The 288358-nt window shown below is 40.2% G+C and overlaps 2 protein-coding genes across 9 annotated transcripts in view; one reads left to right on the top strand and one right to left on the bottom strand.

The window, feature by feature from the left end:
* Positions 1-24493: 24493 nt before the first annotated feature.
* Scn3a (sodium voltage-gated channel alpha subunit 3) lies at positions 24494-136513 on the bottom strand. Of its 5 annotated transcripts, none has more exons than XM_087900014.1 (28): positions 136281-136513; positions 117245-117438; positions 106421-106734; positions 100690-100808; positions 99253-99342; positions 96785-96913; positions 95984-96075; positions 94892-95164; positions 94413-94476; positions 91721-91862; positions 90731-90937; positions 84416-84706; positions 78291-78491; positions 77006-77138; positions 76003-76241; positions 69123-69296; positions 67684-68040; positions 65248-65718; positions 54611-54731; positions 53305-53459; positions 52076-52249; positions 39335-39457; positions 35400-35672; positions 34521-34574; positions 33274-33411; positions 32094-32198; positions 29777-30047; positions 24494-27917 (listed from the first exon to the last, which is right to left on the bottom strand). In XM_087900014.1, exons 3-28 carry the CDS (start codon positions 106682-106684, stop codon positions 26722-26724), a joined length of 5856 nt encoding a protein of 1951 aa, XP_087756140.1. In that variant the 5' UTR covers positions 106685-106734; positions 117245-117438; positions 136281-136513; the 3' UTR covers positions 24494-26721. The 5 variants fall into 5 exon arrangements, with proteins under 5 accessions (XP_087756140.1, XP_087756137.1, XP_087756141.1 ...); XM_087900011.1 differs by having other exon boundaries at positions 76994-77138; XM_087900015.1 differs by lacking the exon at positions 95984-96075 and adding an exon at positions 96166-96257.
* Positions 136514-177797: 41284 nt separating this feature from the next.
* Scn2a (sodium voltage-gated channel alpha subunit 2) overlaps positions 177798-288358 on the top strand; it is a 131056-nt gene continuing 20495 nt past the window's right edge. Inside the window, exons 1-20 of one of the 4 annotated variants that reach the window (XM_087900018.1) lie at positions 177798-178030; positions 218924-219241; positions 220130-220247; positions 228039-228129; positions 229041-229169; positions 229552-229643; positions 230723-230995; positions 235583-235646; positions 237122-237263; positions 237405-237611; positions 238810-239097; positions 257846-258193; positions 261257-261389; positions 265814-266052; positions 268295-268468; positions 270293-270649; positions 273693-274172; positions 283750-283870; positions 285806-285960; positions 287540-287713. In XM_087900018.1, the coding sequence (XP_087756144.1) occupies positions 218975-219241; positions 220130-220247; positions 228039-228129; positions 229041-229169; positions 229552-229643; positions 230723-230995; positions 235583-235646; positions 237122-237263; positions 237405-237611; positions 238810-239097; positions 257846-258193; positions 261257-261389; positions 265814-266052; positions 268295-268468; positions 270293-270649; positions 273693-274172; positions 283750-283870; positions 285806-285960; positions 287540-287713 (3852 nt within the window). In that variant the 5' untranslated portion in view covers positions 177798-178030; positions 218924-218974. Of the gene's footprint in view, positions 178031-217047; positions 217143-218923; positions 219242-220129; positions 220248-228038; positions 228130-229040; positions 229170-229551; positions 229644-229738; positions 229831-230722; positions 230996-235582; positions 235647-237121; positions 237264-237404; positions 237612-238809; positions 239098-257845; positions 258194-261256; positions 261390-265813; positions 266053-268294; positions 268469-270292; positions 270650-273692; positions 274173-283749; positions 283871-285805; positions 285961-287539; positions 287714-288358 lie in introns of those variants that run through there. The other 3 variants (XM_087900016.1, XM_087900019.1, XM_087900017.1) reach the window with 3 other exon arrangements.

Below are 288358 nucleotides of genomic sequence, written 5' to 3' on the forward strand. Positions count from 1 at the left end.
AAAGGGACTTGTGGGAAGGAGAGGGAGATGGCAGGGGTGGCAAGGAGAAAAGATGAGGCTGAGTGGAGAATAATCTGAATGCATTATATAGGAGCATAAAATTGCCAAAGAATAAATTTAATTAACCCATTAATAAATATTCATAACACCATGGTCTTTTTGTATCACTTTATAGTATTCTCCTTTATTGTGAGGTCATAGAAAACAAAAACCCTTGATTAGCCTTTGGAAAGAATGACTTACACAGTTGTTTGCTTGTTGTAACTCTTCTTCAGCAGAAAATACATTGGGTGATACTATGCTGCTCATGGCTTTAGGTATTTAAGGAGTAATATGAATATGAATAAATTACCATTCATATTTGTATATAAGTTATGCACAGATATATATCTGTGTATAAGTTGCATAGCTTTATAGCTTAATACCAACAAAATGCAGTCACATATTGTGTGTTGGTCACACATATATATATATATATATATACATATATATACATATATATATATGCATGTATGTGTTTGTGCATATGTGTATTTAGGTATGCAGGGGGTAGGGTGGATTTCAGTGAGTATTTGGTCACCCCTGTATCATGTTCTTATGTGAGACATCAGAGATAGAGAGATGTGATATTCATTTAGAGAGAATTGTGGGTGTTGGCCAATTTAGAGACAGTAGAAATCGCAAGGGAAAATACCTTAAAGTATGTTTAATATGCTAGAAACTAGGTAAGTGACTCTGAGGAAGTAATTTTTGCAACACATATTTAAAAACAATGATCAGGTTATGCAGATGGGGAATGACTGACAGGCAGAAAACACAGGTCTCAAGTTGTTGGAACTACACTCAGTGGCTCCCTAAGAGTCTAGGCTACAATCCTGTCATTTGACATTTCCACTGAGTATGTTAAGGGAAAGACACCTTCAGGTTAGGCGATCAAGGTGCTTGCTTCCTACCCTGATACCTCGAGTGTGAGCCAAGGGGCGCACATGGAAGCAGGGAACCGGTTTTTGCAAGCTCTCCTCTAACTTCCACGCATGCGCTGTGGCACAGGAGCCCCGCCCCCACAGTGAATAGAAAATAAAAGAATGTACTAAAATTATATCAAAGGAAAAGAAAGCTACTATGTACTCAGGACACATAATTGTTTTTTTTTCTATAATTATCTCTTCTAGACTCCTTTACCTTCAAATTGCCAAGGACATGCTGAGGGGTGTGGAGGTGAATATTGGATTCCGTGTGCTATTATTTAGAGTTTCTGGACAAACTAGCTGTTTCAGTGGCTGGATCACTCCCCCTCCCACCACTAGGTGCTACTTTGTACATTTTATATGGGTTCTCTACTGTGGACCCTTTCTAATAGCCAAGACTTTCCTTGCTCCTGTGTAACATATAGTTTGCTTTCTTAAAAAAAATGTGTGGAATACTGAAACTACCGGAAGAACGGCTAAGTGAGTTGATGGTGGCGTAATAACAGAGGTAATGACATGGAAAGACATGAAGAATTTCAAAATCTGTGGCCTTGCCTGAACTGCACTGTCTAAACTCGACACTGTACTTAGATAAGAGCTCAGACAGGATTATGGGGCGGGGGGTGTGAAGTAGACCCTAGAAGCAGCTGTGTCCAGCCCATCTCTGTTTATTCAGCATCCCAACATACTCTGTATCACCATTTCCTGGCCTTTAGTCTTCAGTTACACAACTGAGAACTCATAGTTACAGCAGGCCAGCTGCGTCAGACCAAGGTCAAAGGGCATGGAAAGATGATGATGTAAGACAATTAATGAGTCAGAGATAATACCGGAATCAAAGACTAGTATATTAATAAAATGCCATTAAACTTAAAAAAAATAAACAGATGAGTCTGTCTCAGTGTCATGCTGGTGATTCATATTCTATCCTCATCGGCAGGGAGAGATTAGTCTCTCATAGGAGAACACGTCCCAGGCTTGGGAGAGTTAATTGCATTTAGCTGTTTTAGACCGAGGTGCACACACATGAAATGTTAAGCTGTTGATGGCAGTCTTTTGCTGAAACTGCAAGGCGCAGGGCCATGAGCTTATTCCCACATTCGTTTAAATTTTAATTGCGTTTTTGAAGAAGCCCAGAAGTTTCCACGATTTTTTGAGGAAGTCAAGATTCACAGATACTAGAATCTAGGTCATTATACCAGTGCATGAATTCCACCTGTAGAATCGCTCACCAAGAGTTTATAAGAAATGATTTAAATAACTCCCCCCATGCTTTAGCAAGCCAGTAAAAATATTTAAGAGAATTATGTGAGGCAAAGGCAGGGGATAATCCAGCCCCTCCCATTCTGTGGATGTTTTCTTGTGTGTACTGGGATGAAGGCGGTGGATGGAGATAGAGACAGAGACCCACATTGGAACACTGAACTTAACTCCCTAGGTCCAAACAAGAAGCAGAAGGAAAGAGAACGTGAGCTACGAAGGCAAGACCAGAGGGAACCTTCATCCGACGATGAATGACAATACAGACGGAGACCCACATTGGAGCACTGGACTGAGCCCCCCAAGGTCCAAATGAGAAGCAGAAGGATGAAGAAAATGAAAGAGGAAATCAGGACCGCGAGGGGTGCGATCACCCACTGATACAAGGGGACTGATCTAATGAGAGTTCACCAAGGCCAGTTGGACTGGGACTGAACGAGCATGTGATCCAACCAGATTCTCTGAATGTGGCCGGATTCTCTGGATGTGGCTGGCCAGGAGTCTTTCTGAAAAGCCATTGACAATGACACTGGGACTTGTTTCCTCTGCATATACTGGATTTTGGGGATCCAGTCTGTTTGGATACTCACCTTCCTGGACCTGGAGGGAGGGGGGAGGAACTTGAACTTCCCACAGGGCAGGAAACCCTGACTGCTCTTAGGGATGGAGAAGGAGGAGGAGAGGGAGTGGGGGGGGGTGTTGGGAGGAGGGGCGGAAATGGAAACTTATAGTTTAATAACCTTTGAAAAAAAAAGCATGTTTCATCAATAACTTCTAGAACTGTTGGTGCAAAATGGAGACTCTGCTAGACTAATTTTTTTATATGACCCAGCAGAGGGCTGCCACCGCCAGTTTTATGTCAAGGCACCCCAGCCTGATGATTGCTCCCCACTTCTCTTCTTTTTCTTCTTCAGAATTATCTAAGGAGTAAGAAAATAGTAAAAAAATAAAGCAAGGTGCTCTCTGTTTTAGATGTATATTATACTTAATTTGATATGGCATATTATCTTAATCAATTTCTTACTCTTATTTAATATCATCTGAGTGGCAAATCATAAAGGGGTGTCAGTTTTCCTCAATTTGTTGGGGGACTCCATTTTTCAATTTGTTACTTCAGCTTTTCAGAGAGAATTTAAATCAATAGAGACACAAATCAGTTTCTATCTATCATCTATCTATCTATCATCTATCTATCTATCTATCTATCTATCTATCTATCTATCTATCTATCTATCTATCTATCTACCTACCTACCTACCTATCTATCTCTCTGTCTATCTCTCTTTCCCATTCACCCTCTTTCTTTCTGTGTCTGTGTATTAAATTTAAAGTTTATAGGACAAATAGTAAGCATTAGCTAATGCTACTTTTGGTGGCTCTGTTGCTTAATCAAGAATTAGCATGAGAGTCAGTGGTACAGTTTATGCTTCGTGCAGTGAAATAGAAATATTGTTAGTTCATCTGTAGTGTTGAGGAACTAGGCATCGCTCTGAACTCCCGGATGGAAAGCTTCACAGTTCTGCAAAACTGTAACAAATTGCTAAATCATTTTTCCCTGTATTAAAATAATGAATAGCAGAGGATAAAGTAACAGGATCTAAGAAGGATACATCAAAATATTTACGAAAGCTTAGTAATGTTTAAGACCAAACTAAAAAAAAGAGACAATGAACCAATGAACACACACACACACACACACACACACACACACACACACACACACACATGTACATTTGAACATGCAAATTCGAGCATGAAAGTTCTTTTTCCTCCCCTGAGCTAGGGTCTCACTATGCCATTGTAGATGGCTTGGAACTCTCCGTGTAGACCAAGTTGACCTTGAACTTACAGAGCTTCACCTGCCTTTGTCTCTCTCATGCCTGGAATAAAGATGTGTGCACCCATACCAGGGTAGAAATATATTTAAAGAGCTTTAGAAAGAAACCCTTTCTGATTTACATTGGTAATTTAATAAAAGAAAAATTGTTAAGTCCATACTGAGTGCTGGCCTTATATAGCACCAGGATCAGCCCTGTGAATAGCATGTACACTGGAGAGGAAAGATAGCTTTGAGTTTTAGTTTTAGAGTGGTGATGAATGGGTATTTCCATTTCAAATCCTTTGTTATAAGCATATATGTGTATGTATACATGTATATGCACATATGTGCATAATGATATATATGTATGTGTATGTATGTGTGTTTGTATATGATGTATGTGTTTTAATAATCTTAAAGTAGTGGTTCCATATTGCATTTTTCTCTTAAAAATTTTGAAAACTATTTACTTTTATTTTATGTTTCTGAGTGTTTTGCCTGCCTAGATACTGGTGTATCATGTGTATCTGATGTCCAGAGTGGCCAGAGAGGGCATCCGATCCTCTGGACCTGGAGTTACAGATGCTTGCGAGCTGCCGTGTGGGTGCTGGAAATCGAACTGAGCCCTCTGGAAGAGCAGCCAGTGCTCTAAACTGCTGAGTCATCTCTCCAGTTTCACCATATGGTATTTTCCAAAGGCCTTCAGTGTTGGTTATCACTCTTTCTATTTCATTCTCTACCCTGTCCTCCCAGCTGTAGCATGAATAATAGAAACCCAGAGACAGATATTGGAGTTCATCCTGAAGATCAGAAAAGCAAAGCAGCCAGCCACTGGCTTTTACCTCTACCTCAGACTGAAATGACAATTTGGTTTCCACTAATCCTCAGAAGAAGACCAAACTGAGAGCTGTCTCCTCCCATTTTATATTCCTCTGTAGTGCTGGGATTAAAGGTGTGTACCCTTACTGCCCAGCTTCTATGGCAAGCTAGTATGGCTGCTGGGATTAAAGGTGTGCACCGCCATTGCCTGGTCTGTATGACTGATCAGTGTGACTGTTTCACTCTGTGATCTTCAGGCAAGCTTTATTTATTAAAATACAAATGAAATATCACAACACCCCACCCCACCCCACCCCATCTAATCCTTCTCAGTCCATTTTTCTGTTTCCCTCCTTTATATCTCTGCATTCCCTGTGCCCTCCTTTGAAAGCCTCTCCCCTCCCCCCATGGCCTTTCACCATTCTCCTGACTCCTAGGAGTATTCCAAATGCAGCACACATATGGGATGATTCACAGACACCATGTGCAACATACAATGTGTATCTTTTGGGGTCCAAGCTCCCCCATTCAGGATGACTGTCTCCAGTTCCATTCATCTGCCCGAGAACTTTACAAGTTCGTTTTTAAACAGTGGAGAACCTACACTGTGTAAATGTGCCTCATTTTCATCCCCATCCCATCGGCAGAAGGACACCTAGGTTTCTCCATTTCCTGGCTACCGTGAGCAGAGCGGCAGTGAATATGAGAAAGCAAACATCTCTACAGTGTGAACCTCAGGGGCACAGGCATCAGCGCCAGTCATTGACAAACGGGATCACATGGAACTCAGAAGCTCCTGTAAAGCAAAGGGCATCATCGTTTGAGTGAAGAGGTAACCTACAGAATGAGAACAAAGTGTTCGCCAGGGACACGTCTGACAGAGGCTTTTGTGTCGGGAATAGGAAAAGAAAACTAAGCGTCAAGCCAATAAACAACCCAACTTAAAAACGAAAAACTGGGGCATAGCACTCAACAGAGAGTTCTCAAAAAGATGAAAGACAAAAACCTGAGAAACAATATTTTAAATGTTCAACCTCCTTCACATCAGGAAAATACAACTTCAAATTACTTTGAGATTTCATCTTGCCCCAGTCAGAGTGGCTAGGGTCAAACAAAACAAAATAAAACAGAGCCACAATTGCTGATGTGGCTGTGGGGAAAAGGGAGCACAGCCCCTTCCTTGCTGGGGGGAGTGCAAACTGGTACAGCAACTATAGAAATCCGTGTGGTGATTTCTTAAAGAGGTGGGAATAGATCTACCATACAAACCAGCTATTCCCCCATTGGGCATATACTCCAAGGACTCTATGTCTTACTACAGGTATTTGTCCTGAGGGCTTTACCAGGGTCTGGTTTCTCTGCGAGTGTTAAACATGAGTCACCTCCAAGTCGACACACAAAGAAGGGAAGCACCAATTGTATCCCCTCTAGTCACCCTGTTCCCCCTAAGGGGGAAGACTGGAAAGCAAGGAGCACTGATGACGTTTACAATCTAAGGGAATAGTCTCACATGAAGGCTGTGACCTGATCCAGGGCCTGTATTGCTCCTCACCATCTCCTGCTATGACTCATTCTGCGTCACTAAAGGCCTAAAGGTTGTTTGCCCAGGCCAAATGCCTCTCATCCCTTCTCCTCGGGCCTTGTTATTCATGACTGAAGGTCAGCTTAGCCAGTGTTCCTCCTACTCAGCCAGGCGTGTCTGCCCTTCAACCAAAACTTACAAGGTCTACTGAAAATTAAAACTGCACAAACCTAAACAAAACATGGTGCAAAGCACTGAAGAAACAGCCCAGCAGATATACAGGATGTAGAAATGCTTCTAGTAACTTTAGCTAAGGAGATTCGTTATGCTAGCCGCTTTATAGAACAAAATAGACACACAAAAGGACAGCAGGGGAATGGAATCAGAGAAATGGGCATTTTGACACAGAATAAAAAGATACCAGAAAAAAGGCCCTGTGTATAAAATAAAAGCATGTGGTGTGCATATTAGTGGACTGTGTATGGCTGCAGACTTCATGAGTTGAGAGCGATAAAAACTTCCAAAATTAAAAGAAAAAGACAAAAAAGAAGAGAACCGAATGGTACTCTCCTACCTGAGACTCCTAAGCTCAAAAATCTTAAACACACCTCATTTTCTCTCCCCTTTAACACAGACTCTTGGATCCGTGTTAAAAGATTTTCTTAAGAAAGCCCAACTTCACTCCACAAAAGTGGAACAAATGGCCTGGGTGTGTGAAAGAACTAAAAAAAGTGAAATATCACATACAGTGAGAATACTGTACAGGGGTTCAAGACGAGGACAGAAGACGTCTGAAACAACACACGCTGGAAAATTCTCTCATATTAAAAGAATATGAAGCAAGAAACAAATGCAAATTACTAAACAAAACATGGCAATCTGACATGTGTCTGGAAAATACAAAGCTAGAGAGATGCTAAAATGGTCTCTGTCAAGAATAATAGCTAAGCTGACCACAGAGGGCTGTCAGAGCTACCGAGTTACCATGGATGCGTGGCATTTGCTTCTCTCTACTGGCATAGAATGCACAGGAACAAGAATGGACCTTAATGTTATCAGGGCTCTCAGGGTTCATGCTGGAGGCTAAGGTCATGCCATCGCCTCCTTCACTGTGACAAGTACACACTCTGTTGGGAGTGCAGTCTCTATATTTTCTGCTCATTTTTCTTCTGCACACTTAGCTGGTCACATAGTTCCCTTTAGGAGAGATCCCCAGATTGTTCTCTGGACAGAGGAGAGGGTGCCTGAACTGGCCTTGGCCCATAACCATACTGATGAATATTTTGCTTATCACCATAGATCCTTCATCTGGCAATAGATGGAAATAGAGACGGGGACCCACGTTGGAACACTGGACTTAACTCCCTAGGTCCAACCGAGAAGCAGAAGGAAGAAGAACGTGAGCAGGGAGGGCAAGATCAGAGGGAACCTTCATCCAGCGATGGATGGCGATGCAGACGGAGACCCACATTGGAGCACCGGACTGAGCCCCCCAAGATCCAAAGGAGGAGCAGAAGGAGGAAGAACATGAAAAAGGAAATCAGAACCGCAAGGGGAGCGATCACCCACTGATACAAGGCGACTGATCTAATGAGAGTTCACCAAGGCCAGTTGACTGGGACTGAAGGAGTGCTTGATCCAACCAGATTCTCTGGAGGAGGCTGGATTCTCTGAATGTGGCTGGCCCGAAGTCTTTCTAAAAAGCCATTGACAATGACTCTGGGACTTGTTTCCTCTGCATATTCTGGATTTTTGGGGATCCAGTCTGATTGGATACTCACCTTCCTGGTCCTGGAGGGAGCGGGGAGGAACTTGAACTACCCACAGGGCAGGAAACTCTGACTGCTCTTAGGGATGGAGAGGGAAGAGGAGAGGGAGTGGGGGGAGTGGGAGGGTGTTGGGAGGAGGGGCGAAAATGGAAACTTTTATATTTTAATAAACTTAAAAAAGATAAATTCCCTGGGGGTAAAAATTAAACTCTTCATACAGTCAGAATAAAACAGTGATCCGGCAGCATTTCCTGTGTCTTCTCAGACAAGAAAGGAAGCCTTTTGTAATTAGCAGCCCTGAATTTGTATTGATGGAGCTGCCCAGACTCCAACGTGGTGTACGTTCTCGGATTCACACAGAACTAGACATCGTATCTGCCATGGCAACCTTGACTTGCTGAAATGTGGGACCTCACCCAAGTGAGTCATGCTTCTGGTAACCACGACATGTTTCTCTTCCCTGACCTCTGCAGCAATTGGCTTGTGTGTGAGGAAAAGACGGACTGTTTCACGAGCGTGTGGGTTGTAAACAGAACAAAAGGGTTATCTGCAATTCTCACTAAAAATATATCGTAGTTAGCAACAGCATTCTCAGGAAGGCTTCCTTCCAGAGAGGCTTCAGCTAAAAAATTGGTTAGAAATTTCTCTACAGATGAATTCAAGCATAAGAAAAAATTAACGCCTTTCCTAATATCTTTGCATATTTCACGATTTGTTTCCATGAAGCCCATTGACTGTAGACTTACTGTACGCCCTCATGCAATAATATGATTGTAACATTTCCTAAGATCTTGTTACAGAATATTAAGTGCCCCTCAAGGAATTAAATCCACTTTCCAGCCAGGAACTAGCGGTAACCCTGTGAGCGCTCTCAGCCCAAGGTTATAGCTGTACACATGAAACAGGGATTTCATAGTTAGTTCTCCTGCTTAGTGAATACAGAACACAGTGTAAAAGAAAACACTACTGTGTTAACATTTGGTAATAACTCCATGATCTAATGATATTGGGGTGTTTCCTTTGTCGATATAACCAGGAAGTCTTTTACTTTTCACAGTGGGTATAAAAGATGTGTCGAATTTGTAAAAGAGAGAAACATGACTACACTGATTTCTCTAACAGTCAGTGGGGCCACAGGACACTGAGTACATATGTGATTTCATGCACGAAGGCTGTAGAAGGCTGATTGGAGGTTGACTTCTGACTCTGGGCATGCATCTTTATACATAGGTGTGTTTGTGTGTGTGTATGTCGGTAGCCCATATGATACTCACAGTGAAAGTATGCACACCCACTTGGTGCATGGAGCATGCAGACTGATGTTTTGCTTCTCAGCAAACCTTAACGGTTTTTCAGGATTCCTCTAGTTTCTCAAAAAACCTTGAAAATGGCCATGTGTTTGGGCTTACAAGTATTGCTGTTTGCTTAATTAGAAATTAAAACTCAGAAAAATGAAAGTATATGCACTTATTAATTTAACTTAACATAACATAACAATACAGGTGACAATGTTCATGTGTCTGAATAAGACCTCACTTTCCAAAGCAAAGAATATGAAGTAAGGGCGGGGGGCTGTTTTATGTTTTCACATCATCTTTCAAATGCATGATTGAATAGGAAAAAGCTGCATCCCTGTATCTCCTTCTATCCCATCAATATATTGATTTGACTAAAGCTTATGAAGAACAGGGAGAAAATGGAGGAAATTTTTAATGGCTTGCCAGACACCTGTCAATACTGTTCTTTGAAGCTCCCCTAAGATGTGCTAAGTGGGCGTGCACTGGAAGCTTCTCTTACCATCAGACTTTAATGCCCCCCTTACATATATAACCTACTGAAAATTGTTTGCAAACTGTTCTTGAGGCAGTTTTCCTGGCCTTGAACTTACAGTTGGACTCAAACTAGCCTTGACTGTGGATCTGCCTGCTTCAACTACCCACATTCTGGGATTATAGATGCGTAGCAGTCCCCCGTCTTAGCTTTGCAATCTGAACGCTTCATAACCCACAGTCTTGTGTTCATCAGCTGGAAGACAGTGTCACGTCTGTAGATTTCCCAGCAATAATGCTTTTTATTATGTAATACCAAATTCACCTTTGCCAGAGCAATCGCTGAATTCATCAAAAAAGTTGCCTGGGAAGCTGTCAAGCTCGTGGCAGCAAATATGAGTATCTAAAATTTGTATTTTTTTTGAAGCTTTGAATTTTATTATCAGTAAAAAAAAAATAGTGTCATCTGTTTCCCTTGAAGTGACACCTTATTTCATTCAGTTGAAAAAAAAAAAAAACCCACAAAGACCCACCTGTCAAGTCCCAGTGTCTGAAGTCTGAATAAACCCGGGTTGTCTGTCAGTTCTTTCAAGTAAAGTTGTCTTCCATGGCAAATGTAGGTGGCTTTTTTTGCGGCTCAGACACCAACGACTTTTCTTCAGGTTGCACACGCAGCGAAAGATTTTTTCCTGTACTTGCCATTTTGTTACACAATCATGTCCAATTTCAAATGGGGGTAAAATCTTGAACAAATCAGTGGTCAAGTTCTTGAAACATTTTGTGTGTGTGTGTGGCTGAATCTGGCCCAGTTTTAAATACAGTAGGAATTAAAAATAAAATGTGACAGCACACAGGACTGGCTGTGGAACTTGCTGTCGTTGGCTTGCCACATGGGGACATCAGCAGTTTTACACACCAGCATATGTGCAGATGTCAACAGCAATGAAGGCGAATAGTTGGGACTCTAGAGGTCCCTTGTTAATGTTAGGGTCACTGGGTATCCAAGCTGCCACACCCAAGGGTTGCTGCTCACTGCTGCGCATCCACTGGAGGAGCTGTAATCAACAGACCAAGGGCTTCTGGCTCTTTCATCCCATCTCATACTTGTGTGAGGTGACAATGCTCAGAAGGGAAGGATGTGCAGTCAGATGCCGGGGACATAGTCACCGACTGTCGTTCTGACCCTTCTGTCTCATATCTACATGCAGCGTGGCAGGATAACAGACCGGAAGTGTCTTGAAAACCCTTCTTCCCTGTTGCCTGTCCACTTGGCCACCTTGGACTTTCTTCATGCAGAGTGGTTTTTGGGTGGTTAATTTCCAGGTAAACAGGCTGCTTTTCTCTGAGGTCACAGTAAAAATTCCTCAGTATGTTCAGCTGTTGAAATCTCTTGATTAGGGGAGTCAGAGAACACAAAAGCATTCCACAGAGAATATAGATTTACTCCTCATTGGGAGGAGATGAAATAGCTTTAGACCATCTAACCTAACACACACAATGTAATCTAGAAGAGGCTCCTCCTCAGATTTCCCAGAATCCCAAAGTTCTTTGTTTTTTGACTGTAAGGTAGAAATCATAGTAGATCTTACTTTTATCATTTTAAATACCATTATTTTCTGGAAATAATATATTAACCAATATTGCCTATGTTTTCATTTCAGTACATACTGCCAATTTTTTTTTAAAAAAATTGTTTATTTTTGTCTGTGTTTCCAAAAACATGAGTGTGTGTGACTGGGGTCGGGGGAGAAGAGAGAGAGAGGTTGTATGATGTGTATGTGTGAGAGAATGTGCCATGGTGCATTTGTGGAGATTAGAGGGCGTTGTGGAGTTTGTCCTCCCCTCCCACCTTTAGGAGAATTCTGGGAATCCAACTCAGATCACCAGGATTTCAGGGCAAGGCCTGCTAAGTCATCCCACAGGCCCAGGGCACATTCCTCTAGAATTCTGCCAGCTTCAGAGTCTTTGAATCCATCTTCATTTGCTTGGCTCTCCTTTTTCTCTTCCAGTGACTTCGATGAAAAATTCAAAGAGCTACTAAGTGTGCTTCTTCCCACCCCTACTATTTAATAGGAAGTGAACTTCAGCTCAGAAATTGCTAATGGGTCTGGATGTTATTGTCAGGACAGGATCCATAGACTCTGGCACAATTCAAGGCTTACTATAGAGCGGTGATAACCAACACAGTGCGCTAACCTGAAAATAGAAGCTGTTGATAAAGTTAGCCAGTTAACCGTTTACCAATCCTATTCTTCCAACTCTGGCCTCAATAGATGTGGTTGTGTGCTGACTAGTTTTCGAGCTGACATATGCTAGAGTCATTTGAGCGGGAGGAACCTCAGTTGAGAAAATGCCCCACTAGATTGGTCTATGGAGGCTAGGAGACATTTTCTTTACTGATCATTGATGGGGAGGGCCTATCTCACTGTAGATGGTGCCACCCCTGGGATGGTGGTCCTGGTTAGCATAAGAAAGCAAATTGAGCAAGTCATAAGGAGCGAGCCAGTACTCCTCCAGGGTCTCTGCATCAATTCCTGCCTGAAGTTCCTGACCTGACTTCTCTGGAAGATGGGCTATAAGCTATAAGATGAAACAAACTCTTTTCTCCCCAAGTTGCTTTTGATCATGATGTTTTATCACAGCAATAGAGACCTAACTAAGGAGTGTGGTTTGAATGAGACTATCTCCCATAGGCTCATGTGTTTGAATATGTGGTTCAAAGTTGATGGCACTGTTTGGAAAGGTGTAGGAGGTGTGAACCTGTGAGAGGGTGTGTGCCACTGCAGGCAAGAATAAAATTTTATGAATATTGGGCACAGAGTATATTGGTCTATAATAGCTGTTTGTAATTTTCCTATTTATAAATTTATAATCATTAGTAACATAAATTAGGAGACTACATATTTATGTTAATGACATTAGGGTTCTATGTTATATGTTAGAGCCCTTGGTGTCTATTCTCCCACAAAACCCCACATGGAGAAACTTCTGATTTTCACAATTCTGGAGCAAACAACAATGCATGCCATTAGCAAATGAACATGTTGCAGCATGCTGAAGTAGAAAGATCTGGAAACCTCTGCAAAGAGCCTGTTTCCAGCTGACAGGTCACAAGAAACCCAATTCCAATGATGAGTTCCAGGAAACAAGTTGAGGAAGACGGATCTTTTTAAATTGGCCTATGGTGCCCATCATTTTATTTTATGATGATTATTGTCCCTATTGTGTACTGTCCAAAGTAAAGAACTTCTCTTGTTAAACATGAATTTCACTTTTTCCTTCCTTCCTTCCTTCCTTCCTTCCTTCCTTCCTTCCTTCCTTCCTTCCTTCCTTCCTTCTTCCCTTTCTCTTTTCCTCCATCCCTTCATCCCTCCTTTCCTCCTTCTTTCTCTCTCTCTCCTTTTAAAGAAGAATAGAAATCATATTACTTGGGATGAAGAATAAAGTAGAAGAACAGAACCCAATGGCCCCACTGTCATATTATACCAATGTAGAGAATAAATAAAATTGAAAATGTGCTGCCCTAAAATCTACTGAAATCTTGAAATCTATAGCAATCCACACATGCAAATAAGAATTATATCTGAAAATAATTTTGCATTTAGTATACACAAGAATGAACTCTAATTCCAGTGTTCAGAAGTGTATGACATTCTCTGTTTTCGAATTACTTAAAAATAGTATCTGGAGAAGCTGAATAAATTCTGCTCTTTTATCTCTCATGTGAAAACTACAAATTAAGAGATCATTGAATATTTAAAGTTAGACCAGAGCCTTGGAGTAAAATTTGAGAGTGGGAGAGAGGAAATGTAAGGAAACCTATTGTGATTGGGGGAAGTCAAGCTTCCTGGAAGAGGCTCAGAGCAACTGAGTCACTTGGAGAGGATGTTTGCTAACCTGTTGAGCTGTCTGCAGGTTGTGTGGTGTGTTCGAGGTTGCCTGCTTTCATGGGCTTTCAATTGCACTGGTGGGGGCTTTGGGGATGAAGCTGTCTTTAAGTCATTTTTGCTCCTGTAAGTAAACCCCCATCAGTATTCTATGAGTAGCCATAATAAAATTCATTGGTTAACCATGTTGATCATCGGTGGTGTCTTTACTTTGGTCTGTCATCAGTTCCTTAACTGGAGTTGGTAGATGGCTGTTCATGTCTCCCCAGAAACAGCGTCACATAACAAATAAAATGTTGTATTTAGAGCTGAATGCTCCACAGTCTCTTATTCTTTGCATGTTGACCTATTGTGAGTGTTAACTGCCATCTCTGAAGAGAGAAACTTGTCTCTGGGGTTGAGAGATGTGCTAGCGTATGGGTATAAAGATAAGAATTACAGGCAGTTTATCACCATGCCCAATACTAGTATACTAATGCATTAGGTTATCTCTTAAGGCTTATGACCAATCAACCACAGCTTCTTGCTCAGTTAAAAGTACTCTCGATGAATTCTGTCTTGTGGACCAGGCTTTAATCCCAACCAGAAAGTGATTGATTACTTCTAAAGCATCCATGCTGTCATTTCACCAGTGGGCATATCTTGACTCGCCAGGCTACAGTATTCACTGACTAGGAGTACTACTGGTACATTTTCTCTCCTGGAAGTGTTCGCAGTCCTTTTCAATGCTATGAAAACTAGCCTGTGTCCTTGTTAGAGTAGGTGTGGCCTTGTTGGAAGAAGTGTATCACAGGGGGCAGGCCCATTCTCTCTCCCTCCCTCCCTCCCTCCCTCCCTCCCTCCCTCCCTCCCTCCCTCCCTCCCTCTCTCTCTCTCTCTCTCTCTCTCTCTCTCCTGCCAATCTGGATGTATAACTCTTGGTTCCTTATCCAGCACCCTGTTTGCCTTCATGCTGCAATGAAGCCATGACGATCCACCATGACGATCATAGACTAATCTCTGAACCTGTAAATGTGCACCAATGAAATGTTTTCCTTTATAAGAGTTGCGTGGTCATAGTGTCTCTTCATAGCAATAGAAACCCAAAGACAGACCCTCACTAGTCTCCCAACATCAGTGGCTACTCCAATTTAAACACACATATCAAATATTTAAAGCTAACAACCACATGTGAGAGAGACCATGTGACGTTTGTCTACCTGACTCTGAGTTACCTCATTCAGAATGTTTATTTCTGCTTCTATCCATTTACTTGTGAGTCTTAAAGGGAACATTAGTGTTCAGAGACCATTTGGGCCGCCCTTCTGGTACAGGAGTTTCTGCTCTCTGTAGGTAGCCTAATCAGGAGAAGACAGGTCCCCTGCTTGCTGTGGGTCAGGTATTATATAAACTAACACACTCACAATACTTTTATATAAAAGTCTCCAAAAGATATTCAGAAAAAAAATTTTGTGAATCTTCCTGTGGATTTAGTTTCAAGAGAAGTTACTGTTCACAATCAACTAGTTTACATGGAAATAATTGCTTGGGTGGAACCTCCTGCTTGCCCCTGTCTGATCCTGAAAGCCACATTCCTCTCTCTCTCTCTCTCTCTCTCTCTCTCTCTCTCTCCAAACCCTGTCCTCTCAGAGAATCACCAACCAAGAAAAGGAACCAAAAAGCCCAGCTCTGCATTCCTGGCGACTCTTGCAATGTCCTTCCCGGTTGCCTCTAGCAGTCCAAGTCCCCTCCTAAGCAGTCCAACTTTTGACCGTATTCGGACTTAAACCCAGCTGGTGGTGGTCACATGATCATTCCTCAGCTGCAGGCTATACAATCTCCCTGCTTCAGTTCGGGTGTGTGGCTTCTCTGCTTCTCTGGCTTGGATCTCCGGGACTGGAGAACCCACCTTGGAGTGGCTTTGCCCAAATAAACCTGTTGTTTTATTTTTTTTTTCAATTCAGTTTGATCTGATTTACTGCATCCGTGGAGAAACCTATTATCAGGGTACAGAAAACTTATTAATACTTTTTGCTTTTTCTGTTTGTATTTTCACCAAAGAATATAGGACATCACAATAAACATTGAAGATGTCACAACAAACTTTCTAGCTAAAGTAGCTGTGTTTAGACTTTAACAGGACTGTAGAAAAAAGGGGGGCTGTTATTTGTAGTGATCTAAATGGTTAGCAGACTATGGCCTTTATACTGGCTCATATTTTTTGCTTTTGAATCACTTTTCCAGATCTTGTTGAATCAATTTGTTTTGCTTAGTAACATAAATAGAGCATATTGTTCAAAAAGAAGAAGTTTTTCATTTTTTAAAAAATGTAGGATTACATATTTCTATTTATGTTTTAATCATTCTCAAGTTTTGGCTTGTGCTTATCTTGCTGTATACATTACTGGATTTATTGACTGGCAGATGCCAATAAATACACTGATATGCAATTTTTCTTAAAGAGCTTAAACCTTCCTTTTATAAGGTCTTTTCAAAATTATTAAAAACTATTGTTTTTTTATAGAGAGATTAAATGATTTTAGATAGGTTGTAGGTTTTCCCTGGTTGGAGCTTAGAAGAAATAAATGACTTTTCTAAAGGTAGTACTTTGATCTATTTAAATTTCAGCTGAGTACGTAGGTGGTAAAAGTTTTCTTCATGTTCCTAATGCCCCATTGTATGGGTATGTGTGCACATGTGTGTGCATGTATGTGTGAGTCTGTGTGTGTGCATGTGTGTGTGTGGCTGTGTGCATGCATGTATGTTGATACATGGGCATATGTGTGTGCATGTGTGTTTATGTGTGTGTTTGTGTGTTCTCTTTCTCTTCTCTTTCAGTGCACTAGATTAAGCCCAGAAAGGCTGACTGTTGTGTTCCCACGTCGCTCCCAAACCAGCCCTGCTGGTTTCAGCTCAGAGGGTAGAGGAGGAGGGCCCTCCTTGTCTCCTTGACAACCATGTGTCCTCTAGGGAAGCTGCTTGGAGTTCCACATCTTCGAAGAGCTCAGTAGAGGCCATTTTGGAGGAAATAAGACCTCAATTCCCTGCGTTTAAAGCAATTTGCAAGATTATGTTCACTTTTACATAATGCTATGTGTTTTGACATAATTCTATTATCCCAAATCCATGCATATACCCTTTTCTCCGCCACAGGAAAGCTGTATGCTAGGGTTCTTTTTCTAGCATCTGGTGTGTATTTCCACACCCCTCCCCCTTCCATGCTAAGTTTAACTGTGTTTCTGGTTCTCTAATGTACTGCGTTGATTCAAATATTAATGACCCTTAGAAAGCCAAATACTCCTTCCATCCAGCAACATTGCTGTGATGTAGCATGAATATTTAAAAGAAAAAAAAGTGTTCATATTTTCGGCTTAAACAACAAAATTTTGCATGCAATTTGAAATTGCAGCATTGCAAACAAAGTCTGTTGCTGGGTGTTAACCAAGTAGTTGAGGGACTGAAACAGGGGGATCACTGGGAGTCTGCAGCCTGTGTAGACTATCTACTAAGTTCCACCTGGGTTAGACCCTGTGTCAACAAACAAAACTAACAAGAAAAATAAAATCAATAATGGTATATTTTCTGTGGAGCCTGGTTAGTGTCTCTCACCAACTGAGGGCCAGAAACCCCAGCACAAAGCTTCCTCCTTCCTGCTGGCCAGGTCTCACGGTGCCAGCAGGTACCATGAGGCCTGCTGGGGAAATCACAGTCAACATTCTTCTGGTGGATCCTGTGCAATACCAAGAGCCTACTGGTACAAGGGAAGCAAGGCTGCTTGGGGTAACCAACTGTTTTCTGATTGGAAGTGGGGCTTCATAGACGTAAGTTCACATCGGGTACCATAAACCAGTCAAAACCTTGTAGATGAGGAGATCTTAGGCCCTAGTAAGGAAGCTACTGATGTTGATCTGCTAAAGGGCATGATGTACCTGTCTAGTTGTCTTCTAATATTTATGCCCACTTCACTAATACAAATCATACAAACATCCAAATCTCCTAAACTTACTAAGCTAATTTGTAGGAGGCTAATCAGCTGATTTACATTTGCCACACATTTTGAACATTATATATATATATTCCCCCTAAGACAGGGTTTCTTTGTGTATCTTTGACTGTCCTGGAACTCACTCTGTAGACCAGGGTGGCTTTGAATTTACAGAGATCCAACTGCCTCTGCCTCCCGAGTGCTGGGATTAAAGGTGTGGTCCATAATGCCCAGCTTACATACTTTTTTTTTTTGAGATTCTGTTCCCAGAAGATAATTTTGCCTGCTTATGGCATATAATGAGAGTGGGTCGACACAACTGTCATCCTGCCACTCACTGTGCCTCTCATTCTCCACAGAGGTCTCTGCCACTTCCAGGTAACTGTGGTTATTTGGACTTTTAGTTCTACGTTAGGGGCATTGTCTGACAGCCGCCTCACGATTTTCAGGAGAGAAAACTAGAAATTTTATTTTAAGTCACCCCATATATTCCAAAGTATTTATTACCCATAAAAGCCTAACTCACTTGCATTCAAACAAGAGAACATGACGTGGTCTGTATGAAGGCAGTTCTTGAAAAGTCTTTGACATTTGCAAGACATTTGACCTAATATCTAACACGTTTAAAACCAGGACCTGTACATTTGCAAAACTCACAATACTTTTGAAAATGTTGCTGTGTTCTTCAGGTGTCTAAAACACCAGGTGTTAATTCTGATGTTCAAGAGCTACACACATTTTTAGAGTTTTTTTCTACTTGAGTTATTGATTATTCAGGAAAATATTTGATTGTATAGTATACTTGTCTTCTTCTTCTTATGACTTACCAGATATTTTTCAGACTGTCTTAGTTAGCTTTCATTGTCAACTTGACAGTCTAGAGTCACTTTAGAGAAAAAGGTTGATTGAGGACCTGCCTAGACAAGATTAGTCTGTAGGCGGGTCTTTGGAATAGTGTTTTGAGTATTAACTGACTTAGGAGGGCTCAGTCCACTGTAACCAGTACTCTTTCCTGCAGGTAGCTGGGTTGATTAGAAAGTTAGCAAAACATAAGCCCATGACTGAGTCAGCAAGCAACGTTCCTCCATGGTTTCTGCTTCCAGTTCCTGCTTGAGTTTCTACCCTCACTTCCCTTAATGACTGACTGTGACCTGTAAGGTTAAAAGAGCCTTCCCTTTCCTAAGTGGTGTGGGAGAATTGTATGTATTCTGTCAATCATATTTTAATAAACGCTGATTGGCCAGGCAGGCAGTATAGGCGGGAAAGCCAGACAGGAAGTAGGGGTGGAGCAAAGAGACTGGGAGTATTCTGGGAAAACAGGAAGCTCCCTCCACCATTCCTGCCCAGACCACGGAAGAGGCAACAACATGTGAGCTGACAGCTGAAAGAGGTACCAAGCCATATGGCTAACATAGATAATGATAATGGATTAATATAAGTTACAAGGACTAATAAGTAGCCTGACCTAATGGGCCAATCAGTTTATAACCTAATGTAGACTCCTTGTGATTTTCCTTGGGACTTGCCGGCTTGTTGAGGTACTGGGCGGGACAGAAACCCTAACAAGCCGGCCGTCATGTTACACCTAAGTTGCTTTTGGCCAGTGTTTTCTCACAGCAATGAACTGAAAGAGATACTGGAGCAATGGGGCATTTCTATGATGTACCTGGCCATGTGGTCCTTCATGTCTTCCTCATATTCTGTTGGAGGCTTATAAAAACATTTAGAACTTTGGACCGTAAAAGCTGTTGAGTGTTCCAAGCTTCATGTGCTGTTCTGGTGGGAACCTGGAAGAAAGTAACGCTGAGGAAAATATGGCCTATGGAAGCCAGGCTTGTGAGATTTAAGAGGGAAGAAAAGGCTGTGCTGGGGGCGGGTTATGTGACATTTTATATTGAGAATACGTGTGTGCTGATGCTCTCGGGCTGAAGAATCAGCTTTGATTAACCAGAGACCAGCACCTCTGGTGTGAAACCCTTTGGGCTTCGGTGCTGATAGAATGCTGGTCAAGCTGGGCCTGAAAAGCCAACTGTAGTCAGAGATCAGCACCATCGAACTGAAACCCATGCTTCAGCGGGATAGCAGAAAGCATTTCCTTGGGATTTGCTTTTTGAAAGTTATGGTTCAAGGAAGCCAAGGCTACACCTTAAGGTGGTAGCCAAAGTTGTCCATCTAAGAGTAATCCACCTGGTATTGGTTTTGGAAGCATGGAAGAGACAAGAGTGGCAGGGGAATGTAAAGGAATTTATGTTTGGCGCCTTGTGACAGGTTTGAAATCCCTACAGAGAGGACCTTAGAGGTTGTTGCTAAAGGTGAAGCCTCCATTGCATCAGGGACCCCAGAGTGCTGGGGCATCTAGCAAGGACAGTAGCACATGTGAGCTCCAGCTCAAGGCTGGAAGACAAAGCTGCAGTGGTGGTACTGCCCAAAACCCTTGGAGCTTAGATTTTATGCCTAAATTTAGAGTTTAATAGGTAACATTTAGAACTCTCTGGAGTCTTAAAAACTCTTTTTATTTTAATAATACAAGTAAACCAGTTTAAATTTTGTTCTGGTATTTTTCCATTATATTAATTATTTCATGGCTTTGCCCAAATTATCCATAAGACAATTTAATGTAAGGAAGGCAAGATTTATCTCTTGGTTTCAGATGCTTCATTTGTTAGGTTATAATGCCCAGGATCTAACAGTCTAACTGAAAAGCCATTCCTCCTCTTGGGCTTTAGCAATCCCTTAGGCATTTTAGCTCAGTTAAAATGAAGCACCACAGCAGAGCCTCCAAAGCAATCTGGGTCTCCAGAACAAGTCAGACTTCAGAGGCCACTCACCTTTCCCCCTCAGCTGGGGAGAATTTCTCTGGCTTGATTGCGAGTTCATCATGCATTTCAACAGACCACTTAAAACCTTTTCCTCTCTCTCTCTCTCCTTAGATAGTTGATGACCCAAAGGCTTTAGGGTAGTTGTCTCATTGCGTGATAAAAAAGAAATATACGTTCATTATGCTAAATCTTGACATTATCCTTGAATGACTAATGTACCTGTAGATTATTAAAATCAAGAGTTACATGATTCATGATTAAGTGTTGAAATAAAGCCTCGTCTGTAGTTTTATTCATAGAGATACTTTTAATTGAAGACAACTAAAAAAACCCACTTTTCAACTGATGGAATCTTTTTTCTAATTTTGCTACCTGATATTTTTATTTGCAATATTTTTTTTAATTTATTGTTTTCATTGAGCTGTATATTTTTCTCTGCTTCTCCCTTTCTTTCCCTCCCCTTTTGCCCTTGCTCATGATCCCCATGCTCCCAGTTTACTTAAGAGATCTTGTCTTTTTGATAGAATTACTTTAATGAAGTTCTTTGGTGCCACAACTCCCATTAGGGAATAACTATTATCTCTAATCCATAATTACAAGGTGTTAGTGTTTTCCTTTCTTCCTTTCTTTTTCTCTTGTTTTTGATTTTCTCCCAATTATAAAGATGAATTGCATAAATGTAGATGATAATTAATTGAAGAGTTGTTTTCAATAAATATTTAAGAGCTGTTATTTTATTTACATATTTATAAATCTATAAGTTTATATAATTAATTATTACTTATATAATTATTTGTCATTACATTTTGATTTATATTATTTATTCTATAAATTTTATAATTATATTATGAATTTATAATTATTTTTAGTACTTGTGTATCTAAACATTGACAGTACTATAATTTACTAATCATAATTTATGAAGGAAATAGAGGTGAGAAAATTAATGAGATGTATTTCATATCTAGTGTATATTATGATCTATTAAAAGAGTTGGATGAACAAGGAAGCAATGATAACACAGTACCACAAATGTCAGCTCATATGCATGTTAGGACCACTGAGGAAAGGCAGTACTCCATTAATCAAAGTCTGACTCTTACTAATGAATGATGACATTTGAGATGGTTTTAGAAAAGTGGTAATAATTCATGCAGAAAAAAAGCCTTAAAAAGAGAGATGGGGAGAGGGAAGCACATTCAGACTAAAGAGGCAACAAGTACAGACAAAGGGATGTCACGACATTGGGGTGTTGGAGAATACACAGTCTGAGGAACGGGGGGCATGGAGAAGAGGCTGATAGATGGTGGTGGTGCTGGATCACTTGTAAAGGACATTATACAGGTTATTTCTTACTTCATGACAAGGAGAATTGATTTTCTCGGTGATTTGGTACTGTTTTGTTTGGAGGGTTTTAGATATGTCCTTCAGCGGGTCACCAAAATTATGGAGGACAGAAAAAGTTCTGGAGAGGAGAGAAGAGAAATACTACTGGCAGAAAGACTACAGGAAACATGCATGGATGCATTAAAATATTAATCACCTCATCTACAGCAGAATACTCTTATGGGTGCTTATATAAGGCAGTGACACACACCTTTAATTCCTTTACAATGAAAACTATAGTTGAAAATATGCACTAACTCAACATCCTGGAGTGGTGTGTTCAATGTTATTAATGACAAGCAAGTTTGTCCCTCTGAGACAATTTTACAAAGGACTAGTGTATTGCCGGCTGTAATAGATTGTGTTATATACAAGATGCTAACTGTTAGAATTCTGTACCATGGAGAAGAAAAAGTAGCCCTTCCTTCACTTATTTAGAGCATCCTTCAACTCCGCAGCATAAAATCTTTGATACAAAGATGACCTTTTCCTAATGTCAGGTTGAATGCTGTGTTTCTGTCCATTAAATGTTTTCAGTAATTTGCTTTTAAAGACAGACTGACAACATATATTTTTTTCTGGGTAAATGTTATCTATTTAAAGAAAACAATTCACTTAGAATATGCAGTTTAATTTTGAACATAAAATTGAAGGCATGATTATGACAGGAAAATAGAGCCTGGAAATAGAAATATCAAAAAAAAACCCAACAATAATACCAACAATAATAAGCTAACTTGCAGATAAAGGCTGGGAGTTCATCCCTACCTGGGCTTCACGTAGTGAACAGAATAGAAAGCTCTATATACAAACTTAGGAGGTAGGTGCTGTGTCAGTGTCCAGTGAAGGGCCATACATCTCATGGCTCAATGTCTGGGCTCTGTCCCTGAGCTGTCTGGCCCACGTCTATTCTTAGGAGGTTTTCCATTTCTTATTAAACTGTCCCTATTTGGGATCACATCTTCCTGCTGCAATCCTTGGTCCTTGGAAAAGGAACCTAGAATGGGTGCCGTCTGACTGGCGGCATGGTTTCCCTTTTCCTTTTCTCGTTTTTCCCCTGGATACTGGCCCAAAGTCAAAGCATGCTTTCTCCGACGCTCTTGGCTTTCTCATTGCTTCTCCGACTTCTATGCCTGACTGTCTGTCTTTCCCGCTCCGTCTCTTTCCTCCAGCAGCCATTTAGAATTACAGATTGCCCAATCCACTGTGTTCCTCTCAAACTTTACTAAAACGGCCCTCAACCTCCTGTGTATACATGTAAGCCAAAGGGGAAACTTGGACTGTCTGGCAACAATAGAGAAAGCAACAACAAAACCCTAATACAAGGTCATCATTCTTGAATAGAGGGAAAGCGTGAGGTGGATTGGATTACACATTGAATTTGATGCCAAAAATGGAAATGAAGTCACGTGTCAGGGCTGCTGGCCCAATTCATTCTATGTTTTCACAAAATATCAGCATTGACTTCCTGCGCAGGGACCCTGAGTAAATGCAATGCACAGGAATGCTATTTCTTATAGCCTGCTGAACGGAAGTGTCCAGAAGGCGCATCATTTTATAGAGTTCGGTATCCTTGACTATAGTATTTGAAAATCAGAATGTCTAACTTCCTGACACTTTTCAAAATCAAAAGGACAGCCAGTCACACCAATATTCTTGGATACTAAAGCTAAGTTTGCTTTATTCCATGGTCTTGTTGCTTCCGGGAGGAGGAATTTGATTGAGTCACTGGTGTTTCTCAAACAAAATTCCAATATAAATGTTTTCCTGAAAGGACTTTATCATGCATAGAAACAACCATTTTACAAGTTTACACAATGACGTCCACACCTCAGTGTTTGCTTAACCACCTTTAGCTCAAAAGGCATCTTCTAGAGGTGCTCTCTTTCCAGCCAAAGCCTTCGTAAATTACTTTGGAACGTAGTGGTATAGATGTAATGCATGTTAACTGACAGCTACAGAAGCCGACGTATTGCCTACCCATCAAAAATGCTTCAAAAGACTTAGGATTTTGCAAATCAGTCTTTGGCTTCTCTGGTATCGGTCAAACCTGTAGACTGACTTGTGGAGAGAGAAGCCAATGAATCCCATTAGTGACCTCATGTCATTTACTCTGGGGAAATGAAGAATGTCTAGATCTGAGTCATCATAAAAAATACTTGTTAAAACCTGAGTTTCCCACTGAGATAAAAGGCTTGGTTAGGAGCTGACAAAAATGCAAAGGCCCTTGGGAAAGCAACCTAAATTCTTAATACCATTAATACTTGAGTGTTATTAATACATTATAAGTGAGAGTGTGTTAAGGAAATAAAGCCCACGAGTAGCATGTTAGTCACCAAGATATTGGGACACGACACCATTTACATCTAGAGGCGTTGAGATTAGATTCCTGGCAATTTAATAAATTAACTGAAATACACAGCCACTGGGGAGGGCTGCTGCAAATATTGCTGAACCTGAAGGCTGGATCGGGTAGGCTGGCCCTTCGATGAAGTAAACAGTTCACAAAACGGCTTTTAACTAGTCTTTATTTTGTCAAACTTCTGGGTAGATCATGTGACAGGGTGTTACAAAACTCATGTGAACTTTTATGCGTACAAATGTCAAATCAAATACAGGTTTTCATTAGTTGTGTAAATTTTTACCTGCCAATAATAAAAAGAAAAACTCAGTCCAACAAATGAGATACAGTAAAAAAAAAAAAAGGCAATATTTATTCTTTTGGCTCAATAATGAAGTAGCTCACCATTCTTTTAGGAGTAGCAATTCCCTGCATGCAGTTCGTCAGTATACTACAGTAAATAGCTTTGTAAAAGGGATGAACATTAAACTTTTGGTTTGTGCAAAAGAAAAAAAAACTTCAAAAAAACAAAAGAAGGCTTCTATCATGTTAGATAATTGCACAGCTTTGTCACGTTGTTCCTGGCTAAAAAGGACAGAGCCCATGTTATATCCATGATCGCTTTAGTGCAGCAGGATTTAAAAAAATAAGCCTAGTCCGTGTATGCAAATACTACAAAAGTTGAGTTAAAAAAAACCAAACTTCCATGAGTGAAGGATTATCTGCAGGTAACCAGAGTCGGTAGAAAATGGTCAGGGTTAGAGATTTTGACCAACATGTCTCTTATTAGAATGGTAGAAAATATATTATAACAAAGAAATCCACAAAACCCATTGTCTAACTTTTATTTTAGGAAATTATCTGCTGAAAAGTCTTTTGGATGCAAAAGTTTGGAATTTTGATTAAAAATAAAAAGCAAAAGGATAAGGTAAAATAAATTGCATGTCATCAACCTGAAAATAATTTTCTTATGTACAAATGCTGACAAAGAAAACTGATATATTTTACATTATTTATATTTAAACAAATTTTGGACATTTTTTTTTTTAGGAAACTCTGAAGTATAGGTTTTAGTGAGAGGCCCTATACAGTGTGTCTCCTTTAAATTAATAAAGACACATTGTGATACTCAAGTTGATTTAACGATGCAAAAATAAAGGTGTTTTAAAATAATATCAATGAGATTATTCCTGACAGGTAGACAGAGAGCAGATTGAATTCGTTCTACCACCAGCGTGTGACTCTTCTTACCAAAACGTGTGATAAATGGATTGATTCAAATAGAGCAGCTTAGGCAATATTAACATGCATTAGTGAAAGCCTTCCAGCTATTTCTGTGGGATGAATGGTACAGGATACCTCCCTGTTGGAAGCTTACAAAAGACACACACACTGTGGTACATATTTGATTTAATAGAAGTTGTGTATTAGGCTATATATACGTTTATATATATATATATATCTGCCCAAACATGCACCACAGGATAAAATAACTATTTACATAACAGAGGGTATTTAATTGACACAAACTGTCAGTTTTGCTGAGAGCAGAAGATGGCAAAGAAATACTGCCACAGAAAGTGAAACAACTACTCTAAAGGGATACTTTGGATAGATTTTTCTAGAACAGAAATATTAGATAATTTTATGTGGGATGGGGTCATTTAACCAAACTTAAATATAGAACTCTGAAACTTAGAATACAATTTTCACTTATTGAAACAAAATATTTTGCATAAAAATAATCTTTCAAATATTAGTGGAGACTACAGGCACATAACTGCTCCAGTATAAACCAACATAACAGACTAAAATACTTGTAAGTTAACACCATCCAGAAAGTAGAAGTATTTGAAACTGTTAACATTAGAATTAGTTTTGAGCAATAACTTTATCTCTCAGGCAAAATATTTTTTTTATGATTACTGGAGAAAGTTGTGGACTTAAGAACACAGGCTTCTTATATATATTTTTTTCCCTTAACGTAAACGACACTTACAAAAATAGTGACATAGTGTTATGAACAGACTATGAATCAGGGACCAGGAAGATCCCCTGGGACAGACTTTGTAAAAATATGGCAAATGTGGATGTTAAAAATAGAGTGGATGGGAGCGCTGTACTAATGGTGTTTGGTGGAGGCGCCATGGTCTCTTTCACAAGGGAGTTCTCAGCAGTGTCAGCTGGTAATGGGCGCAGCGACCTCTTGTTAATGTTGATACCCTGTCTCACAGAGTGGCGGCGACAGAGAGGCCACTGTCTGGTATAGGCACTGACCTTCAGCATTTGTTGAAACCGTCAGTTTGGCATGGACCTCTCTGTGGAGTCCAGTTGACATATATACCTTACCTTCGGAGGCTGTAAACAATTGATTACAAAGACATTTCTCTGTTTCTCTCTACTTTTGATTTTCTCTGACCTCTTTCCCTTTGCTTTCTTTTTCTGGCTTGTCTTTCTCAAACTTTTCCTTGTCTGGCTTTGTTACACTATCATAGGAAGGAGGAGAGGTGGTGGAGGAACTTCCGTCTGTCTTTTCTGGAGTGGAATTCCCATTTAATTTGTCAATCACCATATCTCCTTTTATAGGCAGGTCAATCCTTCCCTTGATTGTCTCTTTGTCATATTTACTTGATATGTTTTTTAACCTTTGCTTTAAAAGATAGCATCTGTAGTTGCGCTGAATAATGGCAGCAGACACCTCCTCTTGTTTGCGTTTCAGAGTGGTGGTGATCGGTTCATAGGAGACTTTGGAGGGGTTGGAAGCCATGAACCGATCTTCCATTTGGATTCGAAGGGCATCCATCTCTCCACTCTCCCCCAAGACCCGTTTTGTAAAAGCAAATAAGATGTCCAGGCAGTGGATGCGGTCTCCGCTCACCATGGGCAGATCCATGGCAATGAGCTGGACTTTGTTTGGCTTTGCGATGAGAAGGGGAGGATCCAAGGCAGCTGCAAAGTCAGAGAGCTTGCAGAACTCTATGAACTGAGTGGCGTCAGGGTCGAACTTCTCCCAGACCTCATAGAACATCTCAAAGTCGTCCTCACTCAGGGGCTCTGCACTTTCTTCTGTGGCGACGCTGAAGTTCTCCAGGATGACAGCGATGTACATGTTCACCACGACCAGGAAGGATATGATGATGTAGCTGACAAAAAAGAAGATCCCCACAGATGGGTTCCCACAATCCCCCTTCACCGAGCTTCCAGGGTGAATAGCATCGGGGTCACAGTCGGGAGGCGCACTGTTGAGGATGGGGGCCAGCAGTCCGTCCCAGCCTGCCGAGGTGGTGATTTGGAACAGGCAGATCATGCTATTGCCGAAAGTCTCGAAGTTGAACATGTCATCAATTCCAGCTTCTTTTTTAACGTAGGCAAAGTTGGACATCCCAAAGATGGCGTAGATGAACATGACCAGGAAAAGCAGGAGGCCGATGTTGAACAGCGCAGGAAGGGACATCATCAGAGCGAAGAGCAGCGTGCGGATGCCCTTGGCGCCTTTGATCAGACGTAGGATTCGGCCGATCCTGGCCAGACGGATGACTCGGAACAGGGTAGGGGACACAAAGTACTTCTCTATCAGCTCGGCCAGAAACATGCCTATGGAAAAGTATACAGAAGACAGATGAACAAAGAGTATATCGATATTTATAGAAATGTTGCATGTGTATGGCTCTTTTTTTTTTTTTGATAGGGTTTCTCTGCATAGCCCTGGCTGTCTTGGAGCTCTCTCTGTAGACTGGCCTCAAACTCAGAGATCCACGTGCCTTGGCTTCCCGGATGCTGAGATTAAAGGTGTGAACTACGTGGCTTTTTCTGTATGTCTTATTGAAAATTCAACCTTACAAGAACTTGCCTTAACTAAACCCTTGCCCTTGAATCCACTCTAATATTGGCATTTAAAAAATGTTTTAGAGTTTTACTCAATGACTCTATCATACAATGTTATGAAGCAATGCTGATATTTGCAAATTACCAAGTAATTTAAAATATTACTGTGTCAGTTTGTGGTTATACTTCCCAGTTACTATGTTTTATTTATAGATGAAATATGGCTATTAGAAATAAAGATTATTTCTAAAATGACTTAATTCATTGTTCTCAATGGCAGTGGCATTCTTTAGTTTGAGAAAAATTGACTATACCTGGCCTATAGTTTCTAAATTTAGAGGGTTTTTTTATAATATCCTCATTTCCTCTTTCTGTCTAGAAAGACCCCAACTTCTTGCAAGAGCCATATCAAATGTCATTTATCTAGCTTCTGAAAGGCTGTTAAATACTTTGGGCAGTGTTGGCTATTTCTTGATTTTTTTTAATTATATATAGTAATGGTTGAATGAGAATGGTCCCCATAGGCTCATAAGTTTGAATACTTGGTCCCCAGTTAGTGGAACTGTTTGGGAAGGATTAGGAGGTGTGGCCTTGTTGGAGTAATATAGCTTTGTTGTAATAGGTAGGACCTTATTGGAGTATGTATAACCTTGCTGGAGTAGGTGTGGCTTTGTTGGAGTGGGGGTGGCTTTGCTGAAGTGGGTGTACAAACTTGTTGGAGTGGGTGTATCACTGGGAGTGGACTTTGAGATTTCTGAAGCCCATACCAGACTCAATCTCTCATTCTTTCTCTGCCTGCTGCCTGAGGATCAGGATGTAAAGCTCTCAGCTACTGCCCCAGTGCCATTCCTGCCTGTTTGCCATGGCGATCACAGACTAACCCTCTGAAACAGTAAGCAAGCCCCTAACTGGATGCTTTCTTGTATAAGAGTTGCCATGGTGTCTTCACAGCAGTGGGACAGTGATACTTCTCTGTTATGATGATGTGTTTTAAAGTCCTGTGCCCCATCCCTAAGCCTATTTGCCACTAGCAGAATGTTGTGGTTTGAGTGTAAGCCATTCCCCACAGGTTCAAGGGTTTGGACCTTTGCCATGATGCTGCTTGTGCTTGGAAAGTTGTGGAATCTTCAGGAGTTGAAGACTTCTGGGGAGAAATGGGTCACTTGGGGGGCAGGGCTTGAGGTTTTACAGCACAGCTCAATTTCTTGTTCTCATTCTCCATCTCAAATACAGGTTCACTTTAGCCAGCTGACCTTGTGTCCCATGCCAGGCTTCCCACACCAGGATAGAGTATATCCCTACAACTGTCAGCCGGAACATGCCCTTCCTCTGTAAGTTACCTCCTGTTGATTACTGTGTCCCAACAAGGAGAAAGGTAACTAATACAAAGAGGATATGCTGATTTTGTTTCCTGCTTTCTCTACCCTTCCCCTGAATCTATTACTAATATTTTAAATTCTGACCCATTAATTTGGTGAAGAAACTCAAGTTTCCAAATTTTATCCAAATATCATAGCATTGAGATTATCATTCTGCACACTCCATTATTCTCCCATTGTATTTCTGCAGCAGGATTTGGGGGGAAGTGTTCTCTAGAGCACATGTCTCTGTGGTTGTAGTGTTCTTACCTACGATCGAGAGAATGACCACCACAAAGTCAAAGATGTTCCAACCGATAGTGAAGTAGTAGTATCGGAGGGAGATGAGCTTCAGCACAAACTCCCCAGTGAACAGGACGATGAATACAAGGTTGATGCGGGACAAAACCAGGGTCATGTATTTGCTCTGGTCGTCAGTCTCTACCATCATGGTGACCATGTTGAGGCAGATGAGAATCATGATGCTGATGTCAAAGACTTGTCTGGTTACAAAGTCAAAGACCATCCCTTGAAATTTGTTCTAGAAAGAGAGGGAAGATAAGGTTACTGAATACATCACATAAATCGTGATCTGGTAACATCGCAGATCTAGATGAGGCCCTCAGGTATGCACCCTCCTTAAGATACCCTAAACAATCTTTAAGCTCTGGTTTACTTCCTATTGCTTTATTATAAAATGAGAAGAACCGTACCACATGCCAGTAACAAGCATACTTGCTTCATTTGGGTTACATAGTAAGACAGAACTGAATAAGCCAGGAACTGGTGGAAACTGGCTAAAAATACATAGAGCCTGTTTGGTTAACCATGAAAGTTTTTATACAAATATTTCACACAGTATGAAGATTTATGAAAAGGTAAATACAGATTTTTCAATTAATAATCTGTTTCATTTAAATATTTCAAGAATTTTCTGTTATTCCTTACTTTTCCCTCAAATGATGTTAGTTAAACTTATTCAATTCTATTTGTTTATTTGCTAATTTATCTGTTCCCCCCATCACATTTTCCTATCTACGCTTCAACAAGAATGCATGAAAGGGTTAGAGCACTGGTGGATCTTCCAGAGGACTCAAGTTCAATTCTTAGCCCTCACACGGTGGCTCATAACTCTTTGTAATTGTAGTTCCTGGGTATCTGATTCTCTCTTCTGGATTCCATGGGTTCAGGCCAGTACATGGTGCACAGACAAATGCATAAGCCCAATGTCCTCCCACACAAGCTTTTAAAAATGCTTGTCCAATTAAAACCTATTTCAGGAGACATATGCCTTTAAAGTCCCATGTAAATCCAAATGTAAATGTGGTTTTATTAGATAGCTAAAAATAATTTATAATACACACTCAAAATCCCATGGCTTATGGAAAAAAAAATTCAAGGTCATAAACCAAGCATGTTTGCAGATGTCAGTGACTTTGGGTGAAGGTTGATTCATTCCTTTCTGTGTTCAGTGTCTTCCCATCCTTCCTCCTCATGACATCTCCCAGTTTCAAATACCTTTCAATGCATTGTAAGATGATGTCACTGATCAGGGTTCATGAAACTTTTCAATTGAGAGTTTTGATGACCACAGGATTTGTGGTCAGGGATACAGTAACCTTATGTGTCTCTGTTATCTTTCTTTTTACCTATCTCAGAGGGTAGATGAGTTAGGGTGCAGTTCTGTGAGCATGACCCACCGTCATCCTGCCATTCCACATTTGGAAGCATCATAGACTATGCCTTTGAAGGATCTTTATTCTCTTTCTGGTGACACAAAGTTTTTGAGACAGTTTTTCTTTCTAAACAAGTTGGAAATATTTTCTAGTCTCAAGAGTGAGAGAAACCCAAAAGACAAATGGTTTTCTCCCGTGTAGAACCTAAATTTAATATATATCAAGTTACAGATAATATGGAGAAAGTATACCATGAATCCAGATAGATAGGGGAGCATGAGGAAGGAGAGGATGGAAGGGGTAGGGGGGGAACTATGAAATGAGTGTGATGTGTAAACAGAAAAGCTTATTATTTATGAAGGTTGTGGGAAGGCAACCAGAATGCAGGGTACAGAGGAAGTAAGGGGACAGCAGAAGAGGGAAGTTACAATGGAGTCTAATGATACAAATGTATGAAAATGTTTTAAAAGTATTTATTACCTTGTGTGCTACCATAAAAGCTAATAACAGAAGAAAAAGCTAAAATGAGATATATACTAGGGAGGAAACAAGAGCATAGAGCAAGGGAATGGTGGTGGCTTAGGCCGTGGGAACCTCCATCTACTTAAAAAGACAAACAAAGCCAGAGGAGCAACCACCAGACACATCGGCAGCAGAAGAGGGAATCTTGGTTCGGGGCCAGTTCTTGGGAACTCTGAGTTGGAGATTTCAACACTCCAGCTACGCAGGACATCCCAGAATTTTAGGAACTTGACACTTGGTACCAAGTTTGCATCTGTAGACTGTTCCCCACAGTATAAGATTTGTGAATCGTGCTCTAGGTTGCCGGTGTCACCCTTTGTGTTCTGATCTAGACACTATAATTAAAATATCATCTTAGAATCTTAATGAATACGAGATATCCTTCTTACCGAAGGCCGAGGGATGGGCTTCTGGGGTTTTTTGGAGCCGAGTTTCTTCATTGCATTGTAATACTTCTTCTGTTCTTCCGTCATAAAGATGTCTTGACCTCCAAAGTAAACACACAGAATGACCTGGTTACAATCCCAAGCTGTGTCACAGTAACATTATAACCAAAGTACTTCTAAGTCCTCCTTTGATATTTTTTCTCAATTTTAAGTGGATTTTATCTTGCTAAATATAGATTCATTAATCTGCTTTTCTCATTTATGTGAAATACTGCAGAGTTTAATATTATGCAAAGCCCATAAGCATGTAAAATTCTGATTAATACAGCATCCTAATTGGATTATATTATATTCACAATGCATTTTAAGGTCCTCAAATATTTATTTTCATTGAGCCAAATATCTTTTCTTCCTCTCCTACAGTTGGGAGTTTTACTGCTGTATATAACAGTTTTTAGCATTTTTGTTCGTCAAACAATGTGATTGGTGTGAGAATTGCAAAGGTATGTAACATGGTTTCACGCTCTTTATGTGGGTAGGTCATTGTAAAGGAAGGTGGATAAATGTGCAGTCTTATGCAAAAGGAAGAAAGGAATAAAAAAAGGACCAAGCAAATGAACAGGAAGAAGGAAGAAAAGTTATTGTAGACCCAACAACAAGTTGAGGGAGTTGGGATTAAGCTTAAGACTTTAAAGGATAATAGAGTTTGCTGGGCAACGCATCTCAGGAAGAGAAAATATCACATATAAAGCCACGGAGACAGCAGTGTGTGTCTGAGCGCAGAAAAGGTCAGAAAGATTCCTGCCGTTGCCATCTGACAAGTTCTGTTGATGCTGCGCATGAATGGGGGAATGAGTAAGTAACAGGGTCAGGGCTGAAAAAACGGGGTGCGGGGGAAGAGGAGGCCGAGGTATTGGTGAGGGTCATTCCTGAAAGACTCCAAAAGCCATGCTAAGTGCTGGATGTCCTGAAATAAAGGTTACATTTCTGGGCCAGAAAGATAGCTGCACAGAGGGTGAACGGAGAGAAGCCACTGGGTAGGGACTGTAGCCTAACTGGCCGCAGAGCAAGAGTGGAAATAATATAAATACAATCTCTTGGAGTCATGACTCCAAGTATCTGGTTGGCTGGGTGCCACCCAGGAGCTCTGAGCAGGGAAGGGTGAGCCGTGGGAGACACTCATCTTCTTCTTTTGCTGGTTGAAGTTGTCTATGATGACACCGATGAACAGATTTAGAGTGAAGAACGACCCAAAGATGATGAAGATGACAAAGTATAAATACATATACAGATTTTCTTCATATACAGGCTGGAGTTTGACCTAAACGATAGTGAAAATATGGAATACTATTAGCAGGGCTGGTTCAACATACACAAATCTGTCAATGTAATCCATCATATAAATAAACTGAAAGAAAAAAAAAACGTATGATCATTTCATTAGATGCTGAAAAAGCATTTGACAAAATTCAACACCCCTTTATGATAAAGGTGTTGAAGAGATTGGGGATACAAGGATCATACCTAAATATAATAAAAGCTATTTACAGCAAGCCGACAGCTAACATCAAACTAAATGGAGAGAAACTCAAAGCCATTCCACTAAAATCAGGAACACAAGACTGTCCACTCTCCCCATACCTCTTCAATATAGTGCTTGAAGTTCTAGCAATAGCAATGAGCTTGTCTTATCATGTTTTCTGATACTATTTTTCAAAAATAATTATTTTCTTAAAGTAGCATGACATTTGAAAATTTCACTTTTAAATCCAACATGTTTTTCCATTATAGCCTCCCTGTCAACTATTCCACAGCACAAATAACACTGATAAAAATGCATCTAACAGTTTGGGCCTGTTATTTTATCTTCTGCATCATCATCATCATCATCATCATCATCATCATTATCCCAACATATTTTGCATATTTTTTTGAAAAATTTTAATAGCAGAAAATCAACTGAGAGGAAACTGCAGGGTAAGCAGACGTCTTTAACCAATTCTTTATATTCCTGCTTTTGAGAATGAACTTTCTTGAAGTCTACTTGCTTGTTTGTGCTCTAATATTCTTGGAAGCTGTTTCCCAGACTAACTGAGCGTGTTCTCTAGAGAAACAGAAAACCAAGCGCCCTCTGGACTGAGTTCCCCACCTACTTGGAATAGCTCTATTTGCAGGGCTGATGTGATGTCTCATCCTCCATGTAATCTGACAGCTTTTCAGGGTTAGACGTATTACCTTTTACATATTGCACCTACAGGGACTAAACTACTAACCCCACATAAGCACCTGTCTTAAAACAACCATTTCTACCTGCATTGGTAAATACTTTGGGTTTACGCACTATAGAATTCTGGGTCTCTCAGGTCAGTTCTCACCAATGTCTACCGGGGACAATCTAGAAGTTTCAAACAGTGTCTGCGAACTACTTACGTCCCGCGAATCAACAGCTGCATACATAATATCCATCCAGCCTTTGAATGTGGCCTGTAAACAATGCATATTAGAATATGTATGAATATCTCACCTAAATGTATTGCATTTGTCAGACATAAATTCAACAACGTTGTTTTAAGTATGTGTTCATACATCACCATGATATTCTCTACACACAAAGGTGTTGAAAGGAGTCAAATGAGGCTCTATGAAATATCTCCCTACTACTGAATATCAAAATTTGTGTTTAGAGTTTAGAATTTGTTTTCTTTTCTTCTGTTTGGAGAAAGTCTTTCTTTTTTTGTTTTTCTATAGCAAAATATAACTGGAGGTTTGATTAATGAAAATCCCATCTCAATCTCATCTTAATTCCTTCCAGCAACAACATAAAATTTGTGGTTGAAGCCTGGGTTATATTCAAACACAATTCATTTTCCCTAATAACTGACTAGCAACTGTGCTATCATAAAGCTAAAAAAATAAACATTACATATTTTACAATGTGTCCCTTGAGATTTCACATGTATAATGACATCATATTATTTTAGACATTGTTATGGAAATACCTGGCTAAAAATTTGTGCATTTAATCTGTAAGCATAATATGTAACTGATATTTCAATCTATACAACTTTTACAGAATATTAAAAAATTGAAATAATGGTCAGTGATATAACATGAAAAACACAGGAAGAAGAAATAAATTCTGTGAAAACATTAAAATTTGCATTCCTGGGGGATATAAAAATAACTGTAATGTCTCTTTCACAGTCAAATAATTAATTTGAGGTGTCATCAACTACTTTCCTACTTTTGAATATGAATTATTCAGAGGACAGCACAGAATGTTGTCAGATTCTCACAGTAGCCACTTACCACCTGCAGCAATGCCAGGTAGCCCGCCCCCACGTTGTCGAAGTTGACTTTCACGTTCTTCCACCGGGCTTGCTTGCCAAGGGCTTGGCAATCACTGAAATTGTTGACTTCGCTCACGTTAAACATGTTGCCTGTTGTCATGTTAACACAGCGATAGAACTTTCCAGCAAACAGATTCACACCCATGATACTAAAGATCAGCCAGAAGATGAGACACACCAGCAGCACGTTCATGATGGAGGGGATTGCACCAACAAGAGCGTTCACAACCACCTGTGGGAGGACAGGAGAGCCATGGCTTGCTGAAGTGGAAGCCGTTGCAGATGTATATGCATTCTGCACTAAGACACATTTGGGAGGGATTAAATGGGTACCTGGGTAGACAGCAAGCCCTGAATGTTTGTGTGTGTGTGTGTGTGTGTGTGTGTGTGTGTGTGTGTGTGTTTTCTACTGCATATTGACAGGTAGAAGCAAACAACAATACAGCTAAAGAGCTAAGCAAGAAAGGCGAGCAAAATACAACAGAATTGAAAAGAAACGGAAAAACCTGATAGAGAAAGATGGAGTCAGAAAGTGCACACTAGGGAAAAGAGGGTGAGGGAGAAATATGCATTAAATGCCAACAGTAGTAATTCTTTGCGGCAGCATATTCATTTTCGTGAACTTGAGTGAATTAATGGTGATATGAAAGAGTAAGCACACAACCCCTCCACAAGTAAAGTGTGTAAAAGGCAGAAAATCTGCATCCTCAGGTCAGGTACTTTTATATGATCATGAAGGTGAAGATTAGGGGTTTAAAAATCTTTTGTTTTCTACTAGAAAATCTCTATCTTTTAGACATAGAATGAGTTAAGGCAGAGTTAAGATTTACCTTTAGATGTAAGACTAGCAAACAGATCCTATTATTATTACTTGTCAATTTTTCTACACGTTCTCCTTGAGCCTATATTAATCATTCTTGCTTGGCTGACCTGTTTAGTGAAGAAATAGCCCAGCCACCTTTCCTTTCTCGGAATCTAGGAAAGATTAAGATGCACTTAAGATCTCATGGATAGCAAAAGCAGCTTTTTTAACGTCACTTACTCTACTCCGTAGTGGACTACTCTGCTAAATGTTCCTACTCAATGAAACCGTTGTCTTATTTTAAAATATAGTCATCATTATTTTAGAAATTGACAGAAAAAAATGTAAACTAGCATCAAAATTTGAAATCCGAAATTGTAGTGTTTTCCTATGTTAATCGAATATTATTTCCTTTAGAAAGTAAGTCGTGTGAATTATCCTAGTTAGTTTTTTTTTCAGATTAAAATTAGGTACAATAACCTCTTCCATACATCAAATTCTATCTTCAAATAGATGTTGCTACATTTGGCTGAAATCTTAAGTATTCCATACGAATTAAAAGTACTAATCTTAGAATATGTTTCAGGTACGAGGAAAATTATTAAGTTTTCAGACTTGTTCAATTGATAATTCTTCTCTGATATAAACTATAAATATGATTGCTGATCAAAGTCCCATGTGAACCCCAAACAACCCAGGCTATAGCCAAGTTGCTCTTGTTAAAACTGATGACAACAAGGCCCTATTGCTGAAGACAACATCTACACAACTCATTGAACATGGAGAATTAAAGCTGGTGCCTACATAAAGCCTTCACACCAATGTGCTAGCATCTTTGGTACAGAAGGGCACTCGGCAGGATACCACAGTAGAAATATATAAAATGTAAACAAACCCAGCTATAAAGCTTCAGATCTACAATGGTGTCCTGCCTGCATGATATGCTAGTAACCAACCAAAATCTGATTTGATTTAAGGCCCACTCCATGAGATGGAACCCGTATTCGACACTGTTCGGGTGACCAGGAACCTAAGATCTCAGGTAAAACCAAACAATACTGTTCTGAGCAAATAAACAAAAATATAGCAGAAAATGACATTCTGCTACACTCACAGATCAATGCCTTGCTCAGCCATTATTAGAGAAGCTTCTCCCTTTAGCCGATGGGAACAAAGACAGAGACCCACTATCAGACATTATCCAGAGAGTAAGATACCTTGCAACACACACACAACCCTAAATGGGATGTCTCCATCAAATCCCTCCCCTCAGGGTTCAGGGAATCCTGCAGAAGAGGAGGCAGAAAGCGTGGAGGAGCTGGAGGGGATGAAGGACACCAAGTAAAGAAACAAGACCTCTAAGTCAATAGGACTGATGTACATATGAACTCACAGAGACTGACACAGTATACACGGGGCATGCGGGGGTCTGCTCCAGAGGGAATCGTAGAGCTGAAAAGAGAAGTGGACACAGGCCCCCATCTATAACCCAGAAGCTATCCCCAATTGACAACCACTTGCAAATGAAAATCTAGCTTTCTTGAAGGGAATCTCACTGGGAAACAATCTACTCTTAAGGGTAGGTGGCATGCCCAGCTGTAGATGGTCGACCGAAAACGAATTCAACAGCATCTTTGGAGGTTCCTTGTTTTATAATGCTGCACCAGGACTTTTTTTTAATTTTGCTTTTAATTTTATATTACTTTTTATTTCATTTTATATATTCTCTCTTTTTTTACTCTATGGGCCCTTTGTGTATATTTTATGGTTTCCTGCTTACTGTTCTTAGTCTTGAGTGTGTGAAAGAGTGTGTCTCTGTACCTATATCTGTGTTTTGAACTCTTTTCCTTTCTTTGTTTTATTTCCTTCAATGCTTTAGGGTTTCTTTTTCTGCCTTATTTTATTATTGTCTCTTAGAAGCCTGTTTGTTTTCTATTTAGAAATAGAAAGAAGTGTATCAAGTGGGGGCAGGGTTGGGTGGAGGGAAGGGAGGGGAAATTGTGATCAGGACATATTATATGAGAAAAATAATCTACCTTAAATAAAAAAAAAAATAAGTTTTCAACATGACGCTCCGAAGCATCAGGAAGGCTGAGATGATGTCAGCAGTAAAAGAAGACTGCTGTTTAGAAGAGATTTCTATGAATTTGTTACCATAAGCAATGACACAGAATTTGCGCCGGGCAAGCCAAGCGTGTCTCCGCTCACAACGCTGCGAGAGCAGCTGGAGGGTGGTTTCATTTTCCAGGATGAGTAAATTCTGCAGTCAAGGCTGAAGGGGTTTATTGCCCCAAACAAACCACCTCCTAACATAAAAACCCCATGGCCTTGAAGAAATTCAATATCCATGTGCTTTTGCAAAGCAGATTAAACAAGGCCGGCCTTTTGTGCAAAGCAGTCCTGAAGGCGGGGCAGGCGGGTGCTTTCTGTTGTGAGACAAGATACACTTGCTCAGGAGGAGAGCAGGGGAGGACAAGGCTGGTGCTGTGGAAAAGCTGAACCTCACTCAAGATGTGTGCTTCGAAGATTTGTGGAGCAAAGCCAGCTTGTTAGAAATATGTAGTTAATTATCTTGGCAACCCACATTAGATGAGAGGGATGTACCAGTTTTCCTGGGTGCTATGATTTACATTAATTCAAGAAATAAAACATTGCCTTTTAAAAGATGTTATTACTGATACTTTTTGGGGACTAAAACTTATATACTGAAGGCCCTGCTGTGATGAATGTTGGGAATAGTCATTTCAAAGTGACCGATCAATGAAAATAATAATGGCACTTGGAAGCTGTGGTGTGTGTATGTGTGCGAGTGCGTGTGCGTGCGTGTGTGTGTGTGTGTGTGTGTGTGTGTGTGTTGGGATGCAAGGGAGAGGGACAAGAATTGTGAACTCAAGCCACAGATGCTGGTATTAGCTCTGTCTCAATTCCTGGGTGTGTGTTTAAATAAATTGCAATTTCCAGAAGAAAGGCTTGCTGTCCTCTGTGACTTTAGCCATGAATTATCTAATTCTGTGGGGATTACTGTGTGTCTGAGTCACATCCCGCATGGAACCCCGACTTGAGTTCTAGAGAGCACCGTTGGCTTTTCTTACCCTCATGCCTTCAAAGCGGGATAAGGCTCGGAGGGGCCTCAGCGCTCTCAGCGTCCGCAGGGATTTGATGGCGCCAAGTTCTGAGTAACCAAGAGCATTGGCTACCAAGCTAACCAGAGAAACCTGCAGAAGGAAACGAAACTGTTAATCTACCACAAAATCCAGTGTTTGATAAAGGCACAGCATACACTGTCCATTCTTTAGTGACAGCCAATGGACGTGTGACTAGAATCCTTCTGGCTTCATCTTCCACACCTTCTGAAGCTGCCTGCCTCATCCCTAGCTCTGCTTTCACGACCAGTAAAATGCCACAGGCCTCTTTGTGAAATATGTGTATTTTTTATCACTGATAATTCAGAGCTTAGTTCAAAAGCCCAATCCCGCTGTTTAACCCCGCCAAATAAAACTTAAGACTTCTCTCCTGAGTTATATTATATTAAGGTTGTGAATCCTAGAGACATTTGCCAGGCACCAGGGCTGGTCAGCTGGCTAGGTGTTGGATCTCTGCTTCTGTATCATATAAGCATTTTAAAAGGTGGGCGTGAAACTCTGTACTTAACGTACCTAATATGGTCTGGTTAGATACCCATGAGTGGAGCCATTTTGTCCTCACTGGATAATTTGGTATATCATTTATAAAATTCAAAACAACAATGCACTGGATTAATAAGGATAAAAGTTATCTTAAAATATTTTATCAGGTGTGGATTTCTTGATAATACAATACTCTTCTCATAGTGATCACACATTTTTCTGATACTTGTAATTAAGTTGAATTTTAGTTAAGTATATGCAACAGTAAATAACACACATCCTTTTGAGGGTAGGGGAGGTCATTTGATTCGATAGTCCTTCCGTATCCTCCGAGGCCTCTGTTCCCAAGTCTCCAGAGGTCAGGCCTGCTGCTGTCACCTCTGTGCTGGTGAGGAAGCTGAGCCTCACTCTGAGCACACACAGCCTGCTAAAGAGTAAAAAGTAAAAGAAAGAAAGAAAGGAAAAGAGAAAAAGAGGGGCTGGAGAGATGGTTTAGCAGTTACGAGCACAGGTTGTTCTTCCAGGGGACCTGGGTTCAATTCCCAGCACCTACACTGCAGCTCACAACCATTGGTACTTTCAGATCTGGGGGAACCCAATGCCCTCTTTTAGTCTTCTGAGAGCACCAAACACACATGTAGTGTACAGACATATATGTAGCCAGAACACCCATACACAGAAAATTTAGAAATAAAAAAAAGATCTTAAGAGAAAGAAGGAGAAACAGAATACACATCTGGTAAGAGGTGAAGTAGGATGAGGCTGGAACCCAAACCATTTGACTTCAAAGCCTATTTTCACATCCACTTAAAATATGCTCCTTATCATAACCATAGAACACACACAATAACTTCAGTAGCCACTTTCGCATTCCTTGTGTGGGTAACACATCCCAGTTCTTTTTTTTTTTTTTTTGAGAAACATTGATTCTCAAATCAATATTTGAAATACATTAATTCAATGGCTTAAGGGCTCGAGAGCTCAATTTTCCATGTGAAAAGCCATTGGGAGATTAAGTGAATTCTCCCTGTGACACAAGATGGAGTCAATGACAGCTCAAGTACACATGGCATCAAGGTGACAGGAACTAAAAGCAAGTGCAGTCACTGTCCCTTCCTTGATTGACTCAGCATTAACTCACACATAAAGCCGAAGAGAATTACAGATTACTCAGTGACAAGATTATTTATGAAGCTCCTTACTTGTGTCTTAGGTTTACTGCGACCAGGGAGATGGGAGAGGTTATTAGTGTACTTACCGACTTCTATGTTCTCTGCCGCTTTATCTCAGGAGACATTAACAACTTTTTAATTTTTTTTTTTTCTGGAGCTAAGATCTGAATGCTTCTTATCCTCCCAACCAAACCCATTATTTAGACTAGGGCTTTAAACAGAAGTAGCTGCACATACCGCATGGTCCTAATGGACTTCAACTCAAACTTTAAAAGGGAAGGAATAGCCTTTCTTCTCATGCTAGGACCAGTGGATGCTGGGAACAGAGGGGGTCTTAACTTTAAAGGTTAGATGCATCAGCTGGCATTTGTTCACCCTGACCTAGAAAAGGAAACTCTGCTTGAGAAGCCATTAGCAAATCTGAACTTCTACTGAAACTTAGAAGTTAGAGGGCAAAATGGCAGAGCTGCACCCAGGCACAATGAGAGTGGGGAAATTTATTAATTTTCATATATGTATGTGTGCATATACATATATGTATATATACATATACATACACACACCTATATATATGGTGTGTGTGTGTGTGTGTGTGTGTGTGTGTGTGTGCATGCATGTGTGCGTATGTTAGAGATCAGTACCGAATGCCTTTCTTAATCACTTCCTGCGGTATTTATTGAGACAGCACCTCACACTGAATCTGAAGCTTACTGCTTTAGCAATATTTGCTCTCCAGTGAGTTCCAGGATACAACCACACTTGGCTCTTTGCATTGGTGTTGGAGTTCAGAACGCAGGTCTTCCTGCTGTGGTAAGCAGCCCCCGGCCCTGTTGTGGGATAAACTTTTTGTACACTGTAAAAACATGTCTCTGCCTAAGGTGGCTTCTGATAGGTCTCATAAAAAGCTGAATGGTCAATAGCTAGGCAGGAGAGACTAGGAGGGACTTCCGGGCACAGAAAGGAATCTGGGAAGTGGATTTTGTCAGCAGAGAAAGTGGGATGTGTCATATTGGGGAAAGGTAAAGAGTCACGTGGCAGGATGTAGAATAAAAATATGAGTTAATTAAGATATAAGAGCTAGTTGGAAACAAGCCTAAGTTCAAGGCCAAGCTTTCATAATTAATAAGAAGTATCAGTGTCATTAGTCGTGAGCTTGTGGTCCCCCAAAAATGTCAAACAACTATGTCCAAACTATTTCTTTAGCCCCTTAGTCCCCTTAGTATTTCAATATGTAGTTTCAATGCAGATCATCAAAAATTGACTGACCCTGTGGAGATTTGTAATGAATTTTTATTTGCTTGGGAAAATAAAGGGGATTAAAAAATGAGGGAGATGGGTGGTGAATACTGACTGTAAGTTTGTTTGGTTAAATAATTTAAAAGGATTATTTTCCATACAAATCACTCTATAAGATTATCACAATCTTAATAGTCATACAAATATTTTTCTGCTTTACGTTTTACTTAAGTTAAAATGTTATTCTGTATAGAACAGAAATGTAGTTTATTGAATTAACTTATGCTATCAAAATTCTCTTTTTCGTTTCTTATCAAAATAGGTTGTTTCATGCAATATATTATGATACCAGCTTCCCCTTATATATTGACATCAATTTTGAGATATTTTGACTCTCTTGTAAGCAGATGTAAATTTCTGCAGAAAATTAAAGCTCATAGGATACTGAAGTTTGGAGGTTAATGTTCTATGCTGAGTCATGGGCATTTATAACGATCACTTTTACTCACTATCTCATATCTAACCCAAGAATAGGCATCAGGCAAGCTCCAAACTTGAATCTGGGTTCTCTGCTTGCAAATCCAAACCTTATTTACTTTTAGTTGGGCAAACTTGTGCTTAGCTTTGCAACACAGTGTTTAGTCTTCATCTTTTTGCAGAAATTGCAGGAAGCATTCTGTGCTAGCATATACAAAGAGGAAGAAAACCATTTCAAACAAATTGAAATATTAATATGAATCCACAGGAATGTGAACACACTCCATACCACACAGTAAATCGCCATGGTAGAGACGTTCCAGGATTGTTTAGTTGTGGTCACAGTTTCACACTTGTGTGCCAGTTGAGCACGAGAAACAAGGTCCTTGGAAAGGAGGGAATGACAGTTCTGAAGGACACCTGTAGTCTGTGACCCATTAATGAGCAATGTGGAAAGAATTATTTACCCTTCTTAAGTTCAATATAAACAGTTGGTAGATTAAAACTGAGTGCATCACTGCTATACATTCTGATGATATAGTTCAATCCAAAACACTTCATAATTTAAAAATATATATAATAGACATTTAAAAATATTGTACAATGTAATTATGCCTTTTAATGGTACAAGAAACATTCCTGTTTGATGTAGGATTCCTTTCTGTATGCTGTGAATATGTTTCATTGCCATTGGTTATTAAAAGGTTGCTTTGACCTATGGCAGGGCAGAGCACAGCTAGGCAGGAAAACTAAACTGAATGCTGGGAGAAAGAAAACAACGTCAGAGAGATGTCACCATGTAGCTGCCGGAAGGAGAAAGATGCTGGAACCTCACGGTAGGCCACATCCTCATGGTAATACATAGATTAATGGAAATGGGTTAATTTAAGATGTAAGAGCTAGCTAGAAATATGCTTCAGCCATCGGTCAAACAGTGTTGTAATTAATATAGTTTCTGTATGATTATTCAGATCTGGGCAGCTGGGAAACCAAACCTGTTGAAACTAGAATGACAGAATATCCCCACCACTGATATTTTTTTTTAAAACACTTTCTGGAAAATAAAGTACGTAATAAGAAACAAAAAGGTGGGAAAAGTCATTGTCAGCACAGTGGTTAGACATAAAAAGCACAAGAGAAAATCCACGATGAAGAAATATATAATCACTTTAAGTGATTGATTCATTCTCTCTACTATCTTGCGAAAATTTTTATATAGGGGTCTGGGGATTTGGTGGGAGGGGCTTGTTTGGAACATTTTAACAGGGAGTCCAGTTCCTGGTATACCCTTGACTCAAGACCGCTCCTCTTCTATTCTGGGAAGGTCATTCTCTTCCGCCCACCGCATAGCTTTGGGAAGAAGCAGACACTTAAATAGCCAGTGGGATTAGTCACATCAATCCTCGGGATCAAAGCAGTGACAATTATCACAGAGAGATTGTCCTCATACCCTACAGGTGTGAAATTTCGAACTACATAGATTTGATTATGCAATTAAAAAAATAATGACTAATAAGGATGACTTAAAAAATGTTTTGAGACAGAGAATGATGGTTAAGTTGTCAGCTCGACACAATGTAAAATCACGGGGGAAGACAGTCTCCACATAGAAATGTCTGGATTGGGCTGACTTGAGGGCACGTTCTGAGAGATACTTTTTCTGTTTGGGTTAGCTGAGGTCAGAAGGTACACCTTGAATGTGGACTGCACAATTCATGAGCTGGCCCCAGGACTAAATGAGAAAGTGTTTGGATGGGGTTAAGTCATAAAGCAGGTCTCCCCAAAGGGCAGCGCTGCTGACATTGTCCTAAAATGATGGCCTAGGCCCAAACCAGGCCAGTTCTTTCCTGATAAAAACAGAAGAGCTATTGTCAGGTAAACAGAAACCTAACCTCAGCATTCCTTAGAAACCCTGTAGTTCCTTGTAAACCCTATAACATGTAGACATCTTCTAGGACTTCTACTTTAGGTCCTGCTTCCAGACTCATGCCTTAAGTTCCTATTGGAGTTTCCCTTGCTAGTCAAATAGTAATGCACGCAGATTCTTCCTAAACTTAAATTCTAAGTCATCTCTTGAGTAAGAATTTACTTAGGCTGCTTATTTGGATGAAATTCACAAAAGAAGGGACAATGACTAGATTAATTTTAAGCCATGGTGGTCCACAGAAAGCCCAGAGCGGAAGACTTTAAAGGAAAAGCATCAGGGACCCACATGTCTACAGTAGTGAGGAAGTGATTTGAGAAACACTCAGCAGGGTATGGACCTGGAGCCACTAGGTTCCTTGACAACAGGATAAAGCAACACAGAGAAGTGATTGCAAGTATGTATTCATGAAGGCTGGGTACTGCTGCTTGCTTTCATCCACCCTGTCCAGCCATGCAAGAGAGCAAAGGAAACGCTCTCTTCACAGCCAAGAGGGAAAACTGTGCTTGCTCAAGAGATCAGAGTGTAGATGCATAATCCTCACTGCTTAAGTTGCCCTGTCACCCAGCCAAAGGCTCTTCAGGGCTTCATGCAGTTGAGGTTTTTCAATGAAGAATACGAAAGTGAGTGGTGTGTGGGTTATTGCAGAATTTCTCAGGGAAAGGGAACCCGAAATGTCAGTTTGCTGGGTATGTAAGATGAGGACAGTTTAGACAGGTTTAGAGGCAGGGACCTCAAAACAACCTGTTCTAATTCTTGAGCTTGACCAGAAACAGGAGATGACTTTGAGTCTGTCCTAGCCACAGGTGGTGAATTCCAGAGAGAGTTCTGATTTCTTATCTCTCTAAATGATATGAACACCCTGCTTGCAAGCTACCTGTGAAGTTGCAGCTAAAACTCCAGCCCAGACAGAAATTAATTCCTTCTGGTGAATACCCTAGAATTAGATATCTGAAATTTCATTATAGAAATGGATACACACACGCACACGCACACGCACACGCACACACACACGGGGGGGGGGAGAGAGAGAGAGAGAGAGAGAGAGAGAGAGAGAGAGAGAGAGAGCTTACTACCAGTAAAAATGGGGGTTTATATTGCAGGACACTTAGTCACAAGGCTCTGAAGTTATGAAATGGCCTGCATCTTGATCATTGCAGTTTTGTCTGTGATCATGAGACAACGACCTAAATACTCATCTCTGGGCAAAGGATACATCCATTGTGGTAGATGTATCACTGGGGAGTGCTGTGAAATACTTCTAAGTCATAGCTTGCACAAAAGAACTGCATAAACATTCAAAACACTCTTTTTGTTTGTTTAAAAATGAGTGATCTGAATCATGTGATCTCTTCATATTTACTTCTTTGATGATCCTTTAAGGTGATTACAACAAAATCACACTGCATGTTATTGATGCTAAAAAAAAAAAAAGACCAAATCACAGTGTCTTTGTCAATGGGTACATCATCTTTAATCAAGTGCAACCCTGGATTTGGAGCGCTGATTTGGCTGTGATAATGATTGCGTCTGTTTATGATGTCTGTAACTGCAATTGATGAAGATGAGTGCTGATGGATGATGTTAGGCTTGCATAAAAATCTACAAGGACCATATGCCTTCTGGTTGTTTTCAATACATTTCAAGTAAATTTTAATTGAGTTACACATTTAGCCTATCCGCATTGGTAAAAAAAAATAGTTTTCATACTTCTGGAATATTATAATACATTATGTATTTTTTGAGGACGAGATCATTTTTGTAATAAACAGTTACCCAAATGGATGAAGTGATCTGTCTTGTACAATCTTGCGGCGTACAGAAGCATGGGTTAAGATGGTCGTCTTATTCTAAGTTGAGCCATCAACTGTCTGTAGAACTCTTCCTTACCATTCTTCTCATTCAGAACTTTATACCATTCCTTCCACGCGACATCTCTTATCCACGACACCACTGACCTCTGCCTTATATATCCTAGTTTCTGTTTTCTGTGGTTACCCCTCTAAATACCCCTGAAAACTTAGAGGGGGTATGTCTTCCTTTAAAAAAAAGCCCCAAAGACATTTGGTTTTCCTTTAAATTGTCACAGCTCAGTCTAAGTTACTATTTGGTTTTGTTTTGTTTTGTCTTTTGCCCAACTTCTTCAGGTGTTTTGTCTTTTGCCCAACTTCTTCAGGTTAAAGCACAGATTTTACCTCTGCGCTCCCTTGTTAGTTTACACTCTGCAGTGAAAGCTTGTCTGTAGCTTCAAAAAGCATCTCTAGCTTGCTAGGCCCTAAATTCACACATGGGGTCCTGGCTTCTCACTTGACTATCTTGACCATCTACACCTGAGTGTCTGATGAACATCTCTCTTCTGACCCACCATCCAACCCCTGTGCCAAACCTGTTTTCTGATAGTCTGCCTCCCAGTTGCTCATTCTGCCTGATACTCATGGGTTTAATGTAGAAGAAAACCTGTGTATAAAACCTACTCCATACCCCATCCACAATTAATACACCATAAATTATGACCTTGGTCTGAGACAAATCTCCTCTTTACTGGAAGACTCAAACAACTTCCTCATCCATCTCCGCACTTCCATTATTTACAAATGTCATTTAAAAATGTTGATTACATCCCTGTATGACTTGACTCCCCAACCCTCCCTCCTGTAATTTCGTATGGTAAACCGTCAGCAGGTACTGCATACAAATTACAGAACATAGTGAGGTCTTCAGTCCCTTTTAGACCTCCTTTCTGTCTTTCCCCTGTGTCTCATCCCAGACAAACACAGCAGCTTTCTTTGTTCGTGGAATTTCCACTCTCATCCTCACAACAGAGCCAACAACTGCTCTCTGTTCTTTGAATGGAGGCAGCGTCTCTCTGTCCATCTCTCAGGGACACCTACTTGGACAGCAGTTGACAACGACTGCCTGCTCCCAACCCAGAGTCACATCCTGTCCATGACCCCTTGCTATTGCTAACCAGTAATCTTACATTTAGACTTGGTTGTGTCCCTAATTGGAACTTATTTCTCATACTCTCCAGCCTGCAGAGTAGTTTCTGCTAGAAGTTGGCCTGTTTCCACCTATCTCCTTTGTCTCCAACACCTTGAGTATCCTATCAGCTTTCCAAAGAGATTTACTGAGTAAGTGGATTAATTTTAAGAGGTTAAAAAGATCATTGTGGCCTCATTTCACATTTAGGTAGGATTTGAAAGAGGTTGCATTTTTTAAAAACATAGATATATGCCTCAAGTATATATGAATGCATTTTTCAAAGATATATGCATTGTTCCAAATCCTAACTTTCTGTGGCTGTTTGGTCCAGGGTCAGCAATTTACTTCTAAGATATTTTATTTGGGACTGGAGAGATGCTCCATCAGAGGTTAAGAGTAGCGACTGTTCTTCCAGAGGATCTGGGTTGGATTCCCAGCACCCACATGGTGCTTTACAACTGGCTCTAATTCTAGTTCCAGAGGATCTGATTTCCTTTTTCATCTTTTGTGGACACCAGGCACACATGTGGTCCACAAACATGTATGCCACCGAAGTACGTATACACATGAAAAGGAAAATAAAAATAAAGAAGATATTTACTTGTACTTTGAAAAATCATGTAAATCTAGTGTAAACTGGAACTCAGTCAATTCAGTCCTTTGAAGATAAGTTGTTATCAACTGCTAACATTAATTTATATATTTTAGATCTTGTTTGGGAATAACAGATAAAAATATAATATAAATCAACTTGCCAAGAAGTAGAAGGGTTTCACTAATCAGTTCCAATCTGGTATTTTTTTACTCACTAAAAGACAAATAATTTTGGCATAATTGTCTTATTTCCTTTAAATATTACTAAATAGAATATACTAAAGTATCTATATTACATATTTTGAGCGTTATATAAACCCTTGACCTTGAGAAGTTTTTGCATTATACTTCCATTTTCTCAGAGAAGGAAATCCACGAGGTTGCCTCATCAGTAAATGATTGCCATGCATGCCAAGAATAAAATATGAACAATCAGACAGGAGATGCAGAAGGGAAAAGGAGATCTGAATTGAGGATCAAGAAATTCGGACACAAGTGTCAGCTCTGTGACTAGTGGTTATTTCAGGAAAATTATTTAAGCGTCAGTTCCCTAATGTGTTGATTACAAGAAAGGCCAGCTTTAAAGACCCACCCCAGCTACACAACAAAGAACATTCAGCTTCCCTCTGGGCAGAGACTTCCAGGACAACCTAAGATAAATCTCTATTATTCATGAAAGACCAGCCATGGAGATTGACAGTCATTTATGGTGTATTAAAAGAAAGTTAGCGGAAGATTTCTGATGAACTCAGAGGATTGAAGGTATTTTGGCTATAGGACAATGAGTGAGTGTATGTGAGAAGAGGGATGGTAGTAGTTGGACAGACCCAGGCTTGCGAAAATTGCTCTACTGAATGGATGATCACATACAGCAATCACTGATTCATACTGCAAGTGTTAAGCTAAAAATTGAGTGCTTTTTTTTTTTATTGCTAAGACACATCCAGAACGTAGGGCTTGAACTGCCTTGTTCCACTAGGACCCTGTACAGCCTTAAACAGTGAGACATCACAGACTACAGGATACCAACTGACTGTGATTTCCATACTGTGTCCCCATTGGTTAGACTGAAAAGATAAAATAGTCTGCAGGCCAGACAGAATCCATGTTGTGATGTGGAGAATTGTCTGTATTCTGTCAATCATGTTTTAAATAAACGCTGATTGAAGGCAGGAGGTGTAGGCAGGAAAACCAGACAGGAAGTGGAAATGATGCAAGGAGAGCAGGAGAATTCTGGGGAGGAGGAAGTTGATTCCTCCCACTCCTGCCCAGATCACGGAAGCAGCAGGATGTGAGCTGCCCCACTGAAAAAGGTACTGAGCCACATGGCTAACATAAATCAGAAAAATGGGTTAATCAAGATGTGAGCATTAACTAATAAGTAACCTGACCTAATGGGCCAATCAGTTTTATAACTTACAGAGATCTCAGTGTGATTTTTCTCTGGGACTAAACAGCTGGAGGCCAGGGTGGGAAAGAAGCTCCAACAAGCAGGCCCCCTCATGTTACAGAATGGCGCCCACGTGGATAACTACATCCACAGAAAGCCTGAAAAAGCTTAAAAGACTAGAGTAAAGTATTTTGGTTTTCAGCTGTAGCAGGAAAAAAGCTGCGCTGTTTTAAAATGTCGGCTTTCTGGGCTGTCCTGTCGGCTTTCTGGGCTGTCCTGCCAGGGAAAACTCAGACTCTTTCAAACAGGCAGTCTGGACTATGGAAACACTGTTGCAGTTTGCTTCCTGGCAAGGACCTTAAAATGCCTTAAGAGCTTTTGACTGTTGTTTTCTCCATATTCCTTAGCAAATTAAAGACCCATGTGTTCAAAAAAAGAGAGATATACAGTAAAGAGAGATTCAAAGAGTAAGAAAACCTCTAAATAGTTTACAATCTGTTAAAAATATATGCAGTCTTAAAAAAAAAGGTTTAAAGCTTTAAAATAAAAAAGAAAGAAAGAGAGTAGTTGGGTGTGGTGGTACACACCTTTAATCCCAGCACTGGGGAGGCAGAGACAGACGGATCTCTGGGAGTTCGAGGATAGCCTGGTCTACCGAGGGAGTTCCAGGACAAAGATATGCAAAGAACCTGTCTCAAAAAGCCAAAAGTTAAAAGTAAAAATAAAAGAAAATAGAGGCTAAAATAAAGCCACGTAAAGATAGAAAGTACATGGAGAATCTTGATACTGTATGCTATTGTGCTCTCTTTAAATTGTGCAAATGCTAAGGAAGGAGCAACAGCTACTAAAAGATATTTGTTTATAAATACTGCAGAATTAATCCAAGATAGGTGTTTTGAAAAAACCTTGGCTTCAAAATTGAAGTCAAAAGGTATGTTACTTTGGAGAAGAGATTTTGCTTTTGTTTCCACAAAAAATGAGAGGCTGTGGATTTGTTCAGGGTTAAGAAAAATCATCTTTGATCAAGGGAGACCACCTGAGCAATCTCTGGTAGGAACAGATGGCCCAGATATCTGAGTTCTTCATCCAGAACATATTCAAGACTGCTGCCTGAGATGATTAAGACTCACAAGATACTTCAGTCAGGACTTGATCATAACTCGAAATTTTCTTTAGGTCTCCTTAAGATTATCAGCACCCCCAACCAGCTGGAAGTAGCCTGGAATACTACGCCCACATTCCCAAAAAATGGACTATGGATATTTTCCTTTGTTTTTTTAAAAAAGAGGGGGAAGTGGTGTGGGAGAATTGTCTGTATTCTATCAATCATGTTTTAAATAAACGCTGATTGGCCAGGCAGGAGGTGTAGGTGGGAAAACCAGACAGGAAATGGAAATGATGCAAGGAGAGCAGGAGAATTCTGGGGAGGAGGAAGTTGATTACTCCTACTTCTGCCCTGATCACCGAAGCAGCAGGATGTGAGCTGCCCCACTGAAAAAGGTACTGAGCCACATGGCTAACATAAATCAGAAAAATGGGTTAATCAAGATGTGAGCGTTAGCTAATAAGTAACCTGAACTAATGGGCCAATCAGTTTTATAACTTACAGAGATCTCGTGTGATTTTCTTGGGGGATAAACAGCTGTGGGGTACCGGGCAGGACAGAAACACAAACAAACAAGCAGGCCCCCTCATGTTACAGACGCTGTACAGCCATCACAGTGAGACATCACAGACTACAGGACACCAACTGACTATGATTTCCATACTGTGTCCCCATTGGTTAGACTGAAAAGATAAAATAGTCCGCAGGCCAGACAGAATCCATGTTGTGATGTTTCTCTAACCACTGAGCCTATGTCAGTCAGAGCAGACCTTGTCATACTCTTCCCATGGTAAAATATCTCACTGGCTACTGGGATGCCCAACTACTGATTTAACAATATAGAAGCACTTCATTGTCTCTACAGATACGTGACTTAAGGAATATAGTAAGTGAATCATTTTATTCTTACTTAGTAATACGTACTTTAGTTACAACTTAAAATACAAGTCTCTCAATTCCTACCCCCCTCAGTCTATCATGACAGTGTCCCCTGGAGATTTTTAAATTATCTCTTAATAAGCTAATTGCTCAGATCCAATCAATCAGCTAAAGACTTACACAACTCAACTACAACCGTTGACCTGTGGTTCAGAGAAGACTCTATGTGTGTATTTCATCTTAGCACTTCTACATTTGGAGCATGCCCTCTATTCCTGCACATGAGCTACTTCTCATTGTGGAATTTACTGTAGGTTTATTATTATTTTTTTAATCTCTACAGTTATATCAGCATGAGTGAATTAAAGTCTCAATCACGGAAATTATATATAAACGATGGAGACTCTTTCTTTAAAAGTAATTCCTAGACATCACCTCTGGTACTCACATCAACAATCAGGAAGTCCAGCCAGCACCAGGCGTTGGTGAAATAGGTTTGAAACCCATAGGCCACCCACTTGAGAAGCATCTCCAGGATGAAGATGTAAGTGAAAACCTTGTCAGCATACTCCAGCATGGTCTTGATGGTCTTTCGCTGCTCAATGTATATGTCTTCAAAGGCCTGTGAACCAAGGAAACCTTATTTACTGCAATGGCCTGCCTTCCCAAAATGCCTTAAAATATTTTTAGTCTAATATCAAGAACCAAGCAACGGTTGAAGCAATGTTGGCTAGGATCACACAAATGTTTTCTAGCAGACTAAAGTTAAAGGCCATAGCTAGCTAGGGATTAATAGCAGAAGAATGTCAACATCTTCATTGACTGCATGTGTGCTTTTATCTTTACTTCTCACCCAAAAGTATCTACCTCAATCATAGCAAAAAGACATGCTTCAGTTCATGGGAGATGAACTAAAGATGTAAGGGGTAGAATTGGCCTCTTCCAACATTTTCTATGATTTAATTACTTATTTTCAAAGAATAAGTTTATTGAACTTAAAGCAAGACACACAGATAATCCATAAGTATATTCATGATGGCAGACAGGGTGACACTTGACTGCGGTACTAGCGTAGCCAGGGGACTATTTCTGTAATTGGTGTATCAGTGAGGAAAGTATCTGGAGAAAAAAACACCAGAGGTGAAGTTCCTTCTGACTGTTCCACGGTTGTTGAGGAATATTCCTTTACACTGTGTGAAGATGTGACACTGTGCTTGGTTGAATAAAAAGCTAAATGGTCAATACCTAGGCAGGAGGGATAGTTGGGACTTTATAACATAGTTCTGGGCAGAAGAAAGGTGGGTCCCAGGCAGATGGAGAGGAAGCAGGATGGGCAGTGTAGAGAAAAGATAACTGAGCCATGTAACATGTAAAAGAATGTAGATTAAAAGTACGGGTTGATTTGAGTGGGACAAGCCTAATCTATAGGCTGAACTTTTACAATTATATATAAGTCTGTGTGTCATTTTTTTTTTGTGAGCTGGCAGCCCAAAATAAAAACCTGCTGCACCTGGTTCTGGCTTGTTTTGAACAATGTTTTGTGGAGAGTTCGCAGCTTTGCATGGCACAGATGTACGTGTTCTTTTGATCCCTACGCTAAGCAGACACCACTTGGGTTTCCAGAGTCAGGTCCTTCGCTAGAGCCTGGTTCTCGCTAGTTAGTACTCCTTCCCTTACCAGTGCGCCGCTGCTCAGGAGGATCATGAAGACAATGAAGGTCTCGAACCAGTTGTGCTCCACAATGCTATAGCAGGTCTTCCTAAGATTCCACCAGATCTTCCCTTTGCCTTCTTCTATACTTACTTGGCAGAAGGGAAACTTTTTAATACACCCTAAAAGGCAGTATTAGTATAATTAAGAAAAATATACTTTGATCATTAATTCAAAAAAAATAACATTTTTCTTTCACTTCTCTCTCATCCCAATTCCAGTTCATCATTTTATAGGTCACTGGCTGCTTTATGGTCTAGTTTCGTTTCAACACTCTCGTATATAATGAGCCATACTTAAACTTAGAGGCTTAGAATTTATGGAATTTCTGTACATTTGCTTTAGTAAAAAACAATGTCATTGTTTCAATCCAAGTCAGAGTCTCTGCCTTGAGGTCACAGAGGAAAAGCGAGTCATTTTTCATGGCATTGGTTTGGAAGCAAAGCCAGATATGAAAAGTTGTTTATTCATATTTCCACGAAACCCGGGTTTTCACTCCCTTCTTTTAAGGACAGAACATCCACCGTCTCCCCAGGTGTCAACCACTGACAGTCTTCTCAAGCTAATTTATATTTGGCCTCAGGTCTCTTCTTCGTCACCCCTCTGACTCACGGTGCAGCCAGTGTCTCTTTCTTTGCTCTATTCTCTTCTGCCTCCTAGACTTCATGTGATTTCCAATTTCTGTCTAATCTGCTGCTCTCTCTGAGCGACTGCCTGTCATGTTGAATCCGACCGCAATGGATCAATAAATCTTTATTGATTTCTGTGCAAGATGAGTTGATCACTGTGAGAATGACATGCTAGCATACCAACATTCGACAACACGGCACCATCTCCAAACAACTCTGGTCAGAGAGCACATTAACCAAATTTGAAACTGGGAGGAAGGGTATGTAGTTAGTGCAGCATCGACAAATCTAGTTACCCCACTCCCTGCGTATTTTAAAGAGAAAGAGGCATGGCTGTGACAGTGAGTGCCATACATCTCAAATGTTATTACGTTCTGAAGGATAAGAACAACAAATGCAGCACAGAACCAACAACCAAGCATCACCCACACTTAGCACACTTTCTCCTTTGTGCAGGCACAGTCTCTGCTGTGGTCTTCTCTGCACATCTAAGGTCCGAGGTGATTTAAGACAGAGCTCTTGGAGGAGACAAGTGAAACAAAAATAAATATGCCCTCACCATTTCCGTTACATGTTTCTTTTAAATGAGGCATATCCAGATCCTGCAAGGATGGGACATTTCAACATGTTAAGAGTTTCTTTACCTTCAGTAAAGCAAGCTTCCGGTTTAAGGTCTTCCTCGGGTTCAATTTCAGCCTGTTCACCTTCCCGGGGTGGAGCAACATCAACTGTGCTTCCTTCAGAAGAGCTGGTTGCATTTAATTTCTGGAAACAAAGCCCATGTAAAGGTGTAAATCTCTTCCTTGTTCAACAAGGGGTTGGGAAGTACTCTGTCACATGGGAGAAGATGGCAGTGACTAAGGGTGACTCCATAATGCTATTGATGATAACGCGCTAGTGACATGAGTGATGTCTACTCGTCAGACAGAAAGGACAATGGTTAGCATTGATGGCGGGGAAAGACAGACTTGTTTGAGAATCTTCACTTGTGCACGAGCGCAGTGTTCAAACAATTATGAGTACTCCAGCCACAGCAAGAAGAGTCTCATAAAGTAGAGTATGCTCATATATACTAATGAATATTTTCATTAAATGCATCAGATCAGATCATAACTCCCACCTCTTCAGATGGGAAGTTTCAGAGGGCACAAAGCACTCTCAGTTGCTTCTAAGGACTGTCCATGTTTCTGTAATTTTAGCAAGGCAGGGCCACAGGTTACCATCAATCACACTCATTATGGCTCGGCTTTGAGCTATATTTTCCCTAGCTTACATAATTTTCTCCTTACTTTACTAGCAGAAAATAATGGATCTCCCCCTCTCGGTCTTTTTTGAACTGCATAAATAAATTCAACACTCGCCAAGGAATTCTAAATGAAATGGAAATTTCTCCATAAATGACATTGTCTGGAATCTTTATTAGGAACTCATTCTGAGTGCAGTGTATGATCAGGCTGCAAATTTTCCCTCTAAATAAATCACTGTGATATGGCACACGGCAAGAATAGACACCTTAATGTTGCTGGAATAAATATCCAATACATTTTCTGAGATCATGTGGGAAGACATCATGGATGTGCAAGGTTTCATGAAAACTGAGGCAAAGACATGACATACAGCAAGGCTCAGGGGACGCAAAGCTTTCAGGATGAAAGAGAAGTTCACGGACTTGCTAATGGTTTCCAAGCCCCATTAATTTTCAGCAGCTAAGTGTTTGGGTCACATGGCTCTAGCCTTTGGGACACTTAATGTGATATCCTAAAAAGGCCCAAATGACGCCCCAAACACAAGTTCTATTGGGAGAAGTTTGGCTTATAACTCCTGGCCTCCCTTAAAGCCCATTGCTAATTATGATTTTAATATTTTTGGATGTGAACTATAAAACAGTTGAAGAGTAACATTACCATAGTGTTTTCTGTGTTGTGATTGTGAAGGCAGCATTAACCATGCCCAACTAAGTATATAAAGAAAATGGCTTTAAGTCAAAATATAATTTAAGATATGGTACCCCCAGGTGAGTTGCATGCTGAAGAAGTGAACTACCTCATCATTTTGGGATGAAGGCTCCTAGGATTGTTATAGAGTGTGAATTTTTACCATAAAAGTCCTTGACTTTTGGAAATGTGGGAAAGCTGAGACAGATCCTCTCCTGACAGTTTCTGTTTTTTTCATCCAGGCTATTTTTTATTCTGGGGAAATAAAAAAGAAAGGCCTAGGAAAGCTGTCACTGGGATAGTTGTGGCAGCTTCTGTTGTAACTACGGCCACACTGGAAGACTGATATCAGCAACTCAGCTGCCCCAGCGGCTGCTCTAGTGAACGCTAGGGCTGTGGATAAGTGAGTCCAATTATACCACTGCGCCAGCAGCACGGATAAGAAGCTAGAGGAGCCGTGATTTCAGAGATTGGTCACCAAAAGGTCCATTTTCGTCTTCCTCTTGGCCAAGCAGGCTCAATCACTTCCTCCATGCATGATTATGGTCCACCTCCTCCATGAATTCTTACATGATTGCCTCGGTCACATTCCACTGTCCATTTAGCCCATCACACTTATTGACTTTGGCCAGATATGACCATTTATACATGTGCATGTGTGTTGATATACAGAGAGAGCAAACACCCACATACATAAATATGTACAACAACATATAATTACACATGTATACCAAGTAGACATACACATATATATATATATTATCTATGAAAAGATCAAATATATAACCAAATATGGAATAGATATTGAATCTTTATGTTGCTTTCATGAAGAGTGAGTAAATGAATGCGTTTTTGTTTTTCTTAAAGTGAGAGTTATGATATTTAGATAAGTTCATATGTGTTTATAATAAATTATTTGAATAGATTGATTTTAATAGAGTCTTACTATATTAGAAAATGCTTTTTATGGATATAAATGCTTGAATATTAGAAACATATTTTCAAAATGTTTTTTCTATCAAATCAGCAGACTTTCAATAAAAAGTTTGTGGGGAGACTATTATAAGCATTTTATATAAAATACATGCATATACGCTTTATCATGTAAAAATTTAAGAAAATATACTTATCCTTCACTTTCCATTTTGCCAATAGCAATATGTTCAATCTTCAATGAAATTATCTCACTTATGCTATACTGGTATCTTATATTCAAATACAAATATTTAAAATAATGCTTCATAGCACAAATGATAATAGCCACTAACCTTTCCCAGTGTGAACCTCTGGATGTAATTTTACCATTGTCTTCCTTTAAGACGATAAATGAATGGCTGTACCCAACAAGCTTGGATCTCATAATATCTAAATCCAATTGGCTCTGGAGATAACACACTTGAATCTTAAAGTAGGGAGAAAAATGTTCTAGTCCCCCCACCCCATCTCCAAGGGCTCTGAGGTTCAGCATGTCTTCAAAATGGTGGGGAAAAAACCTGGCCCTCTTGTCTAAGGAGCAGAAACCAAGTTCATGGAAAACTGTTTCGTGGCCATCCAAGATGCTTTCTGGTTGTTAAGCCTTTTAAGCTTTGGCCCGGGAAGCTACCCAGTGAATATTCAGAGGGATTCTTACAAGTCCTTAGGACTTCCAGGAACCAAAGTTAGAAAGGTGGTATGATAGTGTCTGTCTCCTCAGTGTGTTTTTATAGGAGGCTTTGCCTCTGTGAGGGTTGGCATTAGTCAAAACACTCGTCCAGCTGACGGCTCCTTGGGGAGCAAGGCCACAACACCGTTAGAACCCATAGGCCAGCTTTTGTTTATAGGAAAATGTAAATGCTTTACTCCATCAAACTATGAACATCTTGTATAAACTACGTGAAAACTTCAAAGGTAGTGATTTTACGTACATTAGAAAATGAAACCATAAACTGAGTTCAGATTAAGCAGTATCAACTGCCCAATATACTACCTGGGACTCTTGAGTCACTGGGTATATGAAGAAATTCACATCTGCACTAAAAAAATCACTGATTTACATTCTAGAAAATAAAGTTCTTTATATTCTATACATTGGTATAAGAGCAATCTATACTATTTCTACACACCATTATAGTATAAATAATCTATATATCAAACACTATGGAATTCATACAGTAGTAGAGGACATAATTCTTATCGCTATGTCAAAATGACTACCATATTAACTGGAAGTATATGATTCATTTAAAAGCAGTGACTAAAGAGAAATACAAAGAAAAACTTACTTTCATTTATATTGCCAGAGTTGTGCTACTACAATGATATTAAAAAAGCAAAGAAACCAGAAATGAAATTTACCATATTAAAAATGACATCAATACTCTAAATAGCCAACGTTAACACTTGTTCTGAGGTAGTTAATACAAATAAGCACATAATGGCAATATAGGCATAACAACAGAAAGCTTCCATATAAAACCACATAGTACAAGTTCAGCCTTGTTCTCTTGTACTATTTAATCCTTAACCCATCCAATGTTACAAGGCCCTTAAACGTTAGGGTCTTCCATCCCTTGCAGAGGCTGCTGAGTCTACAGAGGGATGATGGCTTATGCTCTATGAATGCACGCTGGGAAGCAGGTTTTAAGATGCAACATTCTCCAGGCTGAACTCAGCCGCAGAAAACATGCCCGGCTATAGCAGAAGCCTGGCGCAATGCTGTGGAAGCTGCTCACTGGTCCAAGAACCATGCTCTTAAACATGGTACCTGATTATGACACTTTCAAGGTTAACTACAGCTACCACACACCGAGAGGAATAGGTGATCCCAACAGAAGAACGACAGAATTAACAACCAAATAGACCATGAGAACACGCCCCCCAGATCACGTGATATTATAGAGCACGTCCTCCTTGTGAAGAATAGTGCTCTTGAGGTTTTATCCAATTAAATAATAGAATTAAGCTTTCAGAGACAGAAGAGAATGTTAGCAACTGGCCCACTTCCACTGAAATGCGCTCACATTTCTTTAAGTTTTCAATCAGCGCTCAGATTTTTGACTCTTACAAACTGCTGTATGGTTCAAGAGACAAAATAAAAGATTCAGCCATTACAGATTGCCCCAAAAATGGAGCCATTACTCTCAAATCTTGATTTTATCATACAGGTAGCTAAAGAGAGTCTTTTGAGAGCCTTGGTCTGATAATTTGATTATGAAAATCCATATCCTGATTTAAAACATTTTACATGAACAACAAGCAGCCATAGACTGGGGCTGTTTGTTGTTTGTCCAAGGCAAGAAGTGACTAAAACCAATAACTCTCTTGAGCCACTTGCTGAGTGGTTAAAAGGTATAAACTGCCACCAACTGGTTTCTCCTTGACATATGTTAAACGAACAATACCCTGAAGTGCTCCTTTAATGTAAAAATAGCCATCATAAAAGCATGGTATGGAAAATGGAAAGTAATTATGTGGTGAGTGAAGAGGCAGTCAAAGGGCACTGAGAAAGGAGGAGATAAAGGCCACTTGTATCGAGAAGGGAGACAAACATTTCCATCAGAACCAGACTTAATTGGGGTTTCCTCTGTAGAAGAACACCAAGCCAGTTTCCTAAAGGTCAAGATGGAGTAAAATCGCTATTCACACACCCATCTTTGCCTCTTGAGAGGTTGTTTGAAGGACACAGGCAAGACACCGAAAGCCAGAGCCATTTTCCCATCCATCAATGCCTGAAAACAACACAGTGCTTTTCCCTGTAAGTCCAATGCTCAGGATCTCAGTTAAACACCTATTCTTTAAAATCTCCACAAAAGCTTCAGAAACAAGTGTTCCTGCAATAAACATGAGACACGCAACTTCCCAACACGATTTCATTCTATTCTGCAAAATCATCAGCACTATATTTTTCTACTCTTCATGAAAAAAATATTTCTGAATTGGTTGTACTAACCAACTAAGTATCAGTGCCCCTACAAAAGAACGCACATATAAATTAAACTTGCAGACAACTCTAAATTAGAGGTAGATAGATGTTGGTCTTGCAGAAAGCCAATGTCTAGTAATGTTTGGTTTCTGGGCAGGTTTTCTCCCAGAGCTTCCTCTTGGCTGAGATCAGCAATGGTACCAACAGAAGAAAGTTGAGTCAAAAGAGTAAAGCCTTTGCTAAACCAGAGAACCACAACCATTGCAGGAGATGACAGTGCTCTCAGAAAACTACAACCAACCATCAGAAGAAGCGTGTGCTCCATGTACCATTCTTTCCTTTTTTTTTTTTTTTGCACACTCGGTCTAGGATAGAACATGTAGGAAGACATTAATATGCACAGGGAGATACCAAGTCAAAGAGAACGAGTACATTAGAGCAATGACTTAGTGATCCAGATGCCACGCCTGTGTCCTGCTGGTGGCACAGACTCTTCCTTTGAATTACTTTATGATGACCACTGTGTGTTTTCAGATGAAGGACTGAAAAAAAAATATTACTCGAATTCCAAACTATATGGTGCCTAAATGAATGTTCAGACTAATATCGGTCTTTACCAAGATCTCACTGCTCTCCTATGCGTTTCTCAGAGCATGGATGCTTTCTGAAAACATGAATGCAAACATCCCCCTGGAGCACAGGAATTGGTTCCGTTTAAAGTGCTATGCACTGATCTGAGTATAATGACTTGAAAATGGCAGTATCATCACACACCAAAAAAAGCCCCTGGAGGCATATTTTGGTGGTGCAGTTTACATATAAGGGCTGAATCATCAATAACAACAACAACAAAAAAGTTGTGGTCTTATTTTAATGAAATTAAAAAAAAACAGAAATAAAAAGTATGCATGCTCTCTTAAGTCCTTCATTATATCGAACAGTAAGCACTTCTAAAATGTTTGAAACTAATATCATAAGAAATTATCGGGCATGCAATTATTGCTTTTTAAAATCTAAAAGACTAAAGTGGAAAGCCCATCGGCAGAATTAAGTATGATGTCAGGACTGCCCGTCTCGCCTGGCCATGCTGTGATGTGCCACACGCTTCAGCAGAGAGCAGCTGGGCCAGCCTCGCACTTCCTTGCCACGGCAGGGGAAGGATTATAGCTGCGGAGCATGCAGGCCAGTCAAAATTCGTTTACGTGGTGACTGTAAGAACAACTTGCTTTGGTAACCTGGGTAAAAGTGGTGGCTCGAGCCTCTGGCGGCTTAAAAAACACCAGAGCAGCATTCTTGACGGCTCCAGCTTGGTCTCACGCCTGGGAGAAGTAAGAATGGTCAGAAGTGAAGGTCACAATAGGATATTGCTAGACTGAACTGGGAATTCAGCTAAGAATATGATCATTAAGAGCATTTATTCTAAATCTTTCCTTTGGGAAGATAAGCCAGTAATCTTTTAAGCACTAAATTAGATCATGATTACAAGAACATTAAATCCGTAAAAAAAAATCCCAAGACTGTACATTAGAGATTGCCATACTATTTGAAGAAGTAGGAGTTTACTTAAGATAAAAAAAAATAAGAATTCTGAAATGCAAGCCTTCATATTTTTTTTTCATACGAAGCTTTGGGTTTGTTTCTATACCAGCCTATTTGTCTAAGTGGCATGTACATACACACATAATGAACACATTTACGAAGTACACATTTGGTAATATATAAAATACTAGAGTTTACACCTATGACTTTGAACATTTTCAGGTATTATTTATCTCTGGCTGCAGTTACCAGTTATATTTTGTTACAGATGAGTGGAAATACCTGAGTATCAAGGGTTTTCAAACCCTCTAAGCTGACTGGTATACTTCCTAATGAGAAAGAAGAAAATGCATGCAATTGTGAAATAATTTTATTGTTTAAGGATAAATGTAATAAAACTCTGCTGTGATCAGCCTAATGATTGCAAGCCTTTGAGCAAAGCCAAAGGATGCTGCATACTCTCCAAAGAAGAATTCAGTGTTTTCCTTCTAGCGTAGTCGAGATACTAAGTGAAAACAAATCAAAACATTGTGTGTGTGTGTGTGTGTGTATCTGTGTGTGTTCAGGGCATGTTCAAGGTGTGTGCATGTGTGAGGTAGACCAAAGTTATATTTAGGTGAACTAATCTAAATCTTTCCTGCAATGTTAGAGTATACCCAGTTTTGTTATTTTTTTAAGTTCCATCTTATGTGTTGTGTGTTAACGTATATGAGAATTTTCCTTTTGCTCTTGGGTAAGTTTCTGGGGTACTAATTTAAATGTTTCATCCACATAAAATTTATTGTTGAATGAATGTGGAATTTATTGATTGTTAAACAGAACTTGAGTTCAAGCAACACATACAATAACGTTTTTACTTATTTTTCTCAGAAACTAGAACAAAGAATTTTGAGCCTATTCTTTCCCCTCCCCCAACTTCTCCCAGATTCTCCCTCACCTTCCTGCCCGCCCATCTTCACAACAATCTATTTTCTTTACTGTATATAATGTGTGTGAGTGTCTCCCCTGCATTTCTGGATGTGTATCCATGTATATGCAGTGCCTTCGGAGTCCCGAAGATTGTGGATCCGCTGGAACTGGAGTAAGACACAGGAATTATCTGGGTGCTGAGAAATAAAGTTAGGTCCTCTGCAAGAGTAGCAAGTGCTCTTAATCTAAGCCATCTCAACAGCTCCATAGTGCAAGCAATATTTAATATTACTTTGTAGAGTCATTTCAAAATTGAACCAAGCATAAAAATATTTGCATAAGCTCATGTTTACGTGGATTATGTCCTACTAACATTTATAGACTTAAAAAATTTCATTAACTTCTGCAATTAGATTTCATGAATTCAAAATTTGGTTGAAAGAGTAGAAAATTATAAAAATTATCCAATAATAAATTTTTGTTCAGGCAGCAAATTATTTCTGAGAATTGATGATTAGGAATTACATCTTAATATTACAAGTTTATGATTAAGCTTTTCAAAAAAGAAATATCCATGGATCTTACCGAGGTTTTGAAATGTCTTGAAATTAGCTTTTCAGCAGAAGAGAATGGAGATATTTATTCTTCATAACTCCACTGTCATTGCTCTCGGCTCTTAATGCAAAGGAAGTTTTTTTTTTTTTTTTGTCTTTGCTGTCTTTTCTTGACCTTAGGCTGGTCAGGCAATTGCGTCCTTAGCTGTATTCTATTTTGGGCTTATAATTATTTCTCTGGCCTCTCCTATTTTCAGGGAACCAAATAATTTAAAGTCGTGCATTATCTGCTCTACTTTTAGCTCTGACCTCTCACCCTGACCAATACTGTCACCTTCAGTCCAAGCATCCCTTATTGTCCACAGCGGATTGCTTCCAGGACTCTACAAACATTCCAACCATCCTGCATATAAACTGGCCTGGCATCCGAAGAACACACATACTCTCATACCTAGATTATCTGTAGTACAAAATAAAATATAAATAATTATTGCACTGTACTCCTTCAGGGACCAATGGGAAAACAGTATGCATATATTCAGTAAACATATTCTTCTGTGATGTTTTTGATCAGAGGTTGACCCCAGTATGCAGAATCCATGAGTGTGAAGTGCAAAACTTCAATCCCTAACTAAACTCTTTCCACACAAACCTGGTAACCTTTCTCAAAAGACCATTTCTGACAGCAGAATCCCCACTTTTTGGATTCCTCAGATTCTTTTGGCCTGTTGGATTGCCAATTACTCTCAGTTCCCTATTACTTTCGGCCAGAATTACCTCATCTCAGTGCTGTAACAATGTGTACGATAATCTCCATTGTCTCTCAGTCTAGCCTGCTTTGCACTTTAATATCACACTTTCCCGAGATGCCAATTCCTAATTGCTTCTGTGTTTCAGAAGATTCCTTCCTGACCAGGCAGCCAATTCCAAGCTCTGACTTACTTTGAAATGCTACAATCGGAAGCTTCCAGACACACCAAGAGACCCCTCCCATTGTCTCTCACTCACTATCCACCTTGGTAGTGGTAGGAGCTCCTTATGGGTCCTTGCTCTCCCTTTGTAGAATAATATCTTTTTACTTTTCATGATGTGACCAAAATAGAAGGCCTATTTCAATCTTCTCTCACTTAGCAGCCTTTTCCATTCTTAAACACCTAAGAATTTCTCACAGTCCTGTAAGGTCAAGCTTCAAAATAGAGTTTTAATGACTTTGTGAGTTTGTTGGGGACCATGTGATAGAATCGGTCTTTGACAAAACTGGACAAAGTGGTCAATGAATGGACTGCTAGATATTTGGTGTTTTTTTTTCTTAAACCAGTCTATGCCAGATGATGGGAAAGGGAGCTGGAACTGAGTCTTAGTTTACTAGGATAAACAATGTGAATTACACGTGCTACACACACTCTTGAGTGTAACTCTGAAAATGAAGGTTGCTACCTCACTTAGTTTGCATTTCTTAGATTTCCAGAACTACTTTAAAAAATATGAAATGAATAGGGACATTATGAGTTATAATGCTATAAACGTCCTATAAGGATTTTAGAGCAATCTATCATCTTGGTATACTTGGTTTTCAAAAGCTCCAAGAGAATTCACAAAGTCAAACACCACTGGTCTGATTCCTATGGTGCGGATGTCACTGCCTCAGGCTAAAGCACATCTTTTATAACTCCATCTGTGTGAAATTAACTTCCAGCTGTTAAGTAAAATGCAAAGGCCATCAATAAATAATTTAAAAAAATATTTTAATTGAACCAATGTCACTATTGTCACGAGAGTTCAAATTGTAGAACATAAGAAAATTTTCCTTTTTTTTTTCATTCTAACAGCTATGAACCTGAGAGTAAAGTTTCCATCTGCAGTCCCTCTATAATCCTCAGGAGTTTCAAGTTAATATCGAACATGTCGTAGGTTTGCTCATCTTTAACAGGGAAACAAAATCAGTGCTGCTTGTACCTTCTTAGTAAACAAAATACTTTCTGAGATAATGTACTCTATTATGGTAAATGATCAAATACTCAAAGAGGAGTAAAGACTACGTAAAACTTTCACAGTGATGGCACGGCCATCGTTAGAATAGAATTCATTGATTTTCCTAAAAGGACAAAAGTGTTAAGTGGTATCTCTTTTTTTTTCCAGGGTTACATTTTAAATTGAGCTTTCCAGCCATCAAGAAAAGCAAACGTTTTAACTGCTCAGATGGCGATTTCCTGTGGAACGCTATAATTAAATGAATTTACCAATTTCTCATGATGTTTCAACCGTACCAATACAACGTTCAGCTGTTTTGCATGTGGTGTTGGGTACTAGAAGACCTCCTGTATGTAAAGCAGTCTGCCCTTGAGCTACACACCCCTTTCAATAAAGCCCCTAAAAACAATTCAGAGAAGCCATGCTGCATGGGTACTGCCAGCAGGGCAACTTGGACTGAGAAGTACACTTACCTCCTTGCTTTCTTCTAGTTCCGACTCACTGCTGAACTCTTCCGTATTTAAATTTTCAAAGTCAGACTCTCCCACGGCAATGGGCACGGTCACAGTGAGACTTGGGTTGTTTATGAATGACATGTAGTCGTTTTCATCGATGACGTATTTTTCAACACTGCTTCCAGTACCTACTCCACTGGTGGTTCCGTTCCCGTCCTTGAGGTAATTAAGCTCCTTGCTTATCTCGATGCCGGTGTTATTGGACAGGCAGCTGTCTATCTTGTTGCCTTCATGGCTTTCTAGAACTTTGGGCTTCCTGAAGAAGGTCTTGCGGAAGCACTCCCGTATCTTATTGTTCACATAATCGATTCCCTTCTGCATCCTTCCCACAGCAATCTGGAGGTTGTTCATCTCGTTATCATCATCAGTAGCAGCGAGGTTGTCTGAGCTGAAGGAGCTCAACAGTAAGGCCAGAAAGAGGTTTAGAAGCTAAACGGAAAAACAGTAAACGTTCCATGTTAATACTGAAACATGCCTTAAAGTAATTAGGTGGACATGGGGTTCAGGTCTTTGCTTCCGTGGGTTTAGCAAATCCTTTTGAATGCAGGCTCCACAGTAAAATCAAACACCATTTGAAGAGCATAATTCGTACCTGTGGTCACTAACAGGATAATGGTAACTTGGGCACCTTTCTCCACCGAGAATCGCAGGGGGAAAAAATAGAATTAAATCACATCTACCCAGACTCACCAGTGAAAAGACAGAATTGCACTTACAGTGACTCTTGTCATGAGAAAAAAAAATATTTTTCATTTCTCATTATGTAACTTCCTCTTACCAGCTTGTCTATGGAATGTCTAGTTTCATGTGTTCATGTAACAAATTGAATAATCTGCTGGATTGTAAAAAAACAAACAAACAACAACAACATAGAGCAGAAACAGATTTTTTTGGTTCAGCGACTATAGACTGTAATAGCAGATAAAGCAATTTGAATAAGGGCTAACCTACTTCCCCTCAAATATGCTTTAAAATTTTATGTGTTCAAATAGCACAGAAGGCAGAGAAAATTCTAAAATGTTCTAGGGGTGAGCCAGACTCATATAATGTAAATCCCTTCTCTCTTCGGTTTTGTAGAGGTTTGTCGCGGCTCACAGCACAGCATACCTGGGGATCTGGGGATAATACAGGGATAGCTCAGGATGTCTGACACAAAAGGAGATTTATTTACAGGGCTATTTTTAGCTTCAAGTGTAATTACTGAGTTCCTTCATACAGCAGGAGGCAAAAATAAAGCCGGTTCCCTGGTTTTCTAGCTATACATCATATTTTGTTCAGAATCTAGGGCTCTCCAATTTACTATTTTAAGAAAAAAGACATGTATCCCCCGACCATTCTTTTGAAATGTACCCTTCAAAGGGAAGGCCTAGTGTGATGTTATAGACAATCTCAGTATTTGCGTAGGGTTCAGGAATTTCAGTATTTTGTTCTTGGGCAATTTCATGCGTGTGCACAACACACACCGACCACTCCAGCTGCCACCCTCCGACTACACCATCCATCACCCTTCTCTGCGCAAATCTCTCTCTTGAATTCAAGTCCAATCCTTTTATCTACTGCGGTTAACTGGGGCCACTTACGTTACCGCAGATATTTAGAGCTAGGTGGACTCAGCAGTGGGGACACAACTGAAGAAAGACAGTTGTCCCTGCTCTTCTAGAGTCTAAGTAATGGCTGGAAGTATTTTAAATTTGCTCTGTATCATCTCTCTTTATCTGTCATATCTATCTATCTATCTACCTATGTATCATCTGTCATCTGACATCTATTATCTGTGTGTGTTTGTTTCTGTCTCTGTGTATGCATGTGTGTGTAATTATTCAAACTACAATAAGTCACTTTCTTTTAATAAAGCAAATTCACATAAGAACACCTTTTATACCCTATAGTAATTATAAACCACAGCTAAGTACAAATCTTTATTTCCTTAAAATTTGGCCTTAGAATTTGGGTCTAATCTGCACCTTTAAATAAAGAAATCTGAATTATGAGCCTGTAAAAAACCATTTCAGTATAAAGTAATTGTATTTGCAGGGGTCAAAGATTATCGCATCAACATAATATCAGGATACAGTTAGTCTTGGTAAGAAAACACATCTTTTGACAAGAAAGAAACGTAAAGGCAGTATTTACTAATCTTAGCAGGCATGAAATGCACCTCCCACCCTCATCTCCTCCACAGCAGGTCATCTTTACTCCACTGTCTCCACTGTCACAGACAGGGGCTCCAACTCCAGAGAATTGAAATAATGCACTCCTTCAATGACTGCTTGTAGGGGCCTTTGATTCTCAGCCGCTGGCGGTAAAATTCGAGATGAGCTGACAGCTTAAGCCACCGTTTTACCTACAGCCCAAACTCAATTCTTATTTACGAACATCTGCATTCATACGTACCACGAGGTTGCCAATCACCATGACCAACATGAACACAATAAGGCACATGGTCTGGCCCGCGACCTCCATGCAGTCCCACATGGTCTCTATCCACTCGCCACACAGCACGCGGAACACGATCAGGAAGGAGTGGAAGAAGTCATTCATGTGCCAGCGAGGGAGTATACAGTCCTCGTTGATCTTGCAGACGCACTCCTTGTAGCTCTTCCCAAACAGCTGCATGCCGACCACGGCGAAGATGAAGACAATGATGGCCAACACCAGGGTCAGGTTGCCCAGGGCGCCCACCGAGTTGCCGATGATCTTGATGAGCATGTTCAGTGTGGGCCAGGATTTTGCCAACTTGAAGACTCGGAGCTGTAAACAAATAATACGAAACTGAGTACATTTGGAAGCCAGGTTATTATTTTGGGAGTCGAACAAAACATAGATCCAAACCAAAAGTGATAATAATATTAGGATTACAAATCAAGTTGTATCATTTAAGTGCAATTTTTCGATATAATTTTCAGTTCATATTTATTGAAAGATATACCTATGAAAAATATTACTCCTTTTATTACACAGACACTGTTATACATCAACTGTCACCTCAGATTCTACTATAGAAAATGAGAAGGAATGCTGAAAGTATGAATTACATTTCCTTTATCTTAAAATAGGCGTGAAACAAGCTAATTTCACTTTTAAAAGCTTTGTTCAATTTGGAATACATATGTGTGTGTATATATATATATACTAAATATATGCATATACTTAATTTTCAGCAAAAACATATGTACTTTTAGTAAATATTTTTGCCGTAATTCAAAATGATTTATGATATCATTGTTTAAAACACCAGACACAACAAATATTTTTGTATGTGTTGAATTTGTTTTGTTTTGTCTTGATTTTGGAGACAGTCTCATGGAGTCCAGGCTGGCCTCAAACTTATGGTATATCTGAGGGTAACTCTGAACTAGGATGTCTGCCTCCACCTCCCGAGTGCTGGGATGAGCAATAGACGCCAATATTCCTGGCTTGCCACACGCTTTAGAGGCGTGTTCCTCTAATATCAGTGGGCTTGGTTAAAAACCCGGCATTATTAATTGAGGTTTAATGTTTTTATTTGTCTTCTTTTCCTTTTTTCTTTCTTTACATTACAAATATAGAGTGAAGACAATTTCAGAATATAAAACCGATGTAGAAAGAACATATATATTTGTAACATGTGGGTCTCCTACATGTTGAATTGTGGAGTGTTTCAATTGTGTTTTTTTTTTAATCATTCTTAGAAAATAATTATACTTATCTTCAAAGGTTGTGTTTGCACATTTTCTGAGGATATACGGTGTAATTAAAAACACTATTTTAAACACTATGATCATTACATAAACAGACACTTAAAAGTAAGTCCTATGCTAACGAGAGACGGGACAGGAACAACAGAGAGGTACCAGTCTGAAAGACCGAAGCACGGACAACCCCTCCACATTTGCCAGGCCAAGCTCCATCAAACTCAGGCTAACAATGATTCCGTCAAAAATATTCCAGCCCTCTTGAAAATAGTAATAGGGATCCATGGCAATGATTTTTAGAACCATTTCGGCTGTGAAAATCCCAGTGAAGACCTGGGGGGGAGACAGAGAGCGGCGCTGAATCATGGGAGCCGAGCTGCGGGGATCACAAAGAGCGTTAAGTCGTACCACATACAAACATCTGACTTTTAAATCAAACAAATCAATACTGCCTTAGAATTTTTCCCACAAGCCAGCATTGTGCTAAACAGATTTGTCATATTTAACAGATCAGCTGGGGTTCTTGGGAAAACAAACTTGAAGATCTTTCGCGGTGCGCATTTTCAGTCTCATACTGGGTAATAGCTGGTAATGGGTAATGGCATTATTGTCATTGGGCCCAGTAAGCTTCCACAAAGCAGCTCATTGACTTTCTGTAATGCCTCAAAATGCATTATTGGAAAGAAATCCACACATTATGGGAGGTTGCTAAAAATTACTTGAAATTGGTAAATATATACATTTTACTTCGAAACTTTGTAGTTTCCTTGAAGGGGTGGCATTTTGTTTCTGCACTTTATGAACATTCTTGAAACTAAAGAGCGTCTTCCACAATCGTTTTGTAATAATGGTCTCTGGCTCCCTGCCTCAGAATTAAAGTTAATGGATTAATAGATTTAATTGGAGCAAGCAGGAGAATATCCTCAGTATTGCACATGAATAATTAAGAGTAATATGGTGAGCAGCTACAAAAAAAAATGTGTGTTTGACAATAGACACAAGTAAAACAAAACACATTAAGCATTGATTTCAAACTTGAAACCACAGGCAATAAGAACATAAGTGTATAAAGGGCTATGAAATTATTATTGCCAAACTCTTTTAAAATAGTTACCCTAATTCTGTATAGGTAAAGGCTCTGCTTTATGATGGTAACGTCGAAGTTACCTTTACCTCCAAGAATCTCTGTCAAAATAAATGTACGAGAAACACTTAGTATCTTAAACCAGCACACCTTTGAAAAAGAATACAGACTCACTCTTATAAAAGCATAAGCATAAATGCAACCAAAAAATATCTCATTTGAAATTGTACAAATATTTTAAAAGGAAATATCAATTCCAAAAAACATCCCTTAACTGCTGTTAGTCATGTGTTCATGTATATAGAAGTAAAATATACTGTGAGCAAGGTGGAACACATTTTGGAAAAATGATGTTTTCATTTTATACAATAGCTCACCATGGGAATCTCTCTCTCTCTCTCTCTCTCTCTCTCTCTCTCTCTCTCTCTCTCTCTCTCTCTTACAAATAGTGCTCCCTGGTGAATTTAAAATCAGTTCTAATTCATGCAGATTTGATTTTTGTAAAACTTTCCAAAACAGAAACAGATATTATTTAAAGTAGGCACCCTGATGATATAAATGCATTAAAACAAGCTAAAAACTCTTTAGCTAAATGTTTCTCAATATCTCTTCCTACAGAAAATCAAAATGAATCCTTTCGTGTCTGCTGAGACGACTACCTTTCCTGCAGCTGGCAAACAGATATCCCAAAGTCAAACGTTCATCCAAAATGCAATGCCACGATGAAAATTCTCCTTAAGGATATTTGAATGTACATTTTCATTTCAAAATTACAGGCACCTCCCCTTCAATGTTTCCAGTGGAAGTCCCCACAGCATTGCTAATGCTGTTGTATTTTCCTGTGGTTTTAGTCAGGGAAGTTGGCAAGGAAGAGATTCTCTAACGTAATACAATGCGTACGTAGACTCTCTCTCTGGTTTCCAGCATCACTATACTAGCTTAAATTTTAAAATGGCTGGGGGGAAACAGAAAACCACCTCCTGTGAAAATATGGAGTACCAGAGAGAAACCTGACAGAGGTTTGAAGGTCTCTAGATACTCAAATTGAATCAAGCCAATCAACAGGGAAGTGATGTAATGTTTATGTACTGTGGAAACAGACTGCAAAAAAAGGTGAACTCCTTGATTGAAAGTCAAGAGAGAAGGTCCCATAACCCTTTTCTGTTCTTTTGTTTTTAATTTGTCCTACACTTTTATAATTTCATATATAAGTCACTACATAATTATTTAAGAACAATAGACTAGTGTATTGAAATTATCATTTATTTTAATGAGTGAATTTTAATAAACTCCCAACAAAATATAACCGTCTATCACCTATGATGTATAATTTAGAGCAAATGAACTTTTGTGCTGAGACTCAGACTTGAAGCCATCAGCGTGTGTTTTGCTGGTTGACTATCCTGCTTCCCAAACGCTGTCATCCTATGCTTACATATGCAACAGCGTCAACACTGGAGGCCATAAAACGTCAATTTCCTTCTACATTCTGGAAAGTTCCTTAAATGGTCCTCACTCGTTCAGTTTCCCCAGTATCCTGGGGAAAACGTAAGGTCTGGGAGCAGAAATATTTTCCGACAAGACTTCAATGAAAGGTTCAAAAGGTTAACGACATACATGTGGGAGGAAGGAAGCTGTTCAGCGAGTCCATGCTAGATGCTAGGCACAATGCTAGATTCTTTCACATTACCTCATTTGACCTACACAGCAACCTCAGGGATGGGTACCATTACGCCCATTTCAATAATAAAAAACAAGGCTCGGAGCACTGTACTTTTCCAGAGATTATACTATTCACCTCCATTGACAGTTATAGTCAGGTCAAGCTGTCTGTTGACTCTAATGTGTGTGTGTGTGTGTGTGTGTGTGATTCTTACCAAAGCCTGACGCCTGAAGCAGCTTCTCTGGGAGTAGGAACAACCAGCCATTTGTTTATTGAGCAACTCCAATATAGACACAGTGGGAGATACAAAACAAAATGCGATCCAGGGTCTGCCACTGAGAAACTCAGAACAGATGGTAAAACCACAGCTTAGAGTGTAAGAAAGCGTTTACTGTGGGCTGAATGCCATTGTTAAAAGATGGAGAGGAGGAAGAGGAACTGGGAAGAATATGAACTGAGAAGTGAGAAGCCTCTAGATGTGGATGCAGAAAACAGTGAACGGAGAAATATTGAAATAGATAAGCCACTGTGTGGCATGTATGTGGGGCTGTGACAAGGCTTTTCTGATGGGACTGAGGGTGGCTATACAGGAAATAACAGGCAATAGTACTAGAAATATTTAAAGGATTTTAAGGGTAAAAGGTAAATAGCCTGAGAGAAGAAATAATGGATTGTCATACCAAGTAGATATGGGAAATAAAGGAAAAGTTATGTCCCTGTGGCTCTGTCTCTGGGTTAAAGGTATCACAAAATTGAAGTGTGGCTGGTAACACTTCTTATAAACTGTGGGAAAGATGGCCATTCAGCTGTGACCACACAGTGCTTAAAGCAATTCTCGATCAATGGCCTATGACAGCGAGGCACACAGAATGGAATAAGGCTCATGCTGCAGAATGTATCATCTCTAAAGTTGCTGGGATGTAAAAATATTGAGTAAAAAAATCATAAATAATATAAGGAGTCCAACAACCAGTAATAGAGGTCCTGGAAAGTGTCAGGGATGGAGTTATTGGTATTATCAAGAAAATCATCAGGAAGAAAACAGCACCATAGCATTTTAGGTGTCAAAGCTGAAGGAAAAGGTGGCCGTTCTCCTGAGTCAAACAGCACAGAAAGGATGAGGTGATGCCTTATTAGTAGGCATATTTATGCCATTGTCTTCTCAGCATTTTTTTCCCTCTTTGTGGTGGGACCAATTTCTCCACCTGTATGACTATCCAGGACTGCCATGTTTCCAAATGGTCACACCTACTCCTTCCCAGGCTGGTTAAATCAGAAGTGACTGTTTCAGAAACATGCCCAACACGAAACCTTTGGACTGGAACTCAAAATGAAATATACGCTTTTCTCGATTAATCCTGTGAACTACTCTAGAACTGAGCGATGCAGAACGGGTGTGAACTACTTGCAAGACCAGCTCCTTTATCCTTAGCTGCACCCTCACCCTACACAAGGTCTGGTCCTTCACCTTTCCCATTCGATGAAGCAACTCCCTCCCCATCGCCAAGCGTGCTAAAGACGGTCAAAGGAAGGTGTTGATGAATGACCAGGGAAATTCCAGGGAAGAGGGAGGCGGGGATGATGTAGAACCAGAAGGAAGGGAGAATGAGCATAACATTTTTGTGGATTAAGTATTTCACTTGCAATAAGTTAGCCTTTTCACGTATGAGACTCATGTGGTTCAAGGCTTCACTTCCAAGTACTTCCCAATTATCAAGAACTTTGGAGTTTCTCCTTTCACGTCTGTCTCCCTCTCCTCTTCCATCTCTCTTTTCTTTTGAGCCAGGATCTTACGTCATCCATGTTGACCTAGGATTTTCAATGTGTGCTACCTTGTCTACTTCCGATCCTCTTATTTTGAAGGTGTAATACTTATTAGGGACTTTCTATCCCGAAGGGTTGGGGAATTCTAAAGCAAAACTGATGAGAATAATACACTGTCTGCCTTAAAGCAAGCAAGATTGATTCGTAGAGTACACTCAACAGTCACAATTGGAGAGCGCTGCCATTTAAAACCCTGATTGCAGCACCCTTTGATCAGAAAGAATCATGTAATCAGCTTCAGGCCTTCGCAAGTCAAGCACATCCACGTCCATTTATGAGTCCTTGGAAGACATCCGTATGCTCTGGTTACAAGGTACCTCTTAGAAACTACAGAAAGGGATCACTTACTCCACTCAGCGTTTGGAAAGCATTTCTGGATATTAGGTACTAAGGATTCATTGGAAGAAGAAGAAGATGCTCACTAGCGTTCTCTCACTGTCTTTCATGTAGTACAGTTATTAATGAGGATGAAATTTGATGCATTCAAACGTAAGAGCAAATTTATGTCTCAAAGGAAATGGTTAAATAACAAAACCTTATGTAGCACAGAGGTTACAGAAGGTATAATTATCGCTCGTGTCTGTGCTTTATGGTTTTAGGGGGAAATGTACGCCTGTATACAGAAACAAAGGCAAATTCAGCCCAACTGAATGAAAAGGATGGCTAAAACACACGTGCATTTTTGCTCAATTCTGCGTTAGGATAGAGGCTTAGTTGTGAGGTTGCACAGAGCACTACAGGTGTGCCATGAGGCTTGATTGCTAGCTAGTACGAGGGTAGAGTCATCAGCGACCCAGAAGGAAGCAAAACACATGAGCTCAGGTACTCGGAGGGAATGTAGAACTGGTACTTAGAGTTTTTATTCCTGAAATGGGCTTGGGGCTTCCCGAACTGTACAGGGTTTGCTAACGTATGTGCTTTGATGCTCAGAATGTGTCTAAGATGTGTCCAAGATCGTGTGGGTCCTCTGAAAGGCACTGAGAGCAGCATGGCAGTGGTACTAAATAATTTGATACATAGGCCAAGTTTAGGATCTTAACGAACCAGATCGCAAACCATTTCCCTGAAGATGGATACAAAAAAATGTCCAGTGAAAATTAGCATCTTTAAATAATCCAAGTCTCCTTCCGTGCAGCCTTCCAAATTTTGACCGGTATTGAATCTTCCAAAGAGGAAGTTAACTAAAATCAAATAGATAAAAATACTTTAAGTCTTTGGGTGATTTTAGTTCAAGGCCTTCTTGGAAAGCAAAGGAAGCCTAAGTGTATGAGGGTCCTGGGTGGGTGAATGTGGGTTGTTGACATGAGCCACCCTAATCTCAGCCCCATGGGAAAAAATGGCAAAGCCTTCTTCCTGGCAGTGAGCCTCAAAAGAATGGCAGCCTTTCCTCTAGTCCATGTATGGATATAGATAGAAAACTGCATACACACAGAAACCTGCCTCCCTCATTCAACTGCCCATAATAATCCAACCTCCCTATTTCTCTGTATGTGATAACCCTGCTTCCTTGTTGAGCAATATGCAATTACCCCCACCTCTCTGCCCAACTCTATATAATAAACACAATGAGTTGCCAGGGACCGAACTTTCTCTAGCAAAGAGCCCACCCTACCCAACCTCAGCTAATCTGTGTCTGTTCCGTCTATTTGTCTTTTCTTTAGTCCCTCACTGTCTCAGTCAGGCCCAGCTAGGGAGCCTTGCAAGGCCGCAGCAGCCTTCACAGGAACACAAGGTGGCCAGGGATTTGCCTACTGATGATTAAATATCAGAATACTTATCTGTATTTTATAGCTGGCAATGAGCTCTATACTGGCTTACTCATGGGTCAAAGGCTTAAGGATGATGTTTAAGATGTGTTACAGGTTGCCAAAATGCTTTTGAGTGCTATGAGTCATCCTGAAATAGATGAGTCAATGTTGTCACAACCAAATTCTAGGCATATTCTAGGAAGAACAGGTTAAGTCGTGCTAGTTTTAAAGTCTTAAAAAGCAGGAAAAATATCCCTAAGTGCAATCTTCCCTCTGATTAGCTATCTTCACATACTGAAAACCCTACAAATTCATTTTACCAACTAGTGTTTCTATTGGAAGATTAACACTGAAGCTATTTATCATGAACTGATTCACTTCTAAACAGCTGTGCCCTTTAAAAATAGAAATGGACTCTTTGGCCATCCTTCCAATGCACATGGTAAAGCCCTCTGTAAAGCCCTTGAAAGTGCAAACCTTGCGAGTTGCCCCATACATGATCCTCTAAAGTGTGAGGAGTTTGCAACTCTAGGACACCATGGCTGTTACCCTACATAGTCAGCCCCGACACAAGTTGCAATTCCGATCCTATCTGAGGTGTGCGTAATATTCCTTTAGACGTCTCTTCTTGTGAAGAAGGAAGATACCATTTTCAGTTTGGCACAGCACGGGGTGGGTATTTTTCCCATGTTCCATTGCTCCCTCCCCTCCAGGACTTACCAGGTTTCCCACAGTCAGCACACTGCTGAACTGGTCAGTCATGGGATAGTGCTCCATGGCCATAAACAGGGTATTCAATACAATGCAAATTGTTATGGCGAGATCAACAAATGGATCCATCACAATTAAATTCACAAGATGCTTCACTTTGAGCCATGCATTGCAGCAGTCCCAGATCAAAAACACATTGGCAAATCTATACCAGCATGGCGGACACTTCTGTCTAGATTCTTCAAGTTCTGGTGGGTAATAAAGGAGAAAAGTAGTAAATTGCAGTACAAATTAATTTATTGCATAGTAAATGACATGATAATACTGATGCTTATCCTTCGGCATACAAGTTCATGTTACTAGGATTAATAGACTGTATAGAAAACAATCTTATTACTTATTTCCATAAAAGGCCCACTAAATAGCATACTGATATTGACCTTCTTTCTCCTTTTAAATGCAAAAGTACTTTGAATTTAATATTCTACTTCAAAATAACTAATAATTGAATAAAAAGTGCAACAATATCACTATCAAATTGAACTTTTAAAAGTAATTTTGTGTGGATGTTAAACAGTGAATGCAACCACCAAACATTTGTGTAGGGTGTACTTCAGAGTAATCTTATATTTGTGAATATCGATGATGGAGAAATCACTTTTTAGGGACCTCGTTTGAAAGGAAAACAGGCTTGGCTTTGCCCAACTCATTGCTGTCACTCTGTTACCCTAACATCATTGACACTTACAGGCTGAAAGGCTAAAGTGTTTATGTAATGTAACTTTAGAGCAAGACCTCAATGATATGATAACAAGTTTGGGAATGCCACTCTGCAGGCAAGGTAAGGAACCAAGTGAAAGAGGAATAAGTCAACATTCATTTTTATAACCAATATAAAAGATGTATTCTTTCATATAAGTATATCTGTAGCTCAATTCTAGATGTGGAAAGCCCTTAAGGTAAGGGGTGTGCAAAAAGAAGAGGTGTTCAGAGCAGTCACCGTGCATCTCACCCTCCATGGTGTTGGTCAGGATGCTGGCTATGCTCATGGCTCTCTGTCTTCCAGAGGAGTCTTCCAACATTTCCATGGAAATCTGGTAAGAACTTAGCCTTCTCTTCCTGACTTCCGTTTCCGTGGTGGTGCCCTGCAAACCAAATACTGATGGCTCAAACCACCCTTCTCCAAGGATAACATAAGAATGTATAGCATCTCTCTGGAAAACCATGCTTCATGCAAGTCTTTTAGGCAACAATCTCAAGTAACAATATAACATTGAGTAGATTATTATATTCTATAAGCACATTATTTTCAAAGACCACAAGAGTTCAATTGACAAGAGTTCAATGGCTGGATGCAATTGGATAAAGCAATTTGTCCTACACAAGCATTTGAACATGACAAAGTTCGGGGAGAAACTTTTTTTAATAAGCATGCTGTAATTAGTTTTCATTCAAATACAAATTATTTTTCAACTTATAGCAGCAAGGAAAAGGTCAATCTTTCCACAAAGCTAAATAGTATTATATAGTCCCAAGGCTGGGTTATTTTCTTTGAGGCTATATTGACAAACTGACAAATATGGGCCATTTTTTCCATGCACAAACACAGATGTACAATGAAATGTGTGTGCTTTCCTGAGATTTCTTTTCGGCCAAATGCTGAAAAATTCTATAATCATCAATTTTGTTTTGGAATAATTTTTCAGATAGAATTATAATATTGACAATTGAACAAAACTGTCCATTGTCAGTACATCAACCATTACAATATTTAATTTTGAGAATAAAAACATTTCAGGATATGAGGTGATGGATGATTACATAATTTAAGGGAAAAGTTAATAATGAAGATTTGATTATGAAAGTGCTGCTTATTTTGTATTTGTGCTAAATCTACCATAGTTGTAGATTGGTGTTTTGTTTCAGACTCTAAATTTTGAGTACTGTTAACCTAAAAAACTAATGACTTCACACAAGTTAAGTGGCTTTCTTATTTTGTTTTTTTTTATTCACTTAATCACGTGATACTTTTAAGCACTTTCATTTGGAGAAAGTAGGATCCTAGAACAGGCTCAACTGCCCAGGCCTGGATTTTTTTTTTTTTCAAATTGAAGTAAAGAGTCAGTAGTAGCTGGTTTATGTATTATCACCTCTGGCAGAAGTTGTCCAGTAGGTGACGTAAGAGCTGATGGTCCACCCACCAAGGAAACCACACCATTGCAATCCACAGTGCTGTGCATCTTCCCATTTGCTGGAAGCCCTGGCACCATCCTGGATGACATACTGGCCTGACTAACGTTACTGTTGCGTCGCTCTCCAGGTCTGTGCGGCACAAACAGTGAGTCTCTCCTGCTCTCACTATCTTCAAAGGTGCTGTGCTCGTCATCGGCAAAGTCATTCTCAGACCCCACGTCCTTCGCCCGACCTCGGAAGCTGAAAATGCTCGTTTTGCTATTGCGTCTTGGGGAAAACAGGGAGCCACGGATGCTCAAGAGAGACTGAGGAGAAAGGAAGGAAGGAAGAGATCGGGGACAGGGGCGGGGTGGGACATAATTGTTTAATAAAAGATCTTAAGATTGCAGAAACCACTTGCTTTTAAGTTGGTGTCAGCTTGTGCTTAAGTACAGGTAATGGAATTCACTCATGGCTGTCCTTTTCGTTTTGAAGATCATAGTGCAAAAGTCAGTGCACATTTAATCATAAAGCACACCACTTCCAAGAGTCCTGACTCACGATTGCTGAAATGTATGTGTGTTTTCATCTACGCTTCATTCTAGCGCTGTGAGCTGGAATGTGCTCTCACAATACAGTGGGCGAAGTGGGGAGATCTAAGCAGGAGGCAGCTGCCAGTTCTCAGTGCTGTGACGGGAAGGGCATGCAACTTGGAGGCGGGGAAAAGGCTCAAGTGAGAATGTTAGTTCAGATTCTAAATACTTACACCAAATTCTAAAAGAACTGATATCAAATCACCTGGATAACTGCAGTATTAACAAAGGTAGCATTGTGTCTTTCTTCCCTTCTGGCTTCTACGGGGAAAGTCTCAGGGCTTATCTCTATCCGATGGTGAGAGTCATGTCCCAGAACTTGCTGGCCACATTTTTTTTTTTTTAACATTTTCCATCAGGGTGACACGTTGTTCACTTGGTCTGAGGGCCCATGTGTCACCGCAAGTGTAAGAGGATTTTAAAGCCCTCTGTGGTAGTCTGCGTACTAAAAATCTAACACTGGCTTAAAGAACCAAGGTATATGACTGGAGCAAAAAAGGTGGTTCTTGTGACATCATGTTAATTACAGTGAAGAGAGCTAGGTAAATGAAAATGAAGATGCTATGGCTTTCTTGATTTTTTTTTAACTTGTGCTGGGCAATGCACTCTCTACCTCGCTCATTATTGGCCAGACAAGCATATTCTGCTGGGCTATGTGCCCAGGCCACAACGACGTTTATCATCTACATTTACAAACAAACTGGTAAGTTGCTCTCTAATAGCAGAAAGTAGGATATCACTTGGTTCCTTCTTTGACTCTCTGAATGAACTTTTAAACTGCATTGATAGCTCAGGAATGACCTTAGTGTGGTAATTGTTTTTGAAAAATACCCCTGGGCAGGAAATGGAATATTGCTTGCTCTCCTGATCATTAATAATGCTATTTCTTTTTGCTTCCTTTCTTGTTCTTATTCCTTGCCCCACCTCTCTTCATAACCACTGTAATTACACACACACACACACACACACACACACACACACTTTCTGCACATGCATACACATGTAGCCAGGTGTAGGGCATAGAAGCTCGCACTTATTGTACTAGCACTGAAGCTGAGGCTGGAGGATGGACAATTTTAGGCTAGTCTGTGTTACATAGCAAGATTCTGTCTCGAAAACAAATCAAATCAAAACAGAAGAAACTAATATATGCATATGTTAATATGCTAAACAGACACTGGCAGCAACTAGCTTGCCCTCCCTTTTTCTTCTCTAGTATAAAAACAAATATAATCTTAGAGGAGAAAACACAACAAAATCTGATTCAGAATTTTTTAAATATTTCTTTGCCTAATTAGCTAAGATTGATTCTCTTGGGTCCCATTGTTAGCTTTATTTTTATGAATTTCTCCAGATGACTGTCTTTGTCCTTTGGAATTCTGGAAAGGTACTTTTCCTTCTGTGTCTTTTCTTGGGTAAGTTCTCTATAGGACACAGCAGATGCAGGGTGTGTGTAAACTGTTTTGTGTCTCGGCAGCATGCAGTTCCAATGAGAGTGTGCATTTAGCGCAGCTAGGCCTGGGTTAGACTGACTCCTCTTCCAAGGACTCAAATGGCTATAAGAGAATGAGTATTTTGAAACTTCACACACGCATCACTTTGTATATTGAAAGTGTGCCATTTTCAGGAAATTCAATTTGGAATTCTGACTCAGCACATTTAAACATATGTACCAAGCAGTCATTCATTGGAAACATAATTATTCCATAATGGGGCAGTGTTCAGAGATGGAGCCCTTGTGAATGAATTACTACTTTTCTGAGTTACCTATCACAGTTTGGTCCCCTCTTATCTCTTCTGTACGAGGCCATTTGTGCTTTCGCTCACAAGGTTCTCTCAAAAACCAGGATGAACTCAATGCCATACTCCAATCTCCAGATAATACACCAACATACAGATCTGTATAAACTACACTCAGTCTCTGGTGTTTGCTACTTACACACACACACACACACACACACACACACACACACACACACACAGAGAGAGAGAGAGAGAGAGAGAGAGAGAGAGAGAGAGAAGACACAGCAGGTGTGCTTCTAATAACTTGGATTTTTAACCCACATTCCATCTGATGCCAAACCCAGGTGGATCTCTATACTCAGAGAAGCACGTTTTACTCTAGTATGTCTTATATTAATTTCTAGGATGGTGAAGTGTAATCATCTTACTCTACCCGTGCCTCAGTGAAAATCTGCTTATGTTACATGACTTGGGCGTATGTGACATGTTTCTACCACGACAGCATAGCAGAGCATGCTGTTAATTGGCATGCTTTTCCCTCAGGGTCTTTTTCAGAGGCGTTCCAGATCTTTGAGTTTATGTGAAACTTCTTTTCACTCTTTGGAAAGTATAATAATGGGTGTGGGCACAGCTTTCAAGACAACAGAGCCCGAAAAAGGAGATAACAAAAATAGTATTCAGAGAAAATAAACCAAAAATAACACCCTTGAAGCTGCGGCAGAGTTAAGGGAATACCCGCAGCTGGGGCAAGCTCTACTCCGGAGAAAGAGCTTTGCTGAGCTCAAGGGCCATTCTATGCCTCACGCCCAGCAGAAAAAAATTACGGGTGTTGGCTTCATTTTATTTCCCTCTGTTCTAAGAAGAAATGTATGGCTGTTTTCTTAATTTCAATAATAAAGAGAAAATGGAAGTATTGAATCAACCCTGCGGATAGGATCTAAACCCAATGTGGATTGAGAACAATGATGAAGACCCAGGGAATTAACAGGTGTTTGAGTAGACTATGCTGAATGACTATTGGTTGAAAATCTCATCTGAGCCACAGCACAACTTAAATATATCTGCAACTATATTTGCTTATAGCTATCAGCTTCTGGTTTAAAAATAAATGGTCCCAGTGTGACCAAACACCATAGTCAAAATCCTGAGGGACAGGGATTTCCATTATATACTTTGAACGAATTTTTAATGCTGCACAATGACTATCTAGCATGTCTATTAAGTAAATGATGCAATAAATGTAAAACACCATTTAGAGTCACCCTAGTGGAGAAGGACAGGGTGCCCATAATTTATACTCCCTCTTCTTTGACCTTTTCAGGAGCAATATTGTTTTTGAAGAGTATGCCCAGTCCACTTATGCTTGCTGCCTCTGCAGCCTTTATTCTCTTTTCCATAAGACAAAACCTTTGATGCCTACAAAGCTATCACTGCAGAGTTTCTGGATAGTTTTGCTTGAGCCCTGTATGGACACCTTCATTTTGAATTGGATTTGTAGATGCTGTAGTCATCAGCCCAGCTGTCTACCCATCTATTCCATCAAAATCTATCATCTTTATCCATCTATCTACAGACACAAAATGAATTGTTCAAATGCACATGCTGCTGCTCTTGCTTTTAGTGCTAACATATCAACTACCAGCTACCTCCCCTCTGCCACTGCCTTTCTGGGCGCCAGTCACCCAAGCTTCATTGCTCTATGAGGGTTGTGGACATAGTGTCACATAAAGATTTTGAAGTTTCCCTTCCATTGGACCCGGAAGGAAGTGTCATTGTGTAGTTTCTTCCCATGACCCCTCCAAATCTGAGAATGTCACCCTCAAACCATCTGATTTAAAATGTTATTTTCAGTCATGTGGCTCCTGTGCCCAGAATATTCATCACCATCCCAAGTAGCATGTGACCTGTCTGATACGACCACTGACTCAACCTTTAGAATAAAGTTCCATTATATCAGTGAATGGAATCTAATCTTTCATTAAGGCGTTTTCAACATCTAGAGCTCTTTGTGTTACATCAGTGATAATTGTGATGATTAATGTCAACTCTCAAATTAATAGACTCTCGATCGCCTCAGGGAATGGGCCTCTGTATTGAATGTAGAGGATTATCTTAATTGGGTTAATTGAGGTGAGAATACCATAGGAAGCATGAGAGCCACCATTCATGGGCCGTGTCTTAGACAAAGGAAAAAAGAATGGGGTGACAAGCATACAAATCATGTCTCTCTTTCTTGACTATGCAGCCAGGGCCTTCCTCTCTTGAGCTCCTAACCGTTAAACTTCCTTGCAACCATGGACCTTACATAACCTGGAACCATAAGCCATATGGTTACATAGCCATAACCATAATCCTAGAATAAACCCATTCTCACTTACATTACTTTTGTTAGAATATTTTACCACAGTTACTGGTTACTGGAAAAGAAACCAAAACAGTGCTTAATATTTACTGCTTGAAGGACCTAATATATAAAGTTTTAGACAAGAAGGGAAAAAATCCCATTTTCAAAAGACATACAATTGTCATGCAAATATCAATAATATGTGCTTTCATAAATAATTAAAACTATTCAACATTTTTCAGTTTTTTTCATTAGAAGTTTTCAATTTTTTTTGTTTTTGTTTTTGTTTTTTGAGACAGGGTTTCTCTGTAGCTTTAGAGCCGGTCCTGGATCTAGCTCTTGTAGACCAGGCTGGCCTTGAACTCACAGAGATCCGCCTGCCTCTGCCTCCCAGTGCTGGAATTAAAGGCGTACGCCACCACCACCCGGCAGAAGTTTTCAATTTTTACTTTTCCTTGATTATATGAGATTCTTATATAATGCTTGCATAGCTCTTTAAGACAACGATCCAAGGCTAAAGTTGTGAGTTCAAGGACAGTCCGGGAGATATAGTGAAATTCTGTCTAAAAGTCAACAAAACCAAAACAAAAAAATAACCAAGCGCTATACTGAAGCAAAAATTGTGGTTGCCACTCTTTTTGTAAAATTTTATGATTGTCACCCTTAATTTCATTAAAGTATTGTTCTTTAATTAAGGGACGTCATACTCGTTGGTTGATTTACAGCTTTTTGTTTGTTTTTGCTTTAAATTGATTGTTTAGCATTGACGTTAGGGTATAATTTTTGAGTAAATTTAATATACTTGGGAACGTTTGTAATTTATAGGACACAATGTTGGAACAGATAAAATAGGCCTCAAACAGAACGGTACTTATTGCGGCCTCCAGTACTGGTTGCTGTTTGTATTAAACAAACCCTGTTTAAGTTAAAAAAAAAAAAAGTAGAAACTATTTTATTGTCTTTGACATAAAAAAAGCAATGATGCTAACACTGGCACTGTGAATTGGATAGTTGGCCTTAATTTGCATCCCTAATTAACCGCCTTCAGTGTTCCCGCTTCAAGAGAGGCTACATTGTAATTCTTCCCTCGTAGGTACCATGGTAAAGGAGACGTCTAAGTAGAGTTTTCACACTAAAGAAAACAGGCAAATCAGGAGGCATTCCTTCCCAGAATTCATATACATGTTATAATATAACCTCCTATAATCAAAGCAGTAGCTTCATTAAAAAAAAAAAAGTCAGGTTTATCCATTCTTAAAATGGGGAAACTGAACAGAAGCTTCCAATACAATCCCAATGAAACCGGTGAGAGACAGGCTATGCCAAATATATAAATAAATAAATAGATAAATAAATAAATAAATAAATTAGCAAAGTTGTGAAATATTTAAAGACAATTTTCTTAAAGTATTGCCTGACCTATTTTTTTCAAATACCCTTTCTAAGACAACTGATGCTATAAATTTATATAACTGGATGATGCCAGCACCCTGTCACTCAAAGGAAACACCATAAAGATCTACCAAAAAACCATGCACTGTTTTGCAGACTGCTTCTCAGACCTCGGTACCTGGTGGGGGGAGCACAGCTTCTTCTCGCCGGTCAGCCGATTCCCATCCAGGGAGAACAGGAAGCTCCTTCGCTTGACGCTGTCTTCAGATTCCGACTTGGGAAACCTGTCCCCCTCGGTTCTATGGTTCCCCTCCATGTGCTCCCTCTGTTTCCTTTTTTTCCTCCGGTTCCTCCACTCCTTGGCACTCTTGGAGCTTAACTTGGAAGCTTCTGAAGAACTCTCCAGAAGTTCTCCTAACCCTCCTATCCCACTGAAGTCTCTGGATGCCGCCGAGGCTGCAGCCACCGCCTGTTGAGAATAGAGGCCAAAAGATGTTTGCAGTTACGGGCTGGAAGCAGAAGCGAAGGCAGGCGTGCTGCCCGATGATTTTCCACCAGGAGGACGAATTCTGCACTCCGGTTTACTTAGCAACAGGTTTTACCTTTAAAATGGCATAGTACAAAGTGCATTGAAGCCAGACGGCGCGGTACGGTATACTGTCTGCTCTGGCCTTTAATATGAAACTCTCGAGGTTAGCTTCAGTTCAGGAGGCATTTGCTGACCGGAAAGAACTCTGTCTACCTTAAGGGCACCCCTTTCCTTGGAGCTAGACCCTCTCTGATCACTGTCCCATTTCCCCCGAGGGATCACTTTCCTTCCGTGGGGTGGTGAATAAGCGTGTGGTCCTGCTTCCTTTGTCTGCTTTGCTTTTAATTTTGTGACATGTAAAGTTCAGGCTGTGGTGATGTATTTTTGTAACCCTAGCACTTGGGAGGCAGAGGAAGGAGGACCAGGAATTTGAAGCCAACCTGGGCTACATACTCGGCCTGTCCCAGAACCAATCCAAGGTAAACTTTCAATGTGTGACTATATTACCTTAGATGGAAGAGCTAGAAGTGGCGAATCAGTCCCTTCTCGTCTTTGGCTTGGAAGACACCTAGTCCTATGGTTGAGGTGTTCTCATTCCAGACAGTGTTACACAGCACTTCCAGCTGTGAAATTCTAAATGTGTACAAACTTTGTACTATTGTTATAAATGATAAGCCTTTCAATAAATAAATTACTGATTTTTTCTGAAGATTATGAGAATGTCTCATATATTTTCTTTGTGGATCTCAGCATCATGCAGTCTTAAAAATTTTGAGTTTCCCATTTCATTAAGAAAACAAACACAGCGCTGCGGTATAAACATAGCGAGTGGTTTACATTTTCATCACAGCCATCGTATTGTTAGGCTAGGAATGATTTAACCCTGACTTAGTGAGGCAATGGGACAACACAGCATGTCTCGAGCCAAGTGCTCATTAAATACGCTCCGGATTTTAAGCCCAAGCTCGGAGGAGAAAGGAGGGAATTATGAAAACGCTGGTCACCCTTTTACATATGTCATTATTAGATATAAATAACTCTAATGTATCTGCCATTTTGTCTGTTTCCTCTTGGACTGTAAGTCACATAAGCATTTTTTTTTTCTCCAGTGTCTGGTGTGCCTCCTGACGGAGAAAGTCCTCAGGAAGTTCTTGGTGAGCAAAGCATCTTACTGTCAATCACCTGACCCTAGCGGAATGTGGGGGACAGCTTGGCTTTGATTTTTCCAGATCCCACAGATGGCTGTGTGGAAACAGTGTGTGTACGGGCAGTGTGCATTTGGAGTTGGATACCGAGTAGAGTCTTACAATTGTGTGTTGGAGTCAACAATACAGAACATACAACATGGATATATGTGTATATTTTTTAGCACTGGTCCCATACAGGGTCCATGATTTAAGCATTGCTATGAGACAATGCTTACATGTAACTGGAACTGTAACTCAGTATTTAGCTGTTCATAAAACTGTGTAAGATCGTCAATTTTTCATTTTCGGTACCCATCATTTCTTAAGTCATCCATGATGTCAAATGAATAGCGAAGATGCTGCATAATATAACTATGTATATTCACTAAAGGAAATCAGCAAAGCACCTGTTGAGAGCAGATTAAATACTCTCCATCCTGCGTTATGCAGAAGAGGCACGTAATATATATTGCTGAATATATGAACACATATGTATCTTTGTTCTGTCCAAATAAAGTTTTCCTTTTCTCTATGTACAGACACAAGCACAGGATTGACGGCACTATTCATTTATAGCCTTGTTTGTCCCTGGAAATGTAGGAAGTCGTGGTGGGGCTCTCTGGCCACAGTCCTGAAGCTATCATTCAATTGAAATCACTTCTGGAGTTTGTTTTGCATAGGACACGATTTCCCTGCCTATTCTGCGTAACGGTTCAAACAATTCAAAACTAAAACAGATTCTTTTTTTTTTACAGCAACAAAAGCGGCCTCCGACACAACACGTTTTCCGTGTTGCTTGCCAGCTCAAAGCTGTCACTTGTTCCCCTGACTCCCTCAAAGGCAGATGTTTCCTGCCGTGGCTCATGTCCATGCACCTGTTTGTGCCCAGCTCCGCAATGCTGCCAATGTCCTGCTTGTTCAGACTCACAGCCAATCACTCACAACTAACATCCTGCATTCTGCTCATAACAAATAGCCAGTTAGTGCTTAATGTTTATGTAGGTAACCTTTTCTTAGGACATTTCTCTATGACTCAAAATAAATGCTATAATTTATACTGTATCTACAACTCCTTGAAAATACAACCCCATGACTAATTTTTTCATTTTAAAAGTTAGATAAAGTTGAAACCCTGTTCAGAGATATAAGGCACTAACTATATAATTCTTCAATTTATATTACATATCTTAAATGTCATAATTTCAAAGTGTATCCTACAGCTTACTCTAATATTTTGCCAGTAGACCTAAACAGCCTAGGGTAGGCTAAACTGGATAATATTGAAATTTAAAGGTCACAGATTAAATATCAAGTACAATTACAATGATTGAGGACCGAACATTTCTGTCTAATGTTAGCTTTTCCATTTTCAAAACTTGCATTTGACTTGTGAGCCCACTGTGTTGTGTGCATTTCCCATCTACAGAAATGATTAAACCTACAGGAACTTTGACAAACATTGGGTAAAAAATGAAAGCCATGCTGTGTTTTGTGAGAACATTGGCTAGATGGCAAGTTCTAAAGGGACCTAGGCCGTAGACAAGACCTGGGCTTCATTTCGGCACACATCGTCTCATGGTACACCAAGCCTTCTTTCCCTTTCTCCACCCACCGTTCTCTAGCCATTATTAACCATGTTATCAGTAAAAATGGACTTGATTCTCTGATTTCTTCCCAAAATAACCCTTTCTCCGAACTATGTTTCAGGTGATAAAAGTGAGTGCAATATCGAATCATGGTGATTTGGCCACCACAGTCTGATAATGGGCTACTGAGTGGAGAATGACACGTTTTAGCTGATTTAACCATGAAGTAGACAGCCAGCCCCTTTAAAGTCTTATTAGACATATCCCAAACCTAGCTTAGACTTTCATTTCTGAAGTTTGAAAGACTGTACATTTTTCATTTGTCGATTTTGCCTTAAAGTGACTGCATTTCAGGAGAAACTTATTCTTACATTATGTTATCTATGTAGCATCTGCAAGCAACTCAGAATAGTTGAAAAATTAAATGTTGATTCTATAAATTCCAATTATACATTGTAATTTAAATAATAATTCAATGATCTATGTCTATTCATCTGAAAAAAGTAAACTCAAAAAAAAAAAGCCTTTAGAAAAGCACTGTGTTTGGACCTCCATTTCTGGTGCAGCAGGTCTAGCGGGAGGCAGATGAGCTCTCTCCTGAAACAATCAGAGCAATAGAAAAATAGATAAAATGATGGTTCTGGAGACACTGAACTTCTAGTCAAGATGTTCTAAACCACTGGGAAATGGAAAAGCATAAAAGCTCCATCCAGGTGTTAAATTACCATCCTGGGCCCCTAGACGGAAACGCAGTAGAAAAGACTTCATGAATGGAGGAGGTGGAGCTGAGCCCACAGGAAAACCCAGGTGCCTACCGTTCACAGGACAGGCACACAAGGAAAGGTAGAAACAAGATAGAACCCTGGACCTCTTTTGAGATCCACCTTGAGTACTGAGACTATTTAGTGGTGTGTGAGTATGGGGGGCCGTGAGGGGAGGGGGAGAGAGGGAGAGATATGAAGTTTCCTGAGGTGAGTGTAGAGAGAAAGCACCCTCCACCCATGCAACATTACGCATGTGGTGACCATTAGCACTAGCAAGCATGTCATTTTAAAGGCCACTGGGTAATATTTAGGGAGGCCATCACTCTACTGTAGGTGATTATTCATCTTTACGTTAAATATTACTTTGGTCCTATCTGCCAAATCTTCAAATGTTAGAAGATGTGAAAGCATCAAACTGCTAATTCATGTTAAAATTGTCTCATCTCAGAGAACAAGAATCTTTACAGGAATACAAAAATATCCATTGATAACCCAAATAAATTTTCTAGAATTCAGTTGAAGATTTTCAGAACCTTAAACAGGAAAAAGATGCTATATATGTTCAAACATTAATTAGAGATAGCCACAATGTCTGACATGAAAAATACACAAGATAAAAAACAGCAAATAGGGCAGTATAACAAAGGATCAACTTGAAGATAGTGATAAAGAAACTATGCAATCTGGCATAGACAAGCTTATTTTAAAACTTGTTTGGAACTAAAAAGACTCAAAATATCTTTGAAAAGCAAACCAAAGACAGAGCAGTAACATGGTCATCCACAAAACCTACTATAAAACTACAATAGTTCAGAGTTTCTCTGTGGAAGTTTCTCCTGTCTGTCTTGGAATTTACTCTGTAGACCAGGCTGGCCTTGAACTTACAGAGATTTAACTGTCTCTGCCTCCCAAATGCTGGGATTAAAGGTGTGTACCACCACCACCTGGCTGAGCAAGTGATTTTTGACAAAAATGCCAAGTCAGTTTAGCAGAGAAATGATATTTTGTTCCCTAAATGGTTTAGAAATGGTTACCTTTCTATGTACACAGAACAGAATGCATACAGCTAACATTTCATGTACATATTCACTTATGATGGGCATCAGGCACAAGGGAATGCAGACAACTTTATAACTTTGGGAGACAAGATGGGGGGAAATCCAAAGTACTTATTTAAAAGGTAGAGGAGATGCCACACCAAAAGCATTAGAATGAAAAAAAGAAGAAATAAGCAATAAGCTCTGATTCATCAAATTAAAAACATTTACTTTAAACTCGTTATCAGATGGGAAGCCAGTTAGGGCAAATGTCACAGACTTGTACCCATGGCGTATAAAGACCACTTTAGACTCTGTAAAAGAACAACCAGCCGGGCTAGAGGGGTGACTTAGAGGTTAAGAATGTGTGCTGCTCTATTAGAGTATCCATGTTCAATTTCCAGCACCCGAACTATCTGTTCCTCTACGTGGAGATCTGACTCCTCTGTCCTCTGTGAGAAACGCACATCATTTTTTTTTAAAAAATTTGTTTAGAAAACAAACAACCTGGAAAATGAAAACAAAGCCAAACAAAATAAGCAAAGAAGAGGATGAAGCATCTGAGGATTTCAGTTCATGAAAGAAAGGCACAGGAGAAAAGCAAAACCACAAAAAAGGATGTGTTTGCATCATCAGTTGTTTCTAACCAACAAATTATAACAGCAAAGGAACTTATCAGCAAGGCCTACGCAAAGACTAACCATGCCAAGCATTATCAGCGGTAGGAGGAAGGGAACTGGGAAGGGCAACAGTGCGAGACAGAGGTCAGGCTCCCATGCGTCTGCCCACTACCTTCTTCTTGAGTGCACGCCGCACCTTTTTGTCCAATCCTGTCTTCCCATCTCTTCCAATTACAACTGTCTTAGCCACTACATCTACATTACTCAGTCACTAAGTACACTTCAGCATTGAAAATCTCATTCCTCGATTTCAGATGCATTTCTGGTACCTTAATTTGACCAACAAACTATCTTGGTAATAGAGAAACTCCAAAGAAGTCTGAGATGCAATCATTCACAGAGGTTTCTCGTAAACTTTAGAGATGAATTAACTTCAGAATACAACTTTGAAGGTTGTATTCTATTGGAATGCAAGATTGTTTTTTGGAAATCTCAATTAGATCTCTTAAATTCCAACCTTGGTTTTCATGAGAATATTGCATAATAAATCTTATACTTACTGCATTCCTACCTACTAGGTAATTTCTCTATGTTATATGATGTGTAAAACGTTTATTTGACCCCAGATTTACGAATAATGTTGAGTATCTTGCAGCTTTCCAATGCCAATAGCTACATACAATACAGAATTGTAGCTCCCGCTTAGTCATGACAGCTAAAGATTCCCAGTAAGAAACTAAAACAAGAAAGAGCTGACAGCCACTTCATACCTGCGCCTCCTCCTGCTGCTTCTTCAGCTGCTCCAACATCTGCTGAAACTCCGCCTCTTTCTGCTCAGCCTCCTCCAAGGTGGCCTGATTCTGCTCCTCGTAGGCCATGGCCACCACAGCCAGGATCAAGTTCACCAAATAAAATGAGCCCAAGAAAATCACCAGAACAAAAAATATCATGTAGGTCTTCCCAGCTGCACGTAATGTCTAGTATAGAAAAACAATAATTTAATTGATATTTTAATATAATATCCCCAATTAAAAATCAGACTACAATAGCTAGATATCAGGAAATCAATGGTTTTTAACATCTAACTTTTTTGACCAAATAATTTTTGGTGTTAAATGATCAAATACCTGTACATTAGCATATCAATCAGATCATCAGCAGTATGACTGCTATGTCATTTGACATAAAAACATTTCAAGATAATACTTGTTTGATCTATATCAAAGTAATGTTATAAGAGTTCCTAATGCAGGACAATGCTATAAATGGTGTGCTTCCCCATTTTCTACAGATTCAGCTAAATGACTTTCACATAAGAAATTCTCCATACATGTCCTTCCATAATATGAGTATGTTCATGTACATATGTGAATGTAAATGCTCCATGTAAGAAACTCTCAATATGATTTTTTGTTATCTAGCCATATATATGTATATTTATATACATATATAAATATATGTGTATATATATATATATATATATATTTCCAGAATGATGCCCATAGCAGAGGGCCTTTTATCTAAGAAACTTACTATTTTGTTTGCATATGTGTGTTTCTATATGAAAGAGATGAGGGTGGGGGAGAGACAGGGAGGGAAGGGGGCAAAGTAGAGGGGAGGAGGGGAAGAGTGGGGAGGATTCTAGGTGCATCGATTCTAATATTATGGCCTATTTAATATCCCTGAATGTTATAAATGAGTACTTAGAATTTGTATGAGTTCACCAACCCAAATCCTACTCATATAAATTTGGTTCATACCAACTGGTAAAGATTCTCCCAGTAATCCTGAGTCATGAGTCGAAACAGAGACAAGAAGGCCCAGCTGAAGGTGTCAAAGCTCGTGTAGCCGTAATTGGGGTTTCGCCCGGCCTTCACACAGATGTACCCTTCTGGACATTGTCTGTGAAACAAAGAAACAATGGTGGGGGTGTCAGAGGAAGTGTGCCTATTCCCACCGACTATTCTTTTTTCATAGAAATTGTCAAAAGCCAAAGATATTGTCTATAATGAGGCTTTCATTCCCAGAACACTGTAGCAGATCGCTCACAGGTGAAACTTGTTAAGAGACACCAGCAGAAAACAAAAGAACAGGGGAGTCAAATTTGGAAAGGTGAAAATGGAGCAGCCAGACATTCTGCTGCCCTGATGTCATCATTATGCAGTCTTTACCAAGTGGGAAGAATCAATAACTTAAAATTAAGGAGAAAGTGTCGGAAGGTGGGAAGGAGGCCAGCGAGCTGGTCTGTTAGCCAGTTCTGTAGAGTTGTCTGAAATGACCGCACATCTCAAAACACTCAGTTTTCTGACTATGACAACAGTAGAATGTCCTGCATCGTGATGCTCAGGTCTTAATGTCAGTACATCATCATTAGCTACGATCTTTACTCACAAGTCCTCAGTGTTCCCTTAGCACCCTACTGTCCCAGGTAGATGACGTGATCCTGCCTTCCTAGATCCGACTCTTTGGAATAGAGTGGGAAGGTGCCATGCATGCCTAAAAGCTAAGCGACAATCTTGATAAAGGCAGGTATATCTGAAAATCTGCTTGGGACTTTAATGCATGGGGAATTTGTCTGCACTCTCGAGGCTTTTACATTAATATGTTGTCATGGGTATTTATTTTATACTTTAAGTAATATTTTATCTTTTGCTAAAAATTTCTATCTTTGATGTCTGGGAGCTGTTTATGTTGGCACTTCTAACAGACAACCCCCACGATTTCATATCTTGTTTTTCCTTTACCTCGTAGCATTTTGTAACCTTCTTGTATATTCCAGACTAATCTTTTTCTAATTCCCAAGAGAGCACTAGAATCAGGCATTACTCTAAGTAGCCCTGATTCCTTTCTTTGTTTGTTTTTTGAGACAGAGTTTCTTTGTAGCTTTAGAGCTTGTCCTGGATTGTCCTGGAACTAGCTCTTGTAGATCAGGCTGGCCTCGAACTCACAGATATCAACCTGCCTCTGCCTCCTGAGTGCTGGGATTAAAGGTGTGTGCCACCACCGCCTGGCTCCTCTTAAGGAGAACAGGACCAGAAACCAAAGTCTGGGTGGCAGCTGGTGTTTATTGCTGCTGAGCTATCGGTACTTCTGGTCCCGTGAGCTGATGGGATGAGAAAGTTCTTGTGTGCATTCTGATTTACGATGCACACACACATAAACACACAAATATTTCTACATGTAGCCATTTGTGTGTCTATTTAGCTGCACTTAGAGTATATCTCCCACATCGGACTCTAAACCCTCAGCACCATGACCATTCTAGACCTTGCCTGACACTTGCCGGTCACTTGTCACTCTCCCAGTGAGCAGCCAGGCTCCCTCCATCCCTCTCCATTTTCTGTTGTTCAACACCAGTGTATAGCACAGGGGCTTCGAGATTGGCTATCCATGCTGCTGTGAGAAATATTTATTGTTGGCAACTGCTCCTCTCTCTCTCTGCTGTCACCGACTCTGCTCATATCCTAAAGTTAAGACCTTTGCCTACTTCTCTTTTCAGCTCACATTCTTGAGATAGTTTCAGATATTTGTGCTCTCTTTAAATTCTTTTGTCGTAGTTTTTTTTATTTAATTTTATCTTGGGATCCCCAGATCTCCCGATGAGTTTTAAAGTTTGCATCAATTATTTTCTCCTCTATGTTGCACGACTTGACAAATACTTACTATATATTAATATATATAAAAATCATGGACAGTACTGTTCCCACCTTAAATATACTGTGCTCTTCATTGAGTGCTCTCCCCAGCGAGAGTTCCTTTAAACTCTGATCTTTTGTTCCTCTTTGCTGGTTTGTCCTTTTCAGACATTGTGTGATTATAATCTTAGGAGTGTGTAGCTTTTTCAGGTTGATTTTTTTTCCTTTCTCACTTATGAACACTATTTTCAGATTCATTAATTTATCACTTAACAATATTTAATTATATGTGCTTACAACAGTTTTTGTATTTATTTAGATATGCAAAGACACCTTGGCTGTTTCCAATTTGGACTGATTTATACATACAGCTGAGGAAATAGTAACTTACAGATTTCTGTGTAAGTGTGTTTTCTAATTAGTTGGCTCTCTTTCTAGCCTTGGAGTGGTGTGGCTTATTTATTTTCTAAGAATTTTACAAACACTCTTACCATGATCATCTATAGTTCAAAGACTGCACTTTCTAGAGAGGTAGCCACTCTTATTATTTACACATAAGGCATTTCTTCCACTCTTTCTTGTTTGTTTTCATTTTTGTTTTTTAGAGGCAGGGTTTCTATGTAGTTTTGGAGCCTGTCCTGGAACTAGTTCTTGTAGACCAGGCTGGCCTCGAACTCACAGAGATCCACCTGCCTCTGCCTCCCAAGTGCTGGGATTAAAGGCGTGAGCCACCACCACCCAGCTTCTCCCACCATTTTAAAATAAAATTTCCACATCTTAATTTTTACTGTTGTTATTATTGTTATGTCTTTCTTACCCTGCATCGGAGCCATTTCCACACAGCAGAGGGTCTGTCTGTCCATCCAAAACATAAAAGTGGCCTGTTAATATAAAGGATAATCAATTTGATTTCATATGAAATTCTATTTACTTTTAAGTCACAGTGGAGTTGGGGGCTGGTGTGATGAGATGACCCTGGGGGTAAACATGTTTGCTTCTGGCCTTGAGGACCTGAATCTGATCCCCAGAACACACATGGTAGAAGGCGAGAACTGACTCCCATAATTCCTCTGACCTCTTTGCATGTGCTGTTTTACACAGGTGCACTCCCACGCAATTTTTTTGTTGATTGATTTGCAACAAAATTTGCAAAGAATTCATCAGAGTTTGGTGTTACTTCCAAAGGTTCATCAATAAAGTCTACCTAGAAAGTGGCTTCGCGCATAGACTCGGAATTGTTTATAGTTGAAAACTCCCTCAACAACAAGGGTATGACACGGTGGCAATGTTTCTTACTGTCATCTGCGATGTAATCCTTCCAGTTGAACGTGCTCACTGTTACATTCACAAATGTCCCATTGGAGTCCATTGTGCCATTTAAGTAGGAAGTGGTGTTGGTTTCAAAAGCGGAATCACTCGGGGGCCACTGCAAGCATTTATTCCTCAGGTTGCCCATGAACAGCTGCAGACCGATTAGCGCAAAGACACTGAGACAGAACACAGTGAGGATCATGACGTCAGACAGCTTCTTCACCGACTGGATCAGGGCCCCCACGATGGTCTTTAAACCTTTGGAGAGAGAACTATATGTCAGCTGAGGAAGAATGGAATATGTGATAATATTTCTTCTTAGCGGAGGCATACATTCTACATAGCCCATGAATGGCAGCTCAGCTACATGGACATAGAAGCTTTATGGACGGCCTCATGACTTGGGAACAGATGGAGGGCTGAGTTTCTATATGAACACCATGCTGCCGGAGGGTTCTGAACCACTGTCCACCAGTCTTCAGGAAGTTCTGCCTGTGCAATATCATGTAATTGCCACAAACATGTAGGAAACTAAATTGTGGTTACTTTTGCTTTCAACCACTGTGTTTTATGAAGCTATTTCTCCCAACCCGTTCTTTCTGCCAGCCTGCCGGAAGCGCTGATTAAAAGGCAAAGGGAATTTCAGGGCTGTAAAGATCCCATGCCACGCACATGCTGCTCCATAACCTTTCCTCCTGTTTAAAGGATGATCTATTTTTGAAATAGATCTCGAGCACATGGTAAAATACAAGGCAGTTAGTAAAGCCATTGAGAGCAAAGCTTTATGAGGATGCAGGAGAGAAGACATACATCTCGAATGCAAGAGAGGGGTTACGACAACACTCATCCATGAGATGTCAATGTCTCATGCAACTTTCTGTTAAACTCAGAGGCTGACTTTATGGATACATTGAAATTGCCAACATTACAAGGAACCGAACTAACACAGAAACACTCTTTGGCATTCTCGAATGTCGCAGACCTGAATAACAAGCAACAAGGCCAATGGTGGGTCTGCAACTCCAATATTATTAGGGTAGGTTTAAAGTCAGCCTCGGTGTTTAACCTAGCTCTCACCTGGAATGACTGAAATGGTTTTCAATGCCCGGAGAACTCTGAACGTTCTCAACGCTGAGACATTGCCCAGGTCCACAAACTCTGTCACATATCTGCAATGGGGAGTTCACACACAAACACAATAACACACAAGAAAAGTTGGAGATATAAGGGCCTACCACCTTACACCAGTTTCTTCTTACCTGGGATTACAGAAATAGTTTTCAGAGCTCGCAAGACTCTGAAAGTTCGAAGGGCTGAAACATTGCCTAGGCTTACAAATTCTGTTACATACCTGTAGGATTAAATCAGAGTTACAGATAGTTTTGGCAAAGTTCATTTTAAGTAACTACTGCTGGGTTGGCGTCTAGAGCCCCTCGAGATACACAAACAAAATCGATAGGAAGCTCAGGGTGCCAAAGGCTGAAAGCTGCCCTTAAGGGGAAAAAAGTATTGCTTTATTTCAATGCAGTTTTCATTTACATAAAGATGATTATTTGCAAAAGTTGTCACAGCACAGCAGTTTCTATTGACTTGTAGTTAATGAGTAACTTGGTTTTGATGAAGACGATGGCAGGATATGAGGTCACTGCCGTTATTGCTCAAAGACTATGGGACAATAAAATAAATCCACGTGTTGCTCATCTGCTAGACCTATCTACCTTTTAATATTTAGTCTAACACATGTTATCACAATGTGTATATGTCATAGGGTTGAGTTGACTAGTGAGAAAGTTCTGTATTCCAAACGTATCTTGGCTTGACTTCTATGATAAGTATTTTCATTCTTTTGAATTTATCAGATAAAAATAAATTACTCACGCCATGACGATGACACTGAAATCCAGCCAGTTCCATGGGTCACGAAGGAATGTGAAATCTTCTAAGCAAAACCCTCTCGCCAGAATCTTTATAAGGGATTCAAAGGTATAGATCCCAGTGAATGTATACCTAGGAAAAGCGGCCAAGGCCTAGTCAACAACAGTCAAGAGGAAGTAAAGCAGATAATTTTGAGCATGGCAACCCCTATTTTTTAATCTTCCCAAACTCAGTTTCTTTTTGTTCTTACCCAAGAATCTTAATTTAATTATTCTTATTAGACTGAGTGAAGGATTAAACTAAGGAGACAATAACATATTTGTCATAAATATATTCTTCAAAATTGTTGATGCTCAACTACCTGTGTTTTAGAACAATAATTTATTGGAAGAGTTGGGGGTGAATATGATCAAAATACCCTGTATGAGGTTCTCAAGGGGTTAATAAAGGTTTCCATAAAAGGAATAACAGTTTCCCATATTTTTTAGATTATCATTATGCTTGAGCTCTTAGAGTATCCTCAGAAGTAGAATGTCAGCCTTACGGGCAGTGTTCTGCTAGTGGACAGGTAAAAATTATCAGCCAAATTTTAACCATCAGTAGTCACATGGTTGGTGTCTTCTTTGACATCTGTCACAATGGGAATTCACACACCTTTATTGAAATATTTGTATTCAAGTTTTCTAGTGGCTAAACTCATTAATGGTTATAATAGTAAACTAGAAATAGATTTTATTTTTTATTCTTGAGTCAAGTATAGAATTTTGAAACTGCCCCCCATCTGTCTCGGTGTCTCCTTAATGTACAGATCTTTGATTCCATAAAATGCATTCATTGTCTAGGATCTCATATCTGTATTTGCCTAAAATCCTTAGAGCACAGATACACTAAACCCATCAATCTAATTTTGTATTCAAAGTTTTTGAATTCTACTCTCAGCTTGCAAAGGGAGAATGCTTTTGAGTTTGTGGGCTACCATTGTGCATCCTAGCTCATTTCTCTGAGTGATGACAATTGAAGTTATTTATGCTTCCCCCGAAAATAGTGGCGCATACTTGTTTTTAAACACCATGTTCTTGAAAAGTACAATTTGAGCTTATTTTTCAGTGCATTTCGTCTAAGTCATAGTAACATTTGATTTTCTTATGGCAGTTCATTGTGCATTACAGCCTACAGATCATTTCTATGTGCGAAATAGTAGGATCAGTGTTGTGAACGGCTTGTCGTGAGATGTTCCCTCATAGGGAGAAACAAAGAAACAGATGCAGAAATCATCACATTGAGTTTCCCAAGTACATTTTTCCTCCATCCTACACCCCTACCAGGCTCAAGTGGTTACAAGAGCAGTACGTATAATTGCTAATTACAAAGTAGTTGAGTATGAAGAACAGATGCATTTTACCAGGCCACACGTGTATGGACTTGTATTTTAGTTTGGGCGTCTGTGTACTATATGAAGTTCCCTCTCTGCTCACCTTAGCACCAAGGTATCTTATTGTCTCCTCTTTTCCTTGGCGTCCATGTATATTGGCTTCGGTTTGATTTCACTTCTTAAATTTTTTTAAAAAAATTGTTTTTCAGTGACAACCACTATTTTGCTTGTTTCCTTACTACACTGCAAAAACTACTACATGTAGCGGAATAGAAAAGTTGCACAGTTACTCAACAGAGACGTGTCAGCTGAAAACACTTACAGTGCTGGCTGTGTTTATAGTGCATATAGCCTCTCTAACTTTCCCTTTAAAAAGACACTGAAGGCTAGACAGATGACTGTCTTCCAAAAGACTCAGGTTGCGTTCTTTACTCCAGTTCCAAGACATGCAACACCCTCTTTTGATCTCTTCAGGCACAACACACACATGGTATGCAGACACATGTGCAGACAAAACACTTGTACACGTAAATGAAAATAAAATGAATGTAAACATATAAAAATAAAATAAAAATGAAATAAAAATATTAATATCCAAATAGTCCCTTTACTTAGATCTTAGTATCAAAACTAAATGAAATTTATATGTGCCTAAATGCCTCAATTAGTCTTATAGGAACACGTTTTACACAGTAGCTTTTGTAGCTGTAGCTGTTTCCATTTTGTTAGCTGTATGTCATAAATGGTACCTGGTATTTCTGTTGAAAGAACTGCCTCAACCTATGGACAGGATCCACTATGAAAATACCATCTATAAAGGATTTTAAAATGTTCTAAATAATCCTTTGTCAAAATATAAATCACTAACAAATGGTGGCTTAGAAGGGCACAGTAAGATTTCTTCGCAACCTCTGATAGTGCTAATAATAAAAGTTGATATCATCTGTTTAGACATCATTCTCAAAACTTGAGAATCAAAAGACAGAAGGGTTTTCCTTGACTTCAAAAGGCGGGAGCCCCAAGTCAGACCGTTACCACCAAGAGATTGCCAGGGAAACGGAATACGTTTTCTTCATTCCAAGAAGCTGGTCGTACTTACTCTACATTCTTTGTCCAATCCGGAGGATTACTCAGTGTCATAAACACGCAGTTGGTCAAAATCGTGCACATGATGAGCATGCTGAATAAAGTAGGTTGCAGTTAAGGAATAAGTGTCAATTCACCATAGACGCATAAAACCCACCCAAGACAAAAGATGCCAAAGCCCAAGCTAGCCGTGAAATTAATCTTACTTAGCTGGGTTAAGACAAAGGTTAATGAGAAAGGTCAAATCTTTTCATACGGTCTGGTATTTTTTTCTAAAACGTTTGCACAGGTTAGGAATTCCCCGATAAGCAGATGATGCTGCAGGCTCGCCGTGATGACAGCGCTGACATCTATTTCTCTATCATGTACAGCAGATAAAGGGGGTGTGGCTCTGTGCTAGCCACGTGCAGTCATTGGCTACTCTGCTAGGAACAATGTTCTTACTATGTCAATACAGACTTCACTACAAGGAAGTTCATGAGACAAATAATTTTATTTTAAAAGATAAACACTTTCTGACGTCAAACTTCAGAATGGAGAATCCATATGTACTCCAACAGGTATCTCCTATTTGTTGTGTCCATAGGATAATGTATTTTGCTGTATATATGCCTGTTTCAAATTTGTCTATGGAAAATGCCCACTGCTAAGCACCATTTTAAACCCATTTTGTCATTACTTTAGAATTTTTTGTAATCTATGCCTAGTCTTCCCATCACAGGTATTTTTTTTTACTATTATAATTTGCACATGTGTGTGTTATCCTGGGAATCCATCCCAGCACCTTTAACATGCTGAGCGAGTATTTACTACTGAGTCACAAGCCAGGTCCAAAAGGAGTGTGAAGGTTGATGACTTTTTGACATATCGTTATCCAAGTACGCAGCTATATCGTAGCTGCTTGAATATTTACAGAATGAAGAAAAAGAAGAAAGGAGGAATGAAAGAAGCAAAAAAGGAATGGTGGATGTGAGGGAAGGGAGGAAAGGAAGGAAGGAAGGAAGGGGAGGGGAAATGGACATAAATTTGCTGAGAATAGACAAGCAATTAAGGCATGAATTTTGGAGAATTTGTCAATATGGATAGTGACAATAACTACAAATACTATCTAGTATATACACTATAATAACTGTAATAGGCTAAACCTCTTTAGCAATAATAAATGATTTAGTTGAAGCAAAGAGCAAAGGATTTGCTTTCTGTCACACAATATGATCCAGTGACACACTTGCTAGCATGACTTCCTATTTGATTCTAGAGCCATGATAATAATTTTATGATAAACTTGTTATATAAATAACAGATGGCCAATGGAAACCAATCCCTTAAACTAACAATGTTACTCTTCTCTGCAAAATAAATTTTATAAATATTAAATGACGAGAAAAGGCATTTCATTGGAAATCAACCGCTGGAAACAGCATCCGGGCAATTCGCGTGGAAAGGATATGAGTGAACCAAAATCTTAATAGCGATTTTCCTAACGGGGTTCAGCGGAGTTAAAATGTACAAGGCGGAGGTGGCACTGAATCGAAAGATCGCCTTCCCTTTATTCAACACCACAAAAGTCTGAAAAAGAAAATACAAGGGACGTAGGCTTATTTGAAGCATTTACAACGTGCACCAAGAACTTTTACCTGATTTGTTTGTTCAAATGTGTTCGTTTAGATGAGTTGGAACTTAACAAATACCCTGTTTTCTAGATACAGGCTACGTGTTTCTCCTCTACATGTTTATAGCCACAGTAAAGGTGCATTTGGCCAGTACGTGGTCTGTCTCTAAGCCTCCAAACTTGTTGATACAAACTGATAGCCCTTCGCATTTTTTGCAAAAATCAAATTATACAGCCTTACCGAGTTCATTTCTATTTGAGGCTTCGCCATCTGTCTCCAGCTTCCGTAACGTCTCAGATTATTTCGTGTGCATAACTGTTAAAATAATATTTTCTAATAGTTCAGTCACGTCAAAGTGCTAACCCTAATTTTGCAGTGGCCTTCCTTCATCTCTGTGACATCTTTTTTGGATTGAAGACATCCAAAAAATCGAAGACATTTCGATAAGTCACAGAACCTGATTTTGTGGACAGAGAAGGACCCCGCTTCGCAGCTTAGGCTGAGAAAAAGACAGCTGCACTGAGAATTCATGTTAAATACATAACCGCAAAGGCCACGCCGTAGTTCAAGTCTATGATCTGGAGCATGCAATCACCTTAGCATCTAAGCTATGCAGACCCATGACTACCTGTCAAGCCCCCAGGATGGCTCATCCTTTATTTTTTACCACTAGAGTCATCACTGCTACAGCCACTGAATCCACTTGTCAGCCCCACTCAGAGCCTGTCAGTCTCGCCGAGCTGTGGCTCTGGTGAGCATGCTCACAGAATCAAGGACAAAGGCTCCACCTGCGGAGAGTCTGCCCCTGTCCAGGTAAGCCCGTCCAGCAGCCCCCTCTGTTCAAAAAGGAGTTTAGAAAGCACCTCCTTGCTCGAATAATTGTCAATAATTAAATTTTGGAGACGGGCAGACGTTGAGGTATTTTAAACATTCTCCTCAGGTAATTCTAACACGCAGACAGTCGTACCATTCAATTCTTTTTTCCATTCTCAAAATCCAGATCACCTCCCAGCTCTCACGTTCCTAAGTAAATGGCTCCGCCTTTTAATAATTCCCTAGCCATTTCTCTTGCCAATAGGTCTTCGTATATTACTTTGCACTCTTCATACGTTGCTTGTAATTACCATCAAGTAGCAATTTCCGCGTTGGGCTCCTTCCTGGGAGAACCTGGTTAGATGTTTTCATAAGCGACCGAGCACAAAAAGCCTGCAGCCTATGGTTGCCTTTCTCCCACAGTATTTAATAGTGCCGTTTGCAAATAAACACTTGTGCTAATTAAATATGGGTTTACCTTGAAGGTGCCGTTCACCTTCACGACATCTGTTGTATGTACTTAATAACATGTTTGCTCCCTTTAACTAGGGCCACATCCATCCATACACAGTGACTAGCAATACGCTCTGTTTGAAGAGGCAGGCGGGAGTGTTTATACTGTGAGCAGAGAGGGCAGGGACAGCAAGCCATCCTCTCGCCTCCCTCCTGTGTTTGCGACCATGGAGCCGACCCTTACTAGACTAACCACTTTCAATGAACTGTGCTCTCTCAATTCTAAGAGGAGGGCAAGAAAACTATCCCTTCCTAGCATCCGGAGAATCTGCAAGTGATCCTGAACCTTGCTAAGCCTGCCCTTGAACTTCAGGAGCAATGGTGGATCGTCCGGCATTAGCAGTCAAGCAATCAAGAGCCATTTAGGCATGAACATCAGCCACGGTGTGTAAAAGTTCCCAATAATTTTGAAGTGCATTAACTCCCGCGCTCTGAAACAATTTCCCTGAGGAAAAAAAAAAAAGCAATCTCTACTTGCAACATTAGAAGGGAGTTTTATTTTGAAATATCTCTAAAAATCGAGGAGGCAGGACTGAACAGTCCTTTAAAGCATGAAACCTTCGTCTTGGCCGGCGAGGTGAGCCTGTGCGTGCTAGTGAATCCTGGGCTGCTGAGTGCGGTACGTCCGCCCCGAATTTACAGCTCAGGTACAGGACAGAACTGAACTGAAGAACACACACCCAGAGTGCTGAGAAACAAGGAGTAAAATTCTGTCGCTCTACATAGTGACCGAGTTCCATGGAGATGTTTGAAATGTGGAGCTTGCTCATGCGGTGGAATGATGTACCTACACCAAAAATTACACGAGGACACAACAGGTGGCTGGGTGGTGGCGAAAGAACACCAGCCCTAAAGTCAGGTACCTAAGTAATGCTAAGCAGTGAGGCACCTTGAAAAGGTTTGACGCATAGCGCCAACATGATGGAGGAGGGTTATCTGTCTATTGTGTTATTTTCATTGGTCAATAAAGAGACTGTCTTAGCCCTTTGATAGGACAGAAAATTAGGTAGGTGGAGTAAACAGAACAGAATGCTGGGAAGAGGGCTATGAGGCAGAAGCCATGGAGCCAGCCACCAGGTCAGACATGCTAAATCTTTTCCGGTAAGCCACCACCTCGTGGTGCTACAGATTATTAGAAATGGGTTAATATCAAGATATGAGAGTTAGTCAGTAACTAACTCTCTAGAGATAATGGGCCAGGCAGTGCTTAAATGAATACAATTTGTGTGTTGTTATTTCTGGGACTAAGCTAGCCGTGCAGGAGCCAGGAGAGGGGAAAAGCAGGCCTGCCCGCAGCTCCTTACTACACCAACATCGTTGCAAACCCTGTGGCCTGTTTGTTGCAATGGTTATTTGCTACTCTGGAACGCGGCTTCCTTCTTTTCTGCTGGGTGAATGCTCCTAAGCTCACTGAAATTCTTGGCATTCTGAAAGAAGCTGCAGTACACCTCAAGGCAGCAGGGCGCCATCAAGCCCTGAATAAAAAAAAAAATGATGTTGCAACCAATCTTGAAGAATCCTACTTGACATTCACTGCCCCTGCAGAGAGTTTGATCAGCGGTCAAGAGCTCTGAAGCTGGGCAGACCAGGCTCAAAGCCTTGGTCTGCCACTGATGGAGAGTAAGCCTGCCTGGTCAGTTAAGGAGCTGCCCTTGGCTTTGCTTTCCCATCTGTAGACTGAAGCTAACAATAGTAACTGCCTCCCTGGCTCACTGGTATGAGATGAATTGGAGTATCCAAGTGGCTCCTCACATAGGGTGAGCCCAACAAATGTTAGCTATTATTATCATGCCTCTATTTTTAAGCCGTTAACCTGGCCAACTTAAATGCCATTAAGATACATGGTGGCATTACTCATCTAGTTATATTAGTCCCTAAGATACATCACTAATTAGTGACAGCAAATCGTTACCTGAAGCTCCACAGCTCCACGCCGCCTTTTACATACATTGTCATATAGTAGCTTGGCTTCATGCTGTGGTAAAACTTTCAAGTCATGTATTAGCTCCTCCCTTTGGCTCCTAAGAATCACACGTCACTTTCCTGAAAGTAACTGCTTAACGAATCCTCACCCTCAGAGATATTTCATAAATAAAGTCAGGGCAGGCAGTAGTAAAGGGGCTGTCCAGAGCCCTCCCAATGGTTCAGAGTCACTGCCAGTGAATCATGGCCCAAGTCTGGTTTCCAACTTGGAGTGAGAAGTGCCTGTCCCTTCCATTGCACAGAGAACAGGTCTGTTTTCTAGTGCCAGATTCACATGAACCAAGCTTGGATGCCTGGCCTGCAACCTCAGATGCCAATCAAGTCGCACTAAAATGTGGATGTTATTTTCTCATGTGGAAAAGAACTGTGGTGATGCTTGACCCACAGGAAATCTTTGAGAAAACAAATTATGGACAGAAGAGTCCTTGTTGAACATGGAGTCCAAACAGCTCACTTCATCTAATTGGTGGGGGACGGTATTTATTATCATCTCTTAGGTAGCCTAGGGTAGTCCTTTCACAAAGAGGTGATGTTGTCTTTGGGAAGGAAATTCTTTCAATGTAAGAAAACCTAGCCCTCCATGAGGTAACATCTCTAGTTTTCTACTCCCCACCCCACCATAAGCGTAATCAAACTGCTTGACTCCATAAAAAGGTAATAATACCTTTATCTTATCAAAGGAAAACATACTCTGTGTCCTTACAATAACTTTAAAAGACATATACTTTGAGGTTTATAGCAAGGCTACCGTTCAGGCTGGCCCTGAGCTCACACTCCCTTCTGGCTCTGTCTCCCAAGTATATGACAGCAGATATGGCTGCCAATGCATATTTTACGTCAGGATTCTTCAAATGTCATTTTCCAAATTTCTGAGAGGAGTTGCTTATTGTTATTCATACTGTATAACAACAGAGTTTCTGAATCTCAAATATTTCTTGATCATCTCTACAGTAAGCACTGAAATAATTTATTTTAGAAGCCTAAGAATGTATATTTAATGCCTTCCTTTCAAAAGGAAATAACTTTTTAAAGTATTTATTTTATTTTTATTGATGCGTATGTGTTTGTTTATGTGTATACGTCTGTGTGAGCATGCTCCCAGGGACCAGAGAGAGGGTCAGCTGTTCTGGAGATGTCATTGCTGACAGTCATGAGCCACCCAACGTGGGTGCTGTGAACCATTTCCAGTACTCCGTAAGAGCAGCAAGTGTTCTTAACCACTGAGTCGTCTCTCCATCCCCAGGATGAACAACTTCATATTGTGTACTACTTAAAGGATGCAACATCTTCACCCATTGCCTTTAAAAAGTTCTATTTTGACAAGTAAAAATGTTCTGTTTCTTTCTTAATTCGCAAATCATCAACTCAAAATGATGGTAATCTTTACAAAGAACTGTTTTATTGTTGTGAAGGCAAGCTATAAATCGTGATTAAAAAGAGACAAAATATCCATTTAGGAATTTAAACACTGTCCTTTATTTAGATTCTCTACAAGTTTCACGAAGTTGGTTTAACTATAGAAACTGTCTAATTCTGGCAGAACTACGTAGCTATTTTGAACATCAGGTAAGCATAGACATTGTTCCTTTAAATTATGTGAGGATTATTATTGCGATTGTTGCTATTTTTATTATCGTCATTATTATTTTCACCTCTATTCTTAATAGTGCTTTCTTTGTGGCAATGTTTTAAATATTTTTAGGTGGTTCTAGAATTTAGCCTTAGGACAACTTCAATGAAGCCTGTAGAAGTTCCTAATCATATGCCAGGTTAGAGGATAAAGACTACAAATGTATGTTTAGGTAAACATGCATCTGCATAAATTATCTGTCTCCAGGGAGAGATAGGTAGATCACTGTCTTCCAGAACACAGATGATTGTAAGAAACATCAAGCCAAGAATGAACTAAAAAATAAGTAGAACATCCACCCCCTTTCGCCCTCATAACTACAATTTTGCTGTCTATCAAGCAGTTAAATGGGTTAGCAATAGCAGATACTTATCTTCGCTGTCAACTTTAAGTTTCCCCATTCATCTTGATACTGTGAAAAGGTAGAAATTGTTTATGCTTATTCCTCTGTAGCAGGGATTTAACCTCTTATGGATCTTCTGTGTTTGCTTTACTGTGCTTCAAGATGTCTGACAGGAAAGAGTGCTATAGAATCCTTCACAGAAGAAAATGACAATTCTCTAACACACATAAGCCCTGCTTTGCACATCTAATTGGGAATGTATTGGCCAAGTAAAATCAGCACTCACTTTCTTACTGATGTAGTAGGGGTCCAGGTCCTCCAGAGGCTCTGACACCATCTCTGGAGGAATGTCTCCATAGATAAATGGAAGGTTCTTCCCAGCTTCCAAGTCACTGTTCGGCTTTGGTTTGTTCTCCTCGTCAATGTCTTGCTCTTTCTTGGGCTTCTTGGCTTTCTCTTCTGCAGCACGCTTTTCGATAGCAGCAAGAGATTCTCGCGTGAAAAGGCGGAAGCTCTCAGGTCCTGGGGGTACCAGCAGTGCCTGGGCCATCTTTTCATCCTGCACATTTAATTGCGTTTAGCTTCTTGCATAAGAATTGCCTAAGTGGACAGAAACCACGCATAAGTGTTAAGAAAGAGAAAGGCGGACAAGTAATAAGAAAGAAAAACCTGTGGTCATTGGATTTGGGGGAAAGAAAATGTTGTCCTGTTTTGGTGATTAGTTACAAATTTTACTTGAGAAACAGCATCTAAAATGATTTTCTGTTATTTCCAATATGCTTCAGTAATTTAAAATAATAAATTTAATAAACAGAGCAAAAGCCTGTTCTGAGTTCTTATTAGTAAGCTTAATTTAGTCATTTTCAATGTATGCATATTTCAAATTGTACACAATATATAAGGTGTATTGGTTGATTAAAATAATAAAACATTAAAAACCATCTTTTCTGAGACCTTGAGTTCAAATGTATTTTAGTACACTTTTGTTAACAGAATAATGACAGTGATGTTTGTCAATCAATTTGTTTAAGGGACCATTTTCCACCACACTTCCTGCATCACAATATATTAACTTAACCCAAGTAAGTGCTGATAGCAAAGCAGTTATTGTGATGCACGCCTGATCCATTACATTGCAGAATAGAGAAGAAATTTTGTCTAACCCAGCCATGCTCTGGTTGTCAGCATCATTAGCTGAATCACTGAGAAACATCTTGGCAGGAGTGGCTTAATGGAAGCCAGTGCTTCTAGAAAGACTTCTGTCTGTTACAAATACATATATACCTTCCTTTATTTATGCGTGTGCATATGCACTCCTGTTCGTGTGTGTGTAAGTGTACGTGTGTGGATACACATGTGCATGCAAATGTGCACGCACTTGTATACCTGTGTGTGGATGCAAATGTGCAAGCACTTGTATACCTGCATGTGGATGTAATGTGCATGCACTTGTATACCTGTGTGTGAATGTAAATGGGCACACACTTGTATACCTGTATGTGGACGTAAATGTGCACGCACTTGTATACCTGCATGTGGATGTAATGTGCATGCACTTGTATACCTGTGTATGAATGTAAATGGGCACACACTTGTATACCTGCATGTGGATGTAAATGGGCACGCACTTGTATACCTGCATGTGGATGTAAATGTGCACGCACTTGTATACCTGTGTGTGGATGCAAATGTGCAAGCACTTGTATACCTGCATGTGGATGTAATGTGCATGCACTTGTATACCTGTGTGTGAATGTAAATGGGCACGCACTTGTATACTCGTGTGTGGATGCCTATGTGCACACAGTTGTATATTTGTGTGTAGATCCAAATGTGCCTGCACTTGTATACCTGTGTGTAGATGCAAATGTGCATGCACTTGTATACTTGTGTGTGGATGCAAATGTGCCTGCATTTGTATACTTGTGTGTGGATGCAAATGTGCATGCACTTGTATACTCGTGTGTGCCCGCACATGTGCATGCACTTGTATACCCATGTGTAGATACCAGAGGACAATCTGTGTGTCACCCTCCGAAACGCCATGCACCTTTGAGGCAGTCTCTCATTGGCTGAGAGATCGCTGATGAGAGTAGACTGGCCAGTCAGTGAGCCCCAAGGACCCATTTGTCTCTGCCTCCAGCACTGGTAATACATGAATGTGCCCATGCTTGACATTGTCTATGCGGGTTCTGGGAATTGAGCTCATATCAACAGGCTTGTAGGGGTACCACTTTCACAACTGAGGCATCACCCCAGTCTTTTTCCTTTTAAAAATTAAGCCAAATCTTTTTGCCATTTAGATTTTCTCTTTGGATCCTTTGGAGGCATTGTATTAGTCAGGCAAGCTATCGTTAGTTCCTCTTTGGGTTTTCTGCTCTTTAACTACTTGAGACAAGTTTTATATTGTACTGGACTTTGCAGGTGTAGCAAGGTTCTGACGTGTGGACTCTTAGACCACATTCCCTAGACTCTGCACTGTAGTTCTGTTCACTTACGGGTTGTGAGATGTTGGATAATGCGGCCCCTATTGCTTCAGTCTTCATCTATTAAAAAAGGGGGGATAGTAGAAAATTTGGTCTCCCAAAATTGCTAGGAATAAATGAGTTAATTTATATTGTTTCTAAAAGCAGCATTTTGGAGTAAAAATCACTTTACTAATGGCACATATCATCAACTCTGCTGATCAGTTTTTTTGTTATGATGTCAAGAATCCTCCCAAGCTAATTGTTCTCTAAGTAAGCTCTTGATGTGATTGGGCAGCTACTGACCCAGAGCTTCCAAAAAGCCTGGAGAATTAGAGTCCCGGGACACAAGCCTCTCACCTGACTGAGAAGGAGTGGAGAGAAGGCAAGGGGCTGGAGGACCCTGGCTCAATTTCTCAAGGAAAGTAATGACTTTCTGCAGGAATTATGACACACTGTCAAAAACACAGGAAGCCGGTGATAGGAACATTCAAACCAAAGTCACAACTACTTTATTTGTATTGCCCACAAAAATCACCACTTTAAATTCCAAAAAGAAAAGGAGAAACCACGACAGCAAAATGTGATGTGTCCTTCAGTCATCCTGTAGAAGGATCTGCTGCTGCAGCCTGAAATTAACCACCGAAGTCTTGTGACGTTGCCTCCATTCCCAGACCTTTCCAGGCCCTACATTCATTCCAGTCTTGGACAATTTGCTTCTAAGTCCCCTTCCTGAGGCTTGGCTAGTTTCTGTGTGAAAATACGAAGCACACAATCAAGCAACCTGGATGGTTCAATAAAGAGGACAGATGATATGGCTTTATTTTTATTGAATTTGTACTGGAATTACTAGTTCCCTGATGCATTCCAGCAGCAAGAAGTGTTCTCAACCTAAGAGGTGTTTAAATTAGCGTTTATAACATTGTGCCATCACCATGAGCCCAAACAAAATGTCAGATCTTTCTTGCACTCATTTTGTAAAGCACCTGCTCAGTGACTCTGAGGTTTTCTGTTTGTTTTGTCTTATTTATTTTTCTAGATCAAGTAGCACATAGATTAGAAGGGGAGCTAACAGTTCCATTCTACTTAGAGATGAAGTAACCGCTTATTCTGTGCTGCGTACTCGTAGTAGGCTGCACAAAACTGAATTAACGCTTTCAGTAGGTCCATCTGAACCCACCCTAGGTTGTGCATCTCTTGATTTTTGAAATCTGAATTTCTCTCTGGTTAGCTTTGGCTGTTCTTGAACTCACTCTGTAAACCAGGCTGGCGTTGAACTCACAGAGATCTGCCTGCCTCTGCCTCGCAAGTTCTGGGATTGAAGATGTGCACCGCTACACTTCTAAGTGTAGAAGTCACTGTTTCCTGCTCATCTTTAATACCCAGAGAATTAGAATCTCCCTGTTGCACAGCTCTGGTCATGAACTCGGTGCCTACGGACCATCCCAGTTGCTAAACCGGGAAGGCCACAGTGGGGCAAACATGGTGCCTTCTTGGTTGGGTAAAGTGGCTTTTGTATTTGAGCATCACATTGAACTGACAGAGAGGAAATGATGCTGAATCTGGGGCGGGCATCTGGGGACTCTGTAGAGTCACCCTCAGAGAGCCTGGCTATGTCATTTAGCCTTGCCAAAGCCATGGCATTATGGAAGATCCTCGGAAAGGTTCAGTGGCTAATGCTCTTGTTGCAGAGGCTGACAACCCGCGCTCATTTCCCAGAACCTGCATCATGAGGGAGAGAACCAACTACCCTAAGTTGTTCTCTGTGTTCCACATGCGTGCATGCCTGCACACACACACACACACACACACACACACACACACACACACACGCGGGAGAGAGAGAGAGAGAGAGAGAAAGAAAGAGAGAAAGAATAAAATAATTCAAAAGAATTTTTTAGAAAAGAACCTTATTGTAAAGGTGTCCATACTTCGTCATTAAAAAATGACTGGTTATACATTGATGTCATTTGGTTTCATTGAAAGCTTCTAAACCTTCAGCTTTCAAGTAAAATTATGTTTTAAATGTCAAATGCGAAAATCTCTCAATAATCTCCATGGTTCACCCTGATTTCTGCAAAATGATATGGAGCAAGACACTCCCACAAAAATCATATATGTTTACTCACAAAGAAATAATCGTTTATCTTCTTATTGGTTTACATGGGGCCATAATGAAGAAGGTTGCTGGTCAAAATGAAGTGTCCGTGAAATTCTCAGACAGTTGTCTGAGCCCTGAGACATATTAGGCCCTGTTCTCTACTTTTCCGCGACATGGGAGAATTAGAGTGTGGCCTATTTGGACCAGCTTCTATATCCAGTGAGCCAGGATCCCCTAACTTCTCTTACCACTTTGCTGTATAGTAAAGTTTCATCAACTTTCAGCTCTCGTTAATATGTTTTTCCACTTCTTTCTAGTTCATTGGGAGCTTATTATACAGAACCCTTACATAACTTTATATCCATGTCAGAAAAGATATTTAAATTTTAATTCTTATTGAAGCCTTGATGTGGAGTATATATTATTCATGAGTATATGTGCACTATAATTTATTAAAATAATCAGTTTAATATGCCGTGTTGTCTCCAGAGCTATCTTTTCAAGAGCAGAAAAGGTAAAAGAAATCCAAGTAGATGACCCTCTTGATTAAAAAGCAAAGAACTTAAATGTGAGTACCTATGAGCAAAACAAACATACCCAGCTGCCAGTTAATACAAAAATTGTGACTCAGTGCTTCTTTTTGTAGAACTGGATCACAGAATTTGATATCTAGAAGGAACCCTTAAACTATGTATTCAGGAGCAATTTATCACAGGAATATATGTACCAGCGGCATTCCATGGACCAGCACTTCCCTAGAGGAGGTGGTGAACCAGTGCAAGATACAGACGCTAACAGAAGTTAATACGGATAATTAAAACACAACCATACACATTTGGCTACCAAAGTTCACAAATGGGATCTATTTATTCTGATCAGGCAAAGGAGAGAGAGGTATGGTTTATAAATTTTCCCTGAGGAAGTGATAGGTTTTCTAAACTAAACAGAATTTGTCAGGTAATGGTAGCTTAGTGACAGTTTGGAAAGGGCTGGCTGGAAGATACATCACTACAGACACGGAGCTGAGGTGTATGTGTGCGTGCAAGGGGACAAAGTTGGAAAGCAACTTGCAGAGCTTGGTAAGCGTTGCCAGCAGTTCATTAAGGCTGACACCCATCTGCATAAAAGACCGATGTGAGTTGGGCCTGGAAGGTTAGAATGTGGTGTATCAAGGGTCTTCAACGGCATTGAAGTTGAGGGACACAAACGTCTTGAGGATTAGCAAGTCAGAGGCAGCATTTATGGGTAGACAGGCAAGGAGAGATCTCAGAGCCATGGTTTCTGAATGACTGAGTTTTGGTAGCCTCTCTGATCCCTTCACTGGCATATCTACAACCAGACAATTCTAGGGAATTCTCTATTCCTTTCTCAGGAACTGTGATTTTTCTCTGGTATCATATCAAGTTTTTACAAAGGCTAATTCATTTCATTGGAATCAGAAATGGTATCCACAAACTTTTAATCAATCATGTCTTTTGAATGTATCTTTGACATAATTATGCATCTTTATGTGATCGCAAATGAATCATTTGGAAGATATCAGCACATGGTTATGCAAATCTTCCCAATTTTGATGAATTTCATCATATGACACCCCAAAGCACTTTTCTTAATGTTGCCCATGATCACATGAGAAATGTCAGAATGTATAGGGGTTGTCATGCTCCCAGTGGCAGGAGAGCGCTCTTCCAAATTCCAGTTCCTCTTGGGAGCTCCAGTTTAACACTGACAACAAGTGCTATCATTTGCTTACTCTGAGTGACAAGCTTTCCTTTTGTTCATTTTTTAGAATACATGCGGCAAATACCCAAGTCTGAATATCACTATTTGCCAGTTATTCAATCAAATGTTCATGGTGTTTCATGACTACACACACACACACACACACACACACACACACACACACACACACACACTCAAGACAGAGGTGACAGATACAGAGACACAGAGATGGAGAGGTGGAGAGACAGAAAGAGAAGAGCAGACTAACTTGGCTCTTGACTCCTATAATCACCCTGGACTCCTTCTAGAAACAAGCAAGCAGCTCGAGTGTCCAGCAGAAATACTCTGGGTATTTCTTCCATTTCATCACATAAAATATTAAAACTGTGGCTTCTTTAGGGTTGAGATTTACTGTTTCGTCAGAAGTTTCTTATGTGGTCTGACATTTTCTTCTTACTGGCGGGATGTGGTATGGTCAATGTAGCTGTCTGCACGCCTGCTGAGATAGCCACCGAACCCCTGCAACTATTGCATGATCCGTGCAAATGCTAAACCATGAAGAAGGCAAATGGGATCTTGGTATGATTGTGAGACTAGCATGGACTTCACAGTCTTCCCTACAAAGTGTCCTAAAGACTGCCTGCCATGTCTTTGGCAATAGTACTCAAGAAGGAAGCAATCGGTGAACCAGGAAGAGGAGAGTTCACCTGCAGCCCTAAGTGAGCAGGCAAAGAGGTGGTGATTGTAAATGGACTCCAGTCTCTCTGCTGGATGCGAACAGGCTGCTCTTCTTTCTAGTCTCCACATTCCGTCACTCTATAATAGGGAGAATTACAGCAAGCTCTGTGCATACTTTGTACACTTCATGTGCCATCTGCATATGAAAACCCACCTAAAGGGTGAGCGCAGTGACCCAGAGAGAGAGAGCAGGCCACTCGGATGGCAAGAAAACCCATAGGCAAATGCCTGTTCGAGGTACAACTCTAAGACATGGAAAACCAGCAGTTTTTGTAGCTGACTTGATGCTGAGAACAAAGTTTGGGAGCTGCACCTCATTCCCAGGTCTCTGGAGTAAGCCACAGCTGACGATAGCCCAGGAGAGCAGCAGAGGAGGTTTGTAAGGCAGGATAATAAATTCTGATCAGCACCTACTGAGTTTGAGATGCCTGGGGGCCATCTGGTAGGTAATTAAAATGTGTGTCTAGGATGCAGAAAAGCTGTCTGAGCTGAGAAAATGTTAAGGGGCAAAGAACTCACATATCATTTAAGAGCAAAGTGAAGGGATGAAATATCAGATCTAATGTGGCTGCTAGTCTTGAAGGCAGGGAGTCATAGAGGGTACCAGGCAATGAGGCCAGAGTGGTTACCCAAACACAAGAAGAGAAGCTTGCAAGATGTTAGTTAGAGGTCATGTATTGGCTCCAATAATTAGCTGAAACAGACATCTTAAGGAAAAATAAGAAATAGGTCCAGAAAAGCTAAGTATATTTCCTGAAAAGGTCATATGCAAATACACATGTTACTTCGAGACAAAAAAATCTGCATATTCTATTTTTTTTCTGTTGAATTTGTTTTTGTGTTATTGTTGTTCTATTATCGTGAATCCAGCAATCTTACTGTTGGATTTTTTTAAGACCTAAGTTGTATATAAATAACTACAGAAAAATTAATTTGGGCCCTTCTGTTTTTTTTCCCCCGTGTCTGTGTGCTGTGACTTTACCCCAAGCTAATGAATGTATGTGAGAACAACTAATACCATGGGCCTAAACTCTGCTAGCTGTTAACGAATCAGAGTCAGAGAAAAATAACACAGTAAACGTTTGGGACATGCTGGGGAACGTTCAGACTCTCAAGGCAAAACACACACCACCACTTGTGGGGTCCCTGGGGTCTCATCTTTACTGATTTTCCAGAACAGACAGTTGGAAAATCTCATTGTTAGCTCTATAACCTGTTAATATTTTCTCTTCCCTTTTCTCTCTTCCTTTTTCCTTCCTCCTCCCTCCTTTCATCTCTGTGAGTGTCTTTTTTTTTTTTTTAATGATGCTGCATGCTACAGACAAAATCGATTAGTTGCAGTCTGTTACGTCAGGAGGTTGTAAATTTGCTCTCTTCGAGGATGGAAAGTTACTCTATGTCCCATAACTCAAAATATCTTACCCCCGCAAAAGAAATTCACAGTGTATTTCCATGTACTTGATGATGAATGAGTTAATATGAGAGCCTGGGCCCATTGCCAGAGGAAATGTGTGCTGTGCTCTTGGTATCCACAAAAGAGATTATTATAGGGAAGGCAGAGTCTAAAAGATAAGATGAACCAATTAAATATCTACTGCTTACTGCTAAAGAAAACTGTTTATTTTTGTGGTACTGAGGATTCTACCCTGTCCTTATGCGTCCTAGGCAACAGTCTACCTAAGCTAGATCCTCCTCAACCTGAATAGAAGGTTTTACTTCTTTTGTGTATGTGGGTGAGTATGTGTGTGCATGTGTGTTTGTGTGAGTGAGTGTGTGTGTGTGTGTGTGTGTGTGTGCGCGCATTCATGCCTGCATGCTGGGGATTGAATCTGGGGCTCACAGGTGATAGACAGGCTAAATAAGAGCTTGACCTCTGAATGATACCTACACCTACTCTTTCCAGAACTCTCACTTAGGACTAATGACTTCCCTATACTTACTGGAGTATGTCTGTTAGTACTATAAAGAACAGCAGAATGTTTTGTTGAATGTATAGATTGAGTATTTGGCACACTGTATTAATAACCACTAGCTATCCACAAGCTGGGGTTACATCCTACTTTACATATTTCAAAAGGCTTTGAAATAATAACTGACTGGTATGATGTCCTAACCAGATGACTTTGAGATTAAATAATACTAGCAGTTAAGTGGTTTCTACAGATCAGATATTCCAAAGCAATTTGTGCTTGTGAACTTACTTAGTCACATTGCAAATTCACGGATGGTCTTGCCCTATTGATATTATTTATTTTTATGTTACATATCAACGAATGTAAGTCCATGTCAGCTACACAACTTGTCTCAGTTTCAAAGTTAGGAAGCTGAGCAACCAGTATTCAAATCTGGACAGTTCAGACAAAAAGCAATCATATTTCTAAGACTGGGCGATGACCAGATTTCTCACTCATTTGCTGACGTGGAATTGGGATGCCAGCCATCTTCCTTGGGAATGACTGTGTGTGGACTCTGCATTGGAAATAGATAGGCTCCACCTAAGAGACTGAGAACGCAAACCCCACTTGTGCAATTAGGGAACACTGAAAACAGGAAAACATTCATGATAAACATTAGACATGTATGTACTAACTAGATGCATGATAAAATATACTAACCACGTATGTAACCAACATGTTCACATATATGCAGGGAACTTCTGAACTGTCTTAAATGGCATGCTAGCCCTCGCCTTGCTCTTCTCGGTCATGTGTCTTTTAGAGTCTAATCATGGGCGTTGACATCTCTGTTAGTCTGAATAAACTCATCAAGAAAAGTGATTCTGTGGCAAGGGTACCAGGCCAAAGCAACCCTGACTTTCTCTTACTGATGCTTGCTCTCTGTCTACTGATAAGTGCATGACTGTCAACACATGATGTTATTCATTTATTTCCTTCTTAACAAGTGGATTTATTATTGTCGTTTTCTTCCACGGACTCATATCATGTGGGGAGAACTGGTCAGAGGAAGAAAGCCCAAGTCCAACTCTGGCTTTGCTACAATCATCTAGGAAATCATAATTAGCTCATAGGGGCTGATGCTGGCTGTGACTTTGTCCTCATCTGATGGCTTATAAGCCGAGGAGACAAGCGCCAGCTAATGACAACAATTAAGCCACCCTTGTTCTACAGGCATCAGCGTTGCTGGCTTTAATAGCTCTTGACATTTCTTCCTGGATGTTTGCAAACTGAAGTAGGTTTTCTGCGAACCCCCATGCACACTCCACCCTGGATACCTCTTCTAAGCTCTTTTGCAATCAGTGCTTAAGGAAGTGAGAGGTGACCCCATCCTGGCCAACGTAAAATGGGGAAGATTTGTTTTATGCTGGTTAGAAAAGAAGTGAGAGAAAGGCATATTCTCTGCCTTGCACGCCCCCCCCCCCACCCTTTTGATTTACATCAGAGAAGTATCCCTAACACACACTCAGCTAGCTTCCAACCACAGCGGATGCCACTCTGAGGGCAAAGCTGACACAGTGAGTGTGGCCGATCACAGAGACATGTTTACCCTTGGGCTCTTGATGGATGGCTCAGCTCTTGGACCCAAACAACCTCTGCACTGCTTGTTATATCCAATAAACCTCCTTCCTGACTACAATCGTTCTAGACAGTTTCCCTAGTTAGCGGCTGCTGATACACCAAATAGACAAGTACTTGCTGGTCAGTTCAAAACCCTAGCCAGTCCAGACGCCAGCTCGCATCAAATGCTAACCACACACGTTTGAATGTCCTCTACCCAGAAGAAACAGGTGAGCTCTGGGTCTAATTACCAAACAAATATAATAAAATTGAAAGTCAACACAATCCCATGCAATTTATAAAATGCACAAAACAAAGGTCCCTCTTATAAGAAAAAGAAATTGAACTGGGCTAATTTCTCTTTCTGGCGTTTGGCGTCATTCCATGCCCCAAGGCCAGCCCTGCCAGGCCTCCTCCATTTGTTTATCCACTGGGAGCAACACACTAATGGGAGGGGGTGCCCCTTTCTGCCTCCTTTTTGCCGGAGCGCAGCTGCCCTGGCCAGCAACAGGAAGTTCAGCTTGCAGTGCACAAACACAAAGTTGTTCTAAAGGTGTAGGGTTCGATACCTTTGAGAGTCACAGCACCTCTGTTTGGAAAAGCTCCAGGCCCCTTCTGGGAGTTATCTCATTTGTTCTTACAATATCCCTAGAAGGGATTCTGTGGTTTTTCCCCAGTAAGTCACTCCTCCACGAATCCTTGACAGATATGTCATTGCTGACTAACTCTGGTGTGCTTGACTTCAGCTCTCTCGCTCCATAATCTGCGTGGAAAGAGAACACAGTGGTGTTAGCCGGGCGCGCTGGGCACTCACGGTGCGGTGGTAACTCTGGCTCTGGGTCCTGGCCTGGGGACTGGGTTTACCTATGGCTTTTGATTAGAAAAGCAGCTTGATGTAAAGCAGGCCCTTTGATCCTGTCAGACGACATGCCCTGGCATGCTGCAGGAAGCAGGGCCAGGAACCGCTGCCAGGATCCCAGGGCGGGGGTGGGGCTCTCTGCCCCAGCTGCCCTGGTTCATTCAGTCTTTCTAGAGGCGCGCTGGCTCATGGAAGCATCTGTCCTACCTGCTACTTTCTTGACCCCTCGCCCCTTGGCTTCTTTTTCTCCAATATCTCAAAAGCCACAGCAGGAGCTGAGAGATTCTGATTTCTTGAGTACCTTATCTCACTTTTCTCCCCTTCTGAAAGGTTGTTTAATTGGCTCATGAAGATGAGACAAATGTCAATGGTTTCCAAAGGTAAATGGTAGACAAGCCTGTTCAACCAGAGTGCTACAATAACCTAAGCTATCTGATCTCTCTCTCTCTCTTTCTCTCTCTCTGTCTCTCTCTGTCTCTCTCTGTCTCTGTCTCTCTCTCTCTCTCTCTCCTATCAATGACTTATCACAGGTTAACTCAATAAACATGGTTTCACAGAACAAGGCAGCTAGTCTAAACTCAGAAGCTGCTTCTTAAAACAACGTGTGCTTTAATCCCCTTACGCAACGTTCACCAAATCAAGAAATCCTCCTTTTCCGTTTTCTGGCAAAAAAATTAGGTCCTTGTTTTAAAATTTCATAGCACCTAATTAAAATTTCTGTCTTTAGATGAACTCTCTCCGAAGCCACCAATCTTTCGTCCTGTCCTGTCACCAGACACAGAGCATTATTAAACCCTGTCAGTTCAGTTCAGTGATTTACAGTCACTTTTGCCGAGAGTGACAATGACCTTGTGACCAGGCCTGAACCTGGCTCTGCAACCTCTTCCTCTGTGGTGGCAATGGCGCTGCTCTCCCAGTCTCTGGGTGTGTAACATCACGTGTCACCAATCCAGCTGTTAGTTTCTTACATATAAGTGAAGAGTGAATCCAGAAAATTGGTTTTTTAGAATATGATTTTAAATTAGCATATGTACATATGTTCATACATAAGTATAAGCACGTATGTGAATTTATGTAAAGTAGGTTTTTCCATAAAAGCTGGAAGTTTCTAATATATTGGGTTCACTAATAGAATCACAGATAATTTTTTCAACAATTTCCATGTGCTATAGACCAGATCTGGAGTATCCACCAAAGATGGATGTACGGAAAGCTTGGTCCTTTTCCCTGGGGCCGTTGGACAGGGCCTACTAGGAGGAACTTAAGTTACTAGGGTCATAGCTAAGAAGGAGTTATTGGTACCCTGATCTTTCTCCTTCCTGTCTCTGTATCTGGCCATCATGAGGTGAGCCAGCATTTGTTCCAGAATTTGAACATGTTGAACTCTGCCATCACAGGCCCAAATTCACTAACAGCGTTATGCAAACATGGACTTCAGAGACATGAGCCAGAACTACAAATGTAATCCCTTTCTTTAATCGGTTTTCTCAGGTATCATGTCCAAATGTCAGAAGCGCGACATATGCTACCATACAGCAGCTTCCTCTGAACTTGAGCTTCAGGCTGAAATTACAAGTCATCCAATAAACGCTAGTGTTTTCGACATCCCAAAAACAATCCTGCTGAACATGACTTCCCTTGCCTTCACAGTTCACACGTAATTAGATTTTAAATACTCGGGCCTCTAGTTGGACATGTAATGAGAACGACTTTAAATAACCAAGAAATCGATTTCGTCATATTTCCTAAGTATCTGCGAGGTCTTCCCCGGGGACGTGGCAGAGGTGGGGTGTGAGGTGAGGAGGAGAGGTGAGTCTCACCAACCTCCCAGCCCAGAAGGCTCTAACTCATCTGTGGACTCTCTCCTCCCCACCCTTGAAAAGCTGTATTTACCAACAGAAGGAAATGTATCTGATAGTTTAGGCTTCAAGTAGGAGGACAATTTTTCCAATTTCAAGGGCCCTCTGGAAAGTGCAGGGATTTCTGGATGTGGCCTCCCACTCCAATCTGCATTGTATCTTTTTTTTTTCTTTCTATTTATAATTTAGTATTTTAAGACAGGGTCTCGGGTAACCCAGACTGTTTCAAACTCACTTTGTAGCTGGATCTGACTGAGAACTCCAGGCCCCTCATCCCCCAACTTCCTAATGTTCTGGGACAATAAGCATGTGTGGCCATGCCTGTCTTTTTTTACTTCTTGAGAATAAATATCATCCAATGATCAGATTGGCCTGGCTCTAAAGTCATTGGGGAGCCCAGACTGGCCTTGTACTTGTGATCTGGTCTCAGGCTCCCAAGTGTTTGAGTCAGAGGCAGGCCTGTACCACCAGGCCTGACTACATTGCATTCTAATATGGCTTCTACCTCACTTACCTTTAACAGTGAGCTATGTTTTACAGACTGGCTGTGATCTAACATGCGACACCTTAAAGCCGTTCTGAACTGCAGTGTAAGAATGACTTAGGCTGATTTTTATTTTTGTGAAACATTTACTGTGTGCACATGTGCACATACAAGAGGCTGCTGGAACCAAAGCCACGCACATGGAAATGAGGCCAGGAGGCAGAAGTTGGCATTCTTCCGCCGTGTGGGCTGTGATTCAGATGCAGGAAGTCGGGCTCTGTGCCTTTTACCTGCTGACCCATATCACCAGCTCCATTAAGCGACTTCACAAACATTTTATTTCATTTATTATCTTGTGGCTTCTGGTGGTTTGCCTGCATGCAGATCTGTGTGCCATGAGCATGCTGTGTCATTAAGCCATTGTTCTACTCCCCAGGCAACTTTTTTAAAAAGTTAATTCCTGTTTTATTTAGAAAAGAATTTTATACAATATATTTTGATCATATTCTTACCCCTTTCACTGCCTTCCAGATCCTCTCCATCTCTCTATCCACCCAACTTCATGTTCTCTCTCTTTCCCCTTCTTTCCCTTTCTTTCTCTCCCTCCCTTCTCCCCCTCCCACCCCCATTCAGATTTCCAGAGGTAGATTAGGGTCAGGCAGGATCCGGGTATCTATCATTTTATACAAACGTTCTAGGTACATTTGACCTAGAAACACAGGCATCAAATTGAGAAAGGAAATAGCAATGTCTATGAGGAATTTGATACACGTTCATTATTTAATATAGGCTGGAATCCAGCTCAAATTAACCCAGCAGCCAAGAAAACAGGAATGGACCAGGGATCTCAAGAGTTTGGTCTTTTTTTGCCAAAACAGAAACAATTCCTCAAAGTTCTGTGGAAAAAGACAAACTTGGTCTAAGAACTAAACTGGAGAGATGCAAGTTTGCTTAGCATTGAGCCTAGGAAATATTAAGTGGTGTACTCGATGGGTATCCAAAGCTAATTTAGCAGACGTTCGTCTAAGCCCTAATCATGTCTGTCTGCTATTGGAGGAAAGGAGTCAGCTCAGTGAATTTTATTTAGAACGTGGTACAGTGGTTCCCACCCATCACTCTCAAGTGAACCCAGCAGCACGTTGAACCGAGACAGCCTTCCTAAATGATGAGCCTACCTTCAGCCCAATCTTATTAGAGTTTCAGCACTCTAGACACTTTGGGGAGAGACCCCAAGGTACAAATGAGAAAGTAGTCGTTCAAAAAGCATGATGGGAATTTTACCCTGAAACTGGTCAATAATACCAGCTGTAGAGCCCAAGACATATATACCATAAATTTATTTTTCTTAATCAATTCTTAGTTTTACATTTGATGCTATTAACATCAAGAGTTAAATTTTCTAGAAAGTTGAATTTTTTAAATTCCCTTCAGTGTGATTTGGCAGCTTATTAAGTTTTTATAATGTCCTAATTCCCAGAGTTCTGTGGTTAGGGACTATATGACTGTGTTCTTACTTACTTCTTACTTACATATGTGAGCAGGCATGAACAGAGAGTGACTGAAGTCTTGTGTGAATGTATACGGTTTTTCATGGGCATGGCCATGTCGGGGACCCCAATGCCTCAGATCCATGAGAAATGGCAAAGTCTTCTTCTGATCCATGTGCGGAAGGTGACAGTGTGTGACAACATGTCTACCTTAGCTTTCTCCCCCTGGACTTTACAGCCTGAAGGTTGCTTCCCTACAGATTGCTCCAACCAAGATTGACTAAAGCTGTCTCCTTGTTCAACTGTATATAAAAACTCTGCTTCCATGTATATTTGTATATAACAGCCCCTCCTCCTTGTTCAACTGTATATAACAACCTTGCTTCTGTGTGTATCTGTATATAATAGCTCCACCTCCTTGTTCAGCTGTATATAGCAAGCCTGCATCCCTGATTATCTGTAATAACCCCCTCCTTGTTCAGCAGGGTATAACAACTATGCGTCCATATTTATCTGCATGCAACAGCCCCTCCTCCTTGCTTAGCTCTGTGCAATAGCCACACCTCCGTGTTCAACTGTATAAAATAAACACATTGAGCTCCCAGGGTACTGCAGCTTCTCTATGTGAGAGCCCAGCCTACCTGATCCCAGCTTTTCTAGGGGACCATGCGTTTTTCCTTCCTTCATCCCCTCACCTCCTTAGTTAGCTCAGTCCCTGGAGTCCTGCAGAATGTAGCAGCTCACCATATAATTTTCAAAGACAGGCTCTCCTAGTGAGCCCAGAGCTAAAAACAAATCGGCTAGACTGGCTGGCCACCTGCTGCTAGGAATCCACCTGTCTCTCTTCCTACCCCAGGTCTCCAGCACTGGGGTGACACCCAAACCCTGCTATGCCCAGCTTCTTACATAAGCGCTGGGACCCGAATTGAGGTCTTCATCCTTACACAGCAAGTACTTTACCCACTAAGTGGTCTCTCAGGTCCCCTCCCAGAGCTTTAATATTTTTATTTTACTAGGTCTTTGTGACTTTAGCATTCTTCTGCCTCTTTGTTTTGCCCTTTAGTTTGTGTCATTCATGCTGTCTTCTTTTCTTTCAACACATTGTATCTCCTTTTGTGTTTACAATGTAACACTGCTTCAGTCTCTTGGTTCAAAATCGCCTTAACTCAATGGCCTGGAAAGCCTCGCCCTCTGGGTACTTGGTGCAGAAACTGACCAGGCTCAAAGCAGCTCCCGGGACTCTTGGGCAGTGTTTGCATGAGGAAGGGACACGCCTATTCTCCTTCTGTAACCAGGTAACAGCTACATCTGCACCTGCTCAGTTGATTTAGAGACTTGAGATCGTTATCACGAAGATGGCTTGAAAAAGTCAAATGACCGAGATGATGTGAACTACTGAGCAGTGCCTAAGCAATCGGCCACACAGTTGGCCGCCAGTGTCTCTGCCATTCTCCTTGGAGCAAGCTTGACTCCCCTTCACGGTGATCTGTGGTCACTTCAAAGCTGAAGCTTCTCTTAGTCGTATAGAGTTTCATGTCCTGCTTTGCTCTCAACCTGCTGTAGTCAGAAGATTCACAACTAAATATACATCCTAAAAAAGCAGCTCATTAACTCATGAGTCCTAGCTTGTGGTCTATCGTGTACATGTTTAAAGCACTTTCCCTGTCTTGAATTGCTATTGAATGTGATCTAGAAACCAACAATGGCAACAAAAAAAGACACCCGCAAAGAAAAAGAACGAATAGCATTAATAAACCCATCAGTTTATGCCATGGGTTAAAGAGTGAGATAAAATAATTAAAACTTAAATTCATCTAAGTATTTCCTTTAAAAGTTTTATTTATTTTTGATGGGCAGTGGTGGCATAGGTTTTTAATGCTAGCCCTTGGGAAGCCGAGGCAGGTGAATCTCTGAGTTTGAGGCCAACCTGATCTACAGAACAAGCTCCAGGAGAGCCAGTACTACACAGAGAAACTCTGTATTGAAAAACAAAAACAAAAATGACTAATTCTCAAGCATGAATCTGCACGTCTCGCGAATAACCCGTTTTTCCTGGAGTATTATCCTTAATTTTATACCAAAAAAAATATCAAATATTGAATTTATCAGTAAAACAACTAGGGATTGAAAAGGCCCTTTCTGGCCGCCTAGTTCCTCTCATCTAGCTGATAGCAAGGCGCTTACTACACAGCATCAGAATCACCTAGAGGGATGCTTGTTAAAATACGGCTTTCCCAGCCCCACCCCAAAGCTGCTGCAGCAGCTGGGCTGGGTGAGGCCTGTTCTGCATTGCTAGCATGCACGCAACTGACGATGACACGATTGGGCAGAAACCACAGGCCCCATGACAGTGCCTCGTTTATTGAATCGGCACAAGAAAGGAGACAAAGCAAGGAAAGGGAACCACGGTGGGAAAGCAGGGAAAAGAGAGGAACAAAGACCCCACAAACCCAGAATACAAATTCGGGCAGGGGTACACATTGTTGTTTGGAGAAATGATCTCACAGAGCCCAGGCTTCTGTCTAGTTCAGCTGAAGATGACCTTGAACATTAGATTGTCCTGCCTCTTCCCTGCAAGTTTTGGGGTTACAGACAGGCATCCACCAGCCAGCAATACTTTGTTTGTATTGTTTAAAGCTAGAAACACACACACACACACACACACACACACACACACACACACACACACACTATGTTCTATGCGTATACGTAATACGTCTCTCGCTTTAATGACTTCTCCGAGAGGATAGTCATAGTTTCCTCTGTCTCATTTATCTACTTAATGCCCCGCAGTGTGATTCCACCGAACCTGAAGCCTTGAAGTGATTGATGGCAGTGCTTCACCGAAGACACCGAGCTCTCTGTCACCCTGCCTCCAGCCTATTTTAGGCCCACCAGCCAGAGCGATCTGGGGAGAACAGAAATTTAATCACATCGCTCTGCACAGAACCCTACAGCAGCTGCCTAGAAAATGTAGGGAGCTCTCAGGCTGCCTCCAAACCGGCTTCTGGCTGCCTTTCCTACCTGTAGGGATACAGGCTGTGTTTCCCTGAGGGCTTCTCCCTTAGGAAGCCGAAAACCATAGTACTCACTTCAATACTGACCAAAATTTGCCGCATTAAAGAGAATGGCTCACCTCATCGGTTCCCTCAGTTCTCACCTTCTCCAAAGGCCCCGTCCCTTTAGCATGTGCGCCATACCTAATTTGTGATGTCGAATGCTCCTTTTCTGCTCGTTGAGGTGGCATGTATTTAAAAACAAAAACAAAAACAAAAAATCTCGACTATTTGCCCTATTCGGGAAACCACTCAGCTCGCCATCCATCCCATGTTTTTGGAACAATGCGTGGCACATGCCGAGTGCTCAATGGATTTTATCTGAATCACTAACTATTTAAATTATTTTTCTCAAAAACATTTCATGGCTTTGCATTTAGAGCTAGTTTTGGGAAATTCGCCCCATGCTTTTGAAAGTATGCAGACATTTTATAACAACACCAGGGGAAGAGGAAGTGTGCATGAGGTAGAGTTGGTTAAGTAAATAGGGCAGTTTGTCCATCCCGTCAGGATGACAAAACAGGAATAGGATGCATAACAATAACGAAGCCATCCCCTCCAGGTTCCGTAGGTTCTCATTATGTAGTCCTATTCAATCCAGACAAAACTCAACATTGCAGCCCTGTGTACCCCAAAGATAAGCTCAGAGCTAGGCTAAATTTACTAGATTCTCTTCACGGTAAAGCAAGGTGAGGAGTGCACACTTGCCAGTGAGGTCAATGAACTTTTATTTGGACCAATGACCAGCTCTGAAATCATCAGTCCATGTCCTTCACCAGTAAAAGTGGTCTACTCTCCGTTCTTCCAAAAGCTCCTCGAGTCCGGTTTGGGCCTTTTAATATGCTCACTCTGCTTGGTGCAAGTCCTGCCTTGGGGGACACAGCGCACCAAATCCAAATCAGAAGTCATCTCTGCCTTCTTCTGGCCTCTCAGGGGACACTTATGCTGTGTTTGGATTCATACAGTGATTAAAACGTCGTCTCCTGTTTTCCTGTGAAGGTGCCTTTCTCAGGTGCTAACACATTCCTTGAGGAGAGGGCTCAGTGATGCTTGCGGTAACCAGAAAACTGTTCAATAAATAAATACCCACTGAACCTACTTGCTTAATTTAAATTCTGAAAATGTCTGTTTCATATAAATCCACGGATCACATAAAAAGACTCAGCACTGGAATTATGGTGCCAAATTTTAAAATAATAATAATAATAATAATATACTGGTTTGTGGCCTTAAATAAAACGTATCATCCATAAAAATTATCTTGACTTTTCTTCCTTTCTCAGTTTTCATGTTGGCATCTAGAAAATGTAAAGGCACATGTGTGGGCCTTGTTACGTTTCCACTGGAGAGTGCCTGCCTTGTAAGAAGCTGTCTCCTGCTCCATCACCCTCCTGCAAGCATCCATCCATCCCATGTTCCCGGAGCATCACACAGAACATGAAAAATAGGCATTACTGCAGAAATCTCCTGTTCTGAGAAGTTTGGAAAAGGAGGGTCTTTCCCTCTAGATTGACAGTTTTCTCTTCCTTCCCATCAGTGTGTTGCTTTTGTCCTTAGGGCGTAAGATTTTGTATGAAGAAATACTCAAGTGGACAAAATGACTTTGCCCTAAGCAGACATTCTGGGTATGCGTGCCAGGGAGCAAAACCCACATTTAAATCTGAACACAGCAGAATTATGGGAAGCTTTCTGTTCTGAAATAAATTGGCAACACAGTGAACAAAAAGCAAACCGCATATTCAGACAAACGGCCAGTCCTCGATCCTTACGCCCACTGTAACATCAGCCATGTTGACAGCCTTGGGAGTTGCCCTTAGCTGTCTTTCCTCTACTGCTCCTGGTACTGTGTGCTTTAGGCAGCTTCTTTCCAGGCAAACACAGACTGTTTACTGACTGTAATCAAAGTGACAGCACACTGTTTTCACAACGGACTGCTGGGAGTCGATTGCCTTTTCTGCTTGGCAACCTGAGGAAACTTTGGATCTGGGATCTGGAGGTACAACTTGATTGCGTCGCTTCGAGATGGCGATGCTGGCCACTTCACCGTCATTCGGCCCCCCACACACACTTTGAGGTTTGCAATATAGAAGAGGAGGGGCTTTCTCTACTCCCAGGGGGCAAGGCTTTGATCATTTCCTTCAGATCGGTGCAAGAGGCAAACCCTGCTTAGGAACAGGATGGTTTGAGAAGAATGGTTTGAAAAGCTCCAAATTGTGTGATGTGTGATTCTTCATCAACCCAAGGTCACACACACGGGGAGGCTTTCACTGACAAGAATGCCCTGACAGTACATGGTTCTCACATCCCAGGGCCAGGTCACCTAGTGGTGGTACACAGAAGGAAAGCAGAATGATAGAATAAGGTACCCCTGGTGGGGCCCCACACCAGAGACAATATTTAAGAAGGAGATCAATGCGGGGTTTGGGGGTCGAGAACATACATAGGCTATGATTCAAGTAACCTGTGTTCTAGACCGTTAGACTATTCTCTGCTCTCACTTTCTAGGGTATACACTGAGGACCCAAGAGCTCAGGTATTTAGTGTCTATACCCAGATAAAAAGGAAGAGAGAGAACATTGACTTTAATTTGGATGGTCCCTTTTACCCGAGAAAACACTAGGTCTGTGTCCATCCCTTCTCATAGTAGAGATGGCTAATATAGCAGTAACTGGTATTCTCAACAGAGGTCACTGAACCCTGCTGCAAAACATTCTCCTGAGACAAGAGTGCTATCCTAGGAAAAGGTGTGTGTGTGTGTGTGTGTGTGTGTGTGTGTGTGTGTGTGTGTGTGTGTGGTGGTGGTGGTGGTGGTGGATTTGAGATGATTTGGGTGAACTGGGTACTTGCCAAGGTCCTCTTTATCCTTACTTAAATCTTCTTGTTGATGAATAAATACTATGGAAGCCTTCTGGAAAACACAGTTTTGAATGATTTCTAGATGTAGACATTGAATATCTGCCTATGAAGATCCAATTCTGTATGAATGATTTTTCATGAAATTATCTTATCACATCCTCTTCTCAGGAACTCTATGCAAATGACAGTTTTCTTTTTTAAAAAGAAAACTTATAAAACATTGTCTACTTTTCAGTGAAATATTAATAATGACTTGGTTAAATCCCCCTTAAAAGATAACCCTTTGAACTAAAGAAAGCGTAAAAATGGCGTAACTCTGCAAGGATCAGAATTCAGGACCAAGAAAATCTGCAACTTTTATTTTCTTCTCATGGAGCATAGCAGGGGTGCTAAAATAGAGCAAAGAGCCTGTGTGTGCTGGCCTGATTTAGGTGTGGATGATGCCACTTACTGCAGTGGGGAAGCCAGAGAGGAAGGGCTCCGCATGGAAAGACGGGACAGATGCCCGTCTGCTCATCTTTGGCAGCCAAAGAAGAGCCAACATGCCGCTGGTAAGTGAGATTTTTGTCTCAGATAGTAGCTACAATGGCAAAGCGCTCTCAGGAGAGCCAAGGACACGAGATGGTCTCTCTGTCTTCACCCTTTTAAAGACAAGGGCTCCAGTGAGCAAGAAGCTGGTTGGAGCAGGCAGGAAGCCTAGGGAGAAACCTAAAAAGATCAGAAATGAAGGAAGGTGGGGTTTTTACCATGTGCCAGGTATCTCATAGAGGATGTGGGTGACTCAGAATTCTGACTGAATTCTGAATGGGACATTGCGATCACTCGTTCTTCAAGAGCCCACCCTACTCCACATTTTAAAAATTCATGGGTTCTTTCTTAGAGCTATTTCAGGTTTGTAGAAAATTGATTGGAAAGTGTGGAAAGTTCCCACATCAAGTGTCCCTTCTTGTTTCTTAAATATTTAGTGCTTCGGGTTTTTAATAAGAAAGAAATTGAAAAAATAATCAGTAATACTTTCTGTGTGCATGAAACTTCCCAGATAGCTTTCTTGTGTGATGTTGACTGTCAAAAAATAGCTTTTCTCTCGTATTAGATTGATCTCATATTGTCTAACACCAGCATCATTACAGTGCATTAAAGAAATGCATATTGAAATGATTTAAGATAGTTTCGAGGTGCCAAGCAAAAATTGTGTCTTACAGGTGCATAAGAGGTTGCCCTGTTTCTTCTGGTGATATGCCTTGATTTTTCTATGGCAATCTGCAGAAATAGTCACATCATGATTGCATGCATTCTATCACTTTCTATTGACTCTTGAACTTGCTTTTTCAAAATGTACAAATGATATTGACTAGAAAGTTGGAAAGCTCACCCCACCCAAATCAAATTCATTTTTGAAGATGGCACCATGTTGGTAGAGGGGTATGGGTAAATCAACAGTAAATTTACTTTCTACACTGGCCAACTAGTTTAAGTTGGCCTTTCTTTGGTTTCTCATTGTTATTAATACCTTATTGACTTTCCCCCACTATATTATTTTGTGTGTAATAGAAAAAGGCACCTTCTAAAGTCAGTAATCCAGTCCCAGGGTGCGAATCCAAGTAACATGGCATAGACATCCATCATTAATTGGACTATGAACACAGTGATAATTCATTACTTGTGCATCTCACAAAAATTCCAACTACCTGCGTCAAAATATAGATATTCTCAACCTAAGACTCAGCAGACCTTCGTTATATATCATCACGTTACCAACTTGATCGATAGAATGCTAGGGGCTGGTTATGTAGCCCCATTAAGTAGTAGTGTTGAACAATGAGGACCCCAGTAGGAGAAAGATTCTAAAGAGCGGAGAGTACGGTCCCCTTAGAGATGCCTGGGACAAACCAACAGAGAGACGCACCTAAGGTGTTAACCAGGAAGTGTCTCTTTAAGGAGCTGCAAAGCTGACTCACCTGAAGAAAGGAATGCCTTTTTAGAAAGGCATTGAATTATTAACCTACTTAGCGATTAGATCAATTTGCTCTCTTCTCGGAAACACCACTTTCTGAAAAAAAGAAATTTAACAAAGTGGTTTGACTTTAACTATTTTTGTTGTTCTACAGAACCTGACTTTCTTTTAAACCTTCCAAGAATTACAGTTTCAAAACCTTGGACGTCCAAGTGTCTCATTGGGAGCTGGATATTTAAAAAGTGGTCCATAGAGCTACTCCTTTCTGATTATTTAAGACTTAATTCTCAAGGCAGAGATTCATAAAGAAGAGAAAAATGAGGCCAGAGACTCTGTGGTCAAGTGAGTTAAAGTTCCCTGATGTGTACAACTGTCTATAAAGCTACTTAGAAAACAATTCAATAACCAGCACTTAGGTTAGGTCAACTTTCGGAGGTAAGGGTAAGAACTTGTCTATCTGAAATAAATATCAACTCATTTATTCCCATTATGTCCTTTATAGGGATGGGTATAAGTGCATTGTTTGTTATTTCGTTAGTAATCTCTGCCTTTCTATAACACATACCCAGTCCTCAGCATCTCCAAATTGCTTTGAAAGCCATTGCATTCAGCTCTCTTTAAGTTCTTTCAAGTCACACATTTCTTCAGCTTTACTTAATTTCCTCTGCCTTCTTCTAGTTAAAATGATGTCAGAATCAGGCTGCATATTTCAAGCATGTTAACAGAACTTTTAAACATACTTCGAAGCCTAGACTTGACCCTAGAAAATCCAACCAAATTGGCCAAAGGAGCAGGCAACCATTGCTCTTCCTTTTACCCATCTGAACTATTCACAGCTGGGGGCTGCGCTGGCTAAGGCCCCAGCACCCAGCATGTTTCTACATCTTTTTCCTTTAAGGTACTCCTTGCTGTTGTTGACATCTCAGCTAATGAGGTCTCACAAATCCATGCCTTATTTCTCTGATTTTTCTTTCTTACTTTTCATTACTGGCTAGGTTCTCATCGTAAAGACATAAATTGTAACCCGGTATTACTTGGGCTGTGTGAGAGCACGTAGAGTGATGGTGAAGTCTCCTTTTGTGTGTGCCTTCAATACTGATTTAATTTATATCAGTTTTTGGTATAAGCAGGTAAAAGTTGGTGGGAGAGCCTAGTGCAGCTGTTGGAAGCTGGTGGTACAGAAGGACAGAAGGATTTCCTGGGCTGGAATGGAGCTAAGTGGTAGAGCACATGCTTAGCATGTGGGAGACACTAGATTCAAGTTCTAGCAATACACACACACATACATACATACATATACATACATACATACATACATACATACATAAACACACATACACATGAAGGATATACCATAACTAAATAGTTACTAACAAATTAATTAAGTAATTACTAACATTAAAAATACTTTTAGGACTTCAGGACTATGTATGATTCAGGATGAGTGTCTATACTATCAATGACATTGTAAAATACATAGCTAAAAGGTGAGCACATTCCCTGTATATAAAGCTTTAAAAGACACATCTCAATAGCTTTAGCACAGAGTAGAAACAGGCTTACTATAAGGCACCAACCAGCTCACCAGGAGCAGGATGTAAACAGATGGGAAGGATCAACAACAACCAAAGGGGAAAAGAGTGGCCATGACTTTCATGAAAGTGATGTGGCAGTGATGTGGCAGTAGGAATGTCAGTAGGAGAAGCAGAAACCCGGGAGGAGATGGAGAAACAGTGGGCAATAGGCAGGGGCTGCAGCTGTCGGTAAGGGGTCTGAGCGTCAATATGGCACGGCTTCTACACACACTCCATTGTTTCTTCTCTACCAGGTTTCTTTTGTCCCTGGCAAAAACCCTGGTTGGATTGAGAAAAGGGATGACACAGAAAACACTAGATTCTTCCAGTAGGTGTTTTCTGCTGACTGGGTTCTTTATAATAAGAATGATACCGATAAGGGGAGAGGAATTCTCTTTAAACTCTGGGATTTTCTGCTTTTCAGACAAACTGCTCAATCCAACGGTTCCCTAGCCAGGACATGGAACTCTCTCACTTTTGAGTGGCTTGACAGGAAATTACAGGCGCCCTAGTCTCACAGTGATCATAGTGAACAGTTTCACTAATTCCTCAAACCCACTTTATCTATACAGAAGTTTGAATTCCTTTCCTTTGGCTCTAGTTTCTAAGATCATTCCCACCATGATTTCCTAGAACACTTTGGAACATCTTAAGTTAGACAGAAGACATTTCATAAAAGTAAATGTCACACACAGACATTGGGACGTTCAAAGAAAACTAACAAACAAGTGGCCAGTTCCCAGAGACTTAAGCCCACATCATGTGCACCCTTGAGCCTTTTGCAAGAACATGTCAGTCACAATCCCACTTAGGAGCAAGAATTGGAATTTAATTAATTACTTCAACTCAAACTCCTGGAAAAGTAAAAGTACAAAATGTTCTATATAACTCAAGAATAAAGTGTATTCTGCCTACCAGGAGATTAAAATTCCCTAAAGGGAATTTTTGGGCAGAAAACGGCCAAAGTTATTTAAAGAGTGACTTCCATCCTTGAATTCACCCACTGACTAAAACAATACTAAATCACTCTTTAATAATGTAGGCACCATCATTTTTCTTACTGTGTTCCATCATGAAGCTGGATCACATGAAGGACTTCCTGTTTGCAATTTCCAAAGGGATGAAAGCCTAATTCAATTATTATAGAAATAAAAGACTTTTAAAGGGATTTTTGAATCTTGGCAATCCTTGAAGATGCCCAGGTATAATCACATCTGGTTTTGTCTGGACTCATTTGAATATTTTCTTTGTAACTTTTCTTTAGTCATTTATTTTGACCGGAATTTTCTTTCTATAAACTTCTTCAACTTCAAAAAGAGTGAAAGAGATAGGGACCTTAAAAAAAAATCTATCAATAGTTGCCACATTGAAACTTAGGTGTCCAGTTAAGTAAGTATTCATACTAAATTTTAGAGACTTCTACTGAGGTTAATTACATATTCAGATAAACATGGAAACTTCAGAGACCCAGAGAACCAGAGCAGAGGTGACAGTTCATAGTCCAAAACACTTCTCTGCCTTGCAAGCAAGAGAACTTTGACTATTGTTGCAAAGTTGACAAAGTGAAAATCAGGATTCTTTGGCTCTGACCTTGGTGCCTATGGCGACCATTTGCTCCATCACGTTAAGGCACAACCGAAGAAAATGCTAACTTCACCCCAAAGTGAGACACATTGTTGGTGAAAGGTCACCTATAAAAGTTGCCGGTCAGAGGCACAAGACACAGTAAAGGCCCTTCTGATGCTTCTCCTCCCCAGAGTGCTGAACACGTGACCAGGTAGGAATTCAGATGTCTTGGTGCATACTGGTTGCCTGTGAAAAGTACCCAATGGTATAACATGCAAATGGGGATAAACACACAAAAACGCGAATTGAAGTTAATCAATTGGAACCTAAAAGCAGAGACAGGAATTGCTTTCTGATTTGCAGGATGAATAAAATAGCCCATTATATAAGCGCAGGAATGAAGACTATATCTTCAGATGACAAGTGAGACATTGTCACAGAGTAAGTTCCCAAAGTTTCTGTGCATGGAAGAGAAGAAGAACTAGCAATGTGCACAGCCACTCTGGGGAGGAAAGGCCACTATCTCATCAGATGATCCTTTTGTTGGGAAAAAAAATTACCTCATTACTTACTTGCATTTACAGATGGTTTCAGATAAACTTCACCCTGGCAATTTAGAACTCACAGGAGCTAGGAGGAAGCCGGAGCCAAGAGAAATGGCTAGCAACAGCAAGCTCAGTGCCTGTCCTGCTGAGAAATCTTACCCTCCAGTTGCTAAGCCTCCCTGCTCTCTGCCCTTGGCCCTGTGCTATCCTGAGTCCATTAAGTCATCCTGGCTGCATGAAGATGGGGCTGACAGCACAGTTACCAGAGTCAGTTTAAAGAGGCCCAGGGTGGTTGAAGGGAAGGATTAGGAGGCCTGGGGTGCTGAAAGGCCACCCCAGCTCTGGCTCCCAGAGATCCCCGGAGCACACAGCTGTCAGGAGTCTGAAGCTGCACTTAGGGAGCCTTTGGGGAGAAAGAGGGCCCTTGTAGTGTGTCAACAATTTCATCAGGCACATTTTGCCTTCCCACCTTTCACTGTACCCTGAAGCCCAGAGAGTTTGTGACTCAGTTAGGACATTTCCGAGGTTTAGATGCTGTAATCGGGTTATCAAAGTAGCATAGAAATTACTTGCTATTAAAATGTGATGTGTCATGAAACATAGACTGCCTGTGTGAAGTTCTTTGTCTGCAAAAATTCAGGTAAAATGAAATAAAGTCCTTGGATTTGATTTTGCTCAAAGGATAAAAGGAAGCAAGCAAGCAAACAAACAAACAGAACGGAGTCCATAATGACATCAAGGAACAGGAAGAACCGTCTCCTAAGAGTTCCAGGAACTCTCCAGAAAGCACCCTCAGTGTCACCACTAACTGACAGCGCCCCGGATAACACATTTGTCCTGCTGATGTTCGGCCCCGGTCCTCTTACAAGACGCCAGTTGCCACTCTTAAGCTACAGAATTCCTTGCGGTTTCCTCTTCCCTTCCGGTGGCAGTAGAAGGTATTTCATCACTGGCACTAATAATAGCAACGATACCTGTTCCTTTCTGTGGGCACTGGGGTGGCAGGGGACGAGAGGAAGGAGGAGAGGAGGCAATCACATTCTAGCATCCGCACGAAGCCCTGGGTTTTCTAAGTAGGCTCCTCCTTGTTTTGTTGACAGTGTAGCAGAAACTCCAGAAGTTTGCTTTCTTAGGAAACAGGGCAACTATTTCTGCCTGCCAAGCTCCTCATTACTTCTCTATCTGCTCTTTGGTGTTTCTACCAAAGAAGGAACAGGACAAGGACCACGAAAATGACTCCCTTCTCTGTTTTTCTACCCTCATTCTTAGAGAACCATCGACAGACACAAGTTGGGAGAACCAGGGAGGCCGCCCATATAGCTCCCCCCCCACCAAAATCATCAGGAAGAAGTCTGGATGAGTTAGAATTGGTCTTTGACTCCACTTCCCAACTGTTAGAGGCAAGGAAAAAACACTTCTGTAGTAAGTGGCGTCCTTTTGGAACCTACAAAGCTCTTAGTTGGTGGAGTCTGAACCCTGCTCCCATTTCTAGCTCAGAGCTGAACATACTTGAATCTAGTACATGGGGGGAAATTAATACATGTCTGGATCTTAGAAATGAAACCACCATGCATTTTTGTAAAGAATGAGATACTCTAATTTGTTATAGATGGCATGAAATCAAAGCGTTTCCTTTCCAAAGACGTCCAAGAGCCTGCTTCGCAAGGTGAAGTACGTGGGCTTTTCACATTGGAAATGGGAGAGGAAGCAAAAGATGCGAGCCACTAAGAGAAGTGAGCAACAAGCTAAATGAACAACCGAGGAACCACTGTGACATTAGAAACTAAACAAAGCGAAGGTAACATTCAGGGTCCAAATATAAACATCCATTCATGACTATAAACCAGCCCAATCCACCAGCGCCCGCATTTCCAAAGAACAAAGTTACTCACATCCAGTCACCTGCAGAAAGGCATGGTGTGCACTGTACAATGAATACATCCTAGCCAATTAACATTTCTTTCTGAAAACCCTTTCCAAAATAACACTTTTCTTTATTTCTTATAGTCAGAGTTTCTCTGAAACACACAAGACCAGGGCTTTTCTTCGAGGCAGACACTATTTTGAAATGTTTTAAGGGGGTGTATTATTGCCACTCAACATAAATTACTAAGTGAGATCCCTTGGTTTGGTCAGCTCATGATGAGAAAAATGTACTTCAGGTACCTCCAGGTCTGGGTTCTTAGGCCCTTTGTGTAGCCCAGACCAAAGCCTGGGTTGAAATCACAGGTCTCTATTTCTCACAGGGCACACACTGTTCAGAATGGATTGGATGAAATATTTCCATGCAGATTTTCACGAACACTAATGCCTTCATCTTTGTCCTCACAAGGGACATTGCACTACCCATTGGGTGTGTGTATACACACACACACACACTTGCACACACACGCATACGTGTATGCAAAGCTTTCTCATCTTAAAAACTTGTCTTTCCACTATTGCCTGGGGTTTTTTCGGTGCTACGGTAATGGCGTGATTGCCAGCTGAATGAAACATTATGAGTATGGTGTGAAATATTTTAGTGACAACCACCAACTCTACACAATGGAAATTATTCTCATTTGGTCTCAAATGGATTTGGGGGGTAATTGGTAGTAATAGGGCTAATAATAAAAACCAATCGTAAAATGTTCCAGGAAGAACACAACCAGTAGCCATCTATCAAGCTTATGGGACGTGAAAAGACACCAAAACAGAGGGTTGTAGAACATATAGGAATCTTTGGGGGTATTTTTAGCAAATCATGGGTATTTTAATGTTACTCTTGGTAATCCCCTCCCTATCTGCTGCCAGGTTTCGAAGGAACATGATGGTGTCTAAATAGCCAAACACCTTTGCATTGTTACCATTGCCTGCATGCATGGCCTCTCCAAAGCTGCCAGACCAAAAAAAAAAAATAAAAAATAAAAACTAAAACACAGGAAAGATAGTTCTAATTTCACTACACAACCGGGGCTTAAAGGTGCCAGACATGCTGAACACTTATATAGGTGATGTGTAGCCATGAAATCCAGTAGCTTGGCATTAAGTCTAAGAAAACAGATGTTCTCTCCATACAATGAGCCCCAAACATCTGTTTGTTTCACAAACACACACACACACACACACACACACACACACACACACACACACCTTAATCCCCAGTCTGTATTGTAAGTCACCATTTCCAGACAGAAGCTCTGCTTCCTTTGAAAGATAAAGGACTGGTAAGCAGTTTACAAATCAAGTGATGCCTTGGGTTCTCATAATTTACATTTAAACATTAGGCTCAAATATGGCAGCATTGAGAGGATTTTAAAATGCAAAGATGACCCGGCAGCTAGATTCTGCCGGGCAAATAATTGAATGTGTTGTCAGCTTACCTGATGGAGAGCCTTAGGAATCACAGCTCAACAAAGGCCAGCATCCAAGAAGGTTAGGACGGAGCGTGCCACCCCCTGCAGTTCTTCAGATATGGGCCACAGGGATTTGCAAATTCAATTTAATTTTTTTTAATCTTGCTTTCTCTGTGGACATGAAAACAAAGGGACCTTTCCAGAATCCTCTCTGCTTATGCCTCCGCTTCCTGTTCTGAGATTCACTCTATGGTACCCAACATATATCAGAAAACGGCCCTGGAAGGAAAAAAAAAAAAAAAAGCTGGCAGCACCCAACGTGTTACCGCCATCTACTGGTAGACACACGCAATTGCGCAAACGACAAAACATTCCTATTATTCCACATCTCTTCGGAAGGCAGGAGGTAAACCTGTATGGAAACATTATGAGTCATGACAGGTCCCCACGGTGACAGCAGTGAGGTGAGGGTACCTAGTTACCATGTGAGTGTGCACAGACAACCCTCCGCGATGCTATTTTTTCTAAGTTTCTTGTTGTTTGAGTAGAAATCATAAATGTTTTAAAATCTAGAAACTTCTTATTCAAAATTAGATGTTTAGGCTATCTAATATATTGAATATAGGTTTTCAGAAAGTCTCCCCTAAGTCTGCTCTTTTGAGATGCATTTTTTTTCAACCTGGAAAATCTGACCTCTTAGAGAATAGTGTAATATGTATCCAGACATAATTTTTTCATGTTGCTGTTTATTTTGTTTTGTTTTTATTTTTGTAAAATGCCAAAGGTAATACATGAATGTGCAAAATTTCTTTATCTCCATGAAGCTCGCTAGTTTTGACCGTTGGATAGTTTGGGTGTGTGGACAACCCCTCCCCTGCACCACCCCCTCCCTGCCCCACCCATCTCAAAAGTGGTGGGGTAGATCTTGGGAGACATCTAACATCACCCTCACCCCCGATCTTTCATGAATACGTGCACTCTACTACACAGACCCATATATATGCTACAAACACACAAGAAATAAATAAAAATAATTCCAGTCAGTTGTCTATTTCAATGGTAGTCTATTTGAAACCACAAGTCCTCTGAAACACTTAAGATTGTCTCTTTCCTTGCTCTCATCTCTGTCCTTCCTCCATCTTGATGATCCCATTCCCTCAAGTTCTCCTCCTCCTATCCCCTTCTCCCCCCATCCCATTTTCTCCTTCTACCCTCCCTACTCCCCCCACCCCCATGCTTCTAATTTTGTCAGGCGATCTTATTTATTTCCCCTTTCCAGGTGGATCTATGTATGCTTTTCTTAGTATATTTTGATTGAGGGAGTCATTATGGGGCTAGCAAGAAACTTGGCACTGGAGAAATTCCCAGGAATCAACAAGAATGACCCATTAAGATCCTAAGCAATAGAGGAGAGCGTGCCTGAACTGGCTTTGCCTTGTAGTCTGTAGCCTGTAGCCTGATAAATATCTTGAATATCACCATAGAACCTTCATCCAGCAACTGATGGAAATAGAGGCAGAGACCCGTAATGAATCACTGGACTGAGCTCCCAAAGTCTAGCTGAAGAGTGAGAGGGGTGAGACATTCACTGAAACAGTCTACCTGAGCTAATGGAAGCTCACTAACACCAGCCAGACTGGGAAGGAACCAGCACAGGACCAAACAAGTCCCTCTGAATGTGGGTGATAGTTGTATGACTGGGGCAGACTGTGGGGCCACTGGCAGTGGCACCAGGATTTATCCCTACTGCTGGTACTGGCTGCTTTGGAACCCATTCTCTTTGGATGGATACCTTGCTCAGCCTAGATATAGAAGGGAGGGCCTTGGACCTTCCCCAAAGCAATGTGCCTTACCCTCTCTGTGGAGTGAATGGGAGTGGTGTGAGGGGCAGGGTAGGTGAAGGGAATGGGAGGAGGGGAGGGGATAAAAATAAAAAAAATAAAAAATAAAAAACACTTAAGAAAACAAATGTTTGCCAGGCATTGAAATACAGGATTACATAATCAAAGTGAGAACAATGTTCGTAAGATAAGGGTTTTCTTAAGCTGCTACTTTTCCCATTTAGAGAATAGTTGCCTCAGTGAACCTGGCATTAGACAGGCCAGTGAGTTCCCTGGGTCTTCCAGCCTCTGTGCCCATTGTCAGATTATAGCACCACCTCTGAGCCAGGCTTTTTCTTGGGTACTTTCTTGGGTACCAGGGACTTTAACTGAGGTTCTCAAGCTTGCTAGGGTACCAACTATCTAACTCAAACATCCTTGACACACCTTCTTTAAGATGACTTTTAGCTATTCCTGATGTCATCCACCCAGCCAAACAAGTCTGTGGTCAAAATAATCTGGCTTCACGAAGAACAGATATTGATGGAACAATTGCACATCTACACATGGGTGCCTTCTCGGTTTTGAAGACAAGGCTAGACACCGACTGTCGATTAGGAAGGAGTTTACTCACAACAATCCGTGGAAAATATATCTGACACCATATTTTTAACCATGTGTTCACGAAATGTTTATTTATTTATTTTAATTGCAGCCCTGATTTTGCCTGATGGTACAAATCAGGCAATCAGCATTTGTCTCTGAGGATCTTTCTAAAGGAGCCATTTCTTTGCATCTTATAGCAGGAGGTGTTGTTGGGGTTTCTGTCCTGCCTGGTTCCCACATTTGTTAAGTCCCAAAGAAATCACACAGAGGTCTACATTAGTTATAAACTGATTGGCCCATAGGCTCAGGCTTTGTATTAACTCTTATAACTTACATTAGCCTATTATTCTTGTCTATGTTAGCCACATGGCTCAGTACCTTTCTCAGTGAGGCAGTAACATCTTGCATCTTCTGTGGCTGGTCACGACCTCCAAGGAATGGGCTTCCTCCTTCCTGGAATTCTCCTGTTCTCATTGACCTGCTTCTACTTCCTGTCTGGTTGACCCGCTTATACTTCCTGCCTGGCTACTGGCCAATCAGCATTTATTTAAAATATAATCGACAGAATACAGACCATTTTCCCACACCACAGAGGCCTTTGGAAATGCACAAGACTGGGGCTTTCGTCTGAGGCAGATACTATTATGAGATGTTTAAAAGGGAGTTCAGATCCAGGTAAACTGAGTCATTCGAGGCTTCTCAGATACTTACTCTTCTCACTGGGGGATAAGTGCAAAGAAACATATGTGTGGAGAAAGCAGAATATGGCCCTAGACAACCCTTTTCTGTGTCAGCAGTCAAACCTGCCTGCTGAAGTCTAAAATTGTACCTGACCCACAGATATTGTCAGCTCTAATGACTAATGGACTGTTGACCCAATGACTTGTTTGGGCTTCTGTCCTGCCTAGTACCCCACAGCCGGCAAGTCCCAGAGAAAATCAATCACACAGCGACCTCTATAAGTTATAAAGCTGATTGACCCATTAGCTCGGGCTTCTTGTTAGCTCTTAAAACTTATGTTACCCCATTATCCTTATCTACGTTAGCACATGGCTCAGTACCTTTTCCAGCGGGGCAGCTTACATCTTTCCTCTCAGGTGATCTGGGCAGAACTGGCTGAGGGAGCTTCTGCTTCCAGAATACTCCCAGTCTCTTTGCTCCACCCCTACTTCCTGTCTGGCTTTCCCACCTATACTGCCTGCCTGGCCAATCAGCATTTTATTAAAATATGATTGACAGAATACAGATAATTCTCCGGCACCATTTCCCTCTTTTTTTTTTTTAAACAAAGGAAAATACCCATAATCCATTTGTTGGGAATGTGGGCGTAGTATTTCAGGCTACTTCCTGCTGATTGGGGGCACTGATGATCTTATGGGGATCTAAAGAAAATTTAGAGTTATAATCAACTCCTGACTGTAGTATCCTGTGAGTCTTGATCATCTCAGACAGCAGTCTTCAATCTGTTCTGGAAGTAGAACTCAGGCATCCAGGCCGTCTGTTCCTACCGGAGATTTCTCGGGTGGTCTTCCTTGTTCAAATACACAAGAAATAAGGAAAGTCTTTCAAGCATCAGTCTGGGCTGCGATGGACTGATGGAAGCACCTCTCTACCCCGAGCAGCCCTCTGTGCCCAGCGAGGCACAGTATCTGACATATTAGGATGCTCTTCCTTCTTGTAATTCACCTGGGTGAACTCTGCAGAGGTCTTCATCAGAAATCCTGCCTGTGTAGGCTTCCTTTCTTCCCCAAACCTCAAAGAATCTGCTTGGAACACACGAAACTGGATCCATGTGTTTTCCTCTCAAACTTTTCCTTCTTACACCTATGGGATCGGTATTAAGGAACACTACAACAAAGCATTGAGCTGGGGTATCTCAGAGTTCAGCTTCTAATCTGTGGATACCGTGACTGAATATTGGGGTTGTGAATATTGGTGGTTGTAACAGGTTGATGAACCCATAGTGACAAAATATGAATTCAAATCCAATATGGAACAGATCCCAGGTGATTCTGACAATGCTTGCCCATGTTCTACCCTGAAAGTTCACTGCAGTCTTGGATCTGAGTACACAGTATGTACACTGCCAATGACATTATGCCACAATGCTAAAGAATACTGCCTGAGTTACCTCAGCCCTGACACGGGCTAATCTGAATGAATTGCAGTGCTTTTACTGGATATACAAAGCATTCTGCTCTTACAGAAACATAATAACTTCACTAGGAAAAACAATGTCTTTTAATATTTTTCTTCTGTCATTCTTCAGCAGAAATCAACTTTGTATACCTGTATATTGTGTTGTATTCAAATGTTTAATTTTTAAAACTGCTATCTGAGTTGCTGACTCGAGATTTATAAAAATCATTAGGTGAACAGCATTATGGGATTAGGATAGAATTTCCAACAATTTCTGAAATGTCCATTAACACTCCTCTGCCATTTTATTTCCAAATTTATATGGCAGTTCCAACATTGACAGTTATAAAGTCAAATCATAGACTAACTCCATAAAACGCTGAAGATTCAGCTAACTTCTCCCATTTACACTGAAATATTTTATTTAAAATACAGGACATTTCCACTTAGGCTATACTTGTCTTGAATTTTGGTCAGAATTTGTGATGGGTGTGGAAGAGCTGGGAACAGTGAACATATTTATAATAGAAAGAACAATAAGAAAATGAGTATTTATTGGTGTTATATGCTAGACAATGCTCTAAAACTTTTGCATGTATTCATTTGAGTGTTATCCATAGACATGGCATGATGCATTTTATAGATAAGCAATAAATTATGGAGGGAAACAAAAACACACCAGTCAGTCTTTTGCAAAGAATCGCATATCATCTGGAACACAGAGCATTATAACAGAGGGAGGCATTTCTCACGCTAGGAATGTTTGCCACGTGCTGGAAAAGCATAAATAAAGTATCTCTAGATGTAAGCTACTGCTACTCACACTGTGGAGGTTTGAGTGAGACATTTCCACCTTTGTATAACATGTTTGGACACAACTGTCACAGGGGTCACCTAAGACCATCGGAAGACACAAACATTTACATTCTGATTTATAACAGTAGCAAAATTACAGTTATGAAGTAGCACAATGGAAATTGTTGATGGTTGGGAGTCACCACAACATGAGGAACTGTATTAAAGGGTCGCTGCGTTAGGAAGGTTTAGAACCACTGCTCTAACATCCATGAAAAAATGTGCAGCAACAGGACAGGTGGACCCGCCAGCAAGAGAGATGGCAGGCAGGCAAAAGCATGGAGGCTTTCTTCCGACTCACTTTTACTGGGACAGTCACCCAGAATCTGGGCTGCTCACATTTAGAGTGGGTGTTTAAATAATCTGAAGCAGAAAGTTCCTCACAGGCCTCCTAGAAGAGGATCTTTTAGTTGGGTCCAGATCCAGAAAAGTATACAACAAAAGGTAACCATAACTCCTTGGTAAATAAATCCTGGCCAAATCGAGAGATTCGGAGCAGAGAAGATCTACAGCCTCTGGTTCCCTCCTTGGGACGCACCTCTCCAGTCTTAAGCTTCTGTGTCCGTGAGGTCTGCAAGAACATGTAAGAGCTGTAATTCTGGTTGGCTCTGGTTTTAAGAGCGACACAACCATATGATATTTTGTTGCGGTGCCTATAGACTCTGAAAAGAATCCAGGATTTTGGTCTAATTTCTTGTTTTCTAGAGCATTATGTCCCCCAAGTGGTGTTTAGAAGGAGGCAAAACAATGAAATCCTATTAAATAAACATTGAAATGGCTAAAATCCAGAAGGTTGGTAGTTTACTTTATAAGGATTTACAGAGACACTAGTGAGAATGGAAATTAGTGCAGTCATTTTCTTTTTAAACAGTGTGGTATTAGCTACAGCCGAACACAGGTGCACCTTTGGAACAAGGGATGCTACTGGCAAATATGCGGTCACAGTGTGTGTGGGAACAAGAATGTTCATGGCCACATGACTGAGAACAACACAAATGGGACGTGAACCCATAAGGACTCACCAAGAGGAGAATGGGTCAGAGTGGAGGCATATCCTGATCCAGCAGAGCAACATAAACAAAATAAAGGAATTTCAGGTGCCCAGAGAAGCAAGCTGTCTCTCACAAATACACAGCTGTAGAGAGAGAAGGTTGGCACACATACTCGAAACACTGTGGTTTTGTTATTAAATTAAAAGCAGGATAAATGAATTCTAATACCAGAAGTAAAGAATACTGATTTGTCTTGAGAGAAGACAGGCAAGCTTGGTGGAGGGGAGTCATTATGTGGGCTGTGTTTCCAATTACATACACACAATGGCGGTTGGATGCTTTTCACTCCTTGAGAAGGAAAGGGAGATAAAGGAGAGATGGATGGAAATTTTCTAGAGCTGAGTGTTGCGATATCCAGACTGGGCTAAAACTCATGACCCTCTTGCTCCGGCCTCCTGAGGCACATAACAGCACACCTCACCTATAACAGTGTCCTTTAAAACATAACTATAAAGTGCCAAGATACATTAAAGACGTGTCCACTCTACTCATACACCCCTAGGTCATTCCTTATTTCTGGTGGCTATAGAATGATTCTGTCTGCTGTTTTGGGTGTGTCCCTGAATTCCTTTTTATTCAGTTCCTTTGCTTCTGTCCTGTTACCTTGAAAACAAAGTTGTCTCCCATGCATTTTCTTTTGTGGGAAATAAACACACGTTAACAGATCTCTTGCTGCCCATTGGGAAATAAACACACGTTTACAGATCTCTTGCTGCCCATGACTTTCCAGCTCCGGAGTCAGCTCTGCATTGCAGTCTTCTGAAAATCAATCAAAAGACAAACCCGAGAGGGGCACCGTTTAGTGCAATGCCTGATACATAATATCTCATAATTAAAGGAATGAATGGTTCCTTCCTAGAGAGACAATCAAAGACTTTCTTGGTTAAGTGCACCCCTTTTCTCTGAAGCATCTTTAAAAATTGGGAAGTATAGATAATGTTCACATTTTTCTGTTAGAAAAACGGATACACTAAGTAAATATTAGATGAGAGTAGAATTGATTTTAAAAACATGATAACTGCCAGGTTAAAATCTGCTCACTAGAACGACTGAGAAATGGTTCACACTGGGAATTGTCCAGCAAACAAGCATAAAGTCCCTGAGTTCATACCCTCAGAATCCACATAAGAAGCCAGGCATGATGCGTGGACCTCTAGGTCCACTCTGTGGGTATGGACATAAGGGGATGCCTGAATCTCATAGTCAACCAGCCTAATTGAGTCGATGATCTTTGGGTTCAGGAAGAGAGTCTGTCTCAAAACGTGAAAATGTAGAACAATAGAACAAGGAAAAACACTCAGTATTGACCTTTGACCTCCACATATATGTGCACCCATATGTATGTGCACTTACACACACACACACATACTCACACATACACACACGTACACATGTATGCGCTTGCACACACTCACTGATGCTAAGTATGCAACAACCACACTGGGCTCCACAAACTAAAAGTAATTCACCTATTCGATAAAATGAGTGTATATCAAGGACTTGAATATTCCAGGCCTAATTGCTAACTAAGCATAATATATTAATTAGGTATATTTTAATGAGGTACCATTAATATATTTAGCTTTCAATGGGAAGGAGAAACACAGTAGAACATAGTCAGTTCTCATGTGGCTTCTAATGTAGATTGCCGCCTGCACCATGGCTGGCCAGCCACACTACTGCAGTGTTATCTTGAATGACTATGCCTTGGCGGTTGGTTCTGTTGCTTCCACGTGAAATTGCTTCCCTTTACTGTCATTATTATCACGACTTCCCTCTAACACCTGGGCCACTGCTAATTACTCCAGAACACCCAGTTAGGGTAATGAACTTGATATCCCGTTGCGCTTCCCATAAGTGACTTAGGAAACCTTTTCTTTATCCCCTAGAGACCACTTCAGCAGCATCTTCCTTTTTTCCGACGACACTGTAAATACTGAGCTCTTCCCAGCTGTCACCGTCACATTCCCTCCCAAGACTATGGGTTCCTTGAGCGCAAACACCGCAGCTTCTCACTTCCTTTTTAAATTGTTTCACATGGTGCCTGGAACACGGCAGGCACCTTCTATGGCAGCACCATGGTGCACCCCCATGTTATTGTGTTCTATGCCTCGCCCATGTAGAGAGATAGCAGCAAAGCCTGGCTGCCCAAGGGCGGGTTAGAACAAGCACCGTCTTGTTTTGAAGAGACAGACAAGATGCCTCCCCCACCAGTCACGCACAACAGTCTCTACTTCAGTGCAAAGCACCCGCTCGAGGGCTGCATTTCACAGATCTGCATGCATTAGGTGTGGAAATGAGTCATCCGTTCAAATTACTAAGTACTTGCAGGTGCCTGTAAGTGCCCATGACTTACGGATGGGTTTCATTAAAGGAGAGGCAGGTGTGAGAAGGGCAGGTACAAGGCGCCGGAGCGGTACACCTCTGCCGCTTTTGGGAAGGGCTGCTGGATAATCTGTTTCCCCATGTGCACACACTCTCCACTCTAGGGTTTTGTGACTAAGCAACAGGCCCTTTCATTTTTCCTACACAGACTTTGTTAGGCTGACAGTGTGACACTGTCAGATCATCCAAGCTAAAGGGGGGGGGAAAACACTGTCGTTTTTCCCATGAGGCTTTGCATCCATTGCTAACAATAACAAGAAAGCACATAATCCAGGTGTGACAGTCTCCCATTCCATCATTTAATATTTAGTGCACATAAGTAACTATGCCCAATCTACAAGTGATTAAGTTACTCGGTGAAACACTAAGAGTTTAATTCTGTATATTCTGTGTTTTGTTGTTAACGATCAATTTGTCTTATCATTTGAGCTGGCTTTGTACTTTTACCATGTTTTATAGTCATTCGTTATGAAGTAGATCGTAACTCCGAGCATGTTTGGGTAGGCCTTCATTTTATGGAAGATGCATTTTTATTTTTTATTTTTCAAACATGAACTTAACAGCTACAATGCCAGAAAATTCCTCCACCTCCCTAAACTCACTTTATTAATGAAGAATGTAATTTGGAAAGAGAGGCAGGTCCTGGTGGTCTAACCCAGACGTGGACTTGGACTTGCTATGAATGATGCATATTTTCTGCATATTTTCTGAGCTGTCATTACTATCCTTTGTTTTGCCCTTGTTTTCTCTTGGTTGATGAAACACCCGGATTGAATATTTTTCTTTGTGAGTCGAAGCAAGCAGTATAATTCAAGATAAGAACTTCCCTTCTTAGTGGCCACACAATGCAGCTGAGAACCTGGAGAGATTGCTTTCTTGGCATTAATCTTGACTGTGCACATGGGCCTTATGTTCAGTCTACAACCTACCTAAGCAAGAAGCTAATATTTGCTTTTATTATACAAACATGATTTACTGCAGTTTTGATGCCCTACCCCATCGAGTAGCAAAACACTCAAAATATTGTTTTCAAGGCTTAGCTCTCCTTGACTGCCAAAGGCATAAATAATTAATATGCGATTTTTCTTCCAAACTGCCTCTTCAACCCAATTCTTTCTTCAGTAATGAAATCTCAGTAGACAGCAGCATTCTTTTCCTAAATGTGCTCGTGTGTGATCAGGAGGAAGTTGTTCAACTTCTTGAAGATGTAATTCTGGTATCATTAAAATAAAGGCAACCCTACAACCTAGCTCAAACACTTGTGTGGGTTAAAAAAGAAAAGAAAGGATGCGACCTATTTAACACAGGACAGTCATTGCCCCAATAAATATTGGCATTACATTTTCAATAATATTTTATTATTTTAATTATGGCCGTAATTGTGCAGCAGTGTGAAACTGAAAGATATCTTTGTTTTCTTGGTTTTTTTGTGTTTGAGTAACTTCTCACCACAGACACCTTCCATTTGTCAATCAGCTTGTCACTGCTTCAGCGTCACTGTGGGCCTCCTAACTTGTCCTTACAGATTCTGAAATCATTCTCTGGTTGTCGGCCCAGCCCAAAGGAAGCCCGCCATTGCCTAGGGTGCTAGCCGGCATACCACAATCAGCAAGCTCTTTGGCTCATCAAAGTCTTTAAGAGGCTCTCGTCTCCTGCTTTTGTAAGTCAAGTCAGCCTCAGCGCTCTGAACCAAGTCCCTGCGCCCTGTAGCCACAGCTGGCGTCTAGTCAATAAGATGTGGAACGCTGCTTTTAAGGTAGTAAGGGGATTTTTAATATGAGTAAGTCTTTAAGAGAATGTAAAATATTTTATTTTACTATGAGTGATTATCACACTGGGTTTCACAAAAAAAATAGCTGCATATTTGATGTAGGGAAATAATATCATAAAATTGGAAATTTTTTTTCTAAGGTGGCAGAAATAAGATTGACTAAACAACTTTGATTTAAAAAAGTCTCAGTAATGACTATACGTGGTGATAAAGGCACTAGACTCCTTTCTCTGTTTTTGAGTTTATAGTTTGTATAATAAATTAGGGAATAAAAGATAATGAATTGGAAGACTCATTGCCTATGCTACGTTTGACATTTGATTAAGAACAATCTTCCCCACAATTCTTGAATATATCCTCCTTCTTATCATTTATTGTGTGTACACGTGTAAAATAATTTTTAGATTTGTTCGATCATTTTGATAGCTTATAAATATCTGAAAGTTTTAGTGTCCTAGTGATCATTGTAATCACTCACTGAGTTGGCCACTTGTGAACACAGCACATGGTAAATAATTATGGAAATGAACATTGCAATCCAATGAATTCCATGACGATCACCCAGGAAAGGATACTTTTCTCACAAAGAAGGAATGCTCAAGGTAATCCTGCAGCATCTTAAAAGCCAAGACCTAGTTAAGAAAGTGACAGGGTTGGATGGGGTGAAATTATGAACCACTGTCAGCAGAGTTCTAATTCCAGAAGCTTTAATGGCTGTAAATAGAGACAATTACTTTTGAAATGGAGAATAAAGGGTTTATGGATAATGGTTCTCAAAATTTACCCCCAGGAAGGGGGCAGCAGCTGCTGAAGGAGAAGGAGCCTCTAGTGACATAACAAATGCATTTTAAGGGCCAAGGACAGAAGGAACCTAGAAGCAATTGTACACACGCAAAATCTGGCTCTTTGGAAAATGTCTCGCAATTTACCATAGATCTTATCCACTTGGACAGGTTCAAATAATTCTTCTTTCTCCCTTGGTAATTGGTATCAAACAGCTTTAAAAATATTTTAGAGCACAATGATGTATTTGGTTTTTTTTTGTAGTTGATATCTGGCAACATGAGTGATTTTTTTTTTAAACATGACTGTTTAGCTTCCAGGTCATATCTAGCTTGATCCCTCCGAGTCCTGTGTTGAAGCATGTGCTCTCTTCAGCAACAGAGACTACCTTAAAGTTCTGGAAAGCAACCCAGGGTAATAGCAATAGTGTATAGTTTTGGGTTTTCTGTTTGTTTTGTTTTTGCAGAAGGCCATGTCCCTGGGACTCCTTGAATAAAAACTTACAAGGAGGAGGTTACTTATGCCTAAAATGGGGTTTTGATAAAAAAAAAAAATCTATGGTTCGTGGATGGCATTGTTAACACAAATGGCATAACGGTAGTGTGTGTGTGTGTGTGTGTGTGTGTGTAATTTTAAGTGAACAATAACATGTTTTCTACAAACATCCTTGGTGTCATTTGTTTGTCCTCCTTCCCTCTCTGTATTTGGCCTCTTTCTTTCCTTCCTTCCTTCCTTCTTTCCTTCCCAAACTAACTGCCCCTTCTCCCTTTTTCCATTTGTAAAGCACCAGGATTTGCAGCATACATACTAGTATCTAGCACCTCCCTACTTCATGCCATGATCCCTTCTCTCTCTGCTGGTTTCTGTGGTTACTCCATGTTACATCCTCACTCACACCTGAACATTTGGAGCTAGTAACTGCAAGAACACATGGTATTTGTCTTTCTGGGTCGGGGTTACCTCCCTGACTAATCCCATCCGTTCACCTGGAAACACCTTGATTTGATGTCCTTAGCTGAGTAGACCTCTGCTGTGGGCGCAGCACATCTTTCCTTCCCCATTCATCACTTGAAGGACGTGAAGTTGTTTCTGCTTCCCAACTATTGCGAATAGGGCAGCAATGAGCATGCCTGCATCCGTATCCGCACGTAGGGTGTCAAGACCTTTAGTGATATGCCAAGGAGAGATATTGATGGGTTATACGGTAGATCTGGTTTTAGCTTTTTCGTTATTCGCACTGATTTCCAGAGTGTCTGCACCACTTTGCAGCTCCAGCAACAGTGAATAAGGTTACCCTTTTCATCCATCCTCATCAACATATACAGTCAGCTATTTTCTTATCTTAGACATTCTGACCGAGCAGGACTTGAGTTCAGTTTGCACACCTATGGTCCATAGCCTATTTTTAATTGGGTCTTTTATATTTTATGGTTTCTTTTTTTTTTTTAAACTCTGTTCTTTGCATATTCTGGATGTCAGTTCTCTATCAAATGTATAGCTGGGGAAGCTTCTCAGCTACCTGTCTGAGAACTAGGTCCCATAGTACTTTCTAGAAGGTGCTCTGCGAACTGCCAAAGGAGAAGAGTAATAGTCCTATGCAGCTGTGATGCCTATGAACTTCAACAAAGACCATAAACGCAAGACAATCTTGATGTTGCAGTAGCGGCACTTATATTTTGTAAGCAACAGCCATGTAACTGAACTTAAGGCCTGTTATTCTTATGCTCTGGTCCCTTTAAGGGCAAGTCACGCCCACTCCCAGCCACTTCTGACCTCCCTCGTGACCATCTTAACCCTTCCTCTTCTGTCCCTCTCTCCTGGCGTGTGCACACGTGTTTTCCTCTCTCTGTCCTCTTTTCTATTTCTGCCTTTCTTTCTCTCCTTCTTCTTTAAGTAATAAATGTTTACCCTTATGTTTAGCCTTACATCTATTTATTATGTCCTGTAAGTCTTTTATCTGCCGCACCCGTCCGCCTGCTCTCTGGGCCGCCATTTGCCGCGGGAAACCTGCACCCCTTTGGCGGCAGCCTCTGCCTGGCTTGTAGGCCGCTGGGGAACCCCAACATCATATCATTAAAGAACAAAAAGACCTATTTGATAGGAGGGGATTTGTGCCCATTATTATAAGCATAGCCAACTATCTCTGTCTGGAAAGGCCAGGGGACCTAGAAGAAAAGCCACTACTACCAATTATCCTAAGCCAGTCTAACTGCTAACTGCATTCTAAATATGCATCCTTATACCCACAGATAAGTTTAGATCTCATTCCTCATCCAAGAAGCTCTTTTTTGCAACAAAGACCATTATAGAAATATACTCCTGGTCAAAATATAGAGAACAACTGACCCCAGTATGTCCAATTACGACTGATAAACTTACAATACAATCTCTATGCCCCAGGCTCACAGAACATTCAGGAAGGAAGACGAAGTAAAAAAATTGTGAGAGCAGAGGACCAAGAATTCTGCTGCGAGATTGTATCTTCTTTATATGACAGCAAAGCTGTACCTATGAAATCTCAACAGTGTAATTGCTAAACAAGATCTGAACAATGGCAAGACCAGTTTATATGTCAGTGTAGATGAGGGAAACCTCAGAAGGCCCTACCCCAGATGAAGCACTCATATACAACTAATGACTGTAGTCACGGGGAGAATCAGTCTTCCCCTAGGGTAAAACTCCTAAATAAGTATCCTGCACCGTATGGTTAGCCTTAAAAATATTAGGTAAGGACAACAAGAAATGAAATCAGCAGGTTGCATTTATAAGTATGTGTACATGCATACATGCAACAATAATTAAGAAAAAGAGGCCATGAACTTGAGAGGGTAGGTATGCTACAGGACACTGCACTGGAGCAGATGGAGGGAGGAGATGAAGGAAGGAAATGATGTGATATACGAAAATCTCAAAAACAAGTATTCCAATCTCCTTACCTTTCCTTAAACGATTCGCCAAGCGACAGAGAGAGTTCATGCCAAATTGGCAATGGTTAACCTTCTAGAAAAATCCTTTCCTCTGTCACCTACGAAGACAGGTGGCCTGGCTTTGGTCCTTGTTGGTGTGTGTCTCTGCACACCTGGCCTCAATTGTTCAGCCTCAGCTGGAGGGGCGGGGTGACACCGAGCTGTCTTGCATCAAACGAATGGACTTGGAGCTGTAGTTTGCTCCTGCCCCCGGCGGCCTGACTGGGTGGGTGGGCGGGCAAGGACTAAGGGAGACTCAGGAGGGAGCCAAACAGAAGCGCAGATAGTGCAAACAGAGACTTTAGAGTCAGAAATAATTCCTGGAATTAAGACTCCGTAGTTAAATGCTGGTTAACACCAAGGCAGGTGCTCCATCTTGGCCGGACGATTGTAAGCACTTGGATAAACATTGGTTGTTGATTTATTCTCGCTGTTGTAAGAGTGTCGGTTTCCAGCCTTCATGTAGAGTTTACTAATTGACTCTGTCCAGCCCCTTCTTTATTTCTTTATTTATTTCCTGGTAACACTGCAGCTGAGAAGGTAGCAGCAAGAGGTAAAGGAAGATTTATGGCTCACGTTGTCTGTGTAGGTTTGGAAACACCAGTAAAAAGAGATAGCCTGATCTGGTCTATAGTTTACCTATGGAAAATAGAAAGAATTCTCTTTCATCTCTGAGGTTTGATTATCAGGAGAAATCAAAGTGATATTTTCTGTTTGTTTTGAGTGCCAACAAAATAATCTATAAAATCATGGGAAAGGCTATACCAAGTCAAGAAAATTCTTTTGAAATGCCAGAGAATAATTTCAGACAGCGATGTGGATGCCTTTGACAATAATTTTTGAGGCGTTCATTTCCTCAAAAAATGATCAAATAAGTACAAGATGGTGGCAGAGGAGAAAGAGTGGCATATTCTCTGGTCACGGGGAGCTTGCTGCACACAGAAGGGGGTTGTCAGCCTAAAGCCAGACTGTCAACATGCTGTGTGTGGGAAGGTGGTGTATGCACAGGTGTTTTGGGACCCCAGATTGGGACTGCTTCTCTCCATGTGTTACAGAAACAGTCTCAAAAATGGGAGCGCAGACTTGGAAAATGTAAATGTCCTGAAGTCAGAGACACCGCAAAGAATGGTGTCTCTAAGGCCTAATAATGTGCACTTCTTAAAAAAAAACAGTTTAAAGAAATTCTATGTGTCTATTTTTATATCTGTTGTATTTGGTGGCTTTGTGGACTGTAACTGGCTGAACCTGGATTCAAAAGGAAGAAAGGGGAAAAGTTAGAAAATCCTCGTGGAATTAAAAATGACAGGGAGTAGATGCACTTTGGACACAATTCATATCCTCTGGCATCAAGAGTTTATGAAGGCAGAAGCCTTTAACCCCAGCTCTCAGAAGGCACATGTAGGTGGATCTTTATAAGACCAAGGCCAGCCTGGTCTACTTGTCTACAAAGTGAATTCCAGACTCTGTAACGAAAATAGATATCCATTTCTCCCCACAGTTGACTCCATTTTGTCCCTGGCTTCCTTACCTTAGAAAGGTATGGAATATTCCTGCATGGAATATTCTAAAAACTCTGACTGACTTCCAGCAAGATTGGAAACCAGTGAAAAATCCTACAATAGTACCACACGCCAGCTACAGTACCAGGAGACACTCCAGCTGAGTCAGTCTCAGAGGCTAGGATAATGTGAGACTGTCTTCAGATGGCCAAACCTGGGTCATGTGACTATTTCAGAGAAAGGAACGGAATCTGCTCACCTGACCAGGTGTCCTACATGCAGAAAGACAGTCAGGTACCTGTCAGGACTGGGAAATTCTTCTTATGTGAGAGTATTTATTGAATAGCCTCGTGGGTTTATCTTAAATAATACTTTTTATTTAAGATCATGGTGCACTCGTATGACTTTTGTAAATGTAATTTTTTCTCTTATTAAAAAAAAAAAAAACTACCAACGTCCTCCAACTTCCTTAGCCACTCTGAGAAACTATTGATTTAGTCATTTGTTAAAAGAGATTTCCAATGCATATTTGAAATAAACAGCTCTGCTTGGGGTACCGAGAGACGTTATAGTAGTCTATCACCTCCAAAAAAATTGAACTTACAGCATGGATAAGATTGATAGATATTAGGGATATGTGAATGGATGGATAGGTAGGTAGATAGATAGATAGATGGATAGATAGATAGATAGATAGATAGATAGATAGATAGATAGATAGATAGATAGATAGGATAGATAGGTAGGTAGGTAGGTAGATAGATAGATAGATAGATAGATAGATAGATAGATAGATAGATAGATAGATAGATAGATAGATAGATAGATAGATTAGATAGATAGGCAGGCAGGCAGGCAGGCAGGCAGGCAGGCAGGCAGGCAGATAGATAGATAGATAGATAGATAGATAGATAGATAGATAGATAGATTAGATAGATAGATAGATAGATAGATAGATAGATAGATAGATAGATAGATAGATAGATAGATAGATAATGGTTGGCTATAATAGAAATTAGATCAAAAGGTCAAAAAACAGAAGAACAGATGATAGACTTACCAGCAGGAACTAGTTTGCGCAATTATGGAGGCTGAGGCTCCAGAGGGACAGCAGTCAATAAGCTGGAGACTCAGGAATCCCACAGATTCTCGTCCAGAAACAGGAAAGGAGCCCCACCTCTTAGATATTTAGGCAAAGACAAAATCTTTCTTACTCAGTTTCTATTCAACACAGTCGTTAATGAACGGGGGTAGGGGGCACCTGCTTAAGAAAGGACAACTGCTTTGCTCTCCCAGTTCAAATGCTAATGTTAGCCAGAGTTATCCTCACAGACACACTCACAAATAATGCTCAACCCAACACCCGGGCACCCTGAGGTCCAATCGGGTGGGCGCGTGCACTTAACCTCACAGAACCCGGGTTCAATTCTAGAGTTGCTGGTAAATCCTAACCATGAAGGAAAAGCATGGGGTGAAAAGCAGAGATCTCTACGGTGTCCCTTTCACACATTCACACATTAAGGGCATTGTAATTAGGCAGCACATTGTACCTGTGGGATGCTTTCAGGATGCTGTAAATATGCAAAACAGTGAGAAGTGAGGTCGAAGTCATTTTCCTAAAAGCCCGGTTCATCTGCTATGGTGTGACCTAGGAATCACCAGAAGCAAAGCCCCACGTGGATCAGAGAAATTAAAATAAAGCGAGGCGTGACTGACATGATTAATAAGCCTTATTTGTAACTGAAAAGAATCGCAGGTGCTAAGATTGAAACTGCTTTCCGATTGTCATCGCTGATCTACTAGTGTTTCCCTGAGCACTTGGAAAATAAAAGGAGTGTGTGTGTGTGTGTGTGTGTGTGTGTGTGTGTGTGTGTGTGTGTGGTGTTTAATATTGTGCTGCTTCATTTATGCGGTTTCCTCAAAGTCTGATCAATTACATTAATAATCCACATCACTTGGAATGAAAAGACATTTGTTAGCCAACCTCAACTTATGAGTTATTAATTCATACTCGGGGCTGTGGCTTCCTGCTGGAAAGGATGCCCACTCTTTTCCTGGTTCCCCAGGGGCATACATCTCAGGAACAATGACATAGAATTAGAAAGCCTTCTAGACCTTGACATTTGGCTCCTGACATCGACAAGTCAGGGCCTTGCTCTCTGTCCTGCTTCCCTTCGCTACTACTGAAAACCTTCTAGACATGCCCCCCTCTCTGACTCAAGGAGGTCACCAGGAGTTTCAAGTTCAAGTCTTTATAGGCCTCATCCATTGAAAGGAGAGCACACCTCATTGGAGCTGTGCTAATGGGCTGCTTTTCTGACCCTTTGTCTTCGGTTGAGATTTATGTTCAATCGTGAGCCAATCTTGGGGAACAAAGGAAAATAGATTCTGACCAATGTGGGACCCTCACCCCTTATTCTTAAAGGGGCAAGAAGAAATTTCCTAACATAATGTTTTCCCAGGAAGCTAGTGGCCTTCCGCTCTCCCACCCAGGATATTCTGAGCACAAGGTCATTTAGCTCAGCCCAGCCAGCCACCTGGTACAGGCTGATAAAGATGGCCTCACTCAAGAACAGTGACCTCTCTAAAAACAAGAAAAAAAAAGCTGACTTAACAGAATGGGAGGGAGCAAAAGTCCTTGTAGCCATGCCAAAGCATCTTCAAAGATTCTCTTAGTAGTTATGCCTTTAAAAGCTTACCCCACAGAGGAGATACAACTCCTCTCTACCTTGTTGTAACGGGGATGGAGATGAGTTCCAAATATGTTTGTATTATGCTGATTAAACCTTGCTTATTACAGTCTGGGCCTCTCTGGTGGTCTCTCTCTGGGGGTCATGATCTGGGCACAACAACCAAGTGGAAGTTACTCATGAGTTGTCTGAAATTGGAGGCAGTGTGAACATCACTCTTGTGGTAGGAACTGAGAACTTGGTGAAATTCTTTAAAGAATTACTATGGGCTGGACATTAGAAGGTGAGGGAACGACCACAGGGCTTTAAGGTTATCAAATGCCACAAGACAATCCTGGAAGGAGAAAGTGAAGAAGACATGGCGCCTTTGGAAGACATTTGAAGTCCTCAGGAAATGCCCTTCCTAGAAATGGCTTCCTTAAAGGATTGTTTCCATAATAAAAGTGTCTGTGGATGTTAAATATGCATGGGAAGTGGAAATGCTCCCCTCTATCCCAAGTTCAGACAATGTCAGTAACGATGCTCTCTCAGAATGAGTCTTCCGATATCTTCCAATACTTGTGTTTAAAATTTCAATAAAACTTGTAGAACCTGTAATTTCTAATTTTGTACATTGTTTATTTATTTATTGTATGTTTTGTGGAGTTGTACATATTGTACTGTGCATAGAGAAGTCAGAGGACAACCTGTGGAGTCTCTTCTCTTCTTCCTATGAAACGAACTTTGTATGTCAAGTTAAAATATCAGGCTTGGGAGCAAGCACTTTTACCTACTCAAGTATCTTACCAGAATTAACAGTTTTGGTGATGGTTTCCCGTTTATTCTTTCATTTAGAATATTCCTCAGTAACTTTCATCTCATCAACCAAGGAAAATTGACTTTGCATGAATAGTGAGTGAATAGGGAATGGTCTGTAAAAGTCTTTGTTGATATTTGTTCTGATTATCAATAACTATATATTTTATTTTTATGATGTAATTTCATTAAGCCTAATTCATGACATTTTTGTCATTGTTCTTTGAGACAGGGCTTTTCTGTGGACATCCCCGACTGTCCTAGAACTTGTACTGTAGACCAGATTGGCCTCAAACTCACAAATCTGCCTGCCTCTGCCTCCTGAGTGCTGGGATTAAAGATGTGCACCACCACTGCCTGGCTAAGTCACCCCATTTTAGATTGAATATTTTATTTTCCTCAAATAAAATATTTTACTCAAAGCCATAGGCCTATATTTAAACCATTGTGTTTTCATCTCTTTATTAAAAAAAATAGTTGACTCCTTGTCCCCAGCAACTGAAATATTTTGAAGTCTATTCTGCTGTGAAATTTTCTTCACTGCATATTGCATTGTTTGAGGTTAAAACAAAGCTTCAATGACTTCCTCATCCTTTGCCATATTCTTCTGCACCCAAAGCCCTTCGATGATGTGGGATTCTCTTCTGTATATTGTGAATACCATTGGTGAATAAAGAAACTGTCTTGAGCCTAGAGCAGAGCAGGGCAGAACAGAGCTAGGCGGGGAAAACTAAATTGAATGCTGGGAGAAAGAAAGCAGGGAGTAGAGAAGCCATGGAGCCACCGCCAGAGACAGACGTACCGAAACTTTGTGAGTAGGCCACGACTTTGTGGTGATGCAGAGATTAATGGAGATGGGTTAAATTAAGATGTAAGAGTTAGCCAATAAGAAGCTAGAGCTAATGGGCCAAGCAGTAATTTAAATAATATAATTTCTGTGTGATTATTTTGGGAGTCTGGGTGGCCAGGAAAATGAAGAAGCAGCTTGATACAACACTCTGAGGCAACTCATCTACCCATCTCAGAGCCAGGCTTGAGGGAATGGATCCTAATGTATTGCTAACTTTTAATGATTTCTATGAACAAGAGGAAGTGGCCAATATTTATAGTACACTTCTTTCCTTGAAAGATTTCAAGTTATGGGGAAGATGGGTGTGCAGTAGCTTCTTTGTTGATTGCAGGTAGAGATAACCCTCCTAAACCATCTCCCTAGATGATCTGTCTCCTGTGAATCTTAAAAAGCAATCAGGAAGAAAAGTTAATGTTTCTTTCTTCAATTCAATCTTCAAATGACAAAGTTTCAAATACATTCTCAGAGACTGGGGAGATGGCTCAGTAGGTAAAGCATTATTGTATAAGTCTGACAGAATACTTCCACCCCCAGAAACCACATAAAGATGGAAAGAAAGAGGTACTCTTCAAAGTTGCCCTCTGATCTCTACACACACACGGTGGCAGGTATGAGTGCACACACACATCATACACATAAATAAATAAATAAATCAATAAATAAATAAATAGTTGGGCCGGCGGTTGGGCTAGTCGTTGGTAGGGTACATCTTTAATCCTAGTGTGGGAGGCAGAGGCAGGTGGATCTCTGTGAGTTTGAGACCAGTCTGATCTACAAGAGCTAGTTTCATAACAGACTCCAAAGCTACAGAGAAACCCTGTCTTGGAAAAAAAAACTAAAAAACAAAAATAAAGTCAAAAAGTTAATAATTAAGCAAATGGCTAAAGGGCAAAATCTCCAAGGCTCTTTTCTTTCCATCAAAACTTTAAATCAAGTCTTACTGGGTTTTTCTGCTTTTAGGATTTACCAGTAAGCTATAGTAATCAAGACAGAATGGCATCTGGCAGAAGGAAAGATGAATGTGTCAATAAAATAGAAGCAGCCACCCTGACCTGACTCAGGTGTGTTGCCTCATCCCATCATCCACCCAATCTGTGATCTGTTGGAGCACGTGAAAGGGTTGGTCCTGAAGACCCAAAATTATAGATCTCCATGACACAGGTCAGCAACAGGATCCAAGAGGAGTTCCAGTGAGGGCCCAGTGAAGTTGTCTGTTTTGTTCTCTTTTGTTTTTTTGGGTAAGCCTGCCACCCGGTTCCCAAATAAATACACAGAGTCTTATAATTACTTATGAATGCCCAGCCTTAGTTTGGCTTGTTTCCAGCCACCTTTTCTTAATTTCAATTGTCCCATTACCTTCTACTTCTGGGCTTTTTTCCTTTTCTTACTTCTATAACATTACTTTCACTCTAACCCCATGGCTGGCTGTGTGACTATGTGGCTGGCTATTTCTTTTCTTGCTCCTTGATCTCTCTTGTTCCTCTTTCCTCTTCTTTTGTTCCTTCCAAGATTTTTCCTATTTATTCTCTCTGCCTGACAGCCCCACCTATCCTTTCTCCTGCCTGGCTACTGGCTGTTCAGCTCTTTATTAGACCAAACAGATGTTAAAGACAGGCAAAGTAACACAGCTTCACAGAGTTAAACTAATGCAAGAACAACAACAACAACAAAAAAATGGAACATATCTCTGCATCATTAAACAAATGTTCCACAGCATAAACTAATGCAACACATCTTCAACTAATATTCTACAACAGCCCAATACTGATGATTTAGCAATAGTCAGAAACTTCAAACCAAACCAGTGACTCAATGCAGCTAACACTTGCAAGTAACAATATATGGACTAAAGGACTGTGTCACATTACAAGTTCTACGAGATGTTTCTTTTCTTTTAAATTTTCTTTTATTTTTTGTTTAACCTGAGGAGGGCTGCAAGGGTAGAGGGCAGATGGGAAGGGACAAGGAAATGAAAGCAATTGAGATATATGATGTGAAATGCAAAAAGAATCAATAAAAAGTTAGATTTGAAAAAAAAATAGAGTTTGGAGCCCAGAAATATACCCACATGCTTTTGGTCAAATGATTGTTTTTTAACACAATGCCTTTATTTCCTTTATTTTAAGTAACACAAAAAGGTGAACAGTACTTATGGGGTATTTGATAGTCCATTGACAAATCAGCAGGTTCATTTCTCATTGAACGTTTACATCGTGGAGATAGAAAAAAAATCTGTGTGTTTTACTTACCAGAATTTGAAAGTTTTCCGTGTAATAACTTTCTTCGGTATAGTGTTAAAATGTATAATATGGGCCCATTTTAGATCTGAGATTTAAGATCAGTACCAATTTGAGGATGGTGAATAGGAACTGGGAGCTAACACAGTAAGAGACCTTTGAATTCTTGCCATTAGGGAACTGTGTGGTACAGGAAGAGCACAATATTATTAAGCTTAGGGACAATGGAAAGAAAAGTAAAAATTGTTCAGACTCACAGGTGTGGTCAACCCTGTAGCACAAGGATTACGTGTACTCCAAGTTAGCTAAAAATGTAGTCCAACACAAAAATCAGCCTTTAAAAATCATCAGGAGAAGTTTTTTTGCGTTGTTTTGTAACTTTGAATGAATCTGGAATATGACTTTTGTATATAACAAGGTTATATCCCAATGTCAAAATGTTAGACCCATTAGACAGAGGTTGTCCTTGGCCTGAGTACCTAGACAAATTGTCAGGGGAAGCTAAGCAAAATGAGTCATTGATACAGCTCTTGCTTAATCCTTGATTATTGCAATTTGATCCCGTCTCTCCTGTCTCCAGAAACCAATTTCCCTTGGGTTGCCAAAGTGCTACAATTACCAAGCACAAGGTCATATTTTTACCCTTATGTTAGATGATGTTTCTGTATTATTTTGTGCCCTTGACTCATCATTCTATGTAATTCTACTCCCTGATGGCTTTGGCGACTCCGTTCATCTTAATGACTGTGTTTTATGTCAACTTGACACAAGATAGAGTTATCTGATAGAGAGAACCTCAATTAAGAAAATGCTTATATAAGATTGGGCTGGAGGCAAGCCTGTGGGACATTTTCTCAATTAGTTATTGATGTGAAGGAGCTCAGCCTCTTATGGGTGGTGCCACCTCTCGGCTGGTGGTCTTGAGTGCTTTAAAAAAAGCAAGTTCAGAAAGCCAGGAGGAACAAGTCTGTAGGTAGCTTCATTGCATCTGTTTCCCTTCCTGATTGCTGGTACCTCCCATGGCTTCCATCAGAGATGGACTTAAAAGCGGCAATGTGAAATAGACCATTTCCTCCCCAAGTTACTTTTAGTCATGGCAATAGAAACCAAAAACAATGATTTTTCTCCTGTTCCTATGCTCTTTCATTTTCCGATCTTATCTCCCACTCCAGAAGTTAAAATTTAGCGCTTACATGTTTTACTTTCTAAACATGTTGAATTATTTATTTCAAGACAGGGTTTCTCTGTGTAACCTTGGCTGTCCTGGAACTCACTCTGCACACTAGGCTGGCTTCGAACTCACAGAGTTCTGCCTTCCTCCGCCTCCTGAGTGCTAAGATAAAAGGTATGTGCACCACCACTCAGCTGCTTGATTTTATTTTTGACAACTTTAATTTGATATGATTATGATAGCACAAAATCCACTCATTTAAAAGTATACCCTGAAATTCTTTATCCATTAACAGATTTTTGCGGTCATCACTACAATCAACTTCACATTTTAATCACCTGAGTGAGAAAACCCCTTGTTAATTGTTTTAAGCTCTTTTCCATTTCCACACCTTTCTTCTCTAGCTCAGTCCTAACAACCATCCATTTACTTTGTATCTCAGTCCATTTATCTCTTGGGCATGTTTCAAATAAATTGAGTTAATTATATACGATGTCGTATTTTGTGAAGAGCTTCTTTCACTTAGCAAAATAGTTTCAAGTTCATTCATAATGTGGTATGATAATTCGTCGTTATTATGTCTGTATGGGTGTGTGTGTTCATGTGTTAGCCCATACATGTGTACATGCATGATGGATGCCAAAGGTTTTTCTATCTTTGTCTACTTTATTTACTGAAGGAGAATCGCTGACTGAAACTTCCTGGCTTAACTACTCTAGCAAGCCCGGTTACTCTAGTTAGTTGGTTGTTCCAAGGATTCCCTGCCTCTGCCTCCAGAGAACTAGGAATATAGTTTGTTGTTGTTGGCTTGTTTGTTTACGTGGATGTTGACGATCTGAACTCAGGTCCTCATGGCTATGCAGCAAGTTCTTTATCCACTCGGCCATCATCCCCTCTGAAGCCCCTTTAAAACCATTGAATGATATTCCATTGTGTAGACATACCAGATTCCACTTTTCCAATTATCAGTGATAAACACTTAGACTACGACTTCTTGTCTATTCTGAATTCAACTACCAGTATTTGTTTACAAGTTCTTCTGTGGATGAGTGTTTCTAGTCCTCGTGGGAATCCAGCTAGGAGCGGAATTGCTGTGTCACAATTAACTTTATGCTTGGTCTTTTGGAAAAGTTGCCTAGTTTTTCAACAAGGTCACACAGGTTTATTACAATTTCTCCACATCATTACTAATACCTGTCTTTATATATTGTTTAAGCTTTATAATTACAAATATCTTACTGCGTGTGAGGGTAGTTTAGCATTTTAGTTGGGCATTTTATAACATACTAGTTACATTTCAATGGCCAGGGCAACTTCTAGAAGAAAGGGTATATTTGGGCTTCTGGTTCCAGAAGGATGAGAGTCCACAGCCATTATAATGGAGAAGCATGGCAATGTTGAGGCACGGTGGCTAGAGCTGGAAGCTGAGAGCTCACATCTGGAACCACAAACATGAAGCAGAGAGATCAAACTGGGGATGGTAGGAACTTTGAAGCCTCAAGCCTAATCCAGTGACCACTTCTTCCACAAGGTCACACCACCTCACCCTCCCAAACAGCCCCACCACATAGAGCCCGAGGAGTATTCAAATGCCGTAGAATATGGAGGATGCCTTTTTCAAACTCCAACATCTAATGATTAACATTGTCCTTTTTCTTACATTTAACGATCGATTTTATATTTTCCTTAAATAAATATCTATTGAAATATTTCAATTTGCCCATTTTAAATGGTTCATTTGTTTGTTTAATTATATGTGAAACTCTGTTCTGTACACAAATCTCTGGTCAGTTCTTTAGTTTCTGAAGGCCGTCCTCCTCTGGGTGCCCTATTTACTTTCTTTGTCCTTCTTTGAAGTACAAATGGTTTCCATTCTCACAAAATCTAATCAATCTATTTTACTTTCGCCACTTGTGAGTGTGTTGTTCCATCTAGGAAAGTAGTTAACCGAAGTTTGCTGTGCCTTCTTCTGTACATTGTTTAGTTCTTCCGTCTAGGTCTGTGGTCTCGCTTCAGTGTTTCTGCATAGAGTTAGGAGCCATCTGACTTTGCTCTTTCAAGTCTTATATACACAGCCACCTTTGTGGAAAAGAATCATTTACTCCGACTGTGCTTGGAGTGTGCTGCAATCGTAACAGCATGTATCATGTATGCTACAGGAATTTGTTCCTGACGCCAAGAGCAAGAAGTGGAAGTATTTGCCTAGGGAGGGTCCACCTTCTGGTTCACAGACGGCCATCATCTTGTCTGACTTTACATGACACAAGTGGTGTGTGAGATCTCTGGGATCTCTTTCATAAAGGTATCAATTAGTGCTCCATCTTCAAAGATCCCAAGTCCAGGTGAGAATTTCACACTATAAAGTGAGGCTGGTTGATAGGGATAGAAACAGTGAGTCAACAGCCTATCTACCTCAAACATTCCTTTGTTTCTGATTTAAAGACCTTATTGTTGTTGTTGTTGTTGTGTGTGTATGTGTGTGTGTGTGTGTGCATGAGCATGTGTGCACACAAAAACATGTGTAGAAAGACAGATTACATTTATATCCGTATCCGTATGCATATGTTGGAGTGAGTGTATATAGATTACCCTCACCTTTAATCCCAGTGCTGCACTGGGATTAAATCTAGAACTAGAGAGGATCATGAAGCTGGAGGGAGAAGCCAGCTCTCAAGACAGTCTCATTCTAAGATATCCTGCAGGCAGGATTGCCTATTTCGGACTGAGGTCGGGGTAAGAGCCAGTGGCTGGCTGCTTTGCGTGTCTGGTCTTCGGGTTGAACCCCAGTTTCTCTCCCTGAGTTTTTATGAATCGTGCTACAGTCTAGGCTATCACCAGCAGAGCTTCCATGCCACACTTAGTCAATGTCCCTCTGCTCTGGACACTCTACTTCATCCTTCACCTGTTCTTCACAACTGAGGATTATCACATGTCCCTGTCACATCCCTGACACGAGGAATATGAACCAAAGCTCTCTGAGGCACAGAACTAGTTCATATCTGGGCCAAGATTTCTCCTGCTCCTATTCCGTACTCTCCTGGTCTACACACACATTAAAGAATTAGTCTATTCTGCATGTGTCAGAATCAAGGCAAAATGTATTGTCTAGCTAAGAGAAGCAGTATGCCGTAAGATAGTCAGGAATAGGACCAGAAAGAGAGGAGGTAGGTGGGAATGGGGCGTCTTATTACAAAGACTAATGTGGCGTAAGGATATAGTTGCCAAGATTATCCAGCTGGGCCTAAAGGAAATTGTCTTTTTGCTTCATCTCTTTGGGACAAATGTTCCTGCCTGATTTGACAGAAATAGTATTTTCTCTACAGATACCTCTGAGCCATAGTCTGAGATGCAGAGATATTACTTACTGGAACCAGCTCTGTCCGTATGCTTGAATAAGCAGGATTATTCCTTTAAGCCATCTGAAATGGAGCTGACTTCCCAATAAGCAACTCATAACCCAGGCGAATGGAAAAGACAAACACTCATTCCTTGCAACTGGTGCTTACATTAATCTGATTAATTAAAGCATGAATGAAAACTATTTACTTGTGCACGCTGTAACAGAACAGCATTAAATTACTTCTTTACCCTGGGAGACACACTGGGATTGCTGGCTCCCTTTCTGTTTTTCGGCTTCCTGCTTTCTCAGGTTTCCCATTAGGTGAAGCTGGACCAATGTAGACCTGCTGAAGAGGGTTGGGCAATTTTCTTGGTGGTTAAGTTCAAAGAAAATCAGGGTGCGTTTTTTTCTTTTTAATGTCAGAAACAGATCAGAATACTTTCACCTGAGGAGCTCATATGGGGGTCCCCAAAGACCATCAAAAAGAAAGCAAGAAGATGGGAATCGTTACCTTTCTGAGGATTTCTTCCAGGTTTTTAGTTCCCCATGCAGGCTTGTCCCATTGACTCTAAGAAGTGCTTCTGAGCCGCAGCTGAGTTCCGATATCCTACCTGCTCCTTCTCTATGGGGCTTGCTAACCTGCTATGGGAGATAAACTGTTTCTGTCGAATCTGCTTCAAAGAAGGAAGCTTCTGTGGCCAGTTGCCGTGTCGTGTGTTTATAATCCAAGCCCTGCAGAGGGTGGGCTTGCTGCATAATCAAGCCTTGCCTCATAAAAAGAAAAAAAGGAGGAGGAAAAGAAGAAGGAATGGAAGAAGGTGAAGGAGGGAGAGGCTTCTTAAAGAGTCTTTGAAATATAGGTACCTTATGCAATCTGGTCAAAACTGTTCAACAGATATTTCTTTTATCAGGGTTTTATGCGATCTTCAGAATCTATCTGCAACCTGGCAATGTGTGTCTGTAACAGCTACACTAAATATGAGAATGAGACTTAAAGTTACCTCTTGTCTTCATTAAAAAAAAAACCTTATTTTCATAAGACCATAAAATTAATAATTTTTAAATACACAGTAATGAAAATAATGGCATAGGAAGTCAATTACAATTAGAATACATTTAACTCATAATTAATTTTGACACTGAATGCCATAGAATTGAAACTATTAGATCGCCAAACTTCTTTGCAAGAAAAGCAATATGCAAAGCCGTACTTAAAAATACTGTCACGGTTTATTTTCCTGAACATCAAGTTTATTTAAGACTTAGACAAGGGCTCCAGAGGTGGTTCGGCCATTAGATGCTGACAACTAAAACACTGAGATTTGGACAAGACAGAGAGCAAGGATGGAAAGGGGAAAGTTTGTTGGTGGCCTACACTATGTTGTAGCTTTTCCCCCAAGACTGCAAGCTAGTTAGTCAAGTGGCAAATTCAGGAAACATATGTGGTGAAGGGGTCAAGAAGTACGCTCTGGACATTTCTAGAAGCACACTAACAACTATGGGTTGTTGTTTTCCTTTTTAGGGAAGACGGGTTTTGGTCTTTTCCTCGCTGGTAACCTGGAAGCTTACTAGTTATGACCTTTACCAGGCTCACTCAAGCTACGAAATTTCTCCTATTTGGCCATTCAGTTGGGTTGCCTTCTCATCCACCCCAAGGTGCCTTGCTTCCCCTCAGGAAGCCTGCATAGAACACACTGATGTGGCTAAGCTCAGGCACTTGATAAGACAGGAACGGTTAGAGAGGGCTTGTTCCCGTGTCTCTGGGTTAACACAACACCTTACCGGAGGGGCAAAGCGAGAAAAGGAGAGCCAGGAAGCTATTTCTGGTGTCGCTCTGATCCTTTTGCTGCTGCCCACAGTGTTAATAATACTCTGTTCGGCACCCACACTCTCACTTCCAGCCCAGCTGGGACTCTTCTGACTAGCAGTTTGCCTTTTGCTTTCACAGAGATTGAGTAAAATGGAGGAGGTGCTGCAGTGATAGAATTAAATAAATAGTGATAACTCAATGTGACAGGGCCTTACCTCCACGCCAGCAGGAGAAAAGACAAGCAAGTTGAGTCCTACGGACACTGTTGTCAGACTCTTCCTGGCTATAATGCCAACACAGGCCCACAGCAGTGGACAATTTCGGGAATATCCCTGCAAACACCCTTTCATGTTGTGGATTCTCATGGCATCCTTGTGCGTCTACGGGAGAGAGGATCAATCGTACTGTGTGCCAAGCGATTTGGCTTTTAGGTGTTTGGGGCAAATCTTCAGAGCTTGCTAGATGGATGATGCTGGAAAAAAAGACATGAAAGAAAAGAAATGAAAAAATGTTTCCGAGGAGGGAAGGGGTGTGTGTGAAAATCGTTGTTGTAACTAGAAAAATTCACCCATCTTTAAGCTAAGGAAGCATTGCAGAGACAAGGTAAAAGGTCTCTCAGTAAAGACAAAGAAAATAAGAATGTTCTCACAAAGTACATTGCTAAGCCCATACCCTTGGACAAAAATGAGTCACAGAATGGTTTTTAGAAGGGACAGCTGTGATTAGTTCTTTACTTAGTAAAAATTATTCTGAAGAATGAAAGGATGGCTCAGTCATTAAAAGCATTGGCTGCTTTCCCTAGGACACAGGTTTGACTCCCAGCACCCAAACAGTGGCTCTCAGACACCTTCTTCTGACCTACACAGGCCCCAGGCATCTACCTGGTGCATAGATCCACAAGCAAGAGAAACACCTAGACGTATAAAATAAGATAAATTAAAATAAATTATTGCGAGTCTAGTTATTAGTGATTTGCACACAGCGTCGATTTTTTTTTCTCCCCCAAAATTTGCTGCTGCCAGTTGAGAACCAATCCCATCATCCTACCCAGAGTGCAGTTTCCAACTTGCCAACTGTAAACATCTTTCCCTCTCTCAGAGAAGCTGCGCTGGAGGGTAGTGAGTGGGATTTGGGCTAATATAGGAGACGTCTTTAAAATACATTTGAAGCTATAGTTTTTTTTTTTTAAGTGTCTACAACTATTAACTAGCCCATTGGCTACGAAGCATTGGTTCAATATTGGCTTGAATCAAACACAGTGCTCTTCACACTCAAAAGGCCCTTCCCATATGGAGATAGTTGGGGAGGAAAGGCAGGGAAGCATTGCGAGCAGAGGAGAAGGAGGCCTGCGCATGGGCACACCGGGGAAACCTGAGCTTGCCGCGTTGAGCAGCTCAGTCGCCATTCTGTTTGTCCCAAAGGCAGAACGCCCACTCATGTATTTTAGGCTCTCTGTGCTGGTACCCTGTTCTAAACTTACGAGGCTGGATGACTACTAACTAACAAGTGTTAAAAATACTGATGTAGCTTGGGAATTTTTTTTTTTAATGTGTGGGTGAAGAATCTTCCTTCTTTCCAAAGCTCAATTGGAGAAGGCTTCTTAATGCTTATTTTCAAACACACACATTTTTGGGTGCTATGAGATCCGTTCACTGAAGTCATATGGATTCACTTCTTTTTTTTTTTAATTCATTTGGGACTCATGGCTATAAATTCATGACAGGTTCCACTTCACGAAGTATTCTGACCATACGTGAGGTGACAGTGACAGCTGGAGATCCCTCCATCTTTTTCAGGGCAGCTGAGCCACATTGGCTGCTCCCTTTATAACCAGAGCAACTCAACAGATCAATGTTTCCAATATAGCACGCTGTAAACCATTAGTCTCCAGAGATAGTTCAAAGAGGGGAAATGGCTTCTTACAGAAGGATCTCTGCTAAAAAATCACCACAATTCATGTCAGTCCTTTAAAGACCTGAAGCATATTCCAGGAACAAAAAAAGTTTTCAGTTGGTTGCTTGCTCTGCAATTCTCTCTTCTTCCCATTGGCCAGGATGTGGGGTTGAATGCCAGGTAACCACAAATATAAAATTGAGGACAACATACGAGGAGGGAGGAGTCAGAAAACAGGCCCCAGACAACCTCAGGAAGCTGAGCCCATCTTAGTCTGTTCTCTCCAGCGAAAAGTAATATTTTATCCTTTTTGAGCTTATGTGTTTTCTCGTTTTCATTGATATACTAAGCAGCTTGCATTTTTTTTATACTCAAGGTTCTTAAATTATTTTTATTATTTTCTCATTTTGTTTGATATTTAATACTTACACTAGTAGATATAGCATAGTATACCAATATATGCATTTTGCTGCCTAGGGGACCAGCCTCCAACAGCACAGGGCTCAAAAGAAATCCATGGAGCCGACATACTATGGCTTCTTTTTCTGAGGTGATAAGAGAAAAGATACTCACATATTCTCTAGATGGTTTCCCTCAGAACTTTCTTTATTTTTCTTTTGTATTCTGGTTCTATAGTCAGTATTCTCTTTTTTTTTATCTCTATTCAGAGATGTCCCTTCTGTCTCTCTTGATTTTTCCTTTTAACTCTATCTTTATTCTTGATGTTTTCTTTCTAAGTCTATCTTTGTTCTTCCTTATTCTCTCATTCTTGATGCCTTTCTTCTCCTATCTTTATTCTTTCTTTAACAGTTCATATACCCCAGCAAATTCTCTCAGGCAATATAAAAATTACAATGTGGCTACATTATATTTTTCAAGTGAATGATTATAGTGAACACAAGCAAAAAAGAGCATGTTTTCCATGTCTCTTACATGATTAAACGTTTTACGTATGACAGGTGAAAAACAAATTATTCCCAAGAACTCACACTCATACCCAAGCAATTTGATATAGATTAACTGTGAAGCAAGGAAAGTATTCTTCTCAGCCAGTTCTTTTTCTGGCAAGCTGTGTTTTGTGGTTACAAAGAAAGGACCAATCACTTTATTACTTATCTTGATAGGTAATCTTATAAGGAGTCTTCAAGAAATCAGAAACCTAAATATTTATATGAAAAAGAATCATACTCTTTTTACTTTAAAAAAGAGTCAGCTCTACTTTAAATCTTTAGGGTACATACCTGCTCATCAACAGGTTTTTTTTAATTGAGATTGAGAGCAGAAATGGGTATATGGGATTAATCATCATCACCTTTGGACAACAATCAATCCTAGTAAGAAAGGCACATCAGCTAATGATAATTGGGCTGCTTTGTTCTTGTTCCCTGACCTTAACAGATTCCTCACTAAACTATGTGGCTTTCTAAAACTTAAGATTGTCTTCTTGGGTTTTTCACTTCAAAGCTATTTAACAAAAACATCTTAGTCTAACTTTAAGTTATTTTTAAAACTTTGTTTTAGCTATCCATGCACACCAAAACCTGTGACATCTCCCAACATTAAGGTTAAAAGAATTTGAGTCAATCTGGCTCTTGGTACTCAATTATTTTTCTTAATCATTAACCTAAGCCACAGTCTATAAAACTCCTCAATAGAAACTCATATGTTCTAGCTGTGTGATACTTCCTTGTTTTATTTTTTTATCATCAAAATTCTATTTAAAATAATTTTAACATTATCAATTAGACAGTACAGTGTAGGAAGAAATCATGTTCATAATAATCCATAGGTAAAAATGCCCAATAGGATGGGACATTTCCATGAAATACACACACAACAATCACAAACAGTAGGGATCTCCCCACACCCATTCACAATACGACAGGTCCTGAAGACAGACACTAAAAAGAAATCCCACATTAGCTCAGAATTGAGTATAATAAAGGGTTATTTATTTAGGGGTAGCCTCAAAGATCACAGTCCTTTGCATGAATGGGGAACAGGAACCGAATCCAGCAGTTGGAAGAGAGAGAGCAGGCACGCTTTAAGTTGGTATTCATAGCTTAAGAGACCACACCCAAGTGGCCTTCAGCTAGTAGTCTTAAAGTCTACTCGCTGAAGGAGTTCCTACAGCAAGATAGCAGAGAAAGATGCAAGTGGCAAACTTGCATTAGTAGAACCAAAATACATTCAGAAGTCTGTGGTCTGGGTCCTTGCCTATTCAATAGTCACCCATCAGGGATTCGCCTCCTGTTGGGCTGACACCTCGAATGAACTTCAGTTGCTACCTGCTGCCCCTCTGACATGGCCACCAGCACAAGCAAACAATGTACCCACACACAGTGATTACATCATATATTGTAGCCATCACCTCATATTTAGGATTTCCTTGTGCTGGGAGCATTCAATGTGTCTCTTAGTTATTTTGCAAATAAGAAGACAGATTCTTTATCAATCATAGTCACCTTACCGTGTTTTGAGTATCAGAAATAAACCCTTCTCCTGCTCAAATGTACTCACAAGTTTTGTACCATGTAACTTCAGACACCTTCACCTGGGGGCTGTAAAAATCCAATTAGTATCTGGAAAATAAAATTCCTGAGAAATGCATGTCGGACAACTCTGAGTCTGCCAAAGGTATTGTGGTTTATTGACTACAACCCAGGCCCCGAAATGCTTTAATCCATGATTTTCCCCACCGTCCTCTATCTCCTGATTGGTGTTTCTTTCTACCAAACTAGGACCTAGATTCTGTCTGTCCTATCGTCTTTCCATAACTCTGTACTTGGTCTTCTGGACCTCTCTCTTGGGTATAAGGAGCAAAAGCAAATGTGGAAAGTAACATGGACACTTTGGGGTTGGGGCGCCTGCACTGAAAAGTGAGCTCTACTTCTTTTTAAAATATTGATCATCAGTCAGTCACATGTTCCTGTATCCTGCCAGGGAACTGAGAATTACAGTCTCATTATGTGTTGGGCAGTGCGGTGAAAGACTGTGTGTACATGGAACACCATCCCTGCTGATCAAGAGCTGGGGAAGTGTTAGAGATCTGCATTGTCAACTGGGGTGCCTCTTAGCTACTGTAGTCTGTTTTGAAAACTACACTAGATACGTCTGTGCGGGAAAGGACAAAAAGTTAAGTCCCATGGAGAATTATACATTCTTTCCAGACAGACATTATTAGCTGGTTTGGTGGGAATACATTCGTTTGGAAATCCAGCTGGTGGGTGGCTCGTTCCTTGTCTGGAAGTAGTGCTTCTGTGTAGTCATGGTTTTAGTCAAAGTTCTCCAGAAAGACGTAACCAGTGGGAGGCAAAAATGGAGGAGGGGGGAGGAGAAGAAGAGGGAGGGGTAGTGGATACATAGATAACAGACAGCTATAAATGATAGAGGGAGGATAGATACATTTTAGCAGATGATATGTAGAAGACAGATAATAAATATCCTGGTTTAAGATTTATTATGAGAAGTGACTCGTGAAATTATGGAAGCAGAGGAGCTCCCTGGCAAGCCATTTTCAAGTTGGATAACCAAGTAAGGTAGTGGCATGACTTGGGTTATGGAGTAGAGAAGCTAACAATATAAGATCTTAGTACGAGGTCAAAGGTTTGATAATAGGGTATACCACGAATCAAGTCTCAATGTCCAAAAGTTGTGGAATCTAAAAAAACAGATATCTAAAGGTAAAAAAAGGGGTACCTCAGCTCCTGAAAGAAAACAGAAAGTGGATATAGGAGTCACCTACCTCTCATTTAGAAATCATTTTAGCGCACCTCTGACTGGTGTTCAAATTCTTGCAAATCCTGGGAGATTTCTGTCTTCCAAGACAGCTAGCCACTCACAGAGATATCGTGTAAATTCTCTTGTGCTGCACAGAGAGTAATAGTAACAACAATCAGAACCATTGTGAACCAGAAGCAACCCCTCTGAATCTCCCACTGTCCTACTGTCTTTATGTATATATATGTATATATATACGTATAAATACATATACGTATATATATATACATATATCTTAAATATTGTTCAGTTATTATCTTTCATTGTCCAGCATTTCCATATATTCAAGTGTTTTGTGTGTGGGGGGGTGTATGCACATGTGTGTGCTCCACTTCTCCAACACACGACCTCATCATTAGAACTCTAGCTCTCAGTGTCAGTTCAGTTTGAATTTCAAAATCGCTATCTTGTATTCTTGACTTGCCACCATTTTCATTTATGTTTGGTAATACAGCTTTGGACTTTGCAGTAACCATGGTTTGGGATATTTCTAGTCATTATCCTTTTACCTTTAGTATGTACAGTACATATATGTGTATGGTATATATGTATACATACATATGAGTATGCAAGCACACTACCCTGTTACTGAACATGGGCATGCCAGAGGTTGAATTGGGGAATCTTCCTCTATCATGGACTTCTTATTGTTTTAGAGACATAGTCTCTTACTGAGCCTTGGGTTCAAGATTTTTTTTAGATTGAATAGAGACTGAGGAAGAAAATCCACCTGTCTCTACCATCCTTGAATTATAGGTGTATTCCCCCATACCTGACTTTTATGTGGGTTCTTAGCATCCAAACTCAGGTCCTCATGCATGGGTAAGTGAAGCTCAGCCCTGGCAGCACAAGGGATGCTTGTGTACACGTGTCCACAAACCTTGTCATTCTAGCACTTTCTGGTCTAAAGCACAATTAATAAAAATTCAGTGTCAGAAATTGGGGTTCAACCTGAAGATCAAAAAAGCAAAACAGCCAGCCACTGGTTCTTACATTGACCTCAGTCTATAATAATGATCCTTCCTCTAGGAGTCTCAGAATGAGACTGTGTGTCTGAGAGCTCTCTCCCCACATTTTATATTCCTCTCTAGGGCTGGGATTAAAGGTGTGCACCACTGGGGTTAAAGGCATGCACCACGCAATTTCTATGGCAACTAGTATGTCTATTGGGATTAAAGGTGTGTGTTACCATAATCTTATTTGTAAGGCTGACCAGTGGGACTGCTTTACTCTCAGGTCTTCAGGCAGTCTTTATTTATTAAAATACATTTGAAATGCCACTACACTGGTCATTGATGAGAAGCTATTAATTTTATCATCCTGCCTGTCACATTTACTGATTTTGAAAAGGCAAAATGTTTTATATGATCTTTGAATAGATTTGAAGCCTTTGCTTACCCAAAAGATCTATTTTCTTCCACTCCGCTAAGAGGCCTGGATGGTATGACGGGAGTATGCTGGGAGGACATTGCTTTCTCAGAAAAACTCTGCCCCATTTTGTTTATTGAGGATGCTGGTTCTGATGAGCAGAAGGTTCCACTAGAAATAAAGTCTTCTTTGATATCTGGGTTACTCTTTGATCTGTGTCACTAACTGGTGACTGGTCACAGTCTGAAGGCATCTTTGCTTGTCCAAGGCCTTTCAAGTTCCTTTCCCTGTACCAGTGTATATATCTGTGGCTATCTATCTTGATAGTGACATTCTCTTCCAGGAACAGACCCATTTAAGCTATTTCTTTTATTTCAAAATCACTGTTTCTATTTTAGTATTTACTGGCTGCTCTTACATGGGGATTTTGTGTTAACAATTTCAGACCAAGGAAGATGCCCACTTTAATCAAATCAACAGAACAAACAATCGATTAAATAGACGTGTCTTAGTGAGCTTTCTGTCCCTGTAACAAAATACCTTCAATAGCTAACTTATGAGGAGGTGAGTTGAAGGCCCACTTAAGAAAGCCATGCCGGGCAATGGTGATGCACACCTTTAATCCCAGCACTCACGAGGCAGAGGTGGGTGGATCTCTGTGAGTTCAAGGCCAGCCTAGTCTACAAGAGCTTGTTCCAGGACAGCTTGGACTGTTACACAGAGAAACCCTGTCTTGAAAAAAAGCAAGGAGAAAAAGAGAGAAAACCATATCAAACCAACCAGTTTCAGGCCTTGAAGAACTAAACACCTGTGACTTCGTCTCCTCATCCTACGGAGACGCTTCCAGAAGCTTTGGCTGAGATCAATTAGGAACAAGATTACTTTTTCCTCTCTTGTGTTCTCTAGACCACAGAGAGCCGAAATTGCCAGAAAGCAAAAGCAGAGATTTACCTGGAGCACACTAATTAAGTGAGCCTTTTTTAAAAAAAAAAAAAACGGATAATGACTATTGTCAGCAGCAACAAGGAAGACGTGCTTAGAAAAAAACACTATCAAATGTGACCACAAGAATGATCAGAGAGGACGAACCTGATAATCCCCCTCTGCTGGCCAGGGGGATGTTTGTGAACCTTGCTGAGTCTATGGTGGTGTAGAGGTCGGCCAATGTGAGTTCGTATGACTGGGTCTTTACCAGGCCGGATTTAGTTGTTTGCTCCAGGAAAAAGCACACCTCCCAATTAGCAGTGTCAGGACAACCTAAATGTACTCACTTACCCACAGCAGGGAGCTGCCAGCCAGCAGAACTGCATTTCTGGAGCCACGCACAGGAGCTTGGGAGGCTTACGGTAACTGTAAGAACTCCTCGTGGACCCTGGGTCCTGGAACGCTGCTCTCTTTTTAGGAACTTCTAGAAAAGGAAGGAACTGGGATGGGGATTCTCTATGGGTCTTGTGTTTCTCCTTTTCCTTCACTGCCCCCCCATCTCCCATAGTATCATCTCACGAGGCCCAAGTCTCCACTCACCCTCATTCCTTCTGGTTCCTTTTCTGCGACCCCTTCCATCCTTGGCAAACCTGTTCTTAAAGGCCAGAGTGAAGAGAGCTGTTCCCAAAGAGAACCTTCCTTTGCCGTCTCACCCTCCTGACTCACAAAACTGATGAAGAACTTAGATGAGAACGAAATTCTAAAGGTCAGGGGAATCACTTCCTCAGCTTGCCTCTGTGTCTCAAGCAGTACCCAGGAGGGACAGAGCCTGAGCTAAGGTCAGCATGCGTCATTTTCTAGCTTTCTCTCCCCGCTGTTTAAAAGAGAAAATAGCTGTAATGAAAATCCCTTCACAGACCTGTTTGAGATTTAATGACACATTTGGTGCAAACTGCATACTAAGCACACTACCAACCCAAAAATATACAATAAACATTTTTTTAAGCATTCCCTCTCAAAGACTGGAAAATATGCTGCTTCTTCAAATCTTGCTTATGGAAATTAAAAGGTCTTGCTAGCCTAGTTTCTGTCCTGTTTTTGGTTTTTTTTTTCATCTCTCTATGCATAATATGCTGTGTTGATCAGGTTTTATCCATTTCAGAGAAACTACAGTCACTGGGAAGGAAAGACTCTCACTTGGAGATTTTGTCTGTCAAATTGGCTCATGGGACGGGACATGTCTGTGGAGCCTTCTCTTGACAGTTGATTGCTGTGAGAGGGACCAGCACCTTGTGGGCAGTGCCGTACCTTTGCAAGCGGCCCTAGGTTCTATAGGAAAGCAGCCTGGGCAAGTTGTAAGAGCAAGCCAGTAAGCAGTGTTCCTTGGTGGGCTCTGCTTCAGCTCCTGCCTCCAGGTTCTTGCCTTGGGTTCCTGCCATGACTTCCCTTCATGGTGAACTGTAAACTGGAAGGTGAAATAAACCCTTCCTCCCCATGCTGCTTTTGGCCATGCCATCTTCCACAGAGATAGAGAGCAAACTCAGCCATATGCCGCGAAATGTCACTAACTTGTGTGGAGTGGAACTGGCGTGCAAAGAATCTCATCTCATCAATATTAGCAGACTGCGAACATAGAGTGAGGTAGCCACTCCTTGAGCCTAGAATGATGCTTCAGAAGTCAATAGCACTTGATGCTTTTACAGAAGACCTAAGTTTGGTTCTCAGTAGCCACATCAGGAAGCTTCCAACCTCCTATAAGTCCAGTTCTGTGGGATTGGATGCCCCCTTCTGACCCCTCAGGGTACCTGCACCCATGTGTACAGATCTACACATAGACACACAAGCAGATACATAATTAAAAATATAATAAATCTGTAAAAAGTCTTCTCCTTGTATTGTGAAGGTCTTTGATGCTCTAATGAATGATAAACATAGGAGAAGCGTTAGACATGGAATCAGATATTTCAAACTGTCCTAATTGGCAACGAAGTATTTAAAAGATGTTAGCAGACTTCAATGTGACTAAAACTGTATAAATTAAATCACAGCTGGAAATTTTGCATTCCCTTTTATTTCCTTGATGCATATATTTTACATATGGAAAACCGAGGCAAGAAAAAAGGGAAACAACGTTAGGTATAAACAAAACTTTGAGTTTCACTGTTTTCTGTATCAGATGACTAATAGGGATAGATAAGTGAGACACGGCAAAAAGAAAATATAAAAAAGCATGCGTGCCTCAATCAAGGGTCAAAATTTGTTTGAAGCAAAATAGGACTAGTTTTTCTGCCAATCTTAAATTAGTTTTGAAAGTAAAGATATCAAAAATAAGTATCTGGTATCTATGGGTAAAGCAAAGAAACACAAAAGGACCGTGTCACTGGGAAACCACGTCATGGGCTTGTTGCGGCTAGCAGAGTCATTCTCAAACTCAACCTGATTGCCTAGGGGAAGAAAAGTGGACTCTGTCTGTAAAATATGGCATATATGCACAAATTGTTGTGCATAAACACGCAAATACCTAAGACAAGAAACAGCGTTGATATTTTGCATATTTTCTTAAAACAGATAAAATGTTATAGATGAGAATAAAGGTTCAATGGTCACCTCAGAATCTGCTTATTCGAGGAAAGTGCAGGCAAGAAGTAAGAGCTGCATAATGCTAATTTACCCAAATTTGGCAGAATGCCATTGAAAACAGCCCAGAAATGTAGAACTTCAATTCCAAGAAAGGCATTATCAAATCAATACATTTAACAGATACTGTATATGTGTCCACGTGTGTGTGTGATACAAACATATAGTTTAGATAACCTAATGAAAGTGAATGCTATTTACTTCATTGATTTCACATTTTATTCAGGCATATCAAAGAGAACATAGGAATTAAACACAAAAACAGAAGCATTTGTACAATGAAATTACAAAAGTAATGCACAGATCCTTTTTCTGGACAGTCATTCATATTTGGGTGTAATTCATGTTTCAGGTATGCATTTAAGACCCAGTGTTAGAGATGTGACCAAATAGAAGTTACTATAAAGAGATCAGACTAGAGAGAGCGAGGATAAGACCAAACTCAGATAAGAGACGAGGGTGTGAACCACACTCTGAGCACATGGCTAGGCACTGGTCTTAATGGAAAGGATGTAAGTAGCCAGTGGGATGTTTTGAGGAGCACGTTGCACAACCCACAGTTTAGAGAAATTGTCCTAGCCATTGCACCACATAATACCGTGTCAACTGAATATTGGATTTTTAGGAGCTTGTGATATTATGTCTAAAGATACACACAGCTCAAAGACAGGTTAGGCATGTGCCCCTAAAGAATAAAAATTGCTCTAAAAAGTATGGGAGAAACACCTACTTGCTATGAAAATATTTAAATACTGCGGAGGTTATTGTAAAAATTCCCCAAAGTATAAATATCAGTTAAAATATTTTAATAGTATTTCATGCTTGGGGCAGCTCAGTATTTGATCATATCAGATAGGATACAGATTTAAAAAAAACAGAAAACTTAATTGATGATGGCATAGTCTATGTAACAGAACTTCGACACATTGGCAATGAAATTTAAAGTCATTTTTTTAGACTCATCAACATTACAACTTCTGATTTACACACATGAATGTTTTATGAATACAACTAATCATGTATTAGATATTATTATTTATCAGGCTGTTTTGGAATATCTTACCTTTAACTTCTGAGTTATTTGTATATGTGTGTGCACGTGTGAGTTTGTGCCCATGACAGCAATGCCTGCAGAGTCTAGAATGGTCAGATCATCTGGAACTGGAATTACAGGAAGTTAGGAGCCCCCTGACATGAGTGCTGGGCATCAAACTCAGGTCCTCTGAAAGAGAGGTGAATGCTCTTAATCACCGAATCATCTTTTCAGCTCCTAACTTAGAACTTTTAAGACTAAAACGTCTATGATATTTTACCAAGATTTTATGTCGGTTAACTTAAAACTTAGGATATTCAAGAGAACCTGTAATTGGGTTTCAGGACCACGGACAGCACTCATCTTCTGGGACCTGATTCCTGACCCTGCTTAATGAGATTGGCATTGACAAAAGACAGACCTACCTTTTTTTTTTTTAATGTCAAGTGGGTTATAGCCCAGGATTTCATAAACAATTGTATAAAAATTAAGTAAGTAACCTAATTCATATTGAACTGATCACATACGTAGTAAAACTTTGTTTTTTTCTGACTTATTTAACGATTAGGAAATTTTTAATTCTGCTCCTACCCTCCTAATGAGACCTAGCTTCACACGATAGCACAACACAATTGTCACATTTCAGATTGCCTGTACACTTTGAAATGTTTCAGAAACCTTCAATTGACTTAAGATTTATCTCTTCATCACTTCATTATTCTGTTAAACACAGACATATCTGTTAAGAAAACGTAACTCTCCACAAAGAGGTGACCAATAACAGTAAGATTAATTGTAAGAATTATTTCCATATAGCAATTTTAGTAATGTTATGATAATTTAATTTTTATTTTAACATAATAAAAACAAATCCAACAATCCTTCAAAAGTTGAACTATAATTTTTTGAATTCATAGTATAATGACTTTTCTATGTTTTATTTGTGTCTAATTAAGGTAATTGAAATCAAATACATTAGAATTCTGAACTATATACACCATCTAATCTTATTTGTTGAATGCTGTTCTGCCAAAGGAACTTGAATTACAGTGATTCCACTTACGACCAGGAGATGGAGCTGTCCCGCAAGCGGCTCCCTTCGATTTATTTATTTATTTATTTTAATTTAGCACGCTGTTTTCTAACAGACAGTGGGTACCATCGAGTGAGTGAGTGTCAGAACAGAAAGCTCAGGCAGAAGCAGAGAGGATGCAGTGAGTGTCCTGTCTTGGCTCTTCTTTTTTAGTAAGGACATTACACATGTGAGATTTTACTTTCTGCTGTAGGCTGAATTCTAGAGACCCGCATTGGAGACTGCTAGATTCATCACGCACATGGATTCTGTGCTATGATTGCCGTTCCCTTTATTTCAGGTAAGCAAGCATGATTCTATTTTTGTCGCCTCGGTGAATCATTATCCTGCCAAATGATGGCGTTTGAATTAAGATGTGCTTTGTAATCTTGTATTCAAACCCAAAAGGTTCAGATGCTTTAATTCTGGTTGTGCTGCATTTAAAAAAAAAAAAAAATCTTCCTATGCCAAAATGATCACTGGCTGTACCATGTTGTATTTTCATGTTTCCTCGGCTTCTCGGCCGTTCATGTCGGTGGCTGGATTTGTTGGACTTGGAAAGATAAAGCTTTCAGAGTGAGGGATGGGCCTTCTTCTCACAAGGGGAATACTGATGCCTAACGCGCTGAACATATCATAGAGAGGTAACGAAGCAGATTAACATGGCAGTGGCTCTGCCGGAGCCAGCGCCTGAGCCCCCTGGACACAGCTTGAGAGGCACTCCAGCTTCCTGAGCCCAAGGCCTTTGGAGCAATTGCTCCCGCAGGGGTGTTGGGATTCTGTGTGCTTTTGTTTTAACCTTTCCGAATGGCATGTAAGTCACTTCTCTCCCACGAGTGAAGATTGATGTAATGTGTTTAATAGACTCCCAGCGACAGCATTTGACTCGCCCTCCCCCATGTGAGCAGAACATGAAAACTCATTAGTTGTTGGGAGAAATTGATTTTCCTTATTTATGAAGGAAGGGCGGTAGACATTTAGAATAGTTCGTATGGTGGAAAGCGTTCACATTTTAAATGATTTTAGGTCATGCGATGTTAGCTGTGCTACAGAGGGGAATGACTCAGGAGGTGGAAATGGCATGCAACAACCTTTCTTCCTCCTGTTTCTCATGATTTCTCATAAAGGTTCTTCTATGGTTGTCAGTCCAATCAGGGAATGAAATATAGACATGCCACATTCAAAAGCCGGGCTTAAAATTTGACTCAACATTTGGCGTGATGTTAATGGATTTCTAAAATGCATAAAAATATTTTTGTAAGGCTGTTAGCTGTGTCACTCCCTGTTGTGGAGACGTGTGTGTGTGTGTGTGTGTGTGTGTGTGTGTGTGTGTGTGTGTGTAGGTGGCAGGCAGTGGGGTGCATGCATTCAGGACGTTTCTAGCTCAGTCATCGTTTTCCTGTAAAAAGGTAGTTGGCTGTGTCTGAGGTTGTGAAAGCGGTGGGGGTTTGAGATGTTTAGGAATACTGAAAAAAATATAATTTGACTATGCAGAGTTCCCAGGGATGCGTAGGCGAATACATAGGTTGGTTGAGTCACGGATTTTTATGTAGCATGTATTCATGTTCCATGTAGAGAAGAGCAACTGTTGACAGGCTACATGGACTTCACATTAGATGAGTTATTACACTCAGAGTCAGAGCTCAGTTAAAAGCAGCAGGTAAGACTGGTACCCTGACTGGCAGTTTTCAGTTTCTTCTCCAGCAATTATCTTCACTGTGAGCATACCCAAATGGTATATTCCAGGTGTGCTGATATTGACTTTTGAAGATGTTGGCTTTGTAAATTCTGTAAAATAGTTCCTCTCAGTGTATGTTGCACAAGGGATTATCATATACAGAGCTAAATTTTCTCAAAGTTCTTTCCAAAAGCCACGAGAAAACAGCTCAATTAAACCGCTATGGAGATTGCATTCCTTAATACTGTATTTTCACTTTATATTGTCTACCTTGTGGTCATGAATGACATAGGTAGCCTGATAGAGGCTCCTCAGTCTGTTTCTCCTATCCTATAGGATGTTCTGTAAACAGAGAGAGTGATCTGTGGATGCTTAGGTGGCTCTGGGTACAGATTATATACTTCTTCAACATCTGGAGAAAAGAAGGGCATTGGCATGTGTCATTTCTACATACCTATTTGTGGAATGCCATGTCTCTATCCAAGAATGGTCCATGGTAGGAACTGAAAAGTCATTACGGGAACTGGAGAGAGGACTCAGCAGCTAGCAGTGCTACTTTTGCAGAGGGACCTGCATTCAGTTCCTAGCACCCATTCTGGGCAGAGTACAGTTTTCGGTAATTCTAGTTCCAGGAAATCTAACCCCCTCTTCTGCCCTCATTGAATGCTCCTCACATGGCATGCTCATTCGCAGGTACACACACAATTTAAAAATAAAACAAACCTTTAAAAGAGAAAATTTGCTTCAGATGATATGACACTTTAGCCTGAACTCTGTGGAACATCTACCTATTAACATACACACCATTACCCCACCCCACCCCCCGCACACACACTGACACACGCATACACATAAATAAAAAACTAAATAAACTGGGCATTGTGGTGGCTCACACCTTTAATCCCAGCACTTGAGAGGCAGAGGCAGGGGGATCTCTGAGAGTTCGAGGCCAGCCTGGTCTACAAAACAAGTTCCAGGACAGCCAGAGCTACACAGCCAAACCCTGTCTCAAACAAACAACTAAAACAAATAAGAAATGAAATTGATTTTAAATGGAAATATACATGTGCAGATGCTGTCATTACTTAAAATATTATAATAAAGAAAGGAGATGAAGAAAAGGAGAAAGTGAGTGGGACCAGGATATGGGGACCTGGTTCATACTAGGTACCATGCAACAACTGAGCTTTAAAGTTTCTGATGATAGGAATCTCAGGAAAAAAATAAATTTGAATAAGATTAAACATCATTAGATATTTAAGAAAAAGTTGACTATAAATTAACAACATATTTTAGGCATAGAAATGAGGTAAGCATATAGAAGAAAATTAAAAAGGAAAATTATGGAGAATGAGCAATAATCCAATATGTTTAGAGCTTTTTGTTTGCTTATTTTATTTTTGTTGCTATTTTATTTGGGGCTAGCTACTAAAATTAAAGAAAGAAATTTGGTTTTCAGTGTTACACATTCAAAACATTCAAGCAAACTTTCATGCCAAGAGAAAATTTGATGTCAAATTAGAGTAAATGTTAAGGCTGAACTTACGAATCCATATGAAGTCATAGGGATCATTTAAGTCTCACACAAATGCAAATCCACAGGGTACAAAAGTAGAGCTAAATTATTGGGGTGTAATCTTCAGGTTTGGAGAGCAAGAAAAACCTAGAAAGGATATTAATTCATCATAGGAAGTGACGGGAAAGACTAGACGACTATCAATACGGTAGGAGACACAGTGTATAAACTGCATTTCTGAATAAGAATTAGAAAGCCTGTAAAGCTGCTGGTTGACCGGGCAGCAGGATGTAAGCAATGAACTTAGTTGTGATTAGTAAGTCTTAGGTAAGCATCAAGACATTAGAAAACTAACCAGGATCAGGGCCTCTGTGGAGAAATGAGGCAGTGGAGAAGTCTGTTTAAATATTAGGAAACTGAAAAGTCAAAGTTAAGGTGATGCTCTACAGGACGTAGAGGAAGGTACCTTTGATGAAAATTCATTTCAGTTAGGACCACAGAAAAATTAGTCTATAAGTCATTGAAGAGATTGAGAAGAGAAGCAGCAATCACAGGGTTAGGAGAAACAGGAAACAAGGTTCAGGATCTGTTTAAAGCATAAGACCATATTATGCTTTAATATTTTTTAATATTTATGCATATTAAAAAAAACAGCATGAGACCAGGAGGTGAGGGGCACTGACTCTTCTTCCAGAGAACCTAGGCTGGATTCCCAGCACCCACGTGGCAACTCACAACCATCTAAAGCTCCAGCTCTAGAAGATCAACCACCCTCTTCTGGCCTCTGTGACCACTGAACACACATGACACACAGGCATACACACAGGCAAAACTTCCATACACATACAGTAAAAGTAAACAAATCGTAAGAAAAAAAAATAAACAAGTCACAAGATCGGAGGAGATAGGTGATGTTTCAAAACAATGCAATGGCAGTCATTTTGAGTGGTCTGCCCTTGTTGGTACAATGGAACATGTGATCTCTTTAAATCTATTGATGGCTCAGAATGGGTTATTTGTGGCATAGGGACTTTCTTGAAGGAATAATTCATCCTCAGTAGCAAAACACTTCCCTGCAGAGCACAGTTTGGTCGCATTAATCCTTGAATGAGCAGCTTATAACACTGCTACACAGCAAGTATGCCACGCATATCTCCGTCATCTTTCTCAAGGATCACTTAAAACTTGCTCTTGGTTGCTCCTGTGCACACCTCTTGCTCACATAGTGGTTTGAGCGGGACACCCGCCATAGACTCAAAGGCTTCACCAGGTGGATCTGTTCTTTGTGGAGGCTGAGCAAGAACAGCCTTGTTGGAGGACGTGTGTCCCCGGAAACAGGCTTTGAGAGTGTAAAGACCATCACCACTTCCAGTTCACTCTCTTTGCTTCATGCTTGCAGTTCAAGATGTGAGCGCTCAACCTCTCCTACTGTTGCTATGCTTGTACCTTGCTGCCGTGATTACCCTCTGGAACCATACATAAGCCCAGAGAAAGTCTTTTCTTTTATAAGTTGTCTTGGCCATGATGTGTTATCATAGCAGCAGAAAGGTAACTAATACAATGTATCAGTACTCTGGGCTAGTTTTCCCACTTCTGAATGAATTCTTCAAGTTTTTTTACTCAACTCTCTCATTTCATTGGTACTTTAACCAGATGTGTGTAAAGAGAAAAGTCTCCACATTCACAAACATCCTTTACTAACATCTATGGAGCTTCCTACCAGAGCTCTTCTTCCTCCTCTTGGCAAGCCCAGAATTCTCCTTGGTCTTCCTTAGAGTTGCTCTCTAGTCAGTCCCAGTGGCGAGTGATGTCTTGAAGATGTAGAGGAAGAATTTTATCCTTCATCTTGGAGTTGTTATCCTACTTCAACCAAGCTTGGTTCAGTTTAGAACTGACTGAATGGAGTTTGGCATCTGGATGCCAGGGCTCACTGTGTCCTATGGAGTGAGAGTGAGGAGGTCAGAACACGTTATGTGAGATGCAGTGTGTCTACGGATGGCTTTCCTTCCCTCAGAGGAGATGCTAGGAAGCACAGTAAAGGCAGAGACCTCCAGCTGCTCTTTGGCCTCTGCCTCCCTCTTCTTTTCTCCAGAGGAGAGTCTAGATCTCCTCACAAATTCCCCAGCTAATTTCTAACTCTCCTAAGTAAGAGTATCTTTAGTTCAGTACCTTGTTAATAAAATAAGATATAATTTAAATTGCATGTGTGGTTTCTAAATTGCTTCGTAACACGTTTTGGTTCTGCGGTCATCTACAGAATTTATATCCTTGTAATTATCTGAATCTTGATATGACTGTCTTCTTAGAAGACTAACATGGACATTTTGAATGTGTGGAGCGGATCTCACTGTGAGGAACAGAAAGACTAACTCAGTCTCATCCCACTATCATCTGCTGAGCACAGACAGTCAATTCTTCAAAGATGCCTCCATCTGGAGCTTCTGAGATAAGTATTCACCACGGAGCAAACCCAGTGATCATTTTGCAGCTTGGAGCATTTCCAGAGGGTCTAATTGCTTGGCTTGGTTGGTATTTACCTTTGTAAACATCTATTTTATTGTATTATTTGATTTGCGGGTTTCAGTGTAACAGTCCTGGCTGTACTGGAACTCTCCTTGTAGACCAGGCTGGCCTCGAACTCACTGAGATCCACCTGTCTCTGCCTCCCAAATGATGGGATTGCAGGTATGCACCACCACTGCCTGGCTAAACATCTATTTTATAAACCTTTGTCTTTAAGATAGGTCATAAAAAATGCAGAACAAATCTTACAATGACTGCCTTCAGCTTGCTGTTCCAGGCAAGTCTACTAAGAATCATGTCTGGGTAGTCTGAAATTTTCATTGAAAGCCCTTGCAATAAAGGTCACACAACCCTCGGCCACTTTCAGATTCTACCAGCTGAAAAGCAAAAGGCCCATTATTTTTCCAGATGTCATCACTTTGAGCATAAGTTACTAATACTTTTTTATTCAATGTGCTTTAAGTACCAAAAATGGTTGCAGGTGAGTTTATTTCCAAGGAAAAGCAATCTTGTTAAAAACAAAAACTAAAAGCTTCAGATACAAACTCTGCATTTTAATATGCTGTCAATGTAGAATTTTCTGATGGCGTTTTCACATACCTGTTATCTCTAGAATACATGCTTGTGTTTTCTTCTCCAAATTTTAATGCAATAGAAATAGAATTTATTTAAAAATTTCACTGACTTTTGTTTGATGATGAATTCTAATACTTGGAATTTATAAATAAAAAATCACTCATAATGTCAATGAAGAAAAATGAGAGCCTTAATAACATAGCTGCATATTATACTTATTTCAAGGTATGAAGGTTTTATTTACATTTTGAAAATAAAAAGGGTTATCATTGGCAATAGGGTGATACCTACTGAAATATTGTTTTAAAGTTGGAAAACATCAATTGAATCAGGAGCATGGGATAAAATCTTATGAAAACCGAAAAGTAGATGCCGTTTCTTTGCTTTCTTTAGCAGTCACACAACAATGTCATCTTCCCTTACAATCCTAAGCTGTAAAATAGCTCAGCATGATAGTTCACATCAACTTTCGATTAAGACCTTTAATTGAAAATTAAGTGCCTTCATTATGAAGATGGTATCATTACTGGTGTCTAGTATGGACTGTTTTCAAATTTAACTTCTGAAACTTTCAGAGAGTTTAATAGGCAAACATATCTAGCTTGCTAAATTATTTTGCATTAGTTTTTGAAACTAGGTCCTGGTTGACCTAGAACTCACTTTGGAGAGCAGGCAGGCCTGGAACTCACAGAGATCTTCCTTTCTCTGAGTTCTAAGTGCTAGGATTTAAGGTATGTGCCACCATACCTGGCCTTGAGGCAAACTTATTTCAACCCATTTTCTGTACCAGATTGTGGCAAAAAGGTTTTGGTGGTTAAAAATATGCCATCTTAGTATGTTAAAGTTGCCAGAGGGTAAAATTGTAATGGAATAAAACAATCTGGGGGGGGATCACCCTCAAGAAGAGTTTTAACTGTTTCAATTACTCTTACACTTTTGAGATCCTGTCTTTTGCTGCTGTCTAGAAAACGCTGAGATTCTGTGTTCTCCGTGTGAGCATGCCTGGATGGTATTAGTGGATAAGGTGCAATTGTGTGATTGTGCAATTGTGTGATTGTGCAATTGTGTGATTGTGTTGCCTTACCTTGCCTATGTCTTGGGTTGGAAGCTATGTCGGAGAGGGCAACAAGGGAATAACAGAATGTTTATGAGGCTTGTGTGAGGAGTTAGTTGGACTGGCATGCTCAAGGAGATACTTTATCATTAGATCTTTTAAAAAATACCACGAACACTATTTCCTTTCTGTGGATAATTGACATCAGCTGCGAATAATTGACACCAAATGGGAAACACCTAAGACATGGAGCTCGCCATCCGGGGAGGGTGCTGATGCTGTCCTTTATCACCCAGCATCTACTGCTAGCTAGGATGCTCTTCTCTTTGGCCATGACTCTTGTGGACTGAAGGCTTGAGAGGGTCTAGTGATAGCAAAAACTCCTGAAAAGAAGTCTCCAGAAGTTGATTGGCTGATTTGAATCTCAGTACCGAGGAGAGATTGAAATGTTGCAGGGTCAGAGACTAATTACTTATCTTGGGCTAGTTCTGACCCTCGGGAACAGCCGTCTTTGTCAACCTATGTACGGCAACTAGCATCTTGTAGGTAGTGAATGAGAACCTATTGGAATCTATTAACTTAACCGAGCAGTAGCTTCCACCAACCCAGCAGTTAGAATCTCATCAGGCAGCATCTTGGGCCTATAGAGAAGCTTCTCACATCTTGCTGTACCTGTCTCTCTGATGGACCCACCAATGTATTCTAAACTTGCCTTGATTTATGGCTTTCTCTGTTCTGAGAGAATATAAAATTTTATGAAACTGTTTCTGTTTTAGAACACAGAATTTGAGGTTACCTAAACAGTATTCCCAGGCCATGGTCACTCGAAATAAACTGCCCGTGGCTTCCTTTAAGATGAAAGCTGTGGTTTTTTTCATTGACCCTAACAGCTTCCAGACTGCTAAGATCTGCTGGGCAAGTAAGTGTTCAGACTCCATGTGAACATTCTTAGTTTATAGAGAGGTGATAAACAATGTAGCAAGTGCCCGAGAACGTGATTTACTAATCAGTCTTCAAGAAGAAAGTGTGGACCAGTCACGGAAAACTGTGGGTGTCTGATGGTTTTATGTCTATGGACTGAGAGAAGAAACACAGAAGAGGGGTCTACCATGTCTTAAATGGAATCAGTGAACCCAGATCAATGAGTCATGATCTTAGTCCCTAGGTGTGCCAGAAAGTTCAAATGTAAAGTAGCTCGTCATTTAGATAAAGAACATTCAGACAAGCTATCCCAGCCACTGGCTATGATAGAACAGGAGTCAAAGTCCTGAGAGACACTTGAGCCCTTAGTTATGTCGCAAGGAATGATACAGTTCTGTAGATTTTGAGACTGGCTTCCTATGGAAGTCAATTCTGTATGGAGTAATGGTTAGTAAATCGTACTGACTACTGATCTGGACCCATAATAATCATACCACGGGAACTCATTCTCTACTTGGTGTACCTTGTCCACAGGCCTTTAAGAAGGAGTCTGTAATTGTGACTTCTGGAACCAGCTCTCTGGCCCATGGCCAAAAACTCCCTAGATAGCCAGTCATTTTCCCCCAGCAAGTTTTAAATAAAGTATGTCTACTAAAGTAAAAATAACAATTCACAGAAATCCTATCACAATTTTAATTTCCCCTAGAGGTATTTATTTTACATTTATGAGTGTTTGTAGGCAAGATTTTTTTCCTGTGTACCCTATGCATGAAATGGCCACAGAGGCCAGAGAAGATATCAAATACCATTGAGAAGGAGTGACTGGCAGTCATGAGCCACCATGCTGGTGCTGGGATCTGAACCCTGATGCCCACAAAAAGCAGCAAATGCTTTTAACTACGAAGCTATCCCTCCAATCCCATGATTTTTAGATAGGGCAACTTAGTGAACTAAATAAACAAGAAATACTTTCATCAACATTAAAATAATTTCAAAGTTATTAAATACAAATTTAAGCTCTTAACTGTTATGAAAACCTCCATATACAAAAATAATATGAGAGTGAAAAACTTAGGTGCTAAGCATGACCTCTGACCCAGGACTATGGGCAGACAAAAGAGGTGATTTACTGTTTAATTTAATGAATTAAAGTGGGAAAGTTGACCTTATGCTTTCTGTGCTTGAATTTCTTAGTTCTAGTAAAATTATTTACTGCTTTTTTTTTAGAAACCACCATTATTTAATCAAAATTACTCAACTGATTCTCTTGAGGAGTCAAAATTTGTGTATTATTCTAAATCTCAGCTTAGATACTCTTTTCTGTTGTCTTTTGTTTGGTTGATTTGGTTTGCTTGTTTTCTTACTTTCCTTTTTTTTCTCTATATATTCTTGGCTGTCTTGAAACTCACTCTGTATATCAGGCTGGCCTTGAACTCACAGAGATCTGCCCGCTTCTGTCTCCCAAATGCAGGGAGTAAAGGCATGCACCACCACCTCCTGGCCACTAGATGCTTGTCTTTAATAAATAGAAAACACAAAACTTGCCTTGAGCAGGCAAGATGGCTCAGTTGGGAGAGACACTTATCGCCTAATCTTATTTCCTGACTCCAATCCTGGGGACCCTGGTGGCAGAAGGAGAGAACCAATCCCTGTCCACCACACCCACACGTTGGTGCACACTCACCCCCAACACACAATAAGTAAATTTGAAAGAAATTAAGAAAGCATAATGTGTGTGTGTGTGTGTGTGTGTGTGTGTGTGTGTGTGTATGTATGTATGTATCAGATCTTTCTCTACCTTACACTTTGAGACAGGATCTCTCACCGAATCTGGAGCCCAGCTCCTCCAGCCAGTGTGGCTAAGCTGTGTCTCAGGCCTTTTCCCGCCTTTATCTCCCCAGTGCTGTGTGGCCACACACTGCCATGTTTCTCTTCTTCATATGGATGTTAGAGGCCAAACTCAAGTATTCTTGCTTGTGTCTTTTACAGTACAGTTCTGGAACATTTAGCACTTCCCATATGAGCATCTACTGAAAAGCTTCCATTGAATGTATTTCTCTACCTTGTAAACTTCAGAGAAATATCTTGTGACATAAAATATGAACAAAATTATCTCCTAATTATATGTATCTCAAATATTGCTTCCTTTATAGGATTCTCTGATACCATGTGCAGGATGAATATCCATTGCCCTCGCCCATCTCTATACTTGTTATAATATAGATTAGACATCTGTGCACCCAGGTTATCATCCCTCAAATGAAATTCTGAAGATTAGTGAGACAGATATTGTGTCTTTTGTTTCCACCAAACTACCCAGAACTGACACACATAGCTCTGTTATTTGGCATTATAATTGCTGTGGGGAATGCCTGATAGAAACAATTTAAAACGTGGAAAGACTTCTTCTGACTTAGAGTGCCAGACATTCCTGTCTATGCTGGCCGGGCTGATGGAGGTAGAGTAGGATCCAATCTATAGTAGCCAAGGAGCAGAACAGTGCCGCAGTGGGGTGGAGGGAGGGCAAGATATAACAGCCAGAGACACTCCCCAGAGACCTGCTTCTTCTAGCCAGGCCTTACCTTTGAAAGGAATAGTGCTGTCAAATCTTTAATTCATCAATGGATTAAATAACTCATTAGGTCAGAGCCCACATCGTCTGATTGTCTCAGGAAGCACTCTCACAGCCAGGGCCGCAGTGTGCTCCACCAGCCTCGTAGGTATTGCTCAGTTCAATCAAGATGACAATCAAGATTAACAATCACAGCTGACTTCCTTTGGAGGCCATCAGCGTGCCTGCAAAGCTGAGTTATTCGCAGCAGCAATGCAGATACTGCTGGAAATTGTGTGTGTGTGTGTGTGTGTGTGTGTGTGTGGTGTAAATGTGCCCTGCCTCGGGTAGGTTACTAAAATAAGTCATAGTAGTTTCTTCTTATACCTGTGCCTTTAATAGTTTAGGAGCCTTTGATTTCAGTTTTAGTTTACTCCTGTTTGTTTGTGCAGAGGAGCAAGCATACTATACATAAAATTGTCAGAGGAAACTAATAATTATTGTTCTCGTAGTATCTGTCTATCTCTTAAGTGTGCACATTCTCTCTGGAATTTTCTAATTCTATACTAGAGTAACGTTTATACTCCAATAGTTCAGTTTCTATTGCTATGAATGATAAAAAACCATGACCAAAAGCAATTTGGGGGAAGGGGTGGTTTATTAGGCTTAGATTTGCTGGGTTACAGCCCATTGAGAGAAGCCCATGCAGGAACTCAAAGCAGGAACCTGGAGGCAAGAACTGAAACAGAGACTATGAAGGAATGCTGTGTACTGACTTGCTCCCCATGGTTTATGCAGTCTGCTTTGTTATACAACCCAGGACTACCTGCCCAAGGGCATTACTGCTCATAGTGAGCAGTGCCCTACCACATCACCCACATCAATCATTAATCAAGAAAATGCTTCACGAAGTTGCCTACCTGCAATCTGATGGAGCATTTTCTCAACTGAAATTCCCTCCTCCCAAATGACTTTAACTTTTGTCAAGTTTTAAAACACAAAGCCCCGCCAACCCAGTCTGTCCATTCAGTAATAGAATCAACCAGACACACACACACACACACACACACACACACACACACACACATACACCATATACATATGCAGCCCATATCTCCTTCCCTCAGAATTACAACCTAAACAATACAAAGACCTAGCTTCCATAGGGGGAATGAAATAGATAGCAACACTCTTTTGACATCTTGACTGCAAAGACTGTGAATTTGGGCAATAATTTCAAATCTTTAATTGGTAATTTAGACCACACTTGACCATGACCACATTTAACATCAAAGAATACAAAGAAATTAAAAGTGGCATTGCTCAGTAGTCATTCAGATTAGAAATGTTCCTAGGTAAAATGCATGGAAATAAACATCAGGTCTGGGTTTAGACTTTGTAATAAAATGAATTCACATGATTTTAAAGAGAAACACAAAGAACTAAGAGAAGTACCACAGATTTGGCTACACTGTTCCTAGGTTTATACCAGAAGGGTCTAAGTCAATATACCACACATTCAATATTTCTTGCAAATCATGTTTACTGCAACACTTTTCACAGTAACCAAGAGATTCGGGGGCTGGAGGGATGGCTCAGTGGTTAAGACTGTTCTTCCAGAATCCGGGTTCAATTCCCAGCACCCATATGGCAGCTTACAACTGTCTGTAGCTCCGGTTCCAGGGAATCTGACACCCTCACACAAATAAGCATGCCAAAAAACCACCAGTCAATGCTGGTAAGATAAAAAAATAAATAAATTAAAAGCAATATTGAAGATCTAGAACAGCCTACAAACTATCAATAAATGAATAGCTAAAAAAAAATGCAATCTCCACCTATCCTAAATATAAACAAAGGCATAAAATTTCTTCTGAAATCATGATACTTTGAAATTCAGCATTAACAATGAACAGCAAACAGAAGAAAGCTCATTTACTATGTTTCAGGTATATTTATCTTGGGGTTGATACTTTTGCTTTCTTACATTGCTTTCTCTGAAAATGTGCAGTGGCAGTTCCTCCCAAAATAAGATTTTTACCCTTCAAGAGAAAGCAAAAGAAAATGGCTTAAAAAATAATGAAACTGTATCATTCACTGGGAAATGCTGGAACTGGGGTTACTATGGTCAGGGGAACAAGCCAGCATCAGGAAGACACACGATACATGTTTTATCTCTCATATTATGCTTTACGATATGAGAGAAGACATATTGTGAGTGTGGAGGATGGAATCCCCAGAGGGAGAAGAAGAAGATATGAAGTAGGTATCATATATATATATATATATATATATATATATATATATATATATATATATATATATATATACACATAGTCACAATGATACCTAGTATTTTGCAAGCTAACAAAAATATATCTAACAAAAAATAATCTTCAAAAACTGATACAGAAAGAATTGTGTTTTGATGAATAAACTCTGCAAGCGAAATATATGAGAAAATAGTAAGTGATAAGTAAAAAACATTGAGCTCACAAAAAATAAAGCACAAAGATGTGGGTTTAGAAATAGCTTATGCACAAATTCTGCGTTACCTGGATGCTTCGGGATATTGTTAAGTGTAGCTATTCCTGAAATAAATGGAAAGAGGAAAGATAGCATCTTCTTTAAAATGTAAACACTTAATGATTCAAATATATTTCAAAAATATCCATCTACTCCTTGTGATCATTTCCATTGTTCAAAATATATGACATACTGAGGATTGGAAACTATATACTGCCTAAATATTTGCAGTTTGGTTAAAACTAATAAATTCATTTTATTCAACAATTATTTCTCTGAAAACGCATACTGTTCTTACAGAATTGTATTTTTATTTTTAAAATCCATTAATTGTTCAATTAAGACAAAAATTTTGAGAAATTATTTTGTGTTAGAATGTTTTGTTTTGGACAACAGATTCTGATAATAGTTTCCCCTTCCCCAACTCCTCCCAGATTCTCCCCCGACATCCAGTTTTGTTTTCACAGCCACACTTTTTCTATGGAATTTCAAATAATTTAACATAGTTTTTCAAGGCAAATTTTATTATTGCATTTGGCTATTGTTAGCTTTCTCATTTGCTGGTTGTATATGTCCCTTGATTTTTAAGTTAAAACTAGCAGGATTTTTCATTTTTATTGGAAGTTTCATGGACTAAGTCTTAAGATACATTCTGGGATTGTTTTGTTTACTGACTTATGGATTTCTTGTACTCCTAAGTTATTGCTTTTTATTTAAGGCGATTGGCTCTTTTGTCTTGAAAAAAAATCATTAATGGTTTTTTCTTTAATACTAAATAATTAAGGAGTCATATAAGGCCTGTAAATTTTTTTCTGAAAACCACTATGATCATATCCCTATAAGACTATATCTGTGCTATAATTCTAAAATTGAGCAAAGATTTTTTTGGAAGATTTTTGGGTTTTTTTTTTTGCTTTCAGGTTTCAGATTTCAATAAGTAGTTAACATTTTAGAGAATGTTGTAAGTTTGATTAATGTATTGTGGCCAAAACTCGTAGACAAAGTTTCCAAAATGTTGACTTTAAAAACTATCATGAGTGTGGTTGGTAGAATACTTGCCTGGTAAAAACGCTAGGCCGCAGAAAACCTTGGGTCTGATCCTCTGCACAGCACAGTCAGCGCTAGGACACACAACTCATACCTGTGATCCCAGCACTGGACGGCTGGGCCGTAGAAGACAGACAATCAAGGTCTTCTTTGGTCCCATGTTAAGTCTCTGGCCCACTGTCATACAGAACCCTGTCTCAAAATCATTTTAAAGAGAGAGGAGGGGTTTGGGGCTTTTATTACTTTATTCTTTGCTAACTGATCAGTTCGATAAATTATAAAGCGAATTTTCATAATGTAGTGTTGTTTGATTCATTCTCATCAAAAAACTTCAAGCACATCTCTAATACTTACATTCTGAGTGCAGCATTTATCTCTTAAAAATTGAGAAAGAAGAATCTATATATCTTGTAACTGTAAAGAATTTATAGTAGTTTTATATAATGAGCTGTTGCTACTAATTTTGTCACCTTATGGATACTTTCATTAAAAATATATCATTTTAATATAAAATTATCTTATCTATACACGAAATTTTTTGTTCCTTGATACATATTTTGTCTCAAGTAACTTTGCAAAACCTCCATCTTTGTTTATATCTGACTGATGTATTTTTGCTCTCATCTTATTTTTAACTTTCGCAACTTGCTCCGTGCTTCTTCGGAATAAACAGCATCTGCTCCTCTCTTGCATTATGATCTAATTTGGTGCTTCTTATTAGTTAATGTGAATCAAATAATTCACAATTTATTATAGCCGGTTGGTATATTTGGTTTCTTGTCTGGTAATTTTTTTATTGTTTCTATTTTTAGTTCTTTTTTCTCATTTTTTTGATTAATCTCATGACTTTTATCAACCGGTCTTTTTCTTACCTCTGCTTTTTCCTAGTTATTTATAATACATTTATATATATATATATATATTATTTTGTGGTTTTATTATCTTCAAAAGAAATTATGAGTGTCATGAATGAAACAATAGCTATTAGCCACCACTACTAATAATTATTTAGTTGCTTACCCAACAATTTTGGCATATATATGTGACTGGAGTGTAGTTCAGTCCTCAGTTGGCGGGCTTGAAGCCCTGGGTATGATCCCCAGCACTGCTGGTTGCAATCAGTCAGTCAAAGTCAATCAATGCACTTTGACATTTTATACAAAGTTCTGAGAAACATCTTTTCTATTGAGATTTAATGCCATTGACAATGATTAGCATGCAACTCTGTGGTTTAACTAGACTGCACACTTCCCCAGAGTTTCTTTTGTTATCACTTTCCCCTTTCCTCTGTCTTCAGTAGTACTAAGTGTGCTCAGTCTCCCTTTATCACAAGACATGGGTTGGTGGTGTATTTCCTCAGCTGTGGCTGTGTGACTTTGTTTTTCTAATGCCTTTATCTAAGAAACACAATTTCAGTTGGTGCACAAATAAATATTTTACTACATAAATATTCCAATGCTTTGCTCTCCAGTGTCTAATATGGGAAAAACACGACAGTAAACTCTTTCTCTTGTTTTTCCTTCCATTGGAAGCTAGTTTTTTCTCCCCTACCAGAGATGAAACTTTTTGTGCTGTTTTGTTTTTTCACTAATTTTTACCTTCTCTAGTTACAAAGGGATGTGTTTACATTTAGGGTTTTTCCATTAATGTGGGCACTTTTCAATAATGCCTTTTAATTTAAAGATTTCCTTGGTTTGACAACTCCATTCTAGGGAAGAAAGGGTGACTCAGTGCCCAGTGGGTAAAAGCACTTGCTGCCCAATCATGAGGACCTGGGTTTGAATCCTCAGCATCCATATAAAAGCCAGACTTGGCCACTTATTACCATAACTCCAGTGCTTCACCAACGGTCAGAGGGATGAAAAAAGATCTAACACTGGGGCTTGTTGTCCAGCCAGCGTAGCTAAATAAATAAATAAATAATAAATAAAGTCAGTGAGCTTTGGGTCCAATGAGAGATTGAGAGATTTTGCCTTAAGAGAATAAACAGAGAAAGAGGAGGGCACACAACATCTTTCTCTGCCCTCTTCCCAGATGTGCACACACAATGAACGTACATATAATACACATATGCACACCACTTGCCTGTTTTCCAGCATCCATGTATGTTTTGTATTCTCAACTCTTCCCTGCATGATCAAGAATCTTTTGTTTTGCATCTAACAGAAGACTAGGTAACAGATATCTGTGATTTGTGACTATTTAGTCCAAAAGTAAGTCTCTTTGAGTCCTAAAATTATTCATAAATAGACAGTTAGAACATAAATGTTTGCTGACAATTATGTCTTTTATCTATTTAATAGAAAATTATTTGTTACACCTTTATCTTCAAATAATTTCTCTTTCCTTTATTTTCAAAAAACCTCAGTCTCTTCCTCCTTCTTTTCCTCTCTTCCTTCTCCCCCTGTGTCCTCTTCTTTTCCTCCACCCTCTCCCCCACCTCTCCTTGGGGGATGAGAAGCTATTACAGAGGTTTGAAGTACTGGAATAGGAATCAGAAGAATGGATCTCAAATGTATTCACCATAATGGTCACTTTTGTGACCTCTGATTATTGCCTGTAACTTGGAAGTGAGAGGCTGTGCTGTCTCTAAAATGTCTTGGGGTTCTACGTTCTACGTCTCTTCCAGCAAATCTACAAGGAAAGGCAATGTGTTCTCTCATCTCCTGAGAAGTCAGTCATCCCTGTCTTCTTAGTTCATAGGGAGGCAAACTCTGTGTTAGTGTGCCCTTATGTGATTCGACCTTGGGTTCTGCTATTAACTTCTTATTCTTTTATCACTTAGGAGAATCAAGTTTGCTAAGCAATCTCAGTTGATGTCCTCTACAAGGTGTATTTGATGCGTTTGATGTGACTCTCATCATACCTTGTCTGTGCTGCCCATAGATTTAGTCATGCTCCCATTGTGTTCATGGCATTGATTGTGTTTTGAAATAGGAATGAATATGTTTCATTCACACTGGAGTGTTGCTTTATTAACGGTGTGCTCCTCTGCTATTTTTCTGGGGACTGGTTAATCCAGAAATGGGAATGGCCCTCTCAGGTGAAATGACCTCTGCGTTGGTTTCTAAGTGGTAATTACTGAAAAATGTCCTCAAGGAAACCATAATGCAAACTGATGTTTTATGCACATGATAGTCCTGTCTGGAAATGATAGAAGGAGGCTTATCTCACAGAAGTTTGGCATCCATCTAAAACATCGAACATAGTCTTCCACCCTATCCCTTAATTACAACATTCTGTTGAATTTTAAAATGTTGACTTTAAATGAGTTTAAAGCTTTTAAAAGTATTGGTTTCTTTGATAAATTTATGATTGGTCTTTTCCCTAAATGAAAAGTATGTTAATAAAGGCTTAATTTTGAAGATAACGTATTTTAAATATAATGTCTTTTATTCTTTAAATTTTAAACTCATATTTTTGATGTATTTGACCATATTCACCCCACCAATGACTCTCCTTACATACCCAGCCCAACTTCACACCCGCTCTAATTAATGTGTGTGTGAGCGCGCGTGTTTGTGTATGTGTGCTCAAAGAAACACATTTTAATTGAAGAAAGGTATAATGGGGTCTAGGAAAGTCAGAAAAAGTTTCTATTTTATCCACATCCAGTCTCCAAACTGAAGAACCTTGAAGTCATCTTCAGTTTCTACTCAGTACAGTATTTAGAGTCCGAGCCAAAGCCACTGGACAAGAAAAAGAAATAAAAGTCTTTGAAACAAAAAATGGAAGCTATCAAATGTCTCTGCTTATGGATGACACAATTTAATATATAAAAAACTTTCGAGATGACATTTACATTGAAACTATAAAACTAATAATGAACTAATTTAATACAGTTACAGGATACATAATTAGAATTTGAAAATCAGCAAATACTATATACAAACAATGATTTATCTGACAAAATAATTAATAAAGAAATATTATTTAAAATAGCACAAAATATTTAGGAATAAAAATAAGGAGAGAGAGGAATGATATCTACCATGAAAACTATAAGCATCAATAAAATATATTGAAGACACAAGTATATAGAAAGATATACCTTGTTCACAGATTTGAAGAATTATAAAAATTCAGTGTAATCCATATTAGTATTAAAATGAGGTTTAATATAAAAATGTTTTTAAGTCCTAAAATTTTAGGAATCACTAAACCCAAATAAGCAAAGTAATTCTGAGCAGAAACATCAAAGCTAGAAACATTATAATAACTTGTTTCAAAATATATTGTATGAAAAAAATCAGTTTTCAGTAAAATAGAAATAAGATAAAATATAAAGCTACAGTAACCACAGCATCATGCAACTGACATAAACTCTGACACATTGGCTAATGGAACAGAACAAGGAAACCAGAAGTATGTTCATATGTTTACTATAACTAATTCTGGTAAAAGTCCCACAAAATAGGGAAAGGACAATCCATTCAATAAATGACATTTGGAAATTGGTTAGCCGCATGCAGTGGGATGATATGAGACCCCAATTTCATGTCATATATAAAATCAACCTAAATCAGATTTACCTGAACAATAAAACTACTAAAACACAGATCAGAGGAGAGGTTTCCTGGGACTGACCCGAGGAAGGATCCTGTTGACTATGACGGCCAAACATATCAGAAAAGAAGCTAAAACTGGACACGTAGAATTACAACAGGCTAGAAAGCTTCTATATGCGAAAGCCAGCAGTTCACAGAGTAGAGAGACTAGAAGAAAGTCTTTGCAGGCCAGCCATCCGATAAGGGATTGCAAACCATTGACAGCTAGAAAGTCAATAACTTGATGGAACAGAGGATAAAAATACCAGCATGTGTATGAATAGCTATCTAAATTGATATTTAAAAAAATGTCTCTAATTTTTGAATTAACATTATTGCTGTTTTTAGTTAATTCTACCGTAAGTATTAAACGAACTCATTTCTGACTGATGATAATTCAAATGGTCTTACGGAGCTGGAGAGCTAGCTCAGCCATTAAAGGCACCCTTTTGTCTTTTAAAGGATGCGATTTCAGTTCCTAAGTGACCTTCTTATTCTCTCCAGCATTTCTAATTCTATCGTGTTTCTTTTATCCTGTTTATTCGGGATCCTTCACATGTATTGAAAAGGCCGAGGTGCACGTTGGTGCCATCCCTACATTCATCTTCATCCGTCCACATGTTTCATCTGCTTTGACTTCCCCCACGTGCTTAAAGTTATCCTTCTTGGTTTCAAGGATCGTCTTAGCTCTTGAGTTCATCCAACCACCCTTATTTGAAGATAAATTCCTCTTAAACACTTTCTTTTCCACGTGGATTGCTTATTCTCATTAAGTCCTTTATTTCTGTCTTCAATAAAGTGTGATTCTCTCACGCGGAGAAATGTGTGTTTTGGTTGAGATTTGCTTTCCACCCTAAGAGGAAAACCTCCTAAAAAAGCTTGGCTCACCTTCTTTCTTTACTTCTTTGTAACCCACTCACCGCTTACCCACTTTTTATCAGAATCATAGATACACTGTAATATTAATTTAATATCTGTAATACTTCATGCATTCTGTGGTAAATGTGTCTTGTTTCACTGTCTTCCTTAAAAGCTACGGCAAATCACTAGTGACCTTCTGTATCTCTTTGTCACCTTCCCACTCAGCTGCATTCTTTCCTGACTAAATCTGCAGCTTGACCCCCTATTCCCATCCAACTAATCTCCTATTGTTCCCATATGCTTCCTTTTCTATATGTCCAGAGCCAGACCCTGCTGAGACCTGGGCTTGCTTGTAATTTTTTTCAACTGCAATATTCTCTTACCTAGGCCATCATTGGCAGCCCCGAATAAGTGCCACCTCAGCCAAAAAGCCATGGGAATCACTTTGTATTAATTTCCGTTTCTATTGCTGGGAGAAATAATCTGGCTAGTGCAACTTAAAGAATGGTTTAATTTGGTTCATGGTCCATCGATGTGTTAGGCATGGCATCAGGGGTTTGAGGCAGCTGGCCTCTTTGGATCCATAATCAGGAAGCAGACAGATGAACAAGGATGCTCAGCTTTTTTTTTTTTTTTTTTTTTTGTCTTTTTTGCTAAATCTGGGCCCTCACCCCATGGGATGGTATCATTTTAACTCATTGTGATTTTTCCCACTCAGTTAACCCAGTAGAAACTCCCTCAGGGCCATGCCCAGTGGTCTGTCTTCTAGATCAAGCTAGACCCTATCAAGTTGATGATCAATATTAACTAATATTAACTATCACAGCCCTAAGTGCCTGTAACCTTTTTCAAACAGAAAACAATATAGCTCTATGCCCTTTTGGTTGTAATTGAGAGGGACAAAATATAAGAGGTAGTCTTGTTGTGGTCGGTGACACATTTGACAAAAACATCAGGTTCTTCATCTAAAATAATGATGCTCTATACCCCTTCTTGATTTCCCTCTCAGGACTGAAGTAAATGGTAAGCAAAATAGTGTATATAAAATCACACTGCTCCATAAAATAATTTACATGATGCAGATGTCAATTTTCCAATAAATTATGCATTCTAATGATTTTGTCATATCAAATTGTAGGTGGTCTTGCTTTGCAGTTTTGTGTCCTTTACGCCATGACTGGACTTCTTGTTTCTGTCCCTTTCATAGGATTATTGTGACTACTTAGGTCACTAGATGGGTTAGTAGCTAGTTCTTTTTTTGACTTCTACTTTTGGAGATCAAATCTAGTATCTTACACATGTAAGGCAAGAATTCTGCTATTGAGACACCCCCCCCCAACCCTAATTATCTAAGTTTTTTAAATTCTTTGGAGGCAGATGGTGTGTTGGAGTGGGCTCCTGCTTATTTGGGAGATAATTATCTCCAGGATATGAGTGTGTGCACTTCCTGTTAAAGTGTGAATCCGAAAGAGAGAAGCTTAGTGCGTTCCTACTGGTCACACAGAGACAGCAAAATGAAGGTTAAGTGATAGGCGTGCTTGGTCAATAGAAAGGGAAAGTAGAAAACTGAAGAATGGAACAGACGGCTTATTGTCTTAACCTCCTCAGTCCTGGCTTAGTGTAGCCACAGAGTCTAGAGAACTGGAAGTAGACAAAAGTAATGGAGCTAGGGCTCATGTTTTCTTTCACTGAAATACAATTTCAGTGAAATTAAAAAACATTTCTGAATATACACTAATTTGAATCTGACTGTTGTATCCCTCACCTGACCACAATCCCAATTAAAATAAATGACCTTTGTGTCATCCAGCGAACGCCTTCTGCTCCCTGACACATCACTGTACTGGGCTCTGTCACTGAAGCATAGTTTGCCTGCTTAAAGACTTCACATGAATGGTACCATGGCAAAATATTTTTTTTCTTGGTTTCTTTACTCTCGCCATAATATTATTTCAAGTTAAACACTTCTTGTACGTATAAGCAGTCATAACTTTTTATTATCAAGGAGTATCATTACTTTTTCATTTCTCAGTTGATAAGATTTGAGCTGTTTGGGATTTTAACTATTATTTTAAAAAAATTAAAAGGTTGGTGTGATCATTCTTGGCTAGTCTTTTGGAAAGTAGAGACTTTATTATCTTGTGATTGTCAGACACGAAAGATCAAGCTCTAAGGCTATGCTTTTTCAAGTGATGTATTTTAAATGTAATAACAGTAACAGTTTGAAAGTTAAACAGCAAAAGATGCAGAATGCAAATATTAAGCAAAAAATAGAGGATTCTACTAGTAACAGATAATGTACATTTCTTATCAAAAGATACTTAGACAAAATAATTACTGGATAGGGACGAAACAATTCATTTGTTTGTGTGCTCATGTGAATATATGAGTATGTGATTCTGATTATGCATACCTGCATTTGTGTGTGTTTAAGTATAGGTCTATTCATATGTGGATGAGCACGTGCCACAGTGCACATGAGGAGGTCAGAGGTCAGATGGCAGTTTTATCTTCTCTCTTGTCTGAGACAGTGCTTCTCTTTAGAAGTTATCTACTTTCAAAGCCCAAGCTGTGGACACTTGAGTTTCCAGAAATTCTCCTGCCTCCATCTTCATTCTCACCATAGGAGCAAAGGGACTGCCAATGTGTGCTCCTGTGTCCAGCTGGATTCTGGAAATTCAGGCTCATGCCTACCTGCGGGCACTTTTCTCCTTGAGCCATCTTCCCAAACAACCCAAGGAGGCAATTTTTAACAAAATGATGATTTTTTTCCATTTGTTTGCAAAACAACGGTCTAAAAAGTCACAGTATAACAAGTAGACAAATTTCATTTTGTTAAAATTACTTTTAAGACAGGACCTCACTATGTTGTCCTAGCTGACTTAGAACTCACTATGTAGATTGTGCTGACCTTGAACTTGAGATGATCTGCCTCACAAGAGCTGGGACTGTTTCAATAATCCTCTACTAGGAACTGGAAAGACAAAAAGACAAAAGGAAATATAAAACAGAGGAAAAGAATAAGTATCAATTATCAAACATAAATATAATTGACATTTATTTATAAACCTAAAATTTCAATATAATAATTATTATTTTTGCTGTACTGGTTTTGTTTGATTTTTTAAATGTATTTTTATTAATTCTTGAAGAATTTTGCATATGTTTTGATCATTTTTCACTTCCAAATGCCTCTCAGATCTATTCCTCCTCCATTACCCACCCAACTTCATGTCTTAAAAAAATAAATAAATAAAGACTTTTTTTTTTTCTGCTTCCCCTTCCTCTGAAACCAGGCTGGCTTAGCAGGATCTGTTCTCTTGGAGAAAACCAACCCTCCCATTCCTGAGAGCTATTGGCTATCAACAGAGGTGGGACTCCATGTCCACCTCTCCTCTCCATGCTGGATTTGGTCTGGCTTAAGCATGTACAGGTCTTGTATATGCTGATCCTGCCCTAGCTGCTTTGTGTTCATAGATGCAGCACCCTGGTGTTTTCAATACACACTGTTTTTTTATAGCCATAGATTACACATGGCTTTTATACTCTTTCTGTTTTTCTTCAATAAAAATCCCTAAGCCCTGGAAAGAGGAATGTCGGTATGCAAGGTTCATTTAAGGCTAAGCATTCCTCATTCTCTCTTCCCTGTGCTCTGACCAGTTGTGAGTCTCTGTGGTAGTCACCATCTACTGCAAATATCAGTTTGTCTATTGGGACTGAGAAATAAATTAATCTACAGGTATAATGATAGATCCTTAGGAGTCACATTAATACTTTGTCCACTTAAAAATAATTTTTACTAGGTTCTTTCCAGGAATGTCCTATGATCTTTCCAGTCATAGGTTCTATGCCCAGTAATAATGCTAGGTATGGATTTTATCTGATAGACTATGACATATATTCAATTAGAAAATGGTTAGTTATTCCCATGATATGTATGCCATTTCAATTTTCTTTAGTTTTTTTAGAGAATTTTGTGAATAAGTACCAAATTTATATTATACCCGCTCTTCTCCTCTACTATTTTGCCTCCTGGATCCTCCGTGACCTCTTTTTGTTTAATTACTGTCGCTAATACATAATATATGTTCATATATAATGCAAGTATGTATAAATCTAGCCTGAGTCTTTTATTGAGACACACCTGTATATGTGTTTGAGTTTACCACTTCAGGTTGGACAAACTAATAGATAGCTTATTCCTGGAGAACACCAATCTCCTTCTCTTAGCAACTACCTGTTGTTTATAACTCTTTGTCTAGGAGTTGGGCCTTGTGTGATTTTCATATTAACACTGGCGTGTTGACTGACATTGTCATTGACTATGTCTTGTTTTGGAGAGTTTGGATGAGATTTACTGGCTACAGCTTCCCCTTCTTCCATGGAAGAAGCTAGAGCAGATATCCTGGTTCTCTGGCTCTTACAGTATTTCTACCCTCTCTTTCTCAGTGTTCCCTGAGCCTTAGCTGTTACATGTTGCATTGGAGATGGTCTGCTGGGTTTAAGCATCCCATACTTAATGGTTCTCTACATTTTGACTAGTTGTGGGTTTCTGTAATGGTCTCCTACTGCTACAAAAAGAAGCTTCTCTGATGAGAAGTGAAAGGTACACCTTTTGTGAATAAAAGGATAGATATGTTTATATAATGCACATAGGAATTCCACTGTGTTAGGGAGATGGCAGTAATAGGTTCTCTTCTAGGTTCTGTGACTCACCTGCCATGTAAGTTTGGCTCAGTACATGGCATGGATTCCTTGCTGATGTGTGGACATTAAGTTATGGGCAAGAGACTTTTTCTGTGAATCTGTGCCCCAACAGTGGGCACCAGACGTAGAATGATCCTAATTCTACTTAACAATAAAAACCCCAACTCAGATATTAGGAGGTGAAAGCTGGAAAATCAGAGAAATAGAGCAATCAGCCACTAGAGTTCTTACCTCTCTAAATCCCTGGCTGAAAGAGGGCAATATCTTATCTCTATGAATCCTCAGACTACATGGGGGAGATCCAGTCTCTATGGATCCACAGACTGAATGGTGTGAGAGCCTGTCTCCGCTTACCTTATATTCCTGTCTCCACCTCCCTAGTGCTGGGATTAAAAGGCTGAGATCCCAAGTGTTGGAATCAAAGGTGTGTGCCATCACTGCCTGGCCTCTATGGCTAACTAGTGGCTAGCTCTGCCCTGTGATCTCCAGGCAAGCTTTATTTGTCAGAACACGAACAAAATGTCACACAACAACCCCTAATGGATAAGGGCTATTGTTGTACCCTTGGAGACAACATGTAATGTTGATCAGTGTGTTTCACAGAATTTACAGCTGGGTAGGATGATTTTATTGCTTTCTTTCCCCCCACCTTAAGCTTGAATATCTCCAGATACCATGAGAGTTCGTCCTTAGTTAAAAAGCTTTCAGGTCATTTCCACCTTGATCCCTCCAAGTCCTGTCTGTGTTCAAAGTGTGTGGAGTCTTCAGCAATAGGGTCTTATCTTTAAACTCTGGAATGTAACCAGGGGTGATGGCAATAGTCTATATCATTTTGGGAGTCTATCGAACTGCCTTGGCTAACAACTCAAAGGGAAGCTTCCGTCTGATGCTGGAATTTTGTTAGTCTGTGGCTCTTCCAGGAATTCTTTTCACCCTAAGTGGTATAACTTCATCATGAGTGAGTGTGTGTGTTTGTGTGTGTTTGTGTGTGTGTGTGTGTAAGCAAATATAAAATAGGATGTTTCCTGTAGCCATTTCAAACATCCCTTGCACTATTTTTCACTCCTTCCTCACCCTCTATATTGTTTTCCCTCTCTCCTTCTTTCCCTTCTCAATTAAGCTTCTCCCAACATTTTTCCTATTTCCTCCTTCATGGCAGCTATGTTCGATTATTCCCTTCTGCGAAAGTCTTTCTCCTGGCCTCACAACAGTACCTTTTTACTTTCCCAGTTTCTGTGGTCATTGCAGGTAACATACTCACATCTAAAGATTTGGAGCTAAGTAATCCACGAATAATAGAGGACATGCAACATTTATCTTTCAGGTCTTGGTTACTTCATTGAATATAGTATTTTCTATTTCCATCCATTTACCTGTAAATTACATTTTTTACTTTACACGTTTTCTTTCCATTGTGTACATGTACCACATTTTCATTATCCATTCAGATTCTTTTCAAAACAACTTTTTGCCATAGACCAAAACCTATCTATAAAGTAAGTCTTGATCCATTTCAAAGATTGTTTTATTACAGTGGATTAATTTAGAGACCAAGAGCAATAATAAATGTAGAAAAGTCTGCTTGTTAAAGCTGAGCAGCACATGTTAAAAGTAATCAATACATAGATTAAACAAGGAATAACAAGACTTAGAAAATATCCTGTACCGAATGATGATTAAAACTAAGTTTGTTAAAAATTCTATGTTGAAGCCTTTAATCAACATTGTGTCAGAAACTGTTTAAACAAATTATCATTTTATTATCTTCAGAAGGCATGAGGAAAAGATAGGCAGAGAAGCAGACAGAGGACTGAGAAATGCAGGAATGATGCCCACATCAACCCATGTCTCCATCTTATAGCACATGTAATGAAGTCAGGGGGTCTTAACTACAACACTAGGTAAACGCAAACAGAACGGAGACCAAATCTTTGAGCAGGGTTTCTCTGGAAATCCTTCTAGTCTGTTATACAATGATGCCAGAAATGTTTGCAGCAATATTCAAAAATGTATTAACCGTGACAGCGATAACGACGAGAGAAAAAGTTAGATGGTGATTGTGGAGTTGGGTAGGAAGCCTAAGACAGCTCTGAGAACTGCTTTGAGGGATGAGACAAAGCCATCTGCTTCTGCTTCTAGTTTTAATCCATAATGACTGTATGAGATTTGACTAAACGATCTGGTGCGGGTCCCATCCAAACAAAACCCATTGTTTTCATTAGCATTGACTCTGGTGCCAACAGAAGAAAAACTGTGCTCGGTCATAAAGAAGGGGATGGCTCTGATGCCAAATCTGTCGTGTGTTCTGACTTACAAAATCTTCAATTTGGAAAAATATTTTCTTTCTAGAACTCAAACCATTTCCCTCCCCAGCTCTCTTTTATGAGACGCCAAAAGGAAATTGGTTTGCAGTTTGTGATCATGATTTGAACTTTTCAAAAAAGGTGTGAGTCATCCCTTGCTCTTTGATAATTTCCAAATGACAAGGCTTTGCTTGCAGGGATCAGCTCTCACTTTCAGTTATTTCAGTATATTTTTGCTTGGTTGGGGGTGAGAAAAATAAATGAGAAATGCCACTTATGAGTATGAGCCCATTAATAAGTTCAGAGAAAGTCAAGGGTCACCTTTTGGGGACAGAAAGATGATTTTTCTGAAGCTTTTGCCCTTTTCCTTTCTCCAGCAAACTTCTTTTTCTTTCCTCCTTTTTAAGGTATCTGCTATAGGTTTAGGATGGGAATCACATAAATCTAACAAGGGGTTGCTGCAACTCTGAACCTAAGTAAAAAGTGCAGTTCAAAAACGAGTCACATTATGAACTCTAACCGTGCTTTTAAAATTAATGTATATAGAATTGTTTCCAAAATAGGTAAATATGGAATGCAGGAGATGACCTTTGTTTTAGGGGCCCTTCCTCTACTCACTGCTATGGAGAAAAGCAGGAAATTTAATAACGTTAAAGGAAAAAAAGAAAAAAAATGAATTCTCAAATGTTCTGCTCTTCAAGAGAATGTTCTTCTAATAATCTGGATTGTTTCCAGCAGCAGCCCGATGGAGCCAGCCAAAACCAAAGTTAATTCTTAACCTGGGGAAAAGCAGAAAAAAACAAAACGCAACCAGGCGGAGCCTGAGGGCCTGTGCCTGTCATCCTAGTCTTTAAAGAGATGAGGCAGGAGGATCGCAATCTGTTTTAGGCCTCCTTACACTATATAGTTGAATTCCATGCCAGCTTGTGCGGTTGAGAACCAAAGGAAGGTGCATGCAAGGGTACCTGCCAATATATGGAATGGTTAAGACATTCCCAACATGGTCAACATTCGTTCACTCCAGAGAGCAAGCAAACACTTTGTGTGTCAGTACCTGTTTTGGAGCGAGAGTCTTTGCTGTTGTTATCATCTATTCTGAAAGCTGCATCATGGTTAAAAATAGCATCCCTTCTCCCCTCGAAGATGTTGACAGTGTTAAGGAAAGGCAACACTTGGTCTGTGCTTCCAATGTGCAGCTATTTCTGTGCTAAATTTGGCTACTGTGCTCCCCGTATCTGTAAGGCTGGTCCTGGATGCTGGCCCAGACAGCCATGCAGGTTTGGATTTTTTTTTCCTGTAGTCCTGAGCAAGGCTGACCTGCATCAGCATCTCCTATGCTTGCATAAGTTGAAGCCAAGGCAGCTGAATACCGGGAATCTTTCTTTTATTCGTTGTTTGATTGCTGGTTCTCAGGGCCTGGCTTGGGCTCTGATCTTGACATTTATGTCACAGGTGTCACTGGCGCAAGAGCTGGGACTCCAGATGGCAGGCCTTCCCGAGGTTGGCAGCATCTGCTATTATCACGGCTACCTGTTCTACTTTCTGCTTCCTGCTCGTGTCCTATTGCCTTGTGTATTGCTATTTGCCTTCCTTCAGGCCTTTCCAAAATGAACATGAATACCTTTCCAAAAGACCACTCTGCCTGGAACTCTCCCTTCTGGGAAGACTCACAACAAAGCTGCCTTCCTCCCCCTCTTCCTTAAGCCACAGTTCCTCAGCAAGAACCTCCCTGATCACCCTGCTTAAAACTGCAATCTGCCTGCTCCCTCTTCCCTGTAGGATTACTCTCGTGTCCTACATTATTTTTTTCTAAAGCAGTTACCATCAACTGCTGTGTTCTATATTTAATTTACAGAGACATTACATATACCTCTTATAAGCCCACAAGGGCAGGATTTTGCGTGCTTACTCAATATTCCATGTTGAGACAAAGTAGTCGGGAGAATGGTGTTCCTCTGTCGATGCTTAAGATTTTGCTGCTTGGCCCACATATCCCCACCAACAACAAATAAAATATGAAAGTACATATTATACTGCTGAATTATTAACTGGATTATTAATATTGAAAATATATAAAATGATCTCTTTACATTTAATTTTACTCATATGTTCAGCACAATGCATAAGACCTTGAAAAGCACAGGGGTAAATGAATATTCATAGCATTCAGTATTTTATGTGCATCTTCTAGCTCTTTTAACCCTGGAAATAACCTAAGTGCTTTCATCAAAGAACCACAGCCAGAAAGAAAGAAGCCAACAGTTGCATCTGCAGTGAAGTTACTGTCTTTGTCCAGAGGCGTGGTTCTCCCCAAGAGCAGAAAGCAAACCCAGATCTTCTGGATGGAAGATGCTGCATAGGCACAGCTGGAAACAGAATGGCAAAAGCACACATGAATCTCCCACAGACAAAAGACAGCAACTGCAAAAGGAGGCATGCCCAAGTTTGGAGAGCCATAGCACTCTGAATTAAAAGGCTGCATTTCCAAAATCATCAATCACTATTTTTTGACATATTCACTGAAAATACACGTTTGTATATTAGTCAACAGTGTAAAGAATATATTTTACTCCAGATGCTGGAAAGGATATTAGAGGATCTCATGGCATTGCTCTTGAATGCTTTTCACAACATAGTCTAAAACACTCATAATTAATCTCATTTTAAAATGCATTCTTCTGTCATATGCTACACCTCAACCAGAGTTTCCTCTCTCTCCTCTCCCCTCTAGACCCTCCCCACCATTTCCTCTCTACCCTGGATCCACTTCTCCTCCGTTCCCTTCAGAAAATGGCAGACTTCCCAGGGATATCAACTAAACTGCATATCATGTTGCTGTAAGACTAAGCACATCCCCTCATATTAAGGCTGGATGAGGCAACCTGGTAGGAGGAAAGGGGTCCCAAAATCAGTCAAAAGAGTCAGAGACAGTCCCTAATTCCACTGTTAGGTGTCACACAAGAACACCAGGCTGCACAACCATAGCATATATACAGAGGACCTAGCTCAGACCTCTACAAACTCCCTAGCTGTCAGCCTCTGTGAGCCCCTATGAGCCCTGATTAGTTATTTAGTGAGCCATGTTTACTGATGAAATAATCCCTTACTCTGTCTTCTCCTCTGACATATTTACACAAATGCAAATCTGAATTCATTGTTACTTCGGCACCGTGTGTTTATGAAGACCTCACACGGTGCAGGAGTCACTGGAGGCTAAAGTTTCCCCACCAAGCCTGCGCTCCTCGTCTGTTCTGAAGGAGGGAGTGGGTGTGTGGGACTCTCCACTGATGAGGAGGGTGACATGTTCTGGGGTCACCTCCAGAATCTGACTGAGGTTTTATCCAGATTTTACATAAATGATCTGAATAACTATAAAATTGTTTTTTGACTTTTTATTTAGTACGAGACAAATTGCTGATAAATTATAGACTCTAGAAGTAAAAAACAAAACAATTGTAAAGCTATACACACACACACACACATAATATATATATTCTGAATAAGTACATACGTATAGTCAAATATCCTGATGATAGTATCTCTTTTGTTTCAAGCAATGGGGAATTGCTAAATATTTTTAACCATTCATTTTATTTTGTTCAAGTCTTAGTATTTAACCATTATTGCCCATATTTCTTTTTTCTTTTACTGAAAAATAGATATTGTTTCATACACTATATTCTGATGACAGTTTCTCCTTCCCATCCTCCTCCCAGTCCTTCTTCACCTCCCCTCCCACCCAGATCTGTACCCTTTCTGTCTATTGTTAGAAAACAAACAGGATTCTATGGGATGAAATAAAATAAATACAAAACAAACACATCAAAGACAGCCAAACAAGAAAAAGAGCCAAAGAAATAGAACATAGATGCAGAGTTACACACGTTCACACACATGGGAATTCCATAAAAATTCAAAACGGGAAGCCAAAATACACAAAGCAAAGGGTCTGTAATGTTAAAAAGATATATGACCTAACTTGACATTATGAGACAAAGAAATCCCAAAGATGCTATTAGCTCCTATTGTGTTGGCCATCTATGCTTGGAATGAAGTCTGCCCCTAAGAGTGGCTTGCTCTATTTTTAACAAAGTAAACTAAGGAATAACACAATTTTAGGATTTGTGCAAACATCAGTTCTTCATTCAGACCGCTCCAAACTATAGGTGTTTTGTAAGAGAGGGTTCAAGAGTAAATCAAAGGAAATCTATGCTCGAATACAGCAGATGGGTCACAATGGAAAGTCTCTCCTTACATAACTGCAGTGCTTGGTCCTTTGATTGGTTCACACTGGGTTTATTTTCCACCGATAGAGGCAGATAGAAGGAAGGTTTCAGTTGTGCCTTGAGTCTTCACGTCACGACGAATACTATCATCTGTAAGGTCCAGTAGTCTTTGGTTTACTTTAGGGTACTAAGAGAGATTTTTAGTCAGTCAACATTAGTTTCAGATCTGCCTATGGAGTCACAACAGCCTGTTGTACACAAAATTCCCTCCAAGGTACACAGAGCAAAGTCTATGAAATCTCCTGCTATTCAGTTGTTTCTCTGAGTGTTTGCTGTGTGCGAGTCATTGCCCTGTGTACTAGAAGAATGACAAGGCAGAAAACAGGAGAGTCTTCCCACTTGGTAATATAGGTGAGTGCCTCTGTTTTTACAAGCAGGGCTTGGGTAGCAAGTCTCTTGAAGGCTGAAGAAGTGAAAGGACATCTTCAACTGGAAAGCAGTGAAAATGTTCTTGGAAAATATAATACTTGAGGCTTAAGGTTGCTAATGCCAGGTTGAACTGGTCTGTGTTGAATTTGGGGTAATGGAAACCATGTCAGCTGACTGACTCTTGGTAGCGGGAACACGTCAAGAAACAAGCTTAGGAAAACTTAACTATCGTGTCTGAACAAGGTAAAAATAAATAAAGCAGGGAAACCAGAAAATTGGCTCTTTCCTCCATGGTGCAGTTGGTACATCTTCTGAATGATCATGGGGAAGGGTTGGAGTCTTTGGTGGAGGTGGCAGACGTGGGATGATGTTTATCGTTTTCAGCCAAAAGTAGAGTAGGGGATGAGCTAAAGCAAAGAAAGCTGTTTTCAAAGGAGAGACTTGAAAGATTAATACCAAACAAGGTTTCTACATTAGATGAGATATAAGTTTAGATAGTGAAGAACTAATTTAACAAAGCTTCCCAAAGCAATTGAACATGGATACGCTTTTTAAAACGTCAAATGAGTATGGCCTTGGTGTGCCAGTGAAGTAAGACAGAGTCAGAAAGAAATGCCAAGCAAGTGTGTTGAGTGTGAGCGTAGAACTGTGGGGAGGGGGGTGAAGGGGAGGACAGAGGAGAGGAGGAAGAATGAGGAGGAGAGGTGAAGAGCCGGTTGACTGTGGGTGGGGAACCATGCATTAGGAAATGGAGGTATCCACATAAACTTGTAAATGAAACTCTGAGAAATCAGGCTCCTAGAAGATTCCTTTCACCCTAATGAGGGGGAGAGCTGGAGAGATGCCTCCGTATTTAATAAAACTTGTTTCTCTGCCAGAGGAAGGAGAAGGGACGAGAGGAGTGAGAGTAATGCAGAGGTCTGGCTGATGTCATCGGCTGGAGCAGCATGAAGAAGAGAGAGAGAGAGAGAGACAGAAAATGTTGACACTATGAATCCAAAAGATGGTGCTTCTAAAAGAAATAGAAAGAGTAATTAGTCTGCTGCATACCCAGAGTATCACAGAACCTGTGCCTGAGAAGCTACACATTACATATCCATACACTTTGTTCTATCTATATATTTGGTTTCTGTTAGAGACTAAGATAGTCCTAAGAGTGGGTGACGCAGGAACAAAAGAATTTACACAGTTGCCTCATTTTGACACCATGTTGCTCTACCCAGTGCAGGACTATGATGGTCCTTTCAATTTCTTCCTGTGATCTTCTGCCTCTCTATAGGTTAGTGGTTTTCTTCTAGGAAGCTGTAGCTGTGCCACTTATTGGAGCCCTGCCTTTGGATTATTTGACTCTCTGTTCTCAATAAGAATGCAGAAAGTGTCTGGGAGTTTCTATTTCTCACATAGTTAGCAGATGACTAACTACTACAGTTTCATGAAAAGTCAGGGCAGGATTTGGAAGTCAAATGCTTGGTTGGCTTCCTCTTCATCCAGATCTGCAGCTCCATGAAAGACCTTACCATCTCCTCCTCCAGAGACTCCCTTAACCCAGTTCAGTATCTGCTTCTGGAGCGACTGACGTAAGATGGGAACTTTGCATTAGAATTGCCAGAGACAGGAATTACAAGTAACTCACCCATATAATAGTAACAGATGAAACAATAGAGGGAAGTAGGGAGAAGATGCTGTCATGGCGTACATTTGAATGTGTACAGATGGCTTGCAATTTTATGCAGTATGGTTGGAGAAGGAATCATCATTGAGGAAAAAATTAGCAAAGATTATGACATAGGAGGGGAATGAGTCAAGCAGACGACTAGCACTGTGTGTGCGCATGTGCACACACTCACGCATGCCACTTCAGGCAAAGAGAAAACCAGTTTATGTGTGTAAGCTGAACTTGTGCTTTGAGTACTTGAGAACAGTGATCATGGAGGACAGCAGAGGGAACTGAAGAAAGATTGTAGAAGGTGGTAGTGGTGGGAGACGGATCTTAGCAATTAGTACGTCTTGATTTTTCCTTGAAAAAAATGGATTTCCTTTTAGAAGTTTTAGTAGTCTGGTGGCTTGGTTTGTCTTGCATTTTAAAATAAGCTGGCTTCGATACTGAAGAAGTAAAAAATAAATCAGGGAGAGCACTTGGTTGAGAGTTTTATCAGGGCTGGATTTGCAGGGAATCTTGCAGACCTCCATGTTTCAATCCACACCCCTGTCCCAGGTATCCCAAACTAGTTAGAATTCTTGTTCTCATCTCCTCCCAATAGCTATTGGCACTCTCCAAGAAGAATACTCAGCTGCGGATGGGAAGAAATTTATGTTCTACTGTCACTAACTTCATTGGGATTTGGGGGATACAAATGCAGACCAAGGAGCCATCAAGAACACACTCCAGCCTGCCAATGCTAAGGCAAGCAAGAGACAGGGCTTTGTATCACAACCAACCCGAGTGTGCTCAGATAAAAAAGGCTGCAGCCCACTGGAGGGGAAAGTCTACCTCAACAACAGTAAGAGCAGGGGGCTCACAGAGGGAGTAAATTGAATTCCCTGAGAGACAAAAGAGGCACAATTAAATTTTGAAGCAAAGGAGACTGTGCAGATCAGTGCTTGCCTTGTATTTTCCTGCTTTAGTTAATGCAGCATTAAATAGCAAATAAAAACCATAAAATCAGAAGGGTGGTCACATGTCTTTGTGTGTGTGTGTGTGTTCGTGCTTGTGTGTGCTTGCACACATGCACACATGTGCACACAGAAGCATGTGTCTATAGTTAGTGTATTATATGTATGTGTATACACATGAGGGGGTTGCAATTACCTCTGTGTGCATTTGTGGAAGTCATGGACTTTCTTAGTTAGGGTTTCTACTGCTTTGAAGATAGACCATGACCACAGCAGTTCATAAGGAAAGCACGTACTTGTGGGGGTTCATTTACTATTTCAGAGGTTCAGTCCATTATCATCATGGCAGAGAGCATGGCTACATGCAGTCAGAGGTGGTGCTAGAGGAGTAGCTAAAAGCCCTTCGTCTTAAGGGTGACAGGAAGTCAACTGAGACACTAGGTGGTATCCTGAGCATGGGAAAGCACAAAACCTGCCCACACAGTGACTCACTTCCTCCAATATGGTCGACCCACTCCAACAAAGCCACACCTTCTAATAGTGTTACTCCTTATGAGATTATGGGGGCCAATTGCATTCCAGCTACCAGAGCGACCAGCTCTGGGCATCTTCCTCTATTGCACTCTATCTTATTTTGAAGGGCAGGGTCTCTCACTGAACATGGCTTGCGGAAAATTTGCTGGATTGCCTTGCCGGCAAGTTTGCTAAACACACGTATCTCAGCTTCTCAATGCTTGATTTCAGAAGGCATCACCATGCCCCAATTTTATGTGGGTTCTGGGAATCTGAATACAACACTTTATTCACTGGTGCATCTTTCCAGTCCCGAATATCTCCCTTGATAATTTACTTTTTCAGAAAAATTGCATGTACAATGATTCTTTTTCAATCGACATATCTCACTGAGTCCATCATGGTGCAATTTATAAGCATTTCTGTAAATCAAAAAAAATGCAAAGACATAACAATCATAAAAATGAATGTTTGTCTTTAATAAAAAATACTCAATACATTTAATATGAAGTCAAAGAACTGAAAATAAATTTGTTCCATATCAGAATGCATCTAGTACTGAAAAAGAAAAACTGACAGTTTTCAACGTGTACATCCTGCACTCTGGGTTTTCATGGTGCATTGTGCTCCCTTCCTAATCTACCACAGAAAACTTGAAAGTCTGGTTGTCCAGAACTTTCTCCCCCTTGGGGAAATTGTTCCTTACAGAAATGGGCTGGATTCAGGCTGAATAAAGAGAAAGGAAACACAAAACCACAGCAGGAGATCATGAAAAGCACAGGACAGACTCAAACGCCAAGACTAAAGACGCTGAGAAACCTGGAGGGAACAAAACTTCAAATAAGATTTAGCAAGTGTTATCTAAGTTTTTGCATATATTGAAGAAAACGAAGTCACTATTTAAAAACAGGACTTAAAGGGCACTGCTAGAAACCCGTATTTCTCAGATTTTTCTCAACCTTCTGCACACCGGGGTGCCAAAATCTCCAGGATCTTAAGTTACCCAGAGCTATTCATTATAAATTACTACATGATTACATCCTTATCTACAGTAAATAATAATAGTCATTTTCTTGCTGTGTTTATCTTTACAGTACTTATTACATTATATAAATGTCAATTCTTATGCAGAGGAATTAGTTATGCAATAGCTACTACATAGCCTTGAGTTTATAATTGTCCCTTTATATAAGTATAAATGTATCATCTATGTTTATATCATTATGTATAATAAAATGGCATAAATTACATTTTTTATCTCATCAATGTTCCTTTGTACATGTGTTTGTTTATGCACATATAGGTTCATGTGTCTCTAGATGTGCATGGTATGTGCACATACGTGTGCACATGTGTGTGGAGAACAGAGGTTGAGCCCCAAGTGCCAGTTCCCTTGTTTTCTTTCTTTCTCTGATGTGGAGCTTGCCTGGTGACCTGAGCTGGCTGTCCAGGAAGCCCCAGGGATCTTCCTCTTTCCATCTTCCCAGCACACAAATTACAAGAAGGAAGGGCTATCCCTAGACTGTCTCACTGACCCTTTATGCTCTTCGTTTTTATGATTTGGAAAAACCAAAGAAAATAAATCACTGACAGAGAAATAATAGAGCAATGACAATAGAATTTAGAAGTACAATTTCTAGCTCTTTCTTTTTCCAACTTCTTTATGTAATATTGCTGTCTCTCCAGTTTTTCATGAGTCTTCCAAAAATAAAACCTCACCTAAAATGTTAGTACAAAATATTCTGCATGGGAAGCGACACAAATGAGTATAATTGAAGTCCCCGGGTAACTGTGTGTATGTTCTGATTGATATTAATTGCCAGATTTCCAGGCATTGACATTTGACTACTAGTATATTACTAAAGTACATATTTGTGTTAATATATCCTACTACACTAATCACAATTCTGTTTTTTTGAAGACTTTTTTTTCATTTTTGTTTGTGTGTGTGTGTGTGTGTGTGTGTGTGTGTGTGTGTGTGTATGTGTGTGCATGTGTATCAGAGAGGAGAGAGAGAGAGAAGAAAGGCATCAGACATACCAGACCTGGAATTATGAGAATTGTGAGCCACCAACATAGACATTGGGAACCAAATGAGAAGCAAAGCAAGTGCTTCACCCCAGAACTGTCTCATCAGATCTCTCCCCACCCCATGCTAGTTTTGAGTGCTTCTATTTCACCAATATGACCTTATGGTTCACATGCCTTAAGGGAGAATTTTCTATTCCAAAGCATGTAGCGCAGGAAAGGCCTGTTCGTTGTAAACATTGCTCTGTACAAACTGGCCCTTTAAGACCCATCTAGAACTGGGGCCAGTGAGAGACAATAACAGCTTTTTGGTTTTTGTTGTTGTTGTTGGTGGTGGTGGTGGTGGTGGTGGTGTGTGTGTGTGCATGTGTCTGTGTTTTTATTGTGCATGTGTCATTGTTGTTTTTCCTATTACACTTGAGTTTGGGAGGTTAGCAATCTGGACTTGGTGTAGGACTAAGAGTCTCTAAAAACTACCTCTCACTATGGAAATAAGAGCCAAAAGATACAGTGTGCTGATTATGTCAGTTGAGGTCCTCCTGACTCACCCTATATTTAATGTTAGCCTTGGACAATAAACTGCAAACCAACAAATTCTTACTTTTTTTTTTAAATTTTCTTTTTGCTGTAATCTATTTGAGTCATTTTCTCTTACAACCAGAAGATATATGCTCCAGTGAGTAAAATACTATTTCTGGCTGACTTTCCCCTTTCTTCATTTCCAACAAGTACAATCTCTGCTGAAAACAAGACAAGAAAAATGTGCAAATATGTAACATTAGTAGATTAACTTGTATTATCTACTTTTCACGGAAGTTACAAAATGCCTGGTTTAAGAAGGTGCCCAATCCATCGTGGTGGGAAAGGCACAGAGACAGGAGGTGGCAGGAATGTGTGGCAACTGGGGACATTGTGTCTGTAGTCAGAAAGCAGAACAATCTGGTAGTCCGTTGGCTTTCTCCTTTTTTTTTTTTCCTGTGCTATTCAATCTAGGACTCCAAACCCTGTCACAGGGCCTCCCAAATTCAGTGTGAGTTCTCCTTGGTTTGAACCTCCCTAAAAGCATCCTCTATAAACATGGCCAAAGGTATGTCTCCTAGGTAATTCCAAAACCAGGCAGGTAGACAATAAGGACAAACTTGCACCACTGCCCAGTGTGTGGTTTCCTGTTCACTTTAGGCTTTAGCTATGTGAGTGTTTCTTTTCATGACTGTGGAAAGGTTTTGTTGTCAGACTTGCAGCTTGAGTTGTGTTTACGTGACTGCAGGAGACTTCCTGATCTCAGTGTTCCTCTTCTCTCTTCCAATACGAGTCTGGAAAGCATGACTTCATAGAGTTGTGGGGCTGTGCGTGCAGGCATCTTAGCCCAGTGACTGGCACATAGTAAGTCCTCCATCTTACTATATTATTAGTTGACAGAGTGCCAGCTAAGGTCTCAGTCTCCAGTCAGAACTACTTTTTGTTTCTGGTAGCTTTTCTTTTCTATATATATATTTTTTTCCTTTAGGGTTTGTACCTTTATGTTCTCAACCCATGGGTCGCAAGCCCTCTGAAGGTTGTATAACAGACATCCTACATATCAGTAACATAACATACATAACAGTAACACAATTACAGTTATGAAGTAGCAATGAAATAATTTTATGGTTGGGGGTCATGACAGAATGAAGAACAGCATTAGGGCATCACAGCATTGGGACAGATGAGAACCACGGATCCAGAGTGTGTATTTCAGTGTGTGTGCATGCATGTGAAAAATGTACATAGAGGCATGTGTGTCAAGGCCAGCCATTGAGCTAGGCATCTTCCTTGACTGTTCTCCTTTGTGTTTGTTGACCAGCGCCTCTCAGTTGAACCTGGAGGTAACGGCTTTGGCTCGTCTACCTAGCTCAGCTTGGAGATTCACTGTCTCTGTTTTGGTAGCCCTGGGACTGCAGGCGGGCTGTAACACCTGCCTGCCTTTTTATGTAGGTGCTGCGGATACAAACTGGGGTTCTCGTTTTTGTGCCGCAAGCGCTTTTTCCACGGAGCCATCTCTCCACAGCCCCTCTGGTTCCTCTTCAGTGACCTAGTCAGAGTGGGGAAAAAAAAAATCCTTGTGCGTTATTAAACATTTCTTACGGGAGAATATTTACTTACACAGCACAAGGGTTGCCTCTTCATTATATCTGCAAGCAATCTGTTGGACCCCAGATAGTCTGGAACGGAGAGTAATGTTAACTCTGACTGTGTATAATGTGTCCATTAATAAGATTTCATTAATAGAATCAGCAACCAGCTACTGAGATTGGAATCTTTTTAACCCTTGGCTATTGGCTTCTTTATACTTTTGCATTATTTATTTGGATGAAATGACGTTCTGGCTTAGAAAATAGAAGGAACGCCTGGAAGCGTTGCCGTTCAGCGAGGTAACTCCGCCACCTGTCGCGACGCTTTAGGTCTCCCGCAGTTTACAGACCCTCCGGGCTCCACCCCTGAACTCTGCGCGCTGCCTGCTGCCTCCGCGGTGTTTTTCTGAGGTGTTTTTCTTCACAGCTCCCAGCCCTCTAGTGGCAGTTACAAAAATGTCACTTTGTAGTCCCCAGACAGGAAATGCCCGTTCTTACTTCAGTTACCAGAATCCTCTTGCAGGAAGTTAGGTGTGGTCTTTAAAGGAGAATTTGAAAAAAAAAAAAAATTCTTTTTCTTTTTCTTTCTTTTTTTTTTTTTTTAAAAAAAAAAGCATGATGGAATTTTAGCTGCAGTCGCCTTGGTTCCAGCTTCCCAAACTCTGAGTATAAAAGCTTCTGCAGGGGTAATGTGTTCCTGTTGTTACTCTGCTTGCTCTCTGTGAGGTTTCTCTACCTTTGCAGTAGAATCCTTGGGGAAATCTACAGGGGAACCCTTTTCATTTTGAAACTACTGGCTGCATGTTTTAGCATGTCTGTTCCACTAGGCAGGGGTCCAGCAGTGTCCCCCTTGAATGTGGAAGGACCATCTTGATGCCTGTGCCTACCCCGGTAGGCAGGAGAACCTCTGGGAATGAGTGAAGGAAGATGAGGGATGGTTTGGAGACCCTGTGATGCTGACAGGGCAGACTGACACCCGGCACTGGAAAGGTTCTGGTTAACTTCAAAGATTATATTTATGTACGTTTCTTAACTATTCAGCAGCAGCTTGTGTTGTTCATATTTCCTTGTGTTTAACTAGGTGGAGGCTGCAGAAATGATTTGGCAACTTGTGTTACCCCTAGAAGAGGCATTTTCACGTATGACAGTGGCAACTCATTTCTGCAGTGTGGAGGTTACAATGGATTTTTTTTTTAAGGAAAAAAAAAGAAATAAGTTAAGTAATTTTTGAAGAAATGGCATTCTAGGGTCAAAAATGTTGCTGTATTCTTTAAATAGCACAGAAAGTCCTGGAACTGGCTGAGCTCACATTTGCAACCACATCTGTCAAATTATCTACTTTAGTAAATCAAATGTGATTTGAGCATCAGTTAAAGTCCCTTTACATCATCAGGAAAACCCATGCCATAGGGGCTAGGCTTAAAAGAGAAACTGCGTTAGGCTAGTTTTTTTTTTTCCAAGTCCAAAATGGATATTTGAACTACTCTGCTAGATTTTTGTGAAATGGGACTTCCTTGGAAACCTGCTATCTCTCTGCGGTGTTTCTTTGCGGACTGCGAATTCGTTCATTTAAGAAGCAATTACACTAGTTGGCAGCAGTTTGTTAAGCTAGGAGGCCCAAGCTCCAGACCTCTGACGGGAGTGACATCCTGCCTGTGCTGGCAGGTGCCTGGTCCCTTCCTGTGCAGTTTGCCAGCAGTTCCAAGCACAGCCGGGCATCTCCCACTCCTCCTCACCCCACTCCCCTCCCCCCTTTCTCTACCTGTTTCCACAGGCAGGCCTTGCAGGATTTCCTGAGTTCTTTCTCAGGTGACACAGTTTTGAATGAACTCTTAAAGGTGATAAATTGGGCCAAAGGAAAACTAAAAAAAAAAAAAAGAAAGAAAGAAAGAAAGGAAGGAAGGAAGGAAGGAAGGAAGGAAGGAAGGAAGAAGAAAGAAAGAAAGAAAGAAAGAAAGAAAGAAAGAAAGAAAGAAAGAAAGAAAGAAAATGGAGAGTGGGGGGGTGGGGGCAAGATTACCACACACCCCTGCTTCTATGATTTTTGTGTGATTTTTTTTTCCTTCTCTTGTTTTGAAACCGACATATTTCCAGAAAGAATGCAAGAGAGAGGGAAATGGCTCCCCAAAAAATATTCACACAAGTGAAACAGCAAGCATGCACCAGTATCCTCCATGTGCAAGCTCTGAGCAGGGTGTTTTCCCCCCAAGTAGCACAATCATTTCAAACATTTCAGGAGTGGGAGAACGGATTACCTCATACACACCTACTGGATGTGAGCGAAAGATCCCCATGCAGGCAGAGGAATGCATGCGCGGGAGAGAGCTCACGCTGCTAGGTGCAGTTGCCTTTGCGAAGTTCTCTAGCTGTTTGCGTTACGTACGTACGTTATGCTCAGTGTCCTGTGATTGCCGCCCTCACCCTTCTTTCTTAATGGTCATTGCTTTTTCCCCTCCTGTCTCTGTAGCACTTTCTTATGCGAGGAGCTAAACAGTGATTAAAGAAGCAGGATGAAAAGATGGCACAATCAGTGCTGGTACCGCCAGGACCTGACAGCTTCCGCTTCTTTACCAGGGAATCCCTTGCTGCTATTGAACAACGCATTGCAGAAGAGAAAGCCAAGAGACCCAAACAGGAACGCAAGGACGAAGACGACGAAAATGGCCCAAAGCCAAACAGTGACTTGGAAGCAGGAAAATCCCTTCCTTTTATTTATGGAGACATTCCTCCAGAGATGGTGTCAGAGCCCCTGGAGGACCTGGACCCCTACTATATCAATAAGAAAGTGAGTGTTTAGTCCAGTTGCATTCATTTTCATATTTTCTTAAGATGGTGAAGAGTGAACCTCCTTCCGCCTCTTAAAATATCTCTAAGAGGCTGGGTGGGCCTGATCCAGCCATGGAAGAATTAGTTACCATAAGTGTTTGTGAAAGCACTTGTTTGAGCCTGCCTTCTTGGGACAGGCGGATACTGCAGAGGGATCCTGCAAGAGGGCCTGTGAGGAAGACAAAGGCAGTTCATTTTTATTAATAAATAAATACTATTTATTTTTATAATACTAATTATACTGTAAATTGAGTGCAGATTCACCCTGGTTCTACTGCAGTGTGCTGAGGCAAAACGTGGAAATTGGGAGCATATGATTTTTATACTTCTAAGGGCAGGATCTAAGATATCCCTCTACCCAGAACTTGACAAAAGGTTTTTGTCCTTAGCAGGCTTAATTATGCCTCCACACCACAGACCGTCACTGTCCTGTGGCTCCCCTCAGAAGAAATAATACTAGAGCACATGCAAATGCCCCCCCCCCGAAAAAAAAAGCCTAACAAAGACCATATTTGGAAAACCCCAAGGTTTTCATGAGAAAATTCCGTAAATAAAGAAGTTACTGAATAAGCTTCATTGTTAGGTTTTGTGAGAACTGAAAATACAAGTGAAATGTTTGTCAAAGATGCGAAGAATTCTTGTGGCACTAGTCACAGAATTATCCTTGTGTTCCTTACCTCCCAAAGTCCCTTACCAAGTCTGGAATATTTTGCCATGCCGAAAAACGCAACACCATGTGTTGGTAACTGTTACAACATGTGGTATTTTAGAGGGGTCTCTTACTCTCTTACAGTGTCCTTGATGGGTTCGGTAAATTCTGTTCCACCTGTTGTGTTTTCTTTTTCAGACCTTTATAGTACTGAATAAAGGGAAAGCAATCTCTCGGTTCAGTGCCACCTCCGCCCTGTACATCCTAACTCCCTTCAACCCCATTAGAAAATTAGCTATTAAGATTTTGGTACATTCATATCCTTTTAGTAATATGGTCATATAAGCGGTATATTTTTTCTTTGACTTAATTATAAAATTGAGCCTTTTCAAAAATATGTGTGACTGTCAGTGTTTCTCTCTTCTTCAGCAGTAAGCAAGGGGGGATAGCGGGTAAGCAAAGCTCTGTCTACCTTCCGAGTAGCTCTCTCCTCTCCAACTCGATGCTTCTTTCTTTTCTCTTCTGTTTCCTTTTCAATCCCTTGCTACCTCCATGACTTTATTCATTTTAACTAGACTGCCAGGATAGCCTTTCATGCCTCCAATTCTACAGTGTTATATTTGAGCAGTTTCTATGCAATACTTTTCCTCAGTAATTTATTGTTTAAAACACACAGGGACACAGTCTCTGTGCTGTGTATTCTGCGTCTCTTTGTTCAGAATTGTACAAATTTCTTTTGTTATATTAGCGCTTGTAAACTTTGAGTTCTTGAGTACTTACAAGTGAGTTTACACACACACACACACACACACACACACACACACACACACGACTTAAAGTTTTTCCAGGTTCTCTCCCCAATGGCATTTGTACTGACTTTCTCTCCGATTCTGGATGGAAGAGAAAATCAATTTTGTCCTCCCCTGATGGAAGAAGTGTTAGCCCTTGTATAAAAGAATGGGTAGCCCCTGTATAAAAGAGGAAGGCAGCATTCTGTTTTGAAACGTAAGGAGATTATATCTTCTATATAACATTTCATAAAAGGTATTGTCTTCACTTTATGAAAGTCCTTGAAAGTTAAGAATCCCAGGAGACAGTCCCAGCAAAAACATCCCACTAGTACAGGGCACAGGAGGTTTCAGAAGTTTTAGCAGAGAATGGCTGTCAGGACATGGCTTCTACTAGGATCTCTCTGGAGATTTCAGATGATACATGGATTTGCCTTTTATCATAAGGAACACAGCTGAAAAATGGGTAAGCAAGCTTATATCTATTAAGATGGCTAAAAGGAACTCATATTTTAATTTTTGGATTGGTTTGCATTTGTTTATTTGTGGGCGAGAGATTTGCACATATAAGAAGGTATAGGCATAGAGATAAGATGACTAGAGGGAGCAGGTTCTCTCCTTCCGCCGCGTGGATGCTGGGGATCAAACTGAGGTCATCAGGTTTGATAGCGAGCTCTTTAACCCACTGAGCCATCTGGTCATCTTCAAGATGAACTCTTGGGGCTCCCGGGGCTCTTGGGGCTGAGGCATAGATTTTTTTTTCCTCTTATAGGGAATTAAATAAGTTTACTCCCTAATTTCATGAATTAAAATGTTATATTTCAAATGTACAATCTTGAAGTAGAGCTACATGAAGGAGAAAGGCAAGAGGGCTCATAGTAAATGCAGATAAAGCCTTCTGTCTTTGGGTGATACTGTAAGAACTCGGTAGAGATTCCACCAAACACTATGTATGTGACACTGACCATTTCTAGCTGGTTTTTAGAATGCTCTGTGCTTCATGCCACACACAAGCTCAAGTCTTGGTCCTGTGGTTCTCATAGTAATGCCTTTCCTGTGTTAAAATGCTTGGGAGCAGCCACAGGGCAGTAGTTGACTATGGACGAGAGAATCAGAGTGCCATCAAATTTACACGTATATTGCAGAAGGGCTGACAGTTTCCAGAGCAACTGAATGTGGGCAATCATGTAGTAAGAGAAACTAAAGCTGGAACTAAGTGCTTAGTTTGGACCAGAGAGAATACTGGAGTTCCTATGGACTGATCCTGGAACAGCTCTGAGTACAGCATCTATAGACAATCAACTGCTTGCTTTTCAGCACCTGCATTTGTGACACCTGTTAGATATCAGGACAGGAACTGAGGACTTAGGTACATATGCGAGTCTAAATCCAGAAAGGATGGGGCTAGAGATGGTACTGTATGGATGCTGTGTATGATCATTACTCCCGATTAAACCACTACAATCCTGAGACCCTCCACAACTAACACTGAACTGTCCATCTTTCACAGAGGGGAGAAGAAGGAAAACCATCCTGTTAATGATCAGAAGCCAAGACTCCAATCCTACCTGAGATGTATTTACTTAGCATACATGTTAGCATTTTATCTCAGGTTCTCCATTGCTAAAACTAGTATGTAAATCATAAAACATAGTATGTAAATCATGGCAATAAATTCATTGTTGGCAGGTGGAACAAACCTGTAACCCACGTGCTCAGACAGATGCAGATGACTCACAAGTTTGAGGTTATCCTCAGCTACAATGTGAGTCCGGGGCCAGCCTGAGCTACATGAGAGCCTGTTACAAAAAGAACAAACAGATTGTGTGACAAGTACTTAGCACCAGCACCCATGACAAGCACTTAGGAAGTACTTGAGAAAGAGTACTTAGGACAGCTACTGCTGGTGGCAGCTGCAAATGCTACAATCACAAAAGGAAATCTTCCCATCGCCTAAGTATTTCTGAATGAATTCTGCATGTATCACTACTCTGTTCCAGCTTGTACTTGGAAAGAAAAGGTTCCTAGTTGAAGCTTGAAATGGCCCAAATGCAGGCAACCCCGCCCCCCGCCCGCCAATACCTTTCTTTTCTGCTGAGAAATGCAGCCGAGCAGTTTCTAATACTTATTCCTTACCTGAGACATAACTTCCTTGCTGCCTGTCTCTTTTTGTATCTCTCTCTCTCTCTCTCTCTCTCTCTCTCTCTCTCTCTCTCTCTCTCTCAATCTGTCTCTCTTCGTCTCTGTCTCTGTCACTCTGTCTCTCTCTGTCTCCGTCTCTTTCTCTCTCCAGGCTCTCCCTATGCAGGCCAGGCTTGACTGGAACTTTCGGTTGGTGCTCAGTCTTTCAGGCATTTCAGTCACAAGTGTGAGCCGGCAGCCCCAGATTCCTGAGTGTTTTTGGTCAGTCCTGGGGCTAAAGGTTGAAACAAGTTAGCCATTCTCAGCCAAGTCATGTTGCATTTTTCTTTCAATGGAAGAAAGCCAGTTTTGGAACCCATATCTAATACATTGGAGGTATTAACAATACTCATCTCTGTATTTTTTAAATGTTCTTTTCCCTGATTCCAAATATTATATTTACATGATATTTGTGCAGACTTAAAAAAAGTTTTCTATATAAAACAATGATACTTCTCTGTAGAAAAAAGAATGGTTCGACCTAGTGATTTCCCTTTCTTTCTCCTTTAATAGTCAAAGGTTATTGCCTGACTATCTCCTAACAAGTTACATATATATATATATGGATATATATTTATATTTATTACATTAATCAGTAATTTTCCTGGCTTGTAAATATGCTCATATATCAAAAGAGACCTAACCCACTGTTTAATCTTCACATCAAGTTAGAAACTAATAACATGAAACATTTTTCTACCCATAAATTGTATGTGAGTTTTTTAAATTCCTCAATTTCTCTGGATATACTTAAGACTACACATTTTAGAACAGAGTAGTCTTGCCTTCCTTGAGAGCAACAACAATGACGAAAGTTCTCCATATTCAAAAACCCTAATGATGAGTGATAATACAAATAGCCAATAATTGTCTTAGCAGATAGCAACTGTATCTTATGAGAAAAGTGTTGGTACAAGCATCCACATTAATACAATAAAACTGAGCCTACTACTTCATTCTGCTGCCAGTTCAAACTGAATCACACAACTTGTGAAACCTGCATGGCTGGTGAAGAATGAGTCTTATCCTTGAGTCCTGGACTTAAAGCTGGGGCTGCCCTCGTGGGCATAGAGGTGGGCCTGCCAATGCTCCTTGTCAAAGCTACATAATCACTTTCAATATAAGCTTTTTAAAAAGCATTTTCTTACCACATACACATAGAAGTTATTTAAAAATTGCCAACTGTTGAGTTAGTATCTATTAATAGGTCAAACTCTTAAAAAAAGGTTTTGATACCAAGAAACCAATAAATCAAAAAAATTGGTTTTTTTCCTCTGATAGGATATAGATTAGTCTGCTTGTATTTTATTTTTACATAGCCAAGCTGTTATGGATATATTGTTTCAAGATAAGTTAGACTTTTGAAAACTATCTTCAGTTTATTTCTTGGCCTTTATATTTAGAAAATCATATAGAATGTCTATATTTGCTTCTGGTTTTAGCTCATAAAAATGTGCCTTGATTTCATAGTTTCATAGTTTTTCAATATGTGGTCTTGCCAATGTAACATACATATCTATACTATGTCTCTAATGTGGTTTAAATTTTGCTGAATCCTTACTATTTCAGTCACTCATTAAAATCCAGAAATTTAAAAATTATTATCAATGAAAAAATAATAACTGATAATGATTAATAAAGTAGTCGAATTTGAGATTTTGTGTTTGCAAATAATACTCTGCCAGAAATATATGAGTTTGACTCTATCTCTTATTTTGAAAGGAAAATACTTGTTTGTTCAGTGTCTACCATGATTATTAACCAAAGTACATATTTTGCTATCAAAGTGATGACTATATGATATGAATAGTTATTTTAAATGTGTTTTAGTATCTGTAATTTATAAGATAGTAATCATTATCTCTACTGTTTATCTTGCAATATATTTTACTTTTTTACATATAATTAAATTTTCCTGTTAGAAATAGCATTTTCTAAGAATTATAAGACCATGTCTCAGTCCACTATGTGACATAATTTCATGAGGGTTTTGGTTTTCACTTTGTGTCTATTCTACATGTTCAAACCTTTAACAGTAAAGGAACATGTATCCATTGGCATTAGACTTTGGCATTAGACTTCTATGGTAAGGTAACACAGATAAACCTTATTATATCAATCCCTGTGTGTGTATTAAACAGTGGTCATATAATATGCTCATAACATCCCATAACTTTAAAACAATTAAAAATGATTAGGATGAAGCTAGGACAATGCAAAGCAAAACAGTTGAAGACATCTTAGAATCCTGACCCTATGTTAATACATTATAGCATCACATAGTGATGGGGTATATAGGTTAATGGGAAGCTGTCAAAATGATCCTAGTTACATTTACAAAATCCATTTTAGGGCAATATGTAGAATGAACTAATTCAGAAAGATTATCTCAGAGGAAGCACAATAAATGTTCAAACATTGTTACATGCACTGTTGGTCTTGGTGAACACTTGAAAAACTCAGTAAAATGGAAATGGAGAGTAATGGACTGACTCCAGATATAGGCAACAAAGCTGGAAATGTTCTGTGGAAGTTAGATATGGAAGTTCAGGAAGAAAGAGAAATCCCAGCTATCTCCTAGGCTCCTGACTAAATCCTGAGAATACAGAGGTTGTAAGGGAGCTGTAATCCGTGGTAGCAGAGGGATGGGAAGGATGTGAGCCCAGTTTGGGAAACTCAACCTCTTTCAAACGGTTTGGAAGATCCAATGGTATACCTAAGTGCAGATGTCATGCGCACAGCTGAGTGTATGGACCTAGAGAGATGTGTCACCTGGAGAGAAGGATTTGACATCTGTAAAGACCTACAGCTTCCTATTGCACTTCGGTAGGATGCTGACAGCAGGCAACCGGATATGGTTTAGATTTTGTTTCTTTTCACAAAGGACAAGGAAAGATTTCAAACGGCACAGAAACACTGTTGCTCTTGAGGCAGACACCATCCGGCAATTGGGGCCTTCTATAAACAAAAGAGGAAAGAACTTAATGTAAAGGGAAGGAGTCATCTTTGGTGCGCTCAGCTGAAATGCAAGTCAGACAATAACCATATTATAGCTGTAGATTATCCTTTTCTTCTCAGTGAAACAACATAGAGGTTTTCATCTTTGGACAGAACAACTGGAGGGCTGAAGATGAGATAGGGTTGTAAGGACAAGAAAGATAAATATCTCTTTCCAGAACTTTGGATGTGAAGTGTAGAAAAGATGTGAAACCATAAGCTGTGATGAGGGTTGTCAGTTTGAAGGCCTTCCCTCTCTCTCAAGGTGGGGGAGACAACCAAGTTTGTTTTGGTGGGAAGAGGCTAAGAGACACACAAGGTAGGAGAATGGAGAGCTAAGATACTCCTAAAACATCTGGAAAAGGTAACTGTTCCAGAAAACAGGTGGAGAGATGGAAATCTCCCCACTGTAACGGGGGAAAGAGGGTAAGACCCAACAGAGAGAGCTTTGCCAAGTCGGGGTGGCAAGCAGAATCTGATGTTATCATTATCTCTCTGTGAAGTAAGAAATGAGGTCATCAACTTGCAATGGAAAGGGAGGGAAGGAGAGGATTGGAAATTGAAGGACATAGAGAATGTTTGGAATTATCTTTGTGGGGGGTAGGAAATGGATCCAAGTCAGAACACACAGGACTGTATTTGGGACCACTGTGGTTAAGGATCATGCATTTCAAATGTTGCCCATCTGCCAAGAAATTATACATCCTTGCAGGGCCCAGAGAAGAGGGACTTCCTTATACTGATTGTAAATTTCCATATGTATATATTAAATAATATATATGTAGGTATGTATATATATACAAATACACACATATATACATACATATATATATACACATATATATTTTGGTGTTTTCAGCAATGAAGAAAAATGTGTTTCCTCTTGAAAATCCTGTTTTCTATTTCCAGACTGTACCGCCCTAACATACATGATCCCCATCACTCATTTAGAATTACTCTTATGTAGATATATTTGAACAAACTGAGAATTAAGCATGAGCAAGAATATTATTAAAACCCAAGATGTCAGTTATTGCTTTGACTAATTCCTGTTATAAGTAAAAGCTGACTTTATAGATTAATAGAACACTACACACTCCCTGGCCTTACACAAGGCCTTTTTGTTTCATAAAAGAGATTAAATGGTTTATGATAAAAAGAAGCAAGAAAGAATACAAACACCATTTTCTCATCTCTGAGATTATTACGATCATATATTCGTTCATAGGAAATGGTGGTTTATATAATTTAGGTGTGATTTATGTTAAATGTGGAACACCAATCATTTCAAATATTTGATTATTGACCCTTTTCATAAGAAACTTTTTTCTGTTTGTTTTCATTTCGCCAAAGGAATGCAAGATGAGTACTGGCTATACATTCAGTGGTAATGTGAGAAGCAAATCAGATAATTGTTATAATCAGTGTTTTCTCTGTTTTGGGGGTAAATAAAAAGTATTGTTTGCTGAGTATGCACTCTCTGTCAGGTATAATGAGTTATTGGATATTTAACATGTTTTGCTAGTTTGGTTTTCACAGATATTCTGTGACATTATTTTTTTTCTTCCTGTTAAAACCAAGTTGATCAATACTGAAAGAACTAAGTAACTGATTTGACTTAGTTGGGAACCCAAGAGATAACAGCATTATTGGCAGCCATATTTTCTTATATTTCAGGATCTTTTGTTGGAGCTTTGCCTTTCATTTAGAAAGGGACTTTGTGTAAAACATTCTCCCAGGGGGACCCTTAGAATAAACTCATCATGTATTTCACTAATTCTTTTCATTCTTTTGTCATATGTTTACAACCCTAGTTTATTTATAAAGTGAACTTGCGATTCTGTTGTTGGGTTGATTCTATCCTGAAGAAAATTTACATTGATAAATTATTCACCAGTTACCTCATGTCTCTGCATTTTCTATACTTAATTATGTTTCTTACTAGTCTAAAAAGAGTTGATGGTTTCTCGAATGTACATTTTTGCATGGGGACTTGAAGCAGAGACACAAAAGAAAGCCGACGATAAAATAATATGTGGTGTTTAATGAGCATGCTAGTTTTAGAGTTAGTGGGGTGACGACAGGGACTTGCATGAAGGTGGTATTCTGCTGACTTTGTTTTCCTTGACAATATATTTCTACTTTATTCAATGTGCTCATCATGTGCACGATTCTTACCAACTGTGTATTTATGACCATGAGTAATCCCCCAGACTGGACAAAGAATGTGGAGTAAGTATGAAATGCATGTTTCCGATTACTCACTTAGTACTTCAAGACACTTCTGGTTTCCTTACTACATTTTTTTCTAGCCATTTGAATCATAAGCATCGTTCACATTCATGCCCACCACCGACTTCCTCTAGGACCGTGGTTCTCAACCTCTCTAATGCTGTGACTCTTGAATACAATTCTGCATGTTGTGGCGACTCCCGTAACCATAAAATTATTTTTATTACCACTTCACAACTGCGATTTTGCTACTGTTATGAATCACAATTTAAATATCTGGTGTGCAGAATATCTGATATTCAACCCTTGTGAAAGGGTCATTTGACCCTCCCAAAGGGGTTGCGGCCTACAAGTTGAGAACCGCTGCTCTAGGTCAGAGGTTTCCGTGTCTCAAAGAGCTGCATTGATTTGCCTGTTGATATTTGTGGACCCTAATCTGCCTTTTGAATTTTGCACACTGGAAATTACTGAGAGCTGCTACCTTACTCAGTTAGGGATTAGCATCCATCTGCTTAAATCATACTGAAAGTCAGCCGGAGTAGTTCAGATACTATCATCATACAGAGTAGTGTTTTTTACATCCTTTATGTTGAATAATATAGCAAGCAAAATATCTTTTGATTTACACTGGATGAGAATATCATTTGGAATGTGGTGGTCCTTTTTGCCTTAAGTCCTGCCTAAGCATGTTATTAGAAACCAATGCGGAGCCTGTATTCATGTGCGTCAGCCAAGTCAGCTTTAGGATATGTACCATCAGGGCTTGGGAGTAGATCTGAGCGGGAGAGTACTTTCTTACTATGTGTGAGGCCTTGATTTCAGGTCTGGCACCGAAACATCCTTTAAAAATTAAATATATCCATGGAAACTACCTATAAAACCTTTAATGTGAACTCGGCTATTTTTCTCAGGTATACTTTCACAGGAATTTATACTTTTGAATCACTTATTAAAATACTCGCAAGGGGCTTTTGTCTAGAAGATTTTACATTTCTACGGGACCCCTGGAACTGGCTGGACTTCACAGTTATTACTTTCGCGTGAGTATTTTTGTAATGTTTTCTATCTTGGTAGAATAAATGCAGTCGGAGCCTCAACTGTAGTTCTCGGTTGCTGGCTTCTTTTGACTTACATAGCATCCTTATTAGCTTTCATGTGAATGTGGAATACTTTTTCCAGTCTAATTATTAAGTTGAGAGAAATTAGGAATGATCCTAATAAATTATATGGCTTTGGTTTCAATTAGCTGTAAAGTAGCAATAACAATTCCCAAGTAACAGCTCATAGCCAATGGCATTGCCATTCTCTTCTTAATTGGGAAATCTGATGCCAACCCTCACTGAAGTTGAAACGGTCTTGCTTTAAGACCAACATAGACTTAGATTTCCCCAAATTCTGAATAACTCTGATTTAATCCTACAGGTATGTAACAGAATTTGTAAACCTAGGCAATGTTTCAGCCCTTCGAACTTTCAGAGTCTTGCGAGCTCTGAAAACTATTTCTGTAATCCCAGGTAAGAAGAAACTGGTATAAGGTGGTAGGCTCCTTATATCTCCAACTGTTTCCTGTGTTCTGTCATTGTGTTTGTGTGTGAACTCCCCATTGCAGATATGTGACAGAGTTTGTGGACCTGGGCAATGTCTCAGCGTTGAGAACGTTCAGAGTTCTCCGGGCATTGAAAACCATTTCAGTCATTCCAGGTGAGAGCTAGGTTAAACACAGAGGCTGACTTTAGCTGCATTGGTGCCCTGCTTCCAGCTTTTTGGCAAAGGCCTGGCTGCTTGTTGCATATCGCAAGACAGTGATCAAAAGCAGAAACGGACCCATCCTCTTTTGGATCGGTTTGATTACTTGCTTTTGAACGGTTGCTTTCTCCGAATTTGTTCTAAATCAGCCTTTGAGTTTAACGAGTTGAACAAGTTTTGCATGAGGCACTGACAGTAACAGGCTACCTGATTTGCATCTTCCAGCATCGAGCTTTCCGCATAGAAGCTGAAATGTGAGACACGTGGGCCAAGGCAAAATTGAACAATTAGCTCTAAAACTGGCTGTCTCCTTAACTGGAGTTAAGTAGAGAAGCAAGGCGGAGCATGAGCGCTGCATGGGGCTCAGCTTGCAGATGTCTTCTTTATTTTGGCCCATTCGCCAGCTTTCATTCAAAGTTCAGACGAATCTGCACCCTGGTCATTCAGTGGCTTCAGGAGTTTTCACTACTCCGCCACTTCTATAGATTTGTTTAAAATCCAATTCGGGGTTAGAGAGTAAGACATCTGCAAAGAAAAGCGAACTCTTTACACAAGATTGATGGTCCGGCATGAGTAACCCAATCGTATCTTTTGCTGTAAGGAGCGTGTGAAAACATTTGATTCATTTCCATTTGATTTTCTAAAGACCATGTAAGTTCGGCTGTCATCCATTCCCACCAGCTAGCAGGCTTTTTGTGACGTTTCTATTGGGCCACAAACATTAAACTAATATTGTTGGCATTTTGCATGACATTCATACTTCCGGGACAAGCTCATGATATTTTTGGTTGGTGAATTCTCTGTTGAACTGGAAGTGATAAGCCTCTCCCTCTGGTTTTCTTTGCAGGCCTGAAGACCATCGTGGGGGCCCTGATCCAGTCGGTGAAGAAGCTGTCTGACGTCATGATCCTCACTGTGTTCTGTCTCAGTGTCTTTGCGCTAATCGGTCTGCAGCTGTTCATGGGCAACCTGAGGAATAAATGCTTGCAGTGGCCCCCAGAAAATTCTACCTTTGAAATAAATATCACTTCCTTCTTTAATAATTCACTGGACTGGAATGGCACTGCCTTCAATAGAACAGGGAACATGTTTAACTGGGATGAATACATTGAAGATAAAAGTAAGATATACTCTTGCAGCCATTACATTGTTTGGGTTCTTAAACTATTAAGAATTGTATGTGGTACAAAGTATCTAAAGTTGGGTATGAACCAAATGTCGTAGACTAATTTGCAATAACTTCATATGTGTCTTAAGAATACCAAATTTTATCATTGCTTTATCCTAATCCAACAAGTGACATAATGACAGTAGCCATTTCAAAGTGTGTAACCTGTTCCTAGACCAGAGGTGAAAGTTATCCTACATCATGATGTATATAATCAAAAGCTTTTGTTATATAGACATTGGGCAGGAGTTTTCAAACATCTTTTTTTAATTGTTTTTATTGAGCTATATGTTCTTCTCTGCTCTCCTAACTTCCACCTCCCTCCCCTTCTGCCCTCTCCCATGATCCCCACACTCCCAACTTCCTCAGGAGATCTTGTCTTTTTCTACTTCCCATGTACATTAGATCCATGTATGTCTCTCTTAGGGTCCTCTTAGTTGTCTAGGTTCTCTGGGATTGTGAATTGTAGGCTGGTTTTTCTTTGTTTTATATCTAAAGGGCCACTTATGAGTGAGTATGTATGATATTTGTCTTTCTGGGTCTGGGTTACCTCACTCAATATGATGTTTTCTAGATCTATCCATTTGCCTACAAATTTCAAGATGTCATTTTTTTCTGCTGTGTAGTACTCTATTGTGTAAATGTATCATATCTTTTTTATCCATTCTTTGGTCGAGGGGTATTTAGGTTGTTTCCAGGTTATGGCTATGACAAATAATGCTTGTATGAACATAGTTGAGAACATGTCCTGTGGTATGATTGAGCATCCTTTGGGTATATACCCGAGAGTGGTATTGCTGGGTCTTGAAGTAGATTGTTTCCTAATTTCTGAGAAATCATCATACTTATTTCCAAAGTGGCCATACCAGTTTTCACTCCCACCTGCAACAGAGGAGTGTTCCCTTTACCCCACAGTCTCTCCATCATAAGTTGTCATCAGTGTTTTTGATCTTGGCTATTCTGACAGGTATAAGATGGAATCTCAGAGCTGTTTTGATTTGCATTTCTCTGATGACTAAGGATATTGAACATTTCCTTAAGCGCCTTTCAGCCATTTTAGATTCATGTGTTGAGAATTCCCTGTTTAGGTCTGTACCTCATTTTTTTAATTGGATTATTTGTTCTTTTGATGACTAATTTCTTGAGTTCTTTGTATATTTTGGAGACAAACTCTCTGTCCAATGTAGTGTTGATGAATATCTTTTCCCATTCTGTAGGCTTCTCTTTTGTCATGTTGACAATGTCTTTTGCTTTACAGAAGTTTCTCAGGTGCAGGGGGTCCCATTTATTAATTGTTACTCTCAGTGTCTGTGCTACTGGGGTATTTAGGAAGTAGTCTCCTGTGCCAAGGCATTCAAGTGTATTTGCCACTTTCTTTTCTATGAGTTTCAGTGTGGTTGGTTTTATGTTGAGGTCTTTGATCCATTTGGACTTGAGTTTTGTGCATGGTGATAGATATGGATCTATTCTCATTCTTCTACATGCTAATATCTAGTTATGTCAGCATCATTTGCTGAACATGCTGTCTTTTTCCATTTTATATTTTTTGCTTCTTTGTCAAAAATCAGGTTTTAGTAGGTGTGTGGATTAATATCCAGGTCTTGGATTCTGTTCCATTGGTCCTCCTGTCTGTTTTTACGCCAATACTAGGCTGTTTTCAATACTGTAGCTCTGTAGTAGAGTTTTGAAGTCAGGGATTGTGATGCCTCCAGAAATTCTTTTATTGTACAGGACTGTTTTGGTTATCCTGAGTTTTTTGCTTTTCCGTATGAAGTTGAGTACCATTCTTTTGAAGTCTGTGAAGAATTTTGCTGGGGTTTTGATGAGCATTTCATTGAATCTGTAGATTGCTTTTGGTAAGATTGCCATTTTTACTATGTCAATTCTACCTACCCAAGAGCATGGGAGATCTTTCCACTTTCTGGTATCTTCCTCAATTTCTTTCTTCAAAGATTTAAAGTTCTTGTCATACAAGTCTTCCACTTGTTTGGTTAGAGTTACTCTGAGATATTTTATGCTATTTGTGGCTATTGTGAAGGGTGATGTTTCTCTGATTTCTTTCTCAGCACATTTATCATCTGTGTAAAGGAGGGCTACTGATATTTTTTTTTTGGTTAATCTTACATCCTGCTACATTACTGAAAGTGTTTATGAGTGGTAGAAGTTCCTTGGTAGAATTTTTGGGGTCTTCAAAGACTTAATTACAAACATCTTAATGTGACATTAGTTCGACTAATACTTATACTACAGCGCCTCATGAGGGAGACCAGCAGAGAGGCTAAAAAGCAAGCTTAGAAAAATAATAAAGTGCTTGCCTACCATGCAGTTTAATCGCTAGAACAGCATGAGCTGAACATAATAGCATACATCTGCAATACCAGCATTAAAAAGGTAGATGAAAAGTCAGAAGTTCAAGGTTATCCTTAGGCACAAATGAATCCAACGCTAGCCTGGGATACATGTAGTGAATGGACTTGAATCTTTTTGGTTGATTCAATCCATATACTCTATCTGGATAGAAAAAACATTTGTCAAGGTGAAATCCAAAATTGTGTACTGTTCAGCAAGGTAAGCAGCCATGATTTAGTCACTCCGTTACTGATAATTTAATATTTATTCCTTTGCATGAGTCTTCATATTAGAGTTGTGTATCATTATCATTTGATTTTGTTTGAGGAAAGGATGTTAGAATAGGTTAATGTTCCGTTGTAAGTTACCATTTTTTCTTATTGAAGCTGGGGTCTCTGTCACTTGATGATCTAAACTACTTCCCCATGAACTGCTAGATTAGCCAAATTCCACTCTCTCTCGGTTACCTGTATTCCAGAGAGTTTTTTACTCTGTGATATCCTTCATGGTCATCATAGTCTTTTATAAGAATATGATATTTTATCATAACTCACTTGGTACCACATTTATAGAGTTTACATTCTTATGAAGGTTTTACTTGAAAAGATTCATTGGAAAAAAATGAGAGATTTTAACTGCCCAAGAATGAGGTTTTCTACTTACTAATAATATAATAGATGTTGAAGAACTTTGCCCATAAATCTTTTCTCTGCTTCTGTACTGCTACAGATGGATTTATATTTATAGTGCTTCAGTGGGAGGGGTTGATTGTAGCTAAAAATGCGAAGACATAGTGTCCAATTGCTCTCCTAAGAGGCCACACCGCTTCATAGATTACCCAACTGGCAGACTCAACCCCCTGAACTGCGATGAATATAGATTCTTGCCATATTTAAAAATCTTTTGGGAGAGGAAAACAAAAATCAGTACTTGATTGTTCTTTTTCTTCATTCCTTAATTGATAATGTGGAGAATTTTAAAGTATGTTTTCTAGCATCGGTGGCACGTGAAGTGTGTCCTACCATGTGGGATGCCTGCTGATGTTTGTACACATTATTTTACCGGGTGGTAGCATATTGAAGGAAGCCATAAGGATTCTTCATAAGTGAATCTTTCATCACAGCAGGTCTACTTTACACCGTATTTTTTAATCTTACTGCTTGTTTGGGGTCCTCGGGTTTTTTTTTAGGCAACCCAATCACCAATATCATTTGTACATTTTCTCCTATTTTCGTCTTCATAAAATGCTTCTTAATAAAAGATAAAAATGAGCATTTAAATATTTTATCCGGACAACAGCCAAATATGTTTTTGGTAGTGTGTTAGCCTTGCCATCAAGGGCATAACAATTTGGACTTTTTATAGTTTTAGGTAAAGATCTAAAATTATTTTGTAAAATTATGACCTAGTTTTTTCTACACAATCTATTCATGTATTCCTTGAATACAAGCCTTTAAGTATTCTTAAGTATCAACACAGTAAATTTTAAGGTATGTGTGAGTGAGTGTGTGTGTGATTGTGCATGCGTGTAGTGCCTGAAAACATTTTTTGCAACTTCTTAAATTATATATGTTGTACCTTAAAAATAAATTGCATATATTTAGACAGCTTACATTTTCCAAGCTAAGAGTTTATTTTGCTCATTTCAAAGAGAGAAATCAAGAAAAAAAAAAGCTGAACCAGGCATTATAAGGAGGGAACTAAGCCCACTTCTCACAAGAAACTAAATGACAATTGGCGGGGGATATGTCTGCATCTATATCGAGTCTGGGCAAAAAGTACTCGGAGTAAGATTCCTTTTGCATACACCACTAAGAAGAAAGGCATTTCTGTGCTCTCATCCTGTGCTAAGCAAGCCGCCTCAATGCTAAAGCTTTCTCTTGAAGTGTCCCTAAACAGTTTGAGTTTGTTTTTTGTAATAAATGATGAACACAAAGTGCTATTATTATTATTATCATTATTATTATTATTTCTGGAATGATTTCTTTCTAAAGTAATTTTTCCAAGCAGTCTTTAATCATATAGTTGTTTGATACTCAGTTCCTATGAAAAAGAAATTTAACCCATGACTGTCCATTATTTTATCTATTTTTTATTACAACTAAACACATTTATAAACGTCCCTGCCTGAGCATAATGATTAAATATTTAAAGGCCTTCTAATGAGTCTATCCTTTGCTCTTTAAATAGGTCACTTTTATTTTTTGGAAGGGCAGAACGATGCTCTGCTTTGTGGGAACAGCTCCGACGCAGGGTAAGTTACTCTTCTTATTGACGCTCAGTTGGCCTCAATAATCTGCTGCCTCCCACACACCTGACCCCTACTCACTCCTCATTCAAAGCCCTACATAAACTCTACTTCATGCTGACTCACAGAATAGCCAGGGTAAATGTGGATTCTCACCTCCTTTACACACTCAGAAGTAGCGATTACTTTTCCATATCAGGTCACAACTAATCTTCCAAATTAGCACAATGGAAAATAGGTACTCAGAGCAAAAGCATGAGAATTCATAATCACATACCAGTATGTGATCATTTAGTTAAGCTAATCTGATCTCCATAGCTTAAAACATGAAATTCCTGAAGATCAGGACACTGTCTCAGACACATGGTGACTGTATGCCTACTGCAGTTCAGCAAAGCAAAGTGCATATAATAGACTTGAGTGTCAGCATGGGTTCAAATTCTGACTCTAGCCAATTTTGTCATTTCTCCTTGCCTTGTGTTTTCCTAAGAATAAATAGGTATTGTAATAATACCATGGATTAAATGTATTAGTGAATTATGGCTGCAATATAGAGTTTTTAGTTATGCTTAGCATCATGGAAATATTTGTAATTAAGAAGCGTTATACAAAGGAACAAAGCCTGGAAACGTCCAGAGAAATAGGTAGCTTTCCCTTCTTGGACTGGTATTACAAAATGCAGGCAAAAATCCCATGTGTTTTCTTTGGTACTCTTGTAGACATTTGCAAATGATACATTTACCAAAGTTCTCATTGCCAACATGGTTTACATTTAGTTCCTATGATCAAAACTGTGCAGACTTGATCCACAATTAGATCTGTGATAGGTAAGACAAACATTTTAACTCCCGAAATGCATGGTACCAAAGGCTTGCCACATAGTATCTTATCGAATATTTGAATTTTTTTCGAGGCAAGTTCTTTTATTAGTCCGTGATGATCTGTGGGGTCTCTGAGGGCTAACAATATAGGGAAATTAGCCCAAGTATGCTCAGCCCAGAAATGGCAGTCCCAATACTAAAGGCAGCTTTGGTTAATCAGTAAGGTATGAAAGAGATCTCCACTGAACAGTGACATTCTCTCCTTTCAGGATGCCAATACAATGGTATCTTCGCTTCTCGGCTCTCATGCACACACACAGGCACACACAGACACACAAACGCACACATGTCACTTATATCTCAAAACATCTTCAGTGAAAATAACTGATCCTGTCTATCATCCCAAAATAAGTTGTTAAACATAGGACGATCTTATACAGATATGTGGTAAATATACTAGAGAAATCCACAACATATACTTGGCAGATGACGTTACTACATAGGAAAACCCACCTCGTGCAGAGTAAATGCTAGGTAAGGCCAAAGATACAGACTTTCACTGGAGCTTGTACAATAATTCACATCAGGTAAAATGAAAAAAAAACAGACCACATAATTCACAGATGCTAAGTTCCTCTTTCCTGTCTAATATAATTACAGCCAGTGTCCTGAAGGGTACATCTGTGTGAAGGCTGGGAGGAACCCCAACTACGGCTACACAAGCTTTGACACCTTTAGCTGGGCCTTCTTGTCATTATTTCGTCTCATGACTCAAGACTTCTGGGAAAACCTTTATCAACTGGTGAGATCGGTTGCAATGACTCTTCTGGGAAGCAAGGGATGCAGTGGCCAAGAAAACTGCTGAGGAATCTTTTATTGCTTAGAGAGGGAGCTTGGAACTGCCAATGTGAAATTTATGAACACGTTCCTTCTATCTTTGCAGACCCTGAGAGCTGCCGGGAAAACATACATGATATTTTTTGTGCTGGTCATTTTCTTGGGCTCATTCTACCTGATAAACTTGATCCTGGCTGTGGTGGCCATGGCCTACGAGGAGCAGAATCAGGCCACCTTGGAGGAGGCTGAGCAGAAAGAGGCGGAGTTTCAGCAGATGTTGGAGCAGCTGAAGAAGCAGCAGGAGGAGGCGCAGGTAGAGCGGGCGAGCATCAAGACTTTTGTGTTTATCTCCATTCTCTGATCTGCAGGTTTCTGCTGACATTGGAAAAACAAAGGTGTGCGTGGTGTCAGGGGCCTGTTTGGTTGTAAGCAGAATATTGCTTGATGTGGCGATTATGGCCAACACTAAGGGCATCAAAACACAGACAGGTTACAATTGCTTTGTTGACACTTTCCTCCTTGTGACATCTTGAGGACACTGACTCTCAGTACTCTCACACATGGAATCTTATAAAGTAGCAGAGCAATGTGCTGGCAATGGGAGTGTTTCCTTACTACGCCAGCACACAGGAACTCAGAGTGACTTCTTCAACACAGCATCACTAGAGGTGAGGGATGTCAGGAAATTCAAGTCACACTGCAGTGATTTCACAAATCCTAGAAACACAAGACCCCATTCAATATGAAATCATGGAAACACTAACATTCTCAGTTTCTTGTTCTGAAAACTCTTAACATAGACTCAGTGAGCATGCACGGTATTTTTCTAAACATGTTTGCTTGACTTAATGGCGTTCACTAATCCAACCGCCTGATTTTGTCTTTTATTGTCCATTGGATTTAGGTCCCTTATGTCACTATCATTCAGGTCATAATAAAGGCGAAAAATCGTAGACTGAGATAGTAGCAACTATACTATTTTTTAAGCCACTTGGTTATCATTTACAAATCCATTCTGACAACCTGGGATTCTCCATTATATAATCTGTGACATGCTTGCACATTTCCTAACTAAATAATTAAAGTAGAAGGTTAAAGGTTTAACCAATAAATATTTGACTATTTCCACAACTCAGTTTGGAAGTCATTCTTGAGTGTGATGAAGAGCAAACACCTTTGATGGGTAAATAGGAAAATTTAATTCTTACATTTCTCTTTAAACCTTGTTTAGATCTCAAGGGAAATGTGTTTATATTTGTTGTGCTCATGTTGGTAGATAATTAATATGCCATATGAGATCAGAATTAAAAGATTTTTTTATTTGTTTGTATGTGTCTACTTTCATATTGATTTTTATCCCCTGGTTTATGAAAATGTTGTTTTCCAAAGTATGGAACAGAATTCCAGAACTGAATTTCAGGATCACATGTGTGGTATTCTAGATAAATGAAGCAGTAAATGCATAATGTTGTAGGCTGTACATAACCTACGCTCACTTTGTGCCCTTCTAGGCAGCGGCCGCAGCCGCCTCTGCAGAATCCAGGGACTTCAGCGGAGCGGGTGGGATAGGTGTGTTCTCGGAGAGCTCTTCCGTAGCCTCAAAGTTGAGTTCCAAGAGTGAAAAGGAGCTGAAGAACAGAAGAAAGAAAAAGAAACAGAAGGAGCAGGCTGGGGAGGAAGAGAAGGAAGATGCGGTGCGGAAATCTGCCTCTGAGGACAGCATAAGGAAGAAAGGCTTCCGGTTTTCTCTAGAAGGAAGCAGACTGACCTATGAGAAGAGGTTTTCCTCTCCACACCAGGTACATGTAGGAGGAGACTCATGTAGGAGGAGACTGCTTGTTCCTTTCCTGGTGGCCTAGACCCAAATAGTGACACAGAAAGAATATTAATTACAACATGTTTGACCTACTAGCTCAGGCTTCTTATTAGCTAACTGTTCCATCTTAAATTAACTCATTTCTATTGATCAGTGTATCACCATGAGGGTGTGGCCTACCAGTAAGGTTCCTAAGGTTTCAGTGTGTCCTTCTCCTTTGGCAGCTATATGGCATCTCTCTGTCTCTGCCTACTTAATTTTTCTCTGTTTGGATTTCCTGCCTGGCTTTGATCTACCAAGCCATTGGCTGAAACAGCTTTTTAAATAACCAATAATAATAAAGCATATTGATAACATACAGGGCAAATCTCACATCAGGCACAGAAACAAACAAATAAATTTTAAAAAAGGAAGGAAGGGAAGGAGGGAGGGAGGGAAGAAGGGGAAAAGGAAAGAAGGAGGGAGGGAGGGGAAAGGAAGGAAAAGAAGGAAGGAAGAAAAGAGAGACAGGGAAAGAGAAAGAAAGGAAGGGAGTGAGGAAATAGATTGTATTTTCATAACAGTATAATAGGTTTCTTTAAAGTCTATGCCAGTGTTTGGTGGGGCTGAAGCTGCCTTCTCCTTGAACTTTACCGTGCTTTGACCATGATAATGAGCCATCTCAGAGATCCTGTGAGTTTATCAACTTTTTTTTGGAAGTACAGGAAGGCATTTTTCTACTGAGCTTGGTAATGTTTGAGGTTTTGTTTAAGACTGGAGACTCTCTGGGCAGTGTTCCACATGGGGAAAGATCACAGATGGTCCCCATCCCTTCTTAGCTACTGTGCCTGGACCCAGTGAGCTGTAGGTTTTCTGAGTGGCTGATGCCCAGAAGTGGACCAGGGACGCTTCTCTGCCATCTGTGCAGTGTTCCCGTCCATGTGAAAGCTCTCGTGAAGAGTGAATTATTCATTGTTTCAAAGGGGGCTGAAGCAAAGCCTTTTCTAAGCTGACAGGCGCTAACAAAGATGCGTGCCACTAACCAGCAGTGATATTTGATTGTCCTTGATTTTCTGTGCCTTGTGTGTCAAGTACGACTTGAATTCAGAGAATGTACTGATTTGCATATTGAAAAAAAAATGTTTTCTGCATGCCTCTGGCTTATGTACCCAATGAAGCTGTTGAAATTTCACTATTTATGTTCCTTGACTTTTAAAAATTACCAAGAGAATTCCCAGAAATACACGGTTCCTTGGAGGATAATTTCACTATGAGTATAACTACAGTATTCATGTAGTAGCCATAACAATGACAACATTGTTTGTATTGGTACCTGAAATATAAATTCTTAAGCACCTTGTTACAAACCTAGGTAGCTACTAATTTAATTATTATGGCAAATGTTCAGACAGGAAGAGGGGAGTCTTTGGGGGGGCAAAAATGTGAGCCTATTTCCACTTTGTCTGATGGTCAGAGAATTTAGCGGTTACTCAAAATGTTTGACAAGCACAACTGCATGTCCCAACTCAGGATGTGATTACTTGGTTCTTTTAACATTAAGATAACTCATACAAGTAGATCCATTCCATCCTGACAGATGGTCAGGATATGCAAACGTACTTCTGCTCCTTCTTTTGTAATTATGAGGTCACCTGGGAAGTGGCTGACATCAGGATAGTGGTCTAGGGTGACTTTACTGCCTAAACAACAGTTCTAGATATCAATCTCTCATTTTTCTCACTTTTCTCATTAATCTCCAATCTATGGCCATCTTTTCATTAAGGTAAATGTCTTTTCTGCAGTGCCAAAGTTTTTTGGTTTAATGTAATTACATATATCAATCCTAGCTGTTATTTCTGGAGTTGTTGGGGTGTTTTTCAGAAAATAGTTTTCAATGTCCACAACCTGAAGCATTTCTTTCTACTTTTCTCTGGTAGTTTTAGAAATTTCAGTCTTAAGATCTTTGGTTCAATTTTAGAAAATAAAAAAGGAATTTATGGAATGGTTTAGATAAAACGGCGCAGTTCCCAGAGGCCAACGGCAGACCACAAGAGGCAGCGGGTCCCAGACAGGGAGCCAAGGCTCACAGAGGGCTACTGCGGGTGGTTTAGGACAGTGGCGGGTGGGAGACTACAACAGGCCATGAGGGGTAGCCAGTTTCACCACCCGAGGCCTCTGTGCAGGTTGGCAGGGCAGCTGGTCCCTCGCCGCGGCGAGTGAGAGATGGATGCAGAGAAAGTTAGTTTATTTAGTGGGTTATGGAAGGGAAGGGAAAGAAAAGGAAAGAGGGAGAAAGGGAGAGGGAGAGAGAGAGAGAGAGAGAGAGAGAGAGAGAGAGAGGAGGAGGAGGGAGGGAGAGTAAGGAAGGAGGAGGGAAGAGAGGAGAAGAGGCAGCCTCCACTTTTTCAGAAGAGGGACATAGAGAGAGCCCTCTCAGGTGGAAGATCAGCTTGTTCCAGCTGAAGAGGGGAGTGGGCAGGGCTTGTCTTAAAGGGACAAGACAGACCATTATATTCTCATCTCTTTTTTATAATAAAAAGGCAGGAAGTTAGGCACAAGTAAAAGGAATTGGGATGGACAGATTCTCAAGACTGCTTCCTGCTTATCTGTGGGCATCATCTTGGGTGGGAACCTGAGAAAGCTGGGTGATGGTCACATCCTCGGGTAGCTGTTCTTTTTACTCCTGTCCAGGGTTTGTGGTATAGAAATGTCCAGTGTCTCTTAGAGTTGTTTAAGGTATTGGAAGAATAAACGAAAAAGTTAAGTTTAGGAAGAAAAAAATTTTAGGACCAGGGAATTGAGAGCAATATACCTGACCTGTTTAAGGTGGATCCTTTCATTTGGCTCGCTGGAACTCACAAGAATGTTTTGGATTTGTGAAAACATAAGTTTTAAATAGCAGCAGAATGACGGTGACAGATATTTTTGCATAAAGAAAAGTATCTTTAAGACTATAAAAGGCAGCATGAGAGAGAATTTTGTTAGCTTGTATCTTATTGAAATTTGTTTGGTGAGGCTGTCCTTTTAAACAATAAAACATCTCAGCTGTCAACTTGCATCAGAGATCGTTGAGAAGAATAAAATTTTACTTGAGTTATTGATTAAAAAACAACAGAGAACTTACTTGGTTGGAACCTAGCGCTATTCCTCTGGCTCCTCCATGGCTGCTGAGAGTCATATTTGCCTCTTGCTATTTAGCACAGGACCTGCCAGGCTCCAGAAGATCCTATGGGCTTAAAAATCTGTAGGAAGACAAGCCTACCTTGATGTGAACAGCTAGGCTGTCGATTATGGTGATTCTGTCCTCTGTCTGGAAATCTTTAGTTTAGATGAAAGGCAGTTTAGCCCCGTGGTCAGGGCTTCGCATTTGAAGTGAATTGCAGATGGACCTCGTTTTGTGCCCATTTGCCAGCTGTCTTCGTTGGAGGAAGTAGAGTGCTGTTCCTAGGAGCCAACCTTTTGTTATAAAAGTCTTTTAATAATTAAATGTTTAAATGCCATATTCCTCAGATCTGAGGGCTGTTTACTGGGTATAAATGAGCTATAACTACAGTATAGAATCTGCCTGGGGAGCTGGGTCTGAGCTTGTCTGTACTGGCTCTCAACTTAACAGGTAAGATTTGCACTTATAAAAGACAGAAAGAAGAAATACTGCTTGAAATAGAATCTTAACGGTAGAACTGACAATAGTGGAAAGCAGTTTAATATGTTTTAAAGCAGGATTGGATTAAATATATAGTATTTTTGTAAGAGACTTAAAAGTACATACCAATTTAAAACATGAGCCTTATTACTTTTTAGTCTGGAATGAGATCTAATGAACAGTTATAATGTTTAACAGTAAACATACATGCATTTAAGTCACATGTATGCACACAGGCACACATACACACACATAAATTCAACAGGAGTTGGGCAAAGTGGATGCTTTTGGTGGGCCCTACCAAAGGCATGCCACTGTGCAAAATGCACATGTAACAGAGTCAGCACTGGGGGACCAGGCAGAGAATATCTCAGTAAAGATCATGGGACCTGGTCACCTGATCTGGCCCTCAGTTAAGATGGCGGTGAGGTTACCTGATCTCAGTCAAAATGGCAGTGGTCATATGTTGTATAGAGTAGCCATGTCTTTTGAGCCACAGGAATTTAAATATAATAACAAGAGAGACCTAGAGGCTGTGTATAACATATATTTAAAACAGAATTACATCTCTGTGGCCACACCATTTACACATTCTTTTATACATGAAGTAGAGAGGAAAATTACTCAGTACCGTGATCTGCCCTGTTGCTGAGCCACAATGCCACAAACCGTGGTGGGAAACAAAGTCTAGAACTAGAAACAGTTGCCTCATGGATCTGACTAATCTTGTGGGTTTCCGTGGGAGCAACGGTAGCAGGGGTAGAATAGAAGGAATGAGAATGAGAGGAAAAGTGCATTTTCAGATGGGTGGGGAAGGGGCTACGCAGCAAAGGAAAAAGAGGAGCCGGCGGGACACTGGCACACTGGCAGAGCATTTATAGGCTGGCAGCTGAAAACATGAAAGCAATGGACACCTCAAGGCCTGTGGAGGGACATCATCTCTCAATAGGCAGGGTGATAATGTAGCCTGACTGGCTCCGGACTGGGCAACTTGGAAGCCAGAGGCTAGAGGCCACCCTGAGCAGTCTCTCACAATCAGAACCACTTACAAGCAGTCCAAAAAAAAAAAAAAGAAGGGAAGCACCAGAGATGAATGTCAGTGGAGAGCTCAATCATAGCCATGAAGGCTGTGGTTGGGGGCTTTACCCCATTTCTAGGAACACCAGACAGTTGCCAGGAACTCAACAGTCAAGGCCTCAGTTTGGAGAACCGGTTAAGCTGACTGGAAGGGGAAAACTCACCAATCAAAGCTACTGGTGTGTGTGTAGGGAGGGTGGTTGGCATCCAGGCAGAAAGAACATGGGGCTGTTGGGGAGAAACCCAGTTTTGGGTCCCAGCCCCAGGAGGGGAGTAAGAGGTCCTAGTCTGATGGCACCAATGTAATGGTTAGATAAAACGACTCAGTTCCCTAAGGGGCAGCATTGAGCCTCGAGGGGTGGTCAGTCCCACCACCTGAGGCCTCTGTGGATCCTAGGTGGGTGGGAAGTGGTGGGTGAGAGAGACCACTGTGGGTCTGCAGGTCCCACAAGGAGCTGCAGCAGGTGAAAGACAGATAGATATGCCATGCAGAGAGAGGGTTTGTATATAGTTTATTCAGTGGATTATGGAAGGGAAGACGAAGAGGAAGAGGGAGAGAGAGAGACAGAGAGAGAGAAAGAGACAGAGAGAGAGAGAGAGAGAAACACAGAGAGAGGAAGAGATAGAGGAGGGGGAGAGGAGAAGTGGCAGCAGTCACCTCTTCAGAAGAGGGATAAAGAGAGAGAAAGAGAGAGCCACTCAAGTGAAAGATCTGCTTGTCCCGGTGAAAGGGGGAAAGTGGGTGGGGCTTGTCTCTTAAAGAGACGGGACAGACTATTATAACTTAAGTATTCAAAAATGTTATCAGAGAAGCATCTATTTGCTGGGAAGATTACTGAGTATGAAGATTTACATTTGACTACGTAACAAGTCTCATAATTTACTCAATTTAATTACCTTGACCGCTCCATGAGAATCATAAGAATATCAACCATCATTGTTGCTTTTGGTTTCTAGAGATAAGGTCTCATGTTTCCTAGGTTGGCCTCTCACTTGCTGTGAGCTGAGGATGACTTGAATTCCTCATCTTAATGCCTCTACCTCACAAATGCTGAGGTTACAGGCTTGTATCACCATGAGTAGGCACAAGCATTGTATCTTCATGATGTGGTCTTCCCTTTACTAATATGTAGTAACTTCTTTTTATGTCTTCTGAACAATTTTTGCTTCAGATCTGCTTTGTCAGATATGGGTAGAGCTGTGCATGCTTGCTTTCAGATTCCTTTCAGTTCATTCAGTTGAAATTGTCTTCTTGCATCTTTCCACTTTCGATCTGTTTATGTCTTTACTAGTGACATGTTCCATGTGGCTAGCAAAGAGGTGAACCTTGGTTTGTTTGTTTTTCCATTTAGTCAGTATACGTGTTCTACTTTGAGAATTAAGACACCTTACAGGGTGATTATTTAAAGATATGTGCTAATTTCCCCAACTCATTTTGTTGTTTTACTGAAGTTTGATGACTAAATGAATTTTTATGTTTTGATTCCTTCCTAATCCTCAATTTTGAAATGCATTTGTGATTATATGTATCTTTATTCCTCTTCTATGTGGGGTAATGCTTTAAGTATGTGCTCAGGTCGGGCTCAGTGGACATGAATGACTATAGTTTGTGCACAGCATGGAAGTCCCTTTTTCTCATTCAATTTTAAGACAGTTTTGCTGGATACTGTAATCTTGTTTGACAACTATTTTGTTTCAGAGCTTAATATATGTTAATCATTGCTCTCCTGGCCCTTAAAATTTCCTCCGTAAAGTCTTCTATTCTGAATGGCTTAACTTTGAAAGGATCTTAGGACTTCCCTCCCATGGCCCCCCAGATTCTTTCTTCACTTTGCTGTGTCAGAATTTTGGCTACATTATGGCCTAGAGATGTTACTTTCTGGTCATGCCTACTTGGTGTACTGTGTTCACTCTTGACCTTACTTATTCAACTGGTCTAGTCCATTGGCCATATTTTTCACTGAATTTTTTTAATTTGATTCATGGAGGGTTTTCATTTCTACAACTACTGTTTAATCTCTTATCTCTTTATAGAAATCTCATCCTAGTGACTGAATGTCATGTTCAAATCTTGAGTGGATTTCTTTATTGAAGCTATCTGCTTCCTCTAGTCCTCTTTGTGGTCTCGTTGATCATTTTTAAATGTTTGGCATTCACTGTCTGTGGATTTGGTTATCAAGAAGTTAATAACTCTTGGAGAAAGCTAGAAACACAACTGAGTTGCTATCGTGCTTGTGTAGTGTGCAGGAAGCCGTGGGTTCAAATCCCCAACAGTGCATAAATTGTGGTGGCACAGGCCCTATAGCCACAGAAATTAGGAGGTGAAGACAAGAGGACCAGAAGCTCTAGATTATCCTCAGTTACAAAAGGTGTCCTGGGTCAGCCTAGGCTACCTGAGAACTTGTGACCAAAACAAAACAGCAACAGCAGTAAAATGTTGTTGCCTTGACTGCTCATAATTCTTGTCTTTCTACCCTTTCATTCATGCATCTGTGTGGATGGATGTATGTTTTGGTTTTAATTTGGGGACATTTTCATGGGCAGCATTCTTTGAGGGTTCCATTTCCAATAATGCTTAGATGAAAGCAAACAAAATGACATGGCGGGAATAAACCAGGTGTAGAAATACCAATTATAGAAATGAAGACAACTACTCTACCTGCATCAGTCACAAAAAAGTGATAAAGACAACATAGCGTAAAGGATGAAGTTAGAAAGATTAGATGTGTAATTAATAACAATAAAAATGAAGTTAGAGTAAGGAAAGGGAAAAAGAAAAAGAATCAAGATTTTAGAAATGAAAAGAGAGAATCTATGGCTGTATTCTAGAATTTGTGGACTTTAGGACTGCAAATTTCCAAACCTAGACATGTCCCTCAAGGGTTCTGTAAAGTAAGAAAAGCAAGGACAGCTCTTCTGTAGAGGTTCTGTAGGGGAGGGGAGAACCCTAGGAGCCGAGGCAGTCCACCTCAGTACTTTAAATATCTGCTCAATACTAGTCTATCTTCAGTAGAGAAGAATCCTCAGAACTCAAGTCACCTGTTGGACCCAGGCGCAGAGATTTTTGCCCCACACAACAGTCAATCCTACATGACATGGGGCAGCTGCAGAAGAGGATGTACCCAACTGTAGCCCTCTGAAGTATGAGGAGTAGCAAAATGGCTTCCCTCTACAGCGTTGGCCTGTCCTACAGGAGGAAGTACTGCCAGCCAAGCCCTGTACTAGAATTGGGGCCTTCAGGAACTGTAGGTTTTTCTTGGAGCTCTAACTGGCAGCCTGCTCTCAAAGGAGCTGAGATCACACTCCAGACTTACCCTGTGTATGGCTTTCCTCACCGCCATTCATTTTACCTACTCTTAATTGATACTAACAACCGGATGGCAGAGTATAGCTTTGACAATAGTCTTGACTCAGTTGAGTTGAATATCATCCAGTGTTGTGATTATGAGGCTAAGATAGTATTCAAACTTAGTCTGACACTGAAAAACATGGACTTTCTGCTTTTGGGGAAAACCTGAAAAACATCTTTTTGAACTGATAAGGAAATGTATAGTTTGATTCCACTTAAAATATGTGCATTTATTCTTTCTCTTCCTATCTTATCAGACAGAGACTTTCTAATATTTCTAATAACCTAATATTTACCATATGTGCATTTTGATAGGCCAGCTGATCCATTGCAAAGCCAAATAATATTGTGAATTCAGATGAACTGTGGGAAATTCAAATTAGATAGAATTTGCTTGCTACCAAAGAAAAGGACCTTATCCTAATCCTTATGGCTCTATTTGTATAAATATAATTGATAAATATGAATCCCTTCAATGTTTGACACTCTTCTTAAATCTTCTTAAAAAGCATGATAATTTTGAAAAAAAAATGAAAAGAAGTGAAGAAGGGAATGGAGGGAGATGGTTGAGAAGAGATCAAGAGCAAGAAGGAGAGAAAAAAGAAGATTGTTTTGCCTACTCCTGAACTTAAAGTTGTGTAAATTGTAAACTAAGTTTGCCAACATTTGAAGTTTAATATCCACCAGCACTGTAGACATTTTTTCTCAGTTTGCTTCATTCCAAACCTGAGAGGACTAATTCTAACCTGTCAGTTATGCCTGGGATCACTGCTGCTGTCCCTGCTCTTTCTGTAGTTTCTCACAGAGACAGAGTTTCCCTTGGAGTGTGTTTCCCAACTGCTTGAACATTTTAAGAGATCGCTGTCTTAAATGGCATGCCATTTTTTGTTCATTTTCGTATTTGTGTCTTAAGCAATCTGTATAAATAAAGTTAGCTGCTTTTAAAATATTTGCCTGATTAAAAAAAAATTAGTCAACAAGTTGCAGAGAAGATGGAGAGGTGTTTACCACTCTCAAGGTTGTGGGGCCTGGGAGAATGGAGCCAACAAATGAGGCAGACTAAAGTCTCACACTATAGTCAGCTTCATTTAGAGCATCAGACGATTTATTCTCTGAGGGTTAAGAGGAGTCACGTGAGTAAAATATACAATCACAAGGGTAAGCTGCACATGGGGGACCTAGCCACATTCGGCAAAAACATGTTTTTCCAAAGAGGCAAATAAACAAACAATAGCCAATTGTAATGAATAATCTGAAGTAAACTCACATGTACCTGCTATACCTGGAAAAGGCACAAAAGCATAATCCAGGAACAATTGCATGTTTTTGAAGAAACTGAGGTCACAAGAGTCTTGTCTTGGTTTCTTGGAGTTTTCTCATAAGCACTCAAAATTCCTTGTAAGATTCCATTCTTGGACCATGTATTGACAGAGAGGGAACAAGATGGGAGGGGGAGAGGCAGAGAAGGGGGGCAAATAAAGAGGGAGATAGGGAAAGTACCCAAATATTATACTAACCCCACTTTGAAAAAAGTAATACTGAAAATGTGAACCCAAGTAAAAAGATTTTACCTGGGTACAGGAGCCTCTTGGGTTTTGTGAGATATTTTCAGAGGTCAAGGACCACAAACTATTAAGAAAGTGTGCTTTATAATGACATAATAGATTATGTTGATAACCATTTGTGCTTTCATACAGAAAAAATACATAATATAAACTTTTCTTGCAAGATGATAATTTTCAGAACAGAGTAGGTGGAAATGTGAAATATTTCTTAGACATCTCTGACTTGTAAGTGTGGGGGAGGGAAGAAGGGGAGGAAGTCAAGAGTGCAATCTCTATAAAGTCTCAAGGGAATCTAGATGTTTCCTTTAAAACTTTTATAAGAATCAGGTCACCTCTTTGTGTCATGGTTGCTATCTATATTTGTGATGTCAGGAGTTATATTTTTTTTTGGAAATTCGCTGGTGGTGAGGATCTGTTTTCTTGGCCATCTTTAATTTACATCATAACATTTTATTACCCTAAGTTTATGAAATCATGGTAAGCATGTCTATAGCCTAAGCAGTGGTTCAAAGAGAGGCATGGGATTCTGTTTGGCCCATTGAGAGTCTACCTTTTTCCAGCTTTGGAATTTGGGTTTTTTTTATATTTGGGGTTGTTGAGGTTGCTGGCTCTAAGGGCTACAGTGCACTTCTTACCACATACAAAGAAGCAATCTGAGCTGATGTATGGAGAAAGACATGGTTTGGTTTTTTTGTAACATAGCTAGCATCATATATAAACTCTGAACTTGAATGGATTAATGCGCCTTTTAGTCATGAGATATATTGTGTGAACTTTTATTGAAAATATTTCCCTCTATCCATTTATTATGTACTCCAAGTTAATTCACAAACTCTACTAAAACTGTTATATATACATTAATTTTACTATATTTCCTTTTTGTACCTTTTTTTACATTAATGAAAAATAATAGATTATTCATTAGAATAGGTAGTATTGATGTGGTGGCCAGAATGAGAACAGTTCCCAGGCTCCCATGTTTGAATACTTGACCCCCATTTGATGGAGCAATTTGTGAAGGGCTACAAAGTATGGCCTTGTTGGAGGAGGTGTGTAACTAGGGGTGGAATTTAAGGTTTCCAAAGCCTTCCTCCATCTCCAGTGTGCTCTCTGCTTCCTCTTAAGGTTGAAGATGTGAGCGCTCAGTTTCTAGTTTTGCTGCCTTCCAGTTGTTGCCTCGTTCTGCCACCAGGAACTGTAACTCTTTGGAACCATAGTCTCAAAGAAATTTTTTTTCTTCTATAAGTTGCCTTGGTCATGGTGTTTTATCACAATAGTAGAAAAGTGACTGAGACAGTTGGGTAAGTGTGGCGTGCTTCCTGACCAGCAGGAATGGACGACCACGAAATCGAGATTCCTTCCAAAATCACGTCTTTATTTGGAGCCCTCGGTTGAATGGGGGAATGCGGGGGAAAGGAAAAGGAGAGAGAGGGAGAGCAGATGAGGGAGAGAAACTGAAAGAGGAAGTGAGAGAGAGAGAGAGTAAGGGAGAGAAGGTGAGAGAGCAGGAAGCGAGAGAGAGCGAAAAACCCAAAGGCAGCTGCTTTTCTAGGGTGGAGAGGCTTGGATGCTGATTGGTTGATGCCATTCTGCTAGGGCCTGAGGCCTCAGGACAGGTCAGGGAACCAAGGCTCTGAAATGCAAAACACAGGCCCCAAGCACTCTGGCCCGTGCGGCAGCATCAAAGGATCTGTATACCTCCAGGCTGTAGGACCGCTGGCACCATCTCGCCAAGGTGACATCCTGGCGGCTCCTTACAGCTCCTCCTTTTTTGTTTTTAAGAGCAATAAGGCAAAACTTTTTCTCAATCTGGTCCCCACCTCATGATGTGTGGACCGATTAAAGGAAAGAAAAGCAAGACACACCCTTCCCGTGCTATGGGACAACTACTTCCCTGGGAGTGTAAGGGCTGTGTCTGTGCACCCTCCGCCTATGCATACCTTCCTCTGTGTAATGGGACTATCTGGTCCCTAGAGGGTACAAAGGCTATGCATGGCACATTGTCTATGAGCTCTTTTAAGGCTGAGAGCCAAACTTGGGGTGAGGATTCACATTCCAAGGCTGCCAAGGCCTGTACCACAAAGACCTTGTCCCTCCTCATTTGGGCTAGCAGATGGCATACATAATCCAAGACATACCGCACATCCACCTAGACAGCAAGTCAAGAATATCTCTGCTCCCACCCATTAACAAGGAGGGAGAAAGGCAGAATAGAGTCAGTTAGAAAATTGTTTAAGGGTAAGAGGCTGCACAGGGTGCTGCTCAGAGTGATGATGTGAAACAGCTGCTCTTGACACCGGCCGAGGGTCATCTCTGTTGCTTTCGCACGAATCTTTATCCTTTGTAGCATCCTTTACTTTTTTTGGTCAGTTTTGTTGGCACCCAGATGCATGTCAGCATTTCTAGAAAAAACATAAACAAAACTCTTCTCCCAAATTAACATTTAAGAGTACTAAAAACTCAGTGTAAAAATTCAGCACAGTCAGTACTGAAAGTAGGCTGGTTTTGAACTTAGAGACCTGCAGGTCTCTGCTCAAAATAGCAAATCTTGTTTGTCTGTGCCATTGCAGCAGGCCTTAGAATTAGACTGAATGGCCCACCTTAAAACATCTTTTAGAATTGGCTCCATCTGGAACTGGTAATTATTGGATCTGGTCCACACCATTTGTTAATCAATACATCTTTCCACATGACCAAATCTTGCTCCATAGAGCTTTCAAACAGGGCATGTCTGTCTGTTGCTGTTTTTCCAGCAATATTTTGAATTAAAAATTAAGTGTAAAGAATGCAAGAGAAATCCTTTCTCTGGGGGAAGCTGCTACAGCTATCCCCCGTCTCTGTTTTTGTAAAATTTCCTTTAAATTTCTATTTGTTTTTTCTATGATACCCTGGCTTTGAGGATTGTATGGTAGGCCAGTGGTATGTTCAACTTGTAATTGCTTGCAAAAGGCTTTAAAGCCCTGTGAGGCATATGCTGGGCCATTATCGGTTAAAAGACAACTTGGCTTTCCCCAAGCTGTCCAGGCCTCTAAGCAATGTATTTTTATATAAGTTACCTCCCCCCCACCGCTAGTGGGGTGGCATGAATTATCCCAAGAGTTAGTTATGTCTTTTTTGGGCTTATATACAAAAGATGTTTAACCATGTCACAAGGACATGTGTCTAACCATGTTTATAGCAGAATTATTTTATCAATATAGAATCTGAAAATAGCCCAAATGTATTTCTTTAACATGTCTATTATCAGATATAAACTAGGAAGTCGTCTGAGCCCCTGGACGCTATCCCATATTTACAAGCACCAGAGGCCAGGCCTAAGGACCTGACAGGGTTTGACTTGACCTGACTGGCTTCCTGGCTTTAAACAATAAATGAGATAGTCATAAATGCCATAAAATATTTTTTGAGTAACTTTATATAACTTGAAAAACATGTATCAACCTTATAAGAAATTTAAGCCATTAGATAATGGAGAGATCTCCTATTTTCTTGAGGAGACAGTGCCAATGTAGCCAAATTGACAATATTATTGAAAATAATCTATGAATTTAATGTAAATGTTCATCAAATTTATGATGAAAATTTTAGACTTTTAAATAAAATAATTATTACCCTTATGAGAAAATACAGACCTAAAATCCTGTATAATTAAGGAACCTTTGAATCTATTATAATCTCTAATTTAAAACTGTTGAGATTTAAGTTTTTTTTTTAAATCTGACACAGTTGACCTTATTGCTAAAAGCAAACAGTTGTGAGCTGCCATGTGGTCGCTAAGGAATTGAACTCATGACCCTTTTGAGAGTAGGCAGCATTCTTAACCACTAAGCTATCTCTACAGTACCTAATCAGATGGAAAATCTCTAGGGTTAGTAGCCAGCATTGTTTGCCCTGCCCGTTGCCCCAGGCTATTGGTCCACCTTTGTTACCTAGGATACAGGCACTGCTATACCCCCTTTTTTTGTTGTTGTTTTTTCTGTCTGAAGTCTTTGAGGGAAAATGGGCATCGACAGTATTGTTTGGCTACTTCCGGCTGAAAAGGGACGTTGTAATTTGGGGGATAAATTTTTTTTTGACTGTGAATTGTTATTTTTGGTGGCCACAGCTCCTGTTTTTTGTCTGACACGTGGTGTGTGGCGGCGGCAGCGACTTAGGTGGGACGGCGGGGTGTGCGAGCCAAGTCGCCAGCCTCGCCCTTTATCTGCCAGCTGTTCCGCGCCCCCTCTGGGGAGGGCGTCGAACGCGGACAGCGCGGGTCCTGCCGTGGTGGCGGTGCAGCGCGGCGCGGGGTGGCACAATTCAGGAGTGGGCAGCTGTAGGCGCTGCCGCCTCCTCCTCCATGATTGTTTACCCGGCTGTATTGTGGGAGTATGACCTCCGCCGCCAACTGCCGCCTCAGCTCGCGCCGCCGCCCATCCCGTAGCTTTCACCTCAGTCAGGGCAAGTTTTTCAAGCCAGTTTAGGTGTGGAAACAGTCCGCCAATAAGCCGCGGGCCCCGCGGAAAGGGCCGGGCACCATGGAGCCTCTGCTGTAGCCTCTGATGTCATCCGGACTTTAGCCCGCCCATGTCACCATGGTGACATGGCTTCCCTCTGAAGCTGCCGAGGTGGCAATTTTCGCTCAATCCCGTGGGATTTACCCAGCAGCAGGGTGCTCAGCAGTACGACTGAGAACCTGCAGGCAGGCCGAGCGGGCCATGGCTTTGGAGGCGCCTCGGCCTCTGCAGGGTGTGACCGTGGTCTGTATTTGTGGTGCCCCGGCACCGAAACGTGGCTGCGCCTCACCCTGCCCAGCCGCTCAACTGCGCTCCTGAGAGTCGCCAGCCGGTTTTTTTGAACCAAAATTAAGGTTTTTTGTATGTGAGAGCCAGGCATCGAGCTCTCTCACCAAAATTAGGCAAAAATCACCTCAAAAAGTTTTGTGGCTCTTTAAGAACAGGGAAGGCAGTCCCCAAACACATGTCTGTCTCCCAACATAACTACAGTTCCCAGTCGCCACCAGCGAGTACGCAGGTGGAGGGACGGACGGAGGGGGGGCAGAAGCCGCGGTCTCCCGTACCCCGTTGTAAACACGTCCTCACTGTCCCGCCTTCGGTTATCTCGCTTTTGCTCATATCTGGCTGCTGTTTTCTCAAGCTCCTCCTGCATTGAACTTATGGGGTTTTTCTTTTTTGTTACTTTGAATCCCTTTTTTTTTTAGGCCTATATTTTTTCCATTCTTTTTCCTCCCCTTTACCTGGAGGATTTAACTGACTTCACTCACTGCTCCACGTGTCAGGTTCTGAAAAACTCAGCTCTCTCTATCCGGTGTCCGATCTCGGCGTTTCCCGGGTTTCGGCACCAGTTGTGGCGCGCTTCCTGACCAGCAGGAATGGACGACCACGAAATCGAAATTCCTTCCCAAATAACGTCTTTATTTGGAGCCCTCGGTTGAATGGGGGAATGCGGGGGAAAGGAAAAGGAGAGAGAGGGAGAGCAGATGAGGGAGAGAAAGCGAAAGAGGAAGTGAGAGAGAGAGGGAGAGTAAGGGAGAGAGGATGAGAGAGCAGGAAGCGAGAGAGAGCGAAAAACCCAAAGGCAGCTGCTTTTCTAGGGTGGAGAGGCTTGGATGCTGATTGGTTGATGCCATTCTGCTAGGGCCCGAGGCCTCAGGACAGGTCAGGGAACCAAGGCTCTGAAATGCAAAACACAGGCCCCAAAACACTGGCCCGCGCGGCAGCATCAAAGAATCTGTATACCTCCAGGCTGTAGGACCGCTGGCACCATCTCACCAAGGCGACATCCTGGCGGCTCCTTACAGGTAAGGGGTAGGGATAGTGACAGGAAGAAATAACTTCTTCATGGGGACAAAGGTGTCTTCTTAAATGTTATTCTTATGTGAATAATCAACGAAAACATAACACAAAATAACAAATAAATTTAACACTTACAGAATGTGGTATAGAAATTACAAATATCTTTGAAGAAAAGGTGATTGTTGAAAAAGAAAATTGGAATAATACTTAGTGATCAAGGAATATACGAACTTCATAGGTACAAAATTTTATTTGACTTTAAATTCTTCCAAAAGGAAAAAGATCAAACTCATCATATTAAGTTATGGAATTTGTTTTCTTTTTATTAATAATTATAGACACACAATGCAGAATAGTTTAAGGAAAGAGCAGAACTATTAGATTTTTTTTTGCCTTTCAAAATGGGGTTTTCTGTGTAGCTTTGGAGCCTGTCCTGGAATTTGCTCTGTAGGACAGACTGGCCTTGAACTCATAGAGATCTGCCTGCCTCTGCCTCCCGAGTGTAGGGATTAAAGGTGTGTGCAACCACCACCTGTCTTAGATTATTTGAATAAGGTTTATGAGGAGTTTTAGGCACGTGTAGTGGTTTGACTTTACAGGGGGTTACTTTTGCCTTTGTTCTCAGAAGAGATTTTGCACTGTGGATATTAAGCAGTGTTGAGACTGTGATAGACTATAGGGAATTTCGAAACTGGACTAAATGCATTATACATTTTGATGTAACTATAATCCTGTGAGCACAAAGAGGTAGAGTGTGGTGGTTTGAATAAAAATGGTCCTCCTAAACTCATATGCTTGAGTGTATAGTCACCAGGGAGTGAAACTATTTGAAAGAATTATAAAGATTAGGAGGTGTGGCCTGGTTGGATTCGGTATGGCCTTGTTGGAGAAACTCTGCCACTGGAGGTGGGCTTCAAGGTTTCAATAGCCCTTACCAGACCCAGGCTCTCTCTGCCTATGAATTGGGATGTAGCTCTGAGATACTGCTCTAGTATCTGCCTGCATGCTGCCCTACTCTCTATCATGATGATAATGAATTATGTCTCTGAGATAGTAAACAAGTCTCCAGTTAAATGCTTTCTTTCATAAGACTTTACCTTGGTTGTTGGTCTCTTCACAGCAACAGAACAGTGACTAAGACAGCAAGTCACATATAGGGACAGGGACTTAGGCCTAACCATGTTTTTTTTTCATAAGTCAGCCCAGATTTCTTCCATGTGTGTGATATGATGCCCACAGAAGCTCTTAGACCCTGTAATCTCAACAAATGCAGTTACAAAAGCACCTCTCTTTCCCAACAGTTGGAAAAGGAAAGTTTGGTTCTCAGTAGGCCAAGAAACACCCCATTTTTCTCTCTAAACCAGTCCATGAATTATAGATATTAAGTGCTCTAGTTGGCTGTACTTTAATGAGAGCCTTTGGAGTCCAGAATGGAAGCAACAGCCAGTGAAGTACTTGGGATGTCTGAGGGTAAATAAATCTCTCACTATATGCTTCTCTGATTCAATCCCTTTTTTTGTTCTGTCTCAATTCTAATCCTTCTGCCCTACTCCTAATTCCTTCTAGCTTCTTCTCTCGCCTAAAAACTCTTCTCCTTATAAGAGCCTTGAAGTGATTTTTAAAAATTGCAAAAATTACCTCTCATTGGTCAAAAGCACATTCCTAGGGTACACAGCAAGGAATTGAGCCCTAGCCATGGCAACACAAGGATTTCAAAGTTTCAGGAGTAAAACTGTAACTAGATTGGCAGGGAGGAACACAGTGACCAGTGACAAACTTTGAGACACACGTCTTTTTTCAGCAGACAGGCAAGCAAAGAATTAGCATGCTTTTCTTAGGGTGCTTAGTGTAGCAACCTGGTTGGACATCCGCAACTCTAACCTTAGCATGGCTGTAAAATGTTAAACTTATGATCTATTTACAAAAAGTCTTTAGTCTAGTTTGAACTTGCTCTGGAGTAAAAAATGAACAAATTGTGTGCAATAGTCTTACCAAAAGGAACAAGGCAGGCTTTTAAGTGTCTGCAGTACTCCTGGGACAAATAGATCCAGTTATGAAGCATGTCCTAATATATATCTTGTATATCAAAATTATACAATCAAATGAAAAGTCATCTTCCTGACCATTTCCAGATATATGTGCCTGTGAGATTGAGAAGTAATCATGAGATTACATATACACATTACATTAAAATGCATGGTAATGAGGAGATATCGTAGCTGCCATTGCACGAATGAAATTACAGATGAAAGCTTTCAGAGTCAGAGGTCCACAAGCCTTGCTGACGGGGCACCCCATCAGGGAATACTTCCTCTGGTGGGTTGACATCTGAATTATCAGTTGCTGTAATTGTGCCAAGGCCTGCAGCAGCTCGTGACACCCGCTCCTGACAGTACCTGAGATGTTGCCTTGCTTGCCGCGCCAGGGATTAGATCAGTGCCTCCCAAATTAAATGATTCGAGAACTGAGGAGCTTTTCCTAAGGTCCAGGGTACTATCAACAACAGAGAAATGGCTATTGGTCAAGTGAAGGCATGAGTCTTAGAGGTTATATATATAGACTGGCATAGAGGAGGCAGTTCATCCTCATTGATGAAAAATGATGGCAAAGAGAAGGACTTGCTGTAGAGACAGACAATCATTTCGAAAATGCTAAGTGACTGTGATCAGATGCTTAGTTGAAACCCGTTTTTTTTTTTTTCTAATATCAGTGTTTTTCAGATTCCTTGAGACAGAAGAGTGGAAATCAGGAAATGAATCACACAGTTATTTCAGCTTGATTTGTCTAATTTATTCATGAAGGCCATTATAAAATATGCAAAGGGAGGGAGAGAAACTGCTCCGGTACTATAATTATGCAGGTCTACCAGCAAGCTGGCTTTGATTCTCCTCTAGGGAAAATCTGCCTCAGGGTGTGGTCACTTGTGAGCTCTTACTGCGTCTATTTTAGGCTTCAAACGGCCTAAACGTAGGTGTGTGCTTAATTACTTTTCATTCAACTGTTAAGCGAAATTCAGTTCTAAGAGAATGGTCTAGCAAGTACTGCTGTCCCGGGCACCAGTCGTAAGACCAGACAATGTTGTGGGAGTGCTTCTAACTGTACGGAGGTAAAGAAAATGACTGAAGAGGAAGGAAATAAAGGAAGAAGAGGGAAAATAAAATGGAAGGGGTGAGATCCTAGCACAGTGAAGGGAACCTTCAGCTCCCGCCCTGTGACTTACCCTGAGATAGCCCGCAGCTGTGAACCAACAGATCAAGCTGTTTTCTTCTGGGTGAAGGTTCTTAATTCCCTTCATCTATTGTGTTTCTTTTGATTGTCCCTAGTCTCTGCTGAGCATCCGAGGCTCCCTTTTCTCTCCGAGACGCAACAGTAGAGCCAGCCTTTTCAGCTTCAAAGGTCGAGTGAAGGACGTGGGGTCTGAAAATGACTTCGCCGACGATGAACACAGCACGTTTGAGGACAACGACAGCAGAAGAGACTCCCTGTTTGTGCCGCACAGACATGGAGAAAGGCGGCCCAGCAATGTCAGCCAGGCCAGCCGGGCCTCCCGCGGAATACCCACTCTGCCCATGAACGGAAAGATGCACAGTGCGGTGGACTGCAATGGTGTGGTCTCTCTGGTCGGAGGCCCCTCTGCTCTCACGTCTCCTGTGGGACAGCTACTGCCAGAGGTGAGGCCTATGAACAGTTGAGGGCACAGAAGGAGGCCCTAGTGCAGTCAGGACTGTGGGTTCGATGTCCACAGACAGTAATTTCCCTGCATCGGTTTTTCTGAGGACAAGAGTTTTTTGGTATTACCAAGCTATGAATTTGTCTCGTCAAAACCTTCTACACATCTCTGCAAATTAAGATCATACAAGGAATCTTTAGAAACATTTGTCCATTATTATTACTACAACTTGAAATTTAGCAAAAAAATCACATTTTTTGTTGTGCAAATATGTAATTAATATGATTATTATTTGGTTTGTTGAGACAGGGTTTCTCTGTGTAGCCCTGGCTATCCTGAAACTCTCTTTGTAGACCAGGCTGGTCATGAACCCAGAGATCTGCCTGCCTCTGCCTTGCAAGTGCTGGGATTAAATGCATGCACCACCACCAGACTGGCAATATGATTAACTATTAAGAAATTCATGTGCATGGTTACATGAATAGGCATTGCAAAGGTTTTTACCATCCTGCTCCTTTACAAACACCTTCACACTTCCACTGGCTGTTATGCTGTTGCTAATTGTATCTAAATTCCTTACTCATAATTCTCTCCATTCTACACAGTGTGTCCTTTCCCCCAGCACCAACTCAAATGACCCAGCTACTCTACATCTCTTAGTGGATTTTTTCTAGTGGATTTCAACTTTTGTATCACTGCCATAAATTCTTGTTATATGCAAAGGTGCCCCAAATCAAACATATGGAAAAAGACTTCTAGATTGATAATGTATATCAGGATTCATCATTGATGGCTCCTTTATAAAGCAAGACACTCTTCACGTTGGCATTAAATAAAGCATCATTTGACCTTTACAAAATACTCTAACCATGTTGTCTGATCATATCAGTGTCCTGAGCTGGGTTAAAATCTCCTTTGCATAATGACTTTTATGTAACTTCATGTTTTAAGGGGACAAGCCCCTTAGGACCCCATTACAATGGTTTAGTTAGCTCTCAGTCGCATTTTAGAAAAGCGTCACGCCTTGAAATACCTCCATCACGGTTGCTCATCACTCGTTTTCCACGGTCCCTTCTCACCCTTTCCTCCCAGAGAAGTTTCCAGGTAGCCTGGGAAAATCGCAGGCCTCAAAGCCGGCAGAACTTGGTTGTGAAGCAGACAAGAAGACTAGTAAGGGCATGGTCATATCTCCTTAGAAAAATAATCTTAGCCAGCTATGTACAGCACATTGCTCAGAACACTGCAGAGCTAATACATTGAACTGTCACAACTACCCATTATAATATTTACTAATTTATCTCTGAGGCCTGTGCGTGGTACAGCTAAGATTTGATTCCAGATGTGCAGGCTATAGGCCTTACTACATTCCATTCATAGTGAACTATGGCATCCCATTGAGTTTTTTAAATGGGAAGAACAGATGGGTAAGAAAGAAAACAGTTTCATTTAAACCCGTGCCACCACTGAGCTTAACCAGTGTTTCTTTTTCATTGTTAAATTCTCAAAGGTTAAAACACCGTTTAATTAAAATACCAGAGACCTAAAACAAACAAAGAAATAAACCAAATGCATTTGAATGTTCCTAAGGTAGGATGCGAAGAGAAATGAAATGGAGACACTAAGGAAGGCCAAGAAGGCAGTAGCAAGCTGGTACCAACCCAGTTCTGATACACTCGTGTGACACGGAACTATTACCACTTTTATGGGTAGATAAAGAAAAACCATGTTTCTCAAACTGTGTTTCAAACTCTCTCAAAATGAGTCTCAGAAACAGAAATTTCATATCTCCTCGCTACACCCAGAACTACTCTAACCAAAGCTTTGAAGAGGGACCTTGGAAATCTTTTTCTTATGAAACCTTCCACATGGTTCCTGAATACAGAAGTAGGCTTATCGCAGATCTTGATACCACTGGGGTATAATTCCCAATTTCATTGCATTAATATAAATACAAATCCATTTATCGGAATTGCCCTGACACTGTTCAGGAGTCAACATAGATTTATCCTATCAGGAAAGGTAGAGTACACAAATGAAAGTCGCTTGGGCCTACTTTGAAACCAAACTTATTGTAACCTGATAACCTGCCAATTCCCACCCCTGCATTTTTTTCAGCCATGAAGTCAATGCTTTGAAGCAAGATTCCGTCCTAGGGAAGGAGTTGAAGGGACACAAACATGCAACCAGAAAACAAACAACAGCAGGCAAATGGCCTGTCCCAAAGCTCACTAGTTCCTGGGTTTTTGTACATACATTCCATTAAGACAATTAACTTCAGAAGAACTGTCTGAGAAATATCACTGGGGATTTTGGAATCTACCATTAAAACTTACGTAGGAATTTTGAATGTGGTTGTGCTGGAAGCAGAAGACGTGAAATGGCGTTTATATGCCCTCCACATTTTCCTTAAAGGAAGTAAAACATTTTCATTCTGCGAGTCCACCTTTACTTTAATGGTCTTATCTTCATTGAGGGCTTCTCTCTTTTCTCCTTGATTCAACTTCTCCTTTATCTTGAAATTTATTTGAGGCGACTGCCTCTGTCTTTATCGCCATTCGTGGTAACATCAGCTGCATTCGTGGTAACATCAGCTGCGTCGAAACCACTTTGAAGATGCATGATTATGCAGATCAGTAAACCCAGCGGTCGTGTCCCTTGCTCGCATCACAGTGAGATCCAAATTAATAAGCAGTACCCATGCTGCTTTAAGCAATGGCAAAAACTCTTGTAGCTGATTGGTTTTAACTCTTTTAGCTCTTTACTCTTTTAGGGGGCCTGCCACCCAACCCCCTACTACTGTCACCATGCCTTCCCTTCTGCCACCGTGTCTTCCCTGCCGTAGTGGGGGTATAGCCACTTGAACCTTCTGTGGGCCTATACAAGGAGCTGATCTCTTGTGTTGCTTTTGGTTGGTATTTTCCCACAGCAATGAGAAAGCAAGACACTGTCTGCACCTGTGGAAGCCTGGGAAACCCTGGTTAGGTAGTGTCTACAACCTGAATACTTTCAGGTTTGTTACCCAAGAGTAGTGATTGTTTTGTTGTCCGGAATTTTGGTATTTCAGGGCACGACTACAGAAACAGAGCTAAGGAAGAGGAGGTCCAGTTCTTACCATGTTTCCATGGACTTGTTGGAAGACCCTACATCAAGGCAAAGAGCAATGAGTATGGCCAGCATCTTGACCAACACAATGGAAGGTATGTCAAAAGTTCCACACCGTCGCTCGTGGGTAGTGAATTGGTAATGATGTGAAACCCCTTGCCTGTGTTTCAAGGCAATACTTCCCGAGCCAGTAGCGCATCGCCACTTTTTTTAAAGGGTAAGGTCAACTCAGCGCACTGCACATGGAATCTACTGTTGCGTGTGGATTTTCAAACATGCCGCTAGGAAAGCTACAAATGTAAGGTACCTTTGGAATATGACTATCGGAGCTTAAACTTTGAATTCTTGAAGCCTGATGATAACATTAATAACAGCGCAATGATTTATGCTTATCATTATGGGGCTGCTAACACAGTTCACAAGTTATAAAATGTAACCAGCTAACGCAAGCTAGAAAATTTATTGACTCAACCAGAATTATAAATAAAAGTGTGAGTTAAGGTGTCGTGCCTCATTGAGGCTAGATTTAAAACCTGACAGTTCTGCTTTTGTTTCTCCCGCTCTCCATCTTTATATCTGAATATCTGATGAAATATTAGGTCAGCTCTGACTTTGTTCAAAGATTATATCAGAGTGATTAACATACTACTGAGAAGTCTGGCTTTCATACTACCAAAATGAAAGTTTGGGGAACAGCTTAACTGGATCACGTTCAGGCTCTGCCACAGGTTAAATGTACTAATTTACGATTTGAATTTCACTTTCCAGCCAAAATGTGGACTGTAATGTTTAGGCATAAAGTTATTTTAAGGATTAACTAAGGCAACACGTGTAAAGCACCCCCGTCCTTTGCATGCTGAGGACTGTCAAAAGATGCTATGGTTATTAACTGTTTTATCGTGCTACCTGCGTAAATTCATGTGGTGTTTTTTTCTCCTTTTGTATTATAAGTGAAATCAGCAACAACTGTCAACTTCAATACATGGAAAATATATTCATCTACACTGTGTTCATCTGCAATCCCCAGCCCGGCTGTTCATATCTTCCTTTTTTCCCTTCCTGCTTTCATACTAAATGTATTCTATCACGCCATCTTTGACAAGTCTCCCTGATTCCTGTTCCCACGTGTGTAAAAGTGTGTTTGAAAATGTTAAGTCAAAAGAGAACGCTCAGAGGGCGCCTAAGGGTGAGAGAAAATGAGTGTGTGCATGACTTTAGTCTTTAAAACTCCTCTCAAATTTTAGTAGCTACATACACTGTATCTTAATCGTATCTCCACTTCCTCTTTCCCTCCCCTGGCCCTCCTCCCAGTATATCTCCCTTCCCAATTTTAGTTTCTTCAGAGACTGGGTAGATTATTAGAAAGATTTTTTTTTTAGTCATAATGTTATAAACCTTATCATCTCAGTATTGCAAATCCTAAAAATCATAACCAGAAAAAAAATTACCATAATAGAAGACTCTGTCATCATAGACAAGATGTTGGTACAAGACCCAGTTTTCTCAGAGTCCTGATTTTTCATTGCCTTCAATGGAATATTAAACTCGAGTCCATTCTTCCCCAACCTTGCCTGCCTAGCTCACACTCCTTCTTCCCCCCAGTTGCCAGTAGCTTGCTCCTCCCTATCCCTCCAGGTAAATCTTTTGAAGAATCTCTGGTCTTCGGCTCCTTGCCATAGCAAAACCACTGAGAGGAAGGGGCCAGTGGTTCTGCTTCCGATGACAGCAGCATGGCTGCTCCCCAAAGCAGGAAGTAGAGAAGGAGCCAGGGTAAGTCTTAAACCAACAGTCACACTTTGCACTTCTAGTAGCGTTAAGTTCGGACTAATATAAGGAGTAACTGAAGGAAAACGCAATCAAACCATTACAAACTCAACTTGCCCATGAACTGACATTCAGAGCTCAGAATAAATGCACACACATCTTTCTACACAAAAACATGCCTCCCGGAGTTGATTAGAATGAAGGGGCTGTTTCCAGAAGTTAGAAGAACTTAGGAAGCGACAGACTACAATTTTTGTTCTTAATGTCTTCAGAGATTTCGGTGAATGAAGTTCATTTTAGTGAGATAGTTGGTTAAACTTCAGTCTTTTATTTTTCCCATTTGTGATATAAAATGAAAGGCTGATATTTCTTTATTCGGTTACATCTGGACAGTTTGAACACGACACTCGCCAAAGTTAGTTGGCAGCCATCCGTCTTCTGCATACAACTTGAATAGTAAAGTTCCATTGATACAGTCCGGTTCTATTCCCATTAATGGTGAGGCAGTTTCTTGGTTGTTATTACCTGTTTATTTAAATGTCGTTTCTTCTAAAATTTGGTTCATCTTTCCTTTCATGAACGAGGCTTGTTAACGCGGCTGGCAACTTTTGCTTTCCTTCATTTCAACTACAGCCAACTCTCCATTATCCAGAGTTATTATGTGTGAAAGTTATTATGAAATGTGAAATTGCATAGAAATGTTTCATGGACGTACTTTGGATGCTATGCATGTTGGGGGATTAGCTAAAATTACTGAAGGAATTAAGCCGAATCAATAGCAGATAAAAACTTAGCAGCCGCTGCCTCTTAAGGTGGGAAACCCCCACAGGAATAATGGAGAAGCGGCTGTAGTTGTCTTGGGTGCTTCGCTTGTTCCAAAGCGGAAGATAGTCCCATGGGGAATTAATAATTGAATGATTTTATTTTAGACTTAAGACAACATTGCTCCGGCTTTTCCTAGTGTCAAGACCATCAGCACCCGCTGACTTTTCAGTTTCAGCTGAAACTTTGAATGTTTCTCTGACTTCTTTTTGTTTTTTTCCTGTGCTATGGCTCTTTGCTTTTCTTTTTCCTCTAAATCACAGCTTGTGTAAATTAAAATGGAACTTCTCTGATAGCGCATAGGCAGAATCTCTGCGGCTTCTCCTCTATCATTTGTTGCAAATTGTATCATCTTTCTTAGTTTCCTGTGAGACCATGAACTTGTTTGGGAGTATTGAAAGCACATATCAAGTAGTAATGCATATGTAAAGTAAATAAATAAAAGTGAATAATAATTTTATTTATGGGATTTTTTTCACCGACTTAAAAAATATTCTTTATTTTTGACCAACTTGCAAATCTTAAGAGATGGCAATAAAATGTCCACTTAAGAATTTCAGTATCCAAAGAGAAATTTAAAGTGTCTAACTTTAATAGAATTCCACTAAAGCAGTTAAGACTAAAATGACTTAAGAAAGTGATCATCTTTGTAGCAGAAGTGAGTAGCAAATGTTTATTAGGAGAGCAAAAATCTGACAACATACTTCTCCGTTGTCTATGCTGCTTCCTCCCTCATGAATTTTACTCTGTTGTAAACTATATCAGTGGTGAAGAAATACCCTAGTTGCTACAAAAAATAGTACTAATATGGCTGGTCAGAAGCCACACACCATGGAATGAACCAAGAGGGAAATTACCTTCTGTTAATGGTAAGAAAGGATGGTTATGTGTTTGGCAAAGCAGGTAGTCCTCTGCATTGGCATTGGCAGAAACCAATGGATTTGGTATCCTTTCCCACCGAAGACTTCTCTAAGTGAGCATTCTACCAAAGGAAGATAGAGAGATGATAATCTTTACTAAGCAGGTAACATCTAGAAGGTTTCTGAGTTGCTTAATTTTAGAAGAAATGATCAAAAAAAAAAAAGCCTTGTAGACAATAGTCAGAGAAGTTTGATACTACAATGCCATTTAGCTTAAATCCTTCATAAAAGCAATGTTTCCTGAACATTTTAACGTGCAATTTTATGCCGTGTGTTTGCTATAACAGTTACAGATTTCAGTCCCTTAAAAGTAAAAATAAATAGAAATGTATGAATTCTGTGAATTTTTTTGTATTAAATCTTGTATTTTATTAATGGTACCTGAATCTCATTTTTTTAATGTGTTAGCATGCTAACAGTGAGGACCCCAGTTTATTAAATCAATTATTTCCCTTTTTTTTGGTACTTTCTGGTTATTGATGTGTAGAGAGTACAAGAAACTTGTTGAACTTAATATGCAAGCCCATGTAACTAAAGCTTATTATTAGAGTAAAAGTTTCTTTTTTAAACTCAGAGGAGTGATTTGATTAAATGTGATTCATTAGAATCCCTCCAATGATATCTGAGAGACTGAGGTTCTCTGTGACTCATTGAGGTTGTTAGGGTGTCCTGGGGAATCATTGGTAACCACCTCTTGTTTTGTCTGAACGTGTGAGTAATGGAAGTTCTGCCATTTTGTTTCTTGTTACCTTGTAAACAATTATATTTTTTTTAAGACAAAAAAACAGTATTGAAGATAGAGTCGTAGAAAATATGTTTATCTGAGAAACCCTGGGAAATTTATTAGCCTTTCTGCGACTGCAAACACATAATTTTTTCCCCTTTAATCAGATTATCTTCTCTTCTAAAAATGTATTTAGATTATTTTTAAAGAATTACTTTCAACTTAAGCCAAAGACTGGTGAGTAGAAAGTAAAGAGTTTTCGTGAACATATTTACTTTTTCCTCTCCAGAGCTTGAAGAATCCAGACAAAAATGCCCACCCTGCTGGTATAAGTTTGCTAATATGTGCCTGATTTGGGACTGCTGTAAGCCATGGCTAAAGGTAAAACACCTTGTCAACCTGGTCGTGATGGATCCATTTGTGGACCTGGCCATCACCATCTGCATTGTGTTAAATACGCTCTTCATGGCCATGGAGCATTACCCCATGACGGAGCAGTTCAGCAGTGTGCTGTCTGTGGGGAATTTGGTAAGATTCCTTGAGGGTTCTTCTTCCTACTGGTTCATGAATGTTTATACTCATTTTATGTGTTACTGTGAAATAAGATAACAACATTCTGATCCTCTCCTGTATCTTTTTTTAAAGCAGTAAAAAAAAAATGGGTTGCTACACTTAAACATAGTGCAAATGATTCAAGTGTAATTTGATTTAGAGATGAATTTAAGTCGCTTCTCTGTTATAATGACAGTTATGGCCAGGCAGAATGGCACATAACTGTAATCCCAGCAGTTGGGAGATGAAGGCAGGGAGGTCACAAATTCTAGGGCCATCTGTGCTACATAGGGGGATCCTACCTCAAAGCAAAAAAAGGGAAGAAGCATAAACAAAATTAGTGGCGTCCAGATGACTCAGCACAAAAGGAGATTGTCACCAAGTCTGATGACTAATGTCCTAAGCTGGACACTTGACCCCAAAAGGTAGAAGAGAACCGGCTTCTGTCAGTTATCCACTGGTATGCCATTTTACATATGTGGTTCTCCAAGCACACATGGTAAGTAAGTGACAACATGACTAAGAAAAATAAGATTATCCTAGAAATTTGAGAATATATGTTCATATATAATATAAAATGCATATTAAGTTCTCATGAGTCTTAAACAAATACCTTAAAACATAATACATTTCTTATAGTTGAACTGAATATTGCATATATTGTTTGTTTTATTTTTGCCAGATTACAAGTGACTCAATAAAGTATGCGCAATAAACACATATTTTATATGAAGTTCTGTATTAAATATCATACACGCTCCATTTTTTCTCTCCTCATTTCCCCACCTTCCCAATGGAGACCATTTTGATTTAACAAATCATTTGAGAAAAAAAGAGATTGTGGATCAGGAAGTTTTCCCAAGAAGACCTTCTTCCAAGCACTCTGCCCCATTGGGCACATGCCTTTTTGTAGCCCAAGGAAAGGCAATTTCTTGCAGAAGCAGCCTGTTTGCCTTATAGTTGACTTTAGATTTGGATTGGTCACCTGTGTTTCATCATCATGTTTTCAATTATGATCCAGGTTTTTAGCATCTGTAGGTTTTTGATTGGTTTAATAGGTATTCAGTTGCTACAATTAACTGAGACTCAGTAGCTTGGTTTTAGAGCACAGTCTAATTTAGTTAACCATTTATTTACAAATCGAACTAGGTTACAGTTCACTATGTATGGTGGCAACTTTGGGCCAAACTTGTTCTCAAAGAAAGAGACTGCTTTAAGATAAATCCACTTTTCACTTTACATGGACATAATAATTTGAAAAGCAGAACTAGTGGATTTTGATAGCACACAAACTCTTAAAATGTCTTGGTCTTCAAGAGGATAATAATGGTAGCAGCTAAGGGCCTGGAGAGTTTATTGGTTGGTAGAGGTGGTATTTTTAATGTGAGGGAAGGATGGAGTCTCTGTTGCTTTCTGTAAAATCCTAACAGGGAAACACCCAGTAGTAGGAACAGATTGAGACTATAAGAAAGCAAATACCTCATAAAGTTCAAGAGACAGTTACCGCAAATGGGAAAATTACCTCAAAACATGGGTGCAGCTTCCATTTTAATAAGAAGAAAATCATCAAGTAAGGATATAAACACAATCTGTTGGGTAATGAGAGACAAAAGTCAGGTTGGCTAACTCCACTCACCAGTGAGAAATACTGAGTGTAAAGGGCAAAGAAGTCGAGGTTAAGTGGAAGAGAAAGAAGGATGGAAGCAATTGTAGAAAATGGAAATGGAAAAGGCTGATTTTATTTTCCCAAATTAACAGTTGTTAAAAAATATTGACTGTCTTTAGAAGCACACGTGACTATGCTATGCTTGTTACAGTTCCCATAAAGACTCCTTAGCACCAGTTTCAACTGCAGATCCATGGAAAGGGGCCAACCTATTGTACTTTGGCAACCAATGTCTGTGCTTCTGGGGAAACACTTGGTGACGTTTTGGAGAACGAAAAAGATTAGCTGTAGCTGAGCACAGTATGCCGAGTGCACTTTTTGTTTCAAAATCAGAATGTTAATTAAATATATAAATCTATACTTTATCACCGGGCAAATCTTAAATATAATGAGCGAGTAGATTCCGGGTTGCATGTAAAACATGCAAGAGTATTAACTTGTGGTGTGCAAACCAATCTTTAAAATCCAGAATTTGGGTTGGATTTGCTATTAGTCGCGTTGTTTTCTTTTCAAGAGTAGGCATTCTTATCATCCGCCGCATTTCTCATTTAGGTCTTCACTGGGATCTTCACAGCAGAAATGTTTCTCAAGATAATCGCTATGGATCCATATTATTACTTCCAAGAAGGCTGGAATATCTTTGATGGATTCATTGTGAGCCTTAGTTTAATGGAACTCGGTCTGGCCAACGTGGAAGGATTGTCAGTTCTCCGATCATTCCGGCTGGTAACTAATTAGCAGTATCCGTACTCAACTTTGTAGCTAATTAGTCTTCTTTCTTTCCTAATAACAGGCTCAACATATTTCCAAAATGCAATATGATTTGAAAACATATGAAAATGTAGTGCCCTTCCATGAAATGCAGTTCTTTCTTCATGATGGCTTTGATAAATATATTGTTCTGATCCAATAAACAACCAATAATGTCTCTCTCTCTTGCAATCAAATGATGAGTTTGATGGAAGAAAAAGTGGGGGGGTGTCACACATCAATCCAGATACAATCACCATAGTCAACACAGTTGTCTGATTTGTGTAACCAAGCATGAGGTGCCGCTGGGGCCTTGGGTTGTCTACTTTATCCCCTGAGAAACTAATACTTGGAATAGGGTGTGGGGAATGAGGAGAATAAACAAAATCGCTCCTTGAAAATTTTTCCTTCAACCACATCAGGAAGTTATCAAACCTGCTCTCTGAGAAGCACTACCCATAGTGAATTTTGATTTTAAATTAATTATCTTTCATTTGATCTTTTTATTTTGTAACTATTGGCTTCTTTTTAAATTAAAAGACTACACATGATTTGACACACTTCTGTTAAGGGTTTGGTATATTTTATTGTATATGCTCTGACTGGGGCTTGGTTCTATTTACAAATAATAAAGGTTGAGTAAAGTTACCTTATCTCTAAATTCCTTATAGGTGACTTATTGCACTGTTAATTAATCTCGAGACATTGATTTGATGTTTATTTGGTACTTTCCTTATGAATTTTAGAGTTCAAATTTGAGCTGAGTTCCTTAGAACTATAATATCTTTCCCTAGTCTTCAACAAGAGTTATGGATCTAATTTGAAACTAGAAGGAGTCAAGAATTACTGAAAACAATTAGAATTAATTATATGACAGGTTAATGTAGACAATGACTTTTTAAGAAGAATGGTAAACCTTTGTAATAATTGATACAATGTAGGGAACTGGGGATCCCGGTATCATTATAACCTTGCATAATGTACCAAGTGCTTTTTCATAATTTATTCCTTGGAATGAATTAAGCAATCTGGGCTTCTACTCACTCCTATGAGTCACTTAGGTGGCATTAGATAATGCACTACTGTCTGCCTGATGTTTACTTAGGCATCGGAAATAAAATGCTTCTGCTATTTAACTGACAATGATGCTTGAGGGACCTCTGCCCACCAACATCACCAATTTGCCAGGTCCAGTGGCAAGGGGACATGTACCCTCTATAATGACTTCATTCTTAAGTTACTGAAGACATCAAGGTTGAAAAAACTTATCTTTCAGCTTAAGCCTCCTTCTAACAAAAATCATAAAAAAGTATAGTCTAATGTTATAGCAACTAAAGATACAGCTAGATGAAAATCACACAAACCCTCCAAGAAATGAATTCATCTTTCTATTTTAACTTATGCAGCGTGTGCCATACATCTTTCAACTACACTGAAAAACACAGTCACTCTGGGCTGTTAAAAACTAGCTCTACTTCTTTGAAAGTGAGTCGCTGTGGATTGACCTACACGACCTTTAAATGTCTTAGTTAAAAACAAACAAGCAACGACAATAAAAAAAATTTAAATGCTTCTATAGTGTCCCCCCCTACTTACCTCCTGACCACTGTGTGTGTGTGTGTGTGTGTGTGTGTGTACAGTATACAATATCTGCTACATTTGTCAGATAATTCTTTAGCACACAAATGATTCATCATTCTACAGCTGATAAATATTTGTTTATATTTCTGCTGTAAATAATAATACAGATGCTTCTGCAGGGCAAGGTGTTAGCAATATTCTTCCACTATTTTTTTCCAGCTTAGAGTCTTCAAGTTGGCAAAATCCTGGCCCACACTGAACATGCTCATCAAGATCATCGGCAACTCGGTGGGCGCCCTGGGCAACCTGACCCTGGTGTTGGCCATCATTGTCTTCATCTTCGCCGTGGTCGGCATGCAGCTGTTTGGGAAGAGCTACAAGGAGTGCGTCTGCAAGATTTCCAACGATTGTGAGCTTCCACGCTGGCACATGCACGACTTCTTCCACTCCTTCCTGATCGTGTTCCGCGTGCTGTGTGGCGAGTGGATAGAGACCATGTGGGACTGCATGGAGGTCGCGGGCCAGACCATGTGTCTCACGGTCTTCATGATGGTCATGGTGATTGGCAACCTCGTCGTAAGTAGTAAAATCGTGTTTCTTCTATTTAGTCACAAATAATAGGTTTTACAAATGTTTGAATGAAGAATGTTTTGTTCTTTCGGAAGGATTATTTTGTAAGGCATTTATTTCCGGTTGCCTATTACATAAGATTGCAGGATCCATGCATGATTTAGACTTCAGTGGTTTGCACTCCCTCTTGAGCCAAAATGCCTCTTGAGCCAAAATTCTTCCTTACTCTTCTATGGTGAAGAATGCTCCTGGTTTTATATTTCCATACTAATATGGAAGTATAAACACAATAACTCATTTTATTTACAATTGTTAACAATGGTATCTTTCGAAAACATTTTAATTTTGGGTCTCCTCAAAATTCAAGATGAAATCTTACTGAACCTCTCAACTGCAGACTGATATTCAAAGGCATCTCATACCTAGGAATTACAGCATGAGTCAGTAACATTGACTTGAAAAAATTTAAAATTTATTAATTTTTGTATTTATAAATTTCAGTCTTTATAATTTCTTTAGTAAGTCAACTGTGTGCTGGGTCTTCAAAGCAAGGATCTGATAAGAAAAATGAGCCCCAGTGTCAGGACATTATCTGAGATAAGAGTCCATGTTCGGAATTTGAAAACAAAGCACTGTATTTTACCTTCACATAATGGAAATATTGTTTTGCTAGGGAAGCACAGTTTTCATTAAAGAAAGGGGATCTGAAATAGCTGTGCTTGTGATGTAAGATTTAAGCTATAGGGACAAAGACGATTGTCCCCAAACTAAGGAACAGTCAGTGCTCCCTGCAGCTGGGAAACAGGATAGTAGAAAGAGCAAAGACTCATACATCAGACCCCGAAGACTGGCAGCTTCCATGGATGCAAGCTAAGGATTAAAGCATCTGAGCTGTTGAAGCTCAGCCAGTCTTGAGATTGCTGTCGAGATGTTTAATGCGGCCACAGTCTTGACTGGGATGAGAGGAGCAGCTTCCAAGAAGGTTCCGTATCTTGATTGTCAGCAAGTGGCTCCAGTTCTTCCCTGGCTGTTAGAGAAAGGCTATAGAATCTTTCCATAGAATTGTTGAGTGTCCCCATTCCTCAACAGCTAGACTGCTCCACTTCAGTCAGTACCAGAGAAAGAGCGAGAAGACAACCCATAATCCTGAAAATCCTGAAAACCGCACTCTATCACTAGGCTGTGATCTGTTTAAAAGAAGCTACTTACTAAAAGGAATGTATATATCTCAAAATATTACAGTGTTACTCTACAAATACATGTTAGCATTGTATGTTGGTTAAAAGTAAAACAAAACAAGAAAGCCAAGTCCAATATTGAACATCCTAGGGGAGGATTCAATGACATAGATAAAATTTTTCTAGATAGACAAGGACATTCCATTAATAAACCTTACTCAATTAAGTCCAAATATAATTGTGGCACTGTTAATTCACCTTTCTTACAGATAAAAACTCAGATTGAGTATTTAGTAATTTTTTTCTTATTTTATCTATTTTTCACCCAAGTAAGAAATTCAAAGGTGGGTCAGAGTAGAACAAGTATATTAATAGTTGTCTGAAGTAGAGGAACAGGTAGGTCTCAGTACGGCTGTCGGAGCCATGGCAGGGTGATTGACAGGTGGTCAGTATAGCTTTCATCCTCACTGACTCTTCTTTTTTATTTATTTATTAAAAATTTCCACTTCCTCCCCACCTCCCTTTTCCCTCCCCTTTCCCACCTCCCCCTCCCTCTCTAGTCCTAAGAGCAGTCAGGGTTCCCTGTCACGTGGGAAGTCCAAGGTCCTCCCCCCTCCATCCAGGTCTGTAAAGGTGAGCATCCAAACAAACCAGGCTCCCACAAAGTCAGTCCATGCAGTAGAATCAAAACCCAGTGCCATTGTCCTTGGCTTCTCAGTCAGCCTTCATTGCCAGTCACATTCAGAGGGTCCAGTTTGATCATATGCTTCATCACTCCCAGTCCAGCTGGCCTTGGTGAGCTCCCATTAGATCAGTCCCACCGTCTCAGTGGGTGGATGCACCCCTTGTGATCCTGACTTCCTTGCTCATGTTCTCCCTCCTTCTGCTCCTCATTTGGACTTTGGTAGCTAAGTCCAGTGCTCAAATGATGGTCTCTGTCTCTATCTCCATCCATCGCCAGATGAAGGTTCTGTCGTGATATGCAAGATATTCATCAGTGTGGCTATGGGACAAGGCCAGTTCAAGTACCCTCTCCACTCACTGACTCTTATTACCTTACACACACATCACCGCCATTGTCATTGATATTTTAACTAGAATCTTCCAGAGTCCACCTTTGTACTAATAGCCTTGCATTTCATCACTGTCCTGCTTTATTCTGAATTATCAAGGACTGTGCCACTCAAACCCTGGGGAAGAAATGAAGACAGCTATGTTCCCAACAATACCTGATTCCTCGGTTGCCTGCCTGGTCAACAGACTTAGAGATGGTGATACCACGAATGTCATTTTCATTCAATATTAGCAACAATTTTATTATATAGCAACTATGTCTTTATTGTATTTCTGTTACATAAACACAGACAGCTACTAGAAAATTTTTTAGAAACAAAATTGTCGCTCCAGCAATAAATACATTTTTCTGGAAGTTAGCATGTTACCAAAGTGGAAAATGTTGCAATGCTACAGAAGCCAAAACAGATTTAAGTAGGCAGGAATTCTATTTGGTTCGAGGAATCAACTTAGAATAAATATTCACTGTCCTAAGAAATACAGATTCTATGTTCAAAATAGCAAGTGTCCGAAAGAACGTGTTTCTTTGACTGCAGAGTTGTCTAGATTCTTCTGGATGTTGAGGAAGAAGTGCCATGGCAGCTTAGTGATTTTGAAATGAACCAGAAATAGAATATGAATAAGAATATGAATAGGATTTGCTGTCAGCCAGCTGTTTGCTTTTACTTTTCTTTCTTCTTACTTTTGCTGTGTTTCGGGAGACTGGCTTTAAGGGGTTTTCTGAAGGGAATGCCGTGGTTTACAGTGGACGCAAGGAAAGCAGGCTGTCTGATCACTCTCCCTCTGCTCTCTTTTAGGTTCTGAACCTGTTTCTGGCCTTGCTCCTCAGCTCCTTCAGCTCTGACAACCTTGCCGCCACAGATGATGACAATGAGATGAACAACCTCCAGATAGCGGTGGGCAGGATGCAAAGGGGAATCGACTTCGTTAAAAGGAAGATACGTGAATTCATCGAGAAAGCCTTCGTGAGAAAGCAGAAGGCTTTGGATGAAATCAAACCCCTTGAAGATCTGAACAACAAGAAAGACAGCTGTATCTCCAACCACACGACCATAGAAATAGGCAAAGACCTCAATTACCTCAAAGATGGGAACGGGACGACCAGTGGTATAGGCAGCAGTGTGGAGAAGTACGTGGTAGACGAGAGTGACTACATGTCATTCATAAATAACCCCAGCCTCACTGTGACCGTGCCCATCGCCGTCGGAGAGTCTGACTTTGAAAATTTAAATACGGAAGAATTCAGCAGCGAATCAGATATGGAGGAAAGCAAAGAGGTAGGAATCTTAAAATAAAGGCTTCTCTTGGTGCGTGCTTCTGTGTGGCTTTAACACCAATAGCTATTTTATATTATACGTTGCTTCCCTGAAAGAGAACAGGAAACATCTACTGTAACATTCATGTAGTAGAGGTGATTGATGAATTAATGTTAGATCATCCTGGCTAGGCAAATGTCATCATGGCTTAATTTTTCAAATAGTCGCTTTCCTAACTCGCAGTATTTATATGAATTTTTCTAAGTAGGTTTAGGATTTTCTAAGAGGTTTAGGATACTGCCTCGGTGTGTATGCTTTCCTCCTTATAATTCTCTACAATAATGGTTTTAGTATTTCTGAACAATAACTAATGAAAAAATGGTTCTTGTTCTCATCTTGTTGTATTCTTGCCTGTAGTGAAATACTTCATAAAGGAATAGTATCTACTTTTCTGAGATCTATGAACACATGCTAAACTGACTTGGAAGTATTTAGGTTTGTGTTTCCTAAAGTTGATTCTTTTTTTTAAGGAAGAGACGTTTCTGATAGGAAATTATGTCTAACCCAATTGAGTGCAGTCAACCCGTGTATGCACAGAAAGCCCCTATATGTTATTGGACACAAATTCTGAACTTACCAATGCAGTGTCTTCATAAGACAGTCTTTGATTTGTGAGATGATTTTATCAATACCAGTGAATGCTTGTTGTGTTTTCTTATTAACCCCCGAGTTAAAGGGAAAAATGAGTGTCTAAATCAATGTATTTTTGAAGGGCAAATGGTCCAGAGGGTGTGAGTACAATTGAATTAAGTACTCTTTTGTGTTTTCCCCAAATTAGCTTGATTCTTTATCAGCTTCCTGCAGTACCTTGACTTTATCATTTAAATTCCATGTCCTAATTTGGGGGAGGGGAGCTTTGACTATATTTAATGCAATTCCTGTTATGATTCTTCAATGCCTGTTTCTCTTTTTAACTTTTGGAATAATTCTGGATCCCTGCTTGCACGATAACCTCCTTTCACAGAGAAATTTAGTGGTATAACACGGTGACCTTCACTTCTGACCATTCTTACTTCTCCCAGGCGTGAGACCAAGCTGGAGCCGTCAAGAATGCCGCTCTGGTGGTTTTTAAAGCAGCCAGAGGCTCGAGCCACCACTTTTACCCAGGTTACCAAAGCAAGTTGTGCATATCTCAATATACTCAGTGTCGAAATGACTTGACTGGCCTGCATGTTACTCAGCTGCGCCCCTCGCCCATCCATTGGCAGTACTATAAGGCCATGCACAGCTGCTCCTAGGTTGGGTCGTTTAGAGCATGGTCAGGCAAGGCTGACAGCCCCAACTTCTTTCTTTTGTTTGAAGGAAAATTAATTTAGCTCTAATTTCTTTATATAGATTTTACTAGAAACTATATATTCATTTAAAACTGAAAATGCATGCCTTTGCGGAGTCTGTGACTTCCACTTCATGTCACAAGTTTGGAACATGCTAGTGGCCTGGAGGAGGCTTGTAGGTGCTCTCAAAAAAAAAAAAAAAAACCAACTGTAGAACTGTAGAAAAGCTTCTGCCTCTTTGTTTTTGTATTTTTTGTTTGTTTGTTTTCTTCTACTACTTTTAAAATACATCCCCAGGAAGTGTGCTTTGTTGGTTGTATTTTGCTCAGTGTCTAAAGGGTAATATGCAAATTAAAGCGATCCCTCACCCATATGCAAATTTCCCAACAGACTTTCAATGTGAAAATAATGTAAATGAATGGGAGGGTTTGCATTTTGTTGCTGCCCGCCAAGGGTATAATTTTCATCCGCTTCATTTTTGGGAAAAGGGCAATGTTTTATTTAGAAGTTGACCAAGAGTCTTTTTGCATTTAGAATGATTCCCTTAGAGAGTCTGTTTATATTTACTCGTAAAATTCCTAGAAAAGAAATGTATTCATTCACCCAAAATAAAAATTAGAAAGGAAGGAAAAAAAAGAAGGAAGGAGGGAGGAAAAAAGGAAAGAAGGAAGGAAGGAAGAAAGGAAGGAAGGGTGGATGGAAGGAAGGAAGAAGGAGGAGGGAGAGAGAAAAAGGAAGGAAGGAAGGAAGGAAGGAAGGAAGGAGAAAGGAATGAGGAAGGAAAGACCGAAGGAAGGAAGGAAGGATGGAAGGAAGGAAGGAGAAAGAAAGGAAGGAAGGAGGAGGAAGGGAGGGAGGAAAGGAGGAAAAAAGGAAGGAAGGAGAAAGGAATGAGGAAGGAAGGAAGGAGAAAGAAAGGAAGGAAGAAAGGAAGGAAGGAGAAAGGAATGAGGAAGGAAGGAATGAGAAAGGAAGGAGAGAGGGAGAGAGGGAGGGAGGGAGGGAGGGAGGAAGGAAGGAAGGAAGGAAGGAAGGAAGGAAGGAAGGAAGGAAGGAAGGAAGGAAGGAGGAATTTTGTCTTCCACCTATCTTTATGTGGTGTGCTTACTGAGAAAACTGATCTGGAGTCCATCATCCTCATCCCTTTACCCACTGTAACTTCCTTCTCAACCCCTTCTCCACAGCTCCTTTTAAGCTTAGTCCATGGCATAGAGCACATGCACCATGCTGCATAAAGACCTCCATAGGAAAATCACAGCAGGCGCTGTCTCTGTTTGTTTGTGTTAGTGAGAGAACCCCATTACTGTGTGTAACTATTATGTAAGCTCTTTCTATTGAACTTTTCATTATCTAATATTGGATTCCGTGCACAGATATTTAAACCAAATTGTTTCTTCCAGTTTCATCAACATTTTGTAGAAATGTTCGTAAGATACTTTATCACTTAGAATTAGTGACGTTAAAACTGTAAAATAACTCATAATAAAAGAATGTTGAGCTTTTTTGAAGGGAGGAAATACCATAACATTATCAAAACATTCTTTGATGCTTTGGAAGAGAATTCAATTGCTAGTGCTCCTGCTTCTGTCATAAGAATAGTGTATAAAATATCTAAGATGCAGTTTTCTCCCCTATTAAATGTTAATTCTTTATTATCTTTAAGGTAATGATTTGCTTTTCTTAGTTTCTTATAAAGAGGCAAGTTAGTTTCCTTAGCCTCTGAATATTTCACTTTCTACTTTCTTTAGGGAAAGGCACTGAGAGAAATGATAATGGAGTATATGACCTTTTAAAATATTGAGGCAGTATATCAGCAGATCAAGGGAGAACTGATTCTTATAATCTTCAACTTTTTTTTTTTTAAAAAAAAAAGTCTTTTATAGTCTCTTTTGGAAATGTGGTTCAATCCCTAGAAGAATATACTAAATTCCCACATGAAAGGCATGGAGGAGTCTAAAGTGTGCAGATTAGATGTGAGCAAGCTTTGGTGGGGATGACATCAGTGGATAATAACTCATGATTTTGTCAGAAAATGAGTAGCCCTCACGGGAATAATTTTCAGTGGGGTAGTGATAAAGAAAAAAAAAAACACTCTACATATCTTTAATATCAGACCAAAATGGGCCAGACACATTGATATCTGCTGTGGGTCATCTATCACAATATAAATCATTTTTGCAACTCCAAGAAAACTTAATTTAAAGCCTGTCATCTAGGATTTAAAGTTTGTAATAAAATATCCACCATAAATAATAAAATGGGTTGGGTTTTGTTTGTTAAATCACCCTAATGAACATGTTTAGGTTTGACAATATTGTATAATTCCTGATTGTAAGGGAAGTATCAACCCTTCCTTTTTAACATCACTGTGTCTGTAAGTCCATCACCCAATCAGACCATGCCCTCCAATGTTGTGATGTTAGCATTACCCCTGTAAAACCAACTGGTGCCCCTTCAGTATATGCTAACAGCAGGATCCAGGACCAAACACTCGCCATTCTTTGACAGTAAAACCGTAGAAGCTGGAATACTTGATTTAACCTACATTTGAGGTTATGCAGATTTTTAAAATCCTAGTGTTTTATTTTTCCCGTTAAGTTAGAACATATTTTGTTCTCAAACTTTTGCACAGCACTTACTTATTACATTTTAAAATAACTTTATAGTAACAAACAAATGTGAAATAGAGTTTCCTTAATTTTTCTCCAATCGTGACTTAATTATTTTTTTAAATTATTTATTTTCATTGGCTTTCTGGAGGGTTATTAACTTGGCACACTGCAGTTTAATAATAATTTATTGTTGATAAAGAAAAGAAAACTTGAAAGCATAATCTTTAAACTTAAAAGATGGACTAGTAGGGTCAGGAGCAATAGCTCCGATTGTGAGATGCGTGCTGTGCAGGCACAATAGTGTGAGTTTGCATCTCCAGAGTCCCTGTGTAAGCCAGGTACAGCGGTGGGTGTCTGTACCCCAGCACTGGGTGAGACAGAGACAAGGGGATACCTGGGACTTTCTGCCCTGTCAGCCTTTCCAGATCACTGAGTTCTGGGTTCAGTAAGAGACCTGGATTCAAAAACTAAAGTAGAGAGCAGGAGAGAAACACATAATATCAACCTGTGACCTCTCCATGCACACACAGACACACATGCACCAACATATACATATGCACAACATGACCTTGGACATACAACACACATATACACCCCAAAAAACATGCAATAGTACAATTTGGTATTTATTAGATCATCAAGAGAAACATGATTCTTCCCTGTTCAGTTTATAGAATTTTGGATAACTATTTAATAATAAGAAGTATCTTAACATCATCGATATGAGCAGTTCACAAAATGTAACTTTTAATCCGAATATGTTCCATATTTCTAATTAGATTGATTGCTGCTGGTTTATATAGCTGCCCTCTTTGACTGTTCTTATATAATCTATTATCCCAATCTTGTACTGTACCCATATTTTGTTCAAGTTTAACTGGGCAAATGTTGCTTCAACAATATCATTCTACCATTTATTCCCTACTAAGTTAGGTATGGAAGGAAATTTAAAATTTTCAATATGGCCAGAGGGAAGTAGAGAACTCACTAGACTATCTATGATAGCCAGCTTTCTTACTTGCTTTTTTACTTTGAAGCACTTTCTAATGTATGATGCCCAGATCAGGGTACTACCAGACAGCCTGAAATGGAGGCATTTTGCTTAAGAATGTAAACTCTGTCTTTAATCCCAGCACTGAGGAAGCAGGTGCAGGCAGATCTTTGTGAGTTTGAGGCCAACTTGGTCTACAGAGTGAGGACCAGAACAGCTAGGGCTACACAGAGAAACTCTGTCTCAAAAAAAAAAAAAAAAAAAAAAAAAAAGAGAGAGAGAGAGAGAGAGAGAGAGAGAGAGAGAGCCAGAGAATACAAGTTCCAATAGTGATTGGCAATGATATACACTTGACAGCTCTAAGTGGCAAATTTGAACAGTGGTCGGGTTCATCTAAGCTGGGAAGTGATCTGAAGTTTATGGTTTCTATAGTTCTTAATTCATTTAATTTTGTGGGATTTTAATACATTTTAAGCAATATATTTTATCAACATTATAACATTTAACTCCTATCCAACAGAATGATTGAATTGAAATGAGAAATTTTATTAATCATCATTTTTATTGTACGTCTCCAATATGATTTGTGATAAGGTCTTTATTCATGAGATATTTCAATGCCTGTTTTCTTCTACATTAACATATACAGAAATTATGAATATGACTCGACACTGAGGTTCTTAGCTATGATTCATCAAAGTCAGCAGTATCATAAACACTATCTTGAATCTATAATGTAGAGTCATACATCCAGCCTACTAAATGTTCCAAATTCACTAAGGTTTCATTTACTCGTGAATCATCAGAGAAATTTCCCAGAACGCTGTAGAAGAGTAGAGTACAGAAAGTCTAGGGTATAGCCACTCATTAACTCTGACATTGACAAGGTGAGTAACCCCACTGGATAGTGGTGTGGTGCCTCGCTGTGCAGCGTGGTCTTTGCTATAGTAAATTAAACACCACAAGCGTAAGTACACACACTAACGTGTGGAAGACAGTATGCTATTGCTCCTTGGGGAAGGGGAGGGGCAGCTGTTGCTTCAGGGGTTCCGTTCGCTCTGGAACAGTAAATCTACATACTTAGGGCAGAGAGAAGGAAACTAGATCTAAACCAACTGACTCAGTAGTAATTTTCCTTATAGCTGACCTCATGGGCTCCTCTTAATTAGGAATGAATACTCGGCAGCCTGATTTCCAGGGGGCACTTCTAACTTAAGAATTGTTGGTCATCATTAAACATCCCTGGATATCTACGGAATCTTGATACTCTGCGATTAATTATATTCCTTTGAACCTGGAAGAATCAATCAAGCAGGAGTACTTAAGAGGCTGGAGTCCATAAATAGGCCGTGGGGTCACTCATTCATTGACAGAAGAAACATTTCCTAATGACAAGAACGAGTGATCAACGAGAGGGATATGGTAATGACAAAAATACAGTCTTCTGTCCCCAAATCTTAAACCTAGTGAGGTGCATATCCCAGAATCACAAAACACACTTTAAGCTACACTTTGTATAAAAGTAATAATCTGAGTGTTGAAGTTCATTGCAAAGTTCTGCTGTTGCTTCTTTATGGGCACTGAAGGGCCTCAATATAATGAAAAGGAGTTGTGTATATTTCTCTTTCACTATGGTTTGAGGAAGAAAAAAAACAGAGAAGGGCTTTGACTAAATTATTCACAGATAAGACCTGTAAATATTTTGCAAAAGAACAGAAAAACACATAAAGAGGATTCTTGTTTACTTTGAGATAATGATGAACTCTGAATAGATCAAATTGACTTTCTCGATTTTTTTTTTAATTTCAACAAGGTATTGAAAACAGGTGACTTGTTCATTCACTGAAGAGCAAATTGGGACTCAGAGTAAGCTGTGAGGGCTGAGCTGTATTGTTGCGGCCTCATCCATAAGGCTCAGGGTACTGTTAATGCCCCTAAATAGCTCACACGTGTGTGGCGAAGACTTCAGTTTCTCTTCTCTGAAATACTTCTGCCCATCCTTCTTGAAAGGCTAAAATGAATGAAAAATCAGAAAAGGTTATGAAATGTCCAGAACAGCCAAGTTAACGAAATGGTGGAGCGGAAGAAACTAGGTAGTGGAGGGACTCATCCGTATAAGGGAGGACAAACGATGGTTGTGAAATAGGGAAAAAGTGATACTGGTGATGTTGGTCTTCATGACATCTTTTAAAATATTGACAACCCAGATACGTGGTCATAGGGATGGGAGCTGGTGTTGCAGAGAAACTTTTGAAGAGTTTGAATCAAGATTTCTCATGACATTTTATGTGGTGACCACTTCGAAACATCGAGTACCACCAGACGTCATTCTGTTATAAAGCCCTTCATTTATATATCCACCCATCCATTCATTTTCAAGTAATATTTGATGAGTATGTATGCCATACTTACTATTGGTTGTATTAGATAATTTTCCCATTGCTGTGATAAGATACTCACAAAAGCAACTTAAGGAAGCATGGAAGAGTTCAGCTCTCAGTTTGAGGATACATCCATTGCAGGAAGGAAGGCACAGTTGTCAGAGTATGTGCTAACTGGTCCCATGGCACCCACAGTCACAAAGCAGACAACATTGATTGCTGTCTCTCTGCTCACCTTCTCCTTTTATTTAAGACCCCCACCCCACGGCATGGTGTTGTCCACATTTGGGGTGGATCTTCTCACCTCTGTTAATTCTGTTGAGAAATTCTCTTACAGATGAGCTCAGGGGTTTGTCCCCGGTGTGATTGTGGAACCTATCATGTGACAATCAGATCAATCATCTTGCTGATGGCTGTGCTGATCCAGCCATTGACCCGTGCCACTCTGAGCAATGACATAAAGAAGGGCCTACATTTTTGTATTGAGAGCTCCATTCTTCATTTCCGGTGTTATCTTCTTTATTAAAAGGAATGGTTTTCCATTCTTACTATGTAGAGTTAAATCATGTGACTGAACTTCAGGTTGTCCTGTTACCTGTGCTGTGTTTCTAAACCCTATATATGACAAAGCCTGTGTCATCCGGCTTCTAAGATGTAATAACATGATGTTAGATGAATCTCTACAAGTGAGGAAAGAATGTTTTAGGAGTCAGTCACATGGCTACAAATCCAAGTATACTTATGTAAGAAAGGGTCAAACCTAAAAGAAAGGATGTGGATTCAGAAAAGACCTCAAAACTTGGAATATTTATAATAAATTTTATTTTGGTGTCTCATCAAAGAACAAACTATATACAAATTTTAATTGCAAAGGTGTCATTATCTGCTAATATCATAAAATGTTCAATGAGGAGAAAAATCAACTTATAGCTTTTAACATTGTTTAGGCAAATTTTAAGTAATTACAAAACTAATTCTTAGAAAGCAGAAGTATATAGTATACATCTATTATTGGTATTGTTAAAGAAGTTAAGACATTTCAATTTCATATATATATATACATAATACTTTCTTCATATGAACTCAAAACATGCTAAGTCAACACTTCATAAAATAAAATTGTGTTCATGCTAATAAAGAATCATCTTATTAGGAAATTACCCATATAATTCTTACCCGAAGTGTGAGTACAGTCTTTCCTATCGAAACTCTAGCATCCATTTGATTCCAGTGTTCCATGTGTCCATGTTCATCCTATCATGTGCTTCCCTCATCCTCTTGGTAAAGGTGCTCTCGGAGCTCAGCCACCTCCTAATGTTATGCACTGATGGTAATAACATTGTCACAGGTTCGAGAATGCTGTGGCCTAAACTACTCTGGTTCCATGTGGCACTCACACCTGGCCCTGCCCCAAGCCTGCGGCTTTGTAAGATCAGGTTAAAGACTGGGACCCCGTCCTTTCTGCTGGTCCCAGGGATGGACTGACCTGGAGAAAGCGAATGCATGCCAATATTTGAGACAACCTCTTACCTCTGTAGTTTCCCTTGGATGATTTTGATTGAACCCAAAGGAAACAAAAGAACATGCAATGATTCGTTTGTGCCGTTTCTGAGAGGACAGGCAAGAGTGCCAACGTGACAGGTAGTTTCCAAATGCACAGTGAAACCCAGGAGTGCATTGGCCAAAGAGAATGCGAGATAGCTGCTCTTGCTGGATAGCTAACCGTCTGCTGCTCTTCTCCTAAATAGAGAGTTATAGAATGTCTCTAATAATAACCAGTAGTCTACGTTTTCATGTCAATGAAAAGCGGAAAAATTTAGAATGTTGCTGTTGATGTGCATTTGACCCAACCTTTTCTACATTTGACATGAAAATACACTTGTGCAGCTTTTGTTGGGCGGGTCACAATTTTAGATTAAAACGAGTTATACCATTGACAAACAAATTTGCCAAAGCAAGATCCCAGTGACCATCTGGCTGGCAGTCTGCATAAGCTCTCTGTAGAATTCTATTTCAGAAACCTCATAGATGGGCTGAAACAAAAGCTCTTTAAGTTGCACTGTGTTTAAGAAGAAAAAAATATATATATTCTACAGTGCTGTATCTAATCTTGTGACCCCCACCTCTCCCAAAGCAGATTGGCATTGTATTTAAGTTATTCTTAAATTACAGATCAAGAGAATGCTTACAGAAGATTGGGGCAGCGGGGGGCACGACATAGGAAGCTTTGTTTGGATTAGAGAACGTGTTTAAAAGCTTTTCTGTGGGGTTGGCTTTCAGAAATTGAATGCAACTAGTTCATCCGAAGGCAGTACAGTGGATATAGGTGCTCCAGCAGAGGGAGAGCAGCCGGAAGCAGAACCAGAAGAATCCCTTGAGCCAGAAGCCTGCTTCACAGAAGGTGAGCAAGAAGCGGAGTGATTGCAGTAGCCCTTCTTTTGTCTACCCATCTTCCCTGCCACCTGTCCTCATCTCTCTACCTACCACCTAACCGTTGCCTGTTTATCTACCAACTGTTCTTTAGTTTGCTTTGTTTTGAATCTCAAAACAAAGCTACCTTTTCTTATTCTAGGTTTAAATTATGTAGTGAGATCCTTTCGCTTTCGAAGGTACTGATCACCTCTGAGATGTGCTGCTGTTGTGTTAGCTTACTTTCTGTTCCTATGATTTAAAAAAAAAAAAACCCTCTGACCAAAAGAAACTGAAGAGGAAAAAGTTTATTGGGCTTCCATTTCTATGTCAGAGTCTACCATGAAGGAAGACAAGGCAGGAAGGCAAGTCAAAAACCTAGAGGCAAGGACTGAAGCAGAGGCCATGGAGAAATGGGGCTCACCAGCTTGTTCTGGGCTTCCTTCGACAACACATGACTGTGGTCAAAAGGTGGCAGCAGCACAGTGAACTGGGCCCTCTCATGTCAATCATGAACCAAGGGAATGCCCAAGAGATTTGCATACACATCAGTCAGGTGGAGGCATTTGCTCAGCCAGGGTTCTCTCTTCCCAGATGATCTGAGCTTGTGTTGACAAAAAACCTAGACAGCACAATTCACTCTTCTGGTCTTCTAAACTAGCGAACAGGAGAGATAGCTAAGCCAGATGCATAACTGTTGAAGTTGTTAAAGAGCAAAGGACAAGACAAACATCTAAAATAGGTAAGGAAATAACGTGACATTTACCGAGTGGCTGTGATGGAGTGTACTAACTGATAAAAGTACATTTCAGTCTGATCTTGAGTAATAGTTTCCTGTATCAACCGAGGGCCAATATTTTTGTGATTTTTTTCAGCAAAGATGAAAGATTTAAGGAAGCTGAAATATATTGCATACTTTTATATGGGGCCATTGCTAGCCTCAGAATACTCTCAAAATGATTCTGTAAAGAAAGCTAAAATTATGTCCGTTCAGATGAGGGTCAGTTATATCATATATCAGTAGTGTTGAATGTCAAGCCATATGAAATGCTCAACTCTAAGCGGATCACCTGGGCCTGACTGCCACCACCTTGGGCGTGATGCTCAGACTTTCCAGTCACTAATTTTTGTTTGTACGTTTTAACTGGTTCTTCTCACTTCGGGTTATCAACTGGACTCTTATACAGCTCCAAAGATCTAGCCCCCCAAACCATTTTATTCCATAACATTCAGAAATTCAACTTTATTGATGAGATTTTATAAGGCTTTATTTTATAATAATAGTTTTCTGTGACTGAAAAGTCACTCTCACTAAAATGCCCGTTCCCCAAGGGCCAAGCTGTTTTACATACTGTAATTGGATTATGATTTTTCCAAGTACAATTCTTTGAAAACAACAGCTGTTTAGTATGCATTTGTTGAAAAGCCTTTTTTACCTAGTAACTCACAAATTACACGTAGGGGCTTGTTGCATTGCTGCTGATAATGATCAGAAACAAAGCAACCCAATTATTCAGTAACAGTGAGCATTTATATAATGTCCCATAATCTTATGTAGAGAAACATAATAGAATCTTTCACAAACCTTATGGTTAGATGGAAAAATTATGTTATGCCATGAAGTGAACTAATCAGAATTCAGATATATGTAATTCCTATGTATAGTAGTAGGGTTGACTCATGGGACAAAGCCAAAACAGAAAAATAAGTTGGAGCTTTACTTTATGTTTTTCTGCATTTGAGTGCTTTGTGGTGTATTATAACATAGCTATATGCATGTAAAAATAAATAACCATCTAACAAATCATTAAAAGGCTATTCTAATTGTCTCTAATGCGCTGTGAGGTAATGTGAAAGTGCACGTCCTGCCTTCACAGGGCACAGAGTGACTAATAGCCTTCCTTTCATCCACTGTCATGTATGTTAGACTGTGTGAGAAAGTTCAAGTGCTGTCAGATAAGCATAGAAGAAGGCAAAGGCAAGCTCTGGTGGAACTTGAGGAAAACGTGCTACAAGATAGTGGAACACAACTGGTTCGAAACCTTCATCGTCTTCATGATTCTGCTCAGCAGCGGTGCTCTGGTATGTGACTCGGCGCCTTCGTCTTCATCCTTCCCCCTTTCCCTCCGCTGAACCCCACTTTAGCCATTTCTAACAGACAGTTGCGAACAGTGAAAGAAGTGTGTGGAAGGGCCCACCAGAGCTGCTCATACTGCTCTATCTGGAAGAGCAAGATAGGATTACACATAGGCAGTGTCTGTTCCCATGATACTTCGAAAAAATCTCTCTGACGTTTAGTCACCAGTGGCAGTTCGCTTTATTTTGCATAAGGAATTTTATTCTCTTATTCTCAAGTCCATTACTATACTTACTAGTATCTACTGAATTTTAACCATATAATACAACGTAAATGCAATTGTTTTCTTAGTTAAGAAAGATTTTAGAGTGTCCATGCAATGCACTCACTGGTAAAGAGAAAGAGCAATGGCACCTCTTCAGAATGGCTATGCAGATGTGATGTGGGGTTGCCAGCTGAAGTGGGGGCTGCTTAATAGAAGTCCCTTGTTGGGAGAGATCAGCTGACTGATTCACACCAATCCACTTGCCAGCCAAAGCCAGCGGTGACTGACTACCATGCTTTCTGGAAACCTAGTTTGCATCTGACTTCATTTAACAGGATGAATAATTTAATCAAATACTCATTAACACAATAAAATGAAACAATCCATTTTCCCATTATGAAATGTGACAGTAGTTGCATTTCCTTTACTTTTAATATTCTGAAAGTGTTTGTGAGTGGTTTTCAATAAGAGGATGAAGATCTTGCTTCTGGGGGGCTTTAAGCTCACTTCTCATTTGACTGAGTCCTGCATCCTGCCATCTACTCAGTTAGGAGAGTATCTGAGTCCTCACCAGGGTGAGACCTTCCTATAAGAGTTAGTTGGCCCCCTGGTACACTTAGCCACAGCTCACCGAAGTCCATGCACTTGCTCACACAAGCTTGAGCTCCAAGCTAAACTCCAAAGCCCTTCTGCCCTGTACTATCATTAACCTTATTGCCCTCCTTCTCTAAAAAGAAAACTTTTCTTAGCTCCTTGATCCAGGACACCACACACTGTTTTGACATTTCCTTTAAAGAGCGTTGCATTACAAGGTCTTTTCATTCTAGAAGGCTCTGGGGTTCCTGTAAAATGGCCGTACCCCGTCTTTCCTAGGAGCTGCAGAAAGATGGCAGCTTCCAGAGACACCCGCACAACTGCTGGAGAAAGTGAAGAGAATCTTTCCCCCCTTTCCCATGCTCAGGAGACTCCTTGTAGCCTATTTACATATTCTGGGGAGGGGAACACCAGACACTCTGGATTCTGAGCTATTTCTAAATGACACCACCTCTTGATTGAGAAAGAAACATCTGGCCTTCTCTCACACATCCCAAGCTCTTTGGGGATAGTCTCAATATCCAGATTTAAAATTGCTTGAGTCTCTTTGATAGTCTACAATGCCCAGGCGCTCCTCACATTTGTAGATAACTGTGAAGCCAGGACAGCGTGACAAGACCCTCCTGCCCCTGACTAAAGAAGGCTTGCTTTTGTATTTCTTTTCCAATACATAAAATAAAATCTGTTCTTGACAATGTCGTTCAATACCATGTCTTCCCTCATAGGCCTTTGAAGACATATATATCGAGCAGCGAAAGACCATCAAGACCATGCTGGAGTATGCTGACAAGGTCTTCACTTACATCTTCATCCTGGAGATGCTTCTCAAGTGGGTGGCCTATGGTTTCCAGATGTATTTCACCAATGCCTGGTGCTGGCTGGACTTCCTGATTGTTGATGTGAGTACCCTGAGGATCCCTCTTCTCTTTCTCAGCAGGGGACGATGAGCCTTGGTCCTGGTAGCATGGAGCAAGCACTTGGGGAAACACCACTTGAATCCAAATGCAAAAGCTATTTTCCACTTTTCCAGTGGAAGTAGATCTGAGATTTTGACGATTTATAATATAAATGCCACCTTGTATTTAGTGAGTTAGTTTGAAAAATAATATTCAAATCACTATGAAAATCCAAGCTATGCAAAGGTAAGGTTGTTTTAATTTACACATTTCAAACAATTGCAGCTGTTACAATTCTTCACAAGCAGCTTTGGCAAAAAATTTGTCAGCAGATGAGCCCTACTGAGAAATATATGTCTCATACATAGAATATTAATTTTATGAAAATTCAAAAGCCCAAAACCAGTGATACCACTGGAATTTTCTGGCAACTAAAAGCAGATTGGCTAACCAATATTTTAAGGACTGACTAACCTGTATTGGTACCTAAAGATATTCAAATAGAATATCAGAATATAGAAGTATTTAAAATAATGAATATGGTAAATTATTCCTAAATATAACATTCAAAGGATACATTAAGAACTCCATTAAAGATCTTCTTAAATGCAGAAGTACAATAAATAAAAATTAAAACCACGTATGTTT

This window comes from Myodes glareolus, chromosome 21 (assembly GCF_982192425.1).
Source record: "Myodes glareolus chromosome 21, mMyoGla1.1, whole genome shotgun sequence".
NCBI lineage: Eukaryota > Metazoa > Chordata > Mammalia > Rodentia > Cricetidae > Myodes > Myodes glareolus.

Coding starts and splice junctions, on each gene's coding strand:
- Scn3a (XM_087900012.1), bottom strand. CDS start 106,684: ATGGCCCAGGCACTGCTGGTACCCCCAGGACCTGAGAGCTTCCGCCTT. Junction 96,076..96,784: donor TTCAGTGTCATCGTCATGGC/GTGAGTAATTTA, acceptor TCCCCATTGCAG/ATATGTGACAGAGTTTGTGG. Junction 34,575..35,399: donor ACCTGGCATTGCTGCAGGTG/GTAAGTGGCTAC, acceptor CATTGTTTACAG/GCCACATTCAAAGGCTGGAT.